General features: G+C 36.9%; 14 protein-coding genes and 4 long non-coding RNA genes across 28 annotated transcripts; 9 read left to right on the top strand and 9 right to left on the bottom strand.

Annotated features, from left to right (window-relative positions):
• Window positions 1–28,385: 28,385 nt before the first annotated feature.
• On the bottom strand, window positions 28,386–63,135 carry LOC131553917 (uncharacterized). Its single transcript, XR_009274293.1, has 4 exons — window positions 63,009–63,135; window positions 55,412–55,536; window positions 54,979–55,008; window positions 28,386–28,476 (listed from the first exon to the last, which is right to left on the bottom strand). It is a non-coding gene; the product is annotated as an uncharacterized LOC131553917 (long non-coding RNA).
• Window positions 28,475–70,175, top strand: glra4a (glycine receptor, alpha 4a). Of its 2 annotated transcripts, XM_058798903.1 has the most exons (10): window positions 28,475–28,662; window positions 54,594–54,727; window positions 55,177–55,244; window positions 56,202–56,425; window positions 59,181–59,263; window positions 62,633–62,770; window positions 63,038–63,252; window positions 64,684–64,833; window positions 67,067–67,171; window positions 69,225–70,175. In XM_058798903.1, exons 1-10 carry the CDS (start codon window positions 28,595–28,597, stop codon window positions 69,516–69,518), a joined length of 1,479 nt encoding a protein of 492 aa, XP_058654886.1. In that variant the 5' UTR covers window positions 28,475–28,594; the 3' UTR covers window positions 69,519–70,175. The 2 variants fall into 2 exon arrangements, with proteins under 2 accessions (XP_058654886.1, XP_058654885.1); XM_058798902.1 differs by lacking the exon at window positions 67,067–67,171.
• A 7,992-nt stretch (window positions 70,176–78,167) lies between these two features.
• On the bottom strand, window positions 78,168–80,653 carry LOC131553644 (uncharacterized). The gene is made up of 3 exons (XR_009274227.1): window positions 80,534–80,653; window positions 80,328–80,431; window positions 78,168–78,268 (listed from the first exon to the last, which is right to left on the bottom strand). It is a non-coding gene; the product is annotated as an uncharacterized LOC131553644 (long non-coding RNA).
• An 8,950-nt stretch (window positions 80,654–89,603) lies between these two features.
• gla (galactosidase, alpha) lies at window positions 89,604–93,358 on the top strand. Its single transcript, XM_058798096.1, has 7 exons — window positions 89,604–89,895; window positions 90,497–90,671; window positions 91,068–91,245; window positions 91,333–91,424; window positions 92,056–92,217; window positions 92,338–92,535; window positions 92,641–93,358. Exons 1-7 carry the CDS (start codon window positions 89,735–89,737, stop codon window positions 92,926–92,928), a joined length of 1,254 nt encoding a protein of 417 aa, XP_058654079.1. The 5' UTR covers window positions 89,604–89,734; the 3' UTR covers window positions 92,929–93,358.
• Window positions 93,359–99,198: 5,840 nt separating this feature from the next.
• Window positions 99,199–111,435, top strand: btk (Bruton agammaglobulinemia tyrosine kinase). Of its 3 annotated transcripts, none has more exons than XM_058797810.1 (18): window positions 99,199–99,332; window positions 103,052–103,214; window positions 103,740–103,844; window positions 104,709–104,790; window positions 104,975–105,103; window positions 107,270–107,334; window positions 107,431–107,621; window positions 107,876–107,938; window positions 108,059–108,113; window positions 108,329–108,411; window positions 108,656–108,783; window positions 108,875–108,949; window positions 109,196–109,367; window positions 109,764–109,980; window positions 110,071–110,135; window positions 110,219–110,337; window positions 110,424–110,581; window positions 110,712–111,435. In XM_058797810.1, the coding sequence occupies exons 2-18, from the start codon at window positions 103,074–103,076 to the stop codon at window positions 110,778–110,780; spliced, it is 1,917 nt and encodes a 638-aa protein (XP_058653793.1). In that variant the 5' UTR covers window positions 99,199–99,332; window positions 103,052–103,073; the 3' UTR covers window positions 110,781–111,435. The 3 variants fall into 3 exon arrangements, with proteins under 3 accessions (XP_058653793.1, XP_058653794.1, XP_058653792.1); XM_058797811.1 differs by lacking the exon at window positions 99,199–99,332 and adding an exon at window positions 100,649–102,142; XM_058797809.1 differs by lacking the exon at window positions 99,199–99,332 and having other exon boundaries at window positions 100,649–103,214.
• A 384-nt stretch (window positions 111,436–111,819) lies between these two features.
• Window positions 111,820–116,246, top strand: zgc:101583 (uncharacterized protein LOC494104 homolog). 2 transcript variants are annotated; one of them, XM_058797813.1, is made up of 7 exons: window positions 111,883–111,938; window positions 112,253–112,344; window positions 112,421–112,556; window positions 112,691–112,747; window positions 112,953–113,043; window positions 113,870–114,030; window positions 114,122–116,246. In XM_058797813.1, the coding sequence occupies exons 3-7, from the start codon at window positions 112,421–112,423 to the stop codon at window positions 114,775–114,777; spliced, it is 1,101 nt and encodes a 366-aa protein (XP_058653796.1). In that variant the 5' UTR covers window positions 111,883–111,938; window positions 112,253–112,344; the 3' UTR covers window positions 114,778–116,246. The 2 variants fall into 2 exon arrangements, with proteins under 2 accessions (XP_058653795.1, XP_058653796.1); XM_058797812.1 differs by lacking the exon at window positions 112,253–112,344 and having other exon boundaries at window positions 111,820–111,938.
• timm8a (translocase of inner mitochondrial membrane 8 homolog A (yeast)) lies at window positions 115,915–117,585 on the bottom strand. The gene is made up of 2 exons (XM_058797814.1): window positions 117,332–117,585; window positions 115,915–116,533 (listed from the first exon to the last, which is right to left on the bottom strand). Exons 1-2 carry the CDS (start codon window positions 117,440–117,442, stop codon window positions 116,372–116,374), a joined length of 273 nt encoding a protein of 90 aa, XP_058653797.1. The 5' UTR covers window positions 117,443–117,585; the 3' UTR covers window positions 115,915–116,371.
• On the top strand, window positions 117,532–119,013 carry LOC131553274 (cytochrome b-c1 complex subunit 8). Its single transcript, XM_058797816.1, has 3 exons — window positions 117,532–117,671; window positions 118,558–118,729; window positions 118,852–119,013. The coding sequence occupies exons 2-3, from the start codon at window positions 118,576–118,578 to the stop codon at window positions 118,938–118,940; spliced, it is 243 nt and encodes an 80-aa protein (XP_058653799.1). The 5' UTR covers window positions 117,532–117,671; window positions 118,558–118,575; the 3' UTR covers window positions 118,941–119,013.
• A 1,489-nt stretch (window positions 119,014–120,502) lies between these two features.
• Window positions 120,503–131,729, top strand: gsr (glutathione reductase). Its single transcript, XM_058798691.1, has 14 exons — window positions 120,503–120,777; window positions 121,023–121,049; window positions 121,156–121,244; window positions 122,120–122,189; window positions 122,560–122,707; window positions 122,862–122,916; window positions 122,999–123,098; window positions 123,186–123,272; window positions 123,413–123,580; window position 125,092; window positions 126,018–126,128; window positions 126,572–126,703; window positions 131,253–131,386; window positions 131,519–131,729. Exons 1-14 carry the CDS (start codon window positions 120,547–120,549, stop codon window positions 131,666–131,668), a joined length of 1,503 nt encoding a protein of 500 aa, XP_058654674.1. The 5' UTR covers window positions 120,503–120,546; the 3' UTR covers window positions 131,669–131,729.
• A 2,064-nt stretch (window positions 131,730–133,793) lies between these two features.
• On the bottom strand, window positions 133,794–135,245 carry hnrnpa0l (heterogeneous nuclear ribonucleoprotein A0, like). The gene has a single exon (XM_058798845.1). It carries the CDS (start codon window positions 135,132–135,134, stop codon window positions 134,238–134,240), a length of 897 nt encoding a protein of 298 aa, XP_058654828.1. The 5' UTR covers window positions 135,135–135,245; the 3' UTR covers window positions 133,794–134,237.
• Window positions 135,246–136,928: 1,683 nt separating this feature from the next.
• Window positions 136,929–139,467, bottom strand: hnrnpa0b (heterogeneous nuclear ribonucleoprotein A0b). The gene is made up of 2 exons (XM_058798524.1): window positions 138,255–139,467; window positions 136,929–137,081 (listed from the first exon to the last, which is right to left on the bottom strand). The coding sequence occupies exon 1, from the start codon at window positions 139,331–139,333 to the stop codon at window positions 138,398–138,400; it is 936 nt and encodes a 311-aa protein (XP_058654507.1). The 5' UTR covers window positions 139,334–139,467; the 3' UTR covers window positions 136,929–137,081; window positions 138,255–138,397.
• A 4,343-nt stretch (window positions 139,468–143,810) lies between these two features.
• Window positions 143,811–150,424, top strand: spdl1 (spindle apparatus coiled-coil protein 1). Of its 2 annotated transcripts, XM_058797077.1 has the most exons (12): window positions 143,813–143,968; window positions 144,358–144,522; window positions 144,624–144,800; window positions 145,585–145,779; window positions 145,883–146,032; window positions 146,577–146,675; window positions 146,937–147,047; window positions 147,130–147,270; window positions 147,353–147,456; window positions 148,603–148,790; window positions 149,263–149,554; window positions 150,040–150,424. In XM_058797077.1, exons 2-12 carry the CDS (start codon window positions 144,358–144,360, stop codon window positions 150,197–150,199), a joined length of 1,782 nt encoding a protein of 593 aa, XP_058653060.1. In that variant the 5' UTR covers window positions 143,813–143,968; the 3' UTR covers window positions 150,200–150,424. The 2 variants fall into 2 exon arrangements, with proteins under 2 accessions (XP_058653059.1, XP_058653060.1); XM_058797076.1 differs by lacking the exon at window positions 150,040–150,424 and having other exon boundaries at window positions 143,811–143,968; window positions 149,263–150,033.
• Window positions 150,425–150,950: 526 nt separating this feature from the next.
• Window positions 150,951–153,815, top strand: sil1 (SIL1 nucleotide exchange factor). The gene is made up of 9 exons (XM_058797238.1): window positions 150,951–151,360; window positions 151,438–151,570; window positions 151,659–151,767; window positions 151,850–151,955; window positions 152,029–152,217; window positions 152,302–152,423; window positions 152,671–152,767; window positions 152,882–153,046; window positions 153,387–153,815. The coding sequence occupies exons 1-9, from the start codon at window positions 151,262–151,264 to the stop codon at window positions 153,744–153,746; spliced, it is 1,380 nt and encodes a 459-aa protein (XP_058653221.1). The 5' UTR covers window positions 150,951–151,261; the 3' UTR covers window positions 153,747–153,815.
• A 529-nt stretch (window positions 153,816–154,344) lies between these two features.
• On the bottom strand, window positions 154,345–156,754 carry si:ch211-195b11.3 (uncharacterized protein LOC100334344 homolog). The gene is made up of 4 exons (XM_058797244.1): window positions 156,583–156,754; window positions 155,701–155,723; window positions 155,102–155,205; window positions 154,345–154,846 (listed from the first exon to the last, which is right to left on the bottom strand). The coding sequence occupies exons 1-4, from the start codon at window positions 156,629–156,631 to the stop codon at window positions 154,792–154,794; spliced, it is 231 nt and encodes a 76-aa protein (XP_058653227.1). The 5' UTR covers window positions 156,632–156,754; the 3' UTR covers window positions 154,345–154,791.
• Window positions 156,755–158,541: 1,787 nt separating this feature from the next.
• Window positions 158,542–177,221, top strand: csnk1a1 (casein kinase 1, alpha 1). 5 transcript variants are annotated; one of them, XM_058797239.1, is made up of 11 exons: window positions 158,542–159,204; window positions 159,563–159,669; window positions 163,368–163,494; window positions 164,720–164,818; window positions 167,125–167,208; window positions 169,487–169,626; window positions 170,158–170,236; window positions 170,708–170,782; window positions 171,621–171,727; window positions 171,947–172,095; window positions 175,216–177,221. In XM_058797239.1, exons 1-11 carry the CDS (start codon window positions 159,082–159,084, stop codon window positions 175,221–175,223), a joined length of 1,098 nt encoding a protein of 365 aa, XP_058653222.1. In that variant the 5' UTR covers window positions 158,542–159,081; the 3' UTR covers window positions 175,224–177,221. The 5 variants fall into 5 exon arrangements, with proteins under 5 accessions (XP_058653222.1, XP_058653223.1, XP_058653224.1 ...); XM_058797241.1 differs by having other exon boundaries at window positions 158,545–159,204; window positions 171,947–172,059; XM_058797243.1 differs by lacking the exon at window positions 158,542–159,204 and adding an exon at window positions 160,166–160,227.
• A 2,840-nt stretch (window positions 177,222–180,061) lies between these two features.
• Window positions 180,062–193,249, bottom strand: LOC131552983 (uncharacterized). The gene is made up of 4 exons (XR_009274091.1): window positions 193,048–193,249; window positions 187,571–187,621; window positions 184,476–184,619; window positions 180,062–182,519 (listed from the first exon to the last, which is right to left on the bottom strand). It is a non-coding gene; the product is annotated as an uncharacterized LOC131552983 (long non-coding RNA).
• An 8,066-nt stretch (window positions 193,250–201,315) lies between these two features.
• fbxo38 (F-box protein 38) lies at window positions 201,316–212,726 on the bottom strand. 2 transcript variants are annotated; one of them, XM_058798557.1, is made up of 21 exons: window positions 212,549–212,726; window positions 211,831–212,066; window positions 211,473–211,606; window positions 210,931–211,094; window positions 210,659–210,824; window positions 210,301–210,576; window positions 209,977–210,070; window positions 209,750–209,880; window positions 209,066–209,236; window positions 208,759–208,901; window positions 208,313–208,511; window positions 207,652–207,789; window positions 207,394–207,561; window positions 206,497–207,081; window positions 205,012–205,112; window positions 204,829–204,931; window positions 204,578–204,744; window positions 203,953–204,098; window positions 203,543–203,646; window positions 203,168–203,281; window positions 201,316–202,909 (listed from the first exon to the last, which is right to left on the bottom strand). In XM_058798557.1, the coding sequence occupies exons 2-21, from the start codon at window positions 211,959–211,961 to the stop codon at window positions 202,731–202,733; spliced, it is 3,414 nt and encodes a 1,137-aa protein (XP_058654540.1). In that variant the 5' UTR covers window positions 211,962–212,066; window positions 212,549–212,726; the 3' UTR covers window positions 201,316–202,730. The 2 variants fall into 2 exon arrangements, with proteins under 2 accessions (XP_058654540.1, XP_058654541.1); XM_058798558.1 differs by lacking the exon at window positions 212,549–212,726 and adding an exon at window positions 212,294–212,492.
• Window positions 212,727–213,815: 1,089 nt separating this feature from the next.
• Window positions 213,816–214,299, bottom strand: LOC131553662 (uncharacterized). The gene is made up of 3 exons (XR_009274228.1): window positions 214,243–214,299; window positions 214,106–214,164; window positions 213,816–213,953 (listed from the first exon to the last, which is right to left on the bottom strand). It is a non-coding gene; the product is annotated as an uncharacterized LOC131553662 (long non-coding RNA).
• Between the last annotated feature and the right edge of the window lie 74,059 nt (window positions 214,300–288,358).

Here is a 288,358-nt window from a genome sequence, read left to right as displayed (position 1 = left end):
TTTTACATTTGGGCCACTTCAGGCTTACATCCATTTTGTACGGCCATAAGAAGGCCAGCAGTGCCGTATCATTGCCTTATCTGGGAATTGATCCAAAACCCTTTTCTCAGTATAAATCATTTTAACCACTGATCTAAAACAACATTGGACACTATTTAGTAAATATCAATTTGTGCTCCACATAAAGAAAGAAAGTCATACAGTTTGGAATGAGAGTTTTCATTTTGGGCTGAGCTATCCCTTTAATGATGCTGAAATGAAATGTACATCAGAAGAGCATTTCAAAAGGCAAAAGAGCTTACCAAAAGGATCTAAAGCATTATGAAGAATAAAGAAAAAAATGGTATTTATACAGTATATTATAGTCACTAAGAAACATACTGTACTGACACATAACAAAGCATTAAACAAGTCATCAAACTAGCAACATAAAAGGGTCTTTTGCAGCTTTGTGGAACTGAGTAAACGCCTAATTAGGAAGTGCAAAACATTTCCAACACTCAGAAAAGCAAAAGACACGCATTTGATGTACAAAAAGTAAAGCCACCATAGGGATTTCCAAGAGAAGCAACACAAACACAGAGCTGATGATTAAAACATTCCAAACGATGTCCTTTTTTTTACCCCCATATTTTCCCACTGCTGCACTCAAGAGCCTTCTATGAAAAATATACCAAAGTGAGATGTCAAACAGCTTCAAACATGCAGAGACAGTTGAGCTTTTAATGTCTGATTAATTCGTTTAGATGATGGAAACAGTGGTTTTCTCAACAAGTATGGCACTCTTGCTCAGCATAAGATAAACTAATCAAACACCTTCTGTCCTCTGACCTAATATGCTCTCAGTCCTACAGCTGACTGACTGTAGTTTGTACTTCTAAAGCAGATAAATGGCAGAGGACCAAGATACAATTAAACTTAATTAATGTCAGCCTCTTCGCTCATTGGTTTTTGTTAGTGAAATTATTACCAGGGGCACACAAGGAAGAACTCAGTTAGTGGCAGTTGTAAGCACAGAAATAGGCTAAATAGACAGAAAAAGTGGAAGTATTCTACTTTTTGTTAACATCACTGCCCACAAAAAGAATCTGTCACAGTGTTAGCTGTGAAATGTGTTGCCCTGTCCTCACAGATGGTGAAATACCAACAAGCTATTACTCAAGCACTAAAAATGACCCAGCTCCAAACAAGCGACTTTGCATTAGTACAAATGTTTTCTTGATTAGGATTTTTCCAGTTAGTATGAAAAAAAATCCTTAAAACAAGATTGCATAACATTGCATAAGATTTTTTTAAAAGAGTTTATCTTGAATTATATTTATTTGCATTACCCTGTTGCACATCAATTTTAAGCATACATTTCACAAAATTCATGCTGAAAAACAAACAAACCATTTTCTTACTGGCTAAAATAAAAAAGAAAACTTTCTCTGAAAAGATTCTTTGAAATCTTTCAACATTTCACGTTTTACAGGGATGGTTCACCCAAACATGGACATTTCTAAATTTGATCATTTACTCACCTCCATGTCATTCCAAACTGATTTTCTTTCTTCTGTGAAAAACAAAAAGAGATATTTCTCAAGAACTGTAATTTGAATCAGCTTATTCAAGCATTCATTATTATCATATAAAGTTATTATGGTTTTAGAGGACTTGGAACACAGCGCAAAAGTTGTATGATACTTTAGGTGCTTTGTCCGAAACCTTTAAAGTTTCAATGCAATTGCATAGAAAAGACCAAGCAATTCTTCTAAACTTTCCCCTTTCGTGCTTCAGAAGAGAAAGTCATGGATTACAAACAGCATGAGGTCGAGTAAATGAAGACAGAATCTTCATTTTTCTGTTAACTTCAAAGATAAAGTTTTAATATTTTTACTGCCAGAAATCAAGATAAAAATACAGATTAAGAGCAGTGTGGTGAATGGCGCATTATATCATCCTCTACACATTTTCCATCAGATCCATCTTCACCATGTGCTCTCCTTTGATTACTTCTCCCTTTTTCTTGTCTTCGATTTTTATGTCCTTCATTGCTATACAAGCAGACTGTGCTTGAAAACTTTGGTGTTCTGTTCCTAAAAAAAGAACTGAGTTACGTTGCTATGATAGCACGACGTCACAAACTTACGTATTTCAATCATCCCCTTGGACTTGCAAAGCCACTGACGTTTTGAGGAATACACCAACATTCTGCACAGCATATATCTGCAACCTGCCTCACCATTCATCTAGAGACGGTGCACAGCATCCTAAGCAAGAATACATAGAATATTTATCATCACATCTAAAATTGACCCCTCCAGATTTGGTTTCCTCAAAAATGTGATTCACTCCACAGAATATTAAACACATGGACTAATATTACGCTTGCAGCAGACCACAATCCCAACACTTAGAGACAGTAAAGAAAGTGATGTCTGCACTAATTCACACCATATTAATCATGTGCTGCATCCTGGTATTTGTGACACCTCCTCAGTATATATGAAGGTGTCTTTTTGAAAGTCACAACAACAACTGGATCTGACAGCAGAACACATTGTACGACACTGAAGATGAGCTCCTTCTGCGTAAGGTGATACCTTGATAATAATCTTTACTTAACTGCATCTGAGATGAAACTATGTTATACACCTATCGATTACAGCAGGTTCGTTTTTCTCAAAACCTCAGAAGAAATGGAGTGGCAGAGACAAAGTAAGAATAAAACAGGCAGTTGAAGCTTTCTACATTATGCTATAGATCTCCCATGGATATTAGAGCTCTGCTAATTAAAGGGACATGTTCTCATACCATTCATGATGAGCCTCGTGGGAAATCAAGAGCTCTAACTTAGACTGAGAAAGTATAGGAAGGAGTGTTTACATGCCTGCTGTGAAAAAACAAGCTACGATGAGGGATGGATGATACAGTATATCTGCACCATACTGGAGATTTGTTTATATTCATTTATCATTATCGGCCAATATTGGATGTGTAATTTTGCATGCTCATTTCCACCTAATACTAAGTTTATTTATGCTCTCTTTAGAATAAAGTTTACTTTTCCAAAGGAAAGTTATCTGCTGTAAACTGATTCTCTTTATTGTCATGTTTATTGTTTATGTTTATGTTAATAGCATTTCTATTACAAAGATCATTATATCGTTCTGCTTCACTCCAGAGGAATGCTTGGCCTGTATACAGTAATGAATACATTGCGCCTATTTCCTTTCGACCATTTCAGCTACAGAGATAATAACCAAAATAGCAAAATGATTTTCTCAAAAAATAGGGCTTGTAATAAATTAGTTACATAAACTGATACATAACTCATTGTTTTCACTGCATGTCTGGCAAAGACAAAGCACATCTTTCTCAGGAAAATCAATGTTTGCCCTTCAGAACAAGATGAAAATCTAACAAATAATAAAACAGCGACTTTCTACAGTTCATGTGCATAGAAAGAAACACAGTTGACACAATTTATCTCTCTTTTTCAATGAATAAAATAATTAGTCATCATTGTGCCTTTATGTTTAAATACTAAAACATTGGACTCTTTGCAAATTAGCTATCAATTATGAATATCTATCTATCTATCTATCTATCTATCTATCTATCTATCTATCTGTCTGTCTGTCTGTCTGTCTGTCTGTCTATCTATCTTAAGTTGTCTGAACGGATTATAAACCTTCAAACTTGAAGACTTTTTAAACTTTTGTCTATCTATCGTTAAAATGGGTACACACTATGGCTCAGTGTCGTTTCTCAGAAAAAGAGACTGAGAGACAGAAAATGTACTCATCTATTAGGATGCCCCTGATAGAATTCATTCAGAGAGTCAATGAATGAAGAGAAGTTGATGAGCTGTTAGATATCGAGTCCTGATGAACCTTCCTGAATTTAGTTTTCAGCTTTAGGGCAGCTGTTTGCACTACAGTAGTCCTTCTTTGGGTCCAAACTGACTCAAGAAAAGCTAATGTCACTAATGTGGGCCTACACCAGACACAAAGCTAAACAGATGCTAGAGCTTCCTGGTAGTTGCAACAAGTCTTTAACCATGTGAGGAATGTGAGCCATTTAAACTGGCCTACAGTATGAGCAGTTAGGCAATCAGTTAGCTCCCACTACACTATAGATGTTATGACATCTGTATGTCATATGAGGAGACCAACGAGGAACAAAAAGATCATCCCAGAAAGCAGCTTAGTAAGCCTACAGATGTAAAAACAAGAAGCAGTTATAATTAAGTGAATCCTTTTGTTATTATTTCCTGTGCATAATGACTATTGATTAAATTAATTTGCACACAATTCCCAGGTCTCTTTTTTGCCCCAAGAGCACTGAATTTCCTCTATGGAACAAAAGAAAAATAGCTAAAAAATTATAACAGCACAACATCATCCATCAAACAATGGGAAGACATAAAAATGGAAACTGAAAGGGCCTGCAGGGTGAAGGTAAAAATATACCTAAAAAGTGAGGTGATTGAAGTGATTGAAAATGTTATAAACAATTACCTGCATGTCTGCACATTTCAGATATTTATTGACACATATTCAATAACTCTTCTATAACGTCACATATTTCATGCTAATATGTACCATTAGGAATTATTTTGCTTATCAAATATGTTATATACTGTGTGTATGTATGTGTGTGTGTGTGTGTATGTGTATATATATATATATATATATATATATATATATATTCTTAGCAGGTTGTTTAAGCTGGTCTCCCAGTTAGGTCAAAAAGGTTTAGCGGGGTAAATTAATCTAGGATATTCATCTCTTCAATTCAATTCAATTAAACTATTTCTTGACCTTCATTAAGATTTCAGTTCATCGCCACCACTAATTTTTGTCTATTCCAGACTCTCACAGCTTGACTTTCCTCATCAATATTTAAAAACAAAAATTCTTTGTTCATTTCCCAAACTACAGTAATTTCAATTGCTGGCACATGTGAATGGAGAACTCTCTAATCATGATGAGCTCTGGGAATTATGGGATTGCAGGTGCATGTTGAATTAATCCTCGGAGCCGCTGGTACATGTCCAAGTGAATGTCTGTCCCCTCCTCACCTTTCTCGTCCCTTAGTCACCTCTCAAGGGCGAGGCTTTATCAGCAGTGGCCAGCTCTCCCACTCCGTCCACTTATGCCCCAATCTGCTGTTGAGTTATAGGGCACATTTTTCTGGCACCCTTCAAAGGGCAGTGCGATGTGGCGTAGAGGCGGGGCCCGAGCCGATAGCTTGAGACACACCCCATCTGTCACTGTCAGACCCCATTTTACTTCTCCATCGCACCGCTCCCCAGCTTGATGCCACTTTCATTTACATGCACCTGAGCTGGCCGACACCCCATCATCCTGTCAGGAAAAAGGTCTCTTCATTTGCAGTGTCCACTCTGTGATCGTTATGCAATTATAATTGCACAAACAGATACACTCCCATGGTATTTCCCTAAATATCAAGAGCAGAAAGTCAATTAAAAAGAAAAGGTGTGATTCAGACAATCAAGACAATATATATATATTTTTTTAAGAATATTCTTTCAGGGTTAAAATGCAAGTAATTTAAAGTGCAAATCCAAGTAATACGTTTTCCATCCTATTAGTGGTGGAATAATGACTTCAGACTCCCAATCCTAGTAATGTATGAAAAACGGACAGGCTCTGGAGATTATTATCTGTTTACTAAATGAAATCCCTATTCACTCTGTAGGTTTATCATATTCTCATCATCACCATAAGGCATCAGGGGTATTGAGAATGGCATATGCATTTCCAAAACTGAGTAAAATATCCCCAATTAAGAGAGATTTATTCACAGAGATGCTCTGCAGTGGTTGTTGATTAACTCCTTGTCGTATTATGTGAATAATAATAAAAAAACTTTTAAAAAAAACTCTGTCGGTTGATTGTGAGATCCTGTGTGTCTTCTGTCACCTTGCTGAAGTGGAAACCAGGTTAAAACACACTGTTCCTATTGAGTTGACACCAGGGTGCAAGGAATAGGGGTTCCGGGGTGTCTGGATCTCAAAAGTTGTATATGTTATATTTAAACATACTAATTATATTATTTCATGATTATCATATTTCAATGAAAATCTTACCCTGAGGAAGTAACTATTGCAAAAGCAGAATGCTTGAGAACTTCAACATCATCATCATCATCAGATGGAATACTGAAAAAATATAAACATTGTCATCATTTATCATTTTGTTATAGATTTTTTCATAGTCTACAAAAACCTAACCTCCCTGATGTACATTTTCAAAGATTTGCATAAGGAGAATAAACCAAGAGCACTTTCAAGCCACTGATTGGAATGCTAGAAGGAGTGCAGGCTGTCTGGATTGCCAACATGTGAGGACGATTCCCTCATGCAATGTCACAGATTATCCTAAATAAGCCTGTCTAAGCCCATCATACCTGGCCAACCCACAAAGCCAATCAGTGCGGGTCTGTGGCAGGTTTTCGCAGCTGGAAAAGTTGCCTATTTTGGAAGCACACATAGTTATCTACATTTCTTTGAAGTCTGATATTCACCTCTCCAGAAAATACATGCTTATGAAGATTACAACAAGCATAACTTCAGGATATAGTCATCACTGCGAAGATATGTCAATTTGCAAGCAGAGAAAATTGCATTAAAGGCTTTTCACGTACACAGAGAGACACCTACACTGGTTCACAGCCTCAGATTCCCTGAGACCTGCCTGCTAACCTGCTGATTTGGGAAAGAGACACTTAAATGACTTAAATTCTCCAGGAAGTCAATTATGAGTTATGTAATGGAGAGGTCAGGTCTGTGCTGACCAGCCAATTTTAAATTAGATGTGGGGGAAAAGGAACATGTCAAGGAGAGAAGAATGGGAGGGGGAGAGAGGTGACTGTGGAGGATACACACAATGGTAAAAGCGCTGCAGGCACAACGGCGACAATAGAAATGGAATCGCACCTCTATCAGACTTCACAACCCATTCCAGCCCTGTCACCCGTGTCACTCAGAACCCCGTCAGACATTGAGACCTTGACACCATTAGCACTGTAAAAGAGAATGCATTTTGAAAACCCCACAGTCTGTCTAACAGTTATAGACTTTTTATGTGAAGCCGCACATGACATATGTGGGATGATGCATTGCTGACGATCTCCTCGCTACGTATTAACAAAACCAGTGGTATGGGTTCTTTAGGTGAACCTGTAAATTGTGACAGCAGGAGCCTTGTGAAAGCTTTTCGGCACGTTCGGGAGATTGTAGCAGCCATCCAACAATTTTAGGATGTGTGAATTGGGTGAGTTAGGCCTGAGGTGACATAGAAACGCACTAAACAAATACATCCAATCGCAAGGTGGCACTTTGAAGTTCTACTTTGCATACTGAATATATCACTCCTGCCTGAAATTGAGTCATCTTCAAAAGAATAGTCAAAAAATGCAGCTGCCATAGTTAGGGCGCATAAGCATGGTAAATGTAAGAGTGCATACATAATGAAGCGGCTCATATTGAACTATAACTTCCATTAAATTGTCAAGAACATTTATATCCAGGTTCCCACAACCCACAAATCAGAATTTACTTGAGTTTAGGTTGGTTACAAAAGCTTCATTTTGTCATAGAGTGATATTACAGATGAATCACATTACTTACTTTTTATTCTTTTATTAAACATCCAAGTAAATTTGTCCAACCTTACAAAGTTCAGATTACCGGGTTAAAGCAATTTCAGTCATGATATTTAACCAGATCTGCAGTCAAATTTCAATCACAAGAACATGAATGTACATGCATCACTTAAGATTAATATGCCATTTGCCCTTATCTCATACATTTATTATATGCAGAGTTTCCTTCTATGTGTAAAGGTTTATAGCATGGTTTTATTAAACATCCATCTCAGGGATGGTTTCATCCTGCTTTCCAAGAATCAGAAGAAGACCGAGCAGTGCTGAAATATGGCTTATGATTGCATTTTTTTCCCAGATGCTGGCAAGAATTCTCCTGTTCTGATGAGATTGAGAATGGCAGATCTACACAGCTCGCCTATCTTCTGCCCTTAATAAATCTAAGGAAAGCCTGACAGGAAGATCTCAAATCCACACGTGTGGCACGTCTCTCTGGGGTTCTCCAAGCATATGTGGAAGTTCTGTTCAATAAAGCACTCAAAGAGTATTTATTTACTCTATACAGGGTTGGAAAAAGTCTGAATTTAAGAACTGGCTCCCTTTCAGTTCATGAGCTGTGACTTGAAGTGGCCATATCATACGGGATGCTGAATTGGGATTTGAATGGGAATGACAGCTAGAGGATTTACTGAATTGCAATTCACAGTCACACAACCAATACTTTTTTTTAGTCTAACACAACAAAGAGAAAAATTGATGGAAACTATCTTCCATCCTGCTTCATGTTGACTACATTTTGAAGACGTTGCAATTTTGAACAGCATTCTTGAAATGTAATTATCATGCATAAAGGTGCTAAAAAAAAAAACAATGTATAAAATGAAATAGTTCTTGTACTTAAATTCAAATTTCAATGCTCTTCTTCATTTAAGACCCCAGTTTCCTGCATACTGAAAGTAGTGAAAGTTGTTTAAGAGATGGAAAGTCAAGAGGACCTGCATGTTCTGTTCTGTCTGATCAAAGATCAGTGCATGTGTGTGAAACTGTTTTGACCTTGATACAGTCATGAGCTCAGAAGAAAAAGTGTGTGTATGTGTGTTTGTGTGCAGCTGTTGACACATCAGCCAGGCTAAGATCAAACAAGCAGTCAAACTGTCAAACTCATTTCCTTTTTTGCCAGATGCGGTACTGTAAGTCAACGCTGTGTGACATGCAGAATGTTGTTTGGAGAATGCCTCTCCACCTACCATCACGCAGACGCACATCACAATGAACTGCAGAGCAAACAAGCGTCCTCACAGCACACTATGAATAATGCTTGGAATTCAAAGAGGAATAAAGTGTGAAAATGTTACAGTAAAAACCTGTTTAGCTAATAAATTGTATAGCTGTTCATAAGAATATATCATAATAGATCATTTTATCTTTCTAATAAAAGGACATTCCCAGAAGTAACATAACATCAAGAGATGCAACTATTGAAATAACTACCGCTATATGAAATTATGTGAAAATCTGGCAAATACAGCTGCCAGTATTATTAGTTATATTTTAAGACTAAGTATTTTCTACAATGTGTGATTTACTGACAAAACATTACATCATTACGACATTTTGTCAAAAAAGTAATACAAAAATTATCAAATATTTGATATAGAATGGCAAATATTAAAACATCAGTCACTCTACCTTCACACTTCAGTAAAAGATCAATAAAAAAAAGCAGAAGGCTAATGGGAAAATTCTATATGTTATTACCTGTGGGGTCAAATATAGAGCTTTAGTTTGGAGAACAATAAATAAGAGTTAACAGCCTCATAAACCACAGAGAGCCCTCAGTCCTTAGGGTCAGCTTCCTTAGGATCACATCTGAGGCCCACATCCTTCAGTGTCACATATCACTCCAGCAACTGTAAATCAATCAGTCAGTTACATCCAACCTCATCTGCTCCGCACACGTCCATCACCTCAACACCCGCACAGCTGTGGGTGAAATTCCACTCCTCGCTTTATGAACATCTGAGCAGGCTATGGTTACAGTTGCCATAGCGATACAGAGGGCAGGGAACAGCTAAAACGGATGCAAAGAAAGAAATCAGAAGCTGTGCCTCAAATTATATACATTGCATGATTGCAGTACATACTACATACTACACTACACATGGCATTTAATGTTCAAACGTGAACATATGAATGCTCAAAGGGTCGTATAATTGCCAATGGATCTTTTTTTAGGAATGTTTTTCTACATTCACAGTTTTTAAGTCGAGAGAAATGATGCTGCTAGTTTTAGCATGTTAGCTAAGTAAATAAACGTGAAAAAGAGAGCCCCAAATTGGCTTTTACAAAAACATGGGATGATGATAAAGCATTTAACTTACATTTGTGAAGTCCTGTCTTCTTCTTCATACAAGTTTTGGTAGTAGCCACTTCCGTAATCTTGAAACTGACCTCCTATTCAGTGGCCAATAAGTAAAGTGTTCAACACTGCACCTTTCTTTATTTATTTTATTGAACAACTATCATACAAACTTGGTGTATTACATCTCGTCGCATTTTTATTATGAACACACTAGTCACATAACTGGAGTAGGCCTATATTTTACAGGAGAACATTTCAATTAACTTATATTGTTTAATTTACTTACTGTTTCTTTGTAATTATTTGTGAAATTTACTATAGCATTTTTTTTTTTCAGTGTAGTTGTTCCAAAATAACTTCAAACAGGACAAAAATATGCCAAATGAGACAGATCTGGAGCTCTTTTTGGTTGCCATCTTCTTTGTCCCTCCCTCCTAGACATGAGCAATTATGAGTCAGTGTATGAATAATAAGCTATTTAATCATCCTTAAACAGTTTCCACTCTTCTGATGGATCCCTCAGCTGTCATTCTCTGTCTTCCTCTTATTGAAGTGTTTTACCTCGCCATGGCATGTTCGCCCATTACCCATATTTATTGATGCAATACCTCACTCTGGAGACCTGAGGAATGATAGTATGGCCCCCAGCTGCTTTGAAATCAGGTCATTAGTGTAAATGTGTTTCGTAGAAATGTTTAGAGCTCACACAAAAGTCATTATTGCCAACCACATACAAGAAGTGCTTTATGGTTCAGACACATTTGCTCGTAATGAATGGTTTTGGGAATCTTTGGAACTGCGGCAAATTCACTACAATAATCTAATATGTAAATACACAGATTCATTAGAAACCAGCTGTTGATACTGTTTACTGTACTAGTGGATTAATTGCTAGGTTAAGAGAAACCTTCATAAATGGGAGCTTATTTTCAACTTCTCTTCTTGTTTTTTCACTCTCTTTTAAATACACACAGGTTTCCCAAATCCTATCTTAAGTCTACTTTAATTATATCCCATTTATTTTATGCTTGTGTGAAAGGATTATGTGACTTCATTTCAGATTTTAAGTAGTACCTTCTTTTTGCATTCAGGTCCATTTCAGATCCATCATTTGCATGTTGTTTATCTGCCGCCTGATTGGACGCTGCATCCCACATTCCTCCAGCCAGAGCAGGGTGGAATGTGGACATTCTGTCTAATTAAAAGGCTTAGATCCATCTGCCCAGTCTTGTGAAAAGCTCATTTTATTCTGCGTATTGAATTTCACTTTGCTGTTTTCCTGTTCTATTCAAATTTATTCCAGAGTGTATTTAGAATTTAACAGGTTGAGAGGGTAAACTAGTACAAATAGAGACGCACAAGTGTTTTTGATATATTAACACCAAGAAACTATATAAATATTATAAATATATATACAAATAAATAAATGTTAGTTAGTTCCCAATGTTAGCTTCATGACAAACAAATAAATCTACATTTCTACCTAACGGCCTGTTCACACCAAGAACGATAACTATAAACGCATGCCACTGCACGATAACATTCTTTTTATTATCAGCGTGGGTTGCAGTTCTGTTGTCTGCCGCCTGTTTTAAAGGCAGAATTAAAATTTCCTGATAATTTACTCACTCCCATGTCATCCAAGATGTTCATGTCTTTCTTTCTTCAGTCGAAATGAAATGAAGGTTTTGAGGAAACATTCCAGATTTTCAGTTTCAACGCAGCTTTAAATGGCTCTACATGATCCCAGCCGAGGAATAAGAGTCTTATCTAGTGATAAATAAAAATGTATATACTTTTTAACCACAAATGCTCGTCTTGCACTAGTTTTGTAATGCAAATCCATGACTTCATGCAATACGTAATCACATTGGAAAGGTCAAGTTTTTTCCTAGTGGAAGAAATCTTTTAGGTTTCAAAAGATTTAAAAACCTAGGATACACACACAAATGGACAATTTTAAACAGTAAACTGATAGAAAGACATATAAATATGTATCATTCAACATGCAACAACTTTTGTGTGTCCTCCTTCTCCACACTTGTAAACAATGGGTCGGTACTTCCGTCTACATCACCTGTGACCTTTCCAACATGATTACGTAATGCGCTAAGTTATGGATGCACATCACAGTGCTAGTGCAAGACAAGGATTTGTGGTTAAAAAGTATATCATTTTCAAATTTTTTTTTTTGAAAATGACAGATCGTTCCGCTAGATAAGACCCTTATTCCTCAACTGGGGTCTTGTAGAGCCCTTTGAAGCTGCATTGAAATTGCAATTTGGACCCTCAACTCGTTTATTTCCCGTTGAAGTCCACTACATGGAGAAAAATCCTGAAAATGTTTCCTCAAAAACCTTCTTTTCTTTTCAGCTGAAAAAAGAAAGACATGAACATCTTGGATGACATGAGAGTGAGTGCATTATCAGGAAATTTTGTGGGTTGGTGGTAAAATACACGTATTTGTCGGGGTTCCCCTGGTACAATTTGCATTCCAGGGACTAAATATAATGTTATTTGGGTTTCTTCAACCCGCGGCAATTCCACAGAAAAACCGCAGACTTGGCAACACTGGTTGGCATCTCATTGGCTGCCAATTCAACAAAAAATCTGAATATGATTGCTACTGATATTGATCTTCTGTGCCATGATCGTTATGGTTGTGGTGTGGATAATTTTACAATCAGAACACTTTTAAACTATAGTTATCGTCCTTGGTGGGAACAGGCCTTGTCTCTTCTTTAGCCAACAGATATATTAATAAATAAAACTACTCCGCAGGATTTTCTCCACAGGGCATTAGGTACCTAGAGTGTTTAATGGCAGTATCAAAAATTCTCTCTGAGGTGAACACAGTTTGCTCAGGTGAAGTGTGGGAACGTGTCTCAAGAGGGAGTGTTTGGGGTGTGTTGAGGGATCTGGCAACGCTGTGACAGCTGTGGGAGTAAAGTGAGTGAAAGTGTGAAAGCGAGTCTTTGGAGGTGTTTTGCGCTATTCTAGGATGTCCCAGTGGCTATCTCAACAGCTTGAAAGTGAGATGAAAGTGGAAAGTTTGAAACGCTTGGACAAGGACAGAGAAACGTTGGAATTCTATGTGGATGCTTTGACATGCCACTGTGAGTACAACATCTGCTAAAATGAAGGAGAAAAAATTCAGGGTTTTGATTTCTGAATATTAATCACCTCAGAAATACAGTCTCCTGAGACAGATGACTGCTTAAGTAATAGTGTGCTATGTTAGACACATCAAATGTCATTTTGACAAGCAGAAGCTCTCGATGGCAGTTCTACATCAGCAAGTTACTGTACAACACAGGTTCGAACTGAAATAAATGTAACATTTACACATACATTTTCATATGTACATACAGCATCAGTAAAATGCAATGAATTCATGAATTCAGCATGTTATATCTCTAATGATGTTAAAATGCTTATGACAAAAGCATAATTTGTTTGCAGATGCCACTTGATTAGATTTGTTTGAAATTCAGACATTTTAATTGTGCCCGAGTGCTTCTTGCAATCACTCTATATGTATACTGTGAGAAATATCAAAGCCACCTTGAAGGTAAACCAGGTTAACATTCCTTTCATCTATCTCTCCTCCCTCATGAATCTGCAGAGAAAAACACGGCACATACAGTCAGTCTGGTGTAAAACCCAAATCAGCATAATGCTCAGCTCTGCATAGAATTCCTCCACACACATCTCTCCTCTCACACTCCTCCTCCTCCTCTGTCTTCCCTTCCTCCTCCTCCGAGGTGCCAGGGGATCTTTTAACTAAACAAATCTGAATGCAATGTCGAATTATTTCCACTTGACTCAGTGATGTATGAAGGGAGCACTGCAATTAGCAGCACTCTTTGATACTTCTCTCTCCAGTGATCCAGCAGACAAATGCATTACTATCCTTGCACCCTCTCTTCATCACCGTGGTCCAATCATTGGGATGTGGGTGGGAGTGAAATCTCAGCTGCTTTAACTAAACCTAAAACTCCACAATGCCAAGAGTTGTGCGCTCCTGGGAGCACCAGACGTCTTGTGTTGGAGGCACACGGCAAAGGGCTTAATGAATTATCCAGCTAAGGTGGGAAGCAATTAACCTACATTAGTTTGAGACGTGTTGCACACTGTCAAAGAGTACGCAAGACTGTTTGCTTCTGCAGTCAACTTATACCAGAATGTGACACAGTTTGGGCCTCTGAACAGCAGCTTGTTTAAAAGTTCAACGCTATACTGTGGCTAGTGAAAGGAAAGATGTGTCTTATTGTGTGTTATTTTGCAAGTAATGAAATGGGGTATTGCATATCTACATCAGTCCTGCAGTAAAGAGCTGTAGCCAAGGTAGTTGTTTTCTTCTGAAAGGAGCAAACTGATTGTGTGGAAATAGCAGACAGAAAACTGGACCTTTTTTGGCTCACAATCATGATGACATGTGACCATGGAGGTTAGGCATTACTGTATTAGATAATAATGCATATGCTGTGTCCAAATCACTCATTTATTCACTCACTCATTCATTATATGAAAACTTTAGACACTACTGAACATTATATACACTACTGTTCATATTTTTTAATTAAAAAGTTAATACTTTTATTTAGCAAGGATGCATTAAACTGATCAAAAGTGACAGTAAAGATAATGCTACAAATAATTATTTTTTTTCTATTCTATTTTTATTCATCAAAGTGTTCTGAAAAAGTTATAATAGAAAAAAATATTTTAAACTGTAATAATATTTCACAATATTACTGTTTTACTATATTTTTGATCAAATTAATGTAGCCTTAGTGAGCAAGAGACTTGACACGAGCAAAGATGGGCAAACTTAGCCAAGAGAAAGCTTAGCATTCAGTAAGTGTGTTTTCCAATGCAACCGGTTCTCAGATGGGAGGAGAAAAAACGGCCTTGAAAGGATTAGAAACCACATGCTTGAGGAAATAAATCCCCACAGTCTAACCTGAGTGTGCCCTAAAGAGAGCAAGGGTGTATGAAGCCTAACCTTTTGTACCTTGACAGATCAGTCTCTCTCAGAAAGGCCTTCGTAAGAACAATAGCTTATGGCATCTGAACTTTAGAAGGAGCATCTGAGCACAGACAAACCATCTCTGCTCATATAAGAACCAGAAGTGCATCAGAATCAGACTCATTTAATAGTCAAAGTAGAGTCACAAAAAAGAAGTACTTTTGTAAGGACAGCTGTAGTCCATTTGAAAGACAATATATAACATTGTCTAAAGTCATAACTTTTGTGTGAGGAACAGAATTTCCACAAAAGAACAAAATACATAATATGGGTTTGAATAAATGATGCCAGAATACTTATAACTTAAAATGATGCAGATCTGGAAGTTATTATCTTGTCTTGGCAAGTAAAAGTCATATTTGCCTGTTCCCCCATGATAGCCCTCAGACTTCTGAAACTGAAGCAGAAAACCTAAGAATGATACTAAGCTATGTGAGAATCATTCATTGGGGGGGAGTCATGACCATGGACACTTTTATTGTAAGTTCATTATATGGCTTCATCTCAGCTCTAGCCTTGTTATTATGACAGATTTATCAGCTGGGGGAAATTAGGATTCGAATGAATTCATGAAATCACATATAATTCCCACATGTGCCTATTAAGTTTCTCTACAGAAACCCCTCTTCAACATTTGTGCACCACTGTTTCTTCCAGTGGTGGGCCGTCAGGGCCAGCAAAGCCTTCTCTGCTGGCCTAAACACTGAAATCACTGACTTAGTTTTAATATATTTTTCCATGAATGTGTATTAAATTATTTCCAATGGTCTATTCTCTTCATTTCATAGCTTTTCATTAAGGCCTTCAGAATCAACAGTGCAGGCCTCTGTAGCTTAAAATAAATGGTAATAAAACCGTTGCTTTAACCAATCAGATTTCGAGTTGACAGCACCAGAGCCATCTTGCAGGCTTACGATAACATCAGCATTTTCTCTCCTTTGATTGGATGGTCAGAGAGCGTACTAGTCAAAGCTAGCAAATCACTGTAAATCATTTTTGTTTTCACATTATTATTGTTTCTCAGGTTTCTTACTGTATATGCTGTGTACAATGCATTATTGTAGATTTTCAGTGCATTCTGAAAAATATTCGCCTTCTGTAAATCTAAATACTAAAGTACTAAATGACTGTGAAAAACAACCACCTCCTAGGCTCTGTGAAAGACTCGTGAAGATGAAAGTTGAAAAACCACTAGAGTATGGTAGGTTAAATTTCATTTTTGACTTTTTTTATTGCTTTATGCGTTGTATTCTGGTGTTATTTGCAAGATATAACTCCAGGTTTAAGTTTCCGTAAGAATATCTCAGTTTCCGAGTCGAGCTGTATTAACTGAACTTTTCCTCCAGCTGCAGCGCCGCTGGCAGAGAGGCAGACTGATGCAAGTACTGCTCACTGCAGAGCCAAATGGCCTCCAGCTCCCCCTCTCTGGATGTCTAGCTCCACCTCTGTGTGAACTAATGGGTGAAGTTATGTTTAGCGATAGGGTAAGGGGTAGGGTTATGGTGTGGTTAGGTGTCTATATCCACCCATTACCTCCATCGAGGGGGAGCTAGAGCTCCTCCCATATGGCTCTGCAGCGAGCACCCTCTCGACCAATAAGAGACTCGGCGTGAAGATGAGAGTCACAGGGGTACGTTAAAACACATGTATGCGCTTTTCTTCATCGTCTTGTATGAATTATTTTAATGTTACTTGCTCACTTTCCCGGTGTTGTGCCCATTTTCGACCCCTGCCAAATTATTACCCCCTTTTGTTGAAATCGCTATCTGATTGCCTGATCCTAACCCCTCCCCCACACCTAACCCTAAACCGACCAATACTAGGGGGGTAGTAATCTGGCCGGGGTCAGAATTTGGCACAACACCGGTAAAACTGCTAACTAGTATTTTCCTCCCGCAGCACGCGGGCAGAGCGGCGGGGAGACTCTTGAAGACGAAAAGAATCAGGGTATCTTCCGTTCATTCTTTTTTTAATTTAATATTAAAAACAGAAAAATAAGAAAACGTTTCCTTAAAACAAGAATTATGCTTGATTTTCCCTTTTTATGTTCAGGGCTAGAAAATGTATAAACGACTTGAATTTTTCGATCTCTGCATGTGGGCGGGATTAAAACGTCCCTTTCCGCTGATTGGTCAACCAAATATTAAACCGTGCAGTCATTACTTCTCTTCTTCCACAGTTGGCGCAGCAGAAAACAGTCCTGCTGCTACAGTTGTATGCATTCTTAACGCGTTTATTGCAACTATATTTCATCACTTTCTCATCAAACAACCAGAATAACCAATGGCTAACGAATAGCCCGTAGCTGTGGGTGCAGATGTGAATAAATTAATATTTAAGCTATGAGAAAATAATAACTTGTATTTCTCGCGCAGGTTGCCGAATTGATGCCTACACAGAAGTAAGCCCTGTCTATAGGCTCTGCCCCTGTACAGGCTATTCCTTAGCCATTTGTTAGTCTGGTTGTTTGATGAGAAAGTGATGAAATATAGTTGCAATAAACTCGTTAAGAATGCATATAACTAGCAGCAGGACTGTTTTCTGCTGCGCAGAACTGTGGAAGAAGAGAAGTAATGATGGCATGGTTTAATGTTTGGTTGACCAATCAGCGGAAAGGGGCGTTTTATTCCCGCCCACATGCAGAGATCGAAAATTCAAGGTGTTTATTCATTTTCTAGCCCTGAACGTAAAAAAAAGAAAATCAAGCATAATTCTTGTTTTTTCGGGTTTTTTTAATTTTATTTTTTTAATTAATTTATTTATTTTTTGAAACATTAAAAAACGAAAGAAGGAAGCGTTTTCTTATTTTTCTGTTTTTAATATTAAATTAAAAAACGAATGAATGGAAGATACCCTGATTGAAAAGCAGTAAGAGTTCCTTAAATTGTTAGGTCAACTTTAAAACACATGTAATCGCCTTATTTGTTTTCAGGGGTGTGAAGTAACGAATTATAAATACTGACTTTACAGTAATTAAGTAGTTTTCATCAGTAATTGTACTTTTTTTGAGTAGTTTAAAAAATTGTGTACTTTTACTTTTACTTGAGTACATTTTAAGTAATGTATCGGTACTTTTACTCCGCTATTTTCCTCCGTTTGTGGTCGTTACACGCTTACTTTAATTTTATTTGTAACCATCAACGTGATTGGATAGAGAGATTGTAATCGGGCTCGTGACTTTTGTCAAATCAAATTGTGCATAGAAAACTTTAACCGCCGTTTATCATGGCTGCTGGAAGTGCATTCTTCAAGCATCAATTCAGTCGCATCTTCCTCTAATATGTTAAGGTAAATTTCGGATTTCTGCTTACTAAATGATTTTTATATATGCTTGCCTATCTATACGGCCTGAAATTTGGTGTGAGCAAAGACTATAGAATACTTTGGTGTGAGGTTGCGGGTAGTACAGTGTTAACTCCCGCAAGTGCCACATTCGGTAAATTCCCGCTCACTTATGAGACGCGCGATCTGCGCTGCCTCTCTCTCTCTCGCGCGCGCGCTCGCGTGCGTTCTGCAGCAGTCACTTGGATATGTCGTTGTTGCTTGTTGAACTTGTTGACTTTTGATGAGTTTGAGCGCGTAATGCGCGCAGTGAAAAGGTGTGTTGGAAACACTGTAAAACTATTTGAAATAATGTACTCATATTGGGGACCAATCTGCACCTTATTGATGACCCGTGGCGTTAATATACTGCATCTGTGTCAGCTCATGATGTAATAAAACTGCAGCTCGTTAATAAAATTTTTTTTTAATTATTCAATTTATACAATCCGCGGCTCAGCAAAGAGACGTGCGTTTGCGCCTGTTTTCTTTTGAAAAAGTTTCCCCAGAAATACTTCGCTATTTAATGCATTTTTCCTTACAAATTGCACTGACAGCATAACAATTCGAGTAAATGTGTAAAAGGTATGGCATTATACCATCCTTCTAGAACAATGTGCATTTATGTTAAAAATGTAACATAAATTATCAAGTTTAGTTATCTTATTTCTTTATTGAAAAACGCTAAAACTGGCACCGTTTTGGAGAGAAATGGGTTCTCATTTGAACCCATATCATGGTGTGTGATGCAGTTCCTAATGGTGTTTGTATTTGCACTGTTCTAAACATTAATATTTTATGTGCAACAACAGCATGCTGTCTCAGTGGCCTTACACATGATTTTAAATCTGTTTTTTCAAACTTTATGATTTAAATGGGGATGATTGTACTGAGAATAACTTTCATCTTTTCTTCAATTGAATAGGCCTACTGTTTCCGTGCTGTTTTGATGCGTTTTAAAGAGTTGGCAGTCAAAATTAAAACTGCTGGATGATAGATATTCTTCATTCTTTATGATAAACAAGATTATGTGAATTACAGAATGTACACCAGTTTTTAAATGTATAAATTGCAGTGTACAGTGTTTATAAGCCCTTTTCACAATGACGTCAGCTAACTTCTGCTTTCCTGCAAAGCAGTGTATCTGTACTTCCTTTATACCATTACACCGGAGACTTCTCGGGAAAATGTGGGAAAAAGTTAATGTACTTAGTCGGATTCTTTTGCGAACGTTTTTCCTGCATCTGCCTTATATGGGAGGCTTGCTTGCCGCAACTGCTTGCTTTCAGATTTGTATGACAACAATTATGTAGGCTGTTCACAAAATATATACTTGGAATCTTTTCACTTGTTATTTCGGTTTATGTCATTCCTTGGATAGTTTATTTGTGATTACACTGTGTAAATTAAATTCCCCGTATAGTTTGGCAATAAAAAGACAAACAGTGCGATTATGTTTTTATTTACTATGGGGAAATGACATGGACACAAATCATATTTTTATATTAAATATTTTTACTACATGGCAAATTTCACATCCATAAATGGAAGTGGTCTGAAAAGAAATCCATTATTCAGTTCAAGAATAAAATGCTTAATATTGAAACAATGCAAAACGGACCACTGCGAAGTGCTACAGAACTTTGGACTTCTACAATTACTTAAATTCCTCCAATCACTTTCACTTTATCTACATGTATACCCTGTTTTTTCTTTGTGAATTATTATTGATTAATATGATCGATTGTATTTTATTTTCGTTATAGGTTATCTACAATGTGATGTTAAAAAAACCCCAGCTATGACGTGCATTTTACACAAATATTCGCATTTGTTTTTAACAGTAAAAGCTTTTCATGTAAACTTAGTATATTTAATATTTATTTCTGAATTACATTGTTATAAAAATGAACGGGGACAGTTATAGACCCCCTTTTATTGATATTTAAATAGTACAAGCTTTTTATGTTGAACTATTCTTGTACATTCAGGCGCTGTATTAAGCAGGACATAAATTACTGAATGAAAAGGCTTTCTGTTACCACATGTAAATGTCTAAAACGTTTGTTTATTTGACAAATATATCTAACCAACTTCATCTAACTGCAATAAAGACAGTAAACATTGTGCCAGAGTGGCGGGAATTTATGATGGTATTAAGAGGTGGATTAATTTATGTAGGACACCACTGAAGGCCTAATGAAATGCACGGCCCGCCACTGGTTTCTTCTCTCCAACAATAACAATCAGAGAAAAACAAATGAACTCTAAACCCCTCATTGCTCCTGACCACGCAAGAATCCATAAACACAGTGTTAACCAGGCCACATTCTTCTGCATTCATTTCACACTTGATCTGCTAGGTGGTTGTTTCTATGCATTTGGATTTAATTATGGAATCTGCGTGTCATTTCTAAGACATGAGAATCACAAATACAATTGATCATTATGAATTTTTAACGAAGGAGCAGAATTCTCTGCTCTTTGTCCACACAGAATCACAGCAGGACTCAAAGTTTGGCTGCTACGTCACTCACTTCATTGCATTTCATTTGGAGCCACTTACTCTTTCAGTATAGTGTGGTAAACCAATTTCACATCCCGTTTTCACACATCAGCCGTTAGGAGACCTTATCTAAAATGTTTTACATGGCAAAAGGACACCATCACTCCTTGACAAACATGACAGCTATTTTCCACGACGGACCCTGACTCATACAAACATAGATGATGCAACCGATAAAGAACAACAGCAGCATAAACACTGAGGGAAAGTCAACATCTCTTACAAGACAGGATGGCAGGAGGGTCTTTAATGCTATTCTCTGTAACCTTGAAAACAGTGGATGTTATATATGTTCTACCCTGGAGACATTGCTTAAAAAACATATGCTTAATGAAAAATTTATGTTTGTAAAGATTGATTTTATAACATCTTACACGCAGTACCACACAACTGAGAAAAAACAAACAAACAAAGCTTCTGGGAGAAAAAAACCCCACTGAGGCAATACAATGGATACTATTAACCAGAACATACTATTACCTCAAACGTAATAGTTACACTATGACATCCTCACAGCCAGAAACTAAAGTTCAATGTAGTAATTACTTAAATACTTTGACACTTTGACAGTGTGGTGCATCCAAGCAAGTCGATGTGGCTCAAACTGTGGAGTATTTTTACAGCAGGGAAGAAAGCGCTTCAAAGCGATTGATGCTTATATTTGCTTAAAAGTAAAGATGCCATGTTATTTTATCCAGAAAATACTTGATAATCTTGTTTTCAATTTATTATTATTTTTTATTAACAATAATAATAGTTAATTTTATGTTACTGTATAATATAATCTTCATGTAGACATGGTTCCAAAAAAAAGGAAAATATAACTAAAATATTCATTAATTCACATAAATATATAAAATTATTATATAAATATGTAATATTGTATGTGTATGTTATATAAATCATTTTAATATTTAGAATAATTCTACCCTGAGCAATATTTGTTTACAAATTTAGTTTGATCTTCAAGAGTAAATGACTGAAATAAATGATAGAAATATAAAGTAAATAATCACAATTATATGACTGACAATACTTCCTAGCCAAAATCTAATATATCATTTAGTAAATGGATATTCTTTTAAAGAAAAATGTCTTTGGATTTTTGGAAGCTGGCTGACAGGAATAAATATTAGCTGTATTGTTATTATTATTATTATTATAGTTGAAGATTATGTATGTATGTTGAGCTGAACAGGAGGCAACAAAGAGATAAACCAGAGCAGAAAGACAAATTGGCTTTTAAAGAGAACAGCACTGGTTGATTTATACTCGTTTTCCAGTGCTGTAAAAATGTACACATGCTGAGAACAAAGCAATTAGACAATTGCTCAAAGTTGCTCACACCTAGTGCTTGAAGTTTTGCCAGCAAGCTGCCAGAGAGCAGGCGTACAGCGAGAGGAATAGTAAACAAGAGCGCAGGGTTATCTTTATACGTAAGCCACACAATGATTTCTTCAAACATTTTCAATCAAATGTGACAATGGACACTGCCGAGCAAGTGGAACGCGGGAGAGAATGTAAAGGGACTAAACAGGGTGACAGGGCCAGAGATCACAGAATTGGCAAGCTAACTTGGCCTAGTTGTACTTGAAAAACGGCATTATCAGGTGTAGAAACACGCTCAAGAGTCTCAAAATGAGCCACAGGAAGATTGAAAAGTGGAACATCTGTGAGCAAAAGACATTTAGTGTCTATAAACTTCTTATCTGTTAGCCATGGAAAAAGTCATTGGTTTTCTCTATGCCACTGTCAAGTGCGGCTCCTGCAAGCTGGGAGATTGTGTCCTGTCATGTGGGAATGTGCACAAATGTGTACACAATTCCAATGAATCATCAAGATGGAAATTCTTTTCATGTAGATATGAAAATACTGTAACACGTGTTTTGAGTGTTGGGAATTCTGCCTTAACTTTCTATAGGTGGGCAGCCTGTTCTCTTTCTGACTTTTGCCACCCTGCAACCCAGAGCGACTCGTTTCATCATTACAATGCGACCTCTGCACGTCATGTTGAGCTTGTCCAGCTATGTTAATGGCAAAGCTCTCAGCATTCATAGGCTCCATCAGAGCCTGACATGCAGGAAATACACAAAGAGGTCAGAGGAAGAAAGGTCAACATACAGAAAAAGAAGAGAACATGTGACTTTGTGACTGTCTAAGTCCATATGTAATGCTATGCACCTTATTTTTAACGTAAAATATGTGCTTCAATTTTTACCTCGCAAAGATTCCAGTATCAGCCTTATTTTAGCTGTACAAATACAGTCTGTTATGCAAATAAGTATATCATCATATTATTTTATTTATTTACAAAATAGCTGTACTGCATTTTTTGTAGTTACCTAAATTATACATGTATATCTCCTTTGGACCAACTTAAAAATAATTGAGTTTCTTACAGTCAAATATATTAGTTTTTCTCAAATTATATTTATGGTTTGGTTCAAACCTTACATTTTGATTTACTTCTAATCAAATAATTTTCTTTTTACGACTTAATTTCTATATAAACAAAAGTATTTTAAACTTGGATTTTCACTTTGAATAAAACTAAAACATTTGATCAATGTTTGATTTATTTAACTTACTATAAATAAAGACAACTTCAAAAAGACTTTAATGTTTATAGGACCTTAATGTCAGGGTTCGGCCCTGACACTCTGTTTGCCTTGTGTGTGTTGTCTTGTGTTAGCACATGGCTTTGTTTTTGTCGGCCATGTGCTTCTCTAGCTCCTCCTCCTTGTTTCATCTTTACCACACCTTCTTGTTAGCCCTTGTTGAGTCCTTATTAGTGTATTGCTTTCACCTGTTCCTCGTGTGTTTTCCTCCCTATTTATAGGGCCCCTTGCCCTATTGTCTTTGCTGGTTCGTTGTCATTCTCACCCCCTCTGTCACTGTCTTTGTTGCTGCCTGTGGATGTGGCGGAGTATGTGTTTCTGTCGCCTTGTCTGGTTGGTCTTGTGTTCTCGTCTTGTTTAGTCCTTTGTGGTTTAATGTTCTTGTCTTGCTCCTTGTTTTGCATTTTTGTTTGTCTTTGCTTTTATTTTAATAATTTCAGTTCTTGTCTTGATCTTGTTTTTTGTATTTGTTTGCTATATTTTAAGTTAGTTGTCTTGGTTAAATGAGTAATGATTTCTTATGTTACCCTCCTTTTTATTAGTTCTTTTGCTTTATTTATCCCTTGCCTGCTTTGGAGTAATTTGTGTGCCTGTGGAGCCTTGTCTTGTCTCTTGTGTTAGAGGTCCTGTCCTGACCTGTTCCTGTGAGTCCTGCCACTGGTTCTCCATGCCTGGCACTTGGTCTGCTTCGGAGTCGGCAGTCAACAAGTATCTGCGCTCTGCTCTATAGTGCCTTGTTTGGTCCTCTCTATCTGCCTGGTCTTGCCGCTCCTTTTGCTGCCATTGTAATCTGCCAGTTGCTGTCCGAGACTGTTCCAGTGGTCCTCCCCAGCTGTCTCTGTTTATTGTGTTTGATGTTACATGTGCACGTCACTACCCTCCTGTATCAGTCTGTTTTGTTAATAAACCTTTGTGATTCATTCTGCTATTGGGTCCTCCTTCCAGATCCCTGACACTTAATCTGCATCATATTTTCTGTTATATTAACAACATTCACAGGAAATAGATTACTTTTACATTGGAAAAATAAGGTGAATTCAACTATTTGGAGGCGGAATTCCCAGCAATCCCAGGTTTTGTCTTCACTGTGGGATTGGTGGATTTGGCTTTCTACAACGGTTGTCATCCTCATTGAATCTCACAGATTCCAATGTAATTAGGTGTCAGCTAAAGGAAAGAAATGTCAGCCTCAGAGTATGAAATATGTGCAGCTTTGAAACATTATTTAAAACACGGAGACGTAAAAACACCACAAAGGCCTGAAGTGACAAATTAAATGTGCTGAGATGGCTTATCCTGCACAAGTGTTTATTAAGATGGACCAGATACCATGTGAAACCCCACTGTTCGAATGGAGGGGTTACTGTCTGATTTTGAGCAACTTAGCAGAATCGGACTGACAAAACAAGAACGCTGGATGATTCCATTGGAAGTCCGCCTACATGCTGGGATCAATAACAGTATGGGTGATTGTAAATATCTATATAATGCTACAACAGCAAATAATACACAATCAATAGCACTGAATTGATAAACAGCACATAAAGACTAGAAAATGATTGTGATTATTCATGTATGCTGATGTTTATATATGAAAGCATGCCTGCCCGTTGTTCTTTATACCCAACACCCTGTGATTGCATTTTATCCATCATGTTAAATGAAAAACACTTTTATATCAGCTATTTTAATCGTTAACATGTTTCATCCATTCAAATTAGGAACTAGGTGTGTACAACAGAATTTTTACCCTCACATTTTAAGTGCTATATAGCATTTCATTCCAAAGCCCAATCTAATACCCTCTTAAGTAACTAAGTTGGTTTGGATGCTTGCCCTTAACTGACTTAATATGGTACTGAAGGAATTAAGTGCTCTCCGTCAACATTAATGTCCATGAAAGCATTCCTCAATCAAGTAGTAGTAACTAATTCAAATAGAGCAAGTCTAATCACAAAGGAAAAGAAGTTCCACAGAAGTATGAAAATGCATGTGTGAGAGCAGATAAAGGCCACAGAGATTGGATTTAAAGAGGAGAGTGGCATCTTTATGCATGAGGGCTTGAGATATGAGCAGGCACATACAGGGGAGATTCATGCTCTCTCAATAGCCTCACAAACCCCTCTGACATCCAAAACTGCATTCAGATTTATATGAACGCTTTTCTTAAAGACCATTTAAGATTTTTGGTTCTCTGATGAGTAGACTTTCTAATTTAATACTAATCATCTGGATCTATATGAGCACTGACTGACTGTGGCATTCTTGCCCTCCGTGGTTTGGTCGATTATTGATCTGAAGGTTTGATGCGTAACAGCAGACAATTAACAATTGAAACTATTTAAAATGCAATGAAACTGCCATTCTGAAATAGTTCAAACAAGGACATACTAATAAAATACAAAGGGTATAAACTGTCTAAATACTGAAAAATGCAAACAGCAAACCTTTTAAAATGAAGCAAGTTGCTGGCTCTTTAGTGTGTCATCGTGGATCAGGAAGAGGGTCATCACAGATACTTGAGACTGTAATTCAATCCGCTCTGGTGAAAAAAGACAATCAAGCTTAATTGTTATGTGCACCATATTCAAATAGGGACATTCTCAAAATGAGAGAGTGATATGCATAGAGAACTAAATGAATGAAGATGTAAAATTTTGATTAGCTGTCTAAATATCTCTTTGCTACATTTAGACTGTCACAGCTTTTGAGATTATTTTATGTTGTAGTTTTAACTCAGTCTGTTCACAGTCTAAAAGGGACTATTCAAGCTTCATACTACGTTTCATTCAAATATTTTAATATATTTAAGGGCTCTTTTAACATGTTGAAATAGTACAATTAATTATTGATAAAATAATAAGCCAAAAACAACAAATTTAATCACTCCTCCAGACTTCTGTAAGACACAATTCTATAAGAAATTTTAATTATATTAAATGGTCATATGTTTATTATGTCTATTAACTTACATAATCTAACCTAATAATGATTGTTCTACTATTAAAACAAATAATTTTTACACATTGCAATAATTAACCCATATAAGATGATAATTCAGAGACATTACATTAATGCATTAATGCAAGTCTAAACCCTACAGATCAGAATAGATTTGTGAATAAAGGTTCAGTGATGCCTGCTGGTGGATTCACTGAGTTCTGCAGCACTACGGTACAGTGAATCAAGAAGGCAACAGGACTCGTGAAGCTGTGAAGGACAACAGAGACAGACAACGGGTACAAACGGGTGACTTAACGACTTGATTTGTGGCCAAGCCATAGCAGCCAATAGGGCAAAGATGTCACAGCAATTGATATTCGACTATATTTGGTTTCCACTTCTATGCCCCTTCATGGTGTTTGGTCCCAGCAGGGTGACGGATGGATCTCCAGCTCCATATGTCAGCAGTCCTATAGGGCTCTTTGTGTCAACCTACAACCATGTGAGCACCATACACAAGGGAAACCAGAAAGTCAACACAGCATAAAGGTGCTACGGCAGTATTGGCACCTGCAGCCTTGACATCCCTTAGCTGAGGGGTACAAACATAGTCCAAACAGTTTTTATTGTAAAAAAAATATAGATAGATAGATACATAGGCAGACAGATAGTCTTGTTATGTACAGCAAAATTTTAGGCTGCATTCACTCTGGGATCTTCTGAGGCAATGAATTTCACGGTCATAACAAAGAACAGAAATGAAGAGGGGTTGCTTGTGTTTTCAAGCTTCACATTTCTGATTCATTCTTTTAACAGGCTCTAATGCATCTTTCATAAGCCAGGCTCTGTACACCAGAAGCACAAAGATAATTGCAGAGGTGAGTGTTTAATCTCACGTGTTTTCCCCTGAAAAGATTAAAAAGAGCGAGACCTTTATCTCCTTAGGATACGGTGGTATCAGCAGTGTCATCCGCTGAGAAGATGAATGACTCCAGCTGAGGTAATTTGATGGTCAGGAGCCACAAGTAATTTTTCATTCAGAATGAAATTTCTCATGTGGTGCCTTTTCATCTCGAGTTTACAAAGGCAAAAACAGCCCCTTTCAAAAAATGTTTTTCTTCAGCACCCTGCTGAATGGAATTTCCATGCTGGTCTGAGATGGTTTATACAGGTTTGGTGCTGGTCTGAACTATTCAGATTTAATTAAAATGTAATTTAATCAAATGTATTTATAATTTCATTAAAAATACTTTTACTTAAAATATCTACATATTTTATTCTTGTTTGTAATGCTAGAGGAACAAACAATACACTGCTTAAATTTTAAATTGTTTTATATATTGAAGTGCTTTAATTAGAGCAGGTGTCATGAATATAATGTACATACTGTAAGCTACTCTCCATTATCCCTTTAAGGTACATGGTATTTACCATTATAAGCCAGCTTAAAATATTAATATGAAAGCTAGCATATGTTATAAGCACATCTCTTGCTCTCATGTTTTTGGATCTCCTTCATTCCTTCAAGTACACACACACACACACACACACACACACACACACATACACACACATCTGTGCACTGAAGCAAAGCCTTAAAGTGGTTAGTCCTCCACATTGAGACAGAGAGAGAGAGAGAGTGAGAAAATAACCAACATAAACAAAGCCAGAAAAAACCTCCATCCTCCCTGATCTCTTAGATCCTCCTCTTTCTGCTCCGTTTCTCAGTGGGCTCACCGCACGCCATCTCCCTGCCTTCAAATGCGCTGCTGGCCCTTTAAATCCTCTCCATTATAATTCCTGGAGCGAGCAGCTGGCCATAAAAAAGAGCGAGAAAGAAAGGGAAAAGCACATAGTCTCTTCAAAACACAAACCCAGACACACAGACATGCTTGCTCTCTCACCTATTCTCCCTGACATCTGAGGGTGGGGGGCCACTGTGGAGGATTTTCCAGCCGGCAGAAGTGAGCAGGGAAGAAGGCAGAAGAAGTTTCTTCACAGACAGGCTCGGATCACTCTGCAAGACAATGCATTCCTGTCGAGTTTTACCTGCTCCTCTTTGGATTTGGTAATTCTGTAAACTTAAACTATAAGTTCTTCAAACGGTCTGAGAGAGAGAGAGACTGAGCAAGAGAATGCTCCCTCAGGTCATAAGGATTTTATACATCTTGTCTTTTTTCTTTTTCCAAGGGGGCTTTATCAGGTAAGACAAGCAGTGGTTTTTCATAGCATGCATGCATTTGTTGTGTGGTTCTTTGCACAGTGTATACTGTGAGAAATGCCATATTGATTTATTTTCTTCTTTTCTTAAGACTAACTGTTGGGAGAGATTTCGGGTCAAACATGCAAAAAATAAATAAATAAATGCATCACTCTACTTGAACTGTAAACTAACTCTCTGTTGTATCTGGAAACTTGAGTTGAAGCTTAAACTATCTTTTCAAAATAAAGTCTTGTGAATTAAAACTTTCTTAACACAGAGAACAGTCAGTCTATGGAAATGTGGTCATTAAAAAAAAATTAAAATGCAATGCTCCTCTCCCAATTCAAGCAAATTCAAAAATCCTATGCAGCATTTTTGAAAGGAAAGATGAAAGCTGCTGAAATAAGTTCTTTGTAAAATAAATAAATACAAATTGTATATATATATATACATATATATATTCATTATGTTTGATCCATTTTGTTTAGCAGAAAAAAATATTTTATGATATTTTTTATAGCCTGGAGTGCATAAGAAACCACATAAACAATATCTAACAGCACAAAACCCATTAGCTCACAGTAAGGGTTTTGACTCTATATTTTATTAATACACAAAAAAGCAAGATTTTGAAGAATTTGAAAGATGAAGAGAATCTCAGTGCTATTTAAATCATATGATAGCTTTTTTTTAAAAAAGAAAAACATCCAACAATTTAAAGAAGCTAAACAGAAACTGTTAAAAAAGGAAAACGATTTTCTACTCTCCCTCTTTCTGTCTGAATTAAAAAAGTGAAAAGTTTTGCAGCGAGTGCACTCCCTGTTTCATGCCCCATTGCATCCAGGTGTGAACAGGCTGGAGTTCAATTTGCATAATCCCAAAGCCTGGGTCTGCCGACGAGCATCTGCTCTGAGAGAGCGAGACACTGATGGGAACTCCATCGAAAATCAGAGCGAGGGATAAAGAGAAGATGGAGTGAAGTCATTCTAGATGAAATTACAGGAAAAGTGCTGGGAGTCATGATGATGTAACGAAAGGTACAACTAGTGAAGGTGTGAGGCAGGAGTGCATGAGACAGCCAGGGACAGGGTGACTGGCAGAGGAACATGTTGTAGATGTTGCGGTATGTCACATGTTACATGTACACACGAGCACAGAAAGGCTTCAGTGTCTCTGAAGGGCCTGTGGTGTGACTTGCAGGCGGGAGATGACATCCCTTAGCGATGGCACTCACTAGCTCAGTGTGTCAACCTGCAGACACTGTGTGGGTGATTCAGAGCGGACAGAACATGGAGGCAGAGATGAGCGCTGTTTGGGCTGAGCTGTCCGACTCTGAGGTGAGGGGGCGAGAATGACTGTGAAAGGAGCCGTGCAGAGACCTGGGTAGAAATCCAGCAGGTGGCTGATTAGCAGGTAGACAGGTCTCGAGCATGGCTGCAGATATCGGCAGGAACTTACAAGACATACTGGGAGGCAGAGTGATTCAGAACAGTCTCAGCATGTCTGTGCAGTCTACAGGTCAGCTGTGTGGTGATTGAGTGAAGATGAATATGAGAACGTCACTATCTGTTTTCACAGACATCTTTCGGTTTCATAATGAAAGTTCTGAACAGAGTATAACCTCAGGGAAAACATAGGAAAAACATTACCTCGAGAAAAGAGATGAGCACAGTTTGAAAGAGCATCTGGCACTGTGTGAAATAAAGACATCTGTCAAGGCACAAACAGTGGGATTTGTAAAGAAATAAAAGATGCTGAGATTGAAAACAAAAGGGGTTTGCGCAGCTCAAACTTTGTGTCTAATTAATAATGAAGCAGTACACAGGTTTCAATGCTGGGCTCGGCACGAATTTCAGGCATAAGTACACCATTTCCACCAATCAGGAGTGTGTGCCAAATCTGACCCCAAAGTCACACCAGCACAGCTCTCAGCAGCAATACTAATGCAGAGGTCAGGGGCCACTGAGCAAAACGCTTGTTATATACTGTATAGATTCACTGCACACGCCTATTGAATACTTGATTCTGATTGGCTGACTGAATCTGAAATATTTCTGAATAATGTCCATCGTCCCCAGCAATACTGTACCTCAAGTGCTCCACAGTCTCTATATGATAAATATTTTCAACTCTAATAAATATTTCACATGTTAACACATGGTGTAGTATAATATAGGTAACACTTTAGTATAGGAACCAATTCTCACTATTAACTACTTGCTTTTTAGAATGCATATTGCTAGCACATTGGCTATTTATTAGTACTTATAAAGCACATATTCTGCATGGCCATATTCTACATCCCTAATACCTAAACTTAACAACTACCTTACTAAGCAATAATTAGGAGTTTGAGGCAAAAGTCATAGTCAACAGTTAATTAATAGCGAGAATTGGACCTTAAAAAGTGTGACCATAATATAATATAATATAATATAATACTGACACAAGTAGTTGTGCTGATAATATATAATGTAATTAATTATAATTAATATATTAGATATAGGTAATACAATTTTTTCTTAGCATATTTACATATTAATAAATATGTATGTATATATATATATATATATATATATATATATATATATATATATATATATATAATTTTTTATAATTTTTTTTTTAATATAAACTACCAAATAGGATAAGTAAGATTTTTCATGTTTTTGAGAGAAGTCTCTTATGCTCACCAAGGCTGCATGTATTTGATCCAAAATGCAGTAAATATCTATATATATATATATATATATATATATATATATATTTACTGCATTTTAAAATATATTAAAATAGAAAGCAGTTTTTAAAATTGTGTATATTTTATATACATATGTGTATTATATATACACACACAATTATGTATATAAAACATACACAATTTTAAAACTGCTTTCTATTTTAATATATTTTAAAATCTCATTTATTCATGTGATAGCAGAGCTGAATTTTCAACAGCCATTACATTCTTTAGTGTCACCCGACCTTTCAGAAATCATTCTAATAAGCTTATTCCTCTAGAAATATTTCTTATTATTATCAATGTTGAAAATAAGTTATGCAGCTTAATATATTAATATAAATTGTGATACATTTTTCAGGATTCTTGATTGATGAATAGAAAGTTTAAAAACAGAATAGTTATTTAAAATAGAAATCTTTTGTAATAATGTAAAACAATCCTTTAATAATAATATTCTATAAAAAAATATATATATATATATATATATATATATATATATATATATATATATACAGTGGGGCAAAAAAGTATTTAGTCAGCCACCAATTGTGCAAGTTCTCCCACTTAAAAAGATGAGAGGCCTGTAATTTTCATCATAGGTATACCTCAACTATGAGAGACAAAATGAGAAAAACAAATCCAGAAAATCACATTGTAGGATTTTTAAAGAATTTATTTGCAAATTATGGTGGAAAATAAGTATTTGGTCAATAACAAAATTTCATCTCAATACTTTGTTATATACCCTTTGTTGGCAATGACAGAGGTCAAACGTTTTCTGTAAGTCTTCACAAGGTTTTCACACACTGTTGCTGGTATTTTGGCCCATTCCTCCATGCAGATCTCCTCTAGAGCAGTAATGTTTTGGGGCTGTCGCTGGGCAACACGGACTTTCAACTTTTCGATGGGGTTGAGATCTGGAGACTGGCTAGGCCACCCAGGACCTTGAAATGCTTCTTACGAAGCCACTCCTTCGTTGCCAGGCGGTGTGTTTGGGATCATTGTCATGCTGAAAGACCCAGCCACGTTTCATCTTCAATGCCCTTGCTGATGGAAGGAGGTTTTCACTCAAAATCTCACGATACATGGCCCCATTCATTCTTTCGTTTACGGATCAGTCGTCCTGGTCCCTTTGCAGAAAAACAGCCCCAAAGCATGATGTTTCCACCCCATGCTTCACAGTAGGTATGGTGTTCTTTGGATGCAACTCAGCATTCTTTGAGTTTTTACCAAAAAGTTCTATTTTGGTTTCATCTGACCATATGACATTCTCCCAATCCTCCTCTGGATCATCCAAATGCTCTCTAGCAAACTTCAGATGGGCCCGGACATGTATTGGCTTAAGCAGGGGGACACGTCTGGCACTGCAGGATTTGAGTCCCTGGCGGCGCAGTGTGTTACTGATGGTAGCCTTTGTTACTTTGGTCCCAGCTCTCTGCAGGTCATTCACTAGGTCCCCCCGTGTAGTTCTGGGATTTTTGCTCACAGTTCTTGTGATTATTTTGACCCCACGGGGTGAGATCTTGCGTGGAGCCCCAGATCGAGGGAGATTATCAGTGGTCTTGTATGTCTTCCATTTTCTAATAATTGCTCCCACAGTTGATTTTTTCACACCAAGCTGCTTACCTATTGCAGATTCAGTCTTCCCAGCCTGGTGCAGGTCTACAATTTTGTTTCTGGTGTCCTTTGACAGCTCTTTGGTCTTGGCCATGGTGGAGTTTGGAGTTGGACTGTTTGAGGTTGTGGACAGGTGTCTTTTATACTGATAACGAGTTCAAACAGATGCCATTAATACAGGTAATGAGTGGAGGACAGAGGAGCCTCTTAAAGAAGTTGTTACAGGTCTGTGAGAGCCAGAAATCTTGCTTGTTTGTAGGTGACCAAATACATATTTCACCGAGGAATTTACCAATTAATTCTTTAAAAATCCTACAATGTGATTTTCTGGATTTTTTTTCCCTCATTTTGTCTCTCATAGTTGAGGTATACCTATGATGAAAATTACAGGCCTCTCTCATCTTTTTAAGTGGGAGAACTTGCACAATTGGTGGCTGACTAAATACTTTTTTGCCCCACTGTATATATATATATATATATATATATATATATATATATATAACCAATTTTAGTTCATTTTAACCACTTTTTGGATTATTTTAAAAATCTGCTAATCAGGATTCAACAAGCAACTCTGATACAACATTGTTATTCACCCATTTTGCTCACAACAAACCAGTGCTTGCACCTTTCCCACAAATATTTGTCTGTCTACCTCAGCAGCTCTACTGTGAAAACAAAGAGAGCATACAATAGTATGCAGAGCGGTAGATGGCGGGGCAGATTTAATCCAGGGTTTGCAACAAAACTGTGGGACAGCAGCACAAGTGGTTCAGTGATGTGAGCATGAACACACAGCTGAGAGGTGACAGACCGCTGTGCAGCAGTGTGAATGATTGTTCCTGGCCAATTTCTCTTACCATTGAGGTGTGAGAAAAGTGCGTGCCCTTCGCTTTTTACAAATTGTAAGGTGTACTGCATGTGAGGCAGAACAGAGGTCTAAAAGGATGAGGGATCTTGTTAAAAGTTAAGCAGTGATAGAGAAACCAGTACATTTGTTCAGAAATGTCCCCAAACATGAACTATTCCCTTACTTTTTTGGTACTCGACTCTTAACCTGGCAAAAATGATTTTGAGCTTGAGCGCATAGCCAGTGGGCTGTGGTGAAATGAATTTCTTTCCACTGCCAGCTCCCATACAGCACCACAGCAAGAGAAGCACAACATGAAGTGTAACTAATGTGGTTGGGCCACAGCGCCTCATTTAAATGAAGGGCCTGTGGGATTCTCCTCCTGCTCGTGGTTTGACAGATTGAAGCCCAGTTGGAAAAGCCCTACTGGAGGTTGCTACATTACTTTCAGCGCAATTAAAAGCACATAAAGGAGTCTTTATGTTGTTACTAATTCAGAGACGGCAAAACAGGTTAGCATCCAATGAATTAGTGGGAGGGGAGATGGAACATTATATAGATCAATGTTTGAAGAAATCTATACTCTATGGAAATCTATATAGTGTGCTGTTCCAAAATGTACTGAAAGGCAACTAATTAGGACCCTGTCTTCTATGGAAGCATCAATACCACCACAGAGCCTCAAACATGGAATGTTCATAGCAGCAAGTCTCTGCTCTGCACAAATAGTGTATGGGAGTACTTTAATGTTAGCCTGTTGCTAAGCTAGCAATACTGTCTCACAAATATTGTAAAATATGATTCATTTTTAATTACACCAAACTATTGTAAGAGCTTTTTTATAACTAAGGTTTTTAGTATGGAGTTAATAAAATGGTGCATAGACCTTAGACCTTCTAGGGCCATAAGAATTTAATGTTCAATGCATCACTTTTAAAGAGAAACAGCTTCAACCATGTTTCAGTTAACAAAATTGAATTTTCTTTGCACTGACTTTAAGGACTTAACTCAAACTTTTTTTCTTTCTTTTAGTTGTGATAGTGTCTCTGTTCACATTACATTCACATTTTAATGTTATTATTCATATTTTTATTTATTAATTTTATATCATTAAGAAATACATCACTATGATGCACTGGTAGCAATGGTACACTACAGTAGCAAAATTACAATAATTATGTCTTCATTTCTAACCTTGCAATAGAACTTTAATAATTTCGGCAGAAAACTGCAGAGAGGCCTTTAGATTTCTGTGATAATAGGTTTACAAAGGCATTTCATTACAAAGCCAAGAAAATGCTGTAATCATGTGTGTACAAAACCGTTGAAAATGATGTGAAAAGGCATAACTATGCACATTAAACTCACAGTACATGGAGAAATGGAGTTTACTACAGCATTACTGTGATCCGAGCAGCTCTAAGATGCTCGCATGTAAATGAACACAATGCAACAGACTATTAATGTATTTAATGAAATCGCAACCTTTAGCAATTTGATAAATGCATTAAGCCATATCATGATTTTGATTAGTTCGATTGATAGATGCTTTGCCAATGAAATGCAGCAAATTTCACGATCTTTTATGTTGTTATGAGAAGTGTAAGTGTAGACTTAATGGGAAACACTGGAATATCATATCTACAAAGAATTTGGTGTCTTAGGTAGCAGCACCTAAACAGCCTTTCATGCCTTCAAATTCTGCCTCTATATTCAGCTAACTACAGGTTTTGGAACAGAGCATTTGTCTTGCCACTGTGCATGCCAGTCACTTTGTCACATCCAATGATAGTACAACAAAAGTTGTTTGGCTGAAGCAGAGGATCTCATAACAGCTGGACAGCTTTGACTCATCTAATCCTGAGGATCTTTCAAAAAGATAAAAGGAAGCAAACAGAGGTCTTGGCAGGAGGTGCTGTTTCTAATGAAAAAATAATACAATTTCATAGCCATTGGGAACGAATGAGCGCAATACCTGCAGATCAGGAAAATGAAGCATGCAAACAACACATCCCCAGACTGTGCTACATGACACAAGGTCATTTACTTTAGGGATGGATAGTAAACACAAGTGACAATACCCACCAGGACACATCAGTCTCTCTGTCTCTCTCTTTATCTTTTGCTCCACTTTCCTGTTCACTAGCCTATGTCACGCATGGCTGGTGAAGCAGTTTTGGGAGGTGGGTGGAGGGAGATGGAAGTTGAATTGGGGATTACAACTGTGCGCGTCAGATAACACAATGTCAGGGAGCGAGGCGGCACTTTTTTCAGCATGAAATGAGAACACAAGCACGCTGGAGCCGTGTAATTCCACTGAACGCTGAATAAATTATTACCCTCTATAAGGGCACCCCTTGACTCTGGCCCACTATTGTAGGAACAAATTAAATTCAATAGTGATAATCACAGCTTTCAGTAAATGCCTGACTAACGCTCTGACCTCCAGATGGGCTCAGAAACTGGGCTGTACCGACCCAGTGTTTGGTTTATTGATATTTCTGGTGTCACGGCAGTTACGAGAGCGCTGATGCTAGCGGCTGGAGATTTGCTCTGCCGGTCAGTTGCCATGACAATTCTGGTTTATTGATCTATTTAGCTTATGGCCTTATCCATTAACCCAGTACGACAGATGATTTTTTTTCCTAATGGAAAAACGGAAGCAGCTGCAGTTTCTCAAGAGCAAAGCAGCAGTGGTCAAGGAGGACACAAACAGCCTAAGGTCATGCCACACGATTCAGAAATATGTTCAGAATCATTAGCATGACTGACTGACTGACTGTCTTGACAAGGGAGGTACAACAGGTCATGAGGATGGAGCCACTGAGTCTGAGTTAATGGTATTTACCGTAAAATACTATTGCTATATTTCTAAGACAAATAGACATAAGGCCATTACAGAGATAGTTATGTCAGTTCTTATGACTGTATGGCATCAGTCTAATAAACAATAAAATGCTTATGGTCCTAATATAGGTAGATGTTTTATTCTGAAAAAATCTAATTTTCTATTTACTTTTGCCAATATTTTCCCCCTTGATTTAAGGGAGTGGAAACGCCACCCAAACTATTATGTATCATGAACATAAATATAGTATGCTATAGGAGTAACCAAAGTTAGAAGTCTCACTTTTGACGCCAGTGAAAATTTCATGGGTTGATTTGCACTATAAAAAAATAAAAATAAATAAAAATCACTGACATTTTTACCATCATTACGCAGGAAAAACAAATACAGTTTACTGAACACATGTTGACCCCCTATAGTGTGGTAAGTTGTCACAATGTAACTTGTCATCATATTAATAATCATCCTATTATGGGCTTTTCAGTACAATTTAAGTCAAATTATGAAACACACACAAACAAATAATAATTAATCAGCAAAAAATGTCAAATTAAAGTAAAATGACTGTGAAAATTAATTAAATAAATATATAAATAAATAAAAGCTTAATTTATTCACATATAAAACGTTTAACTTCAGTTGTTTACCTAACAGGAAAAGTAAAAAGTTATGATATTGGATTTTTATTTTGGAAGATAAAATTAATAATTCTATAGCTGCAATTTTAAAAAATATATTTTTTAGAGGCTTATGAAGTAAAATGGGTGCTTAAAACCAGTATACAAAGCCACTGCTAGACAATCAAGCATTTGTGTAATTTTACTTTATCTTATTTACTAGCCCTTTTGACAACATCTCTATGTGACAAGTAGTCCTAGTAATCTCGCCTGTTTGGAGTTTTATTTAACCAGCTAAGACAAAATAAAATTATTAAGAAATATATTACATATTGTATACAACCTGTATAAGCTCCCTTCTGTTTGCCAGGGGATAGAGCTAGAGCCAAAAGATGGAATTAGACATGCATGACCATGCCGACTTTCTCTTTATCTCTGTCTGCACAACCAGCTGCATGCCCATGCCTCATCCATTACCCAAGCGCTCCACTATCAGCTCATCGGGTCTTCCCACATCGCTTCCCTGTTTTCCCTTTCTTCTCTGTCTTTTTTTCACCCTCATCTTGATGTCCAAGAAGAAGGTTTCTGGCCACCAATCTTCCTGGCCCAAGCCAGACTACATTAGGCACTGTTTGCACTGACTAATGGCACCAGTGGAGTATTCCTGGAGGTCAGAGAGAATATTTGCATCCATTTCTGTCTGTGTGACTGTTGTGTTGTCAGTGTACCTTCCTGATTGGAGACTACATTCCCTGCTTGGACACAGCATGGAAGAACACAGAGCTATTAGCAGTTAAATCAGTGCAGAGCCATTCGAGGCATGCAGCATGGTGGCTTCATCTGAAAGTCTGTTTCTCAAACACCCCAGAAAGGATTTTACGTTCAAACGTTTTAGGGCACTTCACACTAGAGCTTTTGGTGTGATCTGAGGCCATTTGTTACAGTTGTTTGGCTGGTGTGAAAGATTTTTGAAAGAGAATCTTTTGTGTTGGCTAATAGTTGATTAAAAACACAAATCAAATTATTAATATACACTAAGGAAAGAATTTAAAGTTGCAATGAAATGGAAGTAGCACAAGATCCAAATGTAACAGATTACCTTAAAAAAAGAAATAACTTTGTTTTATCCATCGTTTGTTGATTTGGATTTTGAATTGTGAGGACTGCGATTTTCATCACATGCCATCTGTAAAGAATACAATAAATACATAAGAAAATAAAAAATACTAAATCAAATCTTTTCAATGTAGTCAATCAAAAGCCAGTAAATCACAAATCAAACTGATTCACTGTCAACCCAATGATTAACACTGCATTACAGTGGCAAACAGCTGACATTAGTGCTTGTGATGCTGACATGCCATGGTCTAAACCTAAAAGTGCAATGTTAAAAAGACGCAACAAGTGTGAAAACAGCCTTATAACAAGAGGAGATTAGTTACTTCCTGGTTTTACCCGCTTCAGTGCATTTCACAAGAAAACGACACTTCATAAGGAATGGAACAATCACAGAAATACGAATCATCTTTGAGGTAAATGAACAAGAAGTGAAGGAATTTTACTCTCTATAGTTGTTTTTAGTAAGAAGCAGTGCTGTCCTGCACATAGTCTCTTAGACTTATACAGATGAGCTTCTGGGAGTGAGGCCAAACTTAGTCTAGACTCTGGATCCCTTTACCCCCTTAAGCAAAGTATGGACTTCATCCACTAAGTGCCTCTAGGATGCTTGTGTATGACATACCACCCACACTGAGCGCTTCAGGGGAGAGCAACTGTACCTCTCTCTGTTTTTAAAGATTAATCACAGCTCTTCCTGCATGAACCGGCTCCAAAATCTACTCGTTTGCAGTGGGTCAACAGTGCCTGAAAAAATCATTTGTTACTCTGCCGGTGTTCACAGTAGTGAGGTGCATTGGAGAGTGCTCCAATTAAAGTGGTTATTTCAGGTGTGCTTGAGCAGACTATCTAAAGTCCCATGTGCCTCACTCCATAAACGTGAGAGGAACATCCTGACCTTATTACGCTAGCATGAGAACCCTGACGGCTCATCCAGACCATATGTAATCATTTATCACAGTACCTGCGTTTAAAATCGCATACAGATGAAAAAAATTTAAATGTGCAGCATCCATGCAGTGCATTGTATGCAAATTGTTTCTACGCCTGAGATATTCAGACGACACTGCATTTGTCAAAGTTTTAAACTTCCTCGGCAGATTTCAGAAACTGATAAACATGCAAGCATTCTGACACTATCAGGAACACACTACTGTGGAAGTATCAACTGAATAAGCGGTCACATGAAATTAATACTATATAGAAAATGCTATTTTGCAGTCATTCTTTCACAGAATAAGGCTGGGTAATACTGATTGTTAGTAATCAGTAGCAAGAGTTCTGTACCAATACTATCAAAGGCACAGATATTTTTATAGATAAAATTATTTTTTAAAACCATTTAACAAGTCTAAATTGTAAATTATCAGACTGTTTATATATACAGTATATATATATGTATATATATATATATATATATATATATACAGTACACACACACACATATATATAACAATAGAAGAACTTGATAAATCTTTGAGAACTTTTAATGTACTGTAAATAAACTTTAAATAGCAGGTGTACCACAAACACATTATAATAAATGTCACATTTAGCTTAGCTTAGCATAATTTAGTGTGAAATAACAGCAAATTATGTTTCACTGTGTGTCATTACCTCTGGTAAGCACTGCTCTTCAATTGAATGAGGACTGCAATGTGTCTGTGACCGCTTAAATTTTCCAATGTTTCTGTGCGTTCACATGAGCTAAAAGAGAATTTATAATAATGTTTTAACAGCAAAAATACTCTTTAAATATTTAAACTACATTACAATACAGTATCAAAAGCACTGATAATTTAAAAATGGCAATGTATATGTTCAGAAAGAAAAACAAAAATTATTTTTGAAACATATGCTGAGAAGCCACAGTGCACCACAGGACCTCAAAGAGTTCCTTTCCCAGAATCCCAGGAAGACTGGGAAGGTACACGCAAACACAAGCCATTGTGGTCCTCAGTCTCTTTCATGCAAAGCAGAAGCACACACCGACATTGAGAGCTGGAACAGCTGGAGGCTCTAAAACACAGCGAGTGACCTCTCTGCACACTTTTCTGCCCAAATCGGCACCAGTCCCATAGTACAGGCTTCACAGACAGGTGGAGCGTTGTTGAACTCATGTGAAGGTAGAATGAGTCAGGACCACCTGAGGGAGAGTTAGTGAAAACAGGGAGGAGAGCTGTGAACTACCCAGCACAACTGCAAGAGCGCCACAGCCCCTAAGGCGAGCAGACAGGAGGGCCTCATTACCTGAGCAAGCTAGACAGGGTAGCAGATAAATGTGTGAAACAACAAGAAGCAGATCTCAGAGTGGATCGACTCATTTAAGTCCGTGGAAATAATCCAGAACCTGATGAGAACTGACACGTCCATCCATATTCATACAGCACAAACATTTAATGGACCACATTTATCATCCTGTGGTAGCATGCTGCAGGTCCTAATTAGACATTTACTGTACATACGTACTCGTGTGAGATGTGTTGTTGGGTATAAGTAGGAAATAGCGTTGTCTGTCACAGAGAAGGGAAGCAGAGAGTGACAGAGAGTGCAGCTCAACTTCACTCATTAAACTCTTCCGTTTCCTGGCCTTCATTTCTCTGTCACACCTGAATTCCAGCCCAATTTCTCTGAACTCTCATTTCATTAACCTGAATGGACACACAGAGAAAAATCACGGCAGCGCTCCTCTGCCAGGAGGCTAATCTTTCTTCTCTGTGGTGACGTCTTTGCATTGGAGACAGTGGAGCAGAGAGTTTCCATTTAGGTTTCAGAAAAATGATGCATTTCAGTTAAAATCATCATTCCATTTTTTCTCTTATACAGTACAAAGCACACAGATTTTGTGTAAAACATACTTTTTTAGAATTAAAACTTACACTGTCAGGATATTTTAAAATAGTCAGTACTATTCAGAATTAATTAATACAAATATTACAGTTTTTTTACAATCGCTATGACAATTTTTCCAATACTTCTAACAATTTTCCTAAACTCTTAACACGGTTAGCACAACATCCGTCTGTGTAGGCTATACAATTAACACATTTCTTGTTGCTTTGACACAAAATGCATACAGGTAACACAAATTTAAAATGCTTGAACTTCTTTCACACACAAGCTCAATCAAGACCAAAACAATGTAATTTTACAGCCAAATTTTCAAATGCTTTCACACTGTATATCAGAACAGATAACATCATGTTCTAAAACTAACTTATAGGCTAAAGTCAAAGTGAACAGCTGTTCATATTGTGAATTGAAACACAAATATGTCCCTTGTATTTTATTCCATTGCTAATGAGAAACAGGTGATTGAAGCTATGCAAATATAGAAATTACAGCTGATTCCCATCTAGGAAACACACTTAGGTGTTGAGGTTCTTTCAGTCGCATGACCATATATACAGTAAAAGAAGACCTCTTTGGGCCGATCTTGTGTGGAAAAGTGCACTCCTGCTTAATTGTGATAGTTTGAGCCCGGTCTCATGAAAGTGCGTATAAATAGTATGCCAAATAAAAATGAAAACTCATGGTATTGATACAGAAAAATGGACTTTGGCATATATATGATACAAACGTGTTTGGCGTGCATATAAAACGCAGGTTTTCACGTGCATATAATACGCATCTACCCCACAACCCTAATCCTACCCATCAATACCATGAGTTTTCATTTTTATTTGGCGTACTATTTATGCACTTTCATGAGATCGGGTTGGATATTTTAGAAGATCTGCACCAAAGATTGGTGCCAGAGAAAGGGGACAGGTGGGAGACCACTTGCCAATATATGTGATCACATGGAACAATGTGGCATTCCACCATTTCCAGTGCAGTCAGAGCCTGGTCTGACACCCATTCGAGAATGATGTCTCCTTTCCTTGCCCCTTACTCCCCTTTCCTCAACCCCATTGAGAAGTTTTTCTGAGCCTGGAGATGGAAGGTTTTTGACCATCATTCACAGGGTCAAATGTCCCTCCAGGATGCAATGGATGCTGAATGCCAAGACATCACAGCTGAACAATACCAGGAAGGATAAGGCATACCAAAAGATTCTTCCCAAGAAGCCTTGCCAGAGAAGATATCAGGTGTGATATGGATGAGAACATGTGGCCAAATGCAGAAGGCCGGGCAGATTAGATTACATTTATTTATAATTCTTCTGTGGCTTTTTCTGTTTGTATATTTTGTACTTTCACATAATAAATGACAGAATATTGCATATCTTTTGTTTTCATGCATTCTTGTTTTCTTTCTTGTTTTTCTAATGTCCTGTTGCAAATAAAGCCTTTACTGCAGCAATTCTGTCTCAGTCTCTTTTTCTCCCATAAACCGTTCATTCTATAAAGCTACTCTGAGATGGGTCATTCAAATTTTGTATTGAATTTCTGCAGCAATAAGACAAAATACATGCATTTACTAAACCCAAAAAGAAAAACAAACTGTAGTGTAAAACACAATCTATGATCAATGCAATATACTGTATTACTGTAAGGTCAGACCTGACACCTAAAATAATAGTTTCTGTAATTCCATTTGATGTTAGTATTTTTATGATATTGTCCTATGATCAACTAAATGTTCCTGTTGGAAGAGAACATGTGTTAGTGTTTTGGAATAATAATTTGATTTTGAGACATGTTTGCAGTGTTTAGGTAGATGTAGTGTATTGTGTTAGTATATTATTGTATTTTGAAAATTCGTGTTAGAGTTTAGTTTGCAGTGTGTGATTTTGAACATGAAATTAACTGTTTTGTCAATTGTGTGTTGTAGGTGCGTTAAGAGTTTAGGAAAATTGTTAGAAGTATTGGAAAAAATGTCATAGCGATTATAAAAAACTGTAATACTGTTTAGCATGGATGCATTAAATTGCTCAAAAGTGACAACGACTTTTACACTGTTACGAGAGATTTCTCTTTCAATGCTGTTCTTTTGAACTTTCTATTTCCCGAAAAAATTTAAATAATTGAAAACAACTATCACAGTTTCTACAAAATATTAAGCAGCACAAGTCTTTTCCAACACTGATAATAATGAGAAATGTTTTTTGAGCAAATCAGCATATTAGAACGATTTCTAAAGGATCACATGACACTGAAGACAGGATTAATGACAGGAATTAATTACATTTTAAAACATATTAAAATAAACATTTATTTTAAATTGTAATATTTCTCAGTATGCCTATTTTTGATTACATAAGTACAGCCATGGTAAGCATAAGAGACTTTTCAAAAGCATTAAAAAAATCTTACTGACCCCAAAATTTTGAACAGTGTAGAAGGGAAAAACTTACTTGATTTTGTTTAAGGTTATGAAAAAACATCCAAGATTGCAGACAAGGTGAGAAAATCATAAAATCACCTAAATCGCTTAATACTGAAAAGTATTAATATATGATAAAAGGCATTATGCAGCAAGACTGCTAACCAAGTTTTGAAACAGAGTTAACATATGCTGGTCTTTACAGAAGGGTTTGATTTTTTTCAAACTAGAACATCAGTTACCACAAAAATGTGTAATGATCACACTGAAAAAGGAAAGGTCTAAAACACTGAATGGCAGATTGACGATCCTGAAATGTCATCCATGGTCCCTGATGAGAGAGACGGGCCTGTAGGACCCTCTTGGGAGGGTGAATCTGATAGGCTTCACTGCTTATTGCCCTGACAGCACAGATCACGTCACAAAAAGACCCATCACAGCTCTCTGTCAGAGCACTGGCACCATCAGACAAGTAATCAGAGAAGTTGGAGCGCTGTCTCGCAGACTGACAACAGACATTCCCGACTGACCCAAGGTCTATCTCTGTAAGGGAATAAGATGAGGGCTAAGAGGACAATAGTAGATATTGGGGAACTTTCTTTTACATTTAACTTTTTTAATGGTGCTGTATCTAAATGGTAATTTATTCATATCTTTGTTTGTTTGATTGTCTACAAATTAAGTGGGAAAAGCAGGTGGGCTCATTTGTTGTACATTTTTGTGGGATGATGTACGAATTAGCTATGCTACGGTTTGATTACAATTAATGTAAATAACAGCCTTGGTGAATAAACAATCAGATGAGTGGTTTTCACAAAAATTACTTGCACAACAAAGCCTATTCTATTAATTGACACTATGGGGCTTTATGTAACCAAGCAACACTGATGACTTTTTTTGCACTACATACTGTACTGCCAATTACGTCTAATTTTTTCAAAAGACAGTTGCTGGGAGATGAATTGTGCATTCAGTTTCACATTCAAATATTTATGCAAATCATTCAATTAATTCCTTTTGTGATCAAAAAGAGAATAATAAAGGTTATAACAGATAAATACAATTTATGGATTGGAAAAAATGCTTACAGTATCATGTTTCCCTGCAAGTCAGTATAAACTTCAAAAACAGCTCTTGTGTCTTAATTATGGCACACCAGAGCAGTAAGCTGATAGCTTGGCAGCTAAACCACAGTTTAAATAAATCGTGAATCTGGGGAGAGCGGTGGCTAGGGGCAAAGAGGAAGATCAGATTAAAAAATGAGACCATCACGGCATTAAATGCATTTCTCAAGGTTTTCAGCAACAGAGAATAAATTTAGCATTGAAAAATGATCTAATCTAATGGGTCTTATGAGATGTCAGAGACAGCCTCCCCCAAGGTTAAAGACTACATTATGAATTAAAATGTGTAATCTGTGGGCTATGAGGAATTTCAGCTGAGCTTGACTTTTAATAAAGTTATGAGCTGAGTTTTATACTTGCAATATACATTTCCACTGAGTTGCTTTTGCACCACATCATAGATCTAGTTTAGAACAATGAGTTTTCTACAGGCACTAATAACGATGCAGGATTTGTAAACAGTGAGGAATAAACCTTCTTGGGAAAGAGCTGTGAAGCATCGCTAATGATTTTAGAGCGTTCAAGCTCACTCTAAAACCAGATTGATGAAAAAACTTCTGCAGGTAAAAAAAAAAAAAAAAAATGCCAGCGATATTCTCTAGATTCACCATTACTACAGCCACCATATTTAGTGGTCTGATTTCTGCATGGTCCGTCTATTCTACCTTTTACTGCTTCTGGTACCACAAAAATGTGTAATGATCACACTGAAAAGGAAAGGTCTAAAACACTGAATGGCAGATTGACGATCCTGAAATGTCATCCATGGTCCCTGATGAGAGACGGGCCTGTAGGACCCTCTTGGGAGGGTGAATCTGATAGGCTTCACTGCTTATTGCCCTGACAGCACAGATCACGTCACAAAAAGACCCATCACAGCTCTCTGTCAGAGCACTGGCACCATCAGACAAGTAATCAGAGAAGTTGGAGCGCTGTCTCGCAGACTGACAACAGACATTCCCGACTGACCCAAGGTCTATCTCTGTAAGGGAATAAGATGAGGGCTAAGAGGACAATAGTAGATATTGGGGAACTTTCTTTTACATTTAACTTTTTTAATGGTGCTGTATCTAAATGGTAATTTATTCATATCTTTGTTTGTTTGATTGTCTACAAATTAAGTGGGAAAAGCAGGTGGGCTCATTTGTTGTACATTTTTGTGGGATGATGTACGAATTAGCTATGCTACGGTTTGATTACAATTAATGTAAATAACAGCCTTGGTGAATAAACAATCAGATGAGTGGTTTTCACAAAAATTACTTGCACAACAAAGCCTATTCTATTAATTGACACTATGGGGCTTTATGTAACCAAGCAACACTGATGACTTTTTTTGCACTACATACTGTACTGCCAATTACGTCTAATTTTTTCAAAAGACAGTTGCTGGGAGATGAATTGTGCATTCAGTTTCACATTCAAATATTTATGCAAATCATTCAATTAATTCCTTTTGTGATCAAAAAGAGAATAATAAAGGTTATAACAGATAAATACAATTTATGGATTGGAAAAAATGCTTACAGTATCATGTTTCCCTGCAAGTCAGTATAAACTTCAAAAACAGCTCTTGTGTCTTAATTATGGCACACCAGAGCAGTAAGCTGATAGCTTGGCAGCTAAACCACAGTTTAAATAAATCGTGAATCTGGGGAGAGCGGTGGCTAGGGGCAAAGAGGAAGATCAGATTAAAAAATGAGACCATCACGGCATTAAATGCATTTCTCAAGGTTTTCAGCAACAGAGAATAAATTTAGCATTGAAAAATGATCTAATCTAATGGGTCTTATGAGATGTCAGAGACAGCCTCCCCCAAGGTTAAAGACTACATTATGAATTAAAATGTGTAATCTGTGGGCTATGAGGAATTTCAGCTGAGCTTGACTTTTAATAAAGTTATGAGCTGAGTTTTATACTTGCAATATACATTTCCACTGAGTTGCTTTTGCACCACATCATAGATCTAGTTTAGAACAATGAGTTTTCTACAGGCACTAATAACGATGCAGGATTTGTAAACAGTGAGGAATAAACCTTCTTGGGAAAGAGCTGTGAAGCATCGCTAATGATTTTAGAGCGTTCAAGCTCACTCTAAAACCAGATTGATGAAAAAACTTCTGCAGGTAAAAAAAAAAAAAAAAAAATGCCAGCGATATTCTCTAGATTCACCATTACTACAGCCACCATATTTAGTGGTCTGATTTCTGCATGGTCCGTCTATTCTACCTTTTACTGCTTCTGGTAATTCCTACGTGAATGTCAGCCTAGAAAAAAAAATCAAACTGAAGGCTTGCAAGGTATTCCTGTGGTGAGATTATCGCTGACAAATGTAGTTTATTCTAGAGGTTTTTTCACTTCCATGTTCACAAAGGGCAGCTTTGACCTGTAATGTGTGAGTCGTGTCAGATTCCAAACATGTTTTTCTACAGAGGCATCTGTCCAGTCACTGCTTAAGGGCAGTGGGTGATTTGAGTCCACATACTACCACTATATCCCCCTGTGTCTCCATGGACACGGAAACATTACCACAGAAGGGACATAGATCACATCAGTCAAGACAAATGCACCTCGGAAAATTGCAGAAGGAAAACCAAATCCTATTCCTCCTATGATGCTGTTGATAAAATGTAAAGCATGGACAGAAAAAAGTACAGAAAACAAACCAAATGGAAAAGCCAGACTGAAACTAACATTTTTTTTTAATGACACAGATTTGAGTAAACAAGCAATAAACTGACAATGGAGTAGATTCTATTCTGATTCAGATATGCACAACAACATTTAACTCAAATGATCATATCTAAACCTCCACAAGAAATAAAATAAATGAAGATCCAAAGGGTAAAATATGCTTTAGTGCAAGCATTCAAGGAAATGATCAGAGATGTATTTTGATGACAGGTTGTTAGACCTGTAAAAACTCCATCTCATATTATGCTAATAGCCCTAAAAATCTGGACAACCATTCATGAGTGTCTAATGACTATCATTTCCCATGCCTTTGGTAAAAAGTGGCCACTTTGAAAATTAATATGCTGTCTGATCACTGGCTCCCTAATGAAAAGCAATTATCAGCATATGTTTGCAAGTCATGTGCAAAGTGTAGTGTGGGACTAATAGAAAACAGGGTGGTAATTGTGATTATCATGCTCTACAAGATGAACTCCCATAATGGTTTGTACCAGTTTGGCTGGTGAACCAGCATAGCAAAGCAAAACCTGAAGAAACTCTGATGAAGCTTGTTGCTAATTAAAACCAGCATCTAATACCCAACATCTTTCCAGGTTTACAGCAGTGTTACTTTTGTTAAAGTTCCTCTGTTTCCATGACAAACCTGTTTAAAAATACTCAGGTGAAAGTCATCATGTCCCCAGAATTCTTAAAGGGATTGTTCACCCAAAAATACAAATTCTCTCTGCATTTACTCACCCTTATATCATATTTTTAGGATTCTGGGGCCATGATGAGTCATACGGAGAAAGGATAACCTCAAAGTGTCCAATGGGCTCTATAATAGACAGCCCTATGAAAGGGCTTTAACCCCTAATTCACTCAACCTCAAGTCATTCCAAATCTGATTTTGTTCTGTGGGAAACAAAATAATATATTTTGAAATGTGAAAATCAGCCTTTAAATGTTATTCTCGATTCACATAGGCTCTGACAAAGTCTGTATTTTTAGCATTTATCTCTGAATGAATATTATCTGTACATCTGTAATTGTAGTTTCAAAGCCCATGAGAGAAACCAGGACTTGCTGAGGGTCACATGCGGCACTGTACTTACTGTGAAGAACATAAGGACTCAAATCATGTGTATCAGCAGAGTCAGACCTCTTATGAAGCTTCTCATTCCAGCATGTTGCCCAAGGCCTGTCTGATAATATTGCAGCTGACTGGGCTGAAATCTATACAGATTTACTTTCCTTTGGAAGAGTTGGCAGATTGTAGCACTGCATAACATGTGCAGAGGCTAAATCTTTCCTCTCACAATTAGCCAACATAAAAATATGAGAGCTGATACTTGATTGAAGTTATCTGAATAGCAGAAACATTACAAATAAAAACCAACTAAAAATGTTTGAAACTTCATTGTATTACAGTTTTAACAACACATTCTAATAAATAAATATTTAATTTAAACTAGTGCTGTCAATGGATTAAAAAAAATAACAAATTAATTGCACATTTTGTTTGAAATGAATCGCGATTAATTCCTCCTAAAAATTATTTATATTGCAATTATTTCACATTCAATCTTCAAATTAATGTACAAACAACAAAGACAGTATATTAATGGCATTTTTTTTTTTTTTTTTGATGACTGAAGGCCAGTATCACTGATACCAATACTACTGATATCTCTATGAAAATGTTTTTTCCCCCCTAATATTTAACCATTGACTAGCCATTCAACATTACAGTATAACTGAGAGCTATCAATTTGAACATTTATTAGATTTTAAAAAATAACAACTTCTAATTTAAGTGAACTTAAAACAATCTTCACATAAACCCATTATAATAAATGTCATATTTAGAGACCTGTGCCCTTGAGCAGAAATATACAGAAATTGAATAAAGTTATCAAACACTAAATTCTAAATTTAATATGGACAAATCCTTAAAGCTCTAAAAGTTATCAATTTCCTCTCTTTTTTTTTTTTTTTTTTTTTTTTCTTTTGTTCTTTGATTAACAGACATCACAGCAGCTGGGTTATTAGGTTATTTTGTGTACTATTTCTTTAAAAGCTCCCGCTGCTGTCGTGACTCAGATCTGACACGCATAGTATTTTCTCACAACTCTCTTTATCTCTTCTGACTCACTTCAGGTCTTAAAGTCTCTACTAATGAGCTGACGAGTTGAATCGGGTGTGTTAGATGAGGGAGACAGTGCTGGGATGCTCCAGGACATTTTGGAAAAGCATTTCAGAAACATATATAACAAATATTACATGCATGCACAGTTTTAAGGCAGCTTTAAATGCCTTTTTGGTAACTTCATGACTTAACTAACCACGACATTGCGTGCACATAGTATATTTCCCGCTTTGATATGAAATGATACAGGCTACAGAGCACGCCGGCGCCTTTGTGTGTGCAACTGAAGCGCACTACGAGCACACTACAGTTTCTGCTGGTTTGACTTGCGCTTGGCGCTGGGGTAAAGTGAGTGCGCGTCTGAAATGTTTCCCATTTCATGTGGTCATAAAGATGTTCTACTACTAAAAAAAAAAAAGAGAGAGAGGCAGCAGTTGTGAGTGGGGTGGCCAACCATAGTCCCACCCCTGCATTAATTGCTAATATTTTTAAAAGATGTGTCTAAATTTTAAATTTAAATTATATTTAGGAAATAAATTACTTCTTGCTGTTATGAGTTAAACCATGACTTCAACAAACAAAACTGGGGCACATAAAATGACAAGTCTTATTAAAAAACTTGACAGAAAGCTGTAATAAACAGAAATCTGTCATATTATAATGTCAAAAGAACCATTATATATGTTTTGCTGTTTAACCAATCAAATAAAAATACAACAGAACCAATTAACATGAATGAATCAAACATTGATTTTTTTCATCAGAAAAAAACTAAAGTCACATCTTTTTGAGAGGCAAAACTGTCACAGCTTTTTAAAATGGATTTTCAAGCATTATCCTTTCTTGCTTTTTTTCTTTTTTTTTATGTGCGTGTGTGCCTATGATGGTGCCGTGATGGTGATTAATTTCAGGATTCTGATAAAACAAGAAAATATCTGAGCTAGTGTTGAGCAAGGAATGAGTGTTAAATATTCTTGTCATTCCTCAGACAGAGACTCGGGGATCAGACAGCAGTATCGGGCCCTGAAAGGTCAGGCTCATTAAAAGTCCCTTACTTGCATCTCAATGATTCAAGAAAAAGCCCTTTCATTAACCAGGCCTCTGGTACTTCAGTAATGCTTCCTGCGGAGCCATTACCAGCAACCCCAATGGCCTTATGACCAGCCGACAGATGCTGTTCCTGTCAGACGAGAGGCAAACACTTCACATTAGATTCAGTTAATTACTGTTTTTCTCTTCGTTCACTTTCAGCTTTTCAGTCTTAAAATTTCTAGCTTCTCACTTCATCCCTACCACAGCGGATCTGTGTTTATAATCTGCCATGGAATCCCCTAAGCGACTCCCTCTCACTGTATCCCAGCATTTCCACACCTCAGGAACACTCCACTCACACTTTGATGAGTAGCTCTCATGTTCACATAGTTACGTGACTGGATTGCTGCGCTGTGTACAGTTCTGTCTTATGGGAATGGATCTGAGATACTGTGAAGTTAGCAATGGTATAAGGCAGTTATTATAAATTCATGACGGCTGATGAAGGGGTCAGCCATCTCTCGAGGCTTACAGTAATAAAAAAAAAAATGTTGTGGTCATCACCCAGTTGAAGGCAACAGCCCAGCATGAAACAGGCTTAGATCTGCCTCCGTTAACATCCCCCCAGTTATTTCCCAGACTCCTCTGAAAAGTTCAGAGAGGGGAATTTTATTCTAATCTTTAATTGTACCACCTTCTAAACTTTTCTGCGTTGTCGTTGAAAAATTAGGCATGCTTTAAAATATTATGCTGATGTATTCACCATCTGAAACCGTTTCTGATGACTAAGAACTCATGGGGGGAGAAATCCAGTCATGAATCTTTCCACCTAATCTTGACAAAAATAAAGAGAAGAAATATTGAAAAACAGACAGTAGCTATGTAAGATTCAACACACAGGCACTGTGCATCTCTATAATCAAGTGCAGTAAAACCTCCAGACAATTATAGTTTCACAGGGCAGCAGGTCAATCATCGAAGTTAATTAATGACTTTCTAATTGAATGCTGTTGACGTACTGCTTTTGTGAGACATGGCAGGTAATCACATGTGACTGGCTAATTTAATATTTTCAATGCATGTGAATAATTCTATTCGTGACCTTAGTGAACTTTTCTGTTGACTGTCTGACAGATTTATTACCACCATTACGTTATTCTGTTTTATCGTTCTTTCTGAGCTAGTCGTGTTCAGTTAATGTTCATTCCTGTCACAAATTCCAAGAAATAGTTGCTAACATGGGAAATTGTATTAAAGGAAATATGAGTTTCATGTGTCAATATTTCATGCAAACTAAGATAACTGTCATAGGAATTTGTCTTTCAACGGTCTTCTCCACATGCAGCCCTGAAATATTGTTTCCAAGCTACCAGAGGAAATCATATTTCAGACAAATCATTATAGTGCATCCAAAGACAAATCATAACAAAATAATTGAAACATTATGTTAATTTTAAAATACTGATAAAAAATTAAAAATGATTTTATAAAATAGTTTAAAATATAATTTGTTTCCACTTTTTACTTCCATTGTCCAAAATGAGACAGGTAAAGATAAAAAGAAGGCAAAACTAATCCTCCTAATTACTATATTTAAGGAAGTCTGCTATCAACCAAAAATCAGAAGAAACTATAACTATACATATATCTATAACATAGGCCATAAAAATATGACTACCAAACTTGCCACGTATTGTATCATGCCAAAGGGTAAGCTGAATGCTAGCAAATATAAATAAACATATGTCAAAGCAAAAATAAGCGTAAAAAATGAATAGTGCACTATCCCATTCTGAAGTCTTATCTTGTTTTGATGCACAAGATATAGCCATAACCCAGTCAGAAAAAGGTTTACAATTTTTCAGCTGGGTCAATGTAATAGTATTTCATGCATTTAAATGCCAAACTTACTATCACTGGCACAGCTTACCCCGCAGTACATGGAAGCCATTAACACAGCTACCATTTGGAGGAAATTTGCCAAATCATCACCTCAGTAATGCTGCCAAAATTGCTTCCACCTACCATATATTTAAGTTTGACATGTAAAAGAATGCTTTTAGTATTAAAAAAAAAAGGCTTATCAGTTTTCTTATGACATCTCTCATCATAAAAGGCAAATGCATATATCTAAATATAAGGTATATATTGGCTAACCACTTTTTTCCCAAGGATGGATCTGGACTCTACCGCTTTATACAATTAAAACCTTTCATTCTGTCATTACAGATGGAGAGCATACTATAATACCATTACACCCACCACAGCTTCACAATGGATATTGTAGACAGTCTTATCACTGGCATGAAATGACAAGTTTGTATGCATTTCAAATGCAACTGCGTAATCTCTTTGGAATATTTGAAGTGGTGCTGAATACCAGACAACCAAAACAACAGAAACCATGGATTACACCCAGCACAAACACAAGCAATGGCCCTTTGCCATGGCTTCTTGGCATGGCGGTTCTTTGTGCGCCTGAGCCACATATTATATAAACCATTTTACTGGGGATTAGAATGTAATCGGACTGTCCATAATACACTGTGGTGTTAAGAAGAACATTGATTGTTTAGGTGAGACAGAGAAAGAGGGAGAACGAGAGAGAACATAAAACATATGGTTTCTCTCCAAGTGAAAGAAAGAGCAAGAAAAAGAAGAAAACCAACCTGTAAAGAGCTCAGTGGAATGAAGCTTCCCAAGTTCAGAAAGACTTAGATATGAACTTGGCATAGTTGGCGTATAAGCCGTGGGGCCGTGAGGTTTATACACAAAATCTGATGCTGGTGGTGCTTGGATGCAAACGTGAGTCAGACACTCAAGGCTGAGAAACAAACTTGATTGCTGCCTCGCTCTCCTGTGACTCTTTAAAAATGCATGTTCCATTCTAGCACGGTCTCATCATAAACCCTGCTGAAAAGCGAAGCGGGAGTGTGAGCGAAAAGCCAGATTTTCTAAGGCAGTTGGACCACATAAAAAATGGGGGTGATTCATTTAGCAGCCTTTATCTTCTGTTTCGGATAAACAATATCTGAACTGGATGATGAGGAAGCCCTGGAGCCTGTGAGGCAAATTTAAACCCATATTGGACTTTTTCTCGCTCCAAGAGAGATTTGTATCTTCCAGGGCTTTGGGAAAGAACACAGCCTCTGGTTACACTTTTTTTTTCAAACACTATGCAATCTAAGTAGAGTCTCACCTGGGAGCTTCCACTAAAATTCACTCCATATTTTTTGTGGTAAAAACACTGAGAAAGACTCACTGATCAGAAAGTTTGACGTTGGGAGGAGACAGGGAGTCTGATGGCCCTTCTGGAGGGGGTTGGGAGCTGGGGACAGGGGTCATGACTGATCAAAAGCAAGCAGAAAACACTTCTTCTGAAGTATCAAGAAGGAAAAAGATCCATTCGAATCCAAGACTCGAGCCTCTGGGATCCACTTGCTCCGGCCTGGCAGGTCTGTCAGGCACAGACTAAGTCCCGCTGGAACTGGAATCAAAGTCGTTTCCCCTAACTGTGACATTCGCAGCATTTCAATTGAGCCATCAGTCTGTCAGACACAATGCCTCCCCCTGCCTAGGGATTTAGTGGGTTCTGTTTTTCTTTGCCATGATCACTGTGACAGGCTTCAGTAAAAACACAGCATGAAGAATGCAGGTTTAATGCATTATGCCTCTGTATTCCCTGCTGAATAGACCAGTATTCCAGGTCATAAGTTTGGGATGTTGGTGTTGGATGCTGGTCTTTTCAACAATACGTTTTGAACAGTTCTTTTTAAAAGATGCGTTAAAACGGTTCTCAGTCATTACCACTGACTGTATCGTCCTTTACCTCATCTTTCTCTTTCTGGTTTCTTTTCTACACCCCTTCTTCTTCGCTTTCTCTATCTCTGGCAGACTCGGCTCCTGTAAAGAGGAGATAAAGTCCTCCAGCAGGACAGCCCCAAAGCCTATGTCCCCATCGGACTTTCTGGACAAGCTGATGGGAAGAACCTCCGGCTATGATGCTCGCATCAGACCCAACTTCAAAGGTGTGACAGAATGTAAACAAACTGGATTTGTCGGGATATATGCAATATAACTTGTGAAGCTGGTAGCAGCTTGACAATAGTTGCTCCTGGAAACATAATGAGGTGACAGTAGAAAGAACCCAATGACCTGACTGTGTACTATTACTCCAAATACATTAAGGACCAGGAATGCTCTTTTTCTGTTCTGTTGTTGTTATTATTAAAGGGATAGCTCACCCAAAAATGTAAAAATTCTGTCATCATTTACTCACCGTTGTTTTATAGCCATACGTTTTCTTTTTCTGTGAACCACAAAAGGAGATGTCAGGCAGAATGTTCAAGCTGGTCATTTTCTATATAATGAAAGTAAATGGTGACTAGGGGCTATCTACAAAAATGGCTGCCTTCATTCATTATTCATCAAAAGTGTTAGTCTAAACGTAAGAAACTTCTCCTTTCTATTTCAACAGGACCACCAGTAAATGTCACCTGTAATATTTTCATCAACAGCTTTGGATCCATTACAGAGACAACTATGGTATGTAATCACACTGGTTCAGTTTTGTTTAATATCAAAGATTCAGCATTGCACTTACGCAGCTCAGACCTTGACCTCAAATGCATCCTTCTCTTTCTCTCTCTATTCTTTCAGGCAGTATGCTCTGTTACAATTATATTACTGCTGAGTGAGTTTTAGTCGCTTACCTGACTTCTCCTTGTCTCGAAGAGCACATCACTTAGAAGTTTAGAGTCCAGTGGGTCAGCTGATGTGCTGATAATGAACTGTCCTCCATGCAATTAAAATGAAAAATTGAGAGAACGGCCAGGATCTTGAGGGAAAAAATGAAATGGTGATATACCCAACCTCTAAAGCCTGTGCTTAGCACTAAATGTCTCTGTCAGCAGAATGTTTCAGTTCACCGTTACAGATTGCCATTGTTAACAGTCTGTTAGTCGGTTAACCTGGGATTTGATCATTGGAAATGCAGGACTTCCAACAGAAATTAATGTCAAGGGAGAACAAGTTATTTACTTGCATGACTGGAATTCTCTTCAAATGAAACTGCGGCTAAATCAGTTGGTGTCTCCTTGTAAATTTAAAACACTTTTGCGTGCAATAGAAAATGATTTAATGATTTGCAAATGCTTCTAATGCTGTAATATTTTATTGTTGTGATGTATTGTTTTTTGTTGTACATGTATTTGTATAACTGGGCTGCCTATCTTGGCCAGGACACTCCTGGAAAAGAGATTTTTAATCTCAGTGAGGTTCTCTCCTGGTTAAATAAAGGCAAAAAAAAAAAAAAATGTAAGAGCATATCTGATTCAGCCTGTGTTAGGTTTGCAATTAAAATGTTAGAAAAAAAGAACTAAAATGAAAAACAATAATTAAGACTAAAAGGAACATTTATAATAATCAAATCCAGAAATTAACCTATAAGGTTTTAGCACCTTTTTTAGGACATTTTTGGTTTTTCTCTCTCTCTTCCTGCAGGATTATAGGCTTAACGTCTTTCTACGCCAGCAGTGGAATGACCCTCGATTGGCCTATAGTGAATATCCTGATGCTTCTCTAGACCTGGACCCCTCTATGCTGGACTCCATATGGAAACCTGACTTGTTCTTTGCTAATGAAAAAGGTGCAAACTTCCATGAAGTCACAACAGACAACAAGCTGCTGAGGATCTTTCAGAACGGGAATGTCCTATACAGCATTAGGTAATCAGAGAAGTCCCTCATAGATTTAAGAGAACACAGGGGAATTTACAAGAATTAGTCCACAAGATAAATTAATTTTTATTTTTGCATGAAAACATTCCTTCAGAAATATATGTTAAAGACATGAGCCAAAGTAAACAGGGTTGGTTAAAAGCACAATTATCACAATTTGAGCAATTGTTAACCATAGTAAATACAACACACAGAGACATGTGGCCTAGAAACAAACTAAAAAAGTTTTTTTCTTTTGGCTCTTTTAAAAGATTCTATGAATTGGAATTGAAAATAATCATGCCAGGGTTGCTCTTTTGGGAACTAAATGTCACGTGTCGAGCCTAAAAAGGTCTCCACAAAAGTGTAGATATTTTGGGGTTTGAATTTAGGGTTATCACAGCACAAAAGAAACTGGCTCTTCAAAAAAAGCACTGGTGGCTTTTGTCTGTCTTGGAGTCACTGCATTACAGCAGGTAATTACACTGTTTCCTCTACCCAAACTTTCTATTAGTGGCAACTCTTCCTCATGGCTAAAACCTTAATGTGTCAGCAGCACAATAAATAAATGTAAAAGCAAACACTGTCGGGCAGTTAGTTTGCTATTACCAAGAAGGCACATGATATAAAAACAGCAATTCACTGCCTCACTCTGGGGATTCACTCTGTAATAACAAATCAAAGAGATGAAGTGTACAGCCATAGAGATCTCCGTATAAACTGGGATTTTGAATATTGGTGCATTCTGAAATTTAATTTCCGCCCTTAAAGACATGAAAATTCAGTCACTCCTCAAACTCATGTTACAAACCTATATGACTTTCCTTTTTTGGAAGACAAAATAAGAAGACTAAATTTCAAGCTTGAAAATGGAAAAGCATCTTGATTTTTTAAATCTTTGTTTTTTCTTTCATTCAAAGTATCCATCCCAAAAGAATAATTTACCCACAAAATAGTTTGCTCATGAACAAGTCATACAAAGCTATCGAGTGGCTTCAAGAATACTTGAAAATAGTGCACTAGTCATATTATGAGGTGTTTATGTCATTTTGAAACTTGATAACCCCATTCTCATTCACTTAAGTTATATTGGAAAGCTTGGTCAGATATATACAGTATATTATTATTATTATTATTTTTTTTTTTTTAAAGAGAGACATACAGTGCCCTCCACTAATATTGGCACCCTTGATAAATATGAGCAAAGGCGGCTATGAAAATAAATCTGCATTGTTTATCCTTTTGATCTTTCACTCAAAAAATTCACAAAATTCTAACCTATCATTGAAGTAAAACAATTGAAAGTGGGGGGAAAATCTCATGATGAAATAAATGTTTTTCTCCAATGAATTTTGGTCACAATTATTGGCACCCCTAGAAATTCTTATTAGTAAAATATCTCTGAAGTATATATAAGGAGTAAAACCTAAGAATATAGTTCTGATGTGCAGAACAAGATTGTTGAGCATCACAAAATAGAAAGTGGCTGTAAGAAAAAAAATCCCCATTTCCACCATCAGGGCAATAATTAAGAGGTTCCAATCAACGAAATATGTTAAAAATCTGCCTGGAAGAGGATGTGTGTATCACCCTAATGTGCGGTGAGGAGGAGAGTTTGAGTGGCCAAAGACTCTCCAAGGATTACAGCTGGAGAATTGTAGAGATTAGCTGAGTCTTGGGGTCAGAAACCTAAATATATATATCAAACATCCTCTAGATCACCACATGTTGTTCAGGAGGGTTTCAAGAAAAATTCTCCTCACTCATCCAAAACCAAAATCCAGCATATTCAGTTGTCAGACACGACTGGAACTTCAAATGGCACTGGCTTCTATGGTCAGATGAAACTGAAAAAAAGAGCTTTTTGGCAGCAAACCCACCAGATGAGTTTAGTACAAACAGGGATAAAAAAGTACCCCATGTCCACAGTTAAATATACTGCTGGATCTTTAATGTTGTGGGCCTGTTTTTCTGCCAGAGGTCCCGAACATCTTATTCAGAAGCATGGCTTCATGGATTCTATCAAATACCAAATGATAAAAAATCAAAACCTGACTGCCTCTGTTAGAAATCTTATAATGGGCCGTGTTTGGATCTTCCACCAGGATAACGATCCAAAATAAACATAAACACAAAAATGGGTCACTGAGCACAAAATGAATCTTTTACCATGGCTGTCCCAGTCCTCTGACCTGAACCCTATACAAAATGAGTGGGGTGAACTGAAGAGGAGAAGCACCGTCATGGAGCTGTGAATCTGAAGAATCTGGAGAGATTCTGTATGAAGAAAATGGTCTCTGATCTCTTATCAGGCGCTCTCCAAACTCTTCAGGCATTATAGGAGAAAACTCTCCTTACCTTGGGAAAAGGACGTTGCAATAATTGGGTGCCAATAATTGTGGCCACTAGAGAAAGTAGAGAAAGCATTTATTTCACAATATTTTACATAATATTTCAATTGTTTTACTTCAATTGTTTTACTTCAATGATAGGTTGGAATCTTGTGAATGTTTTGAATGAAAGATAAAAAGGATAAACAATGTAGATTTATTTTCACAGCCGCCTTTGCTCATATACCATATTGCTCATATTTGTGCCAATATTAGTGGAGGGAACTGTATAGAGTAAATAATGACAATTTTCATTTTGGAATCTTCCTTGCAAACTCCTTGGTTCTTTCTCTATCCACCTTTTGTTCTGCCCTTTGTGATGTGACCCTGACTTTTCCCCACTTTCTGCTTTTCCATTTTGCGCTCTGTCTTAGGCTAACACTCATCCTGTCTTGTCCTATGGACTTGAAGAATTTCCCAATGGACATTCAGACCTGTACCATGCAGCTAGAAAGCTGTGAGTACTCTATTCTTCTCTGCCTCTCTCTCTCCCCCATCCCTCCTCACCCTTCCCCTCTTCACACTTTGCTGCATTCGATACTTCTGACACTGATATGGAGTTTAATGTATGTACTGATAGCAATCACCATGCAGGTGAAACACATTGAACATACTTAAAAAAAAACCTTCTTGTGTGCATTGTGAACATATGCATTACCATTATAAGGTTTGGGGTTGGAAATGTTTTTCAATGAAGTCTCTTATTCTCATCAAGCCTGCATTTATTTGATCATAAATACAGTAAAAATAGGTATATTGTAAAATATTATTGCAATTATTTGCAATTATATTTGCAATCATTTATATTTGTGTGTGTGTGTGTGTGTGTGTGTGTGTGTGTGTTTGTGTGTGTGAGAGAGAGAGAGAGAGAGAGAGAGAGATTTACTTACAAAATGCAATATATTTTAAAATGCAATTTATTCCTGTGATGGCAAAGCTGAATTTCCAGCAGCCATTATTCCAGTCTTCAGTATCACATGATATTTCAGAAAACATTCTAATATGCTAAATTGGTGCTCAAGTAATATTTATTGTTATTTACTTTTCTAAAACAGCTTTATGGAAACCACAATATGTTTTCTTTAATGATAGTTTTAAAAAACAGCATTTATTTGAACTTTTTTTTTTGTAATATTATGTCTTTACTGTCACTTTTGATCAATTTAATACATCCCTGCTGGGGAAAAAATAAACAAACAACAAAAAATTTTTTTTTATTTTTTTTATGTTAGTGTATACCATGAACTGTTGCCATTAACAAATCCTGTTAATATGGTAATGACAATCCACTGTTTGTATATTTCCACTTGCAAACCCAGTAACCCTGAGCATTATGAGATTACATTTTATTTTATTTTTTTTTAATAACTCAAAACTGTTTTCTATGTCTCACTCCACAAAAAGAAGAAGGATCGGCTAGAAGAAGTATCAACAACACAGCATCCTCATTTTAAAACTGTGCATAAAGTGTCCTTCCTTATTACCTTGACAAAAGAAAGAGGGAGTCAAAGAAATAGACTATTCACCACCCCAGTGCCCTCAGAGCAGATAGCATCTTAACTCCTGGAACCAATTTAAAGGTTATCAATAATGAAACTTTCATTTTGTGTCCCCTTTATTATGTGACCCACCTCAATTGCCCGAGAAGCTTTTAATTCCACCTCCCTGAGACAAAAGAACACCCCTTTCTAACAACCAGAAGAGCCAAATGAGGAATGCGTGTAATACAGAAATTCACTTCAGATGCCACTTAGCTTGACATCTGGATTTGCCTGTTGAATTATTTGATTTGATTACGTGTCGTGATTGCAGACAGCACCTGAAGTATATTCATTCAACATTCAGTGACTCATATGGTTTAAAAGATTTAGAGGGCGTACTACACCCAAGACAGCATGTTTTACTGTCCTTTCGGTGTCCTCTGTATGTCTACAGTATTTATTCAATGAGTGGAAAAAATCCCTCCTCCGTGGCCGCAGTTAAAATTGCCCTCCTCTAAGAAGTAGGGTCAAACAGAAAGAGACACACACAGGAAGACAGGCAGGTTTACTGCCTAACAAAGTGGTTATGGAGGGCATAATCATTTCTGATTAAACAAGAGCACCTTTTTAGGGCTTTGAAAGGGCCCACTGAAAACTGTTTTGACAAGTGTTAGGACGCAGCCGAGGGGTGGGATCACCTTGTCTGGAAAGGACACATCCTAGTAGAGAAATCTGATGCTGAAGGCAAAAGGTATAGATTAAAGCCAAGGTGTGAACAGTAAAACAAATAAGAAAAGTAAGTTTTAGGAAACTGGGTGTGCAAAAGTGTTGTCAAGGGAACAAATATTTCAAGTAAAATGATAACAAAGACAAGAAAATGGAGGAAAAGTGGGAACATGACAAATTAAACAAATGTAAGATTGTAAAAACAGGCTACGTGAGCCTTTAGCAATAGGGCTTCAAAAATGAATGTTTTTTTTTTTTAGGTATTACTGACACAGATTTAGAGAACAGATGCTTTTGTGGATTACAAGGAACATACAAATCAAACGCTCAGCACAGACCAATAAAATATATATCTTTTTTGACCCAAAGTAACACTGGAAAGCAAAAAAAGAGTCTTTATCTGAAATATAAATACCATTTAATATTTTTGAGTCAGTAAAGGATTTTTTTTTTATTTAAGTAGGATACAGATACTTTAAGTAGGCACTGAATTGATCAAAAGTGACAGTGAATACATTATTAAAATTACAAAAGATTTCTAAAAATCTAAAAAATATATTAAAATAGAAAACAGTTATTTTAAATTGCAATTATATATCACAACATTACTGTTTTTACTGCATTTCTAATCAGATAAATGTAGCCTTGGTGATAAGAGCCTACATTTCCACTTAGACTGCTTGCAACAAGTGAGTTCTAAAATACAAACATTATGGGAATATTATTGCATATAATGCATTTTTTTTTATATATATTGACATTTGAAACATTCCTCATCTCGGAAAACATTCATATTCCTAGTATTAGTTTGAATACAATGTTTGGAACCACACCAAACTTTTCAAAGACACCATGACATTCAAGGACTTTCAGTCTTCATCCCTTTTTCATGGGTTTGTTGTTTTGAAGAGGAAGGGGGGACGCGAGGTTTGTGAATAATAGATGCCTTTGTAAATCCCTGAGGGTCTCTGATAGACATCAATATTATTCAGATTTGTCAAGTATTCTACACTGTTATTGCATGCCTCATGCATTTTTAATAGGTCCCTAATCTCACCGTGTACTACAGAGCTGTTAGGAATGATGTGCGGGATGTGAAGAAATTGTGGCAAGTAGCATGAATGAACCAAAAATAATGATATAAGAGAGAGGTTTTCAATTAATTTGCATACTTCATGCTGGTCATACTGTACTTCATTTCTACACTGTAAAAAGTGAAAGTTGACTTAACTTAAAACAATTGAGGAAACCCGTTGCCTTAAAATTATTAAGTACATAATAATTTTTTTTTTTTAAAGTGAACTTGACAATTCAATTAACTATTTTTTAAATTATCTTTTACTTAAAAAATTTAAGGTTTTAAGTCAACTTATCACTTTTTACAGTGTAGACTACCGTATGCTGAGTGTCTATCGAGTAATAATCCAGAGCATGACATCTTTATCCAAAGGTCTGCAGACCTACAATCTATCCATCCACTACTTTGGTTTGTTGTCTGGCAGATGACCTTTTACACAGTGTACAAAGTATGGGATGAGAGAGGAAGCATGACAGGTCCAATTCACACTCTTTTGCACAGATGTGCATTTTTCTATCTCATTCCCTCTCCTTTTTCACAGTTGGCTACACCATGAATGATCTGATCTTCGAGTGGCTTTCTGATAGCCCTGTGCAGGTGGCGGATGACTTGACTCTTCCACAATTTCTACTAAAGGAGGAAAACGATCTTGGCTACTGCACTAAGCACTACAACACAGGTACACAACATACACTGTGACCTTCATGCACAACAATTGATATCTGTTAAAAAAATAATATACACTGTGGTATACAGAATTGATTTCAAGGTCCTCTTAAGAATTTTTAAATGCATTTAAATGGTGTCACCAATACATAATCCTGCAATACAATTGTTACTTCAGAAATAATTACCAACCAGAGGTCCTTAACCAGGTTTAAAAAATGCATTAAAAGTTGCTATACATAATTACTTACCTGTTAAGAAACTCTTTGTGATCTCCTAGGTAAATTCACCTGCATTGAGGTGAAGTTTCACTTAGAGAGACAGATGGGCTACTATCTCATCCAGATGTACATCCCCAGTCTGCTGATTGTCATCCTGTCTTGGGTGTCTTTCTGGATCAACATGGATGCTGCCCCTGCTCGGGTAGGCTTGGGTATCACCACTGTACTCACCATGACCACCCAGAGCTCCGGTTCAAGAGCCTCTCTACCCAAGGTAACAATCAAAATGACTCCGTTCCTGTGAGGAAATAAATTAAAAAACACTTTAGAAATTGCAGTTAAAAAAGGATGAAAGTTTACTAAAAAACTTGTTTTATGAATTATGTTCCAACGCAATACCGAGTCCTCTTAACAATTCCAATTCCTTAACAGTTATTATAGCAGTGTTGCATTTTTATAATAACACTTATAGAAACATAGTGTTATAATAACATTTAAAGAAGACGCATATGAAAGAAATGCAATTCTTACTGTATTTCCTGACTACTACCAGATCAGATCAGATCAAATCAGATCAAATCAGATCAGTGAGTGTTTTGAACTTGAGATCCGGATCAGTCTGGTTCGTGAACAAATCATTGGTTTTGTACAGCTGAATAATTTTAGAGTTTGACAGCCCTAACTTTAAAGCCCTAACTCTATCAAATTTCACATTTGAGTTTGAAGACAGAAAAATATACAATTTAAGGACAATTTAAGTTAATGAAGACAGAATTTTTTATTTTGGGTAAACTAGGGCCTATTCCTTTAAATTAAGACATGTAGATCCTAGAAACTTGACGGATTACAATTATGGTTTTGGGGGGTTTTCAATGCAAAGTAGCCTAAACAAACCTTGTGCTGAGAGGGATCAAGCTAAATGTAGGCTATAATGCATTATTCCTTAATTAATAGACCATTATCTTTTCTGAATCCAAACTGTCACTTACATGAATCTAATCTATATTCTAAAATCTATATTATGACTCATGGGGCTGATTAACACATGTAAACCTTCACTTACCGCTGCGCCGCATCTGTGCTTTTCACAATCCCGAGCCTGGACTGGAAGTTAAAACTTGCGCGCGTTCAGCATTTCTGTGTTCTTTCACATTTCGCGGCACTGAGTCTCGCGTTTTTGAACATGTTCTTGTGTTCCCTTGTGGAGTGAAGCATTTGTTCACCTCAAAACCAAAACCACTCTTGTCAGACGCAGTCAACGTGCGCGCGTTCGCATGAAATTACGCACAGAGCTCGGAGATCGACAACAGACAAAAACTTATTTGCATGTCTTAGCGTGGATGACTCATTGGGTGAAAAAAACAACAAGAAGAAATTAAGCATAATTAAACGTAAGTTAAATTTAACATAAACATAAATTAATAATTGTAAAATTGGACCCACCCCGTTTTAAACAGTTTTTTGTTTTCGTTTTTTGCCTGTCATATGCTTGCTTATAAAAGTATGTAATTTGAAATATTCACTCACAATTAAAATAATGCTTGCTTCAGATGTTTAGCAATAAAGGCTTTCTAAAATGTGCTGTTTTCTGTGAAAAGGTATCAATTGATATAAAATAAAAATCCAGAGTCAACACCTTCTCATTATTCCTAGCAATGCCTTTATTGATTAGCTATTTATATTGGTTTGACCTTCTGATTCCCAGGTGTCCTACGTGAAGGCCATTGACATCTGGATGGCCGTTTGTCTGTTGTTTGTGTTTGCTGCTTTGCTGGAGTACGCAGCAGTCAACTTCGTCTCAAGGCAACACAAGGAGTTCATCAGGCTGCGCAAGAAGCAGCGAAGGCAGAGAATAGTAAGTGCGATAAACACACAAACACACACACACACACAAACAAGGCTGTCCTGTCACCCTGGATTACACTTTGACTCGCATTTCTTCTCATTGTGCTCAGCCACACATCCAAACACTGGCAACGGCCACACTAGGCTACAGCTGGCTGTCACATCTCGTGTGGGGGAATTCAGATCAGCCTGTTTCCATAGTGAACAGTCCCCTGTGCTGAGCCCACCGTTTGTGCCACCTTGTAAAGCCTTGCCACAGCCAATTTCCAAAGGCCAACAACCTGCTTCCTGATCCGAGATCACAGACACTGACTGAAATTCTAAAGAGGCTTCTAAACGAAAAGCTTAGAAAATACCCTCAGGGCTTTGGAGAGTAAAATCACTCTGAACACATTAAATGTTAACAGATTTTAAATGTAATTTCTATAAATCCTGAAATTTTTTGACTATAATAAAGATCAAAGCCCAACAATCATATTTAAAACTATACTGGCTAAAACAGCTAAGGCACTTTCAGGGCTTGTACGACAGTGTTCGCCGTCCAAGCTCATAGTGCTGGATATTTACGAGTGTGTTCATTGGATCGGAATCAATAATGAGAGAAAAATGAGAATAACTCCCTTTAAGAATGAGCGAGTTCTCCTCCCCCTCCTGCCTTTGAGATCTAGACGACCATTACTCTTCGTCCTATTCTCTCCTGCCAAGAAAGTCTCTGGTCTGAATGATCAATCTGGGTGGTATCGATGCACGGGTCACTGGCTGAGAGAGCTGTTAGGCTGATGGACCAACTACTGGCCAGAATTAATCAATACAACAAATCCTTGGCTTTATCCTGCCTTAATAACACTATAGACAAATTAGGCCACATGTTCCTGCTCAAGAAAACACAAAAAGATGGGTGCTGAGAGGATCGTGCCCAGTTCAGGGATGCACAGTTATTAACAGTTGTGGGCTGCCTAAAAACATTAAATGACTTATCGGAGGTATAATTAGACTGGTTTCAGATTCATGCGATGCCTTTTTTTAAGGGGTGCTTATATATATATATATATATATATATATATATATATAAACATTGCTGTTATATTACTATTATTTATTTATTTATTTATTTATATAATAACTTTTATATTTTCAGTTTTAAGTGTAATCCTTTTGTTATGTGCTTTTGCCATTTTTATTAGTCGTAGTTGTTTTTTATATTTCTATTTAGCTTGAATTTATTTTTACTTTAGTAATTGTAGAACTCATTTCAAATAGTTGCCAAGGCAACAGTTTTGTTTAAAAGTTTAAGTTTTCCCATTTAATATTTATATTATATTTCATCTTTATTTCAATTATCAAGACAATTTTAATACTTTTAGTTTTAGTTATAATAATAATAATAATAATAATACAATAATAACACTGTCTGTTGTTGCATTCGAAAAACATCTAGTCTGAGCACAATGGAATGGAACAGATTGCAGGGGTCTCAAGATTTGTTTTTAAGATGTTAAAACTACTTTTAACTCAACACATCCTAAAACATCACAAAAAAAAGAACAAAATGTGGCGCAATGGCAAGAGACATCCATCCTGCTGTCTAAACACGTAAGTGCACTTTAAAGGGAATGCAAAGACGCACATTTTAACCTGCAAACTGTCTAAAAGCTAAACATAATAAAAAATATAAATATTTGAATAAAAAATAAAATGACACAATCTAACAAAAATAATCTAAATAAAGTGGATCTCAGTAATCTGCTGATTAGTATATGTCTTAAACATCAGCATGACCATTTTCCACTTGTCTAAAAACTTTATCAAGTTTTGCTGAGGAGTCTGAAAGATAATGGTTGGATTTAGCTTGAGTGTGCACTTTATTGGAGTGTCCCTCAGAAACCTGCAAAGAAGTGTACACTCATAAGTAGTGTTGCCTAGCAACTTGGATGGTGCTGGAGAGCAGCGGCTTGATAGCTGTTGTCTCTTAAATTCTTGTTGAAGTATTTACACAGTTGCCAATATTAATGAAAATAAGTCTGCTCAGCCTGCCTAGAAATGTTACTATTTGATGCTTGAAAATGCATTGAACTGTGCAAGATACATAAGAATGACAGCTTGATGGATGGATGGATGGATGGATGTGCTCTATTGATCCCCAGAAGTTAATTTAGAGAAAGAACGAGACAGATGTTCCAAACTGTTATATAACAGGAACATTTCACAATGCACCATGCTCACTGCCATTCTTCCTCATGAAGGATCGAGCAATGCAGCCAGGAAGCTTCGACTCACTACGGAGAGTGAACAAGCTCCCTGGCAACAGCGCCAGCAAATTCAACCAGCACTGCAACACCTGCGCCAGGGTAAAAATACCATCTGTGTCCCCATCTTATTTGCCCACGGGCAAACACTGAGTCCCATAAACCCAGAAACCCCTCTGTCCTAGTGGCCCAGTTCACAGCTGGTATAAACATACTTCTCAAGAGATCGCTTACAATTGCTGTTTATTCCTGAAAGTAATACGTCTCCTGTGATCACTTGTGATTGGATATAGAAATTAATGTTAATGCCAGGTGTAAAATGGGGCATTATTGTCCACACACTTCCTTTATACCCATTAAATGCATAGAGTGTTAACACAAAAACAGCTTGGATTATATAGGTATTTAAGCACATTTACTTTAAGCACATATGAATTACAAATGCTTGTCCCATACTCCTGAGCAAATATGGGCATACTGAAGCAAATAAAAACATTGTAAACAAAAAAAAACTTGCAGCTGCGGTTGCCAAAACTATATTGTAAAAAATACAGTAGAAACATTGTAGGTTTTATGGATTTAACTTAAATTTATAGACTTTGGCCTATATTAATATACTATCATATATACTATGTACTAATATACTATGATACTAAGATATAACACCATAATGTGCATAACTGACACACAAAAAACTGTCAATTGTAAAGTGTTAAACAAAGAATTCTCAAATTATCAATTTACAGATTTCACTGTAAATTCTGAGATGACGTTCTTTTTCAGAAATTGTAAATTTAACAATATTTTACTTTTTCATTTTTTTCTCTGTATAGTGAGGGAACTGTTAATCAATTATGCACTTTTACCGTAGCATTTTTACAGACTTTTACCATTAAAATTACGATCATTTTCTCAGTGTATATTTAGCAAATGCACCAATGAGTATTCCTTCAAGTATGTGCTTATAGTTAAGTATTCATACCTCCACCCGGAATGTTTCTTTCCTTTAGACTTTAGATTCCTTTAGATTTTGTTGAGTGACCCCAGTGTGCAGTAGCCCTTAGTCCTCATACAAATGGAACTGACTTGTTTTATACTTAATCGTTTTTGCAGCAGAGTTCTTTTTACATGCTAGACTCAGACTCTGAGTCTGGATACGGCCTGGCCATGATTAATAAGGTAAGCATTGACCTAAACTGTGTTCACAGGTGACATTCACTCACTTTAAAGGGTGTCTTTATCTTAAACCAAACACATCATTATTCCCAAGCATGTGATTGACTGGATTGTTTTTAGGTGCAAGCAGAGGATTTAATGAAGAACTAAACGAGAACTTAATCTTCTTATCCTCTCGAGGAAAGGGGTAATTTGTCATAGATTGACAGATAAACTGATCCAAATGACTAATTTATATGGCATTAGAGGCAAAGAACTAGGCCAAAGTGTTGCATGTGGAAAAGTAAGGGGAATACTTATAAAATAAAGCATTCTGTTTTTTTTTTTTGTTTTTTTTTGTAAGGAAACCATGCAAACAATACAATCATTCATTCTTGTGTCCATCTTCAGCAATTTTTAAAAAAATATTTTTTATTTAATTTAACAACATGCAAGATGCAAATGATGATCTTTGGGATGCTATCAAATTAAAAAGAGTTCAACTATTAAAAAAAACAACAAACACCTATATTCTTCAATTAAAATATATTTACTTAAGATATTAAAAAAGGAACAAAACTTAATGTAATTTTGCTTTGTAAGTAAATGTATCTTGATTTAATAATGTTTACACAGAAACAAGACAAAATAAAGAGTAAGAAAATTACTTTTTCTAGTAATGACCTCTAAAATATTGCATAAAAAGGGTCTACATGAAGCTGTACTGTTAGATTTCATGAAAGCATATTTACTTGACTTTTCACTTTTTGCATACAGTATCTGCATTTAAGAATATATTGCCCCCTAACAATTAAACCAGTATGTGCTTTCTAAAACAAGTAAAGTATAGCCCACCAACAATTGCAATTTTTATGTGCTTTTATTTGAAAGTGCCCTGCAGTTTCTGTGATGGACTGGCACTTTTTATTGTGCGGTGAGAGGAGTATTTATCAAATTTTCTTTGTTGCCTGCTTCAAAAAATGCTTTTCTTCTGTTAAAGGAGGAGGATCTTGTTCGGGAGAGCCGTGGCTTTTACTTTCGTGGGTACGGACTGGGCCATTGCTTACAAGCAAAAGACGGGACAGCTGTGGAGGGGTCCAACGTATTCACCCCACCACCCCCAGTGCAAGTGCTGTACGATGGAGAGGCCGTCAGGAAGCGTTTTGTGGACCGAGCCAAGCGAATCGACACCATATCCAGAGCCGTGTTTCCTCTCAGCTTCCTCATATTCAACATCTTCTACTGGATCACCTACAAAGTGCTGCGACACGAGGACATCCACGCCAACCTGTAATCGTTCCTGGTTATGCCACTTGTTCATCTTCCTGCTTCTTTTCTTTTCTTATATCTCTTCATTTGAATCAAAACCGCCTGTCATACTCACACTAGAAGTGTATTTCAAAGGCATATTCACCCCAGAAATGCCGTCAGTGCTAAAATCATGTGCTCAGGTGTGACTTCTGGATTTCAACAAGATTTTAAAGTGCCCACTCAGAGCGAAGGGGGCTCATAGATGCAAATGCTGCTGTTGGGGACCTGGCTCTCCTCTCTTTCACATCTTCATTCGAGTGGATTGCACTAATAGCCAGTGCTATTGTCCTCACTTTGTAGGCTCCATTTGAGTTATTGGCTGAAAGATTCTCGGTTGGATAGAAAATATTGACTTGAATTTTACCACAAGGCGCATCTTTGAATGAATGTTTTTGAAAACCTCAAAACAAATGTGTTTTTTACATCCTAAAATGCCAAACTAATGGGCTGTGAAGGGGAAGAGTGGGATTTATTATTCATGGGAACAGTTACAGGGCAACGGTGTACTGTTTTACTAAATAATGAGATTATAAATATATATGACTGTATAAAGTGTATATATGCAGAGTTGTTCACAGACTGCAGACAGCACAAATGTGTATTTCTTTTTGTCTTTTGAATTTGAATAAATGGATATTCTACCAGGATGTCTGAGTTGTTTTGTACCGTGGTTACACAAAAGCACAAAAAAGTATTAAATCTGGATTTATTTCAGGATTAATTTATTATGAACTCTATTCAGAGTGATTTTTCTGTTGTTTTTCATTAACATGAATCATTCCTTTTGGAAAATGCAAAAATCCAAATCATTCCATCATGTGTTAAATCGCTTAAACTAATGCCCAAAAGAAACGAATGATTTGTGACGCACTGTCACTGTGGCAGTACTAGGCTTTAATTGTCAACAAACAGAGACATGTATCACGCATCACAGCCATTCTTTATTATTGCTAGCCCCAAATGTGTCCCTCAGTCAAACATAAAAGCCGTCGTTTATTTTCCTGTCCGGAGAGCCGTTGGAGGATGTGCAGAAACGCGGGGTGAAGCAGAAAAGCCTTTGTGCTGAAGAAGGATATAGAAGGATGAGGATTTTAATGGGAATCACAAGGTGTTTTTTATCAGCTAATGAGTTTGAAAAGGACTCTGCGTTCTTTGCTAATGACAATGAATTAAGGCCGTCAACCTCTGCACACAGCCCTTTGTCTGAGGAGTAACTAATCTAGTCTTCTGTATGCTAGTGTCCCATGGGTGAGTGAGCGTATGTACAGACGAGCAAGTGGAAAAGGAAACAAAATGCTTTGTGCAGGAAATGATAAATGCAGATTAATGCTGCCCCATTTGTAAATAGATTACCCTGGTTTTTAAACACCTAACCAACAGAATGACAATTACTATGCTCATTAAAGTCAACATCAAATAGAAATCCAACCCCATTTCATTCATCTTATTCATCTATTTTCTAAATGCACCTTACTGGACTTATTATGAACGATTCATCCATGTACGTTTCATTTTTATTAACTTTTTTGACTTGCTAATTTTAAACAAAATGTTGTATGAAACCCAACCGTTTCCAGATTTTATGGATAAATGTTGTATGAACAGGATAATTTTGTATGAAAAGGATAATTCCAGAGTCTTGCCAATCAGTAAATACAGTTGAACGTAAGCATAGCCAGTGAGATTGTGAAATTCTACTTGACTTTAGTTTAAAAATGTGCAGAAATTCAATCCTCCTAACTAGTCCATCCAGCACTAACTGCAAAGATGTGGGAGTCCTATCAAGCTATAATGCGCTGCTGTCAAGATTTCAACCTCCGCTCATTTCAAATAAGTGAGTCTCATGATGAGAATGTTTTATTTATTTATTTTTTTAATTCAAATACAAACCAACACCCCACTCAAACGGCAGCTAGCCTTGGATAGTTTAAGGTTTCTCAATTTGAGCGAATGTGGTGGCTTGACATATTCGCTTAAGCCCTGCACACATGCTGACAGTTTAAGTAGATTTTTTTTCCAAGAGGAAATCTGGGGGCAATTGGCAAATGTCAGAAAGATTGGCTATTGTATCTCACGATGTGCATTTTCAATGAGAGGCTTTTTGAGTTAACACAGTGGGATACTGCATTTACTGCCTCTGAGAAGGTCCACACAGACCATGAAGGATAGAACGACTGAGAAAGAAAGAAAGAAAGAAAGAAAGAGCAATGATATTTTTCCCATGCAGCAACCCTTTGTTTTTCCTCATTTTCTTCCAGTCGTAACCCTTTTGTTACATGGAGTTCTTTGGTTTGGTTTTTAGGGGGCAAACTGTGCCTTTGTAGGATTTAAGAAGATTTTCTAAATCTGCAGCCCATGACTGACAAACACAAAATAGGACTGTGATTTATAGCATACAACGACACTCCTCCTGCCCTCCCTTCGATCAGTGTCTCTCCCCTCAGTGCTGCCTGTATCACAAATATAGAAACTCTAATGGATTTCAATCACACAGACACCTCCTCTGAGATTGTTCCGTAGCTCTTCCCCTCAATAAGCACCAAGGATTCATAAGTTAACATCATTACGCTATACATCCCCACAACATTTACTTCTACAAATGTACGTATCTGATCTGTGCAGGTGTCCTGAGACTTCAGATAATGAGACCTCGGAATATGTGTGTGCAAGAGAGGAAATGAGAGATAGATAAAAGAGAAAGAGAGACAGAAAAACAGAGAGACATGCATTCAAGGACATCCCTGAGAGAAATCAATGAAACAATATTACTCTACATTTATTGATTCGAAATATGCTGTTGTGAATGAAGTGTGGCCACAAATGAATGATTTGATATTCTGTTTATCTCACTCTCTCCCTGAAGAATTCAGTTCAAATCGCAAAACGCATTAGTCATATTCTCAGGAGAGCAACTGAGGTCTTTGCATTTATTGTTCATCTTCATGTAAGCAGTCAATAACATGGGAAGTGGGCAGGATTGTTGGTGTGATGAATGGGAGGTCCAGATCTTATCCTGGGTCTGTCCTTGCACTGACCCAAGGGAATAATCAACGTCTGAGTAGAATGTTAATAGAGCCTTGGGGAAAGTAATATTGTTGGAAGCACTCTCTCATTCACATTTTCTGCTAGGTCAGATATTAGGGGGTTCAACTGTGCGTTTGTTCAAGAAGTTGTTGAATTTAAACAGCCACTAATCAAATAAGCAAATGTGAGCACTGAGCTTGTGAACATTTAAACAGATGGTCAGTTGTTCTTGATTTTGTTGAAGCACAAGATTTGGAGCTTTTTCAAATCAGCTGGATACACAAACCAAATACAAAGGTATTCTGAAATTTTCTGATGTTAATATAAGTATTAGATAATAAGAAAAGTTTGAACAGACAAAAAGCAGTTGCCCTAAAACACCTATTACTGAACGCGATAGACAACTTTGAAACGATTAATGCAATTAATTCACAAATTAGAAAAACGGTACAAAAAAGAACATTCAAGCGTTGAGATGTCCCAGTCTCTGTCCAATTATCAGCAAGTGAAGACTATATCAAACCACTTTTAAAAAGCATTTTCAAACCAAAATCTTGAGAGAGAGAGATGCCTCAGAGAGACTAGCAGTTACTTTGAAAGAGCTACAGAGTTCAGTAATAGAAAAGTTTTAAAAGGAACAATAGGCCTAAAATGGAGAATAAAGAAATACTGCAAGCAAAAATGCTGTAGTTTAAAAAATATGTATAAATATACTGAGATAATGTTCAACAATGAACACTGATCTCAAACACTTTCAGCATAAATACTTGAGTGGCAGATCAATATAATGAGTATAAACATTAACCACTGCAAGTAAGAAACTGTGGCACTGTTTGAAAATTGTGTGATACACAAGCATCAGTCAAACCTTAATCACCTTGAACAAAGCAGTGTGTCAACATAAAGCACACTTAGATACTAACTCTAAGTGTAAAAATATCAAAATTGTTACAATTACTCAAACTGCATTTTTAGAAACAACACAATTATTTTAAAATATAAAACAACATTTGCACACAGTAAAACCCCCAGTGTATATACTGTATAATCCACACTCAGAGTGTTAAAAAAGTAACACTGAAGCAGTGTTAAAGTTAATGAGATAATTAGTTTAGTAATTGAGTGATGATTGAACATTAATAAAGAACATCTGCTGTTAACAAACTGAATTACTGATAGAAAGAAGAACAGAAAAAAGAGACGAGACGAGCAGAAATACAATAACTACAACTTACTTCAGCCACAGCCTTAGATGAAATCAACACAAGATAATAGAAGACATTAAGTCTCTCAAGAGAGGATGATTAAACAACTCCACAAACAGTATTACCAGCTTCACACGTTACTAACCAGATTGACTTTAGACGTTCATGTTTTATTTTTGTTTGAATTACCATTATCGAGGTTAAGTGTTTCCTTTAGTTGGGCTCTTGACTTAAAACAGTAGAATTTCTTTGGCTGCCATGACAGTGTGTTTGTTTAGACATGTTAGTTACGGCAAAAAAGAAAAAAAAGCCAAGAGAAAATGTGATCAAGGCTGGTTACGTGTCAATAAAGATGTAATCAGCGTATAGTGGCTTGAGTAACTGATGTAATTTGGAGTATAATCACTGGTAGATTTATTAGTTATTTTTGTTACTGAGCTTATGATATACATAGTTTTAGATCTGACAGTTTTAATATTAGTCTGAAAGACTTTTGAAACTTATTCTGCACTAAAAGTTTTGCTTTTCTTCATCAAACAGACTTCAATAATCAGCATCTGAATCTCAACAATGGTGACAGTAAACATAAAGCTTCATGTTGCAGTGCATTCTGGGAGCACCAATCAAAACTCATCCATGGCTCCCAGCATGCAATGCAACATGAATAAATTATGCAGCTGTCTTAGTATTTTCTTTTATTCTTACTATTTCCTTTTGTTTTGCTATTTTGTTGTGACTTTTAATAGCGTGTTTTGCAATGTTCACAGAGGATCTGTTTATCTGAATATGTTCATTGTTGAGATTCATAAGCTGATTCTTGACATCTGTATGATAATGCAGCTTTAAGCTTCTAGTGCTGATTTGCTTTTGAAAGTCTTTCAGATTAATCTTAAAACTGATGGATCAAGCTTTATATATGTGAACAAAATCAAACATTTTAACCAATCAATGACTATGCTCTGAATGAAATCAGTTATGAAAATAACTAAATGCAAGTGGTTTCTTTATTGAAGTCTAACCATCAACACCCGATTGCCATAACTAACATGTCTAAACAAACACACATTTATGACAGCCAAAGCAATCATATTTTTTTTTAAGTCAAGGGTCAAGAGCCCAACTAAAGCAAACAATGACCTCGATAATGGTAATTCAAACAAAACTAAAACATCAACATCTAAAGTCAGTCTAGTTAGTAACGTGTGAAGCTGGTCATGCTGTTTTTGGAGTTGTTTAATCATCCTCTACCGAGATCTTGAGAGATTTAATGTCTTCTATTATCTTGTGTTGATTTCATCTAAGGCTGCGACTGAAGTAAGTTGTAGTTCTTGTATTTCTGCTCGTCTCGTCTCTTTTTTCTGTTCTTCTTTCTCTTTCTTTCAGTGATTCAGCAGGTGTTCTTCATTAATGTTCAATCATCACTCAGTTACTAAACTAATTATCTCATTAACTTTAACACTGCTTCAGCGTTACTTTTTTAACACTCTTGAGTGTGGGTTATATATACACTGGGAGTGTTGATTTAACACTGGGGGTTTTACTGTGTAAAAATAAAGTGTATTATTTGTATTAAGTATTTGAATGCTTTTGCAAGGCACTGTATGAATAGTGTTTGTATGTGTAAGAAGTGAATTGTTCTATATGAACAGACTTGTCAAAATGGATTGAAATGTAGGCCTACCTTTCATATGTGGTTATGTCATTGCCTTTCTTTGCTTTTGTGTGTAGTGATCCTATTTCTCTGATGCTCTGTCTTAAAGGTGCCATAGGTGATTGTCTTCAGAAACATTTTTTGTTATTCTGGTTGAAAGTCTCTTCACATCCCGATATCAATCATTAAGTTAAGTGATCTAAATGTATTTATCTGTATTTATATATTCTGTGGAAGGTGTAGGACCAAGAAATGTTCGTCCAGTCAAAATGCTCAGTCCGAGCGTTTTAATTGGCTTTCCTACCTGCCTGTCAACATATGTATTTGCATACCTCTGTGCACCCTGTTTGCGCAGACAGGATACGTCATCAGCACGTTCACGCACGCTGTGCAGACAGAGCAAGAATGGCAGGCAAACAACAACAACCCAATCTTCCTTCCTGGTATTGTAGTACTTTTACTAACTGTTCTATAAAGTTTGCTCACCGGTGAATGACACATGATGTAGCCCAGCGATGTTCCCAGTTCCAGCCCTTGCGCTCCCCGCTCTGCATATTTTGTATGTCTCGCTTAGTTAATACGCTTGGTTTAGATAACCAGCTCGTTAGAAGTGAGCTCTGTGCATGAACTGTGTTCCGATTGACATGCTCCCTACACAGTGTTCATTGCTCTCTACTCCCTGAGCAGGGAAATCCGTTGAAGTTTATTTCACTTCGGAACATTCACTCACGGCTTTGCGCTACGCAGCGTCTTCACACACAGACAAAACTTACTAGAGAAGTGTGAAGTGTGGCATAATAGACCTCTGTAAATAAATACAATTTAAATTCACGTCTCGCACACTTTAATGCCCTTTGTATGGAACATAGGCTTTGAACTGGAATCATGGCGGAATATCTGGTGATGTCTACTTCGCAGGGCACTTATTATGGTCAAACAGAACAACTGTTGGACGTGATAAGATATACATATGAAATGTGCAGAGCAGGGAGGGCGCAAGGTCTGTAATTGGAAACCGTTGATGTAGCCTATTGTAGTAATTTAATGTCTCTGGTATTCTGCTCTTTGAGCGTATGTGCGTTCAGGGGGGCGTGGTTTTGGACGGCGATTGCAGGGAGGGTGGGATGTTTGCCTTCAGTGCTATCAGGCTAATGTTAGCATTTTCCGAGATCTCCTATTACACCTTTAAGATGTCCCCTGACAGCCTTATAAAGGCTCCTGTCAAGGTCTGTTTCTCAGTGAATGCCACATCTACTGTCATGAATTCTGTCCATAGACTTCCATCCGACTGCCACAAGAGGTCACCTCTTCATCATATTGACTCTCACATCACAGAGACTGTTACATGTCACTCCGGACTACAGTTCCCATAATCCATTGCACTGATTACACACACACAGCTGGATGCACTGATTAAACATACACAGCTGAATCCATTCAGACACGCTTTATAAGCCTTGGACTTCCTCTTTCAGATCACCGAGTATTGTCTAGTGTTTATCACTCTCCTAGTGTTAGCTGCCTTACCGAGCCATTCTGTGTTTCTGTTTAGTCTCTAGTATTGTTCTGCATTTATCACTCTCCTAGTCTTTTTATGTTGCCTTGTTTCCTGATTTCCTGCCTGTGTATCTTGGATTAACCCTTGTCTCGCCGCTCGGACTCTGTTTGTACCTTGTCTGGACTATTGCTCATGTTTCTGGATTACCCCTGTTGTCAAGCCCTCTGGATTTTGTTCGCCGATCGATGACCTACGCCAGCCCTAGGAATACTTTTTGTCTTGCCTTATACATATCTGTTTGCTGATGCTCGACCCTGCCTGTGTTTGACCATGTCTGTGAATAAAACTTTGCGTATGGATCCGTACGTCTCACGCCTCGTTCACCCAGTTACATCTACATTAAATCAGCAGGCTTTACAACATACACAAAGTTTAACCGTGCATATTATCACTTATATTAAACAAACATACAGTATAAAAGCAATCATAGTCATGATATTCTGTAAATGAGGAATTGTAGTGGGTTGACTCATGTCTCCTGTTTCTTTCCTCCTCTCACATTAACTATTTGAGCCAAGTCATGTCTGCTGGGAAAGAAACATACCCATCACGGAGATGAAAACTAATTTTGGAGGCTAGCTAGGTATGCTTCAGGTGTTGTCCAAGATCAAGTACACAAAGAGGAAAGTATTTTTCTCCTGCCCAGCCGCCCATCTGTCAGAGCCAACCCTAGGGTGGGTGCCTTAAAAGCCCCTGTAATTGATGGAGCCCGGAGGTCACGATGAGACAATATTTGATATAGAATATAGATTTTTAAAAAACACACTGGGCCCTGTTAAAAATGAAAGGAGGAGGATGAAGAGGAGGAGGGATGGGGGATCAGACAGCCTTACGCAATCGCACCACCCTCCAAGCTCTTTGCTGCAAAAACCCTTTCAATCATTCAGCTAGAATTACTCACATGATTGAGGTTTTTCTTTACATTACTTTCACTGAGTTTCATTCGGGCTCAGTCAGAATTAGAGGACAGCAGATAAGACGAGAATTGGAAAAAGACTGATGCCCGTCCAGAAAATTTGCAAAAACAGCTATGATTAAGCAATATCACACAAGTGCTGTTGTTCACAAATATACAATCACACAGCAAGTGGTGATGATATTCGTAAAAACAGCATGATTATGAGAGAGACATGAAATTAAAGAAATAGTTCACCCAAAAATGAAAAACGTACTCACCCTCAGGCCAAAGGGGAGTTCTTCATCAGAAGAGAGTCTGAGAAATGTAGCATTACATAACTTGCTCACCAATGGATAATATGCAGTGAATGGGTGCCGTCAGAGGAGAGTCCAAACAGCTGATAAAAACATCACAAAAATCCACAATTATCCAAAGTACATAATTTAATGTCTGTATGTTTGTAAGAAAGAAATTCATCATTAAGAAGTTTTTAATTTCATTGGTCATTTGTTTTGCTTCTGAATAAATTAGCTTTTTTAAACGAATCTGTTGAATGAATGATTTGCCCACTCATTCACAAAACTGGCATAACAATGTAAACTGCAGAGAGAGTCAAATGTAAAGAAAATTGTGCTGTGCTAATAGCCTACGATCTTTCTGGAATGCACACACACAGAATAGCAAAGCAGTAACTTGTAAATTTACCAGAAGTAACTTGAAAAATATTTAATGTCACACATCCACACACACACAAAAAAACAGATCATACATAAAAGACTTCTTCACATTAAAGGGTTACTCCACCCCAAAATGAATATTTTGTCATTAATCACTTACCCCCATGTCGTTCCAAACTCATAAAAGCTTTGTTCGTCTTTGGAACACAAATTAAGATATTTTTGATGCATCCCGACAGCTCTCTGACCCTCCCATGCGGATACGTTGTTTTCATTCAAATCAAAGCGTAAATTACATAAACAGCATATCTGAGTAGCGCAGCTGACACAGAACAGCATACGCTGTTTGCGTTCAGTGGATACTCTCCAAAATGGCTCTAGGGTGATGCAGAGGAGATTAACTGTTGAATAAAGTCGTTATTTTTGTTTTCTTTGCATACTAAAAGTATTCTCGTAGCTTCGTAAAATTACGGTTGAACCCCTGATGTCACATGGATTATTTTACTGATTTCCTTGCTACATTTCTGGACGCTGATCGTGTTAATTACATTGCTGCCTGTGGAGGGTCAGAGAGCTGTCAGAATGCATCAAAAATATCTTACTTTGAGTTCCGAAGACGAACTAAGCTTTTACGGGTTTGGAACGATATAAGAAAGTGATTAATGACAACATTTTCATTTTGGGGTGAAGTAACCCTTTAAGTAGTGTGGCTCTAAGTGATCTGAGCCAGAAAGAAATAGTCAGAAGAATTGAACAACCCTTTGCTCTTCTCCGCCCCTTCACCATTTCCTTTTCTTAATGCCATTCCTGCTTTTCTCTCTAACTTCACTCTAACTTTTCTCTCCGCCTGTGTTAATGGTTTCAAGCGGGGCTGCCTGAGGTGAGCTAACTCACAAAATGATAGGAAATCATATACTGGTTAGTGCAGTAAAAGGCTCTGGTAATTTCTTTAATTGCTTTGCCTTGTGCATCGACTCCTTTCTATATCCAGTAAGAAAGCATGCATCTTCTGACAGACAGGTGTTTTAATCCACTTCAAGTTTGCGTTAGCCTACAACATTTGCTGTACTGTCTCTGACCAATGATCCTTTTGCAAACCCCTTTTTTCTTTATCTGTTTGGTTTCGTTTAGCTGGAGGAACAGGCAAAAAGGCAAAAGTAGAGAAGAGAGGAGAGGCAAACTCTTCAGCCAAACATGAAAAATCTATTATTATTTACTCACTGTCATGTCATTTCCACAGAACACAAACAAAAAAGTTTTTAAAGAATCCTCACAGATTTTTAGAAAAAGCGAAACAATAATTCAATGTGACCACAGGCTGTCAAGCTCCAAAAAGGGCAAAAAACAACAACAGCAACATTTGGTATGAGACCATTGACGTATGAAGTTATTGACGTCCAACAAATTATTGACGCCATACTGTCGTATTTGATTTGAAAGCTGGAATATTATGAGTGAATAATCACTTAAACCACATGCTGTTTCTCACACAATCCTACACAAAGCTTCAGAAAATGTACCAGATGGACTACTTATATAGTGCTTTTGTATTTGTCCTTTTTAGGATATTTACAGGTTTTAGTCACTATATGAGCTGCTGTTTTATGAAAAACATGATATTTGTATTTGTTTTATTTTGAGGTGAAAATGTCCTTTAATTCTTTCTTTTCCTCCACTCCTCCTTAGAAAACCTCTCTTCATATGCATTCAGGGTAAACAGAGGACTTCTTCTCCTTGCTCTTTCTCCCCACCCATTAGACATCCTTCACACTTAAATACCTTGGAGACAGCTGGAAAAGGACAACCTGTGTGCTATTCCTTCACCATGTTGACACTGAATCAGTGCCGCAGGTCAGCAGTATGAGATGAGAAATAATGACTTTCTGTGGAGAGAGGGAGGTGGATGTTCCTGATTCACAGGCGGTCAGGTTAAAGTGCAATAGCTTTACAGTTTTTACCATTGGCAAAGTGAAGCCAGGACCTACCTCACAGCAAAATCTCCAGTGTTGAAATCCTAGTGTTAAGGACTTTCAGAGTAAAGTGTTAAAGTTGTGGTGTTGAACTTTAGGGGATTAACACTAGCTAGTGTAAACAGCGCTCTCTGGCCGGTGTAAATAAGCAGAGAAACACTTATAACACTCTTGTTGAGTGTTATTAGTCACATCCGGGACATTTGCTCGTGTGCGCGCTTGACTCATCTGGAATATTTTTCACAGACGCCATTTTCTTAGACTCGCGATGAGGAGCATATGAGGACGGAAAACAGCGAAATTAAGTGTTTAATCTTACTCACAATATGTGTTTTGTAATATCATATCGTTTTATAGCGACATTTATGAGGTGTGTGCGCCTAAACCTTTTTTTAAAGACATTTCTTCAACTCGCGAGGCGGACCAGACGAGGACGTTTCTTTTTAAAAGGGACAAGCCGAAAGTTACGTTTTATCTCATTTGTATGTATTTCACAACATCATATTGATTTAATGTGATATTTGTGCGATGTGCACTCCTAAACTTTTCCTCAGAGAGAAATTTTCCTTCACTCATGATGCGGAGAAGACGGGGAAATTGGTTTTATCATGGAAAACACCGAAAGTAAGTGTTTAACCTCATTTACATTTTGTATTTTATAAAATCATATTACTTTTTGACGATATTTTTATCCTGTACGAGCCTAAACGTTTCTCACAGATGCATTTGAATGGCTATGTATTGACGCGGAAGTCGCTTTTAACAGGGGAAACATAAGAAGGAAGTGTTTTACCTCATTTAAAATTTGTATTTTATTACATCACATATTGATTAATAGCGATATTTATGTGTTTTGCGCTCTAAACCTTTCTCAGAGAGACATTTTCTTTCACTGGAGATGCGGAGCGGACAGGGAAGTTGGTCTTCTCGATGAAAACACTGAGTGAGTTAAATTGTTCATCATTCAAAGTGATTTTGTGCCCTCACAAGTCTTGGAATATGGCACGAGTTGCATAAACTACTTTAGACACTTTATTATCTTTTTTTTTTTTAAGCATGAACGTGTTTTGTGTTCAGCAAATGTGAATCATATAGGTTTGGAATTACAATTTTAAGTTAACTGTTCCTTTAATATTGTTACAGATGGTTCATGCTGGCTTAACAGAAAAATCGAAAGATGATGTGCTTGAAGAGTATGAAGCCACCAATACATTAAGTGGGATGAGAAGAGCTTTGTTAGGACACATACCAGAGACATGGGTAAGCCACAACTGCATATTTTAAGATTATTGATTGTCATGCTTAATTTTTTTTATTATTAAACAATAATAATAAAGAGTTTGATCTCCTTCTAAAAATATTTCATAAAAAATGCATCAAATGTAAGTTTTTGGTATGCTTGCATTGTCATTTATTTATGTGCTGTCCCATTTATGTGCATTAATTTTGGTAGGAGTCCAACCATAAGTGAACAGTAAATGTTTACTTATACTCATGACTTTCCACAGATGCCATGTATGACAGTTTCTTCTGTTGATTATTCAAAATATCTATTTTTTGTGTTCCTCAGAAGACAGAAGCTCCTACAGGTGTGGAACCACATGAGTATAAATAAATGATGACAGAATTTTCAGTTTTGGGTTAACTATTCTTATATTGTAATTGATACTTGTCCCTGACATTTCACCTGATAAATGGATGTGAAATAATCCTTTTTGTTTTGATTTTTGTTTTTTCTCCTATTTTACAGGAGCACTTTTGTGATGCTGCAAGTGGGAGTGGGGTATCTTGCTTGGCTGAAAACTGCAGGGAAACACATCTCGTCTTGCTGAAAACTACTCTTTACAAGGAGGTCCAAACACCAGTAGCAGAGACTTTGTTCAGTTAGCATTAACATGCATTCTGCCTGGATGCTAATGAATAGGATGCTGTTGTTTAAGCTGATAAATGTAAGCATTATAAACCTCATGACATTAAGTGTACATTTGGACCAAATAAGAATATGTATTTTGTGCCTTTGCACTGATTTGCTTTGACATTATGATGTTTTAATTGTTGTAAGAACATGTTCTTTACATGCATTGAAAACATTGAATGTGAAAACATTTTTCTCAGGGAAAAAGATTTACAATGTTTCAATTAAAAATTAATAATTGTAAAAGTGTATTGTTTTGTGGGTTTATTTTTTTATATTTTTACCTGAACATTGGTGCAGTGTTCACCAGTTGAGGGAGTTAAATTCACACTCTAAAATTTGCCGTGTAGGTATATGTTTTAATCTGCATTACCATTTTAAAATAATTATTTACAATATTTACATTAAATCAACATTAAATAAATACACATTAATCACCATAAAGTGTTAAATGTGTATACTTGCGAGTAATAATTTCTTAACACCCTTAGTGATTAAAATTAAACACTAACACAGTGTTGTTTTAACACTAGCAAAGATGGACCTGTATGTTCACCCGGAAAGTGATCATTTTAACACCCGTGGTGACAAATCTCCTAACATATTTTTGCTGTGCTGTAACACACACACTAGCCATCTGTCACCATGACAACTGGCAGGCACACACATACTGCAAATCTCACTTTATACCTTAAAGGACTAACATTTTCTTAGATCTATGTACTAAAGGTTTAAAACACTCTTATGCATGTATGTATATATGTACACACACACATGCATAGTTTAAACCAAAAGTCAACAGATGAGCAGAAAAGTTATGGTGAAAAGCTGATATCTATCAGCCATTCACACTACACTATTCACTTTCGTCTCATGCATATGAATATAGGCACATGCTGAATCAAAATCTATAAAACTTTAAAGCTGCATGGTTTGCGGTGTTGTCAGCATCTCAGACCATTTTCATTGCAAGAACCAAATCATTTGTCAAATCATTTGAAAAAAAAAAAATTTTGAATATTAAAAAGGACACACTGATTTTTTGACAAATGGGAAAGAGGAAAAGATGGAAATATGACATTTGTTAGGAGCACTTGAGATTAAAAAACGAAACAAAAAAAAAAAATCTGTAAATGTTTTCCTGTTGAAATCTTAATTTAATTTTTTCTTTATTTTTTCCTTTATTTAATTCCTACAGGGTCACATCATATCCTGTTGCAGGGTCTAAAGTAATGTTGCATGTTCAAAGTGTGAATTTGTCTTCACTGTCTACTAGAAAGCTAAAAATGAAGAGACACGTCTGTAGGAGGAATAACCTCTGCGCTGCCCCATTGGTTCCACAGAGAACAGGCTAGTGATAAATAAAAAGGTCACTTTCTCCATAGCAATTAAAACGGGGTAAGTCCTTCTGCTAAATATCACATTGGATTTCTCCGAATGTCACCTGCAGCATATTAATGACCATTTATGATGTTTCTCAAGGTTAGGCTTGTTTGTTACTTTGTTTTTGCTTGTTGCTTCAGTAACAGACAGACACTGCACTGTTTACTCAGATTGTTGAGGGAATCTTACAGAACATTTTCCTCGCTTTTCAGCACATAATCAATACACAAGCTCTAGGCAATAAGCAGAAACCAACAACAGAGACAGTTCAGAGATTTAAACCATGGTTTGTGATATACTGTTTTTATCACCTCAACAGAAATACATTTCAGAATCCTATTGTGATTGGAAGTGCCCAGCAATAAAATGTTTTTACTACATTTCACAATATTGCATTTCGGTTGCAGGTAGATAACATCGAAATATGATGCTTAAAAATTTTCTAGAAGCCACATAAAATGTCTTAAGTAGCCTCCAATTGTCAATATATCATTGTTACAATAAAAACAAAACAAGACCAGACTGAAACATTTATAGAAAGCTTTATATGGGTTTTAAAATAATGTACTTTATCCATTTAATAAGGCACCTCAGACACATAATGAAAACACCAGGCCGCTTTACAGTGATTGTGGAACATTATTTGTCTACCTTCTTACTGAAATGCTGTGCAAATCTATGCAGTAAGGGGTAATTTACCACAACTGCCAAACATTTCATGTAAATACATATTATATATTATTTATACCTGAATGTGAATAGAAAACAGTTTCTCACTGGACAATTCTATGAAATAACTTTAATAAAAGAGCACTGGAAATATATTCAGATTTACATGGGTGGGCATGATCAGGGTCCAAAAATAAGGGGAACTATAACAACATTTCTGCAACGTTTTGAAAATATGGATTTATTTTGCATGCACTGATGTTAAAATTCTGCTGGTCCCTAATGCAATAAAATAGCAAAATGATGTCAAAGGTAATCTAAATGTAAAAATAGAAGAAATGTGCATTTAAAATTAAAAATTCAATGTTGACTGATACAAATAAAATTGTACTGAAACAATAACTGATATAGTGCAATGCCATTTACTGTGCTTCCCTAGTATTTGTTCAAATTTTCATAATAAAATAAATAAATAAAAATTAACAATGTAGCTGCATCTCATAAATTACTGAAACATAACGATTAGTACTAAGCAGGGAGACGATAAGGTACATATGTCTGTATTCCATAAACTAGAGTCAGTTTTGAAGATCTATACAATCAGCATACCAACATTTGCATTTATCACTTTATTTAACAAAAAATGTTGATAGTCTAATAGGGGGAAACAAGTGGTACGGAACAGCCCTTGTTGCCACGGTAACCATTGCCTACCAAGGACGGGGAAGTAATAAGTCTATGGGAGTGGCAGGGGGGTGGGGGAGGGTGTTACCAAACCCAAAGTCAGGCAAATAGATGAGAGTGAGAATGTGGTGCAGAGAGGGGAAAGGAACGGAAAGGAGGAGAGGAAAAAGATGTAACTGGGGCTCGAGTGAATTGAGCTCACGCACCATTTCTCCACCTCCACCCTCAACTCTCAGTGCCGTCATTATCACTATCAACAACATTTGTCTCTGCTGGGGCCTCCATCATAAAAATCACATCATCTCTCTTTATTACAACTGTGGTAGAGCAGCTCAGGCTTACCTCATCACCCATGGATGTTGGCGTTTCAGTCCAGGGGCCAGCGACGTGCCGTATCCAGAGGGAAGGATCGAGATGAAGGAGTTCCTACACCCCATTATTTACTGCTCGCCACCCACAGAACTGTGCCCTGTCCAAACAGGCATTCCCGACAACTCTCTGCAATGTTTCATTTAAACCGCCTTGAAAAAAAAAAACGCCGGAAGAGCTTACATTTGTCTTTCCAGACACAGCTCTGTAATGTAAATAAATAAATACACAATATAGCAGTTATCTGTCAAGCATTCGGTCCAGCTCTCAGTATTATTTCCACTTTGCTAGTGTTTGGGTAGGTTTTGGTCAACAACAACCCAGAACAAATCCCATAATTGTGGGCAAAACTCAATTAGGTGGTTTCCTGCCTCTTGACAGTAAATGGCTGAGGTGAGGAAAACTGCACGAGGCATAACACATAATGAAGCCGAATCTCTTAAGCTGAAAGTTGTGTTGGCATTCGCTTCCAGAAGTAGGCAATTCCCCTGACAACTCTGCACAATATTGCTGCTCATAATTATTGGCGGAAGTGACATAAAACAAGAATTTGGTGGTCCCATTACAGTTCTCTGCCAAACCTACAAGGCATATGACTATCATGGTTCCTATAAAACAATAATTAGAAGTTGGTCCCAGAGTAACGTGATTCAGAGGCAGTGCCTTATAGGTTTTTTGAATTTGCACTTAAAATAATTTCGTCATAAATTCCTGAAGGAGCCATTTCATACACATGCCCTAAATTGATTTATTCAAAAAGGACGCAAACTAATTTTGATCCAATTTAGCCCACAGCAAGTGGATCCCATGCTGCTAGGTGTGCTACTCATGTGTAACAAAAAGGAAATGGATTGTGTTGGCTTCATTTAGTGCAATGGACAATCTGCAATGGAGTGCACTGGAGAAAAACACCAGAATGCTGAAGCCTGGATTAGGCAATTTGATCCAACTGTGCCACGTCAATCTTTATATGACAGGGCCGAGAGGAATTCAAACTTTCTCAAGAATTTTGCATTGGCCATTGTCTAAGAAATCAATAAACAGAATCAATAGACTATTTTGTCTAATTTCAGTTTTCAAGAGGTGTATCCTAAAAGATACTAAAATATACCCATCATTTCATAAACATAGTAAAAAGCCTCATTTAAAAAAGAAAGATAAACAATACTATTCGTAAGTAAACATTATTTAATTAGTTTACCCAAAAATAAAAATTCTGTCATCATTGATTCCCCTTCACATTGTTCTAAAACAAGATATTTTGAAAAAAAATGTACAAGAGATTGAGCAAGAGATTGGCAAGAGAAGTGAAAAGGGAGGTAGATTCCAAAATTTCTTTTAGGATTACACCACCACCACTCTTGCAGGTCATCGATTTCACTGTGTCCTATTTGCTGACAACACTGTAGTAATAAGCAGTTCTATCTAATTAGTACAAGAGCAAAAGATCATTCAGTCTTTACAAAAGTAGATTGTAAAAGGCCACACTAGTATAGTACGGCCGTTCAAGAAGGTCATTTCTGCTCACTCCACAGTGCTTTGGAGGACTCCAAGCAGGATCATGTATTGATCACAATATTAAAATTGATTTTCTCAAAATATACTAAAGCTATCTCACCTCAGCCTTGTAACTCCTCAGTGAAGGAGTTGCTATGAGATCATTGTTAATAATGTTGGAGAGTAATAAAAAACAAACCATTATTGGAAACCATTTTCAAAGCAACCCAACACTAAGATTATAATTAAGACCATAATTTCTCAAGATGCACATTTGACAGGCATCTTCCTAAAGGACAGGAGCACTGGGAGGGGGTGGTGTTGCAACCACCTTCCAATTTTAGTTTGGTACAACCAGCTCCATCCAGACTAATGGCTTGGCAGGCAGTGAAATATTACACATTCACGAAGAACAGGAAAGGCCTCTGAAAAGGTAATTAGGGATTTTCCAGTGCTTTCAACCCTTAGATAAAATACCGTATTGACCCGAATATAAGACGATGTTTTTTCCTTGGAAATGCATCTGAAAAAACGCGTTCGTCTTATATTCAGGGTCTAGACTTTGACATGTCAATAATACACCCACAACAATAGGTGGCGCCAAAAACGCATAAAACGAGTGTGCCATGAAATATGTAATGTAATGTGTGTTGTAAAGATCGCGAATGAAAACAAATGAAAAAGAAAAGCTTACAGCAGCATGATCATGACTGTCATGTTAGCCTGATGAGACCAAACTTCCTCTGTAAGTGATTTTAAAACATAACCAGATTTGAAGACTACAATAAGATTTCACGTCTACTAATTGTTATATAATTCAGATGGGCTACCTGTTATTTCAATGGTATATCAAAATTTTCCAATGTCATTGTTGGTACATTTTACCAGTATTTACCATACTTTCAAAACAAAAATTAGAATTGGAAAAATATGCAATATGAAAATAATTTTAGAATAAATGTGTTTTACAGCGAGAGAGAAAAAAATTGTTTTTCCAACAGGTACAACTGGAAAAAGGGGGGTCGTCTTATAATCAGGGTCGTCTTATATTCAGGACAATACGGTAAATCAAATCAATTTCATCCACTAAAGCTAAGGCAGGCTGTTTATCAAAAGATCCTGATAAGTCTGATCTTACAAACTACAATAAAAACACACTGGGGAGCCTCCCACCAATCCCTCCTGGCCTCCCTGACTCCTTTCCATTTTTACCCGTTATTTCATAACATATCTATACATAAGCCAGAGGTGACAACCTGTTCAATTAAATGGCACAGTGGCAAAATGGAAAGTGATGGATAGGCATTTGTGCTCCGGGAAGAAATGAGTGGGCTGTAGACCTCTACAATCCATCCTTTGAAAACATAGCTGAGGTGGAGATCACCTTCCATGCAATGAAACAAACATCAATAAATTGGAGAATCTATCTCTGCTGTAAACCACACTACTGAAACCAGTTTTGTTACCAGGCCCACTGACTGGTCCATCCATCAAGAAGTGAAAAATTGAACTCTGACATTTGGAGGCCTTTGCACCATTGCTTTGGCTTTGATAGAAACTACTGTGAGTGATAAATTGTTTTTACCATGCCTGCCCTCCTTGGTACAACATTTAAGTTGATATTACTGTTACCCAAACTCTTGACATTTGGGGAAAAAAGGTCAGACTTTATTTTCCCCAAACAGTCCATTTTTAGGCATGGACAGCAAGGAAATGCAGAATGACATATTAAAGCAATGCCAGATTATGGAGTGTGTGATAAATTGTGCATAGATGCTCTGCTAAGTGCATTTTGCAAGAGATTTTTATTTTCCTACACCTATGGAAAAAGTAGATCTGATTACAGTGAATCAATTCAAGTTGGGAAATTAACTAGGAAAGATGAAGAGTGTTCAGCAAACACTCTTACTGCTATTGCCGTTACAAGGATAACAGTCAATTTTGTCTTTTCAATGCACTCAACTAAAACACAAGAGTAATACCAAGACGTGTACAGCCTAAAACAATGGCAAGACTGAATGAATCCGAGAGTGAATAGCATTCCAGTCTAAATTTCTACCTAACACCCATGTTCGAAAAGAAATGCAATCAATAGCCAAACTCCAACTCCAAAAAAAAAAAAAAATTAAATAAAAAATCTACCACCACAATCATACACAATGTCCACCCTCAGTCTCATGTCATGTCTGTCTAATAATATGTTTTGTGATCATGTTCATTGATCTGTCATGTTAAATGGCAGAACTAGTATCAACCAAATTAACAAGGTCTCTTGTTTAAACTGATTTGAAACTTTAAAAATGTGAAATATGATTACTGACATGGTGGGAAGGGTTGTAGCCAAGTACTTCTGCTGGACTCACATGGTATAATTTGGGGTTGGTTAATTATTGTTTAGAACAAATAAATATGATTTCCACAATAAAATGCTTTACACTTCTTGGTCGAGACAAATAATCGCGCATATGTTATGTTTCTCCTTGTATGTACCAGATAAAACACTATTAAACATCCAATAACGCGCCAAGAAATAAAGCCAACAAAATCATACATGCGCTTCTGATTTGTTTTGACTGGAGCGTGCGTGTGACGTCATTGATCGAGGAGCGTGCATGTTTGCACCTGACCTGACTGATACGCTGTGAACACGGAAGTGAAACAACTTGTTGCCCTAGATTCAGTCATTCATCTACACAAACATGAGTGTCTCAAATATAGTCTTTATCGGGATTATGTCTTTATTAGTCCCAGTTTCGGCGCTGGATAATGGGCTTGCTTTAACTCCCACCATGGGCTGGTTGCACTGGGAGAGATTCATGTGCAACACCGACTGTGATGCGGATCCTAAGAACTGCATTAGGTGAGAGCGTGACCTGATGACTCAAAGTTGTTCTGAACAAATCATAATGAAGATGTGCAGTTTTGGATGCTTTTCATTGAAAAGTGTCGTAGCAACACCATATTTTTGACAGAATGTTTTTCTAATTTGTGATCTACAGTATATATATGAATATGGTAATCATTCAGTATCATTCATGTCAGACTAATATGGTATGTAAAACCAAAAAAAAAAAAAAGCATAGAAACCAGAATGAGTAGGTAAATAGGTAGTAATGTACATTGATTTAATAATAATAATAATAATGAATTTATATAAGCAAAAAATCAGTCATTTTCATGCATAAAATGGTACAATTATGGAATTACATGGTGACAAACAGAATGAGGAAGAAGAAAACTATATACCTGAATACTTTGGCATAAGTATTCATGCCACATGAGTGACTGCTAAAGCATGTGATCATCATCCTTTCGTGCAAAGGGCGTTTATAGGTCTCATATAGTACTGTTTAGAACAGATGCTGTTTTTCACACTTGCAAACTCAGAGAATCTGCCCCGTATAGTGGGCAGATGTTCGACCATGATGCCCTGTTCCTCATGCCCTTGTGTGTTCTGGCAGAGAGGAGCTGTTCATGGAGATGACAGATGTGATGGTGAAAGAAGGATGGAAGGACGCTGGATATGAGTTTGTGTGCATTGATGATTGCTGGCCCTCGCATGAGAGGGACGCCCAGGGGCGTCTGCAGGCTGACCCCAAGAGGTTTCCCAGTGGAATCAAAAAACTGGCAGATTATGTGAGTATCTTTTGGCATCATGAAAGTCTAGAAGAGGACACATACATCTGGCTCACATGTGGCATTGCCTAGAATTGTTATTATTATGTACAGTAACATTAACATTATTATGTACAGTACGTGGAAATTTTCTTCCTTTAACAAAAGTGTCTTCATGTTCACATAAATGTCATTTCAAAGGTGAATTAGCACACACTTAACTTTTCATGCAGTAACAATACTGAGAAATTATATTTTGTTGTCATTTAGCAATCTGCCATAGCTTGGCTGCTCCAAATCTTTTTGTCAGTTATATATCGCCCCCTACTGTTGTCTTACTGATATCACAATAAAACGACATTCTGACCTAATGTTATATAACTTGTAATGAATATTATAGCTTTATTGTGTTTTAAGGTCCATGCCAAAGGTCTGAAGCTGGGAATATATGCAGATGTTGGCACAAGGACATGTGCAGGCTACCCTGGGACTTTGGGCTACTATGACATTGATGCTAAAACCTTTGCAGACTGGGGTGTGGATCTGTTAAAATTCGACGGATGCTTCATGCCTGACTGGAGTCAGCTAGGAGAAGGTAGGTCGATATGCAAGTCTGAGCAGTATGCTGATGAATTTCAGAGTTTTGCTAAGAAATTCTTTACACCATATTGTTGTCTTTCAGGTTATATGAACATGTCGAGAGCTCTAAACCAGACAGGCAGAAGTATTGTTTACTCCTGTGAATGGCCATTATATGAGTGGCCACACCAACAGGTGAGACACATGGAGATTTTTTAATTAAAGGTGCAGCAAGTAATTTTCCACTTTTGCATCATTGCTATCTTAAAAGGATAGTTAATCTAAAAATTTACTCAGCCTCATATTGTTCCAAACCTGTATGACTTTCTTTCTTTTGCTGAACACATCAGATGTCATTTATTTTGTCTTTTCATTTAATTCATTTCATGTTTAATTATACAATAAACATTTATTTTATAAAGACAAGTATTCCTTTTTCTCCGTTCTTTTCAGTTGCTTTTTTCCTTTTTGTTAATTATACTCAGCATCAAAACATTGACTCTTAAAGCCAACAAATATATTTTGAAGAATGTTTGTAACCAAACATTTTCAATTCCCATTGACCTGCATTGTAATTTGGTCAATACAATGGAAATCATTGGGAACTGCAATTGTTTAGTTACCAACATTCTTCAAAATGTCTTCTTTTGTGTTCAGCAGAAGAAAGAAGGTCACACAGGTTTGGAACGACATGAGGGTGAGTAAATAATGACAGAATGCTCATTTTTGGGTGTACTATACTTCGAAATCGAATTCTTTATAAAGTGCAAATAGTCTACTTAAATATTGCTTAGTTAAAAATCGTTTTGTGTCTCTTATATTCCAGCCTGACTATGAGGCAATTCGCAAGACCTGTAACCACTGGCGTAACTATGGAGATGTTTATGATCAGTGGACCAGTGTGAAGAGCATCCTGGACTGGACAGCTGATCATCAGAAGATCCTGGTCCCCGTAGCAGGACCAGGTGGATGGAATGACCCGGACATGGTATGATGCATCTCATCTGATTATTTTACTCTCAAATCACAAGTTCAAACTGGGTAATTTAAATAAGCTTAATGTGAACAAATTTTTATCCTATCATATTTCTGGTTATTACACCTCAAGCTGATCATAGGGAACTTCGGCCTGAGCCACAATCAGCAGCAGACTCAGATGGCCTTGTGGGCTATCATGGCTGCCCCACTTCTGATGTCCAACGACCTGCGAAACATTTGTCCCAAAGCCAAAGAACTGCTGCAGAACAAACAGATCATTGCCATCAACCAGGACCCTCTGGGCATGCAGGGCCATCGTACATTAAAGGTAAAGTATCTTAGCCCACCTTTGTGCCAAATGACGGTCTTAATCTATCCTTTGTTTCATTACGGTATCTGTCAGTGAGCTGGAATACATTTATCTTGTTCACAGGGTGACAGTTTTGAGGTGTGGGAACGACCCTTGTCAGGCAACAGGCTGGCCGTGGCAGTGATGAATAGACAGGAGATTGGTGGTCCACGTAGATTTATCATTTCTGTGGCGACGCTGCCTAGTTGGCAGCTCTGTGACCCGAAGTGCAACGTAACTCAGATCCTGCCTGTGTACCAGGAAATGGGTGTCCAGAATCTCTTTTCTGAAGTGATGGTCCAAGTCAATCCTACAGGCACAACACTTCTCACTGTCAGCCCTATCAAAAGCAATCCTCATGACACCCTGTGACATGACTTGGAAAGCAAAACTTTACAAAGAAATGGTAAATTTATTATTGCACTAATGTGACCGAGTTAAACTTCCTGATGTTTTTTTCCATTTTGAATACTGCTGTAGAATCCATTTTTAAAATTTTTAAAAGTGCATTTTACTGTACATAAAACATTCACAAAGCACTTTAACTCTAAGAAATGTTGAGTTTATACTTTGCACATCTGTATTACCTATGTTTTCAGTTCTCTAAAGATGTACTATACTACAAAACCTTATCACATTCACCCATAATATGTTCCACTTCACAGTGAAGACTTACAATGTGTTTAAAGGTTTCATTGCCAAAAAACTTCTTATTTTAACATAAATAAAGACCCTCAGGGATTTTACAGATCATTTGGCAGTTCATGTCTTGTTCTGTAATGCATATAATTGATCTGAAATCAATTAAAGCATTTATGCAAGTTTCAGTGCTACTTTTTGAATTACTATAAAGTGATGGGCACTTTACACTCAATATATTAATCAATATGCTGGTGAAGCTTTATTGCATATACAGTATCTCACAAAAGTGAGTACACCCCTCACATTTCAGCAAATATTTTAGTATATCTTCTCAAGGGACAATACTACACAAATGAAATTTGGATATATTTTAGAGTAGTCAATGTGCAGCTTGTATAGAAGTACAAATTTACTCAACATATAGCCATTATTGTCCAAATAACTGGCAACAAAAATGAGTACACCCTAAGCGAACATGTCAAAACTGTGTCCAAAGTGTCAATATTTTGTAGGGGCATCATTGTTATCTAGCACTGCCTTAATCCTCCAGAGCTGCACAGGTTGTTGCTGGCATCCTCTTCCACTCCTCCATAATGACATCACGGAGCTGCTGGATGTTAGACACATGGCGCTTCTCCACCTTCCGCTTGAGGGTTCGGGTCTGGAGACATACTTGGCCACTCCATCACCTTCACCTTCAGTTTCATCAGCAAGGCAATTGTCATCTTGGCGGTGTGTTTGGGGTCGTTATTATGTTGGAAAACTGCCGTTCGGCCCAGTTTCTGAAGGGAGGGCATCATCTTCTGCTTCAGAATGTCACAGTACATGTTGGAATCCATGTTTCCCTCAATGAACCGCAGCTCCCCAGTACCAGCAGCACTCATGCAGCCCCAGACCATGTTGTGCTACCACCACCATGCTTGACTGTAGGCAAGATACAATTTTCTTGGTACTCCTCACCAGGGTGTTACCACACATGCTGGACACCATCTGAGCCAAACAAGTTCACCTTAGACTCATCAGACCACAGGACGTGGTTCCAGTAATTCATGCTCTTGGCCAGGTTGTCTTCAGTAAACTGTTTGCGGGCTTTCTTGTGAGCCAGTTTCAGAAGAGGCTTCCTTCTGGGACGACGGCCATGCAAACCGACTTGTTGCAGTGTGCGGCGTATGGTCTGAGCGCTGACAAGCTGACCTTCCACTTCTGTAACCTCTAAAGCAATGCTGGCCGCACTCATGCATCTGTTTTTTGAAGCCAGCTTCTGCACCTGACGCACAGCACGAGGACTCAACTTCTTTGATCGACCCTTGCGAGGCCTGTTCCGAGTGAAACCCCTCTTGGAAAACCTCTGTATGACCCTGGCCACTGTACTGTAACTCAGTTTCAGGGTGTTACCGAACTTCTTATAGCCTCGGCCATCTTTGTGGAGAGCAACAATTCTAATTCTCAAATCCTCAGAGAGTTCTTTGCATGTTGAACATCCAGTGGTCAGTATGAGAGAATTGCAGAGGTGGAAAGTAACGAATTACATTTACTCGCGTTACTGTAATTGAGCAGCTTTTTTGTGTACTTCTACTTTTTAAAGTAATTTTTAAAATCTTTAATTTTACTTTTACTTAAGTATATTTTGTTTGAAGTATTGTACTTCGTTACATTTTAAAACACATTAATTGAGTAAAAGAAAAGAAAAAAAAATCGCTCCCTGGAAACTACTGCAGTAATGGGCAGGAGAACAAACTGGCGCTAAAATCAGAGAAAGATGCAGACGGACAAGACAGGCGTTAATGGTGCAGACCCAGCTGAAAACCAAACCCCGTCGTATTCTGCTGAAGTTGAACTCGAAAGAAGTGATGTGAACCCCTGGCCATGTTTATGCACTATTATGCAGTGTAAACTGTGTATGCCTAGGGAGACCAAACTAGCAGCTTATAAATATCGACATCAACCCTTAGCAAGCATGTAGAGGTAAGTATAAATACTTGCATCATTGCATTGGTGGTTAAAATGAAGCTTTGGCAGTGTAGCAAAAGGTTTTGCACAAATTAGTCAAAAAGACAGTGGTGCAAGGGTGTGCGATATATCGTCTGCGATAATATCGTAATTGTTTTAACGATGTGCGATTTGACATCAGTATTTAGCCAAAAACCAAACAAAAAACTCCTACAGAGTGCAGTGAAGTCTAGTTGATTAGACTAGTGTGCGTGCGCGCATTTAGACTGCGTTCTTTCAATGTATGATTCAGTCTGTTAAAATGCATTTAAAATGATCACGGAATTGAAGATATAGGGGCAGAAAATGTATATTTATATCATTTCATATAGTAAATCAATATCACACGAAGAGTGCCGTTTTTCTCCAAAAATCTGCATGATTACATATATATATATATATATATATATATATATATATATTTTACAACACTTCAATAAACAAGAAGTTAATTAAGAGACTTGCATTTAGACACCATATTGCCTGTTTTGAGTCTCTGAGCAACATGATGGTGTTTCGTTCCTGAATGAATCAACTGTTTAAATGATTCGGTTCAGTCTCAATGACTCACTTATTAACAGTGACTTGGTGACACCTACTGGCGGTTTTAATTTCACATTTAAAGTATCTTTTTATTTTTATTATTATTATTTTTTTTTATAATTTCAAATGAGCATTCAACATTTTATGTCTTATATATCAAAACATTATTTCTGCATTTGTAACTGCAAGTTAAATGCATTCATGTCCTGCATTAAACAGTGTGTAAATACATCTAAATGCCACTTCAGATGAAACTTCTGTGTTTCCTCTGCATTGCAAAGATGAATTTTGTTGATATTGATTTAATTTGCCTGGTAACAGCCCAAATGTCTTATTATTCTAAATAACTGATTCATTTAAGAACAACTAGTTTGAGATTTATAGGCCTATCCCAGGGGTGTCAAACTAAATGATTAGATTAGCTGGATCAGATGTGTTTAATTAGGGTTATATCTATACTGTGTAGGGCTGTGGCCCTCCAGGAACTGAGTTTGACACCCTTGGCCTATCTAATTTTTGCATCCCTCCCACTGTTTAAAAGTAACTAAGTAATTTTTACTCTGAGTAAATTTTAAATGAGCTACTTTTTACTTTTACTTGAGTAGATATTTACACTGGTACTTTTACTTGTACTTAAGTAAAATTTGATTAATGTAATGGCACTTTTACTTGAGTAAAATATTTTCCACCTCTGGAAAAATACCAAATTTTAACTGCTCTAAAACAAGATACACAGATTAGTATAGTCCTGACAAGCAGACAAAAACATGAACATGATAAATAGGACATGTGTCTTTGCATGGTTAAACGACATATAGCTGTTTTCACAAAGGGTGTACTCACTTTTGTTGCCAGCTTTTTTGACAATAATGGCTGTATGTTGAGTTATTTTCAGAGGACAGTAAATCTGTACTGCTATACAAGTTGCACACTGACTACTCTAAAATATATCCAAGTTTCTTTTCTATAGAATTGTCCCTTGAAAAAATATACAGGTGCTGGTCATATAATTAGAATATCATCAAAAAGTTGATTTATTTCACTAATTCCATTCAAAAAGTGAAACTTGTATATTATATTCATTCATTACACACAGACTGATATATTTCAAATGTTTATTTCTTTTAATTTTGATGATTAGAGCTTACAGCCCATGAAAGTCAAAAATCAGTATCTCAAAATATTAGAATATTACTTAAGACCAATACAAACAAAGGATTTTTAGAAATCTTGGCCAACTGAAAAGTATGAAAATGAAAAGTATGAGCATGTACAGCACTCAATACCTAGTTGGGGCTCCTTTTGGCTGAATTACTGCAGCAATGCGGCGTGGCATGGAGTCGATCAGTCTGTGGCACTGCTCAGATGTTATGAGAGCCCAGGTTGCTCTGATAGTGGCCTTCAGCTCTTCTGCATTGTTGGGTCTGGTGTCTCTCATCTTCCTCTTGACAATACCCCATAGATTCTCTATGGGGTTCAGGTCAGGCGAGTTTGCTGGCCAATCAAGCACAGTAACACTATGGTCATTGAACCAGCTTTTGGTACCTTTGGCAGTGTGGGCAGGTGCCAAGTCCTGCTGGAAAATGAAATCAGCATCTCCATAAAGCTTGTCAACAGAAGGAAGCATGAAGTGCTCTAAAATTCCTGGTAGATGGCTGCGTTGACTGTGGACATCAGAAAACACAGTGGACCAACACCAGCAGATGACATGGCAGCCCAAATCATCACTGACTGTGGAAACTTCACACTGGACTTCAAGCAACATGGATTCTGTGCCTCTCCACTCTTCCTTCAGACTCTGGGACCTTGATTTCCAAATGAAATGTAAAATTTACTTTCATCTGAAAAGAGGACTTTGGACCACTGAGCAACAGTCCAGTTCTTTTCTCCACAGCCCAGGTAAGATGCTTCTGGCGTTGTCTCTGGTTCAGAAGTGGCTTGGTAGCCCTTTTCCTGAAGGCGTCTGAGCGTGGTGACTCTTGATGCACTGACTCCAGCTTCAGTTCTCTCCTTGTGAAGCTCTCACAAGTGTTTGAATCGGCTTTGCTTGACTGTATTCTCAAGCTTGCGGTCATCCCTGTTGCTTGTGCACCTTTTCCTACCCAAATTCTTCCTTCCAGTCAACTTTGCATTTAATATGCTTTGATACAGCACTCTGTAAACAGCCACACCTTTCAGTAATGACCTTCTGTGACTTACCCTCTTTGTGGAGGGTGTCAATGTTCGTCTTCTGGATCATTGCCAAGTCAGCAGTCTTCCCCATTATTGTGGTTTCAAAGAACAAGAGATACCCAGAATTTATACTGTAGGGATGGTCATTTATTCAAACTCAAATGTAAATATTCTAATATTTTGAGATACTGATTTTTGACTTTCATGAGCTGTAAGCTCTAATCATCAAAATTAAAAGAAATAAACATTTGAAAAATATCAGTCTGTGTGTAATGAATGAATATAATATACAAGTTTCACTTTTTGAATGGAATTAGTGAAATAAATCAACTTTTTGATGATATTCTAATTATATGACCAGCACCTGTACTAAAATGATTTCCGAAATGTGAGGGGTGTACTCAATTTTGTGAGATACTGTATCTCTTTAGTCTCTTTCTCCTGTTCTTACAAACACTGGTCAGTTGACCAACAACAAGATGTTCTGTACCAATAAATGTCAAATTATAATAAAATATGTATTGTGTTGGAAATGGCATTTTAATCTTGATACAAAATCGTACAGTACAAAACATGTAATCATGACATTTGTGAAAAAGTAACACCAAATTTATAAATAACCCAATGACTTTCCAAAAAATTAGTTTGTTTTAACAACAAAGTCGTAAACATAACACATATGAATTCCCCATGACATATAATATACAAAAGATACACATTTTTTACAAAAAAAAAAAAGTCATTGCTATAGTTCATGAGTACATGGTACATTGTAATATGCGCCACCATGTGGTTTGGAGGCACATGACTTGTTTTCGTAATGGGTCAGTGGGTTCCTTCTTGTCATCCACACATGCATGAATTGCAGCATATGACCAAAATCCATCTGGTAGTTTTTACAATTATGAATTTTGCATAATTTTACATATTTTGTGAGTTATTGACATGTAAGAGCATGCATATGGTGTTCACTAAAATCAACCCTTTGACTAGGTAAATTAACTGATTTTATTGGTAACAACACAGATCACATCCAAACTATCCATATTTTATTTATCATTTTGTAGGTTTAAATGGTACTATAACAATTGAGAAACTATCCGTAATAGTCATATTTATCAAAGGAGTCAAGCAGGCTTTGGATTAAATAATTTGAATTAACCACATTTAGCCTTCTCAGGTATATCAAAGGTGCATGCAGGTCAGTTGCATGCAGTGTATGTGAGTATTAACAGATTGCGAGAAACTGTTAGCAGTAGCCCTGCATGAGCGACAGTATGAAAATGAGCAGGAAGCAAAAGGGGAACTGAGTAACAAGAGTCCTGTGGCTGGGTGGAGTTTTGGCCACTGTTGATCACATTCACAGTCCAGTTTAGTAGCCTGCACTCAGTCAGACTGGTTTCATCCCGGTGCCAGATCACAGTGCTCAGGTAAGATTTCTTAGATTTCTTTAATAACTAAAGACTGGAGTTGCTCTGTCAAGGACTAAGATTGTGTAATTTGCCATTAGCTGTGACGTAGAATAATGCTGTTACTTGATAGATATAAAGTGACTAACCAAAGTAAACAATGTCAGTTAATTAACAGATAGGAACATGCTATATAGAGATTTTAACAATGTAAAAGAGAGAGAGACACTCCATGATAGTGTCTTAAAATGTCTTAACTAATCCATTGAATCGCCTGTTCCTAGCCTGTACAAATGCTGTTTTGCACCTTTTGCTGTTCTGCCAATTTTACTGTTTAGCCATGCTGTTTTATGGTCATACAAGTAAATCAGTATGCCTACATTTTTAATTTTATCTTATGATATTTTGTAATACTATTTACAGGAACACCACAAAATACACAAAAATATATTAATAATAACAAATATATATATATATATATATATATATATATATGTGTACAAAAATAAAAATGCATAAGTAAAATAAGAATTATTACAAGAAAATGACTTAAATGACAGTTACAGTTCTCACTACAGTGACATTCCACATTATCCACTTGTTAATAAATTATATACAGGAGGATCAACTCAACATTCCTATACTGAATTAGATTAGATCCTGCATACATATCTGGCTTATAGAAGGGAGAAATAAGTGTCTTGTTTTGAGAAACAATTTACCTCATAGAATAGAAGATTATATGAAATGAACATACAGTGAAACTTTTTGCACATGAAAATAGTCCACTCCACTGGTTAGTCTACTTCACACTTTCTTTTTACTGTCTTACTCAATGTCAATGCATTTTGTAAAAACAGATCCGCAGACTATACCACAGTGGTTTTAAGACAGCATTGTAGGGTTGATAGTATTATTAATGAGGGTTATTTGCATAGAGTGCATTTATAGTTCACTATAAATGAATACTTCACGTAGCAGATTCTTTTATCCAAAGTGTCTGTGAAAAAATAAGTGATCACGAAAAGTACAATAAGGCCGTTTTCATTTTAGAGACACATGCTGCATTCTTTCAGCCAGAATGCTCCAGTGTTTTAGCAAAGTAGCCTAATATAGAAAAAAATAGGAATCTGACATTAAAAACTCATATTTATCAATAATTATTCTAATAATTTTAGGGAATTTCTCTTCAATGTTTATGATTTTTAGCACTGTATCATGTACACTGTAAAAAGTGATACGTTGACTTAACTTAAAAAAAAATTAGGAAACCCGTTGCCTTAAAATTATTAAGTAAATAATAATTACTTGATAATTCACTTAACTTATTTTTTTAAATTATCGTTTACTTAAAAATGTTAAGGCAACGGGTTTCCTCAGTTTTTTTAAGTTAAGTCAACTTATCAATTTTTACAGTGTATAAACATTTAAACAAATGCCCATACTCCTACACACCTTTGTGGTCATCATGTTTGTAAGGCTAAATGCACGGCAAGATACAATCAGAAAAAAAAGTGCTTTGCATTTCAACATCACACAATGAAAAGAGTCCATTTTGGTGGAGATCAGTGATGTAATGCAAATTGAAATTCCATTGAATAGCATTTACTGTGATCACCATCTCATCATCATCATCATCATCCTTTTTTGCTGAAGTTGTTAAACTTCTTCAGTAGGGTACAATTGAAATCAAGCATAATATTGCTTGAAATACTGCAATATATACTATTTGCACTGTTGCATTTGAGTTTAAATTAGCCAAGCGAATCAGCAAAATATGTAGCACTGGTATAGAACCAGAGGTGTAGATAAATTGTGGTCTACTGTGGCAGACTATCTTTTGCCCAGTTGCCTCCCTCCAAACATGAGTGATACTTGCATACTTATCATTCAGGAACCTTACAGACACAGGACACTCTAGAAGGTTCCTGTTGCTCAACATCACTTTCAATGAACACAAAGAGTCAAATAAGCAACTATTTAAATTGTTAACCAAAGAGAGTACATTAATGGGTGTGCATGAGTTATTTCATGCTTTAAAAAGAAAACGTACATTATGTGTCATAAACTTAAAAGGCCTAAACTTAGTAAAGGCCTACATGCCCTGCCACTAAGTAACATAGGAAGTTATGGTCTTCATTAAGGCGACATTTGGTAAATCAGCAAATTGTTATTGGTTACATTTGTGCAACATCTGCCTGAAAAAACAAACAAACAAAAAAAAAAACCCTGATGTGAAACAGAGACAAGCTTAACAGTAATTATCTGACTTGTACTGCTTACTGATGCCGATACGAACTGTGTTTCCCCTTCCTCTGTATCACAGAGCAACATTGATGCAACTTCCCTGTGTCAAGTCTTCTAAGTCATTGCCCTTTGAAAAAGCTGTCGAGCTTTCATGGTAAACAAGGCTGCTATAACCAGTACATGTGCACTGCAGTCCTGAAATATTAGACCAACACCAAACCCACACCACCATCATCCAGGTGTTTAACAGAGTGCATTTAATACAGCACTGGATGGTTGTAGTCTTTGATAGTGAACTATAAAGAATATAGAGTAAGTAGCAATAATGTTCATATTTGTCACAGTTTTCACCTCAAAGTTTTTGTGACAAGCTTTTGAAGGTGTTAAAGGGCGGTGTTGGTGGCAGAAGAAGAAACCAGGAAATGCTCACATAGTGTTTAAAATAGGCAGTTTAGTTTCTCTACCACAGAACACAGACGACTCAGCATTTAACGTCTATGTGAGAGAAGCTTAGTGCAGAGGCACTGAACGTAATGAGGAACAGAACTAACTGAGATGTTGTTTTAAAGGACCCTGAAATACAGGTAAATTTAGCAAATGCTTCTCTGGAGTACATTTAAATTTTCATATTTTAATCAGAATACAAGAAAGGTATTTGTATATTAAGAAGATATTAAGCAAAAACCAGGCAACCCAGTAGGTTAATCTTTACTGCTTCATGTAAATGTGTGAAGTTACATTAGGTCAGAGATTGTAGAGCAAAACTAAAAGCTGTATTTAGTTAAAATGTTCATGAACGAGGTCATTAAATGATTAACACATGCTTTTTTCCTCAACACATTCTTTCGTTTACTGGATTTAGTGGGGCCATTATGATGTTGTTTAATGTTGAGATGTTTGTCTGAAAGTAGTGCAAGGTTTTGTACACTGTTTTGCATTGACTACATATGTTTTTAACCTCGGACCTCTTGCTATTGCATTAAACTAAGACGCAGGCCTTTAGGGGAGAAGGATGTGAATGTTCAGTTTTGGTTTGTAGATAGTGAAGATACATGGTGAGATGCTGATATGCAGTGAAAGGATGAGTGAGGTTGTGAGTTCACAGCTTAAACCAGAGCAGGAAGAAGTGTTCAAAGGAAACAGATGATCTACAGGAGGAAATATTGGCAACAAAGGATGTCATTGACACTGACAGGAGGGCCCATGCAAACCATTCCTAATCAGACACGGCCGCCAGGATCCATCTTCAGCATTAGACCAGAACAGAACGCAGCATATATGCTACAATTAGATATTAACATTTGGATATAGAGAGGTTTGACTGCAGGGGACATAAAAAACATTTCCCTTCAGCATTCCTTATAAACATGAAGAGGAAACCCATATTTAACAAACCAATATAGAGTTACCCATCACTCAGATTTAACTAACAAAATTAAACACGGAGACATGAAACATGTTCAATATAACAGTTTGTCTTTTCCCCCCCCAAGTTCACATCAGATATTAAAGAACATGCCAGACAGCATTCTGGAGGAGATTTTTATAAAACGGTCCCAGCAGAAAAAGAAGACCTCACCTTTAAACTTCAAAGAAAGGCTGTTTGTACTCACTCAGGATAAGATATCCTACTATGATTATGATGCCGAAAAAGGGGTATGTATGAATTTGACATCATTTTCTGAGCATAACAGTATGTTTGGAAAATAATTCTGAGTTGATTTTGATGTAGACAATCATTAAAGTCAATATGAATTTTTCTAAATGCATCTTATTGAACTTATTGTAAACAATTCGTCCATCATGTGTTTCTTTTTTTCTTTTTTAGCTTGTAATTTTTAATCAAAATGTCAGAATTCAATCTTCTGGTGAAATGACAAACTTTTTTTTCTGTTACCATTTCATCTCCTTAAACCCTGTCCTTACGTTCTTACAATCGACCGCAAGCTCACATTCAGATCTGCTTCTGTCCGAACAAAACCTGATAGATAGAACAAAGTCCACGTCCTACTTTTTTTTCTGAAAATCCACCTCATTCAGATGTACATCACAATATGAAGAAAAGTTATGTTGCTAGTTCTGTTACATTGTTACTTTAATATTTTTAAACCACTGTTACAAGTTCTAATATTTTGTGATTTTGATCTTTTTAATAACATAATCCTCCTACTGACTGTTTAGAAGAGGAAAAGCCTGAAAGGTTATGTGGACATTGAAAAGATCAGATGTGTGGAGATTGTTTTACCAGAAGACAGCGCACCTCCTGACCGACTCTATCCATTTCAGGTGGGTCTGAATGTCAAAGAACAAGACATTAAAATCATACTTTAATCATACCACCAACTTCAATGGGAACACAACATTATTTTTTGCTAAACAATTTATAATGCATTATTGGTGTACAGTAGGCCTATTTACAGTAATGATGTTACTTTCACTTCTCTCATTAATATATTGTACATCACCATGTCTTAGTTTTCAAGCTGAGCTGAAGTGATATTTAAGTGAAGTCTGTGTCGCTGTATCTAAACTTAAAGTTTCAGCATTAGCTGACTAGGAAGTATAGGCTAACAAGATCACTCAGGCTAGTAGAAATATGTCTCATTGGGCTGACAAAGTGCAAGAAGAAACACTGCTCAGGCTTTCGACCATGATATCAGGCTGAGAGTAACGGAGCAGAAGTGAAACCTTTCCTCTTCAAAGTCTAAAATCAGAGGAACAACAAAACTCAACAGGTGCTGACATTATAAAACAGTCAGGCATATAAAAGCATTGTACATAGCTTTAGCAACTTAAGCACAAAAAGTGAGTTTACCATCTTCAGACCACTGACAAAAAGAAAGGGCGCCAGGAAATGAATGTGTCAAAACAGCTAAATTTTGTGGTTTTGAGTTTCTCAAAAGATTAACACTTAAAATCATGAGCTATATGTCTTTATAAAGCGTAACGTGTGATGTAAATGTGTACAAACACTTTAAAACCTTCAAAAATGTAAACTGAGTGCAATAAACTGTCCAGTAAATGTAGCTTCAAAAGAAAGAGGAAACATTTGGCAATAGTAGATTATTTTGAAATGCAACAGTTGATTCATCTATAGGCCAACGTCATATATAACTTTGCATTGTGGTGCTTTTTTCTTCTCTCTCACAGATAATCTATGATGAAGGTCCTCTTTATGTATTTGCTAAGTCAGATCAGATTCGAAAGCATTGGATAAATGAGTTAAAAAATGGTCAGTATGTGTTTAAGTCATTATCACAAACTGCATTCAAATTAGCAAGCCACCTTTATGTGGGCTACATTACGGTAAAGATAAGAAGAAAAGTATGAATGCTTCCCATAATTCAGAATACAAGTCCTATGCAAATCCCTATGTTTATTCAATGTAAATGGCTTCCAATGTACCTGTCTTTAAGTGGTGCGATTCAACAAGGACCTTATACAGAAATATCACCCATGCTTCTGGGAGGATGGCATATGGAAGTGCTGCCAGCAGGAGATGAAGCAGGCAATGGGCTGCAGGGTGCTGGAGACCAAAAATGGAGGTCTGTTATACTAAAGTGTAAAAATAAATTAGGTTCCGTTTGTTTCTGTTCTCACAGGTTCATTTTTCTGTAATGTCGTACTCTCATATCATTTCCTGCAATACTTGTTTGACTCTTACAAGCTGGTTATTCTTAGTGAATCAAAAACATACAGCGAATCCGGTCTAATTTCCAAACGCATGAATCTAGTGAGCCGAAATGACTCTTATGAGTCGCTTCTTTTTAGTGACTCCAAGAAATTAGAGAAAATAATATGCGTAGTCCGATTCCTGAACCAATGACTTTGATGAATAGGTTCTTTTTTAGTGAATCAAAACATAGTGCTGTTAACTAGCCTATCTTTAAGACTTAAATTAAGTTATGACAAAATGCAGCTAAAGATGCACTTTATGTGTTTTGTAAGTAGGCCTAGTATTATTTAAAAGTATGTGACCACAGTTTTGTTTAGGCCTGTTATTGTTTAATATGTAGATAAAGGGATCTTTTCACCCCCCCTCATGTCGTGACAAACCTGTTTGACGTGTAATGTCTTGTGTTTTGAGCTGTGTTTGTTTTTCTTTCTTTCTTGTATGTGTGTGTGTGTGGGTTGGTATTTGTGGTTTACAGGGACACGAATTTGTTTAATGACATGGGTATGACAGAGGTATTACAATTTGAAGGTGGTTTATGAGGACACTGCCTATGTCCCCGTAATTCAAAAGGCTTAAAAAACATACTAAATGGTGTTTTTTTTTTTAAATCTAAAAATGCACAAAGTTTCCTGTAAGGGGTAGGGTTAGGTGTAGGGAATAGCACATATAGTTTGTATAATATAAAAACCATTACACCTATGGAGAGTCCCTGTAAACCACAAATACCAACATGTGTGTATGTGTGTGTGCGTGTGTTCTTCTGAATAAATAAGGTCTTACAGGTTTAGACTGACATAAGTGTGAGTATGACAGAATTTTTTTTTATTTTTGGGTGAAATATCCTTTTAAGGCCAGTTATTGGGTTGCATTCATGCCTTTTAAAGGGGTCATGAACTGAGAAACATTTTGACATATAAGAGGTCATTGTGCTATAAAAACATCCTGTAAGTTTCAGAACTCAAAACTTTCTTGTTAGTCTAAAAACTGCTTATATAGAAGCCAGTCTATAAAAACAACAGCTTGTGGAATGTACCACTCTATGACAGAATAGTGTGGCTAAACACCGCCTCTGCAAAAGAAGATCAATGCCTGCTTCTACATCACTGAAGCAAAGCAGGTCTATGCAGAAACCAAATGATAAAGATGCTCCGAAGACAACAAGACGCTGTGCAGTGCCAAATTGTGGAAAAACAGTCTTTGCATTGCCTTGCTTCTGATCACAACATTAGGAAAGAGTGTTGACCATGTTTCCAGACCATGTCAGTAAGAACATGTCAGTTGGTCCTTTGTTCACTTAATTTTACTGTGGATTCATTTACAAACAAGGTAGAATTGGACGCAGGATTTTCTAGAGATTGAAATGAAAAGAGGATGCTGTGCTGACTATATTGGATAATGTCACATATAAATTAATGTCGCAAGACACAAGTAAGTGAGTAACTGTTTTCATTACAAGGTCACTATTGCTTTGTCTGTTAAGCAGATCGTTTAATATGAATATTTATGCGTTTTAAACCTAAATCACTGCAGCTTCCTTCTGTAAATGACAGTAGGTTGTCAAACATGCAATCATAGCAGTGGGCGTTTACCTCCGAGTCTCAATTCAAACAGAGGGTTTTGATGAGGAGGGTTAAAAATAGGACAAAAATAGCGTATTACTTCTAAATGATGATGTTTTTTGATGCAAAAATCTTCATAACATTACAAGTGGATCTCAGAGAACAGTAAAAAATGTAAAAAAAAAACAAAGGCAGTTCATGACCCCTTTAAAAAAGTCTGTGTAAATACACTTTTGAATTGTCTGAAGTGTATTATTATCATAAATTTGCAATGGAATTGTCTTTCTTTCAAATATTTGTTCTCTAAACGTGCTAAAAGAATCATTAATGGGACAACATTAATGATTATTTACGATTTCCATACCTATTCAACAGGGGATATCATTTCAACACCTAAATATGGTGCAATATTTAATAGCTAATGGTTCTTAAACTCATTTGTATTTCTTCAATACATCTTTTAACCTTCTTCAAAGGGTTTTTCAAAAGAGGTTCGAAGAATCGTGATTCAAGGAAGCCGCTCCCACCAACACCAGAGGAGGTCTGTTACCAATCTCTCCAATCACTGACAATATATGCATCACATTCAGCATACATCAGATTTACTCTTGAGAACTGATCTATGTTACTTCCTTAGGAAAAGCCGCCCAGGCCTCTGCCCCCCCAGCCACCCATGCTCACCCCAGGCTTCAGTGCGGGCATGACTGTTGTAGCTGAATATGAATATGTACCAATGACTCCCCATGACTTGGCACTGAGAAAGGATGAGGAGTACACACTCTTAGAAATCAATGATCCCAATTGGTTTAAAGCTAGAGATAAATACGGGTAAGAGATTGCAAAATGATTAAGTATGATTAGTAATCACTGATCTATCTTTTGTATACCACAGATATATATTCTGAATGTGCTAGTGGAGAATGTATTTGATAAACACATAGACACCTGTCAAATTATTTGCATATCTGGGGAAACTTTTACAGGCTGTGGGCGAAAGGTAGTCAGGTGGAACTAGCTGTGCAATCAGGGCTGTGTTTTTTTCAGATATGAAAAGCATTACTGATCTCCTACACTGTTTACAGAAATGAAGGATACATCCCAAGTAACTACATCGCTCAGGCCTTAAATGGATTGGAGAAATATGAGTAAGTATACATTCAAGAACATGGACAACTTCGGTCCATATATGCTAGTTTGAAAAGGTGAACACTTTTAACCTTATAAACACGGTCCAACCCCATTTTAACAGATTTTCTGTCTCCTAGTTGGTACTGCAAGAACATCAACCGCAGCCAGGCAGAGAATTTGCTGAAAACAGAAGTAAGTATAGAGCTGTGGTGGCAATCAAAAATGTGGTTGATTTATTTATCCTCAAAAGCAAAAAAATCTGTATATAAACACTCTACGATTATTAAAAATACATCTATTTTTCTATATATACAGTATATATATATATTAAAGTTGGCACTGCTGAGCTGAATTTACTCTATATATTTGTTTAATTTATATTCTGAAATGTTGTCTTTAAAAAATAGAGTAAAGATGGTGGTTTTTTGGTGAGAGACTCTGGCAAATTCACTGGAAAATACACTGTCTCTGTGTTCACCAAGGCTGGTGGGTGAGTTCAATCAAGCTACGCATTTGTTTCACAGTTAACTTATCAAAATGAAAGTGGAAAACTGACCCTACGGAAGAGAGATGTAAATCTCTCTATGCAAATCTCCTACCATAGGTCAGGTTTCCCACTGTGTAAATTGTCACGGGACTGTGTTGTTCATCTCTCAAGTTTTTTGTGAGACAAATTAAGGATTTGACTTGATTCCTAATTAACTGTGAGAATTTCATTTCTTGTCTCTCTTCAGGGAGACTGTTGGCAGCTGCAGACACTACAACATATGCGTCACCGCAGAAGGCCAGTTCTATTTAGCGGAGAAGCACAACTTCAGCACTATCCCAGAACTTATTAATTACCATCAGCATAATGCAGCAGGTAAATCTAACTTTAACTACTTGCATGCAAGTACACAATGACAAATGATCAGTGTAAAAGTATTTAATCAAAGCAAACATGTCTGTTTCAGGTCTGGTGAGCAGACTGAAATACATAGTGTCAAATCGAGCTCAGAGTGCTCCCTGCACTGCTGGTCTGGGTTATGGTGAGTTTACATTTTTTAGACAGAGCATGGCACTAACAACACCAACGCCAAGGTCATGGGTTTGATTCCCAGGGAATGCATGAACTGATAAAATGCATAGCTTGATGTGATAAACACATCTGCCAAATGCATAAATGTAAAAATGTACAGTAAATGTAAATACTTGGCTGTATGGTTCTGACAGTTCTCACTGAATGGGTTTGATTAAAACAACGTGCTAAAATCCTCTCCTACTTTTCATTCCAGGAAGTTGGGAGATTGATCCCCGTCAGCTTACGTTTATCAGAGAACTTGGCAATGGTCAGTTTGGAGTGGTAAAGTATGGGAAATGGCAAGGCCGTCATGACGTGGCCATCAAAATGGTCAAAGAGGGCTCAATGTCGGAGGATGACTTCATTGAGGAAGCCAAGGTCATGATGTAAGTTTACACTGTTGTTAAACGAAAGTATGGTGTCAGTAAGATTTTATTTTGAGCAACGATTTCACATAAATGCTGATCTTTTCAACTTTCTATTCATCAAATAATCCTGAAAAAAAGTGCTGTGGTTTCCACAAAATTGAGTAGCACAACTGTTTTCAACACTGATAATATTAGATTGATTAATATTAGAATGATTTCTGAAGGATCATGTGACACTGAAGACTTTAGTAATGGCTTGACACCACAGAAATAAATTCCATTTTAAAATATTATAAACAGTTATATTAAATTGTAGTAATATTTCACAATATTAATCTGTTTTACTGTATTTTTGATCTGTGTTTCAACCATGTTTATGTTTATAATCTATAATTTTCTGCTGTATAACACTAGGAAACTGTGTCACGAAAACCTGGTTCAGCTCTATGGCGTCTGCACAAAACAGCGACCCATCTACATAGTCACAGAATACCTCGCCAATGGATGTCTGCTGAATTACTTACGGGATGTTCTGCAGCACCCCTCAAGTATTTTGCTCCTTGAGATGTGTAAAGATGTCAGCGAGGGCATGTCCTACTTAGAGGCCAATCAGTACATCCACAGAGACCTGGTTTGTGTGACAAAAATGTTCCTTGCCACCTGGAAGACATATTTTACCATTTAAATGTCTAAAATGCTTCTTTTTTTTTTCTTCTCATAGGCTGCCAGGAACTGTTTAGTAGACTCAAATGGAACCATTAAAGTGACTGATTTTGGATTGTCCAGGTAATTTTATACATGCCAGGACACTACTTGAGGGAAATTCTCCATACTGACTTTCTATATAAAAATTACTGCTTTTCTTACAGGTATGTTTTGGATGATGAATACACCAGCTCCGTAGGTTCAAAGTTTCCAGTGCGCTGGTCGCCTCCTGAAGTCCTCCTTTACTGCAAGTTCAGCAGCAAGTCGGATATCTGGGCATTTGGTGCGTCACCACTGCATTTCCAGCAGAACTTTACCTTGTGTCAAAATTATGGTTTAATTTTGTTTTTATTACTATTTGTCTGACAGGCGTTTTAATGTGGGAGGTGTACACTTTGGGCAGAATGCCATACGATCGGTGGAACAACACAGAGATAGTAGAGAAAATTACTGCAGGTCATCGGCTTTATCGCCCACAGTTGGCCAATGACAAAGTATATTCTATTATGAACATTTGTTGGCATGAGGTACAAAACTTTATACCAAGTCAAAACATTTTGTCAATCAAAACAGTTATCTGATCATGCAAATGTAAACATGACAAAAGTCAAGTAATTAAAGTAATTAAAAATCTCTTTTGTTTTTTTTGTTTTGCAGAGAGCAGATGAACGGCCCACATTCAACGATCTTGTCATGACCATTAAGGATTTGCTTTTCAATATGTGATACACACAACTACTGTGCACCCCTCGACACAAGGAAGGATACAGTCCATCATATGCAATCTTGTGTATGAAATAGCAAGAATCATTATTTTTATTGGTCTTGAATAACCTCCTTAATTTCTTTAATCTGAGGAACCCAATAATGTGAATTCAGAGTTACACACTTCTTGGATAAATTAGTATGAGTTCAAAATGTTACAAGAAAAATAAAAAGGAGATTGGAATGTGATTTCTCATGTAACATTGCAGTCTTTCCTTACATTTTCCTCAAAGCTTTGGCATATTATGAAATTCCTTATGAAAGTTTAATATCTAAATTAAAAGCTACTCTTTAATATTATTAAAATTATTAATAATAACCAGCAGCAACAACAATACAAATAAAAACTCATGACTGTAATGTACATGTACATATAAATAATGACTGTGTATTGATTTTTTATTGATTTGTATTTATATACAAACAAATATATAAATAAGTAAACTTTAGTAAAACAAAGTACGATCTAGAATAAATCTTCCAGTCTTGATGTGTAAATATTTGTTTTTTTCACCTTCTCTTCTGTGGTTGAAATTTGATGGCTATTTAATTAAAGACTACACTTTGTCTTTTTCATCTGGCTGTGTATAGAATAAAATGAGAGCAGTTTCCAATATTCCTCTGGCGACACTGATTCTTGTCACACTCTTTCAATGCTATTTGAAATTACGCACATTTGTCACTATTAATGTCAATAAACACTTGTTTGATGAACAGTGCCGGTTCTTTTATGAACAAGCATAATTTGGATTAAAAGTTATCTATTTTAAAAAAGTCTAAATTGGTCTCCCGGCCTGGTCCAAACTAACCTTGACACATATTTCCATGTTACACAAATGTATTTATTTATATTTTATCATCAAAATACAAACTGCAGATTTTAAACAGTGGCACACTTGATGAAACCTGATGGGTTTCGAAAGAATGCACCTGACCCAAAATGACACAGTTTATACAATTTCACCAAATTGAGTTCAGATAAATTCCCCCAAAATGTCCAGACTGACAGTAGTATTTGAAATTATTCAAGAGTATCTGGCAACCCGCGTTACAGTCACTTCACCAGGAAGTTTATTCACACGAGACTAGAACGCCACCGATGGACGATTCGAATGCAAGGTTAGTCAATTTAACAATTATTCATATTTCTATAGTGTTTCAAGTGTAATCTTAAGTGTTAATATAAATAAGTGCCGAAACATGAAACATCACTACATAAAAGCTTAGTGAGGCAATCAAAATCTACCTAAATCCTTCTAAAAACAAGCTTTCCTTGTTTGAAAATGCTGTGATTGTGCATTTCCTGTAGTTATAAATGCATAGGGTAGATAGACAAACAGTCTACAGTAAAATATAATGTTTTATTGTTTTGAAGAACTGGCTATGTGAAAAGCAGGCGTGAATCACATGATCCGACTCGCTTCCTTTTCTAGGCTGTGGCTGTTTTAAATCATATTATGTGCTGCCTACGTAGACATCATGTTTGGGGCATTTTAAGCTTACGATGCCCCAAAATGCCGTCTAGGTAGGTAGCTTACTAGGTTCTTAGACATAACCACTTCTGTAACTTTAATGTCTAATGAACTTCTAACTGTATTCAGATGGATGCTGCAAATCGCTCTGACTTCTACATTGGTTTGGCACTTGCTGTAAGCTCGACTATCTTCATCGGTGGCAGTTTTATATTGAAAAAGAAAGGCCTTTTACGACTGGCCAAAACGGGCTCTACTAGAGCAGGTGGGTCAACTAAATTTGCAGAGTAACCTATCATTGCACAAAATATTATTACGCAGTATTTGAATTGCATTGATTTTATTTCCACTGATTTTTTCTTGTGCTGTCTAATCAGGTCTCTTCTCTTTATTATTCAGGTCAAGGTGGATATGCATACCTGAAGGAATGGCTGTGGTGGGCTGGGCTTATATCAAGTATGACATTATCATTTTATGTATTTATTTGTCATTGGCAGGGCTGAATTGTAAGGCATAACCAGAATAAAGGTATTCATCAGATGTGCATGTTTACATTAATAGGCATAGATCTTAATAATGAAATATTGCCATTCACACATATAAATGTCAGTATGGACACTCTAATCACAATTTTTTGTCTTGTCATGTGTTTTATTTTTAGTGGGAATAGGTGAGGGAGCAAATTTCGCAGCTTATGCATTTGCTCCTGCCACATTAGTAACACCTCTGGGAGCACTGAGCGTTTTGGTCTGGTAAATTTATTCACAACAACACTTAAAAGTTTGGTGTTTCTTATTTGATCAAAAATACAGTAAAATTATGAAATGTGACCCTGGATCACAAAACCAGTCATAAGGGTCAATTTAACGGTCCTCTGAAAGGGCATGAATAAATAAGCTTTCCATTGAATGTATGATTTGTTAGGATCGGACAATATTTGGCCGAGATACAACTATTTGAAAATCTGGAATCTGAGGGTGCCACAAATCAAAATATTGAGAAAATCGCCTTCAAAGTTGTCCAAATTAAGTTCTTAGCAATGCATTTTACTAATCAAAAATTAAGGTTTGATATATTTACAGTATGTAATTTACAAAATATCTTAATGGAACATGATCTTTACTTAATATCCTAATGATTTTTGGCATAAAAGAAAAATTGATAATTTTGACCCATACAATGTATTGTTGACTGGTTAAGACTTAAGACTGGTTTTGTGGTCTAGGGTCACAAATTTTATTACAATTCAAAATGACTGGTTTCTATTTGAATATTTAAAAAAAAAAAAATGTAATTTATTCCTTTGATCGAAAAGCTACATTTTTAACAGCCATTACTCCAGTTTCAATGTTGCATGATCCTTTAGAAATCATTAAAATATGATGATTTGGTGCTCAAGAAATGTGTCTTATTATTATCAATATTGAAGTGTAATATTTTTGTGCGAAATGTCATATTTTTCAGGATTTAAGTAGAAAGTTAAAAATAACAGCATTTATTTGAAATAGAAATCTTTTGTAACATTATAAATGTCTTTGCTGTCACTTTTGATCAAATAAATAAGTTTTTTGTTGTTAGTGCTGTGCTCTCATCATACTTCCTGAGTGAGCGGCTGAATATCCATGGGAAAATTGGCTGTTTGCTGTGTATCTTCGGCTCCACTGTTATGGTGCTTCATGCTCCACAAGAGGAAGAGGTTGCTTCTTTGACTGCGATGGCAGAGAAACTCAAAGATCCAGGTGTTTTTCTACCTAATTTACAAACACACTAGGCATCCTGTGAGCTCTGAGCTGTTTTTCATTATAGTCGTCTCTCTTGCATGTATCACAGGATTCATCGCTTTTGCTGTCTGCATTGTCGTCAGCAGCCTGGCCCTGATCTTCTTTGTCGCACCTCGCTACGGCCAGAAGAATGTGCTGGTGTACATCCTCATCTGCTCTGTGATTGGTTCGTTGTCTGTGTCCTGTGTGAAAGGCCTTGGCATTGGGATCAAAGAGCTGTTCGCTGGCAAGGCTGTTCTGAAAGAGCTGCTGTTCTGGGCCCTTCTCATATGCCTTGTGATCTGCATCAGTATCCAGATCAGCTACCTTAATAAAGCCCTCGACATCTTCAACACTTCTATAGTTACACCTATTTATTATGTCTTCTTCACCACATCTGTCATGGCTTGTTCTGCCATCTTGTTTAAAGAGTGGCTTCAAATGTCTGCCGACGGGGCTGCTGGGACTGTTAGTGGCTTTCTTACCATCATCATTGGCATTTTTCTTCTCCATGCGTTCAAGGATATCAACTTTAAGTTGGACTCTCTACCTTTATATCTGCACCTTGGCCTTCAAGACAGAACGTGGAACCAACCATACATTTCTTTGCCAGCCGATGAGAGAACTACTATGATCGATGAAAGCAATCTGACTAAAGAAAGAAACGCAAAGAGCTTTTTTCCTGAGAGTTCAGACAAAAGGAGCAATGGTACATTTATTACCTAGCATAAAATCAGCAAAAATGTATTATGTGAGTGACTACTAAAACACAGATGTACCCTACTGTACAAGCATACTTTGCGAACCATTAATACTGTGAGAGTACTTTAATTTGCTTTTTTTTTGGTTTTAGTATCCAAGGAACTTGTCTTACATATTTTGTGTCTATAATATTTCTATTTCCATCTTGCATTTTTTTTTTTTTTTAACAGTTTTATACTGTTGATATTAAGACTAATGATGTGCCTAGTCACTTGTTTTAAATACAAAAATCCTGAAGTTGCAAGATAGTGTTAAAAAATATTATTAAATGTTTAATAATTATTTATTCTATGATCAAATCAGCCTTGTTTAGGATATTCATATAATTATATTCATATCAAGCACCTTTTTAATGCCTCATCCTTTCAACAAAATCATGATTTTGTTTAATACAATGTGCTTTACTGGACTACCTATACACTACTTTAAATTTTGGGGTCGTAAGTTTTTAATATTTTTGAAAGAATTATTTTATATAGTCCAAATCTGTCTTTATACTTGATTTGAAAAATACTGTCAAAATTTTGAATTTACAAATTAGAATAACTGTATTATATTTTAATATATTTTAAATGCGATTTATTCCTATGATGGCAGAGGTGATTTTCATCAGCCATTACTCCAGTCTTCAGTGTCACGTGATCCTTCAGTAATAATTCTAATATGCTGTTTTTTTTGCTGCTCAAGAAACATTTATTATCATGAATGCAGTTTATGTTGAAAACAGATGTGCTACTTAATATTTTTTTCAAATACATTTATTTGAAACAGAAATCGTTTGTCACTTTTGATCAATTTAATGCATCCTTGCTATATAAAAGTAACCTTCAAAATATCTTACTGACCCCAAACTTTTCAACAGTAGTGAAAATGTCCTATACTAGTGTTAGGGAACACACATCTTCATATTTAGAAACATTTTTTTTTTTTTTTAAATCAACAGCTACATTTCTCAGGTGGTGCACGGTTTTCTATTATATATATCTGAAGTGCCCAGTAATCTGTTTTTATAAGTAGGACACTGAAACCTCTGAGATGTCTAATATTGTTTAACTTGACTCTGCTTTCTCATCTTTATACACCATATGAATAACTGCAGGAGGTGTTTTATCTTTTTATTTTAAGTCCACATTTCAACACACACTGAATAAGCCACAGATCTTAAAGAGTTCCCAGTAAGACAATGGAGTGCAGACTTGGTATGGAGGTTGAAGAGAATGTGAAAGCAGAGCCTCCTCCTAAATTCCAGATCAGATCGGTACAAAGGGACCTTTCAGTTGATGTTCCATTATGTTTCCTTGATTTCATACCAAAGTCTTAGCACTGGGAAATGTCAATATTGAGAGTGACGATAAACAGGCAATGGGACTGGGACATGCATCCATTTGATTTTGAATATATGGCCTTCACAATAATAAAAAGAGCAAAATGAGGCACTTTGTCTTTGAGAAATGAATTGAATCCTGTTGACAGCTGTTGCCTCACAGTTCTTACGTCGGCATGCCAAAGCCTCAGTAAGTGGCTGAATGATGCGGTCTTGTCATTGGCTGTGGTTCTACTAGTCTGTCATGGTCTCAGAAAAGGTTCCTCTACTCTTCTGAGTTTGTTCTAGTCTGTTGAGAATGAATTGACTTGTATCGATAAATCGTTCCACACAGTTTACAAAACACACCTCTGTTCTGGAGTCGAGCTTTGGGCCAGGCTTATCCATGCACTTCTCCTGCAAAGAAAAACACACTGTGAGCTCCAAAGAAACCCATAAGTAATTAGTAATTTATTAATTAACAAGTAATTAATAAAACAATAAATACACTACTGCTTAAAAGTTTGGGATCAGCACGATTTTTTTTTTTTTTTTGTAGATACTTTTATTCTGCAAGGCGGTAAAGACTAACTAAATGCTGTTCTTATGAACTTCAAAGAATCCTAATAAAATCAGTTTACACACACAAAACTATTAAGAGGCACAACACTGATAATATTAAGAAATGTTTCGTGAGCAGTAAATCAGCATATTATAAATCTGAAGGATCACGTGACACTGAAGATTTGAGTGATGGCTGCTGATAACAAACGTTGCCATCACAGAAATAAATCACATTTTTAGAAATATGTTTTTGATCAAATAAATTCAGCATTGGAGATCTGTGAATTTTGCCGATCCTAACCCCCTTGAATGGTATTTTGTATGCGTGTGTGTGTGTGTGTAATCAAGATAAATAGCTATTTTAACAAATCATTAACATAAAAATATGTTTAAACTCTGTTTTGTATAATAAACAGTCACAAACCCCGCGACAAAAGAGGGCAGAACCTTTTACTTAATACTTAAACTACATAAAAAAAAACATCTAAGTTATAGATCATATAAACTTGCGAACAACTAAAGTGATTAGACAGTATATACTGTACAATGCAGTCTTCTATCATTGTCTGATACATCCTCATACAGTGATGCATTATGCAGCCCAGTAGGACAGAAACACACACACACACACACACACACACACACACTCACCCAGCACACTTCTGTCATCTGATGAACCAGCTGCTGAAACCTCTGCTTCTGAGACTCGACCTCGATAAACTGCTGCAGTTGAGGGTCTGCCGTGACTCCTTGATTATCCATTGGGTAGAAGAATGGCAAGCGCTGTAAAAATCACTTAATTGTGATATTTGACCACTGTATACACTGTTCCAGCGCTATGCTGACCTTCACGTGTCTCGATAGCCAGGAAACAGTAGAACGGAGCGCCAATGAGAAAGCGAGAAATCGAGAGGAAACGGATGTGACTTAAGGTTGCAGGCGGAAGTTGTAGCATCCAGAGTACGCCAAGGGTGTCTGAGCCGAGAGATTGGTGAGAAGAAAATCTTTATTTTTTGGTTGTGTATTTTTACTTTCGTGAAGTGAAAAAGATAGCGAAATTATCTCAATTTAGCAATAGCATGTATGTTTGTGCAGTATAAACGTAAGTGTCAACAGAGACAGTGCGATAGAGATGAATGTCAACCAAGGTCTCACAGAAAGCTGCTAGCCTAGCCACGTAACGCTAAGTTATGTTTAAATGTGACTAAACGTTTAGTGAGTTTTGTCTGCACACTCTGTCACTTGATGCTAAGAAATTGTAGATGTTATTACAGATCGTTGAAATGATTTGTAAGTAACCGTATTCATTCATCTCTGGCATCTTTGAGGTTCCGCTTGAGTCGTGTTTACCAAAGTAATATTGAATTTATCAGTCTATACAGATCCCACATAGGGAATTGTATGGACATTTTTAATATGTAACACTTTATATATTTTATAGTATTATTCTAAGCCTAAGTCTGCTTTTCTTCATGTACAACAGCTGTTTGTACGTTGTTTAAATTTACAATATGTTCACATTTACAGTGAATTCAAATCGATTTATTTGCATACAACGAAAAAATAAACATTACAAATTTTTACATGATACTGTAAACATTTTTGGATCAATACTGAATGGGTAAATTAAACGTTGGTTGTAATTCATTTATAATTAATTCATGAAAATTAAATTAATAAAAATATTTTATAATTTATAATAAAAAATATAATTTATTCCTGTGAGCTTATACAGCTGTTTTTAACATTGTTCAAATATAGAATTTATTTAAATGTATTGATTCAATTATAGACAGTGAGATGTTACTGTTGTCTAGGAAGTATGTATGCTTATTTTAAACATTACTAAAGTGAACCTTGAATTTAATTTCTCTTAGATCAGCTTTCTTGGCACAATGGGTCGTCACTTCGGAGATTTGGCCAAGATAAGGCATGTGATCACCTACAGTATTTCTCCCTTTGAGCAGAGGGCTTTCCCAAACTACTTTTCTAAGGGAATCCCAAATATTTGGAGACGATTCAAAACGTCTGTATTCAAGGTTGCACCACGTAAGTCATCTATGTCCAAAACTATTTTTTTTATATATATCATCTATAGTATCCCAGCTATAAATTGAAGCAAACATTGTGTGTGACTAAACCTCTCTATAAACCTTCATTTCTGATTACAGCCATGGTTCTGATGTACCTGACCTACACATGGGGCAATCACGTTCATGAACAGACCAAAAGAAAGAACATTGCAGACTATGAGAATTAACAGTGAAATCGCTCAGCTGAGGATGTAACTTCTCATTTCTGTTCAATAAAGAAATATTTATGTGAAAAATGGATTTCTGACTTGTTGCCAATTAATCACTTTGATTCAGTTTAGTTGTAATAAAGTACCTTAATATGATGCATCACTCAGATTTATCGTCTCATTTATTGTGTTAATCATAAATATTTGAAATACAGGTGTCTTCTGGCAAGTGTTTGTTTAGCTCCTACTACTGGATACCATGGTACATGTGAAGGCAAGTTTTATTGTGTTCTATAGAGTTTTTTTTTTTTTCTCCAACTGTTGAGGTTTTATACGTGATAATGAATTTTAGATGAACACTACTATGAGCAAGTCTGTTATGTGAAGATTTCTAATGTTTAATGAACTTATTTTTCAGTGTGAATGATCAATATCAGTACAGAAAGCTGACAAATGTACCCATTTACCCTCCCTCTACTATTCATGGAGATCTTAATTACTTGGTAGAAGTTTTTACAAAGCCCTAAATGTTGTAATTGGCAGAAGGAACCACAAACTGCAAATTCAAATATATGGTTATGACATGCCCAATGAAGTGTTAACAGAACTCACAACAATGCCACGATTGTTCAAATGTTTGAGATAAGAAAGATTTTGTTTCCGAAAGTCACTAATGCTGCATTTATGTCTTCAAACATTAACACTAGTAATATTGTGAAATATTGTTTTCTTTTCTTTTAATATATTTTTAAACGTAATTTATTCCTACCATAGCAATGTTGATTTTCAGCAGCCATTACTCCTCGGTCACATTTGTTTTAATATTATCAATGTTGAAAGCAGTTTTTCAGGGTTCTTTGAATAGACAGTTCTAAAGAACATTTTTTTTTACATTTCAAATGTCCTTACTGTCATACTTGATACATTTAATGTGTCATTGCATTAGTATAAAAAGTATTTTATTTAGAACTAATCTTACTGACTACCGCGAACAATTCTAATTTCCGTTCGTTCCGGTGTATTAACGTCTCCTCTGTGACTGTCATGTGTTTTTGTTCTGCGGCGCAACACGCAGAAACGCGCATGCTCAGTTCAGCTAAGCGTATAGTGGCTTTCATTCTGACTTTAGTTTACATCGACACATTCCGTTATAAACACTACCGCATGAATACGAAGATGGACAGCATAGATACACCTAACGAGTTTGTAACTCAGCACCTCTAATTAACCACACTTCATTTGTTACATGTTTACAATGTACTGCAAAAGGATTTCCGCTACAGGTATATATGTAACGGCTGCACTTCATCGGTGAGTTTGTGTTCAGTGAATTCAGCATGTCTTTTTTACGAAATATTTCCCATTATCAAATAAAGCAGACTGTTGTCTGTTTCAACATGGCTAAGCGCTAAGTGAATTCAAAGTTAGTTCAGCACCCTGGATATTGGGGATGGGACTGACAGTGAAGGACTTTAATAAGGGTATGGGTAACTATGATGACTATTGTCCAAATTTGCTTCTGGGATTTACACACTATTGTGTCAAATCACAATGACTAAGCACAGCTTTTTCACGTCCCTCCCATTAGTCCTACTGCGTTGGCCGGGGTGTTGGCTTCCTGCTTATGGAGATATTAAGCCCTCTGGCTCGACTGCGAGCGTCTTTTCTTACTCTTGGACGTTCGCTGTCATCTTCTCGTAGACTCTTCTGTCGCAGCATGGCCTCTGAATCCGTAACGCGCTTTGATTTTCTGGTGATTGGCGGAGGATCAGGAGGGCTGGCCGGTGCGAGGCGGGCGGCTGAACTCGGTGCCACTGCAGCCGTGATCGAAAGTCACAAACTCGGAGGTACCTGCGTGAGTAAAGACCGTCCTGCTCCTGCAACACCACATTTCCCTTAGAGCCATGTTGATGTGTTCTTTAGACCAGTTATTTACAGTAATTGGTCGCTGCACTTGAACAGAGGTGCTTTGGGAAGCCTCCAGATCCAGCGCTTTTTGTGGGGTGTTTTTGTGTGTAATGGTTTGCACCGGTACCTATGCATTTTTGTCTGGTGATATTATTGACTTGGCTCATTAAACAACATTTCTTTCTGCTACAGGTGAATGTTGGTTGTGTTCCTAAAAAGGTATTTGTTTTTCACTTTATCCTTACACTAAATTGATTAGGTGCATAATGTGTGTAGGTGCTGTATAAAATGAAATAAAAACACTCATAAAGTTGCATGCTTCCAGGTAATGTGGAACACATCCACCCATGCAGAGTATCTCCATGATCATGAAGACTATGGATTTGAGGGAGCAAAAGCACATTTCAACTGGCAGTAAGTAAGATAACGCTTTCTTCTGGGTTGTTTAGTTTGATTTTTGTGTATAATACATTGAGTGTGTAGGATTAGGCTATGGCAAGCCATCACAACATTATGTATTCTAAAATTGAAAAAAAGAAAAGAAAATAGCATTGATAGCATTTATTTATTTATTTTTTTCAATGATGTATCATCACAGAGATTGGACAATAGGGGTTATGCGCATCACACTTCTGTATTCTGCTAACCAGGTCTCGTTGCTTCCGGTTCACACGTTTTGCAAATGCTGGTTAGCTGGTTTTAATTTCAAATCCTGTTTATAACATACCAGTAAACATTATGTTATTACTAGAACAGAATTTGCCATTGAATTCTATGGGAATTTGCAGTTCACATATTCACTTCTTACTAGTATCTATTTCACATACATTTTCTAATAGTAATTAGTCAATAGTAATGAAAAAGAAGTACCTGTTTTTACTAGTTCATAGTATTTAAAAATAAGTACTAGTAACATTAGTAAAGTTGTTGGTTTTTAAGGGATACATGTAATGACAGCTTGCCATAGAGGATATTGTTTCTGCAAAAAGATGTGGTAATTCGTTTCACAAAAAGGTATTTTTTACTCTTGTGACAGTTGAGGATAGTCAAGTTCCTGCACGCTCTGATTCATTACAGCTTTCAGTGTTTGTTTTGGTTCCCTTTTGTGGTATATAATATCAGTAAAGCTTAAAGTGGATGTTTCTGTCAGACACGAAGGCATGAGGTGGAGTAGTTTGTTTAGTAGTAGATGAGTTATGCTGTAGGGAGTTCAGCTATCAGGATTTCTGTGATATGACAAAGCTAAATTAATAGAATAAAGGTCACTCTTTGGGTATGTGTATTTTCAGGCTCATTAAACGCAAAAGGGATGCTTACGTTAGTCGCCTGAATCAGATTTACCGGAACAACCTTGACAAGGTAGGCTGCAATAAGCTACTTTTAAATCAGCAAATTAAATATTAAGTGAAAAGTAATTTGTAGTAGATACAAAAAAAACAAAATCTTTGTTTTTATACCAAAATGAGCATGGTTTTAAGGGGACATATCATGAAGAAATAAATTTTCTTGATCTTTTTTGTACTAGTACTACATTATACTGTAAATCTTTACACACAAATCTTAAAAGCATGTCAACAAAAACGTCAGAAGCATATTGCTAACTGACTATACTATTTGCACCTTGAAGGAGAAATTAAGTAGCATAATGAAAATGCATGATATGACCTCTTTAAACCTTTAGAACTGGTATTGATGTGACAACTGAGAAGTTGTTTGTGGTTGCACACAGGCCAAAATTGAGTCTATTCATGGCTATGCAAGGTTCACAGATGATTCTGAACCCACTGTTGAAGTTAATGGAAAAAAATACACAGCTCCTCATATTTTAATCGCCACTGGCGGCCACCCGTCCACTGTCAGTGAGGATGATGTTCCAGGTGATCTTATGTTTGTTCATTACAAAAAATGTACCTCATTCTGCTTTACTTTTCAATGCATTCTTATAATGCACTTGCTATTAATGTGATTTTTGTACTTATTTTCATCACAGCATCTGCTAAAAAACTTTAGCAAATTTCATTGTTATTGCAGGAGCCAGTTTAGGCATTACCAGTGATGGATTCTTTGAACTTGAGTCTTGCCCTAAGTAAGTGATTGACTGCTGATTTCTACTTATATTGTTGTATTTTCTCCTTATCCTAAAATAACCGATCACTGTATCCATCTAGACGTAGTGTGATAGTCGGGGCAGGATATATTGCTGTGGAGATGGCTGGTATCCTTTCCACTCTGGGGTCCAAAACGTCCATCATCATACGACAAGGAGGGGTAAGAGCCCTGCTTATTGTCACCTGACTAAATGCTATTGTCATGCATATCCCAAAGTAAGCAATGACTGTGGTCTTTCTTTCCAAGGTACTGAGGAACTTTGATGCCTTGATAAGCTCAAATTGCACGAAAGAATTGCAAAATCATGGTATTGATTTACGGAAAAATACTCAGGTAACTAGTACTGAGAATTGTTAAGAAAGGTATTATGTAGCTGGCCTATCTTTCCAGTGTGATGTATGAGTTTTTCAGTTACGATTCCCCCAAAATGTATCATACATCAGTTTATCTAAATATTCTGATATTGTTCTCAGGTGAGGTCAGTGCAGAAGACTGACAAAGGCCTTTTTGTTACGCTGGTGACAAAAGACCCTGACGACAAATATGCACAAGAGAAGTACGACACCATCCATGAGGTGGACTGTCTGCTCTGGGCTATTGGCAGGGAACCCAGCACCGCTGGCCTCAATCTCAGTTCAATAGTAAAAATGAATTTTATTTTGATTTATATAATTTTTATTATTAATAGCAGTATTAAAGCTATAAATATGATTGGTAAAATATTATTAGTAAAAAATAATAATGATAAATAGCTAAGAAGCTTAAAGGATTATAAATTAAACTCTATTGACAACATCTGTGGCATGTTAATTACCAAAGAAAGAAAATCTTTGTTTATAGAAGCTAGAAAAACTATTTTTACAGTAGTGCACTTACAATTGAAGCTGTAGGGGATGTAACCGCATATATTACATTGCATATATTCATGTAATACATATTTTAGTACATATAATTTTATGCAATTACTTTTTTTGGACCTTGCAATTTTTTATTAAAATGTCATTAATCGATCTTCCAGTGATCCAATTGTCAGACTTGTGGTGATGTTTGCTGAATTTCTCAAATCATTTAGTTAGTTTAAAGGAATAGTTCACCCAAAAATGTCATCATTTACTCACCCTCATGTCGTTCCAAAAGTTTTTTCTTATGTTGAACACAAAACAAGATATTTTGAAGAACCAAACAGTTGTTGGTCCCCATTGACTTACATAGTAGGGAAATAAATCAACTGTTTGATTACCAGCATTCTTCAAAATATCTTCTTTTATGTTCAATATAAGACAGAAACTCGTACAGGTTTGGAATGACATGAGAGTGAGTAAATGATGACAAAATGATGACATTTTTGGGTGAACTATTCCTTTAAATTCTGCTCCTGTCTTACAATCAACCTCAAGCTCTCATTCAGATCTGCCTTAATTCAAATCAATGACTACATTTACATGGACATCAATACTCTGATTTTAATACGATTAAGACAATACTCTGATTAAGAGTCTACAATGTAAACAGATATTTTTGATTACCTTAATCCGGCTAAAGTCATAATCGAAGTAAACACAAATCGAATTAAGACATGTGGAGTATTGCTATTTTAGTCGCATTATTGAAGTGCAGTACAGACATGTAAACACCTTAATCAAACTATTACCGTCGTGTAGGACTTTTCGCCGCATTTTGCGACAGGATACGCACACGGCAGCGATCAACCGTTTGACGGCAAATAGAGATTCAACACTGCCGTCGTCTGTATGCTCGTACAAATAATTAACTGCACTTGAAGCTTTCATAAAATTAAAAATGAAACACCCAAAACTGTATATGGCATCATCACGAAGACGAACTATATGTTTATATGTGAAATTCTGGAGGGGACGTCGGATGGCGTCGCATGGTGATGTAGTGACGCATGCTATTAATCGATCTATGTACTATAACATGTAAAATAGGAACATGAAAGATTATTTTAAAAGCAACTCATGTAAACCCCTTAATCATAATATTGTCTTATTCAGAATAAGGTAAATAATTAGATTATTGATGTCCATGTAAACGTAGTCAATGACCGATTCATATAACCAAGTCCTTGCCCTACATTTTTTAAAATTTGATCAATAATCTATTTTACTCAGATGTACGTTGCAATAAGTAGGGTGACCATATTTTAGTTTTCCAAAAAGAGGACAGTAGGGGGAGAAGACGTGGGCGGGGCTTCACCTAACAGCATATGTAGCAAGGTTTTTTTTGTTTGTTTGCTTATTTTGTTTTTATAATAAATAAAAGTAAAACAAGTTGATAGAATAGAAAAAGAATAGGGAATGCTAGTGTTAGACGAGTGTCATTTTTAAATAAAAATAAAACGGGTCAATAGAACAGAAAAAGAATAGATAATGCTAGTGTTAGAAGGTCATTATTTATAATAAATAAGAAGATAGGTCAGTAAGACCTCAGGTCAATAAGGCGGCAATGGTCAGAAATTCAGCGGGAGCGGGATTAAGAAAACAGCTGAATTCCGGACATTTTGGGCGATTAAGAAATCCCGGCCGGATGCATTTCTGTAGGTCCAAAAAGAGGACATGTCCGGGGAAATGCACGTATGATCGCCCTACAATAAGGAAGAAAAGATCTGTTGCTAGTTCAGTTAATTTGCAACTTTAACTATGATACATGTTAAAATGAAACTAGTGTGATAAAATCTCAGTGTTGCCTGTGTAAATTTCTGCGTGCAAGAATTATTTTGCTAATGTCTAACTAGAAGTTCATGCACCTACAACAGTAGCTAAAAGGCAGACATACACAACTTTAAAAATTTAATTATGCTTTAAAAAAAAATACAAGCTGTACATTTCTGCATTTACAACCCTCTGGAATGCATTGTCACATAGTGTACACACCATTTTTACTTTTTACAAACTGAGGGATCGATGAAACATGCCACAGATGCTGTTGATAAAGTTCAGCTGGACAGAGAACATTCTTTTAAACCGCAGAACCTACACAAGATAGTATTGTAAGCTTTATCTTTGCACTGTTTTAGTTGATAAAGTAAGGCTAACAGTTGGTTGTATTGCTATTCAGGGTGTGAGCTTGATGAAAGGGGACATATCATGGTGGATGAGTTCCAGAACACCACTCGAGCAGGTGTCTATGCAGTTGGGGATGTTTGTGGGAGAGCTCTTCTTACACCTGGTATGGTTTCAGGATCACATCCTAATGGAGAATTTTCTCCTTCATGCATTAAAATCTGCTGGGTGTTTTGTTTGAATACATAAAATAAAACAACTCATTTTTATACACTGAACTCTGTTTCAGCATAATATTCAGTAAGCGTGCTTTAGTCTTAAAAAGTGTTTAAAAGATCATGCTGCATGTTGTGCAATTCAGTCATCCTGTGATTCAGTTGCTTTATGTAAATAACAGCTTTCATATTGTGAAACACAGATCCTCCATACATGAGGAAGTTGATTTTGTGCATTTTTTGTTACTCTAGCGACATCAACTGGTCAGAGTAGATTGGACATGCCATTCATCACACTTTTTTAATTAAATAGTTTATCATCTGTTTGATGAGGATGTATATTCTTTTTTTCTGATAAGTTGTCCTTGTTTCCTGTTTTTGTTTGTATGGATAGTTGCTATTGCTGCTGGCAGAAAGCTTGCTCACCGGCTGTTTGAGGGCAAAGCGGACTCCAAAATCAATTATAATAACATCCCTACTGTTGTGTTCAGCCACCCACCTATTGGCACAGTGGGACTAACTGAAGGTGAGTTTACGTACAAATAATACTTCCTAACAGTATCTTGAAGATAAAACTCCATATGCAGCATTATTACTTTAGTATTATTTATATACCATCTTAATATATTATGTATTAATATTTTGGTTTGATTGAATCATTTTTATTGTATTTTTATTATTATAATTTTTTTTTTTATCTATCTATCTATCTATCTATCTATCTATCTATCTATCTATCTATCTATCTATCTATCTATCTATCTATCTATCTATCTATCTATCTATCTATCTATCTATCTATCTATCTATCTGTCTGTCTATCTAGCTCTCTCACATTCTTCCTCATATTTACTTTATTTTCCATATAATATATATTGGAACTTGGACAAAACATGCAGACAAAAACATTTTAGATAAAATTATCTTAGATACCCTTTTGATGATAAAATAATACTAGTACTAAAAATTATGAGTTCTTATGTTAAATTAATAAAGGCCAGATTTATAAACCCTTGTTTGGCTTTAAAAAACTACTGTCTGGAATTACTTAAAGGGATACTCCACCCCAAAATTAAAATTTTGTCATTAATCACTTACCCCCATGCTGTTCCAAACCCGTAAAAGCTTCACTCGTCTTCAGAACACAATTTAATATATTTTAGATGAAAACCGGGAGGCTTGTGACAGTCCCATTGACTGCATAGTAAATTGCACTGTCAAGGTCCATAAAAGTATGAAAAATGTAGTCAAAACAGTCCACCTGCCATCAGACGTTCATGAGTTCACTTGCAGAGCACGACGCAAGCAGCACATAAAAAAATGATTGCACTTTGCAAATGATTGCAAATCGTTGTTTATGGTGTACACTGGCCTCGACGTCAGTAGGTCACGGCGTTTACGTCCTGCGTCATCTGAGGCGTTTTTTCAAAACTCTAGACACATAATTCACAACCGATGATCAAAATCAAAGTGTCTTAATTTCATTACAGTGATCTTACTATCAGTTGATAACTGCTCAAAATGCTACGTAACTGTTGCATTACTCTTGAAGTGTAGTTTTTATGGAAAATGATTCAATCCAATTCAAGTTTATTTGTATAGCGCTTTTCACGATGCAAATCGTTGCAAAGCAGCTTTACAGAAAATTAAAGTTTCTACATTATATTTAGCAATAGCTTATCAGTGGTGACTATCTCAAGTTGATGTCCAAATGGCAGAAATGTATGGTAAAAATCAAGCAGTTAGTTAATGTCATGTAATCAAACAGACGGTGAACACTATTAACAGCAATGATTATATGTTGTGATCAAACTTATAGCAAAATTTGGTAGTTTTGTATGTTGTCATCATCTGAGGTCTTCTGAGGGGTTGGCATCATCTGTTCTCGGGTGTTCAGTCATCTCAGGTCTTTGTAAGCGCTGGATCCAGACTGAAGCTTGTGTAATTCCTAGTTACCACGGGATGCCAATCCCATGGCAGAAACAGAGAAGGTAACAGAGAGAAACTAGAGTAGCTGCTGTTCCAACCCAAGCAAAAGAATGTTAATGTGCATTTGATCAGATGTAACTGAAGTACAAGGTTATGAGATACATTATGTGAATGCTTGGCTAAAGAGATGTGTTTTTAATCTAGATTTAAACAGAGAGAGTGTGTCTGAACCCTGAACGTTATCAGGAAGGCTATTCCAGAGTTCGGGAGCCAAATGTGAAAAAGCTCTACCTCCTTTAGTGGACTTTGCTATCCTAGAAACTACCAACAGTCCAGAGTTTTGTGACCTTACAGAGCGGAATGGATTGTAGCGTGATAGAAGACTAGTTAGGTACGCGGGAGCTAAACCATTTAGGGCCTTAAAAATAAGTAATATTTTGTAACTGATACGGAATGTAGTAGGTAGCCAGTGCAGAGAATGTAAAATTGGGGTAATATGATCATATTTTAAAGTGATGAACAATATTACATGTTTAGATTATGAAAGTGAAGCAACTGAGGACTGAGTATGTTCAGGCCTGGCCAGTTTCAAGATGCCTGTTGTTTGGGGGGGGAAAATCCCCCAAAAAACTCTATCATTCTTATCAGTATTTGTTTTTTGAACAGTAAATGTCTTTTTAGAGGGTGATAGAAGCTGATGAAAACCATTCATATTTTTGGATGAGGCAGGCTTTAACCTGGCAAAGACATGGAGGAGAGATTGAGAACGTCCCAAAACTATATTTGCTGGGGGGCCTGAAGGAGACCAATATCAGGCCTGGATTTGCCCTGTCAGAAGATTTTTTTTCCAAGATGTTTAGCTCAATAAAAACATCCATTATGATGTGGATGAGAACCTGTGGGCAAATCCACAAGACAGGGTTTATAAAAACATAGAAGTGCAGTGAGGAACACTCCAGTTTACATTCTACTGTAGGCCTAAGTTTTTTGAAAAACCTGTTGTGAGTTGATTATTTCATCAACAATTTTCAAATTTTGATTAGAACCACAATCCAAAAGAAGCAATGAATAAAGCATAGAACCAATGAATGTGTAGAACCATAATGAAAGCTACATCATGTGTTTTGAATAACTATATTTAATGACTGTACTAACCACTACACTGGTTAGTACAGTCGTTACATATGGGTGACCATACATCCTCTTTTTGGACCTAAAAAAATGCGTCCGGCCGGGATTTCTTAATCGCCCAAAATGTCGGGTGTTTTCTTAATCCCGCTCCCACTGAATTTCTGGCCATTGCCGCCTGCTCCCGCACTCTTTGTAAAGGGAGCACATCTTACAAGATAAGATAATTGTCAGTGAGCTTAGGATCTGTTGAGCAGCAAATACTCAAGCATGGTCTTGTCAGTCATCTCTCCTTATTCTCGACCTGTGATCCGTCAAATCTGACTCCTGCAGCTCTTGTTGGATGCAAGGTTGCCAAGTCTGCGTTTTTTCCACAGATTTGGGCTACTTTTAAACTGTCTCCATGGGTTGATTTTCCAAAGTGGGTTAAAGGTTTGAAATATCGCTTAAATTACATTTGACTGAAATGCTTGTATTTAAACATTTTGCATTCTATGACTTTTTCATTAACTGTTCCCTCCTGGTGGAATGACCTGCCCAACTCGATCCTTAATCATTTTCAAGAAACAGCTGAAAACACATCTTTCATCTTCATTTGACCCTCTAACTCTGGCACTCCCTATTCTAATGCTAATTGTAATTTTATCTGCTTTGTTTAATAAAATAAAAAAATTGACCCTCTAACATTTGCACTCTCTGTTCTATTTCAGGGCAGTCGTGGCCTAATGGTTAGAGAGTCGGACTCGTAACCCAAATGTTGCGAGTTTGAGTCTCAGGTCTAGCAGGAATTGCAGGTGGGGGGAGTGAATGTACAGCGCTCTCTCCACCCTCAATACCACGACTGAGGTGCCCTTGAGCAAGGCACCGAACCCCCATGCTCTCCGGGCGCTGCAGCATTGGCTGCCCACTGCTCCGGGTGTGTGTGTGTTCACTGCTGTGTGTGTGTACTTAGGATGGATTAAATGCAGAGCACAAATTCCGAGAATGGGTAACCATACTTGGCCACAGGTCACTTCACTTATTTCTATTCTAACTACTTGTTTTTTTATTAAAAAAGAAAAAAGAGCCTTTAACACTAGCATTCTCTATTCTTTCTCTATTCTTTCTACTTATTATAAATAATGACCTTCTAACACAATCATTATCTCTTCTTTTTCTGTTCTATTGACTTGTTTTATTTTTATTTAAAAATTACCCTCTAACACTAGCATTCCCTTTTCTTTTTTCTATTCTATCTTATTTTTATTATAAAAACAAAACAAGCAAACAAATAAACAAACAAAAAAGCTTGCTACATATACTGTTTCAGGCAAAACCCCATGCCCCTGCCCCCCACTGTCCTCTTTTTGGAAAACTAAAATATGGTCACCCTACACTACACAGTGAAACTATGGGTATCTTGTGTGTGGGTGATATAAAGCAATGTTCCTATGATATTTCATAATAAATTCGTTTTTTGAACCAATGCTTCTGCAAATGATCGTATCTTCTTTAAAGATAAGAATGCAATATGCAAAGTTTTGAACATTGGACAGCCTGTGTTATAAATAATGACTGTTTTGAGTTTTGTGTCTAGAGTTTTGAAAAATGACATCAAAGTTCTGAAATTGGTGACAAAGTGACTGTAAAAAAAACTAAACGAATCATAGTGATTGACTAAGGTTTGTGATGGTCAATTTACTAATTTGTCTAATTGTTTAACACCTCAAAAAAATTCCACACACCTGATTATCTTCAGCACTGCTTCTTTTCAACTCTATGCTAATTTGTGCTGCTCTTAATAGATTGTCATTATGGAAATTATCCGGCTGAGTCTGTGTTCGTTAATTCCAGAATTGTCGGTGGTTCACCAGCAAAACTTTCCACTCCCATCAGTGCTTTTATGGGTTTAGTTAATCTGGCCCTAAGTCTGCATGTAGCATGGCCTAATGTGTGTTCCGTATACTGACTGACTGACATCTTGACTAATGGTTTGAGCTACCCTTACAAAATATATAAAAAATAATCATGTTTTGCAGATGAAGCAATCAAGACCTGGGGAAAGGACAATGTGAAGGCTTATACTACTTCTTTCACCCCCATGTATTATGCCATAACTACTCGAAAGAGTCAGTGCATCATGAAGTTGGTGTGTGCTGGCAAAAATGAGAAGGTGAGGTCATTATCAGTCCATCAGTCATAAATCAGTATAAAATATCAAGAAGGATCTGGAATAATATATCATTTTATTTGAACATTTTTCTGTTACATTAAGTCATTTTCAATAAGTCTCTTTTCTTTTTAGGTTGTTGGTCTCCATATGCAGGGTTTTGGCTGTGATGAGATGCTTCAGGGTTTTGCTGTGGCTGTTAACATGGGAGCTACTAAAGAAGACTTTGACAGAACCATTGCCATCCACCCGACGTCCTCAGAGGAGCTAGTAACACTACGCTAATCAAGTGTTCATATTCCTACACAGCTTTGTTCCAATCTAAACAATAAAAAAATAAAATTTCTTTGACTATTTTCTCAACATTAGTATTTTGTAATGACAAGAAGCATTGGTTTGTTATATCTCTGGGGTCATGTATTATCGCCAGTGATTAAGAAAGACACATTGCAACCATTCATCAGGCTGTCTCTTGTACATTGCATTGTTGTACCCCACTGCTCCGGTTTTTCACAGGTATTATTGTTTGATTGGAATAGGGTCAGATGAAGGCTTGATGATTTATGACAGCTAAAAGTGAAATTAAATCTGTTTATAGTCAAACGCTTTTGCTTTACACTTATAGTTTTTGGAAAAGTGGATGCAGAGAGTTGCTTTCAGTAGTAGTGGGTAGTAAGTAGTGCTTATTCAATATATGTAAAAGAAAATTGTGGATATGCACAGTTCAGCACTTGGGCATAGACCCTGAATACATTTACAAAAATATTTTGTCATTGTGTGGTTAATTGAGCTTTTCTTAATTTCTGTATTGATGCATTGTCAATATACTTTTAATAAAACTGTCACTTTTCATAAAAACGTATATTGACATTTGTCAATTCTTCAAAAGCTTAACGTGTGTTGCTTCTATTAGAGGCACTAGGGGCTAGTTAAATTATATAAAGCAACTGATCAGATTCATTAATATGCAAATATAGATTGTGACATTGCAAAATTCTAGTGTTGGTATTATATAATATTATATTATACAAATATTTTCTTGCTTAACATTTATTCTGCTTTCATTTAACATTGTTTTACAAAGAAATTATAGAGGAATTTCAGAGTGACACTTATAATCTGCATCTTCCTTCATCTATAGGGGGTTAAATAAAAGGAGACTGAGGTTTTATATCAGTATGTTTGGCTGTCAGCTAAACTTCTATAAATACCATCTTTTTTTGGATGTGGTGGTGATTCAAAGGCTGCATTAATCAGCCAATATTCTAAAGAATTAGCAGAAAATGAGGTCCATTTTGAGTTCATTGTATTTGGAATAAAGTTCTCATACAAATGTTACCATATAGCACATTGAAAAGCTCATATTAACATACCTAGTTTTTACAAATTGTGTCTACACTACCAGCCAAAAGTTTGGGATTCCCAGGTGAAAAACAAGTACACTTCCATAATGTACTTAAAGTGCTCTATTTTTGCGCACTAATTTTGTACTTAATGTACTAAAAATGATTCTTTAGCACTTCTTAAGACAAACTTAAGATCATCTAAGTGTACTCAACTGTGCTATTTCAAGACACCATGAATATGAACTAAAATGCACTTTAACATACCATCTCTGTATTTAAAAAATGTATTTAGTTACCACTTGTAGCACACTTGAACCCATCTTTCATACACTAGTACACTCAAGTGGTAACTAATTACGTTTTTTTAATTACAGAGATAGTATGTTAAAAGCACATTTTAGTTCATATTCATGGTGTCTCAAAACAGCACAGTTGAATACACTTAGATGAGTTTCAGAAGTGCTAAAGTATAATTTATAGTACCAGAAGTACAAAATTAGTGTGCAAAAATAGAGCACTTTAAGTACATTATGGAAGTGTACTTGTTTTTCACCTGAGTGGTAACTTAAGGTTTTTGAGAGGTTTCTTAATATGGCTGCAAATAAAATGAATATTACCATGGAAGAATTAAACTTAACATTTAATATAGGCTTTAAAATTTTCTAGTGGTGGCAAAGCCAGCAGCAATTACTCCAGCTTTCCTTAAGTCACATAATCCTAAAGAAATCATTCAAAGACAGTGGTTTTCAATCCTGGTCCTTTTGAGCTGTACACATTTTGTATGGCTCCCTTAAACACAGATCACCAACTCATTAAGAGCTATATGAACTCAGCTGAATGGGTCATAATGGAGAGATACAAAATATGCAAGAGCAGTGTGTCCCTAGGACCTGGATTGAAGAGCACTATTCTAATACACTATTTGGTTAAGCTTAATATTTTTTCAGGGAATGTTTACCCAAGAGTTTAAATAAATCAACCTCTAAGCATTATGGAGAGATCAAAGACAGTTGAAACAATGGTTGGCATCAAGAATGGGAGATAAAGACCACACATACAAGAGATTAGTTTATGAAAAAAGATTTTTTTTAATGGTTAAAAGGCTTATATGGCCACTGTTGGATCAAATTAAATATACTTAAAAACAGTTTTACAATAGGAACGGTGAAAGACCATTAAAACAGAAATTAAGTTACAATTAAAAACAAAAGAGGTCATGAAGTGAAACAATGAGCTGCTTAAATTTCATTACCCCTGAGTTTCATCTCAAACGATGGACAGGCAATAAACCTAAAACAGATCATACAGAAGCCTACATGGTTTTTACCAGGCTTGACTTGCGTAAACATGACTAAACAAAGAAAAACGCAACGCGTGTCTGCCGGTACTGGCAAAGAACAATTCTCATTTAAACCCAATACCAAACAATTCATTTTGAAAGTCCAGTGTCCAAATAGTTTGCGTAAAAAAAAGAGCGAAGTACAGCTTAAAGAGTCACATTAGTGCTTCTAATATCCACCGTAGCCACCTCTTCCATATCCACCGCCACCGCCGCCGCCGCCTCCGCCTCCGCGTGGGTAGGGCCCACTGCTCCTGCCGGAATAGTAGCCTGCTTTCATTGCGCCGTAACCCGAAGGCTGCTGTCCATAACCCTCGCCGAAGTCACTGTAGCCATTCCCGTTGCCGTATCCACCGCCCATCTGGTCACTATAACCTCCTCCGTAGCTACTTTGGCTTTCGTAGTTGCCATCGTTACCGTAGCCGCCGTTTTGAGAGCCATAGTCACTATAGTAACCGCCTCTTCCGCCGCCATAACCGCTTCCCCGGCCCATTCCTCGGCCTCCCCTGCCGCCGCGACCGCCGGCAGCTTGCATCTCTTGTTTGGTGAGCGCCTTCTTCACCTCCACCTTGTGTCCGATGATCATGTGGAACTTCATGACGACGGCTTTATCGGCTGAGTCGTTGTCTTCAAAGTAAACAAAACCGAAACCTCGCTTTTTCCCGGTGTCTTTGTCGGTGATGACCTGAGCCTTCTCGATGGCACCAAACTGGGAGAAATACTCGTGGAGGTGTTCGTCCTCGATGTCGTCTTTCAGTCCCCCGACAAATATTTTCTTGACTTTAGCTAGTGCCTCCGGTCTTCCGGCGTCTTCCCGAGCCACCGCTCGCTTGAGATCCACGTTGTTGCCGTCCACGACATGAGGCCTAGCTGCCATGGCGGCGTCCGCTTCCTCAACGCTCGAGTACGTTACAAAGCCGAAGCACCGGGAGCGCTGCAGCGGCTGGTTCATCACCACTACGCAGTCGGTCAGCTGTCCATATTGTTCAAAATGTGCCCGCAAGCCTTCGTCGGTTGTTTGGACGTTCAGGCCGCCAACAAACAGTTTACAAAGCTGGTTAGTCATTTTCTTACAATGGACGTACTGACTGAGAACACGCGGAACGGAAGAAAGAAGTCAATGCGTTTGAAACGCGGGGGCGGTTCCTTTTGTGCGCGTCAACAAGTACGTAGTGGACTCTGATTGGCTACAGAGTAAAGCACCTAAATCAAACCCCTTCTTAATTAGCAAGACGCATTGTGGGCAGGAACTAAAATCAAAGCTAATTTGTGAATCCATTCGTTTTGGGGTTAAAAACTTATTTTTTGAATGTGTGTGTGAAGATAAAATTTTCTCGACAGCAGGTACATTTTTGTTGCAGTTCTACTCTGAATCCAGGAAATATCCTGGAAATACCAGGGAATTGAAAAAGTGTGATTTTGTAGACAGTTATTGTAAATAAATGAAAAATAAAACTTTGTTATACTTAGTATTGTAGTATTTATTTTGCTGCAAATAATCTTTTGAGTGCAATTTATATAAAATATATATTTATTAAATCTCAGTGGCAAGGGGTTTCAAAAACTAAGAAATCAGGCAAAACACTCACACAAAAAATAGAACTATGAGCTTTTAAACCCCCTTGCACAGTTAAATCCTGTCTTAGAATAAAGACATTTTACAGGTTTATGGCCAGTTTACCATATTATGATGGCAGTTCATACGTATCTTGGTGAGCAAAACTACTGTACACAAAGCACAAATGTGTTTCCAAGTATAATATATTTTTATTAGAAAAATAGTGTATTTTTGTAGGACAGCCTGGAAGCACTATGAACAAACTCAGTTAACTTTAGGCCTATACATGCCTCAACTAGGTCTTTATGTCTTACACTGATCACTTTGTGGAACAATTAAAAATTATATATGTGATGTTTTGTTGGCCAACTAGGCTGAAGGCCAAACTAGGACAATGCAATTTCATTGTTCACTCGGTTTATATGTACACCTGTTCCATGAAAGTATACTCCTTAATCCAATTAAAGTTTTTTTTTTTTTTTTTGTTGAAAGTTAAAGGATGCCACCATATTAAAACAAGCTAGCCAATTATTAAGGTGACTGTGGTGGGAGTACTAAGGAGTTTCCTGTTAGAGAAAAAGAGCAGGACACCTGCAGTAAGATCATTTAAGATTATTTAAAAGTGTCTAAGTTTTAAATGATGGTCAGATGTTCATCTTTGTTGCTTTCTCCAATATGGTCTGATTTTTGTATCTGCAAGTGATTTTTGCACACAAAACATTTATGTACATTTAAAGAGATCAAACATTGGATCACATATCAGCTAACACACAAGACTGGTACTGCTATTGCTTGTAAATCACATTTGTGAATGTATGACATTCAGAAACTTTCCTAAATCAGTAAAGTACCTGACTTATTGGCTTTATTACCATGTATTTACTAGTAACAAGTTGCAGCCATTCTTTATAGTGCACATACATTTAAAAAAAATAAATAAAGAGCTTTTTGTGCTAGAATGTATATTCTAAAATGCATACCATCAGAGTGCCTGCATCAATGTCACAATGCATAAATACTCAGTACTGTGTAGCTGCTGTAAAAAGAGCTGTTTGCATGTTATGCAGGACTAATTTAAATGTGATGCTTCAAATTCCCCTGCCTAATCTATTGGACCACCTGTCTGTGCATGCACATGTGCACAAATCCATCTCCAATTAATCTCTCCAGCCCTACATATCACTACAGATTTACCCACAGGAATAAACTCATTCATGCACAATCCACACACACAAAAGAATAATTTCAAACGTTTTATTAAAAATGTATACATATATTTATAAAAACAGGAAAGAAATGAATAAAAAAAACAGGTTAAAAGTGAGACACTAAAAGTTCCATGTCACCATCATTTTACCAGTCCAGATTATTAAAATCATAACTACTGTGGATCGTGTAGATAACCAAACTCCATGGCCACAGTTGATGTGGGCAGAGTCCGGCATCCAAGGTCGCCTGGGGAGGAAGAAAGGAAGAAAAGGGAACACATTAGTCATGCAAGATACACAAAAAAAAGAAGAAAAAAAAAAAAAAAAAAAAAAATCCTTTAAAATGGCATATAAAGTCAAGGTCCTAATAAGCCGCGGTGTTACAAACCCAAATTCCATCGCACCAGTTCATGTAAAGTCCACTTGACTTATGGATGGAGACTAATTAAAGACAACTTAAGGAATAAATATAATCCATTTATGAAACAAAATTGCAATACTTGACCAACACGTAGTGAAGACAGGTTGATTACATACCTAGATCGCAGGATGATATCCTAATGAGATATTTCAGTCCTATCACAATCGAACCCAGGTACTGAACAGGTTCCCTGTACAAACAAACTGCTACAGCTATTTTGAAGTACTGGAATAACTGAAAGAACACCTAAATGTGGGAATCAAAAGTAAATATAAACCATAAACACTATATAGATATATATACTTATGTACCACTGAATGTGGGGCAGTGTTAGGTTAAATGTCAAGTAGTAATGCAACTACAAATATATGCTTAAATGACTAACTCAGGTGTGGTGGAAACCCCTTAAAGTCTATCAGCCAAAACGCCGTCTGAAAGGATAATTAAGCTGTGAAACTTTTATTTAAAAAAGTAACATACAATTGCATATCAATGTTTAACAATACTGGATTGATCTGAAGACATAATATACAACACACAAGAGAATGTTGGAAGTAATGATGCTCATACAGCGTTGAACTGAACTCCATGAATGGGTTTCTGCGCTGGTTTACAAAATAAAAAAAATTACGTAGCCTAATCTATCCCATCATGATAAACTAGTTTGGAAAAACTCGTGGTAGGTTTTATACAGACGAACACAAACTCAAAACTGCATGCGTTAATCCCCCCATGACAATAGGCAACAGTTTATATAGAAAACAGGTCTACTGAGAATGCATTTTGACAACAAATCGCCAGTGTTGAACAAAACTGAATTTTAAAACGAATGGGTTACGAACAAATCGCATCTTAAAAAGAAAAAAACAACCAGGGCCAACTTTGCTGCATGCCCTAAAATGTGGAAAATAAATGATTTGTAATATATATAATAGAACATGTCCTACAACTAAAGCTGGTCGATCAACTCAGGTTTCTGGGAAGAGATCTTCTTCCTACCTGTTAAGAATTGAGGTCTTTAAGGTATGCTTTCACAGTGTCCGCCATCTCTTGCATGGCCGGGTGAATGAGCCCAATGTGGAAACCGAGAGAACCTAGGGAGGGGGGGGGGGGCAGCTTTTCGAGTCTTTTCCCAACACGCTTTAGTAGCCTCCGTAGCCACCCCTGCCGTAACTAGGCCCGCCGCCACGGGGGTAAGGGGCTCCGCTTCTGCCGGCGTACGTGCTTCCACCCTTCATGGGCCCGTAGCCGGAGGACTGCTGGCCGTATCCGCTGCCAAAGTCACTGTAGCCGTTACCACCGCCGTAGCCACCCATCTGTTCGCCGTAGCCTCCTCCGTATCCACCCCCGTAGCCTCCTCCGTAGCCGCCGCTTCCATAGCCGCCACTGTAACCGCCATCACTGCCGCCGTAGCCTCCGCCATAGCCACCCCCGTATCCGCCGTAGCTTCCTCTCCCGCCGCCGAAGCCATTTTGATTCCGCCCCATACCTCTTCCTCCTCCTCTCCCCCTGCCGCCCCGAGCTCCGCCGGCGGCCTGGATCTCTTGTTTCGTGAGCGCTTTCTTGACCTCCACTTTGTGTCCGTTGATCATGTGGAACTTGAGCACGACGGCTTTGTCGGCCGAGTCGTTATCTTCAAAGTGGACAAAGCCGAACCCACGCTTCTTGCCGGTGTCTTTGTCGGTGATGACTTCGGATTTCTCGATCATGCCGAACTGCGAGAAATACTCGGTGAGGGTGTTCTCCTCGATGTCCTCTTTTAGGCCCCCGACGAATATCTTCTTGACTTTGGCGAGAGCTTCGGGCTTTCCGGCGTCTTCCCGAGCCACGGCTCTCTTCAGCTCCACGGTTTTACCATCTACCACATGTGGCCTGGCGGCCATTGCTGCATCAGCCTCCTCTGCGGTGGAGTACGTTACGAAGCCGAAACAACGAGACCGCTGAAGCTGATCGTTTTGGACCACCACGCAGTCCGTTAGTTTACCGTACTGTTCAAAATGAGCGCGGAGCCCATCGTTAGTTGTTTGGACGTTCAGGCCACCAACGAAAAGTTTGCAGAGCTGCTCCATTGCTGACATATTGTTCCTCTAGACCGCCGTAACGACTCAACTGACAAGAAAGGGCCTTTTTTTAAAACGGCTGTCGTCATGACGCAGTGTTCTCTCCTGCAGTAAGACACGCCCCTTCGCTGGAAAAGGCGGGCTTTGTGGAATTTTGTCCAAAAAACTAAATAAAAATCACTGAATTTTAAATAGCATTTAAAATATATATATATATATATATTCTAACATATAAAATGTTAAATAAATAAAAAACTACCAATCTGTATAATTGTGAATGTCAAATGAAAATATAATTTTAATTTTAAAATGAACTTAATTTTTAAATAAATTCTCAAATATGTATCTTGTCTTCTACAATGCAGTATGTAAAATTCGTTTGACCATTTGTAATTTATGTAATAGCACAAAATGTGAAAGTCACTTCAAATAATGCAAATGTTTTTTACTCATAAGTCTAAAACAGACATTTTAAAAACCCATAGGAATTTTTTGAAATAACCATTCTAGAAAATGCTAATTCTTTGCAGGGTTTTAGAACTAGAACCTAATCAGCTGTATTTGCTCCATATTCAGCATTCACCTCTGAGAAAATGAATACAGATATTTAGAACTAACTTTTTAAATGCAATACAAAAATTATGAAACACAGCAGGTAAAATACAGAAAGATTCACATGAATTCACATTTGACAGTTTCTGGGTCATTTGTGTCACGCATTTTGGTGGCCTGAATAATTTCTAACATTGTCCATATCATCATAAATTTGATGGCAGCTTTATTTGTCTAAAAAAATATTTATGGATTGTTCTATTGATTAGTGGTAACATGAAATAGTTAAACAAACCCTATTTTAATGTATTTATTTACATTATTTATATTCACTCATGTAGGCTATGGGCCTATATGCACACACAATTTATTTATTTCTTTCTAGTGAGGCGGGTGGAAAAGTGTGGTGACATCACAGCAAACCTTGCTTGCTAAATAAAACTGAATTTTCTTTGAAATTTGGCTGAGTTTCATTGAGGCGGCAGCTGCATGACCTATCCACTCAGCATGAGCAATAGGAACTGATAGACGAGATCTGCATAACAGAGGAAATGTCTGGAGCCAGCAATTTACGGATATTTGGTGATACTTAATGTTGATGGGTGGAGATTGGGTCTTTGTATGAGAGTGTTCTCACCTTTTAATATGCAAAACACATCCATCGTCTAAGTGTGAGAATAGGTTTCAAGCTGTTATGGCTGCATATTTTGAATTGACCTAAAGACTTTAGATATGCAATGTGACTAACTGTATGGAAGGACACTATTGCATACTAAGGTAGAAATTCATTACTTTTGCCCATATCAAACTGACACAAGAATTGTATGAGAATGTGATTCATGTGTTCTGTTTACACATTACAAATCTGCTGAGTGCTTGTGATCAGGTCACCCAAGAGGGATGTTAATACCAGATGTAAATAGGGCCATGTTGTCTGCCAGCTCAGTTTATATAGAAACAGAGGTGTAAAAAGTACTCAAAAATTGTACTCAAGTGAAAGTAAAGATACTCAGTGAAAATTTTACTCAGTTAAAAGTACAAGTATCTGGCCAAAAACATATATGAGTAAAAGTAAAAAAAAGTTCTGTATGTCTGTTTTTCTGACAGACATACAGAAGTTTGGTTGAAGGGAGAAAACAAAACAAAATGCAATGGCACAGGTCAAATATCACATACGTATATGACACAATATTACACATTGTGTAAACAATTAAAATGCAGCACAGCGGAACACACGCACACAAAAAATTGCAGGGGAAGGAATTAAAAGGAAACTCCATCCTTTCCACCCTCATGCCATCCCATATATATATATATATATATATATATATATATATATATATATATATATATATATATATATATAAATATGACTTTTATTTATCAGATGAACACAAACTAAGATCTAAATCATCTCTCTTCGTATAATAAGACAAGTGGGACTTTCAAAAATGACACTTCAAAAACTACACAAAGTGAATATGACAGTAACTCATACAACCCCTGTTACTGAATCAGTGTCCTTTATGGCCCTGTCTCCTTGCATTATACATGGACTAAAAATCTTTGCTTGTGTTCATCTGAAGAAAGAAAGTCATAAACATCTGGGACGACATGAGAATCTTAATTTTTGGGTGAACTATCACGTAATAACAATGTGATGCAGAGGTTAGAAACATATTCCAGACAGAATGCAAGAATGGGCTGAATTAATGAGGAGTGTCATAGAATTAAAACATACAACATTAATGTTTTGAAAGGCCACTTTTTTTGTGTTGTCTACGTCACTGTCTAAAAGGATAATTAATCTTTTAATTGTTTATTTGGGGCATTTTTATTTGGGCATTTTCTCAGCAAATATTGCTACATAATTATTTGCAACTAATTATATTTCCTGTAGCTCAAATAGTAGAGCATGGCGCTAGCAACGCCAAGATCATGGGTTCGATTCCCAGGGAAAGCAAGAGCTGATCAAATGTAAAAACTGTAACTTGAATGCAATGTAAGTCGCTTTGGATAAAAGCGTCTGCTAAATGCATAAATGTAAATGAAAATGTATGAATTAATGAGCAAATCATGTAATTATTAAGATTAAAGAAATATTCATTGAGATTCCACATTCCTACTCAATGCGTCATATAATGACATATTATTAAAACAACTTATCCACTACCTGGTAAGAAGAAGTAAACATGCCGTGTTCATTTAAACATTTTTTTTTTGGAGATTTGTAACATTTAATTAAAAAAATAATAATTCCCACAAAAATATTAATTATATTTAAATTTTCATCACTGATTTTATTTGCACTCAATCTTGTGCATTCAGCCAATATATTACACAGCTAATGGCTCTATAATAAATCATCTAGAATAATGAATAAACTTTTTTGGGGAAACACAACTTTGCTACTTCAGCATGCTTCCTCAGATTTGACGGCAAACTTTTGAACCCAGACATTTACCTGATGAAAGTCATAACTGAAGCAGAACTGATCATTGGTTCTCACGTCAAGAACACATGTTTGAGAATCCGTTTACCATATTTAATGTGCATAGGATAAAATAAAAATATAATGTACTTTTTAAGTTGAAATAAAATTGTAAGGAGTAAAAAGTACTGTTTTTTCTTCGGAAATGTAATCAAGTAAAAGCACAAGTAGTCAGTTTAAATTGTACTTGAATAAAGTAAAAATCCCCCAAAATAATACTTAAGTAAAGTAATCAAGTAAAATGACTCACGTATTTTACACCTCTGTATACACTCTCAGAAATAAAGGTACAAAAGCTGTCACTGGGGCGGTACCTTTTCAAAAGGTACACTTTTGTACCTATTAAGTTCAAATATGTACACTTTAAGTACTAATATGACCTTTAAGGTACCAAAATGGACCCTTTAGGTACAAACATGTGCTTTTTGAAAAGGTACTGCCCCAGTGACAACTTTTGTACCTTTATTTCTGAGCGTGTAGAAACTGAAAGTCAAGAAATTTGGAATCATTGACAACCTCCCCAGGAACCCTATAATGTTGAATGATGTGTAACTCCCTCCACCCTCGCACTTCCTGAAGTCAAAAACAAACTTCTTCTTTTTCAGTGCACTATAGTTAATTGTTTATTACAATGTCATTCCTACCAAGGCCAGTACTTAAACAGACCCTCACAAATAATAAACATATTAAACAGCACTGCTGAGGCTTCTTTTGAAAACATAAAATAATCTTACCAATCTTAAGCTTTTGAACGGTATTGTATATGTTTTATCCCATCCAATCATTATTCTAAAAACCACCAGTTTTGTGTATTATATAGATGTGTTTGCTTAAGAAAGGCGTTCTCAGTAAAATGTTAGATGTTCAGTTGTAACTCTTTTTGCTGCTTATAATTTCATTTAGACCTCCAAATGTACATTTTTTGCAGGTACCAGACTCCAGAAAATTTTTTATTTAGCTACCACTTGTAGTACTCTTGAGAGTACTAGTGTATGAAAGATGGGTTCAAGTGTACTACAAGTGGTAACTAAATATATTTTTTAAATACAAAGATAGTATGTTAAAAACACATTTTAGTTCATATTCATGGCGTCTCAAAATAGCACAGTTGAGTACACTTAGATGATCATAAGTTTATCTTAAGAAGTACTAAAGGATCATTTTTAGTATATTAAGTATATTATATGCACTTTAAGTACATTATGGAAGTGCACTTGTTTTTCATCTGGGTTGGCCTGCCATGCGTATAACAAGAGTGGGCCAGAAATAGAGAGAAAAAATGTGATATAAGTGAATATATTTTTTAATCTAAGTTTTTAATATAATATAGTTGGATAATCCAACATTCGGCCACGAAAGCTTGTGTCAAATCATAAATAAATTTAGATTTGGGTACTTCTGATCTGAATTAGTGCGTTTAATTATAACCAGTATGACCACTGAGTGGCACTAGGGAGCAGTGTTGTGTGAACGATGCTGAAACCTCGTGTTTTCTCGCGATACGTGATTGACGACTGCTGCAGAATTCAAACTAGCCGTTTGAAAGTTCCCGAGCAAGAAAGCAGTTGGAGTATTTCATTCTTCAGATATAAGGTTGCTATCGCCTAAAGGTAAACACATTAACACATGTATTTTGTTGTCTAGCTTTCAATGAAATATGACATTAAGAAAACATTCTTATTACCGGTGCCACGCGATGTTTTTGATCGAAGTTTGCACAGTTAGCTAGAGATAACAAACTGTTGCGTTTAACGCTAACGTTATAGTTGACCAAAACATTAGATTCATCATTAACTCTCCCTCATGCTGTTTATGACCTGTTAGACATTCATATTAGTCTCCTTAAATGAAAGGAGAATCACTGTTACTCTGTGGACACAGATGCAATAAAAGTGAATTGTGACTGACAGGGCTTGACTGAAACACATGCATGAGAGACAAAAAGTGTACACATGCTTCTACACAGGTAAATGATCACATATATTCTCTCTGATTTTAGATGTCAGATCTAGAGGATGAGATTAAAGGGTTGCGGCGGAAGGTGCAGGAAGGAGAAGAGGCTCTTCAGAGGGCTGGGCAGTATGGACTTCAACTCTTGGATGACAAAATGGATCTGCACAACAAATTGGAGGAACAACGAATTGAGATGTTCAGTGTCATTGAGGTAATGATCCAGCATGTGATCTCCACATTATGATGACTGACAGTCCATTTTATCAGTGAATGATTCCTTAATGTAATTTTAACAGTATTGTCTAATTGCAGGCCCTGGAACAAGAGAAATACTCTTTACAAAGGGAAGTTGAGTTAAAGGCCCGGATGCTGGAGAGTCTTCGATCAGAATTTGATCTTGTCAAAACCCAACAGAAACATCAAATGGAGCAGCAACAAACTCTGCTGGAGAGGAACCATGCTCTTGAGCTCAGTGATTTAAAGAATAAGGTCAGCTTATATGCTGTTTTCATCTTCAAAAGTAGCATGTTTTTTTCTTCTCTATATGAAGCAGAATTTGCCAGTGGATTCATTCATCTTCCGTGTTTTTATCTATTAAAATTCAAGTATGTCACTTTTTTTATGTTAAAATAATTTCTGACAATTGTATAATGGGGCAAGTGTTCGGGAAATCTGAAAACTATTTGAAATTTTACATTTAGTGACGCCACTAGTTGCAAAAAATGTATACACTTTTTGGGTTAGGGTTACTCCACCCCAAAATGAATATTTTGTCATTAATCACTTACCCCCATGTCTATCCAAACCTGGAAAAGCTTTGTTCGTCTTCGGAACACAATTTAAGATATTTTGGATGAAAACCGGGAGGCTTGTGACTGTCCCATTGACTGTCAAGTAAATAACACTGTCAAGGCCCAGAAAAGTATGAAAGACATCGTCAGAATAGTCCATCTGCCATCAGTGGTTCAACCGTAACGTTATGAAGCTATGAGAATATTTGTTATTTTTGTTTTCTTTGCGTACAAAAAGTATTCTCGTAGCTTCATAACATTACGGTTGAACCACTGATGGCAGATGGACAGTCACAAGCTTCCCGGTTTTCATCCAAAATATTTTAAGTTGTGTTCCGAAGATGAACGAAGTTTTATGGGTTTGGAACGACATGGGGGTGAGTAATTAATGACAAAATGTTAATTTTGGGGTGGAGTAACCCCAAACTTATTGTCCTGAAAAGAAATGTCTCTTCTGCAATGCTGATGAAATTTCTTTGTAGTTGGAAAAAATGAAGACCGATTTAGAGGAGGCTCAACTTGCTGGGAAGCAGATGAGACACAAGCTGGACCAGCAGTCTGAAGCACTAAACAGCAAAACCGAAGAACTTCGTGTCCTTACAGAACGTGCACATGAAACAATGTCCTCAGAGATCCTTGAGCTACAAATGCAGAAAATTGATATGGAATCAGCAATGGTAATGTACTTCCCAATCTTTATTTTTAATGGAAGAACATGGTTTCATAGAAATAAAGCATGTCAGTGTGCCCTTGGTGCTGAAGTGTGAGCTTGTGTTGCAGGAGACTTTAGAGCAGGAGCTTCAAGAGGCACGATACAAAGAAGAGCAATTACATTTGGCCAACACCACCCTCCAGAGACAACAAGAGAGACTCACAGAAGAGAAGGAAGAGAGAGAGAAAGAGGCAGTGTCCTGCTACAATGCTTTGGAGGCATGTCTATAAGCATTTTCAAGTAAACATGTTAAAAAACCCATGTATTTGCACTGATGTTGGTAAGATCTTTTAAAAGAAGTCTCTTATGGCTCACCATAAGTGTTTATTCGATCAAAAATACAGTAATATTGTGAATTATTGCAGTAGCTGTGTTTATTCGATCAAAAATACAGTAATATTGTGAATTATTGCAATTTTAAATCTTTTTTTTTTTTTGTATTCTATGTTTTTCAACAGCCATTATTTCAGTCTTCAGTTTCACATGATGCTTCCGAAATAATTTATAAATGCTGATTTGGTGCTGAAGATATATATTTTTTAATATTATCACAGTTGATGACGATTGTGCTGCTTTATATTTTTGTGGAAACTGATACGTTTTTTTTTTTCCAGGATTGTTTTAAAATAGAAAGTTGAAAAAAACATGGAATTCTGATGCACATTTTCTGTGCTGATTCAGGGAAAAACCTAATCAAGTCAAAGATATTTTAAAAAAAGTCTTAAATAAATAAAATACCATTATTTGTTCTATTCAATGTAGAAAGCTCGTGAAGCCAACCAAGACCTTCAAATCCAGCTGGAACAGGTGTTGCAGCAGGCACAAGATCCAAACAGCAAAGGCAATTCCTTGTTTTCAGAGGTACATCATTAAGCATTACTTCTACTACTTTATGATGTTTATGTCTGCTAAGTGATTTCATCATAATTCAAGCTTAATTTTGAGAGCATCTGAATAACATTTTATAATGCCTATGCAATACATTTTTTTGGTTATAAAAGGCAGTAAACCTAGTAAAATTACTATAAACTGTTAATATATAGAAATGGTCATTACTAAATGTTCGTGAGGTTATACTTAAATTCCTTTGTGCCATGACACAAAATATTTGGATTTGCACAGGTAGAGGACAAGAGAGCAGAGATGGAGCGGCAGCTGAACAGCATGAAACGACAGCATGAGTCTCTACAAAAGCAGCATGCTCTCACCAAGCAACTTATGCAACGCATGAAGGTAAATAGTGGTTTATGAGAAATCTTTTACATTTTATTTACGTTTTCCCACATTATTGTTTTCCTTGTGTCTGCTGTTTTAGATGCAGATAGCCACCCTTATGCAGCTCCAGGGCAACAGGGCCGACCCAGCACAGATTGAACGATTGCAATTCATGTTATCTGAAAAGAACAATGAGATAGAAAGCCTGATGATGAAAGTAAGAGAACTGGAGAAAGAGAAGGTGAGCACTGCAAATTACAATCAACATAGAAATTAAAAATTACAGTTTGAGAAACTAATATTATTAACTCTGTCACCAACAGATGACCGTAAAAGACCAGCATCCACCTGCCCCCTCTAAAGAGGGCGAACTTATGGATGAGACTTATTACACAGACCTATTAAAAATGCAACTTTCAAATTCAAAGTAAGTGTTTTCTCATGAATTATTTGTACTGGTGGTGTTACCTCAGACTAGTGTTGTCATGGTACCAAAATTTCAGTATTTGGTACCGATACCAGTGAAAATCCACGGTTCTCGGTACCAATTTCGGTACCACATGCTAATTAAAAAACACACTATTTTTAATAATAAAGTCAGACAAAAATAAAATGTACAAAAATCAATGCCATTCTTTATACTTATTTAAATTGTTTCAAGTTTTTCCGCAAGTAATAAAAGTATGAAAAACAGTAAACAGTAAAGTTTCACCCAAGTTTGTCTTTTAATTAATGAAATTTAAACACATTTTAATGAAGTTGAAATAAAGGGGATTTACTATTAAAATGAAAATATGGAAGAAATATTGTGTGATTATTTCTTGAAAAATAAATAAAAAATTTTTCAACAGTAGTAATAGTATCACATACATTCTACTAAATAATAATAATATATTTCTGGCACAATGTCTTTAAGAAATGTTTATTTTGACAGGTTGCTGTGAATACCTTTTAAATTTCTGTGTGTAGCTATATGATATGACGCTGGTTTTACTCAAATGAAATGGTAAAATGCTCGTGAAGTGACTCTCAGAGCAGTTCTGTATATGTTGTTTATGTATTTATGTCCTCATTGAGACGGCAGATGCTGAAATCACCGCGAGCGTCACATGCGCTTCAGTGTGTATAGTAAAAAAAATTAAAAAACGCGCGTCTCTGCCATTCATTCATTCACACAGAGACTCACAGAACATGCAGGATTCATATCTGAATCGACTTTTTGCGGCTTAATATTTACAGATACTAGTCCATGTCGCGATTTGATTTAAGTGTAATGACCTACTTTTGATTAATTCATCTAAACTTTGACAAATTCCGTGACATTCCGTGCTAAACTGTAAATTCCGTTTTTATAACTGGATTCCGCGATTCCGTCCGCGTTTTCTGCATCGCGGAAATCATCGGGCCGTACGCATCAAGAACCGGGTTGACCGGGTACTCGGTACCACCGGTACTTAAAAAATTGTAATTTTTTAAATCATTTTTTTTAGTACCGACTTGGTACCGAGTACCGGGTCTTTTGACAACACTACCTCAGACCTTTTCAAAACAATTGTGACATGTATGTGCATAGGAAGGATGCAGAGAAACTGAAGGCCGAGTTGTCCATGGCAAGAATGAAGGCTCTCTCTGAAAGTCAGAGAGTGTTGGAGTTGGAGAGGAAACTCTATGGCACAGAGCAAGCACTAAAACAAAGGCACAGTGACAATATGAGGCTCCAAGTCAAGCTTGAAGAACTAAAGATGAAATATACACCTAATGGTAATTTTTTCTCTATTTCTGAACCTTAGTTTTCTACATAAACCAGTTTAGTGTGCAATAGAGTGCAACAGTCGGGTTCCGAAAGTTAAAATTCCTATCATTTTCTACAGAGGAGAATTGATTTTTAACAATAACTTATAAATCTAAGTCAGAGTGACCTACTGTGATCTACGAGGATGTTAATCATTGGTATGATTGTGCAAAGAACTCTCCATCAATTTAGAATCATAATAGCAAATTAAACAAAAAAAACACTGTTTAGCACCCATTTCCACAAGGCACTGCGAAAGAGGCTGGTATGGTTATCTGGTTGGTTTGGTTCATGAACTCTTAACAAAGATTTTCCTATAAAGAGATGTATAGGAAAAACCAAGGCCACTGAAAAAGTGGGCGGGTACTTTTGCACTCTATAATTTGCACATCTTTGAACTGCAATTATATGCTGGTAATAAATGTACCATTATGTATTCAGAGGTGAACAAAGCACAAGTACAGAAACGCCGGCGCGAGAAGTTTCCTGTACCTGTTCCAGAGGAGAAGTCAGCATCTAGCAAAGAGGAAACTGCAACCATGGATGCTGAGCCAAGCAAGGGCTCAAGTGAAAATACAGAGGAAAAAACCCTCAGTCATCCTGTTGAGAAGCTGGTTGTGATCCCGTTGCAGTCTGCACAACCCACAGTACCCAACCCCTGTGAACTGCCCCGTGAAAGCAAGTCTGTTCGAATCTGCGGGGATCCCCCAGTCTGCATTCCTGATGCGCCCAGGTCAGTGCCAACCTCTGCATGCCAACCCTTCTCCTTTCTGCTGCGCTGTGTCAACTTTACAGTCTTTGTCATCTTCCTCTTCCTGGGTTTTATGAGAACACTCACTCCTCGACCGTCACTTCCCGCTCTGCCGCTGCCTCTCAGGAACCCTGTAGCTCGAAGGAACTTATTTTGACATTTAATCTCATTTGATCTTGGTTTAATGACTACACTGTAAGATGTGAAGATAAACTGTTAAAGGACTGTCGAATCATTGTGAAATGTAGCCTGATATTTGAGTAATATAAATACATAGTTGTTAACCTTTTGCACTTCAGCTGTCAGGCCTTTTTGACAGTGACACTATTTTAAATTTTAAAGAAACACTCCTGTGGCTGTAGCAATAATGGTAGTTTCCATTAACTTAATGCTGTTTTATGACATTTACATTTTAACACTTGAGGTCTGTATTTTGAACCACCACAAACTGAATGATTTGCCTGTAGGTCTCCTGTAAGTGACTCCAATAGCAAGAATAAGGATCAAACTCATCAAAGCAGTGAAGAGGAGGAGAACTGGAGAACTGAAAAGAAGAGAAAAAAGTACCAGCAGCCCACTCATGTTAACTCAGAAAAAACTATGGCAAACGAGTGTGCTCAACAGTAGTTTGGCTAATGCAAAATGTGAATCCTTTATCATTATAAAAAGAAGATATTGTGTATGTATTGTACAGGTGTATAATTTACATCATTAATTATTTTGTGGCTTGTCCTGTCTGTGTACATGATTTGTAGAACAGTTTACTTTTATACATGTATTAATACCCTTTGCAATATAGTTGAATATTTGAGCCCGTTTAAAAAATAAAATAAAATGACTAATCCAGCCTAAGTAATTCATTAACTTTTTGTTTTCAACTTGTATACCTATTATTTCTCTGTTTTATAACCGTTTACAAACATACATAATTGATGAACAGTGTATATAAGCCATTGTGTAATTGTATATTGAGTACAGTATTTGCCATTTTATAATCCTAAATTCTGCTTCAGCTGTATTTGTGCAAATGGTTAGTTTATATAACCATTAGTTATTACTATAGCCTTATTTTTCTTAATTTGTGGTCTTGGAAAAGGGGAAAATAAGTTTTTTTGTAGATCTTTGTTGCTTGTGTAATCCACATATACGTAATTAACAGGAAGTTAACATTGCATTTGTAGCCGTGTCCTATTTTAAAAACGTAATATAAAAATATATAAATTACATTTTGTGTTAAATAATAACAATAATAAAAAGCGGTCGGTTCAATTTGCCTTTTGATTGCGTCATAAAAAGGTGCATCTTCCTTTAGCCAATCATCGCGACCAGAAAGAATGACGTTTTCCGAAAACACACACTTGCAGTTATCTGATTGGTTCACGTGTTCCGTCCAGCTCTATGGTCCAGATGGACTGCGGAAATGCACGTGGTTTCTGGTTGTTTCTTTCTGGATGGTGCAGTCGTTAAACTCAGCGTGTTCACAACTTAAATAATACATATTTTGATATTTTTACCGTGGAATGGGCAAATCCAGAATGAGTTAATTTAGAAACCTTATATCGCCAAAGTTTGGGAATGGATTTTACTTTCAGCTGGTCTCCTGGTCATGGATGACGTGTGAATGTTTATCAGATTATTTTTCATAATTTATCTGCGCGTATATTACGATTTTTTTGTGTGTCCAAGATAATGATGACTAGACGTATAATGCAAAAGAAGTGGAGACTTGGATTGTCAATCGCCCTGTGGCTTGTCAGTGTTCATCTCATATGTGCCCACAGTGAGAAGGTGAGATCTGCTGTTGCACATCGTAGTATTTCTTTTATTGTAATATTTTAATAACAGTATCATTTTTGGCTACTCAGTCACCAACAGCCCTGTCTATCAAAGAAGGCTCTGATGATCATAGCAAGGGTGAAGAGACACTATTAGAGGATGAAGATTCTGAAGATATGGAGGTGTTTAGACCTACAGACAAGTGGCAAATTCTCAAACCAGGTGTGTGTATTCCCATGCTGACTGTTGTGTCCTTAAATAAATAGATGATTAACAGATCAATTCCTTGTTTGTCTGTAATTCAATTTAGGACAAGCAGTTCCAGCAGGCTCTCATGTCAGGTTAAATCTTCAGACGGGCCAAAGAGAGGTCAAGATGGGCGAGGAGGAAAGTCACAAATACTGGAGAGATGGAAATGGGTATAGCCATAGAAGAATGTAGTATTCAAAAATAAATATATGCATCACATAGCTTGTTATGCATAATTCTCCTCTGGAGCAGGCCAGGGATGATGAACACGCACAGCCCGTCATTCACAGCTGAGGAGTTGAAAGAAGCTTTAAAAATGTTTAAAGAAGGAATGGATGATCCTGTGGACACAAAACAAGTATGCTCATTTCAGTTTATCTCTAACCATTTTGTTATTTGAGTTTTTTTTAAATCAAGATGTTTGATTATAGGATGGGGATGCAGTGAGGGCTCAATTTCGCCCCATCGAAGAGCTGAAAAAAGACATGGAGGCACTCGACATGCTTGTGGAAACGGATGTTCAAGTTATGAGGAGGCTTTTAAACCAATTTAACAATACCAACAGCACAACTGAGGAAAGAATCACAGCTCTTCATGACTTGGAGTACCTCGTGCACCAGGTCAAGCCTCAATTATGATTATGAAACAAAATGTCTTTGAAATTCAGTTCACTGTTTCTTAAAGTCACTGAATCCCTTCTATAGGTAGATAATGCCCAGAATTTGGTGTCCATGGGAGGAATGCAACTGGTTATAAATGTTTTAAACAGTACAGACATTCGTCTCCAAGAGAGTGCTGCGTTTGTGCTTGGATCTGCTGTTTCAAGGTAAGTGGCATTTTCCTCCATCAAAAAAAAGCAGCAGGCTTGCACGTGATTTAAAGTGTGGTCACATTTACTGATAGAAATGCCCATTTTTGTGGGCAAAATCCAGTGATTTCATTAGAAATCCATGCAGTCGGGAGGGATTTCACCAGGCAAATTCGGCAACGGGTCCAAATTGGTCAAGCGGATTCTGTGGAACGTGAATGCACCTTTACATTGATGCAATCCATTGTCATCTACATTTTTCTAGTAATCCATCAGTGCAAGTTGAGGCAATAGAAGGCGGTGCGTTACAGAAACTTTTGACATTGCTTGCCACTCAGCGACCAATAACAGTAAAGAAAAAGGTATGACCAACCAGAAACCATGGGCATTATGCTGTTAATAAGGGTAGTAAATTGTTATTATTTATTAATGTAGATGAATGCATCATTAACTGTTGACATTCTGATTTAACACAGGCATTATTTGCTGTGGCCTCACTCCTGCGTCACTTCCCGTTTGCACAAAGTCACTTTTTGAAGCTTGGTGGTGTGCAGGTGCTTAGCGAACTGTTTCAAACACCAGGGACGGAACCTCTGCGAGTGAGAATCATCACGGTTCTCTATGATATGATCATTGAGAAGGTTAATATTTGTTTATAAGTTTAAACTTTTTTTAATTGTAAAATGTTTTCAACATCGGTAATAATAATATTAAAAGTTTCTTGAGCACCAAGTCAGCATATTAGTATGATTTCTGAAGGATCATGTGACACTGAAAACTGGAGTAAAGGCTGCTGAAAATTCAGCGTATTTAAATAATATTTAACAGTATTTTTTAGTCACATAAATACAGCATTGGTAAGCATAAGAGAAAATAAATATTAACATTCTGAAAGGTAAAACATGTTGAAAATTTAAGTCAGTTTTTCATTTCACAATTCATTAACTCATTGTTAAAAGTCACCTGTACTTTGTGTTGTAGGAGTTGATATCACAAGTGGGAATGGACCTTATACCAGATTCGTCTCATCAGGAACGTTTGCGACAGTATGCTGAAGTCTCCCTCCTGCCCGTGTTGGTGGAGCAGGGGTGGTGCAGCCTGGTGCCTGAGCTTTTAGCGTCACCTGAGCATGACTGCAGAGAGAAGGCTCTGCGTACTCTGCTTGCCATGATGGCTCAATGTCAAACTCAATATAAACAGAATCCTGCATTGACAGCCTCTCTTAGTGAACTGCAAAAACAGTACCAAGAACTGGTGCTCACAGAGCAGGACGTAGGAGAGCAGGACGGTTATTTTGCGGAGATCCTGGAACTTGTGGACTCTATGGTGGTTAAAATGTGACGGGTATAAACTGGGACTGCTGCTGGTTTCTTAGTACACAATGAACTAATAAAATAGAGTTATAAATGATGGAAGTGTCTGGTTGCTCCATTAAGAATGTGGCATGCAATTGAGTTTTTTCACTATGCTATTAACAATCAAAAGAAGCCCTATAGATGCTATAGATATATAAGCATAATTTTAAAACCAAATCAGAAACATTAAATCCAAATTAAAATCAGAATTTTACAGCTGGAGTGCTAGAATTTGCGTTAAATGTTCACATAATTAGACAAGCAAATAAGTAATGATCATTTAAAATGTGTTGGCCACACAAAAGGATAACTTCTAAACATATTTGCCAAGTTATTAGAAATCTTCTCAAGTGATATTTCTTTTTTTCACAAAAGTTTTTTCAAAAGTTTTTATTTACTTTACATCAGCTTTTTAACAATTATAATCAGATGATTATTATAGGACAGTTGTATCATCCTAATATTTTTTCTTACTTTATGCCCCTCAGAAATGTCAAAATATATTTCAGATTTAAATTTCAGATAAATTTCAAACTTCAGAAAACAAAAACATGTACATCATATAAAATATATATTAGTCAGTGTATGTATAAATTGAATTTTTAATGTATTTTTGAATGACAAAAACAAAAAATAATCATGCATTCACCCATATATTAAAAATAAGTTAAGATTCTGTAGTTTCTTATCTGGCTCAGAAAAATTGCTCGTATGTGCTACAAAATCCTGCTGTTGTCCTTTTCAGGACAGAGCCATAGTAATTAGAAGGAAAAAAGAACATTTTGATTTATAAATATTCATTTATTTGAAATTGACAGTTCTTAATTATTAATTTATTAATAAAAGAGCTCTTAAATGCTTCACTGTTTTATTGCATGAGATTACATGTTGACAAAGCAATGTCTGATAAAGTTCTGATAGCATATGTCATTATGATATTGATTAATTTATGACAGAAAATCATTCTGGTAGTCGCTGTAGTATCTAAATGGAAAGCAATTGTGGATGCCATGGATGTTACAGCAGTGAGTTCAGGAGGTCTCACACACTCCTACGTGCTTTAGGCTGACGTTCTTGTCACGATGCCTAAACAGAGAAGACGGGTTAGAAAAGGCACAAATACTGTTCGAATTGCTGTCAAAAATGTTTACTTTGCCTTGTGCTTTTTTATTATCTATTTTGTCCTCATAATTAAAACATGGCTGTTTACTAAACCTTGGGAGGTTTGTAAGTAATTGATTCAAAGCTGACATCTGGTCTTAGCCTGAGATTTCTCACATCTGTTGCCTCAGCTTTCTCAAAATGTTGGATTTACATTGCACAAATGTTCAGCTCACGTACCTGTTCTCCCAGTGTAGCATGCACTCATTGGAGTATGTGACTCCATCATCTCCACACACAGGATTGTACTCACGAGTACATCCAAAATCAGGAAAATTGTTGTCCTGTTATGAAGATATCAGAGAGATTCCCAAAATCAAACCAAATATCATGACACTTTGCTTCCATTTTACTTGATTATACACTACCGCTCTAACGTTTGGGGTTTAAAGACAATCATTTTAAGCAAGGTCGCATTAAATTGATCAACAGTGACAATAAAAAACATTTATAATGTTACAAAATATTTCTATTTCAAATAAATGCTAAAAAATTATATTCATCAAAGAATCCTGAAAACATTATCATAGTTTCTACAAAAATATTAAACAGCATGACTCTTTTTAACACTGATAAAAATAAGATGCGTTTCTTGAGCACCAAATCAGCATATTATGATTTCTGAAGGACCATTTGACACTGAATACTGGAGTAATGGCAATATTACTGTTTTTAATGTATTTGTGATCAAATAAATGCAAACTTAGTGAGCATAAAATACTTCTTTCTAAAAAAAAATTGTTATACTGCAACATCTGACTGGTTTTACTTTAACTTACCTCGCTCTGTTGTGTTTCTGCCACTGTGGAAATAGTATTGAAAAATGTATATTATTATGAGAAATAAACCAGGAAAGGCACTCATTTTTTTCCCTGTTAAAATTCCAGACAAGACTTAGAAAAAAAAAAGTGGCTAAGCAAGTTTTTTACTTTCTTTTCAACCTATTGTATGTTTCACTTGAATGGCAGGTACTTTACGTATTTGCACTCCTCTGCATTTTGCACGTATTTGTTTTTCCATTTTGCCATTTCAAAAAAACAATGAACATCCTTGAGTTTAAAGTTCTTGAGTGTATTTGCATAGATTAAAGGGATATATTTTCCAACAATACTTCAGAATAGGTTGTGGTCAGAGAATCAGGCTGGATAAAGGATATCTAACCCTATATCAACAATTCAACTTTTGTATTCTGTCTTGTTGTATTTTCTCTTTTTTGAAAACAGCAAAAGTCCAAAGTCTGGCCCATAAGCAGTATCTCAGTTCATCAGTGTCATACGTCAGTTATCATGGATCTCTACAACATGGATCCATTCCAAAATATCACAAAATGGGTCTGTCTGGGTCAGCGAATAATGGCTCTAAAGAACAAAAGTTTATCATGGATTTTAATCTTGTGAGCTGTAACTTTAACATGTGTGGATTTTCAGGAAAGTAAACAATGACATGAAAGTCACCATCCATACAATTAAAAAAACAACAACAACTGCGTATCTCAAACATGACACTTATTATAACACGTCAGTGTCACATGATGCATGTTAAATAACAGTAGTAGCCTGACTAAGTATAAATCTGGATTTGGTTTTAATTAAGATGATTATTACATAATATTCACACTTCATTGTATTTATGTACATTAAAATGCCAATTTTGATACTTACCAGAGAAGTAAAAGAGAACAGAAACGCAGATCAGGATAGCCAACTTCATGGTCAGTCGTCGTGTGAGTTTAGAGTGGGAAAGTCAGCAGGTGTAACTTTGTATGTGGGGTTCTGTAGTTATATAGCTTTCGAAATTACCAACACTCCTCCCTCCCTCTCATTGTTTCTGCCTACCCAGAAAGAACCTGACGGGTGACATTCATGTCCACAAACAATGACTAAGGGCATTTGGGACTAAGGTCATTTGTTTGTGGTTTTTAGATTAGAGAAGTCTTCGTCAACAAATTGCATCCTAAAGAAACTGCTTCTGCTTCTTACTATTTATCCTGACTTTTTAGTAAACAGAAATAGCAACAGAAAGCTGTACTTACACGCATAAAGTCCCTCTTGTCCATGAGAGGAGCAAAGCTGGATAATCAGGTCTAAATAAGGGTCTTTTTTTACATACATGATGTCTAACTTCATTAAATCACAAAATGTTTGTTGCAGAAAATGATGGCTCGTTACCTGTAATTGTTTTCAATGCCTCATTTTCAAAATCTGAATGGGCTTCACATATGCAGTAATTGCTCATTTGCTTTATATTGCAGATGGCCTCCTATCAGTTTGGGATCCTTATGTTTTCTGAATGTGGGTTTTGTAGTGAGTTGTGATAAGAAAAAAAAAAAAGACTAGAAAAACAATTAATACTTTCATTCAGCAACGATGCATTAAATTGACAGTAGAGACATCTAGCCTATAATAAATGTATAGAAAATGCTGTTCTATTCAAACTTCTATTCATCAAAAAAAAAAAAAAAAAATGAAGCATCACAAATCAATTGATAATAAAAATAAATATTTCTTGAGGGCCAAATTAAAATGATTTCTTAAGAATAATGTGACACTGAAGACTGCAGTAATAGCTTCTAAAAATCAGCTTTTCCATCACAGGAATACATTTTAAAATATACTTAAATAGAAAACATTTTGTTAAATTTATAAATACATTACAATACTACTGTTTTTAGATTTTACTGTCTTGTTTTCGATATCTGCATGGCCTTCACATGTCATAACTCGTTTGCTTTATTTGGTTGATGGCCTCCTATCAGTTTAGGATGCTTTTGTCTTCTGAATATTGTTTTTATAGTGAGTTATGATAAGTAAATCTTATGCTGTCCATCTTGTCAAGAAACATTCCATCAAGAGATTAGGTAATAATTCATCAGTTTGATGAGTAGTCAAACAGAACTAAAACTATAATTAAGAGGGACGTGTGCAACAACTTGATTGAGAGAAACCTTTAAAGAGATATTTCATTCAAAATCATTCACTCACCCTTGACGCAAACCTTTATGACTGCCTTGGTTTTGAAGAGAAGGCAGAATGTTTTAATCTAGTAACCATTATTATTTCATTTGTTCCATACAAGAAAGCGAATGGTGACCGAGAATGTCATTCTGTTTTAAAAGACAGTCATACAGGGTTGAAAAATCATGAGGGTGAGCACATGACGACTAAATTTATCTTTCTGATCTGATGAACTATGCCTTATTATTGGCAGGATCTCACTAGGTGGCATCAGCGAACCATGAACGGTCATCGACGCACGTGACCGTACACAGTCTTCGCGAGACGTGTAAATATTGAACATATTAATTTCGATGCGAATTATTTATATGGTGACAGCGATAAATTATTAAATAAATCCTGTGAGAAAATACCCCATAAATTGCTCTACTAAGATGACAGAAATGTAAAACCCTGACAGTTCAGTCCTGTATTAATATTATGGTATGCAGACCACATTTTAATAATGTCGGTGTCATAGTACTTGAGTATAAATATATAACCTTAATTTAAAAGAACATAAGTAGGGCACTGACTTCACAGTAAACATCCCCAAATTCCACTGCGCGTTCCCACAGCCCTGCTGACGTCACGCGCGAACCCCTCCCCTGCCCGCGGCGGCGCGCTTTAGCGCGGTCTCGCTCCTCTCTTCAGATCAGCAGAATCTGTTCATCTCGAGACGGACAAGATGGCGAAGTGAGTGGGTTGCGCTTTGAAAAGAAAGCAGCGACTCACATAATTCCTTCAACATTAAATCGTCGGTTGCCTTGATGTACGGTCGATTAAGCTGGAAAGCGCGTCTTTAAGAAGAAAACTCGCCCCTCAAAGCGAGGTGATTTGATGAGAGCGTCGAGGACATCGACTCCGTGTCCTTTCAGGCTAAGCTGCTAGTCAACTATTCGGGGAATTACTGAAGAGAAAAAAACAGCCTCAACCTCAGGGGAAATAGTCTTGTTTTTTACTTAGATGCCGAGACGACTAATCTCCTGTTGAAACCAATGTCCGTTATCATCTCAATTTCGTCGTTGTGAGTTAAGGACACAGCTAGTGAGGAAGACTCGTTTTTAGGCTAGCTAGCATTGTTTCTACTGGACTGAAGAAGAGAGAGAGCAGCCTGAAAACCTCACCCGTTCACACAGTTTCAGAGTACTTCTCGGATTTTAGGACATGGCCAGCAGCAGTGGCTCTAAAGCCGAGTTCATAGTCGGTGGGAAATACAAGCTCGTTCGGAAAATCGGATCTGGATCCTTTGGTGACATTTATTTGGCAATCAACATCACAAATGGAGAGGTAAAGATGAAATGGATGTTTAATTAATGTGCTGAATGACTGGGCTAAGAAGATTGAGGGGTTTATACATAGATCCAGCTCATCACATCTGATTACCAGGACACGATTCGTACGGTCATCGAAAAATATAGTTCATGCAGCCTTGAAAGTTTACTATATTGTAATATTTGGATGACTTAAACGTGTTACAATTTGGGGGAGATAAATCAACGATGTCAATGCAGATTTGAATGGAAATAAATGTTTTCCCCAAAGAATAAAGGATCGTGTGCTCTAAAATATTAAACCAAAATTCGATGTCTTTTAAACGATCTATATGTAGCACATAAATAATGGTCTTAATTTTGAATATTTTCAGGAGGTAGCTGTGAAATTGGAATCACAGAAAGCCAGACACCCTCAACTTCTGTATGAAAGCAAATTGTACAAAATTCTCCAGGGAGGAGTCGGAATCCCACACATCAGGTGAGTGCAGATGTCTGACTATACGTGAAATTATAATGGATTTCGATTAGAAGGGGGTAACGTTAGCTGGACTAAGTTAGTTTGATCTGGATTATAGACTAGCGTGAGATCGAAAGCAACGGGTCGAGTAACGTTACAAAGTACGTCAACTACGCATAATACTTCTCTTACTAGATCATCGGTTTATTATATAGATAAATGAGAATTGGATGGTCTAATATATATATGATTGTACTCTTATGATAGTATCGACATGCTAACTACGTTAGCCCGTTCATTAGCGTTAGCGTTTCTGTGAGCCGCGTGAATGAACAGCGTTTTTAAATGTCTGAAAAACGTTACGTGTTCTCTATGCTATAGTATAAGGTACTGTAATGAATTAGATTTGATCACGAAGTGTGTGTTTGTGCGTTGCTGAGTAATGAGTAAGGAGCGAGTGGGAAATGGCCGCTGCTCTTTTGTTGTGTTTGTTCAACATGTCCTCCCTCTCGATCAGAAAATGGCGGATGAGGGAAAACAAGTTTCAGGGCCTGATGAGACTGCTGCTCTCTTCTCAAGGTGACTGAGCCATACGTGGTCTGCTATTCGTGTCAAAAAAAAAAAGAAAAAAATCTTTAAAGAGTCGTATGTTTTATAATACATCTGTAATTGTACACTAGAGTTAACCATTGACAAGGAAGCGTTCTGTAACTGATTCTATATGCACATTCGAATAAAACAGTCCCTGTTTTGGTTTCACACAGAAAAGGTAGAGAGGTTGTCACGTATGTTTTTTGATTTGCATGTTATCATTGAATCTAAATAACGTGATACGTTTTGAATTCTGATTGCAGAAGTGCTCTACAGGTTAAAGTATTTGTGGTTAAATTAGTGCAAAGATTTGTATTTGCTATTTCCGCGTGCTGATATGTTTGAATTATTATTTTTTTATAATAAATATTGATGTTGTGTAGTAAGCATTAACCAATTTTAACTCTTATCCTGGCATATTTGCCTGGGCTAGTAATATATGACTTGCTATGAAAATCTAAACCATTTCTATCAAAGTTACATGGTAGTTTGATGTTACAAGGTTACAACCCCCCGAACTTTTACATGCTATTTTCATAGCAGATGCAAATTGTGAAATTGAAAATAACAGCAATATTTCAAATATGTTAACCTGGAGACTTGATGGATAAGTCTTTACCTGCTTTCAGAGTTTTTATTTTTGTTAACCTCCACTCTTGGCTGTATCTACTTGAATTACTAGGTAAATTAGGCTAAATATTAAAAATGAACTTTACTGCAGGTGTCAAATCAATAAGAGTTAGCAGCTTGGTTATATATATATATATATATATATATATATATTTATTTAAAAAAAAATATATAGATGGGAAAAAAAGTATAATTCAGTGTTTCCCACAGGTCTGCTTGTGGTGGAAAAGGCTGGCACTATTTGCTGGCACAAAAATGGTCTAGTTACTACATGTAGCAAATAAAGTGATCTTAACCACTTGAGTTATATTATCATTTAGGCCTAATTTTTGCAATGAGTCGCATGACCAACTGCGTAGGGAAATTTTACGTCTTTGCGTGAGATTCCAGATTGCTTGTATTTCAGTTGAAATGACTGGAATTTGACTGCAAAATTTCACCAGACAGCGGTAAATGTGACCGCACCTAATTTCTTGCAACATTTCAAACCAAATTGCTTGCTCTAAACTGTTTTTTTTCCTAAAGTCGCCATAAATGCTGCTTTAGCCATGACTTTTATTGCTCATTTTATTATAGGGTGTAATATATTATTTGGTAAAATAATCCAGCTATCAGAAGGTTTCCCTAGGTAATATTAGTATAAATACGAAGGTCCTGTCTTTGCCATCAATGAACTGCCATTACAGATAGAAATGGACACCCTAATGCTATGGCATCTCATGCTGACAGCAGCTTGGCTGATTAGAAATCTGAACTCTTAGACCTTAGCTAGTTATTTAACCCTGTGCAGTTAAGAGTTGGGTAACTCCTGTCATGGATGGATGGATTTACCAAACACCTTAAGGACAAGACCAGATGCAGCCATATAACGAAAAAGTGTTGCACATTAAACTCCCTTCTAGTTTAACTCTACTGCTTTTAAGCTAAGTGTAATTTAGGTTATACATGATGACTGGATTAAATGCGGAAAAAAGCTGGGGGGGAACTGGTTGTGAATTTTTCATAATTCTGCGCCACTTTGGTTTGAACTGGCTTTAGTAAATGAGTTGAAGTTTCCAGTAGAAAGGATGCGTAAAAGTACTGGTTTCAGTTGCTGCTTACTAGAGCTTGGAAAACCTGCCATACAAGATCTCCCTCCCCCACACTCCCTAAAACCACTCACTGCCTTTGCTAATGAAAGAAAAGAGCTTTGTGTGCTCTTCAAAGTCTTTTATGTAAGCTCAATCACAGGAAAGTGTCTACTCACTTTATTAAATGCATGTATACTTTTACACCAACACCTCTGATTAAATACAAGGCAGTTTATTAAAGTTAACATGTTCAGGCAAACACCGTTTTGTTCAGCTTTCCCCATAGTTTTGCTTTGAAAAGAGGAAATGAGTGTCCCACAGAGAGGCCTGTAGTTTCCGTAAGCAAGAGATTGCTGTTGATATGAACTTCTGTCAGCATTGTGAATGTGAGTAGCCTATACTTGTGAAACAGGAGGTTTTTTGGGGTGGGGGGGTTGAATTCTTAGTTTACATTTATTTTTGGTTTTAACTTAAGGGAAAATTTTAACAACTTTGATTCTTCGTTATTTCTGTTTTGTATTCTAGGATGTTGCTAAGACTTACACGATTGTGAATTTACATGAAAAGGCCTAAAACTGAATTTCCGCAAAACAGTTTTCAGTTTTTATATCAGCTTTTGGCATGGATGTGATTGTTTCCGCAATATAACCATCACAAGGATTAGGAGCCAGTTTGTGGTTCAAAGTACATTTTCTATTGTCATTGTGAAATGTTAGATGTTGGTTTGCTGGCACAGATGACTGAACGAACACTAGTCTACTGCTGCACCTTGTGTCTCCACAATACTTCTTTGTTTAGGAGACTCTCTAGCATGATGGTTGCTTGGCGACTGCTGTAGCAATGTGTTCACTAAATATGCAACTCTTTTGAACCTCCACCTGTTAAGCTGTGTATCTGAGTCCTGGTTGTCAAAGTTGCAATATTTGTAAGAGCCATTTAATTGATTTTGTACATGCTATGAACAGTTTAGCACTGCCCAGATACTCTACTTTTTTTGTTGAGGGAGGTCATCCACTCTGGAAGAATGTCTAAAGTGGTCGATTTAAAGACTAGTCTAACATATTATATAGTTGTTACTGCAGACTCTACACACAGTCATGTCACCAAGCTGGATATATTGGATGCCATTGCCCACAGGGTGTGCAGTGCAACTCAGACACTTCCTTAATTGAAAAGATTCATGCTTTATTGGCTCAATATAACTTAGTCAGCTATGCTAAATTTTAATAGTTTTTTAATTGTAATTTGTTTGTGCTAAAATCTCATCTTGTAAACATGAGCAAAGTGTCTCGCATCTCACTGTATTGATTTAAAGGATCTACTCTTTTTGAGGGAAGCACAGCTTTCATCGTTTTCATGCTTTTGTAATAATTGTCAGGCAGTCTTGAGTTATCTAGTGTTCATCAATCATGTGATGCTATTTTTCAGGTGGTATGGCCAAGAAAAGGACTATAATGTTCTAGTGATGGACCTGCTCGGGCCAAGTCTGGAGGATCTCTTTAACTTCTGTTCCCGCAGATTCACAATGAAAACTGTCCTAATGCTTGCAGATCAGGTAATGAATGGTAAACTCGGGCTTGTAATAGCAAACAATAGCCGCGGTTCCACTGTCGGGCCAAAAGTGGGTGTGCTAGTGCGTGCCAGGGCCAGTCATGTTTCCACTCACTTCCGGGGTTTGATCGTGCCTCGTCGGTGCTTCCTAGGGGCCAACGGCCAGGGTTTTTTGGCCTGATGAGAAGCTTGGGCCAAAGCGGGCCAGCTGGGGCTAGAGGAGTGGTTACGAACAAAGGCGGAGGTTCTCCACGTCTGGAGAGCGTTAGCGCTGCGGATCACTTCATAAAGTTAACAGCTATAACACCAGCATTAAAGACTTTTAAAATAATTTGAGCTCAAAACTCTTTCAGACAGCAGCGAGTTTCTGAATTAACTTCTGTTTGAGATCCAATGTTATGATCACCATGCAAGGCAGAAATAGGTATTTATAAGCGATGCAAAAGACTATGCATGCTAGCCATTACCATGGTAAATATGCCCGCTTGAAGAAATCAGACGGCAGCTTCTCATTCTCTATCACAATCGTGTATTTATTTAGTAACGCATTCTATCTGTCATAAGTCTCGTCTCAAGACTTTAGCTCCGTGTATGTCATAAAAAATATCATAGTTTTTGTTCAGGAGCTCCCTCTGCTACTCGGGTCGTATTTTTGATGGAAAAAAAAAATAGGGAATTGATCATTCTTTCTAAATGTGATGTATACTTTGACTACAAATAAATAGAAACAGACTCGACTGAAAAAGTATGTGTCCTTTCTTTTGTGAAATAACGGTTCATACTACATTTCTGACTAATTTTCAATCCTGATGATAATTAATTCATTATGATCAATGTATCACTTATTGTTAAACATTGATGCTTTTGGATTTAAATCTTTAACAAAACATGCAAACAAACGTCTTTTATTAGTTCGTTTTGTGATCGCGCTAGTTCCAGTGACTTTCTGATTAATTTTCTGATAAATCTTCTCTTTGTCGGGGAAATGATGGGGTTGCATGACGTTGTTCCAGAGAGGTGTGTTAAGGGTGGGTTTTAGTGAAGCGCTGCAGAGCTTCTGGCCCGATGGTGGAAACGCATTGTGATTTTTGGGCTCGGTGCTACAGGTCCGAGGCTATTAGCCCCGCCTGGCCCGTTTAAAGCACTGGCTCGCACTGGCCCGACAGTGGAAAAGCGGCTAATGAATGGTCCTGTGGCGTGATCTTAACCTGGTTGTTTTGCTTCCACAGATGATCAGCAGAATCGAGTATGTGCACACAAAAAATTTCATCCACAGAGATATCAAGCCAGACAACTTTTTAATGGGTATTGGCCGTCACTGTAATAAGGTAAACTTTCACCATTTCTTTTTTTTTTTATATGTGAGAAAGGTAGTCCTGACTTAAAGATTTGAGAGATTTAAAAGTATCATGGCAGATTGACTTGGGAATAAAACTGCAGATCACTAAGGTTTCCTGTTACATTGAGATTCACATGGACGGACACTGGCTCGAGAGCCTGTGATAGTTACGTTTGATGTTGCTCTGCTGATTCAGTATGTCTGGGTTCGACAAAGAATATTTGGTGGGAAGCAGATTATTAAAACCGCATTGAGTCCTTAGACACGATGTTTACAGCTTAACTTATCAATGGTTTGAGAATCACCTCACGGTTGGGCTGTGGACATCTGTGGACATGGATTGTATGTCTTTGACTCCTCAAATGGAATTTGTGCATGATATGTGACTTGTGGTTGTTTTTTAATTTATTTATTTTTATTTTTATTTTTTTTATTTCTCCCTTCGACAAAGAGCCTTCAAAGTGCTTTGCACCATTTTATTTCTCTCTATTCAAATGTACAGAAGTTGCCTGATTTGTATTTTGTTTCAGATAACTCGTAATTTTGAGCCCTTGCAGACAGGCAACATTTGGCAAAGTTAAAGCATCATGTGCAAAATAATACAATGACTTGCTAGTACAAGCTCTGATGGTCGTCTAACAGTTCAGATCAGCTTCCACTACAAATTCTGGTACTTTTTGGTACTTCAGTGAAGCCTGTATTACCATTTTTGGCAGTGCTGTCTGGAATAAATGTTTACCATTGTGTGTCTGTGTGAATGCCAGCCTCAAGCTTTTATTTTGATACATACACATGGAATTGTCACCTTTTTCACTAAAACTCTGGATGCACACGCTCTGCTTTTGGATGTGTAGCTGTCAACATCCACCCTGGGAAAAAAAATCGTAGTTTAAAAAGTGCAGTGAACTCAGCCGACGGGAAGGTCTAATTTAGCTATTGCTTCGCAAACGCACTCTTTTGGTGAGGAATCAAAAGGCCTGTTCTCTCGTATTATTCACTGCTCTCTGCTTACATCTCTCATACAATCATTACCACTCTTGATCCAGGCCCCAGTAAAACCTTTTCAAGATTAACAATCTTAACTTGCCGTAAGAGTAAAGCATGTGGGCGTCTTGACCAAGAATGGTGCAGGCCATCAGGTGACATCAGTTCCACACGAGATTCCGCCTAAAAATGGTATTGTTTGAGGCAATTGTTAATGCTTCATGCAGTGAGATCTTCCTAGATTTACTTAGAAAGTTGAGGTCCAAACATTCCTTTATTTAAAGGAACTATATTTTGCAGCGTACTTCAAGTCTGATATTCTCCTCACACAGTCCCCCACTCTCGTGTCACATTGCGGATAACCGTACTCCACTCCGCACCATTGTTAACTAATGGCTTGTTTTGTTGCTTACCCTGGGCTGCTGTATTGAAATCTCCAATGTCACTTTCACCGAAGCTGTCCCATCTTGTCTTTTGTAACTAAACTAAAACTGTTTTTGCAATAACATGCAGGTTAAGTCACGCACCTCTTAAACTGCACGCTTTTTTTGTTGTTTTGTTCTTCAGAGCTTCATCCCTACCTGATTTGGCCTCTCTACACGCCAAAGTATTCTAGCCTCTTCCTTACTGTAGGTGGTCCAATGATCTGTCAATCACGAAATGCAATATTTATCCTTCACAGGACTTTTAAAGGGGTGGGGCTGAGATTTGGTTGGTTGCATTTCTCAAAGCTACTCATGCCTAATTTTAAAACAAGTGCCCATTGTAGTGAATGGCCTTTAGAGTTTGCCCTTCTTAACCCTAGTTGTGCCATTTGTCTTGTTCGCTTCATGCTGAGGTGGGCTTAGCTGTTAAAAACCATATGGCACAGCTAGTGTTAAATGCTGTCGAATGTTTATGGATAAAGCCTTGGCAAAGTCAAAAAAGAGAATCAGGCTTGGGAAAAATTGGTATAGATGAGATGAAGATCACTGGGTTGGGCGGCCAGAGGTGCCATGTACAGTTTGCCTCTATGGCTCGAGAACCGACGAGGCAAGCCGGCCCTGCATTATATGGTCCGAAAAAACAACAACTATCAGCTAGTATCTGAGCCTGGGCTTATGGGAAGAAGTCTGCCATTAGCAGAGCCTCCTCTGAGTTTGAGCTAGGACGCTTGCTGGTGGATGAAGGATTGCCTTAGGCTTTCTCTTCCCCCTCCCTCTGCTCCTCCTCGCGTTCTTTTTCTGAGCCTTGGTGTTGCCTGTCTGCGCTGGCCATGTGCGGTTGTCAGCAATACTGTTTGATGCACTGCACCCTCTATTGTCTGTTCAGTGTTTAGAATCTCCAGTGGGGAAGAGGAAAAGAAGCTTGGCTGTTAGTTCTTCTCAGGACCCATCTTTCTCAGGATTAAACCAGGTCTGAAACCACAACCACCACCTAATAATCGCCCAAAAATCTTTTAATTTGATTTTAGTTTTTGTTGTTTTTTTTTTTGTTTTGTTTTTTTTGCCTTTTTTGAAGTTCATTTTCCTATTTAATTTTGGTTTTCAACAATAACCATTAACGTTTGTTGGCATTAAACCAGACACACATGCTAAACAGAACTAGAGATTTAACTCCTAATCCAGATTGAAGGGATCTCCGCTCAGGCGGCTGAAGGACTTGTCACTTCGGGAGGAAGTAGCTGATTGTTCTCAGTCCTAGTCAGTTCTAAAATTCTGTCGTCATTTTCACTGTCAAAATAATTTTTTTTTTTTTTCACTTGATTTTTGAAACTAGAATTGGCATATTTGGTGTAAGAGAATTAACTGTTTTCCAGATTGAGTTGAGTTGTTGCAGATAGACAAAGCCCAGAGCTCTTCTGTGATTTATCAAGGACTTTGTTACAGAATAATTTAATTGGCCAAGTTTCACTGCATTGGGTGCTTGTTCTTGCTGCAGAATGCATCTTTCAGTTTATCAGCAGCACTTTGTGGTACCGAAGCTTGGAACATGCTGTCAGAATGTTGCTAGCCTGCAACCAATTGCAAAACAAGCCATGTGAAAATTGTGGCCTGGTATTAACAGTTGACCTTTTGACCACTCAATCTTCAAATTATTGCATGTTCTTGTTGTCTTGAGATATGTTCATCTTTATTTAAAGGGTTAGGTCACCCAAAAATGAAAATTAGCCTGTGTTTTACTTCACCCTCAAAGCATCCTAGGTGTATATGACTTTCTTCTTTCAGACGAATCCAATCAGAGTTATATTAAAAATTGTCCTGGCCCCTCCAAGCCTTTCAATGGGGGCAAGCGGGTGTTTGTTGTCAACAGTTCAGAAGACGTGAAATAAAGTGTGCGCACCTGTAATAACTCATCCTCATCCAACTCGTCCTACGTCATCTGCTTGCACAATTTGCGCGTACCACAGTCAGCGGAAGTGAGAAAGTGTTTATTACGCTTTAAATATGGATATTTATCTTACAAAAACGCATGGATTTGCTACAGGAGGCCTTTATTCACCCACCGGAGCCGTGTGAGGGTCGTTTTATGGATGCATGCACTTTATTTCACGTCTTCTGAACTGTTGACAACAAACACCCGCTTGCCCCCATTGAAAGGCTTGGAAGTGCCAGGACAACTTTTAATATTACTCTGATTGGATTCGTCTGAAAGAAGAAAGTCACATACACCTAGGATGCTTTGAGGGTGAAGTAAAACACAGGCTAATTTTCATTTTTGGGTGACCTAACACTTTAAATGTTCAGTTTAGCTAAATAAAATGGGATATAACATTTGGTACTCAGCTCCTGGAGTCAAAAATTGGCACTGTCAGAAAGTTAAAATAGCAAAATATTAAATGTTTGTGTGGGTTTTTACAGTGATGGCCAAGTACTTGTACCTCCGGCTATTTCAGAGAAGGGCTCTTACATAATTTGAAAATGTTTAAATCAGTTTGGCCAGAAAACCGCTTCCTCTTTAATGTTAAAGATTGTGGGTTCTTGATACTTTTAAGTCTAAACAGTTTTCCATTGCTGGGAGGTGCTCTTTTGAGGCGTCTTAGCTGTGGTGGTGTTTTCCAGATTTCTTATTTTTTACACATTTTAACAGTTGTTGATGAACAAGGGGTAAACCATAAAATGTTTAAATGAATTTCTAGTAAGCTCTTTTCTCCTGGCTTGACCTCTAATCGAAGGGTCTAAGTGGAATTGCATGGTTGGCGTAACTAATTATCTTGACGAGGAAATACGTTTCAAATCCCTGGTTGAGCCAAGCAAACAGTGGCACGGCTGAGTGGATGTGTTGCAATATGGCTGCTGCCTCTGTGAAAAACCAGTTGGGTGAGGCACTCTCTCTGGGCTGCGGCCTGTAGGTGTGTGTGTGGGACAGGATCTGAGTGGCTTTTTACTAATGAGAATAATATTTCAGTCAATGACAGGCTCTTAGAGCGGACTCTTACATCTCTGCTTGTATAAAGGGTGTTTCCTTTCCCAGTAAAGCTTCATCTGCTTTGTAGACTATGACCCCATCGCTTCATTGATTACAGCTGCTGATGTATTGTTTTTGTTCTGAGGTCCAGGTAATAGGTCAGACAGCTCACAGGAGGAAGTTGGAAGAAAATGAAAAATGAATTTGTGGACTCTGTTTTTTTTCTTGTTAACAGTCAGTTCTAAAAATGAAATGTCTGTTTGTGCTTTTCAATTTATTTGTATAGTTGTTCCTCATCGACTTTGGTCTGGCCAAGAAATACCGAGACAACAGGACACGACAGCACATACCGTACAGAGAAGACAAAAATCTCACAGGCACAGCTCGCTATGCCAGCATCAACGCACACTTGGGCATTGAGCAGAGGTGAGCACTACGGCACAAACTATTTATTCAGTTTTTGCTCATTGTGTTCCAATCCGTTACAAATTTCAGTCAAGTTATTCTGATAGTATTTGTAATGGTTTAAAAACTATTTTGACACAGATCAAAAGAAAAGCATTTATAAGAAATGGAAATATTTTGGGAACTTAAGAAATACCTTTACTGTCATTTCATTTAATGTATGCTTGCAGAATAAGTGTTAACTTCTTTAAATAATAAATAAATAAATAAAATAAATTACCAAGCCCTTAGCTTTCTGAAGTCTTTTACAATAATAAGCAGCATCATTAATTCATGATCATGACATTTTGTGATCTTAAGTGATTGATTGGACCCTTTGCCCTTTACCAAAGGAGTGGCATGTCAGCGAGTTAATTTAGGGATGGTTTACGCAATCACACCCGATCATGTTCTGTGCATTTTAGATTTTTTTTTTTTTTTTTAAAGATCTGCCCTTAAACTTGTTTAAAAGCTTTCTTGCTAGATTTTTAATCTTTTATTTCATCTTAACAGTCGTCGAGATGACATGGAGTCGCTAGGATATGTGCTGATGTACTTCAACAGAACCAGCCTGCCATGGCAGGGACTGAAGGTGAGAAGTACAGATAATGCAGATGTTTTATAAAAGCTGGATTTTAGATGGGATCGCGCAGCATGTCTGAGACAGATTTGTTGACCGTACTTGTTTCTGAGAGACTGATTTATAGTTTTTTTTTATTTTTTTTTATTTTATGTGATATTACAGGTTCATTCTGAAAAGCATGCTTGTAGCTTTTGGGTTGAATGCAGGTTATATTAAGTATGGATGTTTGTTGCCTTTATTTAATTACAGCAGAAGAATACTGCTTAATGTCACTGAATATTACTGTGGAGGGAAGAACCTTAAAAGAATAAACTTAAAATTGCTTGGGCAGTATGAAACGGGCCAACAGGTGGTGCCTAAAAAAGTGCTGCAAATCTTCTTTCAGCTGGGTTATTTATGGCCTCCAGCACTGTGGGATTGCACACTGATGGTCAGCCAGTACCAGATCATAGTGTGCAACGTTTTCATTTGTGCCCACAGGCTGCCACAAAGAAACAGAAGTATGAGAAGATTAGTGAGAAAAAGATGTCGACCCCTGTCGAGGTCTTGTGTAAGGTATGTGAAATTTTACATCCTCACAGCAAGACTTTTCAAAAAGTCTGCACTCATGCATTGTATGCGCTTGCATGCTACAAAACGTTTGCTCAGTTTAAAGATTGTGTTGCTACAATTCTCAGGTTCCATGAAAATTGTCATCTCCAGAACATTCAATAATACTAAAGTAATGCTAGGCAACGATTAATCGTGATTAATCGCATCCAAAATGAAGGTTTTTGTGAACATAATGTGTATTGTGTATATTTATTGTTTATATGTAAAGGCACACACACAGTGTATATATTTAGAAAATATTTTCATGTATTTACATGTATGTATTTATATTCATAATTTTATATATAAATATTTAATATATATATATATATACGCGCGCGCGCGCGCAAGTATGTGTATATGTAAAATAAATATACACAGTACACATTATGTACACAAACTTTATTTTGGATGCGATTAATCGCAATTGATCATTGCCCAGCACTACTAAAAAGACATCAATATGACGCTTGACCATTTTTACATAGCTTTTGTGAGTGTGTGTGTTTAAGAAAAATGTTTAAATTTAATTTGTCAGCAAACCATGTACAAATATCCAGTTGCTTCTAAGAAACTCCCGTCCTATGTCTGTCACTCACCATACTTTTCTTTTCTAGCCTACCTGACTGTAATTTCAGACAGCCTTTTTCCTTCTAATAGTGCTGGCTATTCATTATAATAGGATCTGAATTTATTTTTTTTTTTTCTTTTCCTTTTAAGAAATAGCCGGTCAGGTTGACATGACATTTATGGAGCTTGGTAATTTAGTTCTTTTGTAATATGCATTTGACTCTATCTCCAGGGGTTCCCAGCAGAGTTTGCCATGTACCTGAACTACTGTCGTGGGTTGCGGTTTGAAGAGGCACCTGACTACATGTACCTGCGTCAGCTTTTCCGCATTCTTTTCAGGTGCCTGACAATTTCTTGCATTGCCTCAATCCCAACTGGCTCAGAAAAAACCAAGGCACTCCCTAGTCACAACTTGTTTCTGTACAGTAGAGGCTGAGGTCAATTTTTCAAGTAGAAAGACTTGCCAGTTGAGGACTACTCTTGATTATTTCTTTACTTGTGGTATCTAAATTTATTTGGTTTGTATGGATATACTCACTCCTGCTTGATCACTTTCAGGACTCTGAACCACCAGTATGACTACACATTTGACTGGACCATGCTGAAGCAGAAAGCAGCACAGCAAGCGGCCTCCTCAGGGGGACAGGGGCAACAGGCACAAACCCCCACAGGCAAGCAAACTGACAAACCCAAGAGTAACATGAAAGGTTAGTAGCAAACAGCCAAGCGACGTTTTCAGCGCAAAACAGAGACACCAATTGCTTACATTTGTTAAAACGAAAGTGGATTTGGAACATTCGCTCCCCCAAAAGATTCATGAAATGCAAAGAAACGGTGTTAGTTCAAGGATGCACCCCAGTCCAAAAAAAAATAAAAATATTCAATTGGTATGTCTTTCAAAAGCAAAGACGTCCTTGGAAAATTTGACTACTAACTTTGTACCAAAAAAATGTCTATTCTTCTCTGGGACGAAGGGTTGGCTTCATAATCTTTTCTGTGATTGTCAGATAACCATCCCTCAAATTAACCCTTTCTAAATGGGATGCTCTATTTCACAGATTTCTCCCAATCATTGTTCCTGGATCTAACACTTGTTAGTCTTGATTATATTGGTCTCTTCAGTACAAACATGGATACGTGGGAGTGATTTCTAACCACAGACTAACCAAGATCATGTCATTTCCACATCTCTTCATTGACTTCTACTGTACTTTACTATATGTTTGGTGTTGAGGGAACTATAATGTTATTCTATGTTCATGTGATGACTCAACAGTGATATTTTTTTTTGTGATTCTAGTTGTGGATCTGCTTTCCAGCAAAAGGCGTAGCCCATTCTAGATATATGGACTTGGAGTTGGACTTGGGGCACTTTTATTTTGCGTCCATCCTATGTTTCCTGTTGCGATTTAAAAGGGATGTTAATGAGTATACGGAGTCGGTTTCGCACTACATTAGTGATAAGTAGTCCTGGTCAGATGGTGTAGGCTTTAATGTGGTCTAAATCTGTTGTGCATCTAATGCAGAGTAGGCTTGACACTTGGAAGGGCACAGTTAAGTGGAAAAGCTGCTGTTACTCCTCTTCCACTGCTGTGTCCTTTAGTGCCCTGGACTACAGCAGTATTCGGTTTGGGTGTTTATCACTATTAATGGTATTATCTCAGTTCTACCTAGGAGTTACCTTTGGTGCTTAATAGGCCTAAATTAGTCCTAAATTTCACATCTGCAGTCTGATTAAACTATTTTGTGACGTCTACAGGATTTATCAAGTAGCCTTGTTTGTAGGTTGTGGGAATGTTTCAGAATAGATTAGAATTTTCTGGCAGTTGTGATTTATTTAAAGTTGTATCGTGTTATATTTTGTAACGTCTATATTGTAAAGTAAATGGGATGGTTTTATTTTTATTTTTTTCACCTGCCTGTAGGCCTAAATGGCCACAGGACTGGGGGGTTTAATATAGTGACTGTGCCCCGTCAACCCACACAGGCAGCTTTTTTCCCAGCTTAGCTTTGTGATCTATTTCCTCTGTTATGTTGTACATGGCTTTTAGAGTTTTTTTTTTTTTTTTTTTTTTTCTTTCTTTTCAATCCCGACGTTCAAGTCATGTTCTTTTGTTGAGAAATGCTTGGTGAAAAGCAGAAAGACTCTTTTACACTGAAGGTTCATCCTGAATTAAGGCAGAGAAACAACTGCTGTTAAAAGTGGCTGGACTAAGAATAGCATTTGCTGATGAGGTGGTATTGGCCTAATCCTTTGTGCACGCAGTTTTAGTTTGATTGCACCCCATCCCCCTTCAAAAGCCAGGATGCACCATGTACCTTGCGTAGAATTATGATTGAACGGATGGATTTATTGCAATCCAAGTGTTACAAAGATTTATACTTCTTACAGGCTTGAGAAACAGAGTACTGTCCCTTTAAGATCCCTTTGGCTGAATGGCCTCAGCCAAGAATTTAAGTGGTGACGCTCAGGAGTGTTTGAGCTTGAAAGAACTTTATTTGCAGGGGATTGTTGGTTTCTTGGTTACCGGCGCAACTGTTAGTTCTGCAACAACGGAGGCCCGGAGCTTGCGCTGCTGTATTATTGTGCTATTTGTCTTGAGAGTGCTGCGTCAGCATACTTCCTTACGCTCAATAGATGCAGACTTGTCAAGCATTTAATTTTCTTCTCTTTCCATAGTCTCTTTTCACTCATCAAATGATCCATTAGTGTCTATAGAAATGTCAAGGCTGCAGCAGCTAAATGTAACTATACTCTGCAAGTAGTAGCAGCTCAAACCTAACAGTCAGGTTACTTGGCAACTGGTTTGAATCATCTATCCATTGTGAATTACTTCTAAATGACACAAGCAGTGACATGAATGGGCAACAACTGCTTTTGAATCAAAATACTTTTTCATCGTTCTGTAGCTTCTAAAAGCCTAAATATGATTTTTACATGAGGAAACAAGTAAATATGTTTTCCGGGTATGATCAGTTTATTAATTTTTCAAAAGAGTAATGTTGAAACTGCAGTCTTAAAACAACTCGTTAGATTTTATTCCGTCCATATTATCCTGTTTGAATTTGTGCTCCGTTTGCCTGAGGCAAAAGCACATTGATTTTTAGAAGCAGACCACAGTTGAGAGTGCTGCACTGGAAACATTTCAAAATACGTCACAGGTCTGTCAGGGCGTTGTTTTTTTTTTTTTTTTTTATGTTCAGGATTGTGATTGTACATGACTTGAAGCTCCTTGTGAGATTAGCAATTACATTTTCAAATTGAATCTGTGCGCGTCTCATTTGTCTCAGCCAGTTTAATTCACATTAACTTAAGGGGACAGTACACCCTAAATTTAAATTAATTGGTAGCATCTAGTATGTTTTAGTGAATAATGTTATGCCCCCTCATTTAGTTCTTGACATAAAGGATTCTTGAAGGGACAGCTGCTTTGCTCTGAGTTGGTTTTATTTAACCGTGGAGCAGCTGAGTTGGTTAAGGTGTCAGTCGGCTATAGAAGTGTATGAATGAGTAACATGCGTCAGTCATGGTTAGGGAAAGTCTTAGCTGCCCCAGTACCCCTTCAGCCTGGACTGTTGTGTGAAAGAGTTGATCCCCTCTGAGCCCCCGTGAGTTTGATGACAGGAATGTTTTTCTGAGACTCTCTGCAGCAAGTCTCGACTTTACTGCAGAGAGAGACTGATGACTTTGCACTTTCTCTCTTCCAGGACTGAATAATGCTTTGACTGGGTTGGCCGCATTGATTACAGTAGCTCAACCCCATTCAAATCTGTGCCACTAAATCTTAACCCTCTCCTCTCTATCTATCTGTCTCCCTGTCTTGCAGGTTTCTAAGCATTAAGACAATGTAATGAAGCAGAGCAGAGTGGTCGTAGCAGGATTTGCCTTCCAATCACACCCCGGCATCTAGGATCAAATTCACCAGAACCTGCCAGGCACTGTGGGCAACCTTTTTCCTGTTAAAGAACTTTTGTTCCATATACTATATATGTAATCGGTATATATAGATAAGATGCTCTGCATATATCTATATATTGGTATGTATATACTATATCCACACAGAGAGCAGGCTTGGTTTGGAGTTGGAAGCTGTAGCCTTTTCTATTGTCCTGTCCCTTAAGACTTTTCGCCCCTCCTCCTTTGAAATGGCAAACTGTAGAAAATGGGGATATAATTGTGCACATGCCAATATTTTCCCGAGTTTTCTCCTTCAGGAAATCTGTTTGGGGTCCTTACCTGAATTCTCGGTTGCCCATCAGAGCAGTTTTGGCCCCCCTTTCCCTTCTCATCGTCTTCTCGTCACAAAGCGTGGCACGAACCCAGACACACTTCTGTCAGAATGGAGACATCTGAGACACATTTTCGTCCTTCAATATTTTTTTCTTCCTTTTCTCGAGCAAAATGAAACATCTGAGATTTAAATCTGTTTTTTTTTTTTTTGTTTCAAATGTATCCAAATAATTAAAAAGGCAAACATTGGGTTTTGTTTTTCTTTTCTAAAAAGGTAATTACGATTCTGCCTGCTGATATGTGCTAGAGAGCTTCTAATGTGAAGATTAAAAAAAAAAAAAACATTCTAGTGACTACTAGGTTTCTCTTTAGAACGCTGCATTAACTATATTGTACTTGGTATTCTGAAGTCTACAAAATAAAAGAATAAACTCCACAGAAGCATATTCATTACAAATTAGGCATCACTCTGAACTAAACCTGTATGTTAATTGCTTAGATGAAAATTGTATGCATCTGATATGGGTTTTTTCTCTTTGGAAAATGTTCATGTTGATTGAGAAAGTAACCATTCGTACGATTAATTGCTATGATAGGCTCAATGTTCTGTTTTTGAGAGAAAAATGTGCTCACTCCACCCTTCCCGTTTCCATTTTTATATGCATACCTTTTTTTTTTTTTTTTTTTTTTTTTAAATCAGAAAAACTATACTTTTTCAGTTTTATAGAGTTGTCTTTCCCTGTATTGAATTGATAATTTTGGGGAAAGGTGTTTTTTTTTTTTTTCTTTGTTCTTTTTGTTTGTTGCTTCTTCCTGTGGTGAAGCAGATCCTCTTGTAAAATATCTCTGGGACTTTCTCTCTGCAACAGTTTCTTCGCTGCTGTTTGGTAGCGGTCTTTTGCTCATTTCCTCTTTTTTTTTTTTTTTTTTATTGCAAAGAAACATGTTGGAGGGCTTCTTTTCTATATAGTTTTGGGTCTTGTGAGGCAAGAGCAAATCAATTTTTTTTTTTTTTCTCCTCAGCCTTTAGCCACGACAAATGCACACCAGTAACTTGGCTTTCTTTTCTTTTTGTTTTCCTTGCCTCCAAACTGTCCCTCAGAACCAGCTTTAAGTACTTTACAGCTGGACATTCTATAAAAGTGTAATTTATTCCCTTTTAGCATGTCAGAATAAATTAAAATGACTTCTCAGAAATGCTGTCCCAGTCTCTGTAATTTTATGAAAATGCACAAACTGATTACTGATAGAATTTCCCCCTCCCTTTTCATTTGTTCAGGTTTCTGTCTCTAGTCTGCACATTTATTGTTGAAGTTCCACACAACCAGGCGTCAAACTTGTTTTGTTTTTGAAACTGAAAATTAAAATGAAATGCTTTAAAAATGAGAAAGCAAAATGCTTGGTTCTCGGGAAAAAAAATGTAAAGCTTTGAATGAATTTGTCTCAAGTGTTTAAAGGGACATCTTTATGGAAATGATCTCAAGATGTTGCTGTAATCCAGGAAAGCAGTTCTTGTGGGGGTGGTGGGTAGTTCTAGGTGCTCGTGCTGTTTTAAATTTCTAGGATTTCTATCTGTAAATATTAAAATGGCTTCAAATGGCAGGTGTGGAAATTGGTTAATGTGCTTATCGACGAACCTCGGGAATGGCTTCTTCAGTTTCCTAAAACACAATCCTTTTTAAATATCCAGCACTGGATTATTAATGCATTTGTGTTTCTAATTATAAATGTTTTTAATTTTAGGGCAGCAGATTTGTCAGGCTTGTTACTGAGTCACCTGTAGGTGTTTCAACTCACAGCTTGCCTTTTATTAAATTAAGTAAATGACAAAGTGGTTTAAAATGTGCTGAGAATAGGTCTAAAGAATCAAATGTGACACTTCAAGGAAATGAACGAAAGGGGGAAGGGCCTGGGGTTCAGATCAACACATGCACGAAACAGCTGCTGCCTCATAGGGGGAGTGAATAGGGCTCATAGAACAAACCTGTTCAACAAAAAGTGTCATTATGTGTAGTTTAAACCCAGAACTTAAATATAACTGCCTTATATGATCATGTACGAATTTGTATTCCACAAATAACTCCTTTTAAACTCTTTCTTCTTATAGCTTTTGGTGTATTATTTAAAGACGGCCTTTATTCATAAAGTATGAATGACTTACTGCCCACTTGAAGGCTCTGCTGAAGGCCTCTCTTCCCTTTATGGAGGTGGAGTCCTGACACCGCCTGAGTCAAGCGTCACGTGACCGCACGCTGTACCGCTGTAGCTGTGTAATGTAACCTGAATGTAACCCATGCCACACTACCACTTAATCTCCTCTATATCCCTCTGTGAACGCATCATGAAATCGATGTTTAAAAAGATTAAGTATATGTATGTATAACATTTAGGGAGGGGCAAATAATGTGCCTCGAAGTAAGAAATTATAAGGACAATGATTACTGATGTTAAGCAATTTTAAATATTTGTTAAAAATTTTTTTAAACGTTATACTTTTGTTTTTTCTTTTCATGTGAAAAATCTGAAATAGTTTTTCTGATGGCAGTTTCCCAGTGCATCGTGCCAGAAAAAAGCTATTAAAATGGCCGTTATAATGAAGTTTGGCCAAGAAAATCATTTTATTGTTTTATGTGAAGTAGATGTAGGCGTTTGAGGATTTACAATGTCCGCGTGTCATGAGGTGAATTTACATCAAACTTAATCTAATCTAAACAGCAGATTAATCTCTCTGAGAACTACTGGATGAACTGGGAGTGGTCAGTCCAGCATGACACACGCCTCCTGTAGGGCATCTGCACATTAATGAGAGCACACCCTAATAATAAACACTCCTGCTTTTTTAGTGACCAAGAATGACACACAATAAATCAATACAAGATCCATTTTTGTTTATTCTGGATTTTTTTGTTGTTGTTGTTGATTTGTTAATAAACATTTCTTTAAAAAGTCATTATTTATATTTTCACGAGGGGCACAATAACGCAAAACTTTAATTATTCTGACACCATATATTTATAACTTTGGCTCATACACCCAACTGCGACAGCTCAGAATGAATATATATATATATATATATATGTTTATCCCGTAAATGCCTTAGTCAACGACGTGACATATATGCTAGCTCCTCCCTAGTCAAACACACGCGCCTCCTTGTGGCATTAATCAGACACTGCGATGAGCCTTTGTGGCCTGTTTTTTTTTTTTTTTTTTTTACAGTCTGTGACACACAGGCTGCTTCAGGAAAAGATCACGTTTCTTCCTGTTGTTTGAGCGCCAGCTGGTGGGCTGGGTTCAGTAATTGTATGCTTACTACGAGGGGTAAATGAAAGCCAATCCATTTGAAATAATATCAATGTGTTGTAACATAGAGCTATCCGACTGAGGGGATTGTATTGCAGGTCCCCCTGCGCTCACCGTGTATGTGTAATTACTGGAAAGACACGTGCTGCAGGAAAAGGAAGAATTCAAATCACCAGAGCAAACTGTAATACCCTTCTTTAACTTTAGGCTATACAGTTATTTAGTTAATTCATACAAAAATTAAACAGGTAGGTGCCGTTGTGGCAGACAAAATGGCAATGTTCATAACGAAATAAGGAATACGGAGTCCAAATACTTAATTAGTGCGTCTCATGAAACTGTAATGAAAAGTACAAGGCACCTTTACAAGTTCAGACACACCCAACACGCCAGAGCTCTGGAAATGCCCCCAGCATGTGGTGTCATCCACAGTCTCACAGATTTCTGACACACCCTATCTTAAACTGGTATTTGCTTTGACGTTTCGCAATGCACACTTAACACGCAGACAGCTACAGTGTTTTAACTGCATTAACCCTAGCGCAGAATCCATCAGAGAACAATGCTGAATGAAGGAGTGAGTGAGTGTGAATTATTCATGCTAAAGGATTAGCCACTCCTCATACATAAAATGAAAGGCCCATGATAGTCCCTAGACTTGCTTAATGACCTTAAGAATGGACCAGACTGTCAAGTAAATTTTAGTTCACTTTTCATGACTTTGTGGTTAATCTGTGCAATTTTCATAACGACATGCTATTTAAATTCCAGAATATCCACTGTAACTAGCGTGAGAGTCAGGCCTACTATTGAGACGTTGTTGTAAAATCAACTAAAATGGTGAAACCAGTTAAACAACACAGCTTGTAAAGCACTCAGAAGACATTTGACAGGTTATCAAATGTCTTTTGAGTGGGTGAGATGTATATTGTTGCAAAAAATGGACCCATTTGTGTTCACAAAGTAGAGTTGATGTCATTCTCTGAAGTATGGCTTCCTGGGACTTTTGTAAGTTTTGGAATGTTACAGATCGACATTTCTAAAAATGAAAATTCAGTATGCTTAGATACATACTAACCTCTCCGCCTTATTTTTCCCGTAAGAGCGGATGTGACCATTTTTAAATTGAATGTGTCCGGGTTCATTAGCTTCTAGCTATTTGTAGCTGTACAAAACAGCTTGTTTTGCTGCTTGATATTGCAAACTGATGTCTTACCATATTATTTAATGTATTATCTTAATTATGAACACAATGGTTTGTAGTGCAAACAGTTTTACCGTTTACTGTACTATGTTATTCTTCTCCTTATTTCCCTACAACGGCTAACGAACCGGAAGTGTTGCACATTCACAGAAAACGGCTTACTTCCATGTTGAAAAATAAGATGGATACATAACATTGACTTAGTAATATGGAAACTGGAATTTTCTTAGTTCCTAGTTGTTGAGTTAACATTAAGTTGAAAGACTGATGCAGGAATACTATGCTAACCGTAAAATAACGTTCTAATAACATTCCGAAAATTTTACAGTTTTACATTCTTGAAATGTTGCAAATTGGCATTCCTAGAATGTTGAGTTGTTAATGTAATTAAAGTGAAAGACTGTTGCAGGAACAGTATGCTAACCATAAAACAACGTTTTATTAAAGTGATGGAAACTAGACATATTTTAATGTTTCTAGAATATTGAGTTGTTAAATTAAGTTGAAAGTCTTTGTAGGGACATTATGCTTTCATTAAAACAATGTTTCACTAACACTAAGAAAACCAGACAAGTTTTTTTTTTCACATTTTTTTCACATTTTAAATTAAACAACCATAATATGTTTGAAAAACATGTTCAGAATGTACATTTGTTTGCCCTTGGTTGCTGATTAATTGCCTCTTAACCTAACAGTGTTTTTTTCTGTAATGTGTCACTACAAACACACACAGAGCACTCAATACTGCTTGTCTTACCCAGCACATGGTGGACAGTGTGGCAAATCACGGGAATTCTCACTCCAAATGGAATGGCAGTGTGTGGTCTTGGTTAAGCAGATGGCTAAAGACGTTTGGCCTTGGGAACATTGGCATTTGAATGAGAAAAATGGAGGGAAGAGGAAGAACACACCTTGGCATGCCAGGTGTGCCATGCTCAGATTAATCAGCTATGTGTGTGTCATTTCCACGGCATTACCAGCCATGCAAGTCCCTCCACCCTGTAGATCTCTTCCTCTGCGTCATATGTGCAAGTCTGAGCCAGAATGGAGAGTTTTGTGTTACATGTAGGTCAGAGTTTTGTACTAGCATTTACAGTCAACTTTATTTAAGCACATTTCAATGTGTTTTATACAACAACAGGTCATATAAAAGTAACTAAACTCCACCTTCAAAATCTGTCCAAAACCTGATGAAATGTTAGATTTTGATTAAATTCAAGCATTCCATCTAACTCATGTCTAAACATGTTACTGCACTCAGCTACCTAGATTTGCTGATCACAATAACCAATTCTAAAACAGCTTTTTTATTATTTCTTTAATGCTCCTAGACAGGTGTACTAGTCTATTGAGATTTTCATGTCGTTTGAACAGAGAATCATGACTCAGACTTTTATTGCTAAACTGCAGTCCACAAACAAAAGACCTGAGAAGCATGTTTACGGGTCATTTTTACAGTTGTAAATAGACATATTGCAAACCAAACCACAAATAACACACATAAAGAACAATACGCGTATTGTATATACATAATTCCTAAATTCCTAACACTGTTTTTCTTCTAAATGAATGAAATAAAGAAATAAAAATAAACCAAATGACATTGAAACATACAAAAATATCATATATGTATTTCATATATGTATAACATATTTTTTAAAAAGCAATATTTTCTCCTTTTCTCATAAACATTTTTTATTACATATTTTAGATACACTTAAATGTGGATACACTTCAGAATGGTGTAATAAAATTATATATATATATATATATATATATATATAAAAGTTACATTTTAGCTAGTTTCCAAAGTAACATCTCATTTTAATTTAGTTTAAATTCATGTATACTAAAATAGCACTGCCCAAAATCATTGTATATGTATTAAATTGTTAAATTAATAGCAAATATGCCCAGCCAGTTCACTATATTGGGCCAAAAAGAAACAACATAAAAGGCACTACACATAATAAGAATAAGAATAAAATCATATGAATAAAATATTTTGCTATGGCAAAGTTTCTTGACCTCAGGCCTATCTATTGTTGTTTCTGGTTATGTAGCTACGCTTTACGCAGATGTGCTGGAACCTAAAATAACACAGATGTAGAAAAACACAGAAAAGTTTGATTCAGCCTTGAAGCTACATAGTTTTATGCTGTCACTTATTTACCATCTTGTCGTCTGAAGCACACACAGCTGTCTTTGTATCAGCGTCTCTGCCAATGTGGATTCAGAGGCTCAGAATCAACAGAGCTGGATTCCACCAGGCAGCTGTTGGGCTGAACGTGACATGGTGCAACTCAGCACAGATCCTCGTGCTTTTCCCTTCCCCCTCCTCGCATGTAAGCAAACCATATCAACATTTATGCAACGGATGTCTTTCAGGAGACCTTGATGAGAGTAAGATTGATAAGAGTGAGAGTAGTTTTGAACTGCAATTGCTTTACAGTTTCTTGTTTACTATTATTCAAATATATATAATTGTCAGAGGGCCAGATGTGTGGATCTTTTTCTCCCACATTGGTGAACAGTAGGCCTATAAGAAATCTCACATAATGTATGAGCATCTACCACCCACTTAATCCTGAATGACTCACTGCACATAGGTGCCGGAGCTTCTGTATACAGGCGCTCGCTCAAATCTGTGTGTACAGCAGGATTATGAAACAATATCAAAAATACATTATTTAATGAATGGTCTCTTCGATTAGGCTATTGTCTTTCTTGATCACATTTGAAGTTACACAAATAGATGGGTTACCATACATGGTCTTATAGTAGGACTGCTTTGATATCTGTATTGTATAGGAAAAAAAAAAAAAAAGTATATAGCTCCAGTCACACTTCAGGAAATTCCTGTAATCTGAGCCACCACGTGTGGGCTGCAGTTTCCTTTTGAAACGCCTTACAATGTGAATGTGAATGTCTTATAGTGTGAATGTGAATGTGAATGTCTTATATATACAATGTGAATGTCTTATAGTAGGACTGCTTTGATATCTGTATTGTATAGGAAAAAATTAAAAAAAAGTATATAGCTCCAGTCACACTTCAGGAAATTCCTGTAATCTGAGCCACCACGTGTGGGCTGCAGTTTCCTTTTGAAACGCCTTACAATGTGAACTACGCCCCCCTGTGGACATTGTGTTTGATGTGCTGTACATTTTCACTAATAGGTGGCGCTGTTTTTCATGTCATTTGATAAATGCAACTTGCAAAGCAGTATAAACAATTATTTAAATAGGGATATATTTAAAAACGTCAGTGACAACACTTAAGATGAATAAACAATAATTTTATTGAAACATTGTAAAGGAGGTCAACATTAGTTCATGTATTTATGATGATCTTAAATTATGAATTTAAAACTATTGTTTAAATCTGTAGAGTATTCAAAATGTAATACATAATATTGTTGTCTTTAAAAATATAATCTCAGCAAAGACACATTAAATTGATCAAAAAAGACAGTAAGGATATTTATAATGTTACAAAAGATTTCTGTTTCAAATAAATGCTGTTCTTTTGAACTTTGTAATGATCAAAAATCCTGAAAAACATCACAGTTTCAAAAAGGAAGCAGCACGATAATACTAATAAATGTTTCTTGAGCACCAAATTAGCATACTAGAATGATTTCTGACAGATCATGTGATCAAGATTGAAGTAATGGCTGCTGAAAATTCAGCTTTGCCATCACATAAATAAATTACATGTCATGTTAAAATATATTAGAATAAAGAAGAGTTATTTTACATTTTAATAATATCACTAAATGTAGCCTTGGTGAGCATAAGAAATGCTAAATAAACCTTAAACTTTGGAGTGGCATATACATGTTACATTTTTGATATGTTAAAATGGAGTATAAGCAGTGATCATAGTAATACATGTGGTACAGCTAAAATATCATTTGATAAGTTGTCCAGCCCCACCCCCAAGAACAGTATTTCCAGGAATCCCCCTTATGATTGCCCAAGGGATTCCTGGGAAAACTGGACCCCGGGGATGGGGAAATGATGCAATGCATTGTGATGGAAGACTGGCAACAATGGAAGCACATTTAATTACCAAGACCTGGCCAACCAAATAAAGCTAATGTTAAACAACAATAGCTAGGCTACTACTAAATATAAGCGAGCATTTTATTCAATAGAAATCTCAGATTTGCAATGAAAAATCAAGGTATCTTGCGTTCAGAGTATTAGCAGGCAGTGCCCTTCCTCCCGAGCTACAGTGCTTCATCTCAGACTCCCAATTGACCAGAGATGCAGCACTGCACCTTGGGCCTGAGGACTGTAGGGCGAATGAATCATGCAGGACTCCTTTTGTGTTTTCCATCTTACCGTCTTTGATCAACATGGACTATGACCTCCTACGTCCTGTTGATTACATGGGAGGTGACTCAGTCTCATATTAAAGAACCAGAGGTTTGGATGAATTCCTCAGTTTGTCACCCAGCCAGCCGGTCTGACCTGCAGCTATTCAACCTAAAGATCAGGGGCAGAAGATGAATATTCAATTACACATGGATAGATGGTATGTATTTAGTATTTTATTTGAGATAAAAACATGAAAATTAATAAAAAGGAATATGACGGATGGATTTGTTTGGCCCAAGTTGATGGATGTTTTGTGGGGGAAGTGTTGTGGGTGTACAGGAAATGGCTTTGACCTACATGCCCTGATCTCCCTACAAACCTCTCAGCTTTTCCTTCCTATTCCAGTCTTGATCCTATGCTTTGGAATATGCCACCCAGGATAACAGAAAGCCTTTATGTAGTGATTCAGACACAAATAAGCTTGCCAGCCTGACAGCGGGATATTTAGCATGAGCTCTTGCCTCTGAAAGTGGCCGTCACCCAAGAAAAACCTTGGAGCTGCGGGACTCCAATCCACTGAACAAACAACTGCACACTCGCTCTGACTTCCAGCACTTTTCTTACCCCAGCGGTATACGGCACAGGCTGGCTCTGCTAGATCGGTGGTTACAGAACAGGATGTTTATTCCTACAGTGGACATCTGTACTCAAGTTCAAAGGCAACATCAATGCAGCCGTCTGCCGTAGTACCCCTGAGTCAGTGTACTGCAGAATGCGAGGCCACGCCCCTTTATACACAACCACATCCTCTGTCTCAATCAGACCAGTCCGCAGGGAAGCCGGGTTCAAGGGGACGTCCTTTCTCGTCCTATAAAATCCCAACCGAACAGAGGTGGTTAAACAGGCTGACTTGACACATACTTTAAGAAGCAAGATTCATAAACCTGTTAGAATCCAGCCCATCTTCTCTAAGTAGCTGATGACATGGTTCAAATATGTTTAAAAGAGTCTGAGCCCTTCCCAATCATGTGATAACACCACACTGGCATCTGCATAGGAGAAAATCCTCGCTTCAGTGCCGTCAGCTCTCTGAATGTGCTGCCGTCTGATGCTGTGGTGTGTGGAAACCACAAAATTCTACTGTATAGCACCTAGAGGCTAGAGCTGAGCTCATTCTCACAGACAGGCAACTCTTTGCACTCCTTCTATATATTTTGTGGATCGTTTTCACTTCTCCATCCAGGAAGCGGGTGTGATTATGCAGGATCATTCGCTCACTCTGACACAGCTCTCTAATGGCTTTTCCAGCAGGGCTGTGGTTAATGGAGAGAGATGAGGGCAGCAGGCATTAACAGACAGATATGCAGCTTATCCACAAGGTACTGTTCACAGTTTACAGTAAAATCCTTTGGAGAAGCACTCAAGGGCTCGGTTGACAAGCACGTCTGGCTCCACTTTGTTGCTGTTTATAGACTGAAATAAAGCACGGTGACCTATTTCTGAGTACAACAAAGGAAAAACTTCCACTTAGTCTTCCTTTTAAGTATATTATATAGAAGCCTGTTTCCGTTTCAGGTTAATTGTGAGGTGAAGTTACGAAAATAAGAAATAGTCACATTGCGATATATGAAGTCACCACTGTGAGATGTAGTCACAATTAAGAGATTTCAAGTCAAATTGTGAACTATTAAGTCACAGCTGTGAGATATAAAGTAACAAAATATTATAATTGTGAGATATAGTTACATTTATGAGATATAAAATAACTTAAATTCTGAGATTATAAAGTCATACTGTCAGTTATAATCACTACTGCAAGATGTAGAAATATTTAGTAGAGATAATTATGAAATCTAAATTTTACATTCTGAGATATAAAGTCAGAATTATTTAAAGTCAAATGTTGAGATATAAAATCACAAATAGGAGATACTGTCACAATTACAAGATTTACATTTTGAGATATAAAGTCACATTGTCAGTCACAAGTACAAGTCAAATTGTGAGACATAATGTTCCAAATGTGAGATATAGTCCCAATTATGAGATCTAAAATTGACATTCTGAGATATAAAGTCACAATCGCAAGATGTAAAAGTCAATTATGAGATAATGTCACAATTACAAGTAATACAATTACATTTTTGAGATATAAAGTCACAACTGTGTGAGATGTAAAGTAAAAGTGTGACAGATAAGGTCCAAAAAATTCAGATATTGTCACAATTATGAGATGCAAAATATTGAAATATAAAAGGTAACACTTTATTTCCACTTTAGTCCACTTTAGACATTCTACTAACAGTAAGTAACTTTGCAACTACATGTCAACTAGCAGTCATTAGAGTATTAGTAGACTGTCTGCTTAATATCTTCTAACACTTTGTTTTGATGGGTCCACAAAATACAATATACTGACTATGAGAAACTTTGCAAGTATATGCCAACATATTCTACTAACCCCAAGACCCTAAACAGTCTACTCTGAGAGTTAGTATACATGTAGTTGCAAATTAATGAGAATTAGTTGACATGTAGTTACAAAGTTACTTATAGTTAGTAGAAAGTCTAAAGTGGACTATCAAGATAAAGTGTAACCATATAAAATTTACATTCAGAGATAATAAACTGCAAGTCAAATTGTGACATAGACATAAGATATAAAAATGTACATTCTGAGATATAGTCACAACTGAGAGATTTAAAGTCAAATGTTGAAATATAGTCACAAATATGAGATACTGTCACAATTACAAGTTATACAATCTAGATTTAAGAAATAAAGTCACACTGTCACAAGTGCAAGATTTAAAGTCAAAATGTGAGATATAGTCACAATTATGAGATATAAAATTTACATATAGAGTCACAATTGCAAGATTTAATGTCAAATTGTGAGATATTGTCAAAATTACAAGATATAAAATGTACTATTTGCGATATAAAATCACATTGTAAAATATAAAGTTGCAACTGCAAGATTTAAAATTACATTGTGAGATAAAAAAGTTGCAATTACCTTTGTTATTATTTTTATACAGACACGGAAAGTGGAAACGGGCTTCCATAATGTAAAAAAAAATCTCAAGGATATGGAAAGGAATACAGTATGTTCTCACCTGAAGCATGTTGTGTCAACTGTCCATGTTGTGTTTCCCCCCCTGCAGACTCTGTAATGAGAGATGAAGTGATTTATCATAAACAGAAATTCCAGGATATTGTCATCATACTGCTAATTTGACCATTCCAGTGTCATGTGCAACAACTCTATGGAATAGCTCAGCCAAGAGCTACAAATATCAGTGATTTTCCACACATTTCTCAGTTGACTTTGTGTGAAAAGACTTTATCAACAATTATCCTCATAAGGTTTCAGAATGCCTCAGCCTTTGATAAGGAGGCTAAGAATCCCAACAAATCCCGCTTAATTGAATTTGTAGAGTATCAAATTGACTACAAAGCAGAAAGGCTCTTCCAAAAAAATGGGGGAAAAGTGGAGAAACAACATGAAAATTCCTAAGTCTTTTTCTGAGACTTTTCCAACAAGTGAGAGCTTTAGGTTGTCTCGTATCCCCCTTCTGGAATCTCCCTCAGCCCATATAAGGAATTCTGAAGGGATTTTATTTTGGGATAATGGAAAATGTAGCTGCGCTTTTGATAAACATTCACTCGTTCAGCCTCTTACGGCCAGTGATTGTGGAAGCAGATAGTTTGTCACTGCTCTGTGTGCCCTCCCCTCCCCCGGTCGCTCTCCGCCGCACTGCCTGCATACATTCCCTTTTCTAGTCACAGCCGGCAGGAGCCTGACGTAAAAGGCAAAAGAGAGCTGAAGGTGTAGAAGAAGCCAGAAAACTTAGTGGCAACCACGACTTCGAGGGATATCTGCCTGAGTATGTGTAGCCGAGGCCTTGGGTCTCGTATTTGACAGTTGTGAATATCCTTCTGAGATATTTTGGAGCCGGATGTCTCAGTTATTATTCCATGTGAGGGAAAACTCAACAAACACATCCTGCTCCCAGGCTCTATGCTTGTGGAGAAACTCATTCTGAACTACTGCCTAATAAGTGAGCCCCAATAACAAACATCACATCCTGTTGGTTAAACCCAAGTTCCCAGGCTCTGTCCTACTTGGGAGGCACGAGTTAAGTTTGTCTCACAATGGGAATAGACTGGATATGTGAAATAATGGTTATCCCATGTCCTATTTTTTTGTAAAGATACTTTTTCAAAATCCCCCGAAGTATGTTAATGGTTATTTCGAGCATGACATACAAAGAATGTCTCAGATTTCTTGGCATGTTGTGTTGTATGAGGCAGTTCTGGCGGTTTGGCTGTATGCTGAGGTGAACCTCACACACCTCCAATCACACCAGATGGCCTTCAGTTTCTACAAACGCTGACACACACACACATAGTCTGGCCATTTAGGAGGAAGTCTACAGTCCTGATCTAAAGATTGCCTAAGTGTTACCAGCTTTACACACTTCACAGCACGACAGCTGTTTTTTGCAATAGTTCAAAAAAACAAACCATTCCAGAGACAAAATAAAAAACAGAGAATGTGGCGAGAGTTTGAAAGTCACTTACTAATAGTGTACACATCTTTAACATTATTTTAGTTATTATTAACATTATTTTTAGTCTGTGTATAATATACATTTTTGAACCTGCACTGATTAAACATGAAACATGAAAAAAATAATTTTTAATATTATTTTACAGTAAGTTCTAAGAAAAGATGTTAGACATCTGGTGGCATTTACTCTGAAGAAAGATAGAGACAAATATCTTGGCAGCTACAGAAGAATTTGTAACTAAAATAAAAGTGAATATAAAATGAAATGAACATAAGACAATAATCTGAAACTTCAAAAAAACTGAAGAACTATTCATAATTAAAAGACAAAAAATAAAATATGACTAAATACATAAAAAAATTCAAAGCTATACTATACTTAGTAGTACACTTCTCATGAGACACTACAGCAGTGAATGGAAATGGCATTTGATCTGTGTAAATGTGTGAATGTGATCAGGAGAGAGAGAGGGATATGGTGAAGGAGTGAAAGAGAGAGTTATTACAGTGACAGGCCAGACTAGTGCCAAAACGCTCACCTCCACAGATGAGGCAGATGCTGTGTTTACACAGACACAGACTCTGGCTTGATAATGGAGCGCGCGAGCATGCCTAAACATTGCCTTTTAAGGTTCCCTCTCATTTCTCCCCATCTCCTTAAATCATCACGACAGGAAACGTGAAGGAGGGGAGGGAGGGCACCCCGCCTGTTACGTCTCTCTGCTCTGTCTAGCTCTTGAAGCTAATCTCTCTTCTGAAGATCAGGTTTATGCATGAACTACAAATGCAAACATTCATCCATTCCAATAGAACACAAATTAATAGCCGTTATCTACCTTTAGATTCTTTCGGGAAACATATGTAATTCATGAGGATGCATTGTTGTTTACTGAGAATGAGATGTAGTGTAATTAGAACAATACTATGGGGGTTGTTTGTTTGCTTGTGATCTTCTGCTCAGCACTTGTACTATGAAACTTGCCATTACAACCCCTTTTTACGCTTCACTGCTGTGATCAGAAATGATTTCAGTAAACATACACTGTGAAAAAGATATGGTAAAAACTTGCAGCTGTTTCTGTGAAAAATATGGAGACAACATGACCACCATAATTATTAATTAAAAGTCTATTTCATCACTTTTGGGGTAGCTAACACAACATTAAAACAATGTAATATATACAAACTAAACAGCAAAAAAGTAACAAACAACCTAATGTACATAACTGTTCAAATAAATAAGGAGAAACAGAAATATTTGTCATGGAGGGATTTTTTTTAATAATGTGACTATTTAAAAAACATGCAATTATTTATATTGATTGAACTAACAGTTAAATCTAGATCCCTCCATATTTAATAAGATAATTTACAACTAATTAACCCAGTTTTATTGTCACAGTTTTGCTTTTTTTCCCTGATAAAATAACAAATATATGAGAGAATATTAAGGCCAGATTTCTCAAATTTAGTTCTGAGAAAAGATGATAGCTATGTAGTGGCATTTAGCCTGGCAAAAAGAAGAAAGCTAGAAAGGCTGATTTATGCATTGTTTTTTGTTTGCATGTTACTTCTTGGGTCAATTTTATGCCTGATGCCTTCAGACTTTCTCTGCTAAAACATGCCATTCTCACATGCCACATCTTTCTTCAACAAATGTGATACGTTCATTTGACATGGATAAAAGGAAGGGAAAACATTTGCATTTGATGAAGAGATATGAGATCATTAACATTTCTCAGGTACATCTAAACATCATAAAAACCAACATCCCCTTTTACAAGCCAAAGGCCCAGCAGGAGCCCTTTACAGCCCAAAAAGGAACTGACAAACCCCTAAAGCATTCCTTAAACACAAGTAATTGGAATGTGGAGTGGTGTGTATGTGGAAAAAAACACTCCCAGACAGACAGGACAGCGCTCTCTATCAGCACCTCAGAGCTTAACTGGGGGGTGTGCTATAGTCCCTAAATGTCCCATGTGAGTTTTTAGGGGGCCTGAGGCTGTGTGTACCCATATGAGTGGGTGGACACGGGCTTTGGGTAGTCCCTGGTGAGCACCTAACCCCCCTTCTTTCCCTGTTCCCACTGTTCATGTGAAAGTGACCCTGGGAACTGGGGTCCCCAGGGGCTCGGGGAGGGGAGCAAGTGATGCGGGGGACAGGCCAAAGCACCAAGGCCACCACAGGGTCATGTGAAAGCACTCTGCTGTGATGGCTGCCAGACTTTTGACTCCTCAGAAAATAAATAATGCACTTCCTTTCCCTCCCTCACTGTCTCCAGCTCAATAACTCCCTCCATCCCTCTATCTAATCTGTGCATCTGTCCATCAACACACATGTGATGTTCATCCATCCAGAATAAGACTTACTGTATAATTCAGATTGGAATATAAGACTTTGAGAGTTACAGGATTTTGGGCGGCACTGGCAACAATACGATAAACAAATGTGCATGCAAAGGAAATGTTTCACAGCTAATGAGGAACTGTTGGTGCTCATTTGAACTTTTTCCAATATTGGGCTATATATATATATATATATATAATATTTAAATATGATAATATAGAAAATATAATATTTAAAATTATTTGAACATTTAAAAAATATATTTTATATAAAAATAAAATAAATGTTACAATCATTTTTAATAAATTTTTTTAAAAGATTTGAAACAGACAAACAAGCTAATAGATGGTTAATAGAGATATTGGTTTGAAATCACACAACAGTTGTAAACATCAATTGTTTATGTTGAATGCAACCAGATTGAGTGTGCTCAAAGTCTGTCATCAAAAATCTAAAAGTTATACCAAGATGGGCCATAACTGTTTTTTTAAGCTATTGGTGCAAACTTTCAGTCCTTCTACAATGTGTTCAAGCGGTAGATTAACATGTCTTTTACTTTATATGGGCATGCTAAGATTCAGCTCGAAAGTGTTGGAATGCATGTGTGTGTGTGTGTGTGTGTGTGCGTGCGTGTGCGTGTGAAAGACTCAGAGTGTGTTTCAGTAGGTCACCAGAGTGGCATCCCTGGACTAGGAAAGTTAAATGCTGACCCCAAGCCTAACAACAGCTGGCCACATCTGCTGGCTCTCCTCCTCCTCCGCTACCCCCATCTGATATTTGCAACAGGGTCTTTCCAGAAACAAAGGATGGGAGGAATGGAGGAGAGAGTGTGGGGGATGGAGGTCTGCCCCTCATTTCTCTTGCTCTAACAATTTCATTAGACACTGCTGCTGAGATATATTAGTAAACTTCCTAATGTGCTTATTGACAGGATATACTGCACATGGTGGAAAGTTGGTGTAGTCTGAGAACTTAGTGAGACGTTGAAAGTAGTAGATTTAAGTCGGTTTTCTGAAAATGTAAACAATAATTTCTTAATAGCGCACATGAAATTGAGTAAAACTACAATTGTGGGACATTTTGACTATAGTTTCTGATTCATCATCTGATTTCACAGAATTCAAGTTCAAAGTCAAGTTCAAAGGCCAGTTAAACAGCAGCCGGATCACATTCCCCAATGAAGCTTTCGAGACTGTGCTCTGTGAGGTCAATTCACATTTCGCTCCACTATCCCCAGGTGAACTCTCCTGTTACACTCCCTAGCACACACTCAGCCTGCAGCACGCAAGCACAATGCAAGTCATCTGCGATTCATCAATACCATTTGAAAACATAAAACTAGGTTTTCATGAGTAATTCCACCTTGTCTTAATCAGAGGACTTTGATTGAGCTTTGATTCATAAGTGCACTCCTACAGGAAAGCCACATTTGGTGATTCTTTCCTAGCACCCTATTGCTGTCAGTACCTGAAGGGGAAGCGCTCACTGTATCAGCAGAGTGTTTTTAGCCAGCTGGATCAGTGTCACCCTGCTCTCAATGACAGCTTGACATGCCTGGTATGTCTCAGTATCTCATGAGCAACATGAGCAATGACCAACCAACGAATTAATTTGCTACATTTACCTTCACGAACTGAGTCGAATGTTTATAATAGTAGGTTGAGATAGACTTACCGCAGTCTGTGTTTTGAAGAAGAAGGATCGTTCACACTGGTCCTGGCCGATTTGGTTGGGTGGGAGGGTGGTTGGATGTTTGGTGTCGGGATGGGTAGAGATGCAGAGAGGGGGTCCCCGCTCATGGACGCTGTGCTCTCCACCGTCTGAAGGGGGTTCCTGGTGCGAGGCTCCTTTTTGAAGCATGGCCGGCTTGGGGAGCAAAGACTTTTCTTTTACCTTATATGAGGCAAGGGGCCGGCTTACTATTAGAGCGGCACGTCAGGGAAAGCCTCCCGAGCTGCCTGATTGGCTGGTGTAAGAGCCCCCGTGACCCCGAGCTGTGACCCGCGGTGTGTGAGGATGAGAAGAGACGGGGAGGGAGGGCTCAGGCTAGGGGGCCGGGCCCGCCGTCTCAGCCTAAGGAAGGCACGTTTGACAATTTTCATATTTCTTCTAAATTTGGAGATTTCTGCCCGTGCTGGAGTCTTGGCCGGCCTCTCTGAGAGTCCATGTGGAAACCATTAACAACAGAGGGCTCCTTGCCATTCCTGCCTGGGAACACATGGGCTCTGCGCAGACACAGTTATTTAAAATAATTAACTTCCTCTCAAAAGCACTGCTCTTCCCCATATGGGAAAGCATTTGCTTACAGAATGCTGGGAATCATATACAAGTCACAATTAGAAAAGAGTTAGAGAGGGGGTAAAAAAAAGAGAGAGAAAGAGGTTTGTTTATTTTCCTCAAGGATCGCAGTTGGGCTCAAAAACTGGGTCTTCACACAAAGGCGTTCTCTGTTGGCGGCTGTTCAAACTGTAACCAGATAAAACGTCACAATAAATTTGGACAAATCAGAATATCAAGCCAAAATTGTAACTTTATATCACAGTGTACAAAAAGCCAGAGCAAGTTGTCACACTTTTTACTCTATTGATTATTATACACATCCTAAAGTCATGGCTGTAAAAACACTTCAGTGGTTATTGCCCAGAAAAAAAGACCCAGTGTGGGTTTATTATTTTCACTTGTTTACCAAATACAAATTTCTTAATGGCATCCATGGTCGCATTAAGAACTTTTTAACATCAATGGAACCTTTTCAATGCGCAAAGGGTTCTTTATAGTGGAAAAAGGTTCTTTAGATTATTGAAATGTTCTTCAAATTAAGAAAAAAAACTGTTAAGTGAAAAGTTCTTTGGGGAACCAAAAATGGTTCTTCTATAAAAACTCACTTTTAGAACTAAAACTATTTTGATATTTTAATTTTAGTTTGGAGGACAGAAATCATGTGTTATTTTTAAATAAATATCCTAGTTATGAAGTAGATAGTTTGAAACCAACCACTGCTAGACTTTTGCCTCAAAACCTTCCGAGACGTAACCCTTGTGACAACTTTCCTGTGTGACATCTAGTCTTGGGCTTCTCTATACATCTGAAAAATATTTAGATGAAGCCGTTGTATGTTTTTCCTTTCATGACACAAAGATTAACGGCAGTGAAATGGCCATCTTCAGGATGATGGACATTATGTGTGTAACAGGCCTAGGGAAAACTGTTATCTAATAATATAACATGGCTCTGGAGATCATCATTACACTGACCACTGGCAACACAAACAGTTCGCTAATGAAATCACACACCCACAAGGATAAACTGGAATCTGTGTGGTAATGATTAATCTATTAGCCAATTAGCGTTTTTCTGTGGAGGTCTTCAGATGGCCAGATTTGATATTCTTTAGGTTTGTTTTTGTATTTATTTAATTGTAATGTAAAACTCAGTGTTGTCTTACATATGCTGACCCCTTTCTAATTCTGAGAATGTACATATAAGCAGCAGACCTTCAAAAACCAGACATTCATTCACACCGCGTCTCGGCATCAATGGACCAAGACATCTGCTGAGAGCAGAGATAAGAGCAATTATAAAGGAAAGCAAGACAAAGCCATGACCTTGGGCCGTGCTTGCCGCCAGATGAATTTTCCATGTTGAGCCACGGAGGTCAAAGAGGCAGATTGGATATGGCTAAAGAGAGAGCGAGGGGGTGCTGAGGTCTGTCTGTGAAATGTCCATCACGGTTAGATCGCCTTTTCGTCCTCGTCCATAAAGGAGCCTGCAAAAGACTAATGTTTAGAGGGGCTGTCTCCTCCAGACCCATGCTCTGGAAAGACTAAAATTAGACAGGAGTGAAGTGGAGAAGCGTGACAAGACTGTGTCAGTGTGAGCCATTGTTCGGCGAGTCCTTCATTAGCTTCAGCGAGTGGCAGAAGAGGTCGCCCCCTAGCTCTCACCGAGAAGTCTTAAAAAGGCAATGTTTGGGGAAGATTCTCTGTTTACATCTGGAGAAACGGGGGCTTTTAAAAACAGCAGCCAACCCGTGCCTCGTGGCTTGGCAGCCCTGAGCGTTAATGGCCTGGCTGATGAGTTCTTTTCCTCCAAATAGAGAGCGTCATACAAGTGGAGCGTAGCAGTGTAATTTCCCGCTTTGCTAGATTTCTTTATTTTATGATATTTGAATAATTGCTCTGAATGCATTTTATTCTTTTTATGGTGTCAAAATGATGATGTATATAGCTGAAAAAACAAGGTTTTTAAATGCAAAAATAATGTATGTTTTAAACAAAATGGAAAGGATTATAAAACGTTTTTCTCACCAAGAGATTTTTTTGTCAGCAATTACTTTGCAATACCTATATTTATGTCAATAAATTCAAAAGGATATTTTAAAATATCAAAGCTGGCCATCTGAAAACATTTATAGAAAAGCATAAAACAATAAAGAGGTGAAGAACAATTTCATAAAAACCTTTGTTTTTGTGCAATTAAAAACATCTCTCTTTTTTGCAAATAAATGCATCATTTTAACTCTACACCCATATGATTTGAAGCTGTTTTCTGCCACAGACTTTGAGCCCACACAGCACAGAACAGAACAACATGTTTAGTTCTAGTGATAGATGACTCGTTGAGACTCGTACACAGCTCAAATATACAAAGATGAATACAATCTGCAAGACTGTTTACATTAATGTGTATTTTTGGGGGGCTCTTGCTTGGGTTAACAAACTGTGACGGACTGATTCTGAACTTTTAAGTTAACAATACAGGTAACATCTTGAAACCATTGCAAAAACTGGAAATTCTGAGACCAATTTTACAGTCCATTTCCATGAAAAATATCATACTGGTGTCTTTAATTAGTGGACCTTGCAAGAGGTTCAGCATGTGACTCATCCCGAAACATTCGTTATATGACATATAAAAGAGTTAAAAAAATATTTCCATTTCAAAAAAGTGCTGTTCTTTTGATCCTTTTTATCAAAGAATCTTGAAAAAATGTGGCACGGTTTCCACAAAAATACAACTGAACAATTGATTTCAACACTGATAATAAGAAAATATATCTAGAGCACCAAATCAGAATATTAGAATGATTTCTAAAAGATCATGTGACACTGAAGACTGTAATGATGATGAAAGCCTTGTCATCACAGGAATACATTACAAATATAAAACAGCTATTATTACTGTTTTTACTGTATCTTTGATCAAATATATGCAGCCTTGGAGAGCATAAGAGACTTCTTTCTTTTTTTAACCTACAACTTTAAGGAAGGGATTTGAGTCATATTTGTGGACCACATAAATACAAGCATTTTTGTAACATAGGCTAGTAAAACAAAGTACGTTAAAATGACTGTATGAATGAATTTGTTAAAAATGATCCCTAAGTAATTACAAAAGGCAGTGAGATTTCAGTGGCAAGCAACTCAAAGTTGTGATTCTCAAAAAGCATCCTTTTATCAGGAGAGGTGGCACAGAGCCCACTGCAAACATAAACATTTCAGCTTGGTCAGATGAACCACTCTGCAGAGGATACAGCAGGTCATTGACTCAAAATAGATAAAGAGGACAAGTCTTGATATCATAATATGTACGTTTATTTTTGTATCCTCTGATGCTTGCATGGCGATTTATGAAAGCTAGTGCATTAGCAGTGACCCAGAAATAACAAAAAGGGCATTGAAGAGCATCACACGAAAATAAGATTTCAGATCTACACTTCCATTTGCCAATAATTTAAAGAAAGTTACTTACTGCGATTGGCTTATGGACATTTCTATCAAGTCCATTAACCAAGCTAAATGTTATAAATGTATGTTTATCACATAAGAGTCATATCTCTGCGCTGTCCTCTGAATGACCTCTCTGTACGGCAGGAATACCTTGCAGTAGATCACTGTTCCTTGGCCATACTCATATGACAGACATTGGATTATCTCTACACGCTCAAGATTCATTTGCTTTACCTTCACATGCCCTGAAGGAAGAGAGCCAGCCAAGGTGTCTAATTTAACTGGCCTGTCACATCTGGTTGTACTTACGTCCACCAGAGCAGGTTCAGCACATCCTTTAGCACGTAGCCAGGGAGGTAAATGACAAAAGCCATGCGCGCACACATGGCAGGATGTATCAGCAAAGGGAGAACAATAGATTCCCAGTGCCTGACAGCTGGAGCTGTGCTCTGTGTTTGATGGAGACCAGTGGGGTGTTCTCATTCTTTACATGTAGTCCTGCAGCACTGTTTATACTACATCTGACACCACTGGATCATACAGGTTTCTTTGTACAGTGGATTCAAAAGTCTAAGACCACTTGTGAAAATACATTTACAGCATATTAATTACTCAACCCTCATGTTGTTCCAAAGCTGTAAGACCTTCGTTCAACACAAATTAAAATATTTTTTGAAATCTGAGAGCTTTCAGACCCTGCATAGACAGCAATGGAACTACCACGTTCAAGGCCCAGAAAGGTAGTAAGGACATCATTAAAATAGTCCATGAGACATCATGTTCAACCACAATGTTATGAAGCTACAAGAATACTTTTTGTGAACATACATCAAAGACTGACATGGAAGAGAAGCAATTGTTGAATAAAATTTATATTTTTGTTTTCTTTGTGCACAAAAAGTATTCTCGTAGCTTCATAACATTATGGTTGAACCACTGATTTTACATGGACTATTTTAACGATGTTCTTACTACCTTTCCGTAGTCAGTTTAGTTGCTGTCAGGGTCAGAAAGCATTTGGATTTCATTAAAAAAATATCTTAATTTGTGTTACAATGATGAACAAAGGTCTTACAGGTTTGGAATGACATGAGGGTGAGTAATTAATGACATGATTTTTATTTTCGGGGAACTATCCTTTTAAGCAATGTGACCTACTGTCAATTTTTTTTTTTTTTTTTTTTAAGAATATAATGAGAAAAAGAAGTTTATTTTAGACAATGTTATACTTTTTCCCCATATCATTTTAATGCAACTGCCAGAAATGTACTACAGAAGTGTTCACGACCATTTAAAAAACAATACAAAAAAAAATAAAATAATAATAATTACAGTTTCCACCCTATAAAATATGTGTATCCATTATAAAAAATTCCCATGGAGATTTGCATCTTTGTAATGAGTAAATGAGTCAAAACAGTAGCTGAGGTGTTTTTGAGTGTACACTAGTCAGATAATGTTAGTATGTAAAAATTCATTGCATCATGTTTTATAGCTTTTAGAGGTCTCTAAGACACAAAACATTTTTATGGAAGCTATTTAAAGCACATTATCAAACTGAAATGTTGTTTATAAGCAGTTGTCAGGAGATGAGGAAAAGTCAAACACATTCAGCATATTTCAGTCTTCTTGTTTTTTAAAAATATTGAAAAGGCCTTGGGATCTCTCAGGCCCTAAAAGAACACGAAGGTTAAATATCTCTTCATTTTACATCATTGCTTTTATTTATCTTAAACAACTCAAAATCCTAAAACTTTTTGTGCATCTCCTGATTTAAATGAAAATGGCAGCTTTTTATTGTGCTCTGACTTTTATTCCACTGTACATTCATGACTGGCCTTTATTTACATAAAGACTAGCTTAGCTACACTTCCCTTTTCTCTGAAAACTATCTGCAAACGCTCTGAAGATGATAAAGCTTTCAGCTCGGAGGCGTTTTTTCTCTTTATAAGGCTTTGACTCTTAACATTTCAACATGGTGCATTAACCCCTAAGATGTTTGTCCTCCCTTTGAGAATGCATTACGTCACCAACCACTTGCATCTTTTGCCCTTAACCGAGGAAGGAGAAGGAATGTGAGGGGCTGGAAAACAAATAATGCTGGAAAAAAAAAAAAAAAACTCCTTGGAGTTTAATTAGCTGGAATGGGACAAAGGAGGAAAAACTCCATCAGGAAATTAGACTCAATGAGACCAGCTGCAACCTGACTGTATTGATTCATGCAGTCAATCCATGCAAAGATGATCGATGTACTCACAATGTAAAAATGACTCTTGTCTGAAGCAGCCTGTTTTGTGAGGATTATTTTTCGAACAATATAACAGAGCATAGTAAGTGGCTCTGGAGGGCCTCAGAGAGAGGAAATGATGTTTATGTGAACTGTAAACAACAACAAGAGACAATTCGAAGCGCAAGCTGACAAAAGTAAAAGTGTGTTTCCAAACAGAAGATTAACTAAGATAAAAAAAAAAAAAAAAAGATTTATAGCCAATGATTATAAATTTAAAAACAAAACATTTTAAGATTTAGATATATGCAAATAAGTAGTTATACGTTGTATCAGAAAATAAGATAACTGACCTGATTATGTTGCAATGTGCCATAGCGTCCTTCAACAGCGATTTCTGATTCCAGAAATATTCTTCTTATTTTTTTTTCCACAGGGATTTTAAAAGTCTTACCTATGAGGTTAATCTCAATATTACTTACTTTGATTTAAAGCAAGAAGTACAAAGGTACAAGACTGTGTACAAAACTGCAACCCTATTAAGATTTTAGAATGACAATCAAAATAAAAATGATGGATTATATAGGAAATATACATACACACAACAATTTTTTGAAAATGAGAAATACAAAAATCATATATTATCTAATGTCATGGTGGAAGGTTTATACATGATATAAAATCAGTTTCTCCATAAAGAACAAAACAACAACACAAACCACACGCTTGTATTTACTTCTTCGTGTGTTTGGCTCAAGACAGCCGAAACAGATTAACATGTTACTGTGTCCTACAAGGAAAAAGTCTGTTTCACCACTGAGATTGATTTCTCTTGGTGAAACTGGCTGGATTTCATTTGGAAATGTTGCAGGTTTGGCCAGCCCCCTCAGACAGGAACTGAGTACAGGAGGGGTTCTGCTCGAACCACAAATCTCTCCTCTTCCTGCTTATACAGTGTTAAGCGACAAATGACCTGAAACATTAAACACCTTTGTGGTGTCAGTGACGCATTGTAAACAATGTGACAGGACTAAATCCAGAATGGGTCATTTACAACAGCAAAGTGTGTAGACAAACTCCACTCTCTTGCCTTGTGGGTTACTGAACGCAGTATGGAAATGGATTTTACATGCACGCGTCTGCTGTACTGTAGGCATGTGGGACTGTTACACTATGATTGCAGACTAACTGAGAAACTGACTGCTACTTTGCTCGCATAATTAGACACATGCAGCTCTCTGTAAAAGTACGGTGGAATAAAAAAATAACTATGAATAAGAGCAGTGTTGACTTTCAGACAAACAGCAAAACAATTGCAAAATTATACTTTTTATGAATTACACAGTTAAACATACAAGTTAATACAAGTGCTTAGACAGTACTACTATCCTGAATGAGTCCGCGTTTTGAACAAATTGTTTGATTATGGGTTGACTGAGTGATTCAATGAATCATTTATCTGTGTTTTTCAGCAAATGGACTGAATGAATGATTCAATGATTCACTACATCTGTAACATTTAGCCTGCAGTACATTTACATTTAATCATTTAGTATATGCTTTTATCCAAAGTGATTTACAAATGAGGACAACAGAAGCAATCAAACAAACAAAAGAGTAACAATATGTAAGTACTGTGATGTTGCAAGGGTTTTATAATAAATAAAAAGTATAAAAGTAGATGGACTAGAAATAGAATAGTGAGAGCTAGTGTTAAAAGGGTTATTTTTTTAATCATAAATAAAAAGGAAAATAAGTAGATATAATAGAAATTGCTACTGAGTATTAGAGGGTCAAGTCTTTTTTAACGATAACGATAGCTATTAGCCTCCACATTAGTGCACTATAATGTTCAAAGTCCTTTTAATATCAATAACTGCAGTGCGCGCTTATAATAAACTAAACATTATATATGGTATAAGTAGCGTGTAATGTATAATAAGATTAATTATAAGAGAAAAAAGCAATAACACTCATGACAAAATGTCTTAGTGAAATATTTATTCTTTTCTATAAACATATAAAACAAATCATTTAGAACATCTGTACACAAACTTTGTACACAAGTTTCTGTAGTGCTCAGCATGGGTGCAGATCGATCCATGGAGTTTCTTGGCTTTTGAACATGGCAGAGTGGGTCACCTAGAAAAGCACAAAGTAGAGCAGCGAGATGGGGGTTCTCATGCATTAACAATTCCTGGACTCTCAATCAGACTAGTTTCCTTACCATTCATAACAAACATAAACCGGTGAACTCTATTCTGCACCAAGCAGGCAGTTAAGACACATTGTGTATTTTTCGCATAATGCAACTAAGCAACTATGTGAAGGATTAGGCAAGGAGGAGGAACGAAATCATCCAGAAACAGTAATGCTGACTCTGTTGTCTCTGGTGTAGATTATAAAGCAAGTTAATAGCACAAGGCCATTTCTGAAGATGCTTCACCATATGAAGAGAGCGAGTTTGTGAGGAAAAGAGCATGTGCGTCACGTCATCTGAAGATGAATAAGGGATATGCCTGGCAACTTTATCCACTGTGCTTCTGCTTTAAAACTATTCTACCTCAGTTCCATAAAAAAGTGGGTTTAACTAAGGGGAAAAGACAAAAAAAAAAAAAAAAACTAAAAAAACATTTGTGCATAAAATACTCTCAGCTTTTCTTTGTTGTACAACTTTTTAGATCTATGAAGATCACAGAGAGGAAAACGAGCTACACTTGTTCACCGATTCTGCCATGTTCCTCTCATGGGCCAAGAAACATTTAATCTCTTCACCAGGTTCTGGGTTAGATTGATTTATAGCACCGTTAATAGTGAAAAACACACAAGCCAATTTCTGGAGAAAAGGTGAGAGAAAAACAAAAATAAAATAGGAGTTATTAAAACAAAGGTCTCTCAAAAGGTATGATGTATTAAAAAAAAAAAGAAAAAAAGAAGAGAACAGTGCAGACACGCACCTTAAAATCATGCCAAGTGGCCAAAAAAAAAAAAATTCTACCAAGAACAATATTTCTGTCTCCACCAAAAACCAATCTTTTCCCATGTGTGCAACTTCAACAACAAAAACAACTGCTGACACCATCACCCCTCTTTACTGTAAGTGTGCTGCCGCTCCCTGGAAGGGCTGCCATTCACCCTTCATGTAATGAACACAAGCAAAGCAGCCTGGTGACACCATTACTCTACAGTTCATTAGTCTAGAATGAACTCACAAACAGACAATAGCTGATTGAAAGCGATCACTCTGTTTCAAGTCGACTCAGAGATAAAGGCAACTGGAAATGCCTCTGTATTCCACACTGAGGATGCATCCAACATGCCTCTTGGTGGTCAGAGCCTGGCAGAGAGTTGAAGAGCTCTGCACACCTCTCTCTAGGCCCTCTGGCTGAACAGTGACTGTTCTAGATGTAGTCGTCATCCACCGGTTCCCCCCGAACGTCACAGTAGTGGATGAAGACGACCACCACACGCTGGAAAACACCTCTACGTGTCTGCCGTCGCTCTGAGATCTCCTCACCGATGGTCTCCATGCAGATGTCGGCCGAGAGCTGTCCCTTACGCCGTGGTGCATAGATAGTGGCTGACAGAAAGGAACATTTCAGAGAATGAGTGAGAGTTCAGACTGTGATTTTTGTTATTGGTTTAAAAAGGTGTTGGTGAACAAAAGAGGCTTCTTTCAAAAACATTAAACCAAGCACAAACTTATGTTATATAATTGTATAGTCAAAATAAAAAAAAAGATGGAAAAAAAATCAATTGTGCTATAATTATGATGCATCTGTATCGGAATATTAACACCTGAACTTTGTAATTTCATGATGGACAGTGTGTTACTTACTACTTTCATCATCCTCAAAGTCGTATCGGGCGAAACTGTTGGGCTCTGCTGTGCGTAACGAGCGAAGCCACGGGAAATCTGTGATCATTGAATACGGCGCCCCATCAACTACTCCTAAAGCACAGGGAGTGTGGGAAAGATTGAATGCCATTACTATTTTATTCCTGTAAAACTGATATTGTAAACATTTATGGGCAGCTTCGACATTATGGGAGTCTGCAACTTTTCTCTCCCATTAAGATGATTAAGTTTGTGGAAGGGATTTGGGAAATGTAAATTTCTCTCTCACACATACAAAAACTATAACAGTGTTTCCAGAGGAAGTGAGGGGAACTTGGAATTGGTCTCGAAGGACCCTGATCTGTTTCCTCTCACCCTCTAAAGTGTAGATGTCTCGGCCCCAGGGATAGCTGGGATACTTCTTTACATCCTCTTCCGTCCGTGTGGCCTCCGGAAAGAATTCATACTTGATGAGTTCTCTTGTGAAAGGATAAAAACACAGCTTGTGAGTTTTTGGGTCTACCATGATAAGAAAATAGTGCCATCTGGTGGACAAAGCAGGAATCAGATTTGGAAAGAAAGCCATTTGGAAAGCTGGGATAATTTTGCAGAATCAAAGTGTAATGAGATTAATTAGACATTGTAGCATCATAAAGATGATAAACACTAAAACGCTGAACAATGCTTTTATTCTTGGTGTATATCAGAATCTGTTAAAATGGAAATATTCTTATTACTGATGCAGTTTTATGAGTACTGCATTATGGGTAATGTAGACCACTCACTGGCTAATGTTGGCAATGGTGTCCATCCAGCTACGTACGCGCACCTTGTTCCTGACATTGGGTGGGTTGCTGAACTCATGAATAATAGCAATATGGTATGGATACGGACCGCTGAAGAGCTTTTTCTCCAGAGCCAGAGAATCAATCTGGATGTTGAAAAGAACATAACTAACATATTGTGCTTTAAATACCTCAAATGCCCTTTAAAGGGCTCAAAAACAAACTAAATATTTAGTAATTATAAATGCAAGTCACACATTTGCTGGAAAATAGTTGCACATAATGCAAAACATCAATGATTTCTTCATTCGAGATGATTACATTACAAACTATTCAAATAATTTACTTCTTGCAAAACCACATTATGTCAGCCATCGTATCATAATGTTATTTTTATTACATATCAATTAAAACAGTGTTGTTAAAATGCAGAAAACTGGACCTGGGCCATTCTTCTTGTTGTGCCCTGTTTTAATTATAAATCTGGGGGAAGATTGAAAAGCATTTCTATGCTTTTTTGAATGTTGCACTTATGCAATCAATAGTAAAACTGTATACTCATGAGTTTCATCAGATGTGACAATTGTGAGTCTTATGCCAACACAATATTCAGAATAACACTGACCTGCTGCATAGGCCTCATGTAGATGATGCGGTTTCTCTCCGGTGGCATCCGTAAGATCTGGTCAAGCACCTGCTCCATGTCCAACTTCTTACATTGTGCGTAATCAAAGCGGTTTACTATGGGGGCACTTTCTACCATTAAGTGTTTCAGCACCCTACAGCGTGTTGCTTGGGAAGAAATCAAATTATGCATTAGGATCTGATACAGTTTGACTCCTATGTCAATGTCAACATGTTCTGCTATGAACTCACCATGGACAAACATCATTTTGGGGCACTCCTTAAGGACCAGGTCTGTGATGCCACAGTTTGTAAGGGTGATTCCCACAAGGTTTTTAGATTTAAGGCTGAGCACCTGTATTATGTCAAAAATAATTCTGTAAGAAAGTGCACTAAAGAACCATTTAGTTGAGTGAAACAAGACCATGAACCCACCTGGACATGGTCATCTTCAGTCACGGGGTCACTGGTGCTGGTGGACTTGTCTGCCATTCGTTTCCTCTTCACTGCAACCCGAGGCTTTGCTTTGGGTAGTTCTGGATATACCAAAAGGTGGTGAGAAATTAAATGGAAGTCTTACTGATAGTCCAATTCATCTTTGTTAAATCAATCTCAACTATGCTACTGTCATAGGAGAAAAAAAAAAGTAACATACCATGGACCTTGTGTCTTTTTAATCTCACAGGATTTCCATGGATCAGCCAATCCATTGAAAAGATTTGCTTTAAAAAAATGACTCTTTATGTAGCTATGTTCATAAAATGAACAGCTATTTCACTCACAAAAGACAAAAAAACACTGAGAGGGATGTCAAGATTCTCAGTGTTCATCAATATTGATTTCAGTCTGTTTTATTAGACAGCTGAACAACTTTTATGCTGTTGAGCCCTTTTTGAAGCTTGACAGTCATGTAGTTGATAAATAATGATAGAATTTTCATTTTTGGTGAAATATCCTTTTAAGTAAAATTTGAATGTAGTTTTAAAAGTATATGCATTTGTAAATACATTACCATTCAAAATGTGGGGGTCAGTAAGAAATTAATAACTGTATTCAGTAAGGACAGATTAAATGGATCAAGTGACAGTAAATACTTTTATGATGTAACAAAAGATTTATATTTAAAATAAATGCTGTTTTTTCCTTTCTACTAATTAAAGAATCATGAAAAAATGCATCACTGTCCCACAAAAATATTAAGCAGCACATTTTTGTTCCACACTGATAATAATAATAAATGTTTTTGAGCACCAAATCAGCATATTTGAATGATTTCTGAAGGATTATGTGACACTCAAGTCTAGAGTAATAGCTCTGGAAAATTCAGCTTTAAATATTTTTTCACTCCACTACTGTTTTTAATGTATTTCTGAAGCCCTGGTGAGCACAAAAGACTTCAAAAACATTATTAAAAAAATAAATAAATAAATAAAAAAATCTTACCAACCCCAAATGTTTGAATGGTAGTATACAATGTAAGCATTACAAGTATGTAATGCAATATTCAATATGTTATAAAGTCATCTATTATACTTTATACTGAAAATGCAAGTCTGAAAATGCATCTACACATATGAGACGTTCTACACTCTCAGTGGCTTTATGCATGCATTCATTCATCAGAAAGAGTCTAATTTCCTACATGCACTATTCTTCTTAGCACTGCAGGTTCACTAGGAATCAAAATAAGTGTTGCACATCTAAATGTCATGAACACAAGGAAACATACTGCAATATAACTGCCAATATAGTTTGACAGTGGAGCAATTCAGACCCCCAGCATTCCTCCATCAGCTTTTATGCTATGCACAAATGGCACACCACGAGGGTCAGTTTTTATCCAACTGTGCCTTTTTTCCCCTCCACTGCTCAACTGATTCTCTGACATCCCACTGTGAGGAGTCTCCGCTCTCGTCTTACCTGACTCACACACCAGGGGCACAGAGGAAAGTCTACTGCGGGCACGAGTAACCGGTCTCCTGGGAAACTCATCTGTGGAGCTTCTGTGTGATGATCCTTGCTGGTGGCCTGCAGTCCTCTCACTGTGCCCCTCAGATGAGCCCTGAGTCCTGGGTGGAGCGTTGGAGTGCCTGTCCTCCATCTCATCTCCTCCTGCTCTCTGCTCTGGGCTGTGACGGTCTGATCTATGGCTGTCGCCCCCTGCTGGCAGGCCATGGCCACCACGAGTTCTGTTTTCAGAGCCGGGACGAGACCTGCTGCATGTGCAGCGAGTCCTCACCATGTCATCCTCCCCTCTATCCGCCCCACCCTGATCATCCTGATTGGACGAGTCTTCTCTCCAGCGGATGGAGCAAACACAGCTGCCGGCAGCATAGGCTGAAGCAGACCCAGGTCCACCGTTTCTGTCTCTGGCCCCACGCTCAGCTGTCTCAGTGGCTGCCTTCATGTCAGCCTTGATCTGCTCGCTGGTCACCTGACAGCCTTTTTCACAGCTGAGCTCCTGAGGTTGCGGTCCACGTCTACGCAGTGGAGTTTTACCTTTGCCTGTCAGAATACAGCACAACAAGAGTATCGGCATAAGTCAGCCATCAAGTTTGCTCTCTTCCAATAGTGTCAGTGCAGTTAAATGGAAAATATTTCTGAATTTATATATTATACCCAAAAATATCAGAATACGCTTGGCCACTTAAGTCACATGTACAGATGAACTGTATGAATTAAACGATAAAGTTTCAATAAAGTTTGTGTATATTGATCAGAAATATGACAATTTAAAGCAGTTTAAAGAGTTTGGGGTCAGTCAGATTTTTTTTCTTTTTTAAGAAACTGCCTATGAAGATTTTAAATGTGAACTACCATGTGGAGTCACAGCTGTACTGCTCTTCCCCTGGGCTTCTGTCTCAGGGAACTGGCCTTGAGAGCGGGCGGCAGCTGGTGTCCTGATTGGACAGTACTCATCCTCACTGTCCGAGTCTGACACCACCACTGACTGCTTCTTCACTGAGGTTTGAACTCCACTAGGCCCTGAAATAAATCATAGAAAAGCCCAAATGTTAACGCCTAATCATCATACGTATCCCATCTGTTTGCATTGTTTGCTAGGTTACTTCAGACCTGCTTGTTCTTCATCCTGTTCAAGTGAAGGATTAGTAGTCTGGCTGGAACCCTGGGTCTCTTCCTCTGGATTGGCAGCCACAAGAACTGGCTCAGGCTCCATGTTGTCTGCCACCATGCCCTCAACATCAGGAATCTCTGATTTAAAAATAAATAAATAAATTCAAAGCTTTCAGCAACCAAACAATCATCACACACTAGATGTACACCATTGTTCAAAAGTATGTGGTCAGTAAGATTTTAGTAAATCTTGAAAGTAGTTCTTTAAAGTAGTCTCTTATGTGCACCAAGGCTGCATTGATTTGATTTGCCACTTAATTCCCTTGATGGCAAAACTGAATTTTCAGCAGTCATTACTCCAGTCTTCACTGTCACAAGATCTTTCATAAATCTAATATTTTTGGTGTTTGGTGCTCAAGAAACATTTCTTCCTCTTATGATGTTAAAAACAGTGCTGCTTAATATTTTTGTGGAAACCATGACTTTTTCGATGAATAGAAAGTTCAGAAGAACAGTATTTATTTGATTTTTCCATTTTTCTTCTTTTTTTAGAAACTTTTTTACTTTTCTTTATTGTCACTTTTGATCAATTTAATGCATACTTGCTGAATAAAAGTATTAATTTCTTTAAAAACTTTTGTATGATCATGTAAATATGTACCCTCTGGGCCACGGTGGTGTTGCTGAGGCACATCTTCAACCCGGTCGTCGTTGTTATTTGGTGGAATGTTTGCATCGTTATTGTTCTGGTGATTGTTGTTGTTATTGTTGTCATTATCATTGTTGGAATTCTGATTGCTGACCAGGGCAGACGAAACTCCGATACCCGTGCCTGCACTGAGTCCCACACGGGCACAGCCCTGCGATAAACAAATAACATTAACATTTCCTTTCCTATAGTCTATCTATATTATAATATTTTCATTTATAATGTAAATGTCTTTACTGTTCAAAATTACACATATTGTGATTACTGTAAATATTGTGATAAGAGGAAAGACCCTGAACTGTGGGTTTACCACAAATGGTAAAATATCTAAGCGATCGTGTCTAGGTAATGAATGAATATCACTCCGTCAACTCTGTTTTAATGGGTTAACAGCTCACCTTGGGAGGTTCACGAAACATCTGGTCCAGAGAGATGAATTCCAGGCTGGGAAGCATCTCAATGAACTGACTAAATGACTCCAGCTTGATAGCATGACAGCGCACCAGAGTGAGGTCCACCAAACGACTCCAACGGGAGTGGTCTTTAAAATAGAGCAACTAATTAGTCAGACTGTAAAATTGGTACCAAAATGCATAAAATCAACTGCCAAATTTTAAGGATGTTCCAGATAATGCTGACAGAAATGATACATTTAAAAAAAGAAAAGTTAGGAAATACATGAATAAATAATGATGGATCCATTACCTGTGATCCAGTTGTGTGGATTGTGAAGATGTGGACAGTTATAAATAACTAGATACTTGATAGAGGTAAACACCTCATTAACAGCCTTCATTCCAATGTCTGTGATGATTCCTGGATTCTCTATCACATCAGCAAGACCGTATTTGACTAACTCAGCATGGCTCATGTTACCTGTGTGAAACATTTTTTATTGCAGGTAAATGAAGGGTTTGTTCACCCAAAAAAAAAAAAAAAAAAAATTCTGTCATTATTTACTTGTTCCAAACCTAGAGGACTGTCATTCATCTTTGAAACACAAACTAAGATATACAAGAAATCTGTTCTTCCACTGAAGACTGAGGTTCAACCAAAACCTTGACACTTTAAAAAGTCAGAGACATCATGAAATTAATCCATATGAATCCGTTTTATCCACGTCTTCTGAAGAGACATAACCATTGGTCAACACACATACATAGATGAAATTAAATATGGTAAACGCATGCTCAAATGTGTTAACTTGGCACATAATTTTATGATGTCTTCATGAACTTTCTGATACTTGAACATTTTGATGGAATGGACATTCAATAGACGAACAGAAATCTCTCAGGTTTCATTAAAAATGTTTTGAAGATGAACAAAAGGTTTGGAACGAAATGAGGGTGAGTGATTAATGACAGACATTTCATAACAATGACTTACACTGCAACAGAAATTCATCAACATATCCAAGGTGCAAAGTCTCAAACTGTGGGAACTCTAGTTCAGCCATCTTCAGTGCAGAGAACACCCCATCTTTGGTTAAGGAAGGCTGGATTCGAACTTCATGCAACCTGGACAACCAGAGTTGATTCAGTCAACATCTCTAGTTCTATAAAGGAATCAGTGTAAGTTCAGCATATTCTTTGAATGTTTAAACCCGGATTTACCTGCGAGCAGCAGTAATGATGAGGTAGCCCAGATCCACTTCAAGTGCATTTTTACAGGCACCAAATACAATTGTGTGCAAATTACGAAACCCTCCTACAAGAGAAGTACTTAAGCCAATGTGCCACAGACTGCATGCTTTTTTTCTTGCTCCAAATGCATGCACAAAACAATATTGGTATTGCATACACATAGGCAATGAGAAATAGGTATTACAAGAAGAACTTTAAAAAGTTATAACTGTACTTTTGAAATACTACAGTATATTGCTCAGCAGTTTTAGTAGGATTCGTATTTATAAGGAGCTGACAAAATGTTAATTTTACCTGACCTCCAGCTATCCTCCACAACATGCTGAATCAGTCCCCCTAAAAAGGGCACCCTCACCAGCTCCAGTTGCTCTAGGTTGCGGGCAGAGGCCAGACCGGTGACAAGAGGCACATATTTCAGAGAATTAGTGGGACCGGCGCAGTTCCTCATGACGAACGTACGCAAATTCACACAGAGAAAGTCTTTGAAGGGCTGAGGCTTAGTGAGGCGCACCCATTTCAGGTACAGATGCCTGAGCATGGACAGACAGGGGATCTCCGGCACATTGACACCTACAGGAAAGAAAAAGCAGAAAGGTTTGTGACAAGATGATGTGGAAAACAGTTTGCACAGTGGAAGCAATCTAAAACTCACCGACAAGATGGAGGGTCTGGATTTTAGCTGCAGCTGGAATAGTGAGTTTGTTCTCTGAGGGAATAGGAAAGGCCCCGTTTCGGTTCCTGAACTTCCCTAGAATGTGAACCTGAGGCATGTAGTTCCAAATCGCCTCCACCAGCTCCAAATGTGATGTCTCTACACCCTGTAAGAGCAGATATTGTCCTTATTTTCAAATGCAGTTGAAAACAGGCTGACAAACATTTTTATAAACTGAAACAACAACAATCTCATATGTATCATAGACTCACTATAAGGTTGGGACAGGCCTGTAGAGCCTCCAAAACACCAGGAATACTGAAGGCCTCATAACCTCGGACTCTCCTTCTCTCTAGGTAACGTGGATGAAGGCCATACAGCTGCTCCAAATCAGGCATCTTCTTCATTAGCATGAGGAAACTGGAGTCTGTGAAACCTGAGTTACACATATCAATTCAAACAACTGAATGAAGCACAAAAACATGGACAGAGTCACGTTTCAAGTGTTTTAAGTGTTGTAAGGCTTGAGACTTACTGGTATTCTTGGTCATAAACAGCTGAGAGTAATACAGTGTAGGCCTAATCAAAGCTTTTAATATACAAATATGCAGGGTAGAGGGATGTGAAAACTTTAAAATCTGGTAGAAATCAGTTGAGCGGGTGCAGAACTAAATCAGTGTTTTACTATGTCAAGCTAATGAGTATGTTAATTAATCTGATTATAAACTCTACGCCCTTAGGCATACAATTCATACCAGGATTAGTTATAAACAGATCTCAGTACTGAAACTTCAGCGTTAAAAGTGTCGTCTACCTGAGGGCATGTACTCCCACCACCGGCTGGCACAAAGGTCCACAACCTTCACCACCCGCAAGTACAGAGTCACTGCCTCCCGCAGTTTCCGTGACAGACACTCCATACACATTATGTCCTGCATGGGTAAGTATCTGTGGGGAGATGGACTTATGCACCATAACTGAAGTCAACTATAAACTGCTGCAATTTGAGTTAACCTGTGACAGCTCTGTCAAAAATCTCTGGAACTGAGAATAGAATCGCAGGGACATAAGCAACCATAGTTAAGACAGACAGAAGAATGGATTGAGAATTAAAGAATTGGTAATACATTTGCCGACTACTGTACTAACTAGTGGTGGGATGTTGTACTGACCGGAATATGTGGCAGAGGACCTCATGTGAGAGCTCGTTGATGTAGTCTTTAGGTTCCTCGTGTCCAAGAGAGCTAAATGTTCCTCCCCCCAAACTATGAGTCCTGGTGACCTTGCGCCGTGGGCCCATCATGTCCAGGGCAGTGAGATATCCACCAAGGGAAGGTAATAAAACTCACTCCCTCTGTCCTGATCCTCTTGATTGGGGCATCAACACACAATCATCACTCACTCCTTTCTAAAGAATAAAAACATCAATTGCACATCTATGACACAAAGAAATAGTGTGTCACTTTCACATTACATGCAAATCCATCTAAACTATCATAATCCAAAATGACTATATTAACAGCGGTCAGAAAACACAAAACTAAACAACAGCCCAATGAGGTAAAGCTGAAAAAAGCCATCTAAACACGTTAGACAATGGACATTAATCTACACCAAACTGGCTGTAGCACTCACAGCAGGCTAGTAGGATCTATGTCATGATTTTAACAGGGGTAGTTAAGAGGCACCATGGCTCAAATGTTAGAAGAGCTGAGCCGTTCAGTCATCAGCAGCATGTGAGGAGATGATGCTGCTGCTGCTGCTGCTGTTACTGTTGTTTCAAGTTGTTATGATCATATGTTATGATCACCAGCTCTAGCTAGCAATCAGCTGTTAGCAACCTCACCACTGTTTTATAAAGATATAGACCTAACAGTGCTGTAACAAGACCTTAATGAAGAAGCGTTCAGCTGAAATTGGTCCATTTATGTCCTCCGACTTTCGGTCGAACTCATAAGTAGGATTTGTGGTTAGTTTGAAGGTGAGCAGCGGCAGCTGTCTGTCTGAATCCGCGTTCAGTAGCGACGTGAAGCCAGCGTTGGCCTTCCAAACGCAAACAGGAAGTTCTGATGTATATTTTTCTTTTACAAAATAAAAGACGCGGATAACCGGCAAATGGACTGGATTAATTTATTGCTCACGAAAGGGAGCATATTATAAATTACAGATAAAAAAAAAAAAAAATATATATATATATATATATATATATATATATATTAAAATTAACCACAGGAGGTTTTCTATTTTGTTGTTGTTGTATATTTAGTCATTTCATGTTTGTTTCAAGTTTTTACACGGGTGTCTACAGACATGCTACCCTAGTCCAGTGACAGTATGTGTGATCGTTGTATGTGCACTTTGTGCAATCAGCTTTAAAAACCCACAGCTTTGAGACGGAAGACAGTCAGGGAGATAAGGGTAATGCTGCTAGTAGATGACTTTTATTCAGGTTTTTCTGTTCTGTTCTGTTCTGTTCTGTTCTGTTCTGTTCTTTTCTTTTCTTTTCTTTTACAGACAGGAAGCAAAAATGTTTACTTCGTAAAGAATACTTAAAGAATACACTGTTACACTCAAAGAAAACATTTTACTTTATTTAATTTCATTCATAAAATGAAAATAAATGGTTCTGGTACCTGAAATTGAGAAAAAATTCGAACCAATTTTATTAATGCATATGCTTCTCATAATATAAAATTAGTTAATAGTTGTGTTTTACTGGAGTGAATTAAACATAAAAAAACAACAACAACAAAAAAAGTCAAAAATATGTTTTTCTTTATATAGATTAAGAGTTTATTTATTGACATAATTAATCAACAGTAAAGTAAACAAAAAAAAACAAACAAACAAAAAACAGTTAATTAATGAACAGTAAATTAATTTGAAGATATGTGAGACTATGTTCAGCTTGATATCTATACGATGACGCCTTCTTCATAATGTGTTGGCCAGTCGCCTGCACACCCCACAACAATCTTTCGAGTGGACCTGTGTCCTCTGTATGCACATTTTGGGTGCCTCTCCCCACTGATTAATGTACATGTAACTACAGGAAATGGCTTGTTGCTCATATACAAGTCTCTGTTTTCAGGGAGTCGAGTACCTCCTCCGGTACAAACTGCTTTAACTTGGTTGTTATTTGCTAGTATGAAGGTGTTGACTTCTTTGCAGCTGTTGTCATTTTGGGACCCCGTGATGCGTCTCGTACGGATCTCACTGTCACATCTCTGTACATTCATGGCTCCAAACACATGCTGCCTGATGAATTTCTTATAACGCTGTTTGACTTCTTCTTCTGTTTGACCATAAGTGAACAATGAGGCACACAAGACCAGTAGCAGAATCACTATAGAGTGATGAATCCCCATGACCTGGTGAAGCAACACTTTTTTTTTGTGAGATTAATGAAGAAAATAATGAAGGAAAATAAGTGTTGTGACAACATACCTTGCTCTTCTTGACAAAGTAATATGTTGTTCCACCAGCTGTTTTCTTTTGTCTATAAGCTGTAAGAGAATCAAAAGCAGGTAACTAACAAATCATGAAACAGGCTCCAAAAACTCTGCTGTAATATTACTAACTACCTGCAGTTTAGACTTTGCTGCTGTTAGTAATGCTGCTCTTTTTATCATAAACCCCACAAGACCTAAACATGTGACTGATTATCAGGAAATGTTTAACAAGTACTCAAAGTAGAAAAATCAATAAAAAAGTCACTTTGATATTTGCAGTAGGCTTGGGCATATAATAAATGATGCTTCTTGGTCAAACACAATGCAAGCTTTACAAAAGGACAATATACAATATAATAATCTAGTATTTATATGCACAGCATTTATTGATCTAAGTTAATGTTAATTCATAATTAACCCATTCACACAGTATTTTGAACATTATTGATAGGCCAACTCCTTAAGTATTAGCAACTAAAAAGGAAGAAATAGCAGTGTATGAACAGAGAATTATTGATTAAAAGTAGCTAATATGAACTGAAAGTCACATGTTTTGAAGCATCTGAAATCTGTTTTCCAAGGCTTATTTTAGTATGTGGTGTTTGAGGGTGCAGAGTCCAGACATCATAGGTTTAAATATTTGCAATGCCAGATAGTCTGTCTATATGGCACAGCTTCAAAGTAAACGAGTTACTGTAAAGATTTAAATTTGAAAAGATTAAAAAAAAAAAAAAAATCATATTTATCTATAAGCAAAGAAACAAAAATCTCAAAGAGAGCAGAGATAAAACTTTTCAGATGCTTTTCAGATCCCATCTGCATATTTTCACACTCTCAGAAATAAAGGTACAAAAGCTGTCACTGGGGCGGTACCTTTTCAAAAGATACACTTTTGTATCTATTAGGTTCAAATATGTACACTTTAAGTACTAATATGTACCTTTAAGGTACCAAAATGGACCCTTTAGGTACAAACATGTACCTTTTGAAAAGGTACCGCCCCGGTGACAGCTTTTGTACCTTTATTTCTGAGTGTAGTTACTCCTCTGCACCACATACCATCATTGGGGTAATTTGTCGTTGACATTTTTCATAAATATTTGATTTAAAGGGATATTTGTCCATTTTTTTCATGTTTATATATAAAAAATAAACAAATAAATGAATCCACAGGCTTTTAATTTAGCAGTGTGGACCAGGATAAACCACAATGTACAGCAATACAAATGGCATTTGGGAGCAGTTTGCTTTGACATTATAGTGCAATGGTACTTCAAGCGACCCGAGTTCGAGTCCCATCTTCCCCGGACTGTCCTTTTAAATAAAGGCAAAAATAAATTTAAATAAAAAGCAATGTGCATTGTCCATTCTTCTCTTCTGTACCTTTGCATTTGATGCAGTGGAACGGAGCCCAAACATGCCCTATTCTTTTTGATAGTTTACTTATTTGTGTTAATAATAAACCACAAAAAAGTGGTTGACAGGGAATAAACCGCCTGAGTAACACAAGAAGCAACCCATCAGACATTTAGATATTAATGCCATTTTAATGTACAATAACTAGCACAGAAAAGAAGACGCTAGTCAGATGCTTGAGATAACCACCAGAAACTAACTTGTACATAAGCACATACATATACAGATACCATGAAGATAAGAGTCTAATATCAATATCTGATACATGCAATTTTCTCGAACAAGTGGGATGTAAACCAGGGAAATCTTACTAGATTATTATTTGATTAAATGGCATGTTTGAAGTACCAGTCACATTTACACTGGGGTGAAAAATTGAAACATTGTGCACATAAATGATTGAGTTCAAGCAGCTGACTGACACCGTCCACTAATCCACCGATCAAATCATTTCAATCCTTTCGACAAATATGATTCCCTAAAATCTGGAGTATGATGAAAACTGGGTGAAATCTGGTGTAAAACCATAGAGAGCTGTAACTGGGAATTTTTCATAAATTGGCTCAGGGCTTTGAGCAACTTATCTCAGTCATGAAGTGCATAGCTGGGACTCTGATTAAACTCCCGTCTACAAATGTGGAGAGACACAGAAAACTGAGCACAGCCTGAGGAGAGGTCACCTCATAACATCAATAATAACACTGGCAATACCTACTTTATATAGGAAAATGGGTCCCACTTTACATTAGGTGGCCTTACATTTAAATTAATCATTTGGAACAATGCACTTATACATGTTTTTACACTGTACTTATATTTTTACATGTGTAATTAATTTCTGTAATTGCATTTATAATAACACTGTTGACCCATCCCTTACACCTTAACCCACCCTTAAACCTACCCATATCACCAAACCTGTCCCTAACCTTACCCGTATCCCACCTCAATAGCAGCAAAAGTGTTTTGCAATACAGTATGAACACAAAAAGTACATTGTACTTATTCTTTGGTGTAAGTACATAGTAGTTAAGGCCACCTAATATAAAGTGTGACCGGAATATGTAGTAACACCTTTAAATATTAATGCTATCAAAGACTGAACATGATTTTTGTCATCCTCAGGCACTAAGTTCTTTGTTCTTCTTTTCCCATATTTACATTTTTTATTTTTGTTTGTGCTGGAATGAGTACAGGAAAATTATCCTGGGAGAAAATTACATTTTAATTTTTTTATTTTTTTTTTATTTTAATTTTGATATTATACATCCAGTAGGCTTTCTCAGAAATCCATGTATCCCATGTGCCATTCTTAAATGTAGATGTCAAAGAAAAGTATAAATACATCCATACATCTTATGGAAACAGCAGAAATTGGTTCAGTAATGACAACTGAGTTGATAACAATAATAATAACAACTTTTTTTTTTAAAGTACTATATTATAATCTACTTGCCTCCACAGGTTAGACAATCTTTTTTTAAGGTTTTAGAGAGTGAAATTAAAGTAAATGAGATACTCCTGTCTGGGGCCAAATCAAGTCTCGCACCAAATTTATTTACAGATTGAGAAACGTGATTGGAACACTGCTCAAATAATCATCTTGAGAAATAGGAACACATTTCTCGTGCCTGTGTGAAGACTTCAATCCACAGCTCAAGTCAGCGATAATTGATTACGCCATTACTGCATCTGCCAATGAACATCATGTAAATGTAGCATCAATCTGCATGCTCAGACAAGACCCTCTTCCTCATCTCACAAGACATCCAGTCAGCCTGTTGAAATGTAACCTCTCACTTCATTTGACCAACTGCTTAAAACCAATTATAAATGAAAGCCAGTGATGTCTGGGTCTGGATGCTGAGACAAGTTCCATTTGATGAGAACGAGAGGAGAAGATGAGGAGTGGCAGCTGTGGGATTTTGGCCTGGTGACACAGTGAGGCGGACGGGTTCAGACATATTATTCAGAATCCTCTGAGACAAACAAAATGAAGCACAAGATGAGAATCAATCTCTCTGCTTTCCACTCTGTGACGGGGGCTTGTCCTTTAATATGAGTGACATCAGGAATAGCATAAAACAAACTTGAGATTACTGATGTTTTAAAAATGACAGTGCCATTGTTATTGCATACTATTTAGAAATATTATAGATAAGAAATAGCATAGAATAAAGCAAACCAATCAACCTAAAAATAAAATATTACTGTTAGTTAATTGGTCTCTAGGACAAAGCTTTTCAGTATTTTAGATGTCACGGATCCCAAATTTCATCCTCATCCAAGTGAAACCTATCCCAAGACATAAAAGTATTATTTGGAAAATATTTAGTTTATATTATGTAATTATTTTTCTACTCGTAATACTGTACTTTTAGATGTATTTATTCATCAAATCTTTTGTTTACTTTGAGCTTATTTATTTATATTTTATTATTTATTATTATTCTATCTGGTGGTGGGGATATTAAAGTGAAAATTTTTGCAGGTTACATTGCCTCGACAGTAGGTTTCGACTGAATCATTCATTCAACTGATTTGTTCAAAACCACTCCCTGATTCAGAAACATATCTTCTGACATATCTTTACATAGCAGAAATAATAATTCTATGATAGTATAGGGGTGGGCGATATAACCAAAATCTTATATCACGATATGAGTACTTTTATTTCTAGATAACAATATATCATTACATAGTTATTTTTGCTTTTAATAAGGTTTTTATGATATCAAAATTGTTGATACCATAGAAATTTCTTAATTTTTGTCACCAGTGTCAATATCAAAAATAATTATAAAAAAACTAATTCAGGCCTATAAAAAGACAAAAAAGAGAAAACCTCAAGCTCACTGAAGATAAGTAAACAGTCAGCAATGAAATAAGAATAAGAAACTAATTGCAAGCAATAGGACAAAAAACTACAATAAGAAATTCTTGTATAAATGAATCAAAAACACTGCATAGTCTTCACTGCGTAAATTAAATAATAAGTTTCCGTGACCACAGAGCAGTAACATGCTTAAGGTCTTGGTGAGTTAAAGAGGTGGTGGCCGAGGTGGGTTCAGTCAATGATTTTAGTAGCCTACCTATTTTTCTGCCTTGTAGAGTTTAAAGCTCCTCTGTGCTTGGTTTTTGCCAGCAGGTGACTTTGAGAGGGAATAAAATCTTGATGACTTTCTTAGCTGAGTGGATCTCTTGCTGCAACCTGGTTTTGGAGCAGGTGGAGACTAAAGGCAAAGCTCTGGGACAGGGCCTGTGCATTGATGAGTAATTCTTGGTCAGAAAGACAAAATGTAAACATGCCGAAGCATTGCATATGATTTCTTGATCATCATGATTGATATTTTAGACTTCACTTCTTTTTATTTACATCTGAAGGGAGACAGTTTATCCGATTTTTGCCCGATTTTTCACTCGCCGAAAGATTTTGATAAATCGCCGACAAATGCCCGAAATCGGAGGCAAATCGGTGCTCGTTCACGCGAGTGACAATCGCGCAGTGTGAATTATCAAAGAGGCGATCTGAGGGAATCGCCGATGCGACGCCTACGCCCGCGAAATAGGGCAGCGGGAAGTTTGGGGAGGACTTTTTTTCCCCCCAGAAACGATTAAGGGGAGATAAACTGTCTACCTTCAGATGTAGGCTAAGTGAAGTCTAAAATATCAGTCATGATGATCAAGAAATCCAACCTGATCTCACAGAATTCCGTGTAATGTTCACGGACTTAATTAACCTCTGAATCTGTGGTGGCATCACGGAATCGCCGAAAATTCCGTGATGGGCTCACAGAAAAAAATCCGTGATGGGCTCACAGAAGTGATACCAATGTAAGTCAGTGACAGGCATCAGCCGTGCTCCACGCACGGAAACCCTTAGCATCAATGTGCCAACGCGATACTGCGAAATTGATCGTCATCATTATTGTTCAGAACTGGGTAGGTTTAGGGTAGGGGTGGGTCAGGTACTCCAGTGAAAGTATAACTGCATCGGAGTCACTCTTTTTACGTGGTCAGATGCAGCGCTGGTGTTGAACCAGTGAATCCGTGCGTGGACCACGGCTGATGCCTTCTGTGAGCCCATCACGGAATTTTCGGCGATTCCGTGATGCCACCACAGATTCGGGGTTAATTAAGTCCGTGAACATTACACGGAATTCTGTGAGATCAGGTTGAAGAAATCACATGCAATGCTTCGGCATGTTTACATTTTGTCTTTTTGACCACTAATTACTCATCAATGCACAGGCCCTGTCCCAGAGCTTTGCCTTATTTGCGCTCCCTTTAAACTCTAATTCTGTAGTCTTTGTGGCTTGTATTATCCCACCAACAAAGGGGCATAAGCTTGGTCCCTGCGGAGGGACAAAGAAAAAACGGAGACGGAAAAAGAGAGAAGATACATGCAGCTATTGTATGAGTATTTGTTTGCTTGGCCACACTATTCCCACAAGACCAAAGCCCTTGCAGCGTGTTCTGTAATGTACACGTCAATAAATAATGCATTGCAATGTTTGCACAAGCTCTGTTTAGTTCTTACTACAGCCTCACAGAGGAGTCATTGGCAAGTAATTCTGTAATCCTAAACACCTTGGCTCTTTGAGATAATTGTTACAATAGCAGACATTTTAATATGTTCAAACTTTTCCTGTTACAAAGTAGCATTTGTTTTCTACCTTATTTGTGGACATTAAAATCTAAAAAGGAAATAAAATGCTATTTTATTTACAGACTACATTATGTAATGCAACAGATTTCAGAGGAACCAAGTTTCACCAAGTCAAGGCTGAAAACTCAAGGCTGATTTAGTTTGCCAGATTTATCATATCGGTTATATAAGGTTTTAATTTGTATATATTAAAAAGCATAGCAATTAAACTAGATCAAAACATTATTGTCCCCCCCGTTGTTTGTAATACACAGAAATTCCCTTGCATAGGCTGCTTAGTTAAATTATATTTAAATAGTGTCTTAGTCATAAAGGCAGCAGTTCACCCCAAAATGGAAATTTGCTGAAAATTTACTCAGGCCTCAGGCCATCCAAGAGGTATGAGTTTGTTTCTTCATGTGAACAGATTTGGACAAATTTTGCATTACATCACCAATGGATCCTCTGCAGTGAATGGGTGCCGTCAGAATAAGAGTTCAAATAGCTGATGAAAACATCACAATAATCCACAAGTAATCCACACAACTCCAGTCTATCAATCTAATGTCTCATGAAGTAAAAAGAAGCATGTTTGTAAAAAAAAAAAAAAAAAAAAGTCCATCATTAAGGCCTTTTAATTTTTAACTATAACTTCTGGCAAAAATATAGTCCATGTCCATAATATCATTTGGACTCTCATTGTCATGGCACGGCAGAGGACCCATTAGTGAGCAAATGATATAATGCTAAATTTCTCCAAAAGGTGTATTTATGATTTTCAGTTTTGTTGAAATTGATTAAATTAACAGTGACTGTCGAATCAGTGACGAAAGAACAAGTACCGTATATTGTTCATAAACATACACTAAAATTAAAAGTCCTTTTTTTAAAGGGGTCATTTTTTTTTTACCTGTTGTACTCTGCTTATAATGTAAAAATACAAAAAGTACCACATAAAAAGAAAAACTGCAAGGGGCATTATTTATTCAATCAGGGTGAATCAGGCCAGGGTCTTTGCTCTATGACTATACCTTCTGCAGCAACTAGAGGGCAGTAAATAATTCCACATCATGTGTTCTATTGACTACCATTTTCCTACATCTGCGTTGGTTAACATAAGCTGCACAGATCATTTTTATTTAGGCATACTATGGCCTTTGAGTTGTGAATGTATAAAAGTATATGTTTAATTGATATGCTTTTGATACGTTCTATATTCGCCTCTCAGCCAAAAGGGCATTTTAGAGTGGGTGAGATGAAAGGCATCCTCTTCTTGAAATAATGCGCTGCCAACAACATTAAGAGGACACAGCTGAAGCTAACATCCCTGAACTTAAGACACTGAGCTAAGAGAAAGAGATAGAAGGAAAGAGAGAGAGAAAGCTAGAGACACAAGAGAGCAGACACTAAACGGCTGGCAGCCGGAGGAGAGGGGAGGCTCAAAGCCTAAGGAGACGTCTTTTGCATAATGACATGTTACTTCTCGTTTTGCGCTTCCCTGGCCCAGGCCTCATAAGTGCTGCATCTGTTTACAAGCACACCACTTTTCCAAGGAGCGCCCATCTATTCGGCATTCATGAGAGATCTCTTAAGAGTCCCCAGCTGGAAAAATTGAGACAAGGAAAAAAAACCAAAGCAAACAAAAAAACCCTAATCCATCTTTGCAGATCTCTTCCACATTATGTTTTCAGATTTGATTGAGAGCCAAAAATGAAAAAAAAAAAAACGAACATCAACAACAGCTTCCAGCATTGACAGAAATAGAGCTGTATTCCGGACATCTGCTTTTAGTTTTGGTATTGTTGCTTGAGTGGTCCGTTTCTGTCACTTGAATGCTTAATTTTCTTTGCTTCTTGTTATATGCCTAGTGTCTGGAGGCTCAGCTGTTCTCCAGACCAATTCATGACAAGTGGCACAGGAGAGACGAGACAACCCGACAGCTAAAAGAGAGGCAGTGTGGGCAGCTGTGGGCTGTGGTCATCTGATCATGAGTCACATTGTCATTTCAACAAGCAATAACCAGGGTAAGGTGTTCTTGCTTTGATGCACAGTGTATCTTAAATACACTATTCAGACTCTCTGTTCTGGATTCGTAGTGATGTTCATCTACATTATGAAGCGAAACCATTTAAACAACACTCAAATTAAAGTGGTTTACAGATCACTCATAAAGATTTATTATTTCAGCTATTTATTGCAAGAACTCCTTAGTGGATAGAGAGATGGTGCATTGTAAACCTGGCTTAAAAGAACGCGCTATTAATGCAATATTAATGTATTTGCATAGTTTTAAACGATGCTTATGGCAAAAAGCCATTACAATAATAAAATCTGATATATAGAGGCATACACAATCATTCAAAAGTTTAGGGTTGGTAAGAATTTTACAAATAGCCTACTCTTATTCTGCAATTATTCTTATTCTTCTAAGTCTGCAATTATTTGATTAAAAATACAGTAAAAACAGTAATATTGTGAATTATGAATGCAATTTAAAATAATTGCTTTCTATTTTAATATATTTTAAAATGTAATGTATACCTGTGAATAAACTCCAATCTTCAGTGTCACATGATCCTTCAGAATAGAGAACATGGTTGAACATAATATTGTATTTTTGTTTTCTTCAGTTTAATCACGTTCTATATTAATGCACTTCCTATAAACATTGGTAACCATAGTAACATACAGTTACAGTTGAATAGTAATACAGAGAGAGACAGTTAGAGTGAACATTTCCGATTTACTTAGCTGCACGTCGGGTGGTTCAAATCGTTTAATGCGTTAAATTATCCCTTACTTAACACATATTTACCTTTTTTTGTCACAATAATTAGTTTGAGAATAACATTTAGCAGACCAGCTGTACTGCTTTGGACATCTTTGCTTTAAGTCATACATTTCATTTCATTACTAAAATAATGTCGACAGGTATCCAAACATAAATTTCAGGATTTTTTCCCTCAGCAAATCTATATTTGCATGTAGAGGAGATAAAATAACACTGGAAGCGGCACCCTGTGACTCACATTCATCAGTTCTCCATATTCCTAGAGATCAGATTACCATTTTATGAGTTTCTCTGACTACTCTGACAGTTATGAGTTTAGCGTGATTCATTACATTGAGAAACAACACACACACACAAACACAAAACAAACTGATGAGGTAGCCTGAATCCAACCCTGATGTAGCTGTTTTACCAAGGGAAAGATGGAGTGTTACCCAGGAACGAGACGTTAGCTTTGAGGGCCAAAGCTTGAAAGACAAATGACTTTTTTTGCAGGATGATGGAAGAGACAGGAAAAAAAAAACAAAGGAGGGTTAGAGGGGATAGCTAAGTGACTAATCGTGTCAAATAGCTCATCGAAAACAAACCCACATCTTTAGATGCACACATTATGTTTTTAATGAGGCAAAATGACACCGGCAGAGACTCAGCAGACCACTTGATGGCAGCCAAGCACAACCTATGAGAAAGAAAAGTCTGGCACGTGATGGATTGTGCCACATTTGTCATCTAAACTGACAGACTCAGTGGAGGAACAGCTTTACAGGGCATCCATTATGTATGCGATTGCTCATGCCATTACAATCGCATTCCTTGGAGATTATACCAGCAATGTAAAGCTGACCGTATAGACCAAGTTGAGAGGCACTGTTGCAAAAGAATTCAGGAAGTTACAATAAGCTTGGAAAGACATATGTGACTTTGAAAATGTTATTAGGGGCTCATCAACCTTCAAAATGGTCATCAAATGACATGATTTTCCATAATTCTGTCTTTGCAACATTTATATTTAGTCACTGGCAGTTGGCAATGAGACTCCATATCCTCTCATGTCCCTCCCAAAAGCAATGTGAGTCTTCACAATACTCTTTTTTTATGTATTTTGCATAATGTATGATTGGGCTTTTTGATTTTCATATTTTATATTGCCGACACGACTACATCTATCATGCTTTTTTCTCTTCCCCTCATTCTTTATGCAATTTCCCCCCTCTCTCTTCAGAATACAGTAGCTTCAGACGTTTCAGAGAAAAGAACAGCTTATCTTACAATGAAGCTTAGAGGAAATGTGTCTGGAAAGATTTCTGCATATATTCCTCTTTCATTTTCATCCCTGTACAAGCTGATTCTTACCTCTCCATCTACCTATTGGGTCAGGTTTGTCTTTTGCTCCATTTTTTTTTTTTTTTAAATTCGGACTAAAACTAGTATATTTCTTTAAGTGTCACTCAACAAGAGTGACAACATGGCCACTCAGATGGTAAACCGACATTTTAATAAAATAAAATAAAATAAAATACATTTTTCAATATTAAAAATGTTATATTTCTTTCGAAAACAAGTCAAAAATACTAATACTTGTTTTTTTTTTTTTTTTACTTTTTAAGTGCAACAAAAAGGCTGACTGACCAAGGCCTATCCTATAGTGAGAAGAAACATGACTTAAAATAAAATAAAGCATTGTCTTGAGACATAACCCCTTGTCTCCTCATTAGCCAGCTAGGGAAGAACTCCACATCTCTTCGTTGGAAACAATGCTTGGACCTGTGGTCACCCCAGTGGTTGCCTTAATTTGCTGTGGCCGGGGATCGGATGGCCTCCGTGGTCCAGTTGAAAGACAGCGGAGAGAACAGCAATTTGGGTCTGGTTAGATTACAGTCTGTCCTTTTCTGCCTGCTTTTCAATTTCTTTACGATTGGCTTTGCTGCTATATGATGATTGGTCAAATAGGAAAAGTCAACATGCTTTCGGTGGTTGTGGATATTGAACTTAAATGCTACAAATGATATGGCGCGACTGTGCACTTTATTGCTCATAAAGGTTAAACTTATCACTGCTGTGTTTGTACAATGCCAAAATAAATAAATAAAACAAAATATGGAAAATATACATATAAAAATAATAAATGAGTATAGTAACTGTAAACAGTTTCAAAGTATATGTAAATTTAAATACTGCTAGAAAGTTTTATTTGTATTTTTAATTTTTTTTTGCCTGAGAAATATTTGTTTCTTCATAGTAGTCTAAATGACAAACAAACTGACAATTGTGTATTTTTTTAGCTCCATAATTATAGATTTAAAATTAAAACAATAAAACAGTTGCGAAACCACAAAGTTCATTTCAGACAACTGCCAAACATGAGAAAGTTTTATTAGGTTGAACTTTTAACTTCTTGTGATGTTTGCACCTGCTTTGTAATTTTCACAGGTGTGCTTTTTTGCCTCAAAAACCTGTTCAAACACTCTTAAAGGCTATTCTTAATGACAGCTGGGTAGATCTGATTAAAACCTGTTATTGTGTGCACTCTTGAACCCCTGAGTAGGACTGGCAAGATGTGTGAGTTCGTGATTTTTCTTTTTTTTTTTTTTCTGTATACAGATGGAACTAGCAAATAAAATCCAATGTGAGTCTGGTGATGAGCACATTGGTAAAACATTACGTCCCATCATTCCCTATCAGTTGAGGTGTAAGGATCTCCAGTAACCCTTCTGACTGATTCCTCCTCAGGCAACACTGTGCTATCTGGAGCAGTGTGTAGCTCTACCGTGCTAAATGTTCTGCGCTACCCTTTATCAAAGAGATGTGAGAACATCTCCACACCTCTGCGCACCGCAGCTCAGCAACTATCTGTGACAGGGATGAAAAAAGAGAGAGGTAATACAACTGAGGATTGACCCCGGTGAACCCTGGGCGGAAGTGAGACAAAGTGAAAGAGAACGGAGTGTGACTGAAGTTGTTTTACTCTACTCCTGTGAGTGCACTGAGCTCTCGATGTGAGTGACAAGGGCTGGCATCCTGCTGGAATGCCTGTGAATCGACATGCCACTCACACGCCGATAACACCCAATAACCCGCTCCATTGTTATCTACCCTTTAATTCCCAACTCTCCGTCCGAAGCTATTCAGTGGCTCCCCGTAATCCTTGCGTCTTATTTTCTCTTCTCCGACAAGCCCGTGTCCGATTCCATTTGCTCCCTCTTCTGGCTCACGACCGGGAGGTCAAAAATCTTCCTGAGGCCGGCGGGATCAAAGCTTACTGAAATGTGTATGACCTCCAGATAAGCCTCTTTCGGCATCAGGTCTTCTTTTACTTGAACTGCCTGTTACTGCAGTTACTCATTAGCAGGGCCACACTGAATCAGCGTACACAGAAAGATCCAGATTTCCACAGAACTCTCTACATTCTGGTTGGTCTGTTATGGCAATCTGAATATAGAAGCTGTATTCTTAAAACCTGCAGTGCCCATTTAAAAAAGAAAAAAAAAAGAAAACTTGATTTGCTATTTGATTCTATCTATCATCTATCATCTATCATCTATCTATCTATCTATCTATCTATCTATCTATCTATCTATCTATCTATCTATCTATCTATCTATCTATCTATCTATCTATCTATCTATCTATCTATCTATCAGAAACCATTAGTAGTGCAGTACTCTCTGCTCCAAGTAACGTTTGTATTGTTTAGATCTGTCCTGAAGAGATTTTCGCCAAAAATCAGTGCAGAATATGAAAAAAAAAAAAAAAAAGGACATTCATCATAAGCTACAGCGGTGGTGGTCTCTGCATGCAGGTTTGTGTATGTGTGTGAAAGAGAGAGAGTTTGTGAAATGCTGTCTTTATGAAAGATTACCCGCTCTGAGAAGTATGCATTGAAATTCCCGTGTTTAGTAGTGCATATGATTTATCTGCAATGTGTGAATATGTTTATCTTCTCACTCGTATTGTTTCTAAAGCCAGAAATAGCCTTGAAGCAAGAATGCAGGTACAGGGAAAAAACTAAACTAAACAAAACGGGAGACATATATTAGTGCTATTGTGCTGTAGTATACAAACTGTTGATTCATGTCTATAGGACCAGCGTGACTCTCAGTTCCATTAGACACTCACTGCTGGGACAGACTATTGGAGACAAAAGTTGGCTCACTTAGATCTGCTTTAAAGAAAGTTCTCGGCCAGACAGAGCTATTGATGTGATGTGTTTTTCTTTTCTCTCTCCACTGTCATTCCCCAGGAGCACTGGAAAAACCCAAAGGGGGTGCGCGCTCAATCTCTCATCCCTTTGCACTCTTCTCCTGTCACTCTTTCATTCAGTGTCAGTCCTTCTCTCACTCACGTGTGGACAGGGTGTGTCCAAACCTCTCGTTTTTCCTAGTATTTCATCTCGGTCTTATTTATTTATGGTTTCAGCGAGCTGCCAAACGCAGGTGGTTTGTATGGAGCTCTGATGTCCCCTGGCACCACACACTCGGTGTTTGGATAAAAACACCAGAGACTACCAAACCAAAGACAGTGAACCAAAAGAAGTTCTTCTTGTGCACTCGGGTCAATTCCTGAAAAAACTAAACAAAACAAACAAAAAAAACAAAAAAACCCAGCTCATTTTTGTTGATTCTGATGGCCTCCATCTTACCTGTAGTTTTGTAATGAAATTTGTTCTAGCTATATGAGATTAGAGAGAGTCCAGTGACAAAATAAACATAGTGTAAGAAGTCAGAACTCATTAAATTCCACAAGGACAACAGGCCATAGTGCAGACTTCAAACTGATCGTGACCTTGACTCATAATTCAAATGATAATTAAAATTCATTAAATCTGCACTGAAAATATTCCTCTGGTGAAAGCAATATGAAATTAAGACAAATAGCAGTCAAATGAAAGATTCTGATTACCATTTGTTGACTCACACTAAACACAGTTTTCAATGAAACCTATTGGAACCTATCTAAAAACTTAGCTCTTAAACTGGGGGCAGTAAATGTCAAAATGGGAATTTGATTAAAATTTATAAGTTTTTGTATCATAAATGCTCTTTAAATTAATGAGCATCTCTATGATTTGACATTGCGTTCTTCTGTTAGGGGACGGTAAAATGGAAAAGCAGGATTTCTAAAAGACAGATTTGAACTCACCTGATTTCTGAGGGACAGAGATACAGGCTTATTGAGAGCAAAAAAAAAAACAGAGATATAAAAAAAAAAATCATGAAAATAAAGAGAGGTATTTCGTATTAAAATTCTGTCATATGCTCCTTTGTTAGCCGTGATGGCTAAGGTTAGTGCATTATTAAAACTGAAAGATTAAGAGTTCATGAAAAGACTGAAAATGTGGCTATTGTGCTGAAATGAACTCAAATAAGATTGCACAGTCAGACAGTGACAACCAGCTGCAAGCGTATTAAAACTTTCTGGCAATGCTAAGTTTTTCATAAATCTCTTAAATGTTCTTTTTAATCATGGGTGAGAAGCTATGCACCTTTATCTCTTTCAACTGTAATGAAACAAAGCACAAGCCATTTTGCTTTCTGAATGTTCAGTCCATGAAAAACAGTGGCATATTTGTCAGATTATTTTACATCGTAAAATATAATGTAATTTCTGACTGATAATATTCTCAAATACAATGCTATTATACAAATGTGGTTCAAAAAGGTGTCAGTACATACGTTATGAAGGTAAGATTTAAAATTAAACACAGACTTTGACAAAATACGTTGTCTACTGACATCTCAGGATATGGAAAGTGTATGAAAACACGTGCAAACTTGATGGCATGTGCAAAAAAATATGTCTGATTTACGTCTACTGAGAATCGCAGTTGCACTGCTGTTTTTACATATTTCCTTTAATGAATATGTAATTTGGGGCGTTCCTTCATGAAGTGCACATAGATTAAATCATACTCTCAAAGCTATTTTCAGCATTTTAGAAATGAAAACTGCATGTGTAAATTAATACAACTGAAACGAAGGTATTGATCTGCTGTCTCTTTGGGCCAAAGAGGTTCTCTCAGGTTGTACCTCATGCACACTAGATTTCTTTTTGGTATAAATCTGTGGTGTAATGTGCTTAAATGTGTAAATAATACTGCATATGTGAATTCAGACAAATGTGGTAAAAATGTTGAATATGGGTATTCTGATCAATTATTGCACATTTTGTAAAAATAAATAATTTAAATCATACCCCAGGTATTTAGTGAGAATTGAGCTGTATGGCATTACCATATGCAAAAGCCTGCTTTAAATATGGGTGTGTTTAATGGCCAGCCTATTTGCATGTGTTTTGCATGTCCACAAAATGCACACAGTTTGATAAAATGCACATGTACATGTCCTGTATTTAGGACCTTAATAAATCAAGGCCTTTGAGTACCAATTATATGTGCTTTATGTATTTCTGCATAAATACTATTATACATTAAAATGTAAGTGGTCACACAGAGTAACGAAAAGAAACAGTTTCAAATAATGTTTGTTTAACTGTATGTCTTTTGACGGCTATTTAGATAGAGGTTAGATAACACTACTATTTAAAGGTGGGTGAAATGACAAGTGGATTGTGCTAAAGGTTTGTTCAGATTAAACAAGGCCCTAATATTCGAGAAGGTTCACCTGTATTTAAATTACACCCCCCATGCAGAACAGAGTACCCAATCAGGACGCAAATGCTGTCACATCTCAACAATTCATACAGTTTCTCATGGATAATGCAAACCATTTACTTGAATTATTAATGTGAATATTTGCACACAATTTCAAGGCTCCATTACAATGATCCAGACAGGATTTGATTTAATTTTGGCAGATTAGATGCAAGCAGACAGTAGGTTGAGACGAAGGGTTAAGGTGATTAGGAGAGATAATCTTGGTCTGGGTGGGTGTGATGGAGATGGAGTGAAAGGTTGTATTAGCCTGAGTTTGCATATGAATACTTCCCAGTGCAGTCAAATGAGCTGATGACATTGTTTTCTCAGCCTCGCTTCCTTCCAAAAGGTGGTGAGAGCTTCAGAGAAAATGCCAGGCCTTTTGATCACACTCTCAGTATTATCTTGACGGTGACTGCTAACTTCACCTGCATGCATAAATTATTATTAAAACAACATTAGAAGCTCTTTCAGTCTAATTAAAGTGTATGGCAGTGGTATTTCCGTAACAACTCAGGTTAGGCTATATATATATACAGTATCTCACAGAAGTGAGTACACCCCTCGCATTTTTGTAAATATTTTATTATATCTTTTCATGTGACAACACTGAAGAAATGACACTTTGCTACAATGTAAAGTAGTGAGTGTACAGCTTGTATAACAGTGTAAATTTGCTGTCCCCTCAAAATAACTCAACAAACAGCCATTAATGTCTAAACCGCTGGCCACAAAAGTGAGTACACCCCTAAGTGAAAATGTCCAAATTGGGCCCAAAGTGTCAATATTTTGTGTGGCCACCATTATTTTCCAGCACTGCCTTAACCCTCTTGGGCAGGGGTCACCAAGTTCGGTTCTGGAGGGCCAGTGTCCCTGCAGAGTTTAGCTCCAACCCTAATCAAACACACCTGAAGCAGCTAATCAAGGTCTTACTAGGTATACTTGAAACTTCCAGGCAGGTGTGTTGAGGCAAGTTGGAGCTAAACTCTGTAGGACACCAGTCCTCCAGGATCAAGTTTGATGACCCATGCTCTTGGGTATGGAGTTCACCAGAGCTTCACAGGTTGCCACTGGAGTCCTCTTCCACTCCTCCATGACGACATCACGGAGCTGGTGGATGTTAGAGACCTTGCGCTCCTCCACTATCCGTTTAAGGATGCCCCACAGATGCTCAATAGGGTTTAGGTCTGGGGACATGCTTGGCCAGTCCATCACCTTTACCCTCAGCTTCTTTAGCAAGGCAGTGGTCGTCTTGGAGGTGTGTTTTGTTTTTTGTGTGTACACTGTTATACCAGCTGTACATTCATTACTTTGAATTATATGATTATATATATCACAGTTTCCGCACTGTTAACTGAACATTAAGCTGTTAATATTAACTGTTTTCAATGCTGATAACAGTAAGAAATGTTCTTGAGCATCAAATTAGCATATTATAATGATTTTTAAAGCATCATGTGACACTGGTGGCTGCTGAAAATTCAGCTTTGCCAACACAGGAATAAATTACATTTCAAAATATATTCAAATAGAAAACAGCTATTTTTCAATAGCATTTGAAGAAATGCAGCCTTGGTGAGTATAAGATACTTTTTAAAAAACATTAAATAATCACCAACCCCAAGCATTTGAATAGCGTGTGTATATATATAAATGAATGAAAATAAACTAATATTAATTTTAAAAATGATGATTCTGTATAACACTTTGAAAGCGTCGTTCTTCATGTAAAAAGAAAAAGAAAATAACCCTGATCAGGTTCTATTTAGAACTATTTTTGTATGTGCAATTGAAAATACATTTCCTTTCCTTGGAGGAGAAAACAGTGCAATTGTCAAAATGCTAAACTTTCTTCAGGGAAGTTTTACACTCAGTGCCAAGAATGCTGCGCATTTGGAAGCACAGATGTCTCCAAATGGTCTACAACCTGTTAGAAAGACACATTGGCACTGAACCCAAACCAAGTCTAAACATCAGGCAGCGAGAAGCATTGATTCATGCACAAAATTAGTTAATTTCAACCGAGTTGACTAATCTGCATAAATTACAATGACAATGACTCTTTTCAAAAGCAAAAACACTTCCAGAAAGCTCAAAAACTAAGAGACAAGTTATCATGAGCATCCCTTCTAGTAAAATATGAAATACCCAAGGCAAGTATTTTTTTTTTATATCGTCTTTACCACAAATAAACTGCACCATTTGTTCATGACTAATGCTCATCCACTCCAGCTGTCCGGCTCTTTTATTAAAATCCATTCTAGCTCACAAGCCCTCAAACACTCTTCCTCTTCCACCTCTTTCTCCATATCTACCTACTCTCCTCCCTCTCTCCTAGCTTTAAATCCTAATAGGTCTGACAGTTTTATTTTCTGTGCTGTAGATAAAATCATTATTGTCATATTCGTCCGCCTCGGCTGTCAGTGCTTCCAATGCATGCAGTTATTTGCGGAGGGCCTTCAAGCTGTCGTTTTGGGGATTGATGGGCCCCCGATGGCATTCTACTAACTCGGTAGCTCAGAAAGGAGGGGAGATGGACTGCCAGACTGACCCGAATAAAGGTAAGACACATGGGTGTAAGTGACAGGGTGGGCTGCTTTTATGACTAAAGAGAAAATGATGCTGCCATACACTATTAACTTTGTACAGTAATCCACAGTGCTTTATTTCAGATGAGCCAGAATGACCCAGATGATAGCTATAAAAGAGCATTGTGCTTTGTATGCACCCCTTGAGAATACATGTATAGTCTATGACAAGCCAGTGCTTCATAAGCCACCGTTGGTCTTGCGTCTTTATCTAAGCCGATATGCAATGAGTTTGGAATCGCTAAACAATGAAGTGCAAAGAAAGGTAAAACATAATCAGTTGCACACTTTGAATGTTGAACATTCCTCGCTTGTACATTTGGTGGGCCTATAGTCCTTCAGGCATATTAATGAGCACTTCACTGAAAAGCATGAGAACATTTGTCTAGGCTTCAAGGCAGCGTTGGATGCCAGCCCCTGAAGTACCACCACGCTGTGCCCTTCGCTGAATGTTACTAAAAGTTTGATTTAGCGAGCTGAGCAGGGAATTTCAAAGAGCATTGTGCGGGCTCTTATTCTCAATTAAATGCGAGGAGCCTCCCCTCTTATACAGCTGCAGATAATGAAAGAGAATTACGCTGCGCACTGCTCCTTCAATGCTTTTATGGATCTCTATCCCAGACGGACACTGTACCGGGCTTAATCAGATTCATAAATAAAACATGCCTGAGGCCCATGGGCAAGGACAGCGCCATATTCACCACAGCTCCACAAAAAATTTAGATCATGAAAAAAGGAAAAACTTTAAAGGTGTGTGTGTGTGTGTGTGTGTAAATGAGTGAGCACAAGTCAGAGAGTCAGAGAGAAAGGTTGGAACTGATAACCTGCTGAATTAATGAAGATTTTTTTCTCCTCAGGAACAAACTGACAAGGGAAGTTACCGTGACCTTTGACCTATCTTATATGCATGCCTTGGAGGGCAGCAGATCTTACTAAGAAGCAAATTAGTTAATGCTAATCTCTCTAAAGGCAGAACTTTGTGCCTATTCAAGGCCAAGTAGCGAATTGCAATCACCAGAGGAAACAAACTGGCCAAACACATCTGTGACTTCAGCTGTGGCCAAAATATTGTGCTGCCAGTGGGAGACGGGTGAAATTTGAAGGAACATCTGGATAATAATTTATGACCAAGGCACCAGGTGTGAGACACCCTGAAGCTGTTAGCTGCAAATAAGGTGAAGGTAAAAACCATATGCTTTTTTTTTTTTTAACTTATCAAACTTATTTCATGGAGAATTTCCTTGCAAACTGGGATTAGAAGTTACAAGATCAACACAACAATGTGGGAAACTTTTTGCTGACAAATGCAGTTTTAAGACTAGACAACAAGGTTTTGAGCCATTCAGAATTGAATTGGGCATGTTTTTAAATTCACTTCTTGAATTTGAGTTGCGGCAGCAAACTGGATGCACAATTGCAGTTTTTATTTGGTTTACACTTTATTTTGTTAGTCTAACTATAAGTAACTTTGCTACCACATGTCAAGTAGCAGTCAACTCAAATTTACATGTAAATTCTTCAATTCTGAATTTTAAATAGAGGATTGAGTAGAATAGAGGAATATTACAATACTATTAAATGTAAAAATATATACAGTATATTGTAGCTCGTTTTGTGCATTCCAGAACATTTCAGATTCTTGTTGTAAGCCAGGAAGCTGGCATTTTCCTTTTACTTAAGTCAGGAACAATGAGTTTTTCCTTGTCATTTAAAGAGCATACTCATGCCCATTAGATCCAAAAAGTCTCATTTCATCCCTGACCGTCTAACACCATAGCTGACCCGCTCAGCCTGCACAGTACGACAAGTGTGCTGAACTTTTGAACAAAAGGTCAGAACATTCTTAAAGAATGAAAAGGTATCAAATAGTTAAAGTTCAGTAAGAGAAGAGAACATGATAGGAGGTGGGGAGGAGAGTGTGTCTACGAGCAGCAGATACTTTATGGTAATTAAAAGTGCACTCTTAACCTCACCTTGTGCACCATTGTGCTAATCCTCCCAGCTGACCTGCTTTCACCTTCCATTTCACACTTTCATTTCAATTTAATCACGGGAAGCCAAAAAGCAACCTCTAATTGGGGTTCTTTTGGTCTACCGCACCCCGATTACAGCTATGCTTTAGGGGGGGAAAACGAAGAGGGAAGGAAATGTGTGCCAAGACAGCCTAATGATGTTAATAACATTTCATCAGCCTTATCATCTGTCCTTGAAATAAATAGCTTCTGACCTGATGTGCATTTCAGTGTAATGCAATTGTGTGGATATTACTTTGTTTAGTGAGGATGAACCATTTTGTGTCCAGAATACTACAGACTTTAGACAGATTTGAAAAGTGTATTTTCCCTGCTGAAAAAACAGCCTAAATCCAATTTGGTTTGCTGGTCTTAGCTGGTCTCCTGACCTGGTCAGGCTGAATTGTTGGCTTCTTTTTTGGGCACTACAACCAGCTAAGACCAGAAAATTTGTTTTGGTTGTGATGGCTGATTACTCTAATATTACTGTGTGTTTGTATACAACATGGGTTTAAATTAGGTCAGAATGGCTGAAAAGTCACACCAAAAGTAACTTTTAGGGTTTCCCCACCTCAAAAATTCCAGTTTATCCCAAATACAACTATGAAATCTATTACAAACATCTACTGCCAATCTGAGAGAGAGAGAGAGAGAGAGAAACTTCTTACAAAGACTATCATTTCCTATCATATCTATCATACTTCCTTTTCTTATTTCCTTGATCTTGACCTGTCAATGGAAGCATGGTCTTAGTTTACTTTTGTCTGCCAGTAGATGGGACTCTTTTTTTAGAGACTTTTCATGCTTAGCCAAGGTCAAAGGAAAGAAAAATGCTCCATCTGATAGGCAGCTCATATACTGAAACCACAACAGCAGACCACTGAAAAACACAATATGTAGTCTCAGTGGCTTTTGTCAGGCATGCTCAACCCTGGTTACTATGTTGTTGAGACAGGTCTCATTATGTAGCCAGTCCTGCTGGCCTTCATAGAAGTAAAAATGACAGAACAGGGATTGGCATGTTTGCTCATGTTGCTTTAAAAGCATGTGGCTGAAGGAACAGCTTATATCGTTGCGGTCGCTTTTCCTTGATATTGAAGCCTAGACGCATGCGAATGAGTGATATTGATATTACAAATAGAGGTGACGTTTACATCAAAACTATGAATCACATAAAACCTACATCCCACTGAAATATAAAAGTGCAGAAAAACTTCTTTATACTTCCAGCATATTGCATGCAGTTATGCAGTTGTAATTTTTTGAAAATGAAATAATATAAAGAAATTTACTCACCTTTATGTCATTCTAAAATTGTATGACTTTATTTCCATCACAGAACAATAAATAAATAAATATTCAGCCTGGTATAATAAACTGAATCAAATGATTCACTGAAAAGATTTCAAAAGACTGTCATTTTCTTCAAAAATTCACCCTTTGTGTTAGGCAGAAGAAAGTAAGTCATGCAGGTTTTGGTACAACACGAGGGTGAGTAAAAGATGGCAGAAACATTTGTTTGATCTACATCTGACTCTTTCACTGCTGTTCAATGATCTTGACCTGTATCTGACATGGTTTCTTAATGGTTGTATATCAAGAAAGGTAGGAGTATTGTATTATTTTCTCTCAGAATTCTCTCATCCTTGTAGAAACCCTGCCCTGAGCTGGATTTACGTCTTCTCTGAAGGATGGCTGTTCATTCAGATCTCACAAAATGAATGTTTAAAGAATGCCGAGATGCCACCAGGTAAGAAAACAGTACAACAAAGAACTGAGAAGTGTAGGAGGTCTGTGCTTTCAGCTGCATTTCTGTCCTCATGCCCTTTTGGTGTATATTCCTTTGTGAATGCATTAAGATTAATTTGACCCCTTTTACAAATACAGATTTCCCCATTTATCTCCTGCCCTCCCTAATCTCTGACACTCATCATCTGTTCATTAAAGCTACCTTTGCCTGGATGCATTATTTGGCTCTGGAGTCTCTAAACAGGCTTTGTTCTTTATTACACAGTTGCCCCAGTGCATTCCACAAACTCATTAAAAAACTATTAGCGCCTGTTGATTTCTCAGATGCTCCCCCGTTATTGGATAAGATCTACTCTTAGAGAGGCATTCGCAAGGTACCGGCTCATTTTGTGCATCTCTTGGCCTGCTCGTCCATTTGAATTACTTCATGCACACTTTTCATTCGCTTGTCTTAATAGAACTGCAACATAGGTGTTTACATTTATGTGTATTTATTCATGCTGGCAGGAGCAATTTGTATGTTTTAAAAGGGAATACGTGTTAACATGGTTTTATCATTTCACGTTCATGCCCTTCTCACATCTCGCCTTGTCCCAGCTGTGTTGTAGTCCTCCAGTGCTGAAAGGGACCCCTGTCTTTCTTTCTTTCTATGTGCAGAAAGGAGAGAATATGAAGGCAATAAAAGTGCCGTGCTAGGCCTGGCGGAACTGCAAATACATCAAGGGTTCATTCTCCTCTGTTTGCCATTATTCACATTTGGCAGCCACGGAATGTCACACCTGAGCTATTGGGGCTCCCACTCTCAAGATATATGGCCAGAGTATTTCATATTTGAAGTTATTTACCCTGTCGTTTGTTTTCATTTTTACTGATGTGGGTCATTTGACAGTTTGGAGTAGTTTCAAAGCTTTCGCAAACAAACACCTATATGTTATTGTGTCAGGAGAATGGAGATGGAGACCTTTTTCCTTTGCCATTAAGGGTGTCGTAAGATTATTTGGGAGGAAACAAGCTAAAATTCTCAAGATATATGGAGAAAATATGCAAAAAATGTTATGATGATGTGTGATAAGTGTTGTTATTATAGTAAAATCTTGAGGTTATAAGTGAAGTAGACTTTACATGTCTTTATGTAATGTATTTGGCCAGACTTCAAAGTATTTGTGTATTTATATCACAATTATCATCAAATTCACTTGGATAACCGTTGAAATAAGATTAATAATGGGGCACTTATTGTTCAAAAAGTCTAAAAAACTCAGTCTGAGTAACTTTTCCACACAATAATGGAACTATATTGTGTGATTTCTCTGCATTGTTTTTATTTCCATTTAATAAGAATCTTGAAAGCAAATGATTAAGTACTACCAATAATTTCCGACCGACCGACAACATTTAAGTGGTGTTTTCGTAGCCATTTTTTTAAAACGGTAAACCAAGGAGAAGAGCAGTTGGAAATCTTGAATCACTCTAATTAAACACTCATGGTTGGAGCGCTGGCTGGCTAAGGCAAAAAGTTCAGCCCTGTAATGAAAATCACTCAATGTTTTACGCTCTGCAAAGTTACAGTGGTTTTGGCTCTGCTGAAATCAATACACACTACCTGCCTCATTCTCGCCTGGAATCTTATGAACATTCAAGATGAAAAGTGCCTGATCAAATGTGTATTTTGAAAACTTTTTAGGTTTCTGGATTCCGTTATATTGCATCAAATTGTATCACATTACAATATTCATGCACCATGACATTTTATAACAGGTAACTCATAAATGATTCATCTAACTGAACTGAGTAAACTTTTGGACATATAGTTCAAAGATCATCTCTACCCCAGACCATAAATCTCACATCAGATTATTGTATGCTCTAGCATATTACTATCTTTTAGTAGCTTTAGAGTTATTCACTTATACAATATTACATAAAAAGTGTTGTTATTGTTAACTAAAACTATTAAAAATTGTTAAAAACTTAAAATGATTAGATATTTAAAACAACACCATTGTGAGTATGATTTAACTTTTATGTAACAATTCAATAAACAAGAAAGTTATATGGAGCAAAATTACCAGTAAAATTACCACCTTTTTTGTTGCATTAATAAATAATTATTAAACAAAGCCAAAGCAGAGTCAATCTGCTTCTACAAGCAAACACACAGCAGTGTTTCAATCAGTAAGTCACTCACACACAAACCTCAAGTGACGTGATCAAACCCTAATACAAAACCAGTGATTCTTTGTTAAAAATTACATTATGTACTGTTTGTGTAACAATGCTTAACCTCTTTTAAGAAGGTGCAGCCTTCAGGTACTTGTTTGGTGCAGTGGTATAATATGCTATTTGCTATTGCAAATCAAAGGCTTCCCAAGGTCAGGTCATTAGAGGAACAATTTGAATAGCAGAATAATCAGGCCTAAAAGGTTTAATCACTCTTCAACGTACTGTTCAGTATTTGAGCTATTGTGTGATTCCACCATGCGCTTATGATATCAGACATTGTTTAACTCCTTCAGAGCTCACCTGGGGCCCTCCATCTTATTTCCTCATAAACATACAAATATATTGTAAATTTGTTGATTTTAGCTGCCATTACAGCATAATTTATAGGAGGCACATCGTTAACCTTTCGGCAGATAGAAGGAGCAGAATTTGTTTAAAGATAATGAATGTTGATGAGATTATCTCATAAAATAAACAGTACATGCATGCTTGCATATTTTTGTTTGTTATGCAAACACTTCTGAGTGTATACTTATTGATACTGCTGTACTGAATATATAAGGATTTCAGTAAGAAAACAGAGAAAAAACATACTCTGTGATGTGTGAGTAATTTCAGGTAGACAGATGATATGCAGAACATACAATTGAAGAATTATAAAAAAAATAATAATTTCCTGTATGTCTAGCATTGACTTGCATAAACAGACTGTATACATATAAAACTTTAAGATGGAAACAGAACAGACCAATTAATAAGTTTCTGTGATTTATTCAGTCATGGCAGAATTCCCAGACCTGTATTAAATATAGATTAAAGCTTCACAGTGCAAGATGTCCGAACATTGGGTGACTGCAGTGCATCAGACCATGATTCATTTTTCTTCACAGGATCTGGTTGCTATTTCTAGTCTAAATTAATACAGACACGTTAGAATGACCTTTCGAAGCATGTTGCACTTTTGTTGAAGAAAAATGCACTTTAATTTAGGTGCAGAAAATAATCTCTCCTGGTTAATTTCTCAGTGTTTTCATTCCAGTGTACATCTGACACACTTCACCAGTGCTGTCATTGGCTTGTAAGCTTCTGCCACAGAAATCTGGACAGTACTGAGAACCTATTCAGGCAGAAACAGGAGAATATGAATGAGATGAATATAATGTCTTTCTGGATGAGCTAGGACTGTGTTATTTTCATGGTAGACTCCTCTCTAGTGAAAGGGCAATATGGTCCTCTTCCATATCACTGCCCGCTTGATGGGAGCCTCGTGGCTTCAGTGCACATCTTAACAAATAAGGGTCACTGGCTTGTGTCTGGCAATGAGTTTGATCTCCTCCCGTGACATAAAGGAAGAGAGATGTTCTGTGTGTTTGGCTGGGTGCCAAACACAGGCAAAAATGTGCCGAAAACGGTGCTGGATAATAAAATAATGAAGAGTTGCCTAGTGAAAAAGAAGTTCACTTAATTTCACTGAATGTGCGCTTGTAGTGTACTTCAAACATTTTGTTTTTAAAACTGTACTTGATAATATAATTAAAAGGCCACTTAAGTGTACTTCGAGTACACTTTCATGACTACGTTTCTTAACAAGCACTTTTCGTGCTTTAAAGAAGAACACTTATTTTGCTGTGCTGACTAACATAATAAATCAATATCTTGGCCAATCTTTTCAATATTTAATTGAAGTGAAGGATGATACAAAGACAAAAAGCATTATCAAAGTGTCATAAAAGTGGACTTATGTGCAATATTCCAAGCCTTCTGGAGCCAAAGGAGAGCTTTGTGAGAGGAGCGAGAGACTGATATTTACCATTATTCACTGATAAGCCTCTGCTGTTGTTCTTCAATCAAATATGGATCTGTTTAGACAACATGGCTTTAACATGGTTTTAACCACAGGCTTTTTTCATCAGTACTGGGGCACAGGCCCATCATAAACAGTTTTTGGTAATAAATGGATATGAATCGTCTTTACCTATGCTTATATTTACCTATGCTACTTAAATGGCTTTGCTTTACCTGACTGACAAGGTTACCCTTGCACTGGAAAATCAAGAATTTGCTTGTAGTATTTTTTTAGATTTGTCAAAAGCTTTTGATACAGTTAATCATTACATTTTATTAGATAAGTTGTATAAATATGGTGTTCGTGATTTTACATATAAATGGTTGATGAATTATATTTTTAATAGAAGACAGTTTGTTTGTTATAAGGGCTGCTATTCTAGTAAAGCAAGCCTATTCTGTGGGGTTCCTCAGGGGTCCATACTTGGACCATTACTATTTTTTATTTATATAAATAATCTATCAAATGTTTCAAATATTCTTACTCCAGTAAAGTTTGCTGACAATACAACCAGTGTTGGGTGTAATGCGTTACTAAGTAACGCGTTACTGTAATTAAATTACTTATCCACTGAAAAAGTAAAGTAAGGGATTACTGTTAATTTTTAGGTAATTTAATTACAGTTACTTATAAAGTACTTGCGTTACATACACTAAATAATTTCAACAGTTCTAAAATCAATATTGAATTTGAAATCTAAATTTACCATCTAAAGATAAAATTGAATGCAGCGGCTTTAACCGTCCGCGCGCCGGTTCGTTCACTTTCAGATTTCCCTGATTCACAGAGAAACCTTAAATACTCAGATACATATAAGTAGGGTTACCAACCGTCCCGTATTAGCCGAGACCGTGCTGCCGCGACTGAGAGCGGCTCGGCGGTGTTTAGTGTCCCGCAGCAGCAGCGAGAGCAAGTGACTTCAGCGCAGCTGAAGAGTTCTGCGTTCAAATGCACGCAATAGGCTGAAGCTTGCCGCAAAGCCCCAGCAAACATGACCATGAATGTGTCCGCGGGAAATAGTAAGGACATATCTGAATTATTTAATAAACTATGTTTTCTGAGTCCGTGTTGCAAGGATGAAGTTGCTGATCCTGACTCGCCGTCTCCTCATTAGACGCGCCTTTAGAGAGAAATGCATCTTTATTGATTATGATTAAGATTATAATAAAACTTTGTTTTTGATTTTTTTTTTCCTTACGTGATAATTTAAAGCTTTCTATAGATATATTTATCATGTCTGTGAGGCATGTATTCGCTCAGCTTCGGTTCGTTTTTGTGAAGCGCTCCTCTTCAAGACGAGACGGCAGAAAACGCATCATGTTTGTTTTCTTTGTTTAATAAAAGCACAACCTTTTGTTGATATTGTGAGTGCACACAAATAAAAGTAGACCCTTTACAGTTCCGAATGATGTATTACTCTTACCTTTATCAGAAAAAAAAAAAAAAAATGACGGCGTAGGCTATTTTAAGTTGTTTCCACTGAAAAAATGCAAGTGATTTCCCTGGTGCCTCCATGTCCTGCAGAGCGCGCTTTAGCTTCCACTCTCCGCACAAACTTGGATATAGGCTAGCACACATTCTTATTATAGTGCAGGTTTAACGTTTAAACATTATTATATGCTTGAACTGTTTTAGTATATCTATAGATTTTATTTTAGGCAAGTCGAGATGATTCGAGAAGGCTAAATTGATCAAACATAGGCTATGATCAGCTCACTGTATGCTGCTGGCCGCTTGGTCGTTATACATTATTTAAAACTTATATTTAACGAACAAAAATACTACAAACGTTTTTCTAAATTAACTTAATGAAAAAAAGAATATCATTTCTGTGATTTATTCTTACCTACATTAGTTAACGTGTTATTTTTACATAAACCTGTATGGATTTTACTAGTTGGACTTTTCATGAACATCTTACCAAACTGAAATGTATTGTTTAACTTTTAAGCTTTTTTGTTATTCAGATATTTTGCAGAGTATTTATATTTGTTAACCAAAGAAGGTTAACATTTTTTATAAAAATGTTTAAGTATTAAAGTTGTGTTAAATCTAAAAGGCAAAATTATTCTATGTTTGACTCAAATTGAAAGAATAAACAGTTTAATTTCTATTAAGGTTTATAGGGATATTAAGATGTAGCCTAATTAGCGATTTGAATAATTAAGTTACTTATTGAGTAACTAAGTTACTTTTCAGACAGAGTAATCAGTAAAGTAATTTAAATACAATATTGATGATGTAATAAGTAACTGTAATTAATTACTTTTTGAAAGTAACTTACCCAACACTGGATACAACCTTAGTTCTCTCTCACTCAAATTTCAATTCATTGATTAAGAATGCAAATGATGGTTTACTTGCTTATGCAAATTGGTTTAATTTAAACAAATTATCTTTAAATATAATGAAATCAAGTTTTATTATTTTTAGTGGTAAAAAGAATATACCCAAAGGATTTATCAAAAAATATTATGGAGTCTATTGAGGTGCCTCAAGTGTCAAGTACTAAATTCTTGGGAGTGTTTGTTAATGAAACTCTGAATTGGAGAGAACAGGAGGATTACGTGAGCAGAAAAATACATAAATCTAATGGTATAATAAGGAGGGTTAGGCATCTTGTTACTACAGAGTGTCTTCTTATGCTTTATTATAGTTTAATTTATTCGTATCTTTCATATAGTAATATTGTTTGGGCGAGTACTTTTCCAGCTACTCTTCGAAAATTTTTTGTTCTTCAGAAGCATTTTGTTAGGATTACAACCCAATCAAACAAATATACTTCATCTGTTTCTTTATTTCATAAACTTCAGGTTCTTGCCATTTATGATATTAATACTTTTCAAATATGTGTTTTTATGTATAAGATAAGTGAGGGTAACATTCCAGAGCAATTTAGAATGTATTTTAAAGTAAATTCACAGGTTCATAGTTATTTAACTCGTCAATCTTCAAATTTTCATTTTCCTAAAGTTCCTAAAACTTCCTAAGATTTAGGGGTATTAAATTATGGAATGATTGATCTCATCTAACAAAATTTTTTTTCCTCTTTAGCATGTTATAAAAGAAGAATAAAGGATCATTTAAATTCTGTTTTGTAAAAATTTATCTTGTATTTTATGTATTATAGATGGTTTGTTTTGAGTATATTATTTATGTTTTTTCTTTTTTGTATGTTGTAATTAATTTGTATTTATATATTTGTTTTTGTAATCTAGTTTTTTATTTTAGTTTTATGAGTTTATTTGTTTTTCATTGTTTAGGCAGAGGCTCTAAATAAGCCCTTTGGGTTTTCTGCCTCTCCCTGCACAGTATATGTATTGTATTATTTATTATTTTTTTGTTTGTTTGTTTGTTGTGTTTTTATTATACCTATTTACCCTTGTGCAAAATAAACTTAAACTTAAAACTTAAACTACCTGCAGCACAGAGTTGTTCTCAACCTGCATGCACAATCAAAACGGCTTTATCATTGACAAGCAAACAAGCAAACAATTCAGTGCATTAATGAATCGTCCGAATGAATCAAACTGAATCAAGAACAATTTCAAACCCCGTTTGACTGATTAAATCAAAAGAATGATTTATTTTTTAATCTGGTTTTAATTATAAACAGCTTATAACTTATATATGATTGCTGAAGTGTCATCAGAGATAATTGTTCTCAGGTTGGTATATGTTAAAGGCATAGTTCACCCAAAAATAAAAATTCTGTCATTAATTACTCAACCTTCGTTCATCTTTGGAACACAAATTAAGATATTTTTGATGAATTCTGAGAGATCTCTTACATTGTTCTAGCAAGGACATTGTTAAAATAACCCACGTGACATCAGTGGTTCAACCGTAATTTTATGAGGCTATGAGAATACTTTTTGTGCGCAAAGAAAACAAAAATAACGATTTTATTCAACAATTCGTCTCCTCCGTGTCACCCTGGTGCCATTTTGGAGAGTATCACATACGTAAACAACTCTCAGAATTCATGAAAAATATCTTAATTTGTGTTCCGAAGATGAATGAAGGTCTTACAGGTTTGGAACAGCATGAGGGTGAGTAATTAATGATGAATTTTCATTTTTGGGTGAACCTTCCCTTTAATTCCATTGACACATAAGTATTTATCAGTAATATTATACTGGGGCACAGCAGCATTAAAAAGGTCTAGCGACGATGTTTTTTTTACATTTTGGAGCTGTTTACAGCCTTAGTTCTTATTCACTTTCATTTTATGAGAAAGAGTGTCCAGGAATTATTTTTTTAAAATTCCCTTTGTGATCCAAAGAAGAAAGTAAGCCATGCAGGTTTTGAACAACATGGGGGTGCGGTAAAACAACAGAATTTTAAATTTTGAGTGAGCTATCCTTCAACCACACACAACAAAGGATAATAGAAGCGCATTGATAGCCTCCTGCACAAAAACACATGCAATATCTGTTGTGTAGTGCAGCAAGCCCTGTGACATGACCACTAAATAGTTCAAATACACTAAATGCCTTCTTGAATGGCCATGCATACACAGCTAAGTGTGAAAGTGAAACCCAAAGGTTTCCTTGAAGGTGTTATAAGTGTTATCAGAAATGTCTACAGCATTAAACCTCATTGTGAAGGTCTAGATTTGCTGATTCAACAGGATCCTCCTTCAGTCAGTCTGGTTTTACTGTGATCAGCAATACTGTGGAATAAACTGATAGGACTAGGACCACCTGGGAGTTGTGCTTACTCTCCCATTCCTTGCACAATGAAAAATATCCATTAATTCACTACATTACATACACTTTAAGATAATCACAGCTCTTGCTTCTGATTGGGCAACACAGAATTCCTTCTGTCCTAGAATACACTACTTTTCAAAAGTTTCAGTAAGATTGCTTTTGATGGGAGTCTTGTATGCTCACAGAGGCTACATTTATTTGATTAAAAATACAGTAAAAACAGTGTTGTGTAATAATGTTTCATTTAAAATTAAAATTGTAATACAATAATATTTTATAATGGTACTATATTTGATAACATGCCTTTCTTTGGAAACAAAACTCCAAATGTACAAAATAGCAAATTCAAATTGTAAAGTTTTAATGTTTTAAGAGACAAACCGTATCATTTCAGATATGCACATAAAAGATAAAAGTTTGGTCAGCCGATATAACAAAACTAACGCAATATACAAACTGAACCAGTGGATAGAGTGCACAGGTAGGATGCTATAGTCACAAACTACTTGACATTTTCATCTAATCGACTGTATGCATCAGGAGAGGCTTTTAGGCTGAACAGAGTCTCATTTAAGGGCTGAAGCCCACAAACCACCCAAGGACTCGACCCTGAGTTGTGTGAGGTTGATGAAGCAAAAGTGAGGCTCCAACCAAGGACAGAACACCAAATTTCTTTAAACAGTGGTTTATTTGATTTTGATGCAACATTTAAAGTGTTTTTTTTTGTTTTTTTTAACATTGCGAATGACTGCAGTTCTCTCACTTATGTTAGAGAGATTAGAGAGATTTTGTAATTTTGCTCAACTGTGAAATATTGACAAAATTAGAAAAAATATTTTAGCCTTTAAGTAGTTGAAAAGAACATTTCACATCTTTTATGCAACGTGGCATTTTCATAGATATTTAATGGCTTCCTGAAAGAAACTGAAAGAAAACAAGTAGAAATAGAAGTGGAGGAGAGGACGAAATGTGGGAGAAACCTTTCCCTCAGTTTTAATTTATGTAATTATAAAATAAATAGTTTGAGAACAAATTCAAGCTTCTGCAGAAGTAAAATTAACACCTGAGTGATTCTTCACACCTCATAAACCTGACATTTTCTAAGGGCCCCAGAACGCTTCACACTAAGAAAATTCAGGATGTGTTTTATCAATTATCAAACCTCTGCAAACTTTAAGCACAGCAACGTAACCTTTGAAGCAAATGATTCAACAAGATTTAGTTCCCTGAAGAAACAGGCAAGATTTTATCTAAACATGTTATTCTGCTTACATTTCACAACAAAGATTTTTCACTCTTGTTAAGAGCAAGAGTTGTAAATGATCAGAGGATGAGCCTCGGCTCTTCTCTCTCATCTTTGCAGTGTTCTGTGGTGTTTCATCATTTTGGTCGTGTGTGTTTTTAAAGCTGTCATCTCGTTATCATTACATCATGCATTGCAGCCATATGTAATCAAAAATATAATAATATAAATCTTAAGTAACAGATACTTTTTTGTCCAGTTTTAACTCTTCAAAATTGTAGAGGTTGCTGTTTAGATCTTCTTCTAACAACTGCCCACTGCAAACTAGCAATTTAGATTAGAGGTATTACTGTAAAAGTAATTTTTATTCATTATTGTATGTGGCTATAAACCTGATATGGATATGATAATATAGTTTTTGGGTCAGGTAAGGTGTTACTGGGCGATTTATCATTGCATCACTTTTTAAAATATATATGTACAATCGCTCTAGCTACAAATAAAATAACTACACAGCGGTAAAGCAAGGCTTGGATGGATTAACAAACTTTTACATTGTAATTGAAAATAAGAATAATATCAGATTCATTTCCAATACAGCAACAAAAACAGACTATAATCCTGCCAGCAACTGAGGTTCACATTTGTTCAGAAGCAGTAATGACTTCAGAAAACTCCTGCTTGAGAAAATTGAACCTATTTAGGAAAAGAAATATTTGCTAAAGCTAATTAACTTGTCGCTTCTACTTGGTCACATGCGAAGAACTCTTAAAATGGGAGTCATTAATTCCCTAATTAAGAAACGAAATGTTGATCAGTGTGATTTGGCAAATTATTACCCCATTTCAAAACTTTCATTTCATCTCCAAGGTACTGAACAGTTCTGTTGCTCTCCAATTGTGCCCAGTCGTGCACAGAAATGACATATGTGAGATGTTCTGGCACAAGATAGACAGTCTTTATCACCCTCTGACATCGCAACATCTTTTTTTTCTTGCATATTTGGATGTTAGTTCAGTACTGCGCACCACTGACCACAATATTCTCTCTGAAAGACTTCATTTTGGGAATGGGGTTGAAATCAGTGTAGATTCTATCTAATATGTTTCGCTTGTTCTCAAACATATTGCATTTCATTATTACACCGATGGTGATATACCTTGAAAGGGACAGTTTACTGTTTTTTAACCAGCTTTGTATTGTTACAATGTCAGTAGCATAAGTAAATGAACAAAGTGTATAATTTTTATGCAACTTGCACATTGATATCCCTGTTTATTTGTCAGCAAAAGTCCACTGGATTATGTATAATGTGTCATCTGGCAAACAGGACTTTTGTGAAAAATCGAACCTCCTCATTTTTGTATCCCCACTTAGGGATAATCTGACCGAGCCCAGTGTAATCATAATCATAAGTGTTGAGGTTTTTTTTTTTTTTAACCATAGCCCCTTTTCTATATTTTCTCTAGTCATGTAGCATTGATTAAAAAATTCTAATGCATAGACAGCCAACTTTTATTAAAATTCTTATTTTTAATGCTAAATTTATAAAGCCCCCACGATATGGAATACCCTCTTGCTTTTGTGAGGCACCATTATGTACTCTCCAAATGCAACTTTATATGACATTTTTAGCCAAATGAAATCATATTCTTTTTTTCTTTTCTTTTTTTTCCAATTAGATCAATGAAATTCATTTTCAAGTCACCGGACAATCAGAATGCTCTTTTCAAGCGAGTAGCATTGAGAACAGAAAACGTGCTGCTTATTCCTCATACATTTTATATAAATAAAAAATAAAATAATATATATATATATATATATATATATATATATATATATATATTATTATTTTTTTATTATTTTTTTTTTTTTTTTGAGTTTATGTGTTCTGACAGGAGTAAAGATAAAATTATGTTAAAAAAAAAACATGACCCAAATTATATAAGAATATATGAGCAAACATAAAACTGACATCATGATTTATCTCAGTACCAAATGAATATGGAATATCAGCAACATCAGCATAAGATAATTAATATTCATGAGCTCAACCTTCTCAGTGTAGTGACATCTTGGTTGTTCTTTCAGTTTATTTCTTTCCTCAACATAAAGCTTTTTCCCTCAATGTCATTATTTTCCTGTTCACATGAGGCTAGAGTTTAAACTTTGATTGGCTACTTTGGAAAAAGTTTTGTTTTTATGTTGCGATCTGAGTTTAATTGAATATTTCCCTTTCAGAGACAAGCACAACTGTGTTTGTTTTCTTTCTCCCATGTTTTAAAAAGAATATCTAATGAGCACATTTCAGTACCAGTTTCACCTTCATCTTGTATTTGAGAAGATATTGCCCTGGGCATTCTGCTCAGTCCTTCCATTCAAGAAATAAAACAAGATTTTTTTTTTTTTTTAAACATCATCTGGCAGTGTACTGATGTCTTCTGAAAGCCTTCAAAAAATATGTTTTCACTTAGCTATGGCGTATGTTTTTTCTCATGCTCAGTAAGTGGACCACATTCACTGGAACAGATATTACCAAACAGATAAACCCAGCATTGGGTCTAAGCCTGCAAATACACATCAATCTTGGACACACATTGACATACATGCAACATGCTGAGTGGGAAATAAAAATTATTGACTTAAAGCAAAGTTGTTTTGTAAATTGTTGCTCAGAACACAATGAATGCACGCTTCACAGAAATATCAAAAATAGCTCAAGGGAAAAACAATGGCTGTTTCACAGCTCACTTATTGTTCAACCCATTAATATAGCCATCCAGTTCCCCTGCTGGAAAAGAACAGCCTTTCTGGTCACCAACAAATGTTGTGTTTTGGATGCTGGTGTGCTCAACAGGCCTGCTTAAATTTTTAAACCAGCCAAAGTAAACAAAATAAGGAAATCCATGTAGGTCAGTTATCATTCACTCACTCACCCATTCAAGCTCTTTTTAGACTAGACTAATCAATTACTATGTACAGTAGTGGCATTCAATAAATTGTTCTTACCGTTCTTATTTTATTTTTATTGTTTATATTACTGTATGACATATTACGTGACTTGGTTTATATTACTGTATGCAATCTTGAAAGGTAAAAAAAAAAAGAAAAAAAAAAAAAAAAGAAAAAGAGAGAGTTGATGTATCACTTAAATAATTTGTATTTTCTTTCCCACAGGATTTTTATATCATATTAAATCCCATCTGTCTTCTTTCATGATGGCCCAATCAATCACTCATGGCTTATGTACCATGTTGGTAAAGAAAAACTCATTTGCATGTAAATATTTAAAATCCCTAAAAAAAATACTGAAAGAAAACATCATAGAGGAAAGTAGGTTGCTACACAGGGATGATATGCACTAACTAAAATATTCTGAGATTTAATTGGGGCAAGTTGTTACATGTGTCTCATATGTTGTAAATGTATAAAATATTTTACATTTTTCACTTTTTTGTAATTTTTAGTAATTGTTTACGGTTTACTTTTATTTGAAAAGCCTAATGTAATGTGAGGGGAAAGCTCGAAAGTTCACCCAAAACAGTCCCCACTGACTTCCATAGTAAGGAAAAAAGATACTATAGAAGTCAATGACGAAAAGAAACTGTTTGGTTACCAAACATTCTTTTAAATATCTTCTTTTCTGTTCAGCAGAAGAAAAACTCACACAGAACAACTTGAAGGTGGGTAAATAATGACAACATTTTAATTTTTAGGCGAACTACCCCTTTAATGACAAGTTGACAACTTTGTGACAACTTACCTCGCAATTGGAGCATGAGGTCAAAAAATATCAACATGTGTACTCTATCTTCTGTGTTGTGTTTTTGGGCAAAAAAGTATGGAAATATTCAGTAGCATTTTTTTTTTTTTTTGGGATATAGCCAAAACTTAATGTGCTTATGCAGACTTTCAACAAGTGAAACAAGTGAGACTATACTAGCCAGGACTGGATGAACAGTATCCTCCTGAACTTTCTTTTAGAAATCCATATCAAACTGTCATTCAGACTCAAGACCTTAGAAGAAAAGAAAGTTCTGTTCTTTTTCTGTTACTCAGTATGCATTTATAGACCTCAAGAGTAGTAGATATGGCATAAACTATGACAAAAAGATTTATGGCTTTGACCTTTCCCCCTCCCCCACGCGGCCCACCCACGTCGCGACCACCCACGTTGTGTTGACCCTGTGACCCGTTAATGAGATCCAGATGATGCAATAGGCATGTGTGAAATTCCGACGTCATCTGGGGATGAGATATGTTGTTTGTACGTGTCCGTCCGGTGACAGGAGATAAAATGAAGCCCTGTGGAATGTTTTTGAAGATTTGATGCTCATCCGGGGGGTTTGCCCATCTGCGGACCACATGGCCGGTTGCGTTCCAAGGCATGGTGTGTTATGGGCTCTCTCTGTATGGGTGTATGAAAAAAGGATGAACAGAATAAATAAAACAATTTTAAAAGATTATAAGAGCATATCACAATATTCATATTATCCTAATAATGAATTGAAAATAAAACAATAAATAAAGAAATACAATCTTCTTACATTTTTTCAAGAGAAAATGAATTCCTCCTAGTGCAAAGAAAAAATTATTCGAATGAGAGGTTTACAAAAAAATTGTGCTTGGTTTAAGTTGAAAGAAGAAATCTGACTTTGAGATTCTCTGTCTCCACTCTTGCCCTCGCCCTCTCTCTCTACCTACGGGTGTGTGTGTGTGTGTGCGCGCGCGTGGTATCAGGTTGCATTCCAAGGCGCACATGCATTTTTGGTCATTCTCTCTCTCTCTCTCTCTTTCTTTCTCTCACACGCACGCGTGTGCATTCAATCGTCCCGAGTCGTATTCTCTTCTTTTAAACGAAAATAAATCAATTAATTATGTGATCACACACTATATAAACCAATGCAAACATTTACACTTGTTTTAGTCGTCACTAAAAATATAACAACGTTTTACATTTTACCAGGAGCGGGGAAAAAAAAGAAGAGTTTGTCATGTTAGAAAAAGTTATCAAAAGGGGAAAACAATAAATATTTTAATAGGCCAAACGATAAGGGCTATTGTGGCCACGACATGTCCGGACATGTCAAATTTCTGTTTTCCATAGACAATTCAATTCAATTATTTATATAGCTTTTCACAAAACAAATTTTGCAAATCAGTTTCTACATTATATTTAGAGCCTTTAATATTTATATTTACATTATATTAATGAATTGTATACTGTATCATCCCCTAAACCTACCCATCACAGTAAACTTTCTTCATTTTTTTTATATTTCCATAAACATCATTTAGTATAATTAAATTCATTAAAGCTCATTCATTTTAATTTAATTTAAAAAAAGTTATGCTCATGGGTACAATCATTTGGAGTATTACTACACTCTATAGACAAAATTATTTTTTTACTGTACACCTACCAAAATTCTGCATGCAACCATTTTTAATAAAATATTGTTTTTCAGCGATCTGAATTATGAGGACTCAAGAAGTTTCATCATAAATCGCAAAACACAAACATGTACATTCATTATGCTAACATATTATTGTAACTCAGTTTATACTGAATACACTATAATCAGACTTTAACCATTAATATATTTTTAAGATACTGAAAAACACAAATGTCAAAACTTCTTCAGTGCTCCAGCGATTATATGTAACACACTGTATAAAAACAAATATTTCAAGCTAAAAAGAGACTCAAGTAACAAACTTGTTTTATTTTTATTAAGTAACAAATATGTTACAGCAAAGCAAACCATTTATCACACATTTAAACAAGTATTTTAGTTTTACACTAACCACACATAAATGCTGTTTTCTTAAAAACACAAACATGTACGATCATGCCGCTGGCATATTACTGTAGCCCAGTTTGTGCTGAATAAAGTATAATCAAACTTTAGCCATTAATATGCTTCTAAGATTCTGAAAAAAACGCAAATGTCAGGGACATGACAACATTTCTACAGGGGTCCCCCCAAAACCCCTCAGACCCAGAGGGTTAAAGAAGATGGTAATAAATATATAATTATATATGACAGCGTGTTACTACCATGTTACTAAAGCAAATCATTCATCATTCATTTTAAACAAGTATTCAACATTTATGTTTATTGAACTTATAAAACACGCAGTAACAAACATGCTACTAAAGCAAAGCAAATCTTTTATCGTACATTTTAATCATGTATTCAACATTTATTTAACACATAATAAACAAAATATATAATTATATATGTCATAGTAACAAACATGTTACTAAAGCAAAACATTTATCATACATTTAAAAAAAAAAGTATTCAACATTTTTTTTAAGTTTATTGAGCTTATAAAACACATAATTCTCTTCTTTTAAAGAAGGTGGTGAAAAACTGTGATTATATATAACATACTGTATAAAAATAAAACGCTTTACATTATTCTGGGGACAATGATGTTCATACCTCAAATGAAATGTTTACAAAATGAACCTAGGTTGGGAAATTAAGTCCTGCTTTGAGCTCTTCTTGCTCACAAGAGCGAAATGTCAGTTGGCGAGCTGATACGCACACACACACACACACGGACGCAAGCACACACACACACACACACACGTTGGTTTTTATGTTTTCTGGGGATGTTCCATAGTCGTAATGATTTTGTACAAAAATTCTACGTGATTATAAATTAATAAATATTGTTTGTAAGTGGTCTTAATTATGATGACTTGAGAAATATCCTCATAAAATCACATTTACGTTCTTATATCACTGTAATACCTATGTCATTATACAATTTTGTATCATGATAAGTCAAGCCACTCATTCAGTAAAGTTGATGTTGTACGCCCTCTTGAAAAGGCTACAGACACAAAAATATCAAGGAATGTTTTGTGTACCCTATGTAACTCAAGAGACACAGTTTCTAAGAAAATTACCATATGAATACAGAAAATGGACTGAATCATCGCTTTCACTTAAAACAGTGATTTATTAAAGTCATGTTTAGAGACACAGACAAAGAAAATAGTATTTCCACACCACCTTCAACTTGCAATCTGTAACTTTATGTGCTCTAAATGAAATAGATGTAACAGTGAAATAGTAAGATCGAGGCCTTATGTCTCGCGACCGCTTTGTAAACAGACCAGTAATCTGTATACCACGATCTCAGTTTAAACAATCTCTTGTAGAAGGACTTCCTTTAATTATCTTATAGTGTATTTGTTCTCGTTTTCCTGTGAACACTCGCTGCATATTTGACCAAAATCTGAGAATCTAAAAACTGTACAAAAACAATGACAAAGGTATACAGCTAGTGGGGTAGGCCATCAAAAGCAACACTAAAACTAAAAACATTAAATATATTTAGAAGAGAGGATTTCAGTATTAGGTATTTATTATACCGATTCATATTTCTGTTGTGCAAACATATTTCCTGTATAAACAACTATGACTATAACCTTTTCAAAGGGGATGTAGTATAATGTTATGGTTCTTAAAGGGATACTTCACCCAAAAATGAAAATTCTGTCATCATTTACTCACCCACAATTAGTTCCAAACCTGTATGAATTTCTGAACACAAAGGAAGATATTTTGAAGAAAGTTTGTAACCAGGTTGTTTTGGGGCACCATTGACTTCCATAGTAGGAAAAAAAACTACTATGGAAGTCAATGTTGCCCCAGAACTGCTCTGTTTCCCACATTCTTCAGAATATCTTCCTTTGTGTTCAGCAGAAAAAAGACTAAATTTACAGGCACTAGTTGTAGTGACTCCAGTACTCCGGCCTCCTAAGGGCACAAAAATGCAGCGAGAGCAAATAACAGTGCCTGAATGACACCAGAATTACAAAACAATAAATGAAGTAAAGAATGTGAACTCTTTACGATGATGCAGTACAATACATGGCACATAATATAAATGAACAATTATAAAGCTGCAAAACAACCACAAATAGCACAAAAAAACAAAAAGAAAAAGAAAAAGAAACTAACAATACAAGTTAACACTGTTGTAAAAGAAGCCCAAAGTACAAAAGAGGAAAACCACAGCATGATGCGCAAACAAAACAATTATACTGAAGAAACTAAATCAAAATAAAATGGATAGATGGCCTAGCAAAAGCACAAAGTCACAACGATCGGCCCAAACGACCCGCCAAACAGCGAAGCCGTAAGCAATGACGTACAAAAGGTCCGTAGTCATCAGCTATATGACTAAGAGGTCTAGATGTAGCAGCTTAAGGAAAAAGTAATTTAAAACAACGTTTACAACAATATACCCAAATATCCCAAGCAGCATTTTCTGTATTCATATGGTAATTTTCTTATAAACTGTGTCTCTTGAGTTACATAGGGTATGCAAAAAATCCTTGATATTTTTGTGTCTGTAGCCTTTTCAAGAGGGCGTACAACATCAACTTTACTGAATGTGTGGCTTTCAGAGCGATATGTTTCAGTTGTAAGTGTAAAACAGCAAGACTTATCATCCTATGTATATGGAGATGGATAATTGATAACTGACTTAGTCAATTGCTCTCTTAATTTTCATTTATTTCTATAAAAGCTGAATGCTGATGGCTCTTAGAGAGAAGGCCTCACCTAATGACATAAACAGTCCAACAAACAAAATGTGTACAGCGTCATCCATAATCCTGATCGTCTGACATAGCAAAATGACAGTCACAGTAGATCGAGAGGAGGTTTTCTGTATTCTGTATGCATTATGACCCTTTTCTTAAACGATGTATACACTTTCTGAGTAACTAGACCTCTAGGAATTTACAACTGTGCCCCCATTGAACTTGTTTGGATATTATCTTTGGGTCTGTATAGGGGGAAAACATGGAAATAAGGTTTATTCAATATCTACTCTATGTTTATGCGAGTACATACTACTACTACTACTACTACTAATAATAAACAGTTGAAACAAGCTCGACTGATACATCTCTTTAATTTCATGTTGGATGGTGAAAAAAAAAATCCACATTCTGATGCATTAGAAAAAGTATTAGAAAGACATGAAACCATGGTACTCGTGCAAATAATAATACAAATAAAATAAATAAATATATAAAATTGAATGAAGATTTTGGAAAAAGTTAGAAAACTAGCTTACATATGCTGAATGACGTCATTGTGTGTGTGTGTGTGTGTGTGTGTGTGAGGATCTGTTTGGAGTTGGCATTCCCTATTTTTAAAAACATTTGTCAATATGATTTCTTTTGTAATATCATGTTTTGGCCTCATATTTACTAGGAATTGAATTGAAATCTTTGTAAAAATAAGAAAAGTAATAAATAAATAAATAAAAATAATATAGATCTTTGAGAGCGTTTTAAGTTTTGTGAACCCTTAAAACTTAACAAAAGTATTACCACTATTAATAAGCAGTCTTAACAACAAAAGCATATGTTTAATACATATTGTATATAGGTTTTAACGGTGTAGGTATTTTCTAACGCAGGACACCGGCTGTATGCTTTTTCATTTAGCTTGTTCTGTGCTTTTTAGAAATATTCTCAGGAGACCCATTGATCCACAGAAGATGTTCCTCACATGTGCTGATTCATTCAAGTGTAGTTGACATGGACGATTTGTAAAGGCTTTTCACATGTCTGTAGTTGACTTAAACAAACATTTTAAATGAGCGGAACGTAATGGGGGAAAGGATTGGTGCCTACAATAGTCATAAATTATCTCTTCAAAGACGGGCATACAAAGCGGATACATCACATATTGTAACTTTAACTAAGTACAAGTTTCCTTTAAAATGATAAACTAAGATTTGAACAGGTGCTGTTGAATAAAAATCATAATTTAGGATATATTTGCAAACAGATAAGTAAAATATTTTATTTAAAACCTTTAAGATTTCATCTAAACAATCTTTTAATTTTGAAAGATCTTATTTACACTCTTAAGATTATACTTTAATAATAATAATAATACATTTTTAAGATGAAGACGCACACTCTGGAAAAGGGGTAGCAGACTAACTTGACACATGAGCTGTTATGGACCGCAGAGAATCCTTCCCGTCTCTGAGTGGGCCTTGAAGCATTCAATCCATTTCACTATGATGTTTAGCCCTGTTAGGATCTGTGAGTTTTGTTTAGATTTCAACTTAAACATTTTTGTTTTATTTTTATATTTATTTTTTTTTATTGGAAACATTTCATTCGTGGAATGGACGTCATTGCATAAAGACCTGGCCTACCTCTAAGCACTCTGAAAAATGTAAGACGTTTTTATATTGTCATCTAAAAATATAGTAAATGTTTATTTTACACAGCGTGTTATATATAATCACAGTTTTATTTGCTACCATCTGAATGATGTGATTTATAAGTTCAATAAATAAATGTTGAATACATGGTTAAAATTTACGATGAATGATTTGCTTCAGTAACATGTTACTATGCTGTCATATATAATTATATATTTTATTTCCATATTCTTTAAAATAGAGATAAGTCTCTCTATAGCTTGAAATGTTTATGTATGCACGTGCTTCTTTATATGACTTATCATGATACAAAATTGTATAGTGACATAGATATTACACTGATATAAGAACGCAAATGTTATTTATGAGGATATTTCTCGAGTCATCATAATTAAGATCACTTACAAACAATATTTATTAATTTATAATTACGCAGAATTTTTGCGTGATGGGTAGGCGTACGATTTGTACAGTACAAAATCATTACGACTATGGAACGTCCCCAGAAAACATAAAAACCAACGTGTGCGTGTGTGTGTGTGTGTGTGCATCAGCTCGCCAACTGGCATTTCGCTCTTGTGAGCGAGAAGAGCTCAAAGCAGGACTTAATTTCCCAACTTAGGTACATTTTTTAAACATTTCATTTGAGGTATGAACATCATTGTCCCCAGAATAATGTAAAGCGTTTTATTTTTATACAGTATGTTATATTTAATCACAGTTTTTCACCACCTTCTTTAAAAGAAGATAATTATGTGTTTTATAAGCTCAATAAACTTTAAAAAAAAAATGTTGAATACTTTAAAAAAAAAAATTATAATAAATGTTTTGCTTTAGTATCACGTTTGTTACTATGACATATATAATTATATATTTTGTTTATTACCATATTCTTTAAATGAGGAGAATTATGTGTTAAATAAATGTTGAATACATGATTAAAATGTACGATAAAATATTTGCTTTGCTTTAGTATCATGTTTGTTACTACGTGTTTTATAAGTTCAATAAACTTAAATGTTGAATACTGAAAATGAATGATGAATGATTTGCTTTAGTAACATGGTAGTAACACGCTGTCATATATAATTATATATTTATTACCATCTTCTTTAACCCTCTGGGTCTGAGGGGTTTTGGGGGGACCCCTGTAGAAATGTTTTTTTGCAAAAAAGAAATGTTGCAACATCTGGATGTCATTAACGGGTCACGGGATCAACACGACGTGGGTGGGCCGTGTGGGGGAGGGAGAAAGGAAAAAAAGGTCAAAGCCATAAATCTTTTTGTCATAGTGTACTCCATATCTACTACTCTCAGGGTTGACTTTGAATTCTATTGTGCTTTATTCTGTTGAAACGGGCAGGCAGGAAACAGTCTATTCTGCTCACTGTCATGGTGAAAAGCCCCGTCACAAGTGCTCTGGGGGCAAACTGTACAATGGACTGACAGCTTGGCACAAAAAAAGAGGGCATACACAGCTTATACTTAACTAACTGGCACATAAATGTATAGTATATGCCTCATAGCTCCAGACAGAATTTTAGTTTTCCCATGTTTTGATTAAAGGGGTGGTTTACTGCTTTTTTTCTTTGCTTGACTGTGGTTATGGGGTGCAATATAACATGTCTTCGTGTTTCGTTTGTTAAAAAACGCCTTATTTTTCATATATTTCACCTTTATTGTAAGCCACTTTCTCTTCTGTTATTTGAACGACCGGTTGACTTCCTGATTCTATGAAACCACTCCCTCAGAAACAGGTAATGGGCTCAGATTGGTTAGTTGGGCCGGTGTGTTGTGATTGGCTAAACTGCGTATTGCACATTGTCCGGAAACTTCACGCCCATTACCTTTACGGGCGACAGTTGCATGTGCTCCGGTCAAATGTAATTAATAATGGTGTCAATATTGCTGTATCAGTTTGAGCCAGAATCAGACCCAGAAAGCGGTAATGAAGAGAGTCAAGCAGAACTTCCGCAAGCACGGCTCTTACAAAACATTTCTGAATGGAAGTTTGCTGTTGTGATTACATATAATTTTTTGAAGTTCGTACACGTTTGTCTTATACACACAAAATACGAACTAACTGGCTACTATAACCAAACAGCGTTGGCTTGTGTTTACGTTCTTGATCAAATCGAAAAATTACGTCATAAAGTATACGTTACATGGAAAATACATTTACAAAATTAGTACATAATTACAAATTCGGGTCCAAAATGTTTGTACGCGTTTGTCAAAGACACATGAAATAGCATTTAACTAACTGGCTACTAAAGCCAGCGTTGGCATTTGTTTACGACCTTGATAAAACTAAAACATTAGGTCTGAAATTATACATGCAAATACATTTAAAATTATGAAATCTTACTTACAGGTTGTGGCCCAACAACTGCTGCCTCTGGTTTTAAAGTTGGAACCGCTCCATGTTTTAGTAATAGTTTCTGTGTGAATCGGCATTGAACTCGTGTAGATTCTGGAAGCTGTCTTCCGTAAAATGCGCAGCACAGAGAGCTAAATTAGGATTGTAATTGTCAGGAACATAATCAAACATAAATTTTAACCATTGTTGACGAACTACAGCGTCCGTAGGAAGCCCGAACACAGAAGACCTGACTGCTGGGTGAAAATAACACCGCTTCGACGGCATGGCTACAACTCTCCACTATAACTCTTCCTCTTCGACAAAGCCGCAGAACATGGCCTTGCCCCCTTTTTTTGCATGTTCCGGAGGGAGGGGTCGATGCAAATTTATGGGTTTGTTACGTATGCAACCCGGGAAGTATCTCGTTGTAGTCCCATATGAGTCGTTTTTGTAGGCATTAAACTTCCTGATTTTTAAAAGACGATATCTCCGCTTACGTTGAACTTTCAGCGCAGCAACTTTGCAGATACTGTTCATGCACCAACAGCAACATTACACACTATTTAAAATTAAAAAAGTGAAATCGCAGTAAACCACCCCTTTAAAAGACAGGTAGTGGTGTGAGCTGTGATTATCTTCACCATCAGACTGCTGAGGCTTTGATTCGGTCTGCAGCATAGGGTTTGAGTGTCACACAATCTGCTGTCTTGTTAAAAAGAGAAAGACATCCCTTCATCTGCCACAAAAATCACTATTGGGTTTCATTTACACTTATGATCTTTTTTGATGACAGGGGAACATAATCATATCATAATTGTTTGATTTTATCAGTAATTATTGTAGATTTAAGAGAATTAACATGACTGGGTAAGTTTCACTTTTTTTTTTTTTCTTTATGACTGTAATGAAAAAATTTTTCACATCAAATTACTGAAAAACCTGAAGCATATCTATGTTAATTGTTTAACAAGATATAGTTCAGTAACACTTTAAAATAACATTCCATTTGTGAAATATTTTAGTTAATAAGAACTAACAATGAAAAATACTTCTAAAGCATTTAACTTAGATAATGCTTAGTTAAATTCATCGATAATTGGATAGTGCTTTTTATGATTTTCATTTCAAAGCAGCTTTACAGAAAAAAGCATGTTTCAAATATTACTGTCAGGTAGCTAATACATTATTAAAAACAATAGTTTAATCTGGTAATATTATTTAATGGACCTGAGCTAACACAAAATAACAATTTAATTTATTATTAACTAATATTAGCAAAGATAAATAAATATTGTAACAAATGTATTCCCCATTGTTAGTTAATGTGAATGCATAAACTGATGGGACCCCATTGTGAAGTCTTACATGTTTTATATATATATATATATATATATATATATATATATATATATATATATATACTGTATATAAATATAATTTAATAAATATTCATACATAATAATTCTCAAATTAAAGTATATAAGAATAGAAAATATGTTCCTAATAAAATAATTAATGTAACAATTTGAGTGAAATTGAAAAAGTAAACACATATTTCTTTTGTATTTTTTTGGTGTTTTTCAAAAGGATGTCTTCTGTGCCATCTCAGGCAGGTATAATATGACAACACCATTTGTTAAAATTGATTTTCTAATGTGAAATCATCTTTTACGGTACATCACTTTTATCCCACACACTTATTAAGACATGTGCATAGCAAACCATCATATATTAAACTGAGACTCCAAAATAAATCTCTTGTGGGAGAGAGAGAGAGAGAATTACTTATGGGCAACTGATAATTTACAGCTTGTGTGGCCTGTCGGAAAAGGAGGAGGAGAGAAACGAGCTGTCGCCAGTGTAACATGGCACTTTGTGCATGATGTGTCTGGCAGCAAATAAGTAGCGCATTTCAATTTTTTAAGCAGTTGTAATGATAAACACAGTGACAGGATTTCCCAGGTGCCTGTTGTGATACACGGTGGCACTCCAACACAATAGCAGTATTTAAGGTACATGTCAAAATGTCATGTTTTGTGAAAAACGCTCATATCCTGTGATCAGGTCAAAGCTGCATTTGGAAGACCAAACATTACATTTCACCGTTTCATCTTTCTGAGCCTCCAACAAATATGGCTTTCCATGATGACGAGAAAAAAAAATCCAGACTGGGAATTTCAGCCCCACCGTCTGATGTTACAAGGTAATGTGGTTGCCATGGTTTCCAATTATTTGGGCAAATTGAGGAATCAGAAAGGTGTGAGACAATTTTAACTATTTCTGCTGTCCTCTGTATCCTGTTATTCCCGAGGTCCAAGACTTAAATAAACCCTTTCCCTAGTAACCAAGCTAATTCAAATGCTTTGCCAGATCCAGCTCACTGCTCTGCTGACAGCTGCTTTAATATACAGAGTGCAGTTCACCTTAAAAGGCAGATATTCTTTTCTAAGTATGTTTATGTCTTGTTTAATGTTGTCATTTTGCATGGTCTGACATTGTACACACATTTAATCTTATTCATAGTGCAGCATATGTAAAGCACAAATTTGTCGGTTTAGGGTGAGAAGAGCTGATGGCCCGCAGTCACCACTGTCTTGATTCGCTCACATGCTATTTTTTCATGCTCCTACGGTTTTCTTCCCACCTTGGCATGTGTACACACACCATCTGACTGCTTTTACCTCTCTCTTACATACACACTGCACATTCTGTTGACAGTACTAGAAGATCAGAGAAGAGAATTTCAGGGACCAGAGATATAAGGTGACAGGTACGGAGAAGAAGCACATGGAGACTTGGTCTTACGTCTGTTGCTATCAAAGGCTTCAGCTGGGGGAAAGGGTTGAAGTGGAGAGGTGAGAATACTGACTCTGTAGCTATCATATACTCAAGGACATTACACTCACTAACAATTCTCTGGCCTGTTTACACTAGAGCACTATTAATACAGGTGCCAAGACCAAAATATGTGTTACAAAAAAAATAAAAAAAAATAAAAATCTGCAATCAGAACAAATGTCCTTTTTAAAATGTTAAATTCAATGTTCAAAAAAACAAAAACAAAAAAACAACCAGAAACAAATCGGATAACAAATTGATTTTGACACTGCCTAGACAAAGATCACATCATTAACAAAATGACAAGTTTAATGTAACGTGATAATCATTTTTGTTTTATAATATTACTTAATTTCCAAAAAAAAAATAATAATAATAAAGTAAAATTGTCATATCATTCGAAACAAAATGACAAAAACATAATATAATATAATATAATATAATATAATATAATATAATATAATATAATATAATATAATATAATATAATATAATATAATATAATATAATATAATATAATATAATATAATATAATATAATATAATATAATATAATATAATAAAAAGACACAAACTATAACCAACTCAAACTAACTAATCTTAACCAAAAACTAAAATCAACTGTTGTATGCATTAAAATTGTTTAACGGACCTGAGCTCACATGAGCTAACAGTGAGCGGTTGTATTTTTGTTGTTAGGTACTGCATTAACTAATGGGACCTTATTGTAAAGTGTTAATCATTTACATCGGTGACCTCCTGAATGTGACAATCAGCCTCAGATTTTATGAGGGTTAAGAATCTCTTCTTCACTGACATGGAACATTTCGGGTAATTGTATTTTCATGCAACTCCAAACCCCTAAAATGTTGGATTTCTGAAAATTCTTGGGTAGAGAATATTGCTGTTGAATTAATTTAATGTGGAAACAAGGAAAACAATGTAAAAAGTTCACGCAAGACTAGCTGCCTGTCACTTGTTCGTGTTATTGTGTAGTCTTGTGTCCCTGCACACAGTACTGATGGCTGTATTCCAGTAAGGATTGTAGTAATTGACTCTGTGACCAACATCCTCCTCCAGCGAGGCTGTTCGGAGACAGGGACTGGAGGTTTCTCTCCTCTCTGGAGACTTCACATCCATGCCTGAGCATTAATTGGATCTTTTTAATGAGTGTGTGGATCTCTAGGAGCTCAGACACCACACTTGTCCCCACTGATGAAGTGGATTTCTGAGAATCTAAGCATTTCTGTCCCAGCTTTGTTCCTCCATGGGTTTCAATGATTGGCTGTTCTGCTTTGACCTGTTCTTGTGAGCCGAAGAGGCTCCGTAGAGGACAGGAAAGTAATAATACACCTAACTCAATGAAACTGAATATTGTTTTATAAAATATTTCTAACTATTCACTCTAACACTACTGCTGATTTCATATTAGAAGCCATGGATTTTGTGTGTGCCATCAAAAAAATAAAAAATAAAATAAATAAATATTTTAAGTGCCTTGCCAGCAAACAGTTCCTGTTTAGAGTTGAAAGATGTGAGGCACCTGTTAATTTTTGCCTTTCTGTGCCATCTGCTGCTTGCCATCTAAGACAGATGGGTATCCCATCAGCGGACAACTCATGCCCCCCCAGGCCTCCCCTGGCACACCCACTTCTCCTCCCTACCCAAAACTCTCTGGTATCACACTGCGGCCAACAAGGATTAAAGAGCGAAGAGGGAAAACATGGAACTAAATGTGAATAATTCATCGCAAGCTATTTGAAATATCACAAATGTCATTCTCTGGCTTTGGGAGGCAGGGGCTGTAAACAGCGTCAACACAGTTCTAATTAAAAGTTTAGATGTCGTAAATTAAACATCAGCTTGTAATATTGCAGACGGGCCAGTGCCTAAATGATATTTAAATGGTAAACTGGATTACATACCGTGTGTTCGGTGCAACGATGCTTTTGTTGAAAGAAGAGCAATTTGTGAGAAAATTGCTGGGAAAATGACATCCTGCTGAATCAAATAATCTAACTGGCATCCACTGTGCATGTTAGAAAATAATAATAATAATAATAATGGTTTTTAAAGTGGGCTAAAAGGTGGACAGTGATTAGTTGTTTGTTTAGTGCAGAAGTCTAAAAAACAAATAAAATAAATAAAACCAAGAGAGAAAAATCAGTCATTATTTTAACAAAGAACAAATTATGTACTCCACAGGCAGTAGACTATGTGAAATAGTCATTTTTGCTGAAGCTTAAGCCAAAAGGGAAATCAGTCATTGGCATAAGCACAAATAGTGATAACCTTACACATTAGTTTGAACTCTTTTAAGAGGTGACCATAATAAATCAGTTTTAAAGATCCTTTTTGTGACTCTTAAAGGTGATTCCTAATCAGAATATGCTTGCTAAAAGGCATGCACGATAAAAGGCAAACTAGTACAGAACAGGAATAAAAAGCTTTTTATTCCTTCATAAGAATCTGTCTGCACAGACAGTGCTTGCCTAAATGTAGTAACCTTCACGTGTCGCTTCATACTGATGAAATCTTCTCAAGGAGAGCAGCTCATTGTTTTAATTGCTTCAGTGCATATGCGCAGCTGTTCACAGTAATGAATTGTAGCACTCTGTAACAAAAGAGACAGTCTCTTTATTTGGAAATGAAAGGAACAGAGAAAGAGGCAGAGCGAGAGGGAATGAGAGAGAGAGAGAGAGAGAGAGAGAGAGAGATTGGCCGAGTGTTGTAATGACAGCAATGTTTAGAAAGCAATCAATTTGGAATTAAAAGTCCACTTAAGATACAGGACTTACTACTTCACAATGAAGAGGACATCTTGAAGGCTAGATGACAAAGGCAGTACAATTTAAACTACAAACTACTGTTTTCAAGGTTAAAAGTTATTGTTAAACCCACGATAAGGACGATGTGGGTATCTTTAAGACTGGAAAAACACTACACAATCTTTGCCCTGATTTTCCACTGTTAGTAACCATGGCCGCAGCAGGTGCAGTGATATTACTTAGCGCCTGAAAGTAGTCCCCAGCTAGGTAACTAGTTATAATATAGCTGGGGACTACTTTCAGGCGCTACGTAATATTACTGCGCCATGGTACGGCAGCAAAGTACCTTGATTATTACGCCGGAATGAGAGTATAGTTCCTAGCCAAATCGGCCTAGAAAATCTCAACTTTTCATTTTCTGCCGGTCTTAGTACACGATATAACTACAGAAGAGTCAAGTTTTAAAGAGGACAAATATCGAAACTCTTTGGTCATTTTTGAACGTGATGCTACTGGTCTAATCGGATTCAATGATCTATGCTAAGCTATGCTAAAAGTGCTATCGCCAGACCCGGAGATCGGCTGAATGGATTCCAAAACGGTAAAAGTCAACTTATTAACTCTGGGGGAGTTGGAGAATGAGCCTATTTCCAAAAAAAGTGGAGTGTTCCTTTAAAGGTAGGGTAGGTGATTTCGGAAAGGCTAGCGATAGCAAGCTAGCTTTGAAAGCAAGATCCCCACCCTCCCCGCATAATCACTTTGTAAAGCCACATCTCCCCTAAAACGCATGAATGCGCTCAAGAAGCGCAAAGGCTAACCCGCGACATGATGAGAAACGGCATTGTTGGAGGATTGAATGCAATGCTGTCAGATTACCTCATGCCTTATTCACCAATGAGAAAACATTACAGTGCAAAGCGCATAATATTACAATAACAGCGCCTTTCATTTTGGCTGGAACACGCTGATGACGAATCATATCTGCGCGAACAGGGTGCGTAGAGGTATGCAAATACATATTTTGACAGGCAGGCAGGACAGCCAATCGTCATGTTTGGACCGAACATTTTGATTTGACAAACATTTTATGGTCCTACGCCTTCCACAGACAATATAAATACATATAAATAAATGTAGACCATTTGATGTGAAGAAATTTTCAAAAAGCAAAACAAAAATAATAACCTACCCTGCCTTTAAAAAAAGTAACTTATGAAAATCATCCTTGATTCACTAACAAATGGCTCTTATGTGCAAGCTGTTTGTGATGAATAAATCAGCAAGATGTAGTCTGATTAAAAACAAATGACTCCGCTGAACCGGTTCTTTTAATGAATCTCTCCAAAAGACTCACAAACCCACAAGTCACCACTAGTTTGTGACAGTCGGATACTTATTTACTGAACTGCAAGTTATTATTGCCGGTAATGTCTAAAGAACATTCCATTACCAATGTTTTGAGAATAAATGTACAACTTTTTGTTTAAATAATTTTAATCAGAGTCATATTTTTCTGCCACAATAACAATTAAGAGTTTTTGAAAGAATGTCATTTTTGACAGCATGCACTACAAAAGTTTAAGGTCTAAGTTTAAGGTTAATTTTATTTATTTTTTTAATGCTTTCAATTTCTTTAAAAGTTTCTTTAAGTTTCTTGAGCACAAATCAGCATATTGTCATAATTTCCGAAGGATCATACTTATGACTGGCGTAATGGTGAAAATTCACCTTTATTGTTAAAATGAATTCCCTTTTAAAATATATTATAATAGAAAACCCTGAATATTTTATACAACAGATCGTTTACATGAACCATCACAATGAAGTGATCCACCAGAATGAATCAGACTTTCACATAAATTATGACAGAAAACATTTAATTATAGTCCTACCATGTTCAACTGTGTACAGTATGGTACAACTTAACAAAACAAAACAAAAGATTTGGCAATGTAGTTCTATTTATATTCTATTTTCAGCCACTGAAAAATGTACAGTAGTTCTTTTAGTAACATGGGTACTTCCAGTTACTACACCCCACACTGATCATGACAGTGCTTTTAGGAAACCCCAGTGACCATCCTTCAGTCATCATAATGGACAGAAGCACTTTAGATGACCTCTTGCATAAGGGCATTGGAGGGTGAACTAATTACAAGTTTAGCTCAGTAGCCCAACAGTAAATCATAAAGAAAATCCTGACAGGGAGAATAAAACCTTATTTCAGTGAACATATTACCTGTCAATCAGTGGCAGTGCAGGGAGTGGTTGGGAGCCAAAGCTCTGGAAAGGTTTAGATACTGACTGAAAGGCAGAGCAGAGGAAGGGGAGCGCAGCTTTGGCGGCGAGCCCTCACAAGCTTGTTTCTTACGTTTCGCAAAAGGAGTGAGTGAAACATTTGGATATCGCAGATGCACACCTGCACAGCAAAATGAGCAAATGCTCTGAAGAGGGGCCTGTGGCTATGAATCAGAGAGAGGGAGAGAAAGAGAGGGGGAGGTATAAGGAATGAGCACTAGAAGGACTGGTGGAAAGATGAGAGCGAAGAGGAGAAAAAAAAAACAAGGGGGTAAATGAAAAGAGAACTAAAAGGTATAGAGAGTGCAGGTGATAAAGAGACAATTAAAAGACAGAAAAGAGAGATACGCAGAGGGTCTGAGGCACATTAGAGAGACATAAAGACACAGGGGGATAGATAGCCAAGCAACTCAGACTCATTTTAGCAGAGCCTGCCACATCTCTCATCTCTCAAAGGCAGGCACATTTCCTCAGGCTTGGAAAATGGTGCTGATGCAGAGAAGACTTGGAGAGTTGTTTAGTCAGGTAGAGGCTGTGAAAATGTCTGACAACTTCTCTCTCCCACCGCTCCTACCTGAAGTTTTCCGGTTCTGCTGCAAAAGACATCTCCTGCAGTTTTGTTTGTCTAGAAGTATTTTGAAGTTAACTCCTGATTGAAGCTCATTTTCTGGTATTTATCCATCAGACATTTATTAACGCAGCAAGGAAGGATTTGATCTAAACTTTGGCTATGATGCTAATTATTTTCAAATGTGATCATAATTGTGCCCTACTCAATCTGAAGGGCAGAACACTTGAAACTGGTATATTAAAGGGAACAAAGCTGTTATTTTGAATGAGAATTTTACCTAACGCAGAGTTACGATTTGTGCTTGTAGCTGTTAAAATTGTTGTGACAAATAAAAATGTTAATTTTGAAATTAAAAATAAAAAGAAGTCTCTTATGCTCACCAAGGCTGCAAAAACATTTAAAAGACATTGTCCCTCCTCACATATATTCACATTATGTACTTTTAACTTTAATAACAACCTTTTGATGAAGGTCTTTGTGAAGGCATTCAGCTGATTTTGGGAATGACCCCAAATACTGACCTCTTCCCGTAGTGGCATTCAATGGCACAAAAATTTAATTTGGAAATCACTCTATGCCATTTCAAATAAATGAAACAGCGAGAGAAAAAAAGAAGAAAATAGAGGGAAACAAAACACAAGAAAGACAAAAAGCAGAGATTTTTAAAAGTAAATGAAATGGGCATATTTAAGAGATTTTATGGGGAGATGGTAAAAGAAAAATGATTTGGTCAGAAAATAGAGGGTCGTATTGGCGAGACAAAAAAGGTGGAAAATGAAGGAGGAGGAAAATACTTTTTAAAGAGAAGCAAGTGTGGCAGTTCCTAATGCAGCTGTCAGTGCTGTGCTTGGGTTGCGGATACACGCCGTCAATGCCGCTCGGGATTCTACCGCTTTTAAATGAGCCGCAGCCAGGGGGAACGCCAGCCTGTCGCCCCGCGACGACACCAGCTATGATTCACCGTGCCATTAATCTCACAAGGGAAATCTGCCCGGTTTTGGTAGCCCTTGCCTCTCCCATCCTAACCTGAGATTTAGTCATAAATGTCTCCCTCCACTGATGGAGCTGAGACAGATTGACAGAAGGAGAGGGAGCCCCAGACTTCCAGTTAGAGGCAGGATGAAACGAGCAAAAATTTCAATATTGTTCATGGATCTATAAGCTGTAATTCTCCTTATATGGGAGAATTAAACTATTTCTTCTTTTCCGTCTTCACATTCTAATTATGCAAAGGTTGTTATGTCACTCTTAAATGATCTGATCCAACTGAGTACCATCTACTGTATGCTGTTCAACAAAAGCCCAAGGTTGTTGTGGACAAGGCTGTTTTAAATCAAGCAGAAAGGTATTGAATGCGTCATTCACTGAACGCTGCTAAGAGGCTTTCGTTTCCACCTCACTCGGTTGTACACAGTTTCATTACTTTCATCTGCTTCATAGCTCTGTTTTATAAACTGCACGCACCCTGATTGGCTCATTACATATCTCTTTTTAAAGTGGGTGTTTGTTTCTTTGTACACCTGTGCAATGAATAGAGTTCCCATAGAAACTGGGAGAATATATATATATATAAATATAAAATCAGCTTTAAAAGAGGGTTTTTTGACACTGAATCAACACTCATGCACCCATCCATTCCCACACAGACATATCTATACAAATGAACATTCTAAAACACAAACAATTAAGAGATTATTACCAATTTTGACAAAAGCTATATGAAACAGAAAAAATAATGTTTCTGTTATGCAATACATTTTCATATCCCATGTATAGGGATAAAATAACGCCGTTATAATCAGTTATTTTAACACTCCTTTGGTTTGATTGGATGTTGCCATTTTGGCCCACAGGTGCTTTGCACTAACTTCTAAAATTAAAAACTGGTATTTATTAAGATGAAGAGTTCAGATGCAAAAGCCTAGTGCTGTCTGTAATTTTCATCTAAAATGAGCATTTTGATCAGGCTCCTATGCGTTTTACTCTAGCAATGCATAGGTGCTTTTCCATGCAATTAAAGTGAAATAACTGAACATAAAGTAGGAGTCTGATAAAAATGCTAATTTTAGAAGAAAATTTCAGATGGCACTTAGAGACTTTTGCATCTGAACTCTTCAAATATTCCTTATCAGAAATGTTCGTGTTCTCACACTTTGTCTAATGCAAATGCTAAAAACTAAACATTGTAAAAAAATTTTTGCAGTGTTCTCATCAATTTCACTTTCTGTCCTATTAGTCTTTTTTTTGCCTTAATGACATCGTCTTCCAGGAAGTTTAATCATTTTTTGGGAAATAACAGGCAAGTATCAGCAATAGATTTGATGATACCCTCATGTCAGCTGAGCAATAGTAACTTTATTGCCATATTGTTATGTTCAATCCTGTTAATTTTCTTTCCATGTAAGTAATAAAAAATGTAATGAATTAAGTTAAAGTGGCAGAGCATATTTTTGAAAGCTAGATATACCATTTTTAGGAAATACATTATAAAATGACATACTGCTTTATCGATGCTTAAATGCATAACAGGAACAGATGATTAGAAGAGCTGTATGCATACATTGTAAATTCTATTAGCACAGTGATAGAAATCCTATGTGATAAAGTAAGATACCTTAATTTTGAACTAGTGTAGAAAGACTTTAACCCCTTAACTGTCACTCACAGTTTTGAACAGAGACATTATAGTGCACTATCCAAACTTACATTTTTATAATTCATGAATGAAAATATTTTGTAACATGATTTTAATGTACGATTTCCATGGTAATGCAATGTCTGATTTTAAAATGGGTTTCAAAGGATGAATTTTGAGATTTTCAGTTTTCTACTGATAAATAATTTCTTATGATTTCTAATTCGTAATAGAGAAAAGGCAACTAAGAAGACTTTCTGTGACAAAGGTCAGAATTCATGTCATGATGTAGATTTTTTTCAGGTGCACTCTTGTCATAAATTAATCTATTACTTTTCCTACATAATTTTTTAACAGAAAAAGTGGTAAAATACCTATTTAGGAGTCTTAGACCTTTCCAACGATATATAGTTTGTCATGATTAGATTAGGATTTAATTGTAAAATAGTGAAGTAAACGTAGGCGTCCCACAGAGGGGACGGTGACAGTTAAGATTAAACATAAATGTAAGTTTTCTACAAGGTTTGGCACTCGGCCATGTTCTTAAATTTATTTATCTCTGCCTAATTTGATGGCACAGATACAGCGAGGTTGATCATTTGCTAGCTTTTTTGGACGGGGTGTCCTGAACAGCTCCGGTGTCAGGGCTCATCATTTGTTGGGCACCCATCATGTTTTTCATTAATGAGCTCCATTATGGCTACAGAAAAAGGGACCAAAATGCTCGGCGACAAAAGAGGGATGCTAATTCACAAGTGCGCACAGATGCTGTTTGCAAGCTGCAAACAATCTGTCAACTGGGAGGGGCATTTGAATGTTTGTTTCAATATTTAGCAATGCTAGCGAGGAACAATGTACTAAATGAGAAAGACTTGAAAAGTGTTTGCTTTTACAGTGTGCTCTTATGGGTCTTTAATATCAAATGCAAAATGACAGTGTTTGAACAAAACACGTATGGGTAATGTGTTTTCATTTCCTTATGCTGTCCATTAGACGTTAATGTTTGTGGTAATGAGCGCTGGAGGCAAACCAAGCTCTGTCATACAGCCTCCTCCTCCTCATGGTCTGAGCTGCATTACAGCCCAGGCGTCCTCCTGCAGGCAGTGCCGGGGCCACTTTTGTCCTCGCTAAGGCGGGCCCTGGGATTGCTGGAATGTGGCAGGAGCCTCGGAGAGCTCCCGTTGCTAGAACTCATCATTTGAGGATCTGCCACTATAAGAGGCAGTATGATTCATTAAGCCCAGATCCAAGTACTGAGGGAATGGCATATGAACCTCTAGCACTTTTACCTCTGATATGCCCCCCTCCCATGTCCCTTTTCTCATTCTCCAGATGGGCCGCAGCTTTGCTTGCCAACCATTGCGGCACGTCAAGGAAGAAAAAAGAGAAAGAGACCATTAATGTCACTCAGCGTGGGAGACATGTAGATGCTTGGAACACGGAGCACTTAGATTCGTACTTCCTGACGTATGGAGAGAGTTGAAAGCAAGCAAGATTACCAGAATAAAAAGAAATGAGAGAGAAAGAAAGCAAGTGCGAGAGCAAAAGATAGAGGGTGTGGTGTAAAAGATGAAAAAAATGAACACAGAGAGAAGGTATGGAGAGAAATGCTTTGTGGAAGCCTATAGCACAAGATTTTTCTATTCTCTCTCTTTTTGCCATTGTGCCTGTGCTAGTTTCCTCTTTGTGCTTAAATCTGCCTGCAGGATTAGACAAGCCCTCTGCTTGGTCTTCAAAGCCAAGCTCAACTTTTTTCTTCCTACTTAAGTTTCCTTGCCAAAGATGCTTAGTGGGGCTCTATCTAGTGGTCCTGTCCTACTGTAGAGTTTAACAAATCCTCACAAAAGTCCTCGCCACAATATAGGAGAGAGGAAAAATGATAAACTGAGCAAAGCATGAGTAATCCCTTCACGAATTGAGACATTGTTACTCGTCCTCTGACCACAAAATTGCCATTTGTGCACCGTAGGAAAGAACTAGACAAGACATTTTGAACTATTGCACTACATGTGGATCGGTTTTCCGGGTACTTTGAAGTGCAACAAGCATTGTGTCGTATTAAGACTGTTGATTTATAAGACTTTTCTTATTTCCATTATCACTGGGAAATACGGAAAATGCCACCGATCAAACTGGCTGACTTTTTATATTTGGGATCCCAGAGAGCCTAATGACACAAAGAAGTATAATTTTGAACATTTACCTAATTTTCACATCAATTTCTTTTAATATGTGCCTTTGACTATTAAAAATCAGTAATCAGATATTACTGAAGCTGTAGAAATTAGGCTTGTATTCATTCTAGTAGCACTGATTTTGGGGAGTCAAAACCGGCACAAACAATAAGAGAAATTAAAGGCAAAATCAATTAAAATAAACACAAATTTTGTAATTAAAAATAAATAAATAAATAAATCATTCCGTTATTGCAATGATGCATAGGCCTAAGTAATGTAAAATTGTATAGGGGACATAACACACAGTTTCACCCAACCTCATGTTAATCTTGAGTACCTATAGAGTAGTACTGCATCCTTTATATCTCCGAAAAGTTTTTAGTTTTTTCATATTTATAAAATAACATACAGCTTTACGATTCTCTCCGGAAAAAGCCGAGCTCCTGGAGGTGCGCCATGGGCGGAGCTAAAGAGTGGCGAGCACTTGCGTGCCGATCACCAACAAAACACAGAGATTTGATGCCGTTTCATTTACCATCTGCAGTTCTGAATTATGACCGGGATCTTTTAGAGCTGGGACAGTATCAATCGATGTGCAAATCCAGCGTCGAACTGGGCCTTGTTTATAAAACGTTTGTCAACAAACACACTTGAGAAACTCTGTTGCTGCCCCAAAAAACACAAACTGCATCCACTGTTTAGGTAATGTTTGGTTCTTCGGGAAGCTGAACAAGGTTATATTTCCCTCACAACCAAAAACACACTTCTTTAGAGATATTCTTCCCGAACGAGTCCCATGAAGCGCATTGATGGGCGCGCACTTGTTCTCGCTCTGGTCGATCGATGCATGCACGGGCGCGTTCTTCCGGGAGAAATGCCCATATAAGGAGTTCCACCCTCGTTTACGTCATGAAGAGTCACGATCGGAAAAAAACTCTCAGAAACTTGTACGAACTAGTGCAAGTTTCGGAGATTAATTTCCGCAAACCGGTTATTTTCGGACAGATCGGCTCATTGAACTGGTTCAAAAAGCAGATTCATCGGTTCCTGACACCATCAAGCAATACCAAGCAGCAACCTTCCGGTCTCTCTCTGAAACTTAAACTGAGAAGTGACTTAAACTGTAATTCGTCAACTGGCCGCTAGAGGCTGGCTGCAAAAGGGAATCAATCCCATAGACTCCCCGGCTGCATCCGACGGGCGTGGTTTCAGCAACCAGGCACCTAAGCTTCACCCACGTCCTGGCTTTTTGCCCATTTTCGAGTATCCGGGAGTGACACGCTGCCAAGATGGCGGCGGTCGGCTCCACCCACTTTAGGCTTCAAAAATGCTCTTCAGAAACCTACGAGTGACGTCACGGACACTACGTCCATGTTTTTTACAGTCTATGAGCAATACGCATTTACTTTCTAACAACTGCAGTGCCATGTTGTATCAATGAAAATTTCAAATAAGTCATTTGTGTCAACACATACTGAAAAATTTCAAAAATAAAGTTATTTGTGTGAAAGCATTTGCTGATTATTGCCATATAATTCACTTGTGTTTTATTTGGTGTTTGTGGTCACAGTTTAATTCGCAGATCCTTTATGTCAGATACTAGGGGTGGGCTTATCGATCCTAATATCGATAGTATCGATACCAGTGTTGGTATTGGTATCGGATCGATACTAGCCTGATAAGATCGATATTTTAGGTAATTCTTTTCTCCTATACACTTAATACATTGTTTAATATGTTCAACAAAGTGTAGACATGTTTGTGGGTGTATATTCCGCTCTTTTCACATCTCGTATGCAAACATCGCTACGCTGTTTTGTTGTCATGCCATCATGTGACCCGGCGGCTCAAGCGGCATGTGGATACAGTGAGAGATGGAACGGTAGAACTCCGAGCTACAGAAGAAATTAAAAGGGGAGGAAGGAAATCCTTCACATAATGCATATTGTATATAACTGTATACCGAATTGGTCCTTTTTATGCAGTATCACTGTAAGGTTTATACTGAGTTTAGCCTTTTAATATTATTTCTTAATGCATTTAGTCACTTTAAATGATTTCATTATAACAGTTTTCTATGGGAATAAAATGCTTAACATGTAATTTAGCATGTTTGCATATATATTCTGGGCTCAGCTGCTTGCCACATATTATATTTTATTAACAAACTGTATACCTAATTTAGTCTATTTATTTATTTGGTCTTTAGCACTGTCTTCCTCCATTGCACCATATTAAATGTTTTTATATTGCAATGAGAGAAAATTAAATTCAGCGTGTTGCATTCATGTTCTGGGTTCATCTGCTTACCTGTACATACATAGTAGGCCTATATATTTTTATAAACTATACCGAATTTGGCCTTTTCATATCACAATTTTTATTGCAATAATAACAAACAAATATTACAGTATGTATAAAACAAAGATAAAATGTAGTACATACATAACATACAAAAATCCTTTCAATACTAAACGAGTTATGGTTTAATAGGCCTAGTTCTTTTTCATATCACTGTCTTCATTCAGTAAGCGCCACTAACGTTAAACTTTTCTTTATAATGGTTTTCTATGGGAGGAAAATGCATAATGTGAAAACTTGAGAGTTGCTTTCATATTCTGGGCACATGCTAACTTGTAGGCCTATATCTAGTTTGCAACATTAATAAGGTGTATACTGAGTTTTGTCTTTTAATATTACGTTCTTAATTTATTAAGCCACATTAATTATTTGTATAACTCTTTTCTATGGGAGGAAAATACTTAACATGAAACTGTGCATTGCTTTCATGTTCTGGGCTCCTCTGCCTGCAAAGTCCTTTTAGAAAGGCAAATAATATTCACGTAGCTTTAAGGTGAATATAATATTAGTCACATCAACATTAGTATTGTTAATTTTTTTAATTGTTGTTGGTAATTTAAATGTATGTTTTTTTTTAAAATGACAAGTATCGGTATCGGTATCGGCGATACTGGCCCTGTATTTACTCGGTATCAGATCGATACCAAAATTTGCAGTATCGCACATCCCTATCAGATACGACTGACTGACCAATGTTGACTAGCCTACAACTTGAATAAGATTCCTAAAAGTTTCACAGCTACATCACACATTACAGACATTTATGCACAAACGCAGATATGTTCTACATGCCTACAGTTTAAAGAATGAATAAACCAATCCAGGGCCGTCCCTGGCTGATGCAGGGCCCGGTGCGAGGTAGGGAGCGGGACCCCCCTCGGTCAGTTCGCCGCGGGGCCCCTTTACAGCGCGGGGCCCGGTGTGACTGCACCAGTTGCACCACCCAAAGGACGGCCCTGAGCCAATCTTATAAACTCCTTGATTTCGCTTAAGCAACTTAAAATATAATATGCATGCACAATAAACTGTTGTAAAATTTATTTACATCACTCAACAGAAAAGTTTTTGCAGGTTTTAATAAAATGTAAATTAATAACAGTCATAATAAGCATATTTCCAGTTCGATATCTAGTTCCATATTTATCAGTTTGATTGTGTGAACTGGCTCGACCGGTTACTTCCTGAGAAACCGGCTCAAAAGAATGATTCGTTCAAAAACTATGAAAAGCTTTATACATGGACGCACGTGCGGTTGCCGTACTTTATTAAAGCTTTAATCAGGATAAAACCATATATTAAAAGCTAACAAAAGCAGCAGCATTTACAAATAACAGCATATATAAACGTATGAGACAACAACAAACAAAAAACATACCATTAAGAGCCGTGCTTGCACAGGTTCTGTGCGATCCTCTTCACTAATATTCTCTGGGTCTCAATCGGGCTCAAATTGATAAGCAATATAGATGACGCCATTGTTTACAATACAACCTGAGCACATGCTGCTGAGGTGAGGGGCAGGACATTTAGACGTGCACTAGAGGCGGTTTAGCCAATCACAACACACTGGGACCAGCTAACCAATCTTAGCCTATTGCGTATTTCCGAGGAAGGGGCTTCATAAAAGCAGGAAATGATCAGTGCCTTTAGAGGAGAAGGGACAAAGCGGTGTGGAATAAAGGTAAATTATGTGAAAAATAATGCTTTTTTTTTTTTTTAAATGAAGCATTAACACATGTTAGACTGCACCCCATAAACCCAATCAAGCCTAAAAAGAAAAAAAAAAATGTCAACCACCCCTTTAAATTTCTGTTTTGAGCTATTAAAAACAAACAAAAGACCTGAGGGTTCACTTATGAAACTGTTGAACTCATAAATTAATCAGAATTGTGTCAATTTTACAGTGGTTCTTAAGACACGGTGCGCGCCCCCTTGGATATTGCAGAGGTATTGAATGGCTCATATACAGGTTCAAATTCACCGCATTGACGATTAACTTTCGAAAATCTTTTACATCTTTTCCTCTAATGGTGTTGTGTGCGAGCTCACTGCATTGTGCTGTGCTAATATAAACAAACAAACATTCACGCGTCAGATTCAAAAGCAATGGCAAGATTTTGACCGAATAACAGCTTTAATTTTTCGTCTGTTTTTTACCCAAAGCAATCGAATGACTTGGAATATAGCTCACGAATCAATTGGACTACAGTTATGGTACTTGACAGTTGCAATCACCATCCTCTCATCCCTCATACTTTTGTTTCACGGATGAAAAAGTCATATGAGTTTGGAGTGACATGAGGGTGAGTAAATGACAGGATTTTCATTCCTTTCATATTACTTCTGAAAAACAGTAGGCCTATCTCTTATTTATTTTGAGTTATTGTACGGGCGTTTTTTATTATTAAAATACTTTGTGTATATAGTTGCAACGCAAAGTTTACCAAAAAACAAAACAAAACAAAACAAAGCAAAACAAAAAACAGATAGGCCTACTGACAAAAAATTCAATAAGTTGCATTTGTTTTCCACTGAAAGAAATTTTAAAGAAAGTTAATGTTTATTCACATCAGTTTTTCAAAACAAATTAAAAAATCTAAACTTTTATTATTGTTTGCTCCTTTTTATAGTATCTGCTAAATCAATAAATGTAACAAAAAAAAAAAAAAAAAAAAAAAACTGGGTACCACTCCATAAAAGGAAACAAATGATATGAACTTCTTCAATGGAAGGTATTCATATGGTAAATGCAGTCATACAGCATGACTTTCTTTATGGATTTCCTTAATGGATTTATCAGGGATTCTGCGGTGAGGAAGTTCATGATGTAAATTGACAGTAAAAAGCTGTCTGGTTGTGAATAGCATTAATACTGTAGGTCACAAATAGACAAGAGTGCCTCTAAATAACCCTCTACGGGTTGTCTTAATTCATTTACATAGATATGAAATGGTTGTGATAGACTGGGTTCCCTTGGTGAGGATACTTGTGCTTTTGAATCATATCAAGACACTTTCCTCTGGCTAAATGTTAGAGAGCACTCCAGTCCAGCGGTTCATAAGTACCTTCCTAGTCTGACACAAAAACACTGATTAGGACAATGCTCAAAAGACCTTCGCTTGCAATCAAATGATCTTTGAAAGCAAAGGGGAGGACATCAGATATTTTTTATATGCACGATTTCCTCCAGAGAGTCATAGGCCTTTCTGGTTTCCAACTGAGGGCCAGAGAAAGATAAATTTGGTGGGCTGGACATACTTGCAAGATTCATTACCACAAGCTGTTCTGCCATTGCTACAACAGACACAAGACTTTGTTACAAAGACAAACCTCACTTTCAACCATTTAATTGAGACATGCAATTACCAAGTACTTCTGAGCGCTCACACCTCCTTTAATGATATAAATTCTTCTTTCATGGATTATGCATGGTTTAGGTTCAGTAAACTCTGCTTTTAGTTTAGTGGATTTAAACGCTTCCTAATGCAAATATAAAAATACCGTGTTTTATTCCTGGCATTAAAGGATTTCTTTCTCATCGTGAGCCACTTAAGAGCATAAATTGATGCTGTGTGACCAGTGGAATCCTCGTGGCTGACACAGCCCTCACTTCAGAGCACACCTCTGAGATACTTTACTCTTGCTTAGCAAAGAGGCTTGTCATTTCGTTTATGCCAGCGTAGAGAGAGAGAGGGAGAGAGAGAAGATGCCTCCTCTGGTCTTCACTCTGACTGTGCCAAATAAGTGTTGATGTGCAGCTGGGTGAAGCAGGGCTGACAGTGCCCCACCGCTAATCCGGAGTTAGCGTTCGGATGGCTTCTCTCCCAGTGGAGGTAAATACCTGGGCGTGAGACGGAGATAAGAGCAGCAGCAGGTTTTAGCATCTTATGCTGAAAAAGGTTTTTCCCTAATTATTTCCTTTTTTGGAGCTTCGAAGGCTGCAGTGCTCTGAATAAACTCACAGAAGCACAAGGTACGGTCAGGAAGTGCTCACAACAGTCTACTAATACTCTAATGACTGTTAGTTGACGTGTAGTTGCAAAGTTACTTACGGTTAGTAGAATGTCTAAAGTGGACTATCAAAATAAAATGTTACCAATATTTCTTTAAAACTAATCTGATCCTGCCAGCCTTGCTAGCCCAGGTGCACTAAAATACAAAATAAATGATGCTAATTTGTAAATCGAACAAACTGTGTGTGCTTTGTAAATAAATAAGTGTGTCCTCTGTAGCATTTGGACCAATCAGACACACAATTTTGCATTTGATTTAACAAATCAATTAGTTATTAGATTAACAAATGGTCACAGACCCCCCACCCAATACACATAGTGAGTGCCAGGATGTCTTTGGACGCCTCCAGGCCCCCCCGGTGCCATGGCAACCCATCAGATAACACTAGTTTTATTGCTCAAAGGAATGCAAATGGCCGAGCAACACTCGCTTCATATAGGAAAAAGACATTATGCCATAAAATGGACTCTTTAATTAATTCATAGAAAAACCTTTCTTTGAATGAGCACACATATCATTAAGTCATTGTGTATATTATTAATGTTTTTGTGTATTTTATACTGTTTTATGCATGCTTATAATAGATCACTAGTTAATATCACTCTAACTGTAACATGTTTGGTCTCTATCAATTCATCTTCGGATGATCTAAGTGAGAGTGAATATTACATGCTGATACCTATGCAACATATCAGTGTCCTAAGAATCTTTAATAGTTTGTATAATAACTTTCAATCCAACCCCTTTTGCAAATTACCATGCTCTCAGACAAAGGGCCATAAACCCCCCAGTATTTCCAAACTCCCGCTTGGAAATTCAGCCTTTCCTCATTGGTCAAGCCCATCCTGAGAGGTGTGACTCTTCGCAGACCTTAAAGAGCTCACGCACAGTTCCCTCTTGCGCACTCTCTTCTGCTAAAAATCCCGGACTGCTGCCCGTGTGGAGAGCCTGAGCCGGTACCGGCGTGTCCGGTGGGCTCCAACATATCTCAGTTTTGCGGTTCTGTTAGATCCTGTAAGGATGTGAGCTAGAACTCTTCTGAAACACTTAAGTTTTGCGCCAGGCTTTGCGGCCTTGACTTTCCATTCAACCAAAGCTCCTCGGACCTCAGAACACAGAATAACATCTTGTGGAATTCATCACTCTTCAACCCGGAAGAACGTGATCGCGAGTCCAAAACCTTGAAACCACCAAGACTTGTCATCAGAGACTGCATTCCAGACACACGCCAACAGCCGTGGAAGTGCAAGTATGGTACATCTAACTAAACTAAACAGAGATTTAGTATAAGCTATAGATCCCATTATAAACGGCGCTGATGGTTTTATTCAGGTGGGTCACTGACTCTTTCCATGACTGCATTCTGTTTTCTCTAATGGCTTCATTCATCCACTTTAGCTCCCCTTTTGTATATACGTGTGAATGTATGTATGTTTGTTTGTTTGTTTAGATTAGTTATGTGTGTTAGCGTTTAGTTAATAAAAGTTGTGTGCACAAATTACATGAGTTTCTGGTTCTGCCTTGCAAATGAATGTCCCTTTACGATTCTGACCCTTGCTACATGCTCTACTGCATTAATATTTAAGAAAGTATTTTCTGTGGCCACGAAAATATCCTTTCTTAGAGTTGATTTGAACTTGCACTGAATGGTCGCTGGACGACCAGATCAGTTGATGGCAATTTGATTCTGCTACAGTTATCACTGTCAGCCGATATAAATAATTGTAATTAATCATAATTAATTGTAATTATTTATATACAATTCCCTTTTAAGCTAATTTGCTACACCTCTAAGAATCATTCCTCAAATAGCGATGGAAAATGCTGTGCTGATAGGTTGGATACACCCATGATTTCTATAGTGTTTATAGATGTATACTGTCCAAAGGTTTGGAACCTGTAAGATTTTTAATGTTTTTGAAAGAAGTCTCTTATGCTCACCAAGGCTGCATTTATTTGATGAAAAATAAAGTGTAAAAGCAGTAAAATTGTGAACTATTATTACAATTTACACTAACTGTTTTCTAGTTTAATATATAATAATATGATTACAATGTGAATAGAATTTAATAGAATTAAAATGTAACGTATTCGTGCGGTGGCAAAGTTGAATTTTCCACGTCATTCTAATATGCGGATGTGATACTTATTATTATCAATATCAAAAACAGTTGTGCTACTTAATATTTTGTAGAAACCATATATATATATATATACTGTATATATATATATATATATATATATATATATATATATATATATATTATTATTATTATTATTATTTTTTAGAAATTTATAATAGAATAGAATAGAATAGAAAGTTCAAAAGGACAGCATCTATTTGAAACAGAAATCTTTTGTAACATTATACATGTCTTTACTGCCACTTTTACCCCAAGCATTTAAATGGCATATGTAAAATAATATAACCTTTTTAAATAAATATACATTTGCATTCTAAACATTTATATATAATTGTTGTTTACAATTTGGCAGACACTTTTACCAAAAGCAATTTAGAGTGAATTTACAATGCTACTCTTGATGCACAACACCGGAATCAACAGAGCAAACAAACTTTTTCTAACACAGAATTCACCTCGCATAGTTGAGCCATAACTAAACAAAACAAACCCAAAACACAGTAGAAATGCTCCTGACCTCTACGAGCAGTTGCTAAGTGGAACTGAATGGTCCACATTAGTTTCCAGTAGTGAAAGTGGACTGATGCTCAGTCATGCTAGAAGTAATTGCTTGTCTAAGTAATTTCAATATGTGTTTGTTATATCTATAACATACATTTATTTTACTTACATTTAGATTCTCTTGCTGTACCAAGAAGGGTTTTACAAAATTTTATTTTTCCAGGTTGACATTGCACATTGTGGTTGGGGCATTTATATTGTGCTGTAGCCTAATTCCACTGTTTTGTGAACTTCTTTTGTTTGATTTGTCAATGTTGTTGACCCATGTGCCTCCATATCAGCCAATTTCATACAGAAACAGGTGTGGAGTGGAGAACGATATAACCTGAATTCACCAATGACAAAGCCGTGGGATTACACACCAAATTACCTGCAATCCACAAAACACAGACATTTCTGCAGGTTCTATGAGTGATCACGTTTTCATACACATAAATCTTAAATCAGGCCTTATTGTCAGATATATGTTACATGCTCACAAATGTCAAAGACTACAGCAGATTTACATGCTTTCCTTTATGTCCTTTATCTTCTTAATTTTAACACTATGCATGGAGGTTACTATTCACCACTTCACTTCCAGGTTCAAAGAAGCAGTTAATTCTGTTCAATTATAGATATGCCCTGTAGATAAACCATTTTCAAACGTGACTGTATGGCTCTATTATGACTTTACAATTGTCTAAAATACACCCACCTCAGCTCACCTAAGAGCTGTTGTGTCGAAGCTGCAGAGCTGTCAGACGATTGATATTTTTCTTTTGGGGCCTGTTTGTCAGAAGAACATCTCTTGTTATTTGGGAAATGTTTGAAATGAGAGAAGGCTGTAGACACAGATTTTAAATGAAAACACTTATTGAACTCTGCATGCAATCCGTCACGAGGCACTGACAGCCAGACGTAAGCACTAAAGTGACGTTTAAATCAAAGAGTGTTGCACTGGGACTAAAGTATCAGACATTTATCTGATCCTAATCTCAGGGTATAAGCCGTTGTCTTGAGAGAGAGAGGGAGAGAGAGAGTATATAGTCATAAACAGAAGCTAAACCCACAATACAAGTGACAGCGAGCAAAGGCACTGGTTGATGAGCTTTATCATATTTAGGGCCCTAGGATTTACGTGATGTGGAAAACTCGGGCAAAATCATGGAATCCAGTTATAAATATCATGTCATGGAATTTAACTAATTTTGGATGAATAAACTGAAAGTAAGTCTGTGCACTTTAACAAATCGTGACATAGACTAGTGTCTGTGAATATTAATGTAGCAAATTAGCTTAAAAGGGAATTGTATATAAATAATTACAATTAATTCTGATTAATTACAATTATTTATATCGGCTGACAGTGATAACTGTAGCAGAATTAAATTGCCATCAACTGATCTGGTCGTCCAGCGACCATTCAGTGTAAGTTCATATCAAGAAAGGATATTTTCGTGGCCACAGAAAATACTTTCTTAAGTATTAAGGCATTAGAGCATGTAGCGAGGGTCAAAATCGTAAAGGGACATTAATTTGCAAGGCAGAATCAGAAACTCATGTAATTTGTGCACACAACTTTTATTAACTAAACGCTAACACACATAACTAATCTAAACAAACAAACAAACAAACATACATACACTCACGCGTATATACAAAAGGGGAGCTAAAGTGGATGAATGAAGCCATTAGAGAAAACAGAATGCAGTCATGGAAAGAGTCAGTTAACCACCTGTGTAAAACCATCAGCGCCGTTTATAACGGGGTCTATAGCTTATTACTAAACCTCTGTTTAGTTTAGTTAGATGTACCATACTTGCACTTCCATGGCTGTTGACGTGTGTCTGGAATGCAGTCTCGGATGAAAAGTCTTGATGGTTTCAAGGTTTTGGACTCGCGATCACGTTCTTCTGGGTTGAAGAGTGATGAATTCCACAAGATGTTATTCTGTGTTCTGAGGTACGAGGAGCTTTGGTTGAATGGAAAGTCAAGGCCGCAAAGCCTGGCGCAAAACTTAAGTGTCCCGAAGAGTTCTAGCTCACATCCTTTTAGGATCTAACATAACCGCAAAACTGAGATATGTTGGAGCCCACCGGACACGCCGGTACAGGCTCAGGCTCTCCACACGGGCAGCAGTCCGGAGATTTGGCAGTAGAGTTTTTGCAGAAGAACCGCGGGCGGCACTGTACGTGAGCCCTTTAAGGTGAGAAAAGTCACGCCTCTCAGGATGGGCTTGACCAATGAGAAAGGCTGAATTTCCAAGCGGGAGTTTGGAAATACTGGGGGGTTTATGACTCTTTGTCTGAGAGCATGTTAATTTGCAAAGGGGTTGGATTGGAAGTTTTTATACAAACTATTAAAGATTCTTAGGACATTAATATGTTGCATAGGTATCAACATGTAATATTCACTCTCACTTAGATCATCCGAAGACGAATTGATAGAGACCAAACATGTTACAGTTAGAGTGATATTAACTAGTGATCTATCAAAAGCATGCATAGAACAGTATACAATACACAAAAACATAAACAAGAACAGTAATAATATACACAATGACCTAATGATATGTGTGCTCATTCAAAGAAAGGTTTTTCTCTGAATTAATTAGAGAAGAGTCCATTTTATGGCATAATGTCTTTTTCCTAAAGGGGATATGAAGTGAGTGTTGCTCGGCCATTTGCATTCCTTTGAGCAATAAAACTATTGTTATCTGATGGGTTGCCATGGGACCAGGGGGGCCTGAAGTCCTTGACAGTCCTACTGGCTCCGGGTATGTGTATTGCGTGAGGGGTCTGTGACCATTTGTTAATCTAATAACTAATTGATTTGTTAAATCAAATGCAAAATTGTGTGTCTGATTGGTCCAAATGCTACATTAAAGTGCAAAATACTAATATTTAAATATGAAATCTGCATGTTCTATCTAAATGAGTGGCACGGTTTTGTCTACTACACATATTCAAGTATGCATGATGCTTGTGGTCTTTACAGCGTCTGCTTTTTTTAGTAGAAGCCTCTGAGTCTCGAAAAGTCCTATTCACACAGTATCTTACAGAGGTTCGAATACTGTCTATATGAACATGCAACTTAAGACAAGCCCCTACTCTATTTGTAACTATCACTTTTAAGTGTAACCAGCAAAAGTGACTAAAGTAAATGTCAGTGATGGTAACATCCAAAACTGCTAAGTCTTATTACGATTGACACAACAAAAGTTCAATTGAGGTGCAGTTTAATCAGTCAAATCTTAAGTCACGTCGGCGCCAATAGCCTCGTGGTTAGTGCGCCGACATATAGCGCAACTGCGACCCGAGTTCAATTCCCGTCTCGAGGTCCTTTGCTGATCCTGCCCCCTCTCTCCACCCAATGCTTTCCTGTCTGCTCTCTACTACTGTCCTATCTAATAAAGGCATAAAAAGCCCAAAAATGTAACTTTAAATTGTAACTTAATTCACAGACAACAGCTTTTATACCTCCGCAAAGAGTGGAGCACATGAGTTGCACGCAACCCACACAACTGTCTGGAGCATTTCCGGTGGACATTGACTGGATCTAAGCCATCAGACACAGCTCATATCTCGGCTCTGTAAGTTACTGAAACCACACATGAAAGCCCATGACCTGCTGGATGTGTATATGCAACGCTGTGACTTTCTTGCATTGTATAACGTCAACAGACAACTAGTTTCTCAGTACGGTTCCGTTCACAGAGGGAGTTTATCAAAAAATGGTTCTGAGTCCTGAAAATGTATGGGTTTGAGTTTAGTTATAGAATGCAGTTGTCACTCCCACAAGTCACATGATTTTAATGAATTACATGTGTTTGATTACTAAAATTTAATTCAGAATTCAGAAAAATTTTAATGGACAAAAATGGAATATGGTAAAAAATATTTCAGTGTGCATGTATTTAGTACCAAAGTCTCCTTTTTGTGGTTATGAAAAAGAAAACAGTACAAATAGATATAAAGATAAAGATACAAATAGAAATAATATGTTTATGTAAGATCACACAGCATCATTCCTTGTTTGAAATAGCTGTTCTCCCCCTGTGTTTTGCCCTGAGTGCAGAGGCCACATCGATGTTCTTCAGCTGTTCTTTTTCTCTTTGCTCTGTCACTAGCCTGTTGCCTAAAGACAACCATAGAAGGAAATGCAGAAAAAATAAAAATAATAAAAAAATAAATAAAAATCAAAGAGTTGAGGACTGGAGATGGTCCCCTGGTGCCTGGGAAACAGTTGTGAGGTTGTAAACACACAGCATTACGTCAAGTATGTCTTGGTTGCAGAATGTGAATTAAATGTGAACATGTGAATGAGAGTGGTTTATATCAAGCACAAAGACTTGGGTTTGCTGTAGTGCAGATTGATAATGAACCATAAATGTCAAGTGTGATGAAATGAAATGAGAAATATTAAACATTATCCTCCTCCCAAAGCCATTTTCAGTTTCTGCCTGTGAACTCACTGTTTGAGTTCTTTACATGTTGGTGATGGCCTTCTCCCTTCAAAAATAGGTGTAAGAAACAAGTGAGGAGTTTAAAATCTTTTTAAAGAGCAATGAAGGCAGAAAAAGAAACATTTAAAAGAAATGATTTCTCAAAAAATATTCGAAAATCCAAGAGAGCTTAAATAACATTATCCTAAGAAAAAAATGGAGCGATGACAGTTCTCTTTTACTTAAAACTTTGAAGACAAGCTGAGCAGAGAGTGGCTTAGGGAAAGAGTGCCTAGGATCACAGCACACAAACACCTGAATTATGCTGTTTAATCATATCTACTGCATTTGCTGCACATGAAGAACATTCATAACTTCTTCCTTATACAGGATTTACTTTCATTTCCTCCATAGCCTGCTTGGAAACATCCCCTCGGGCACTTCTTGTAAGATGTGAAAGTATTGAGTAGACTACATGCAGTTCACCTTTCTCATAACAATTAAATCACAATTAAAGCACAATTAAAGCTTTTGATCAATATTAATATCCCTATGCGGTATAAAAGTGACCTTCAAATGTTTAAAGCACATAAATTGCATGAGATGTTCTTAAACAACAAAAACTACATTTTCTCTGCAGCTCCTGAAAGAACAAACAAAGCCAGTCGAAGTGAAACATACAAACCTAATTCGGGATAATCTTTAATGTCAAGATAAGCCAAAGGGTAGTAATAACTTCCATGGCTGTGCATTACACAGTGGAGATTGGTCATATGTTTGCCATTTCCATTAATGTTTTGTGTCTGTATGCGTATTTCTTCTTGTAAGTTGTAGAAGTGGATGAAGTGCACTGATTCCAACAATCAAGGCCGATGGGCCAGCCAGTGCCATTTAATCTTTCACAACAAATTATTCCCTCTATTTGTTTATTTGCCTTTGCAGCTCCCCTCATCTCCTCCTTCCACCCCCGCAGTATTTTGAGGAATGCAATTTCAGAGAGAATGAAAGGGCAATGTTTTGTTTGATTCAATCAGTATTGAATTGAACTGGATCAAATGAGAGTCCATTATCTGAAGGCACTGTTTGTCTCTTGGTGTAATGAGGGCCCTGTTCACAAGCTGGTGTTTCAACCACCACATCTGTCCAACTGTTTCAGTGCAATAGACCTTTTATTACCACTGTGATGATAATCTTGTTGTTTTGTGCGATAATTGTATCAAATAATCTCCTTTTCACAGAGACAAAGACTCAGTGGTGATGGGATGCCCTGAAGTTCTCAGTGAAGTAAAGCAGCAGCATTGTCTCATGTCCTCCTGAGGCACAATGAACATTCAAGCTTGACATGGTTTGACAAACCGTGCTGTGACACTTCAATCAACATCTCTAAACAGTGGTAAGCTACCATCTGTGGAGTGATGACATACACCCTATTATATAAATGTGATTGGATGATCATTAAAAAACACAGTACAACAGAAGAAATTATTGCACATTATATCGCTATATTGCAATGAAATCTAAATAGCTAATGGGTCATTCCGTGTCAAATCAAACAAATTACAAAAACTTCCTCGGCTCAGTTTTTTGATTTTGCTAATATTTTTTCTGAAGAAAGATAGACATGTGATGAAAGCCAAAATATTAAAAGTCATGGATGAATATTTACCGAGTAATTCACTATTTTGTACAGGGGGGTCAAAATGGCAATTTTCACCTGAGATTAAGAGACAAATTAAGGGGCGTAAAAATGACTTCGGAAATATGGAAGCATCATAATGTTACATTTACGCAGAGATTGGTTGGTCTGTTAGTAAAATCTGTTGACTTTAGCAATCTTTGTTGCATTATGTACCAATGGTGATCATTCAAAAATGGGGAAACAGCACTTTAAGTTTTTTCTCCAAAATTTGCAAGCCTGTAACTCAAGAAGTGAAGTTAATGATATCTTAACCCCCTTTTAGATATTGCGTCTTAAACTTTCCTTTTGGCATTTTTATTTTTTAGGCCCTATAAGGTTCGGTTCCAGAGATATTGGAATTTTGATATAGCTCCAGGAGTAAATTGTTAAAATGTACACATTTTCAGTGGTCAAAAACCAAATGTAGGTCAGTTTGCAAAAATATGATACTTCTTTTCTTGTCTGAAGAACAAATGTTGAAACTAGACATGTATCTTGTTTGCTTCTGTCAGGACAACTGCATTGAACATACCTGTCTGAGTGCCATAAATATTCTTTTTCCAAAGTTTGCGTGCCTATAACTCAAGAAGTATTGAAGATAATCGCAATATGATTTTAGATTCTAGTTGTTAATAAACTTTCTTTTGGAATCTTACATTTCAAGGCCCTACATCATTCAGTCCCAGAGATATGGGGATCTCAATGAGGCTCCATTTCCAGATTGTTGAATATTACCCATTTTCAGTGGTAGAAAACCGGATTTGGTCACTTTGCATGCAGCTGATTCTTATTTTATTTAAAATAAAACATCTGAAGAAAAAATAATGTTAAAATTAAATTTGTATCTGTTTCCCTCTTGGTCACCAACTGGCACATAGAGCAACAAATATTGCTAAAGGCAACATTTTATTAACAGACCTACCAATCTCTGTGCAAAATTAACATTATGATGCTGCTGTCACAGTTGCTTACGGGAGGAACGAGGAGACGTAGGAATACTCTCAAAATAACAGTCTTTAATCTGAACAGGGGTATCACAGGGCAGACAGCAACAGAGATGAAGCACACCATAGATGATAGACACCGGACAAAGAAACAGGGAACTGAACACTCTTTAAATACACAGACAATTAGGGACTATCAACTCAACACACCTGAACCTAATAACAATGAACGGTAGACAGAAACTGGGTCACATGGAACAAAACACATCAAAAACAGTCCAGGGGCGTGACATTAATCCCCCCTATGGAGGCGGCTCAGGAGGACGACAAACCCCCGGGAGGGGGCCGGAGTCCAAGGGGGCAACGAGG

Source organism: Onychostoma macrolepis, chromosome 14 (genome assembly GCF_012432095.1).
Source record: "Onychostoma macrolepis isolate SWU-2019 chromosome 14, ASM1243209v1, whole genome shotgun sequence".
NCBI classification, from domain to species: domain Eukaryota; kingdom Metazoa; phylum Chordata; class Actinopteri; order Cypriniformes; family Cyprinidae; genus Onychostoma; species Onychostoma macrolepis.
This window is presented reverse-complemented; position numbering and strand designations above follow the sequence as displayed.

Bases quoted from the DNA above. Each gene is read 5' to 3' on its own strand.
- glra4a (XM_058798903.1), top strand. From the start codon at position 28,595: ATGCTCCCTCAGGTCATAAGGATTTTATACATCTTGTCTTTTTTCTTT. The intron at 28,663-54,593 runs GTAAGACAAGCA...TATCTCTGGCAG, and splicing joins TTCCAAGGGGGCTTTATCAG to ACTCGGCTCCTGTAAAGAGG. The intron at 54,728-55,176 runs GTGTGACAGAAT...CTATTTCAACAG, and splicing joins CATCAGACCCAACTTCAAAG to GACCACCAGTAAATGTCACC.
- gla (XM_058798096.1), top strand. From the start codon at position 89,735: ATGAGTGTCTCAAATATAGTCTTTATCGGGATTATGTCTTTATTAGTC. The intron at 91,425-92,055 runs GTGAGACACATG...CTTATATTCCAG, and splicing joins ATGAGTGGCCACACCAACAG to CCTGACTATGAGGCAATTCG. The intron at 92,536-92,640 runs GTAAAGTATCTT...TCTTGTTCACAG, and splicing joins AGGGCCATCGTACATTAAAG to GGTGACAGTTTTGAGGTGTG.
- btk (XM_058797809.1), top strand. From the start codon at position 103,008: ATGAAACATGTTCAATATAACAGTTTGTCTTTTCCCCCCCCAAGTTCA. The intron at 110,136-110,218 runs GTAATTTTATAC...CTTTTCTTACAG, and splicing joins ACTGATTTTGGATTGTCCAG to GTATGTTTTGGATGATGAAT. The intron at 110,582-110,711 runs GTACAAAACTTT...TTTGTTTTGCAG, and splicing joins TGAACATTTGTTGGCATGAG to AGAGCAGATGAACGGCCCAC.
- zgc:101583 (XM_058797812.1), top strand. From the start codon at position 112,421: ATGGATGCTGCAAATCGCTCTGACTTCTACATTGGTTTGGCACTTGCT. The intron at 112,557-112,690 runs GTGGGTCAACTA...TTTATTATTCAG, and splicing joins AACGGGCTCTACTAGAGCAG to GTCAAGGTGGATATGCATAC. The intron at 113,044-113,869 runs GTAAATTTATTC...TTTTGTTGTTAG, and splicing joins GCACTGAGCGTTTTGGTCTG to TGCTGTGCTCTCATCATACT.
- timm8a (XM_058797814.1), bottom strand. From the start codon at position 117,442: ATGGATAATCAAGGAGTCACGGCAGACCCTCAACTGCAGCAGTTTATC. The intron at 116,534-117,331 runs GTGAGTGTGTGT...TTTTCTTTGCAG, and splicing joins AGATGACAGAAGTGTGCTGG to GAGAAGTGCATGGATAAGCC.
- LOC131553274 (XM_058797816.1), top strand. From the start codon at position 118,576: ATGGGTCGTCACTTCGGAGATTTGGCCAAGATAAGGCATGTGATCACC. The intron at 118,730-118,851 runs GTAAGTCATCTA...TTCTGATTACAG, and splicing joins TGTATTCAAGGTTGCACCAC to CCATGGTTCTGATGTACCTG.
- gsr (XM_058798691.1), top strand. From the start codon at position 120,547: ATGGAGATATTAAGCCCTCTGGCTCGACTGCGAGCGTCTTTTCTTACT. The intron at 126,129-126,571 runs GTATGGTTTCAG...TTGTATGGATAG, and splicing joins GAGAGCTCTTCTTACACCTG to TTGCTATTGCTGCTGGCAGA. The intron at 131,387-131,518 runs GTGAGGTCATTA...TTTTCTTTTTAG, and splicing joins GTGCTGGCAAAAATGAGAAG to GTTGTTGGTCTCCATATGCA.
- hnrnpa0l (XM_058798845.1), bottom strand. From the start codon at position 135,134: ATGACTAACCAGCTTTGTAAACTGTTTGTTGGCGGCCTGAACGTCCAA.
- hnrnpa0b (XM_058798524.1), bottom strand. From the start codon at position 139,333: ATGTCAGCAATGGAGCAGCTCTGCAAACTTTTCGTTGGTGGCCTGAAC.
- spdl1 (XM_058797076.1), top strand. From the start codon at position 144,358: ATGTCAGATCTAGAGGATGAGATTAAAGGGTTGCGGCGGAAGGTGCAG. The intron at 144,801-145,584 runs GTCAGCTTATAT...ATTTCTTTGTAG, and splicing joins TCAGTGATTTAAAGAATAAG to TTGGAAAAAATGAAGACCGA. The intron at 146,033-146,576 runs GCATGTCTATAA...TATTCAATGTAG, and splicing joins CCTGCTACAATGCTTTGGAG to AAAGCTCGTGAAGCCAACCA.
- sil1 (XM_058797238.1), top strand. From the start codon at position 151,262: ATGATGACTAGACGTATAATGCAAAAGAAGTGGAGACTTGGATTGTCA. The intron at 152,218-152,301 runs GTCAAGCCTCAA...TCCCTTCTATAG, and splicing joins TGGAGTACCTCGTGCACCAG to GTAGATAATGCCCAGAATTT. The intron at 152,424-152,670 runs GTAAGTGGCATT...ACATTTTTCTAG, and splicing joins CTTGGATCTGCTGTTTCAAG to TAATCCATCAGTGCAAGTTG.
- si:ch211-195b11.3 (XM_058797244.1), bottom strand. From the start codon at position 156,631: ATGAAGTTGGCTATCCTGATCTGCGTTTCTGTTCTCTTTTACTTCTCT. The intron at 155,206-155,700 runs GTAAGTTAAAGT...TCTTCATAACAG, and splicing joins CAGAAACACAACAGAGCGAG to GACAACAATTTTCCTGATTT. The intron at 154,847-155,101 runs GTACGTGAGCTG...TTCTCTGTTTAG, and splicing joins ATGCTACACTGGGAGAACAG to GCATCGTGACAAGAACGTCA.
- csnk1a1 (XM_058797239.1), top strand. From the start codon at position 159,082: ATGGCCAGCAGCAGTGGCTCTAAAGCCGAGTTCATAGTCGGTGGGAAA. The intron at 159,670-163,367 runs GTGAGTGCAGAT...GCTATTTTTCAG, and splicing joins GTCGGAATCCCACACATCAG to GTGGTATGGCCAAGAAAAGG. The intron at 170,237-170,707 runs GTGAGAAGTACA...TTGTGCCCACAG, and splicing joins TGCCATGGCAGGGACTGAAG to GCTGCCACAAAGAAACAGAA.
- fbxo38 (XM_058798557.1), bottom strand. From the start codon at position 211,961: ATGATGGGCCCACGGCGCAAGGTCACCAGGACTCATAGTTTGGGGGGA. The intron at 205,113-206,496 runs GTAAGACGAGAG...TGGTATATCCAG, and splicing joins GCCCCTGGTGTGTGAGTCAG to AACTACCCAAAGCAAAGCCT. The intron at 203,647-203,952 runs GTGAGTGGTCTA...TCCTTTCACAAG, and splicing joins ACCATTGCCAACATTAGCCA to AGAACTCATCAAGTATGAAT.